General features: G+C 45.7%; 7 protein-coding genes across 16 annotated transcripts; 3 read left to right on the top strand and 4 right to left on the bottom strand.

The window, feature by feature from the left end:
• Positions 1 to 9,443: 9,443 nt before the first annotated feature.
• rasgef1ba (RasGEF domain family, member 1Ba) lies at positions 9,444 to 80,034 on the top strand. Of its 4 annotated transcripts, XM_035639672.1 has the most exons (15): positions 9,444 to 9,580; positions 16,601 to 16,657; positions 65,200 to 65,382; positions 65,677 to 65,799; positions 65,939 to 66,076; positions 71,532 to 71,747; positions 72,101 to 72,175; positions 73,024 to 73,119; positions 73,467 to 73,569; positions 74,928 to 75,007; positions 75,546 to 75,641; positions 77,296 to 77,391; positions 78,644 to 78,767; positions 78,906 to 78,978; positions 79,993 to 80,034. In XM_035639672.1, exons 3-15 carry the CDS (start codon positions 65,206 to 65,208, stop codon positions 80,015 to 80,017), a joined length of 1,422 nt encoding a protein of 473 aa, XP_035495565.1. In that variant the 5' UTR covers positions 9,444 to 9,580; positions 16,601 to 16,657; positions 65,200 to 65,205; the 3' UTR covers positions 80,018 to 80,034. The 4 variants fall into 4 exon arrangements, with proteins under 4 accessions (XP_035495565.1, XP_047185083.1, XP_035495564.1 ...); XM_047329127.1 differs by lacking the exons at positions 9,444 to 9,580; positions 16,601 to 16,657 and adding an exon at positions 53,971 to 54,105; XM_035639671.2 differs by lacking the exons at positions 9,444 to 9,580; positions 16,601 to 16,657 and adding an exon at positions 58,832 to 59,212.
• Positions 50,777 to 54,855, top strand: LOC124849715. Of its 2 annotated transcripts, none has more exons than XM_047329128.1 (3): positions 50,777 to 50,904; positions 52,481 to 53,116; positions 53,485 to 54,855. In XM_047329128.1, the coding sequence occupies exons 1-3, from the start codon at positions 50,856 to 50,858 to the stop codon at positions 53,985 to 53,987; spliced, it is 1,188 nt and encodes a 395-aa protein (XP_047185084.1). In that variant the 5' UTR covers positions 50,777 to 50,855; the 3' UTR covers positions 53,988 to 54,855. The 2 variants fall into 2 exon arrangements, with proteins under 2 accessions (XP_047185084.1, XP_047185085.1); XM_047329129.1 differs by lacking the exon at positions 50,777 to 50,904 and adding an exon at positions 50,962 to 51,339.
• Positions 80,035 to 84,113: 4,079 nt separating the features above from the next.
• On the top strand, positions 84,114 to 104,530 carry prkg2 (protein kinase cGMP-dependent 2). Its single transcript, XM_035639959.2, has 19 exons — positions 84,114 to 84,292; positions 85,114 to 85,643; positions 88,391 to 88,557; positions 90,617 to 90,730; positions 92,206 to 92,311; positions 93,208 to 93,271; positions 96,293 to 96,370; positions 97,709 to 97,803; positions 97,909 to 97,977; positions 98,105 to 98,203; positions 98,514 to 98,664; positions 99,455 to 99,591; positions 100,303 to 100,392; positions 100,540 to 100,681; positions 100,886 to 101,049; positions 101,154 to 101,276; positions 101,657 to 101,719; positions 102,169 to 102,235; positions 102,609 to 104,530. The coding sequence occupies exons 2-19, from the start codon at positions 85,123 to 85,125 to the stop codon at positions 102,702 to 102,704; spliced, it is 2,346 nt and encodes a 781-aa protein (XP_035495852.1). The 5' UTR covers positions 84,114 to 84,292; positions 85,114 to 85,122; the 3' UTR covers positions 102,705 to 104,530.
• Positions 104,531 to 104,965: 435 nt separating this feature from the next.
• On the bottom strand, positions 104,966 to 115,639 carry bmp3 (bone morphogenetic protein 3). Its single transcript, XM_035639961.2, has 3 exons — positions 112,470 to 115,639; positions 110,473 to 111,368; positions 104,966 to 107,663 (listed from the first exon to the last, which is right to left on the bottom strand). The coding sequence occupies exons 1-3, from the start codon at positions 112,735 to 112,737 to the stop codon at positions 107,472 to 107,474; spliced, it is 1,356 nt and encodes a 451-aa protein (XP_035495854.2). The 5' UTR covers positions 112,738 to 115,639; the 3' UTR covers positions 104,966 to 107,471.
• Positions 115,640 to 115,773: 134 nt separating this feature from the next.
• Positions 115,774 to 187,041, bottom strand: cfap299 (cilia and flagella associated protein 299). 3 transcript variants are annotated; one of them, XM_047329169.1, is made up of 7 exons: positions 186,881 to 187,035; positions 182,994 to 183,136; positions 182,363 to 182,401; positions 170,533 to 170,623; positions 130,448 to 130,590; positions 119,124 to 119,253; positions 115,774 to 116,792 (listed from the first exon to the last, which is right to left on the bottom strand). In XM_047329169.1, exons 1-7 carry the CDS (start codon positions 186,992 to 186,994, stop codon positions 116,700 to 116,702), a joined length of 753 nt encoding a protein of 250 aa, XP_047185125.1. In that variant the 5' UTR covers positions 186,995 to 187,035; the 3' UTR covers positions 115,774 to 116,699. The 3 variants fall into 3 exon arrangements, with proteins under 3 accessions (XP_047185125.1, XP_035495856.2, XP_047185126.1); XM_035639963.2 differs by lacking the exon at positions 182,363 to 182,401 and having other exon boundaries at positions 186,881 to 187,033; XM_047329170.1 differs by lacking the exons at positions 115,774 to 116,792; positions 119,124 to 119,253; positions 130,448 to 130,590 and adding an exon at positions 135,826 to 136,422 and having other exon boundaries at positions 186,881 to 187,041.
• Positions 187,042 to 191,095: 4,054 nt separating this feature from the next.
• fgf5 (fibroblast growth factor 5) lies at positions 191,096 to 200,271 on the bottom strand. Its single transcript, XM_035640090.2, has 3 exons — positions 199,569 to 200,271; positions 196,921 to 197,024; positions 191,096 to 192,594 (listed from the first exon to the last, which is right to left on the bottom strand). Exons 1-3 carry the CDS (start codon positions 199,786 to 199,788, stop codon positions 192,238 to 192,240), a joined length of 681 nt encoding a protein of 226 aa, XP_035495983.2. The 5' UTR covers positions 199,789 to 200,271; the 3' UTR covers positions 191,096 to 192,237.
• Positions 200,272 to 212,018: 11,747 nt separating this feature from the next.
• On the bottom strand, positions 212,019 to 218,570 carry prdm8b (PR domain containing 8b). 4 transcript variants are annotated; one of them, XM_035640978.2, is made up of 5 exons: positions 218,134 to 218,570; positions 215,226 to 215,453; positions 214,846 to 214,905; positions 214,092 to 214,323; positions 212,019 to 213,969 (listed from the first exon to the last, which is right to left on the bottom strand). In XM_035640978.2, exons 2-5 carry the CDS (start codon positions 215,442 to 215,444, stop codon positions 212,717 to 212,719), a joined length of 1,764 nt encoding a protein of 587 aa, XP_035496871.1. In that variant the 5' UTR covers positions 215,445 to 215,453; positions 218,134 to 218,570; the 3' UTR covers positions 212,019 to 212,716. The 4 variants fall into 4 exon arrangements, with proteins under 4 accessions (XP_035496871.1, XP_035496873.1, XP_035496874.1 ...); XM_035640980.2 differs by lacking the exon at positions 214,846 to 214,905 and having other exon boundaries at positions 218,134 to 218,569; XM_035640981.2 differs by lacking the exons at positions 214,846 to 214,905; positions 215,226 to 215,453 and having other exon boundaries at positions 218,134 to 218,567.
• Between the last annotated feature and the right edge of the window lie 3,930 nt (positions 218,571 to 222,500).

Here is a 222,500-nt window from a genome sequence, read left to right as displayed (position 1 = left end):
CCTGGAACCATAAGAACTAGGATCCAGAGGAACCTGGAACCAGAAGAACCTGGAACCAGAAGAACCTGGATCCAGAAGAACCTGGAACCATAAGAACTAGGATCCAGAGGAACCTGGAACCAGAAGAACCTGGAACCATAAGAACTAGGATCCAGAGGAACCTTGAACCATAAGAACTAGGATCCAGAGAAATCTGGAGCCAGAAGAACCTGGATCCATAAGAACCTGGAACCAGAGGAACCTGGAACCAGAGAAAACTGGATCCAGAAGAACCTGGATCCATAAGAACCTGGATCCAGAAGAACTAGGAACCAGAAGAACCTGGATCCAGAAGAACCTGGAATCCAGAAGAATTAGGATCCAGAAGAACCTGGATCCAGAAGAACCTGGAATCCAGAAGAACCTGGATCCAGAAGAACCTGGATCCAGAAGAGCCTGGAATCCAGAAGAACTAGGATCCAGAAGAACCTGGAATCCAGAAGAACTAGGATCCAGAAGAACCTGGAATCCAGAAGAACCTGGATCCAGAAGAACCTGGAATCCAGAAGAATTAGGATCCAGAAGAACCTGGAATCCAGAAGAACCTGGATCCAGAAGAGCCTGGAATCCAGAAGAATTAGGATCCAGAAGAACCTGGAATCCAGAAGAACTAGGATCCAGAATAACCTGGAATCCAGAAGAACCTGGATCCAGAAGAACCTGGATCCAGAAGAACCTGGAATCCAGAAGAACCTGGATCCAGAAGAACCTGAAATCCAGAAGAACCTGGAATCCAGAAGAACCTGGATCCAGAAGAGCCTGGAATCCAGAAGAATTAGGATCCAGAAGAACCTGGTATCCAGAAGAACTAGGATCCAGAAGAACCTGGATCCAGAAGAACCTGGATCCAGAAGAACCTGGAATCCAGAAGAATTAGGATCCAGAAGAACCTGGAATCCAGAAGAACTAGGATCCAGAAGAACCTGGAATCCAGAAGAACTAGGATCCAGAAGTACCTGGAATCCAGAAGAACCTGGATCCAGAAGAACCTGGATCCAGAAGAACCTGGAATTCAGAAGAATTAGGATCCAGAAGAACCTGGAATCCAGAAGAACTAGGATCCAGAAGAACCTGGAATCCAGAAGAATTAGGATCCAGAAGAACCTGGAATCCAGAAGAATTAGGATCCAGAAGAACCTGGAATCCAGAAGAACTAGGATCCAGAAGAACCTGGATCCAGAAGAACCTGGATCCAGAAGAGCCTGGAATCCAGAAGAATTAGGATCCAGAAGAACCTGGAATCCAGAAGAACTAGGATCCAGAAGAACCTGGAATCCAGAAGAACCTGGAACCAGAGAAAATTGGATCCAGAAGAACCTGGATCCAGAAGAACTAGGATCTAGAGGAACCTGGAACCAGAAGAACCTGGAACCAGAAGAACTAGGATCTGGAGGAACCTCAAACCAGAGAAACCTGGATCCAGAAGAACCTGGAACCAGAGAAAACTGGATCCAGAAGAACCTGGATCCAGAAGAACCTGGATCCAGAAGAACTAGGATCCAGAGGAACCTGGATCCAGAGGAACCTGGAACCAGAAGAACCTGGAACCATAAGAACTAGGATCCAGATGAACCTGGAACCAGAAGAACTTGGAACCATAAGAACTAGGAGCCGGAGGAACCTCGAACCAGAGGAACCTGGAACCAGAGAACCTGGAACCAGAGAACCTGGAACCAGAGGAACCTGGAACCAGAGAAACCTGGATCCAGAAGAACCTGGAACCAGAGGAACCTGGAACCAGAAAAACTGGATCCAGAAGAACCTGGATCCAGAAGAACCAGGAACCAGAGGAACCTGGATCCAGAGAAAACTGGATCCAGAAGAACCTGGATCCAGAAGAACCTGGATCCAGAAGAACTAGGATTCAGAGGAACCTGGATCCAGAAGAACCTGGAACCAGAAGAACCTGGAACCAGAGGAACTGAGACGTCAGACACCTGTGCCGCCTCATGTCTCCACGAATGATGAAGGACTGTATTTCTAAATGTGTGCGACACATTTCTGTGCAGGAAAAGTTGTTTGTGTTTCCAAACGGGGACCAGAGCGTCAGAGCTGCAGATCAGCAGTTCAGAGGAAGCTCCCTTCAGATCGAGGTGTCAGTCGAAAGCTCTGAGCGCTCATCACCGCTGGTCCTCCTCTTCTTCACTTTCTCTCAGTGATGCAGCTCGACTTGGCCCCATGTATTCACCACGTGGTGTAACCACAAGGGGGCAGCGTGCAACACAATAGCATAAACATGATTTGGCATCTTTGGTTGATTTGAGTCCTCATGTGAAAAGAAAGAGAGGGAGGGAAACGGCGATGAAACGTTAAATTATAATATTCTAATATTGTTGATTCTGTTGAAGAAAACGACCGAAGAGAAACCGCTTATGTGAGCGACGACAGGAAGTGAGGTGATGGTTAAAGATGCAGCATCATCATCATCATCATCATCAGACACAAGGTGATGACTGAAAACACTGAACATGCTCATTGTGCATTTTCATACACGAACATTAGGCCTCTACATTACTTGGATGAAGGAAATAAAGATTTTTAACCAGATTTTCATAAACTCCTTAATGAACTATTAAATAATGTTCGTGAAAAGATTTGACTCCAACTCAGAGACGCAGACGTTCAGAGTCATCAAATCGACTTCAGTTTTAGCTTTGGATGTTTTAAAATAAATTCCGTAGCACTGGTTTGAAATCCAAAACGTGCAATTGGCGGCATGAAGAACAGAGCAACGACGGTTGGGAGACATCCCTCCGTCTCCTCTCGTCTTTCTACAGTTGCGCCGTAAACGTCGGGCGACCCGACGGGGGCGTGAGCAGATTTCATTTCGGGGGGAAAACTCCGGTAGATTTCTGTTCCAGCAGCAGCGTGAATTTTAACTCTGTGCAAATATGCTTTCGACTGCTGTTTGATTCCAGGAGAGACGCATTCGCATGAATAGCAATGAGATACTCTGGATGCACTCTGCATTCGGGAAGAGGATAGAGGATATACCCCCCCCCCCCCCCCCCAGCCATTCACATGCACATAACGCTGTCTCACTGGCAGAATCCCTCAGAGCCAACCACTGCATTCATATGCACACATACACTTGTCAATATGTGCATGTTCAGTAGCGGCTCGCGTCTCAAAATGATCGCACGCACTCGACGTTGTTCAGAGTAAGATTCAAGAATCACCTCTTGTGGCAGGGAGGTCATGTGATTGGTTTCCGTCTGTTGGTTTGTTAGTTTGTCTGAAGGATTACTCCAAAAGTTATGGACGGGATTTGCATGAAATTTTTTTTCACTACTTTTTTAGTCAAATCCTCGTTATATCAGCGGCAGCCATCTTGGTCGTTTAAAAAGGCCGCTTCTCTCCGTGTCGCGGTATAAACCCCGCCCATTATCAGGTCATCCGTCGTGATTGGACCGGAGGGAAATCACTTCCCAAAGGAGGCGATCCAGACCGTGAGTCTGGCAGAGCAAATGAAATGAGCTCCCAGAATTCATCTGGGTCCCAGTCTAACATGTTCTACTTTTAACATCTCACATCTCGATTGTTGCGACGGCCTTTATTTGTTTTCTTCACTGAAAAAACCTTAAACGAACTCAACCTGCTCAGAACCCAGCTGCTCGACTGCTCCCTGGAACGAAGAGGCTCAATCTGTTCAAACTGCAACTTTGTGTTTTGTGCTAATTAGCAAATGTTAGCATGCTAACATAGTAAACCAGTGCAGTAAATGTGATAAACACACGATACCAGCCAAAAGTACACATAGTATACATATACTGCCTTTGTTAGCTTGTTAGCATTCAGCTTCATTCACCAACAAACGGAGGCACTTTCTAATTGTGTCAGTGAAGATACCAGACAACCGTAACCATGGCGGCGGTGTCTTTGACAGCGTGTTAGCATGCTGTTGTGAGCCTTTAGTCTTGTTCACCAACGAACAGAGGGACTTTCTGAATGTGTCAGTGAGGCCATGTGAGCACGTCAGCGCCGACGCTAAGGCTGTTGGTAAACGACACCGTTAAAGCGTCCCAGAGTTGACCTTGACCCGTGAGAGCGACCCCCCCCCGACACCACATACATCATTACCACAGGACGACTGACGCGCCGAAGTCCCATGTGACCTTTATATACACACACTCTCACACACACATATCCGCCTCTGACCTTCCAAACCGGGGCGAGCACGTTTCATCGGCAGGGCCGAGGGGGGCTCAGCGGTGACGGGTCACCGGGGGTCACCGGGGGTCACCGGGGTCACTGGGGCCGACGCCCGCCGGGACAAATTTAGCAGATTATATTGGTCGTTTCAAGATGACGGACAGTAACTCCATCGTTTACTGCAGGTCCCCAGAAAATACCAAAACTGATGATGTGAAGGAAAAATTATTGTTTTCTGTTGGTAAATGAAGTGGAACAAGACAGAAAATATGAATTACCAGAACTATGTAGAGTATATATTTAACTCTACGGAGCCCAAGAGGTGACATCATGTGACGATCCTTTATTTTCTTCTTTCTTTTACAAATGTATAACTATAACATTCAAAAACATAAACAGTGGATAAACAGATCCTACAGTATCATACAAACCAAACAAGGCTCAAAGTTAAAGATGAAATAATTATTTCCTCTGTACGTCAACACTCATATCTCAGTGAGGCCTTAAACTAGTTTTATCAAACATGAACTGATGAAATATTGGACAAAGGTCACGGTCTTATGGACTTGATATATCGGGAACAACCACAGGGAATTTTACTACGTCTGACCAGAAGAAGAAAAAAGAAGATCAATACCTTTTTACAATAAATCATTTTAAAGTCTTCACTACACTAAGTCCTGTACGATTCTGGACAAACATGAGTTTAAACTGCAACTTGTCAGCAATTATAGTGATTTCCTTTTCAAAAGCCACAATAGTTGGACGAGATGTCTGAAACCAAAACGTCAGAAACCAAAAAATGTCCCGCTGAGCTTGTGATCTGATGTGGAAAGACGATTCTCTCCGCTCCATCCCCCAGTTTTCATTTTCCTCACCTCGTCCCTCTCTCTCTCTCTCTCTCTCTCTCTCTCTCTCTCTCTCCTCCCATTAAGGATCTGTTCAATCAAAGCCACCGTGACTCTCCCCTTCCCGCTGTATCATATTCCTCTAAAGGTCACAGCGACCGTCTGCTGGAGTAAAAACAAAAAGCCAAAAGAGAATCAAACTCTTCTTTCCTTCTGTGTCGACCACAGAACAATCTGATCCATCCGACTCGGGGAGAAGAAAAAAAACAACACCATTTGATTGTTGACACAAAAGCGTCGTCCGCGAAATCCGAGGCGTGGAGTCGAGTCGAGACCCCCGGGGGCGTCAGGCAGCGTCATAAGTTATGGATGAAATGTTTGCTCTTTGGTTTGCGGGGGGAATTAACAAGATAATGGAAAAAGTGGAAGTTAGTCTGCGAAGGGGAAAAGTCTGACATTTAAACGCTCCGGAGAGGAACGGAGGTCGAAGTGAAAACGTGTCTTTTTATATTTCCAGAGTCACAGAATGAGTTTGTTACATAAAGGTGTGTGTGTGTCTGTCTGTCTGTCTGTGTGTGTGTGTGTGTGTGTGTGTGTGTGTGTGTGTGTGTGTGTGTGTGTGTGTGTGTGTGTGTGTGTGTGTGTGTGTGTGTGTGTGTGTGTGTGTGTGTGTGTTGTTTTTTTAAACACTTTTTCCATTTTGAGGCAAAGTAAAAACTCTCATCGTTTCACATGGCTCAATAATCAATGTGCCTCTGGGTAATGATATGCTAATTTCACATTTATCAAACCATTATTTAGTTTAACGCGCCGCAGCAGGAGGTCTGTTTCCTGGGGGTGTGGGTGGGAGGGGGCGGAGTTAAGGTACAGTACGCGGTGCATCATGTTCCCTCCTCATTATACTGTACACGTATCCACCACACAACGCTTCACCTGTTGGACGGGCGTCTGATTTCCTCGTGGAAGTTTTTCCTGTGGAAATGTGGCTGTGCACATTTCTTCATAACGTAGAGACGCATCACTTCAACGTTGTTATTGAACAAATGTGCGGGTTATACCACAAAAAAAACCAACAACTCATGGGTGATATTCATTGAATCCTTAATTGGAAGAACGATGAGCACAAAACACTGAAAAGCCTCTTCACGTAGCCCCCAACGACGACACCGCCACGTTATTCATGAACTCGTTAATTATTGGACTTTTAAATCGGCGTGAAAGCGTTGGCGAGCCTCGCGGGAGCTGAGGTTGTTGGATACCGATTCAATAATTAATGTCTTCCTTTTCTACCCATCACAGTTGATCGTATATGTACAGATGTCAGAGCTTCTCCACTATGAACGTTGAGTTTCAGCAGCCCGGATGAGGAACCTCGGCCTCCATCCGTCGCCTGCGGTAAATAAACCACCGTCGACCCGTCGGGCGGAAACCGGCAGCATTTTAGTGTGGCAGCAGGAATGTGGACAACATGTGACCCACGGATCAACTGTCGCCTTTGGTGCTGTCTCACACCTAACACCCCCCCCCCCTCTCCCCCTCCTCCTCGTACACCCCCCAAAAAATGCTGCAGCTCGTAAAATAAAATCCCTGCTTCCTCCAGAAGGTTTCTGCTGCTTCCGCCCTGGATCTGACCAGTAGAGGTGTGTGTGTGTGTGTGTGTGTGTGTGTGTGTGTGTGTGTGAAAGTCTGCAGGGAATCTGTACATCAAACAATATCTTTGCTCCACTGGACGAGGTGCAGGGTCTTTTTATGAACATGTGCACGTATGTGGTTGTTTTGAACGTGCGTGTATGTGCAGCTGTGTTTGTACGTGTGCGTGTGCGTGTGTGTGTGTGTGTGTGTGTGTGTGTGAGTGTGTGTGTGTGTGCTGCATGTAAAAAATCTTAGGATTTTAGATCAAACAATTTCTTTGTCAGTTTTCAAAGTCTGATTCTTTGTTTCCGTGTGTGTGTGTGTGTGTGTGTGTGTGTGTGTGTGTGTGTGTGTCTCACATCCCCGGGTGGGGATCCATTACCACTCGTCCTCTCTCGTCTTTCTCTCTCTGGGAGTTTTCACGTGGGGCCTTGTAAAGACTCATTAGAGGATGCGTCGTCCTGTCGTCGTCTCTGTGGACGAGCGCTCGGCGTGTTCGTCCTAATGGCTCCGGTTCAGACGGAGACGTCTCCCCCTTTCTGCATTCGCGGCGTGTAGATGGTGCCGACGTTGATGCAACGGGGGGAAATGTAAAGTCAAGTGACGGCGACGCAGGAGGGAAGCTCCATTATTTCTTAAGTTAAAAGAAAGATTACTTGTGCTCTTCTGATGACCTCCCCTCCCTCTCCCTGCAGTGTCGGAGCCAACCTCCTCTGGGACGGAGGCCTCCCTCCAAACAGAGGGTGAGTTGACATGTGAGACCTTGGATGACTTGTGTTTCCACCCGGTCTGTTGGTCTGTTGGTGTGTTGGTGTGTTGGTGTGTTGGTCTGTTGGTGTGTTGGTGTGTTGGTGTGTTGGTCTGTTGGTGTGTTGGTCTGTTGGTGTGTTGGTCTGTTGGTCTGTTGGTGTGTTGGTCTGTTGGTGTGTTGGTCTGTTGGTCTGTTGGTGTGTTGGTCTGTTGGTGTGTTGGTGTGTTGGTGTGTTGGTCTGTTGGTCTGTTGGTCTGTTGGTCTGTTGGTGTGTTGGTGTGTTGTTCTGTTGGTGTGTTGGTCTGTTGGTCTGTTGGTGTGTTGGTGTGTTGGTCTGTTGGTCTGTTGGTCTGTTAGTGTGTTGGTGTGTTGGTGTGTTGGTCTGTTAGTGTGTTGGTGTGTTGGTCTGTTGGTCTGTTGGTCTGTTGGTGTGTTGGTGTGTTGGTGTGTTGGTCTGTTGGTCTGTTGGTGTGTTGGTGTGTTGGTGTGTTGGTGTGTTGGTCTGTTGGTGTGTTGGTCTGTTGGTCTGTTGGTCTGTTGGTGTGTTGGTCTGTTGGTGTGTTGTTCTGTTGGTGTGTTGGTCTGTTGGTCTGTTGGTGTGTTGGTCTGTTGGTCTGTTGGTGTGTTGGTGTGTTGGTGTGTTGGTCTGTTGGTGTGTTGGTGTGTTGGTCTGTTGGTCTGTTGGTGTGTTGGTCTGTTGGTGTGTTGGTCTGTTGGTCTGTTGGTCTGTTGGTCTGTAAGTGTGTTGGTCTGTTGGTGTGTTGGTCTGTTGGTGTGTTGGTCTGTTGGTGTGTTGGTGTGTTGGTCTGTTGGTGTGTTGGTCTGTTGGTCTGTTGGTGTGTTGGTCTGTTGGTCTGTAAGTGTGTTGGTCTGTTGGTGTGTTGGTGTGTTGGTCTGTTGGTGTGTTGGTCTGTTGGTGTGTTGGTGTGTTGGTCTGTTGGTGTGTTGGTCTGTTGGTCTGTTGGTGTGTTGGTCTGTTGGTCTGTTGGTCTGTTGGTCTGTTGGTCTGTAAGTGTGTTGGTCTGTTGGTTGGTCTGTTGGTGTGTTGGTCTGTTGATCTGTTGGTGTGTTGGTCTGTTGGTCTGTTGGTGTGTTGGTCTGTTGGTGTGTTGGTCTGTAAGTGTGTTGGTGTGTTGGTCTGTTGGTCTGTTGGTCTGTTGGTCTGTTGGTCTGTTGGTGTGTTGGTCTGTAAGTGTGTTGGTCTGTAAGTGTGTTGGTGTGTTGGTGTGTTGGTCTGTTGGTGTGTTGGTCTGTTGGTCTGTTGGTCTGTAAGTGTGTTGGTCTGTTGGTTGGTCTGTTGGTGTGTTGGTCTGTTGATCTGTTGGTGTGTTGGTCTGTTGGTCTGTTGGTGTGTTGGTCTGTTGGTGTGTTGGTCTGTAAGTGTGTTGGTGTGTTGGTCTGTTGGTCTGTTGGTCTGTTGGTCTGTTGGTCTGTTGGTGTGTTGGTCTGTAAGTGTGTTGGTCTGTAAGTGTGTTGGTGTGTTGGTGTGTTGGTCTGTTGGTCTGTTGGTCTGTTGGTCTGTTGGTGTGTTGGTCTGTTGGTCTGTTGGTCTGTTGGTCTGTTGGTGTGTTGGTCTGTAAGTGTGTTGGTCTGTAAGTGTGTTGGTGTGTTGGTGTGTTGGTCTGTTGGTGTGTTGGTCTGTAAGTGTGTTGGTGTGTTGGTGTGTTGGTGTGTTGAACATGAAATCTGACAGATTGACAGGTCTATGAGTTTTTGCAGTTTTATTTTATTTTTCTATTCTATTTTTCTTCTCATAAGAGCTGCACAGACGCGTGGGATTGTTTGGCCTCGCCGCAGAAATGTGCTCTGAGTGACGCTCAGCTGTTTGTGTCCATGTCCTCCCACACACACACACACACACACACACACACACACACACTGTACTGTACTGTACAAAATGTACCATTTGGCTCTGTGTGTACACAAAACACTGTGTGCTGATAACTCGGCTCAAAACATCACATGGTGACCGGACAGACTGAAACCACACGGGATCCAGGTCGTCCCAGGTCAACCTGCGAATGGTGTCCCACGGTGACCTTTAAGATTTTACGGCATATTTCGTAGGCTAACTCTCTTTCTTGATGCGGCTGGTGTCAAGACTGAACCAGGTATCTGGGAGGAAACATGTCCAGATCACAAAATATGAACAAATGAGGTAGGCTGATTTGCTAAAAGACTCATTAGACTCATTTATGGATTTATTAATTTCTATTGTTTGGTTTGACCGTGGTTGTCGCGCCTCAGGGATAATAAAGACGCCGTGATCTTGAACGCAATACCTCATTCTACGTGTTGACACTTCTGCTGTGTCGTGTTTTCGCCCCGCTTTTACAATTTCCACTCAAAAATAAAGTGTATATATGCTGACGCAGCTGTTTTTACCAGTTTCTGCTCCACCGGGGACGATAAATGATTGATGTGTTGATGTCCATAGAAGTTGTTGAATGGCATAAGCTGCTTTTATTTAGTCTGCAGAATTTCACATATTCATGTGTGTGTGTGTGTGTGTGTGTGTGTGTGTGTGTGTGTGTGTGAGAGACATGATGGGTTCATGGGCGACTGCTGAATGTCTTTGAAGATGGTATAACACACACAGACACACACACACACACACTCTCACACACACACACACACACACACACACACGCACACACACACACACACACACACACAGGACTGAACGCTGGAGGCCACAGCTTTGATCTCCTCCTCTGTTTGATGGCCACTCTCCCCCTCCTCCCTCCCCCATCCCCCCCTCCTCCCCCCTCCCCCCTCCCCCTCCTCCCTCCCTCCCCCATCCCCCCCTCCTCCCCCCTCCTCCCCCCTCTCCTCTCTCTCTCTCCTCTGGCCCTCTATGTCCAACGTCATCCTCTGCTCATCCATCGTATCATATATCTAAATTGAGCAAACCTTTTGTTTGCACATATAAAATAACGATACTTCTGATACTCCTGATACTTCAGAGTTCATCCCGCCCCCTCGAAGAAACACCTGAACTGACTCCACTCCCCGTGTCTCTGGGCTCGTCGCGGCCCCCCCCCCCCCCCCCTCAAAGGTGTTCGCTCGTCGGCGGTTACCTCATCGGGATCAAAGCAGGGGAGAGAAGTCGATCGTTTGAGAAGCCTGAGCTCGGCACCGGCCTTTTTGTTCCGCGATGCCACGGCGTCTGAAAGGTGCCGCCGACACCGGGAGGCGGGAGACGAGTCTCCGCTGCTGGTTCTTCTTCTGCCAAGTGGAACATGTAGGACAGATGGTGACAGAGCAGCTCGGCCCCCGAACCTGCTTCTCTGCTGCTGTCGACGGAACCCAAGAAATGAGTTAAAACAACGAGCTGATCCGACCAGGAAATATTATCTATCAATCTGTCTCCGGCTCATAATGTTCGCTCTACCGTTTGTTCTAACGCCGGTTCTATTATTCCATCCATCTTAAAAGAAAAGCACAATGACCAGCTCAGCTGTCACTTGGACACCGATGTGTGTGTGTGTGTGTGTGTGTGTGTGTGTGATAGTTTGTGTTGGAGGAGGAACCGAGCTGTTATGTAACGTTCAGGGCGGCTGAACCTTTCCATGACTCAGTGGAGCAGTGGATACAGAAGCGCTACTGTTTTTGTGGATGTTAAGAAATTCTCCTGCGGAGGAGGAGGAAGAGGAGGAGGAGGAGGAAGAGGAGGAAGAGGAGGAGGAGGACAAACCCACAGCGCTCGAGTCGGCAAACACTTCATGGGAAAAAGAGGATTCCTCCCACCTATGTCCTGGGTCGATATCAAGAGACGCGTCCTCCTGTGGGAGCGGGCACGCGGACGAAACCACTGTTGTGAATGTGCAGTGTCACTGCTCAGTAAACCCAGCCGTATTGTAATCTTCTCCAGATCGTAAGAAGTTAATAATCCCGAGCACAGTGCACCGTCTCAGCCCCGGAGTGGTGTATCCACGAGCGTGAACGCCTACACAAGCGGACCAGCACGAGCTGGACCTCGCGCCTCAACACGAGTCTATCCTCAACCCTTCACATCTCCTCTCTCAGCTGTTCTCCCTCCATAGACAACCTGGGGTCACAAATCTGCTTCCTACCAGCTTTTTTTTCTTCTGCGGAGGCCTCTTTGATTTCCCCCTCGCCGACCACTACCACGCTGGAGCGTCGGGCCATCTCCGCAAACAAAGCCCCCGGGATCATTTTCCAATTTAAACATTGTGTAGTCAGCTTTGTTTTCATTTTATGGTACAAGGTGAACACTTTGTGTCTGAGAGCGCTGATCCTCCGTCTGCACCGAGTGATACTGGTCCGAGGAACCTTCTATCTATCCTTCTATCATTCTATCTATCTATCCATCTATCTATCATTCTATCATTCTATCATTCTATCTATCATTCTATCATTCTATCTATCCTTCTATCTATCATTCTATCATTCTATCAGTCTATCATTCTATCCTTCTTTCTATCTATCCTTCTATCTATCTATCCTTCTATCTATCTATCCTTCTATCTATCATTCTATCATTCTATCATTCTACCATTCTATCCTTCTATCTATCTATCCTTCTATCTTTCCTTCTATCTATCATTCTATCTATCTATCATTCTATCTATCCTTCTATCTATCTATCCTTCTTTCTATCTATCCTTCTATCTATCTATCCTTCTATCTATCTATCCTTCTATCTATCATTCTATCATTCTATCATTCTACCATTCTATCCTTCTATCTATCTATCCTTCTATCTTTCCTTCTATCTATCATTCTATCTATCTATCATTCTATCTATCCTTCTATCTATCTATCCTTCTATCGTTCTATCTATCCTTCTATCTATCTATCATTCTAACATTCTCTCTATCCTTCTATCATTCTATCCTTCTATCTATCCTTCTATCTATCATTCTATCTATCTATCATTCTATCTATCCTTCTATCTATCTATCCTACTATCGTTCTATCTATCCTTCTATCTATCTATCATTCTAACATTCTCTCTATCCTTCTATTTATCTATCTATCAATCGTTCTATCATTCTATCTTTCTATTTATCGATCGTTCTATCATTCTATATTTCTATCCTTCTTTCTATCTTAGTATCTATCTATCTATCTATCATTCTATATTTCTATCCTTCTATCTATCTTAGTATCTATCTTTCTGTCTAATTCCATGTTGTGAGTAAACTGACTGAATTCAAATATTTCCTTGGAACATTTTCATAAATGTTTGTTGAATGTCTTCATTCAAATTCCTCGTCAGTGTTCCACTCATATTTCCATCCTAAGCCCTTCACAGTAATCAGAGTTCAGGGAGCTCAGCGTGCGGGAACACGGGAGCCAAATGAAACACGCAGTCAATCTCTGACAAACATCATAAATACCACGAGCGGCTGCTGTAAATACACAAGCGCTCACCGCGGCAGCGCCGTGGCCTGATTCGCTCGTGACCTGCTTCGTGGTGAAAGACGGACGGACCCGGTCACATGCTGCAGAAAGTCTTTCACAAAAGTAGGGCGGGGGGGGGCGACTGTCCAAAAAAAGAAAATTACAGACTCTGATCAAGTTTTCGTAACAGCATCACATGACGAACCTCTCGAGTCTCATGGTCCAAAAGAAAAGAGAAGAGAAGAGAAGAGACTTACTGGACGTCTCAGGATTTAACACCCTGCGAAAAAAAAAAAGGAATCGGTCCTAAAAGAGTCAGTTGACTGGAAACTGCTGCTTGGATGAAATAAAGACTGAGATCTATTCAAATCTTTCTTATTTACTACTAACATCTATTATAGCCCGTCGTTGCAGCTTTTTGACGACTGCACTTCAATCTGTGTTGAGTTCTGTGCGGTTTCTTGGACACAATTCTGAGCGAAAGCGGCGGAAAAGTGAAACTCTTTACACGCACAAATCATAAATCATTATTAAATGCGTTGGTTACTAATCAGACAAAGTGTGTGCGTGCAACAGACGCAGCTTGACTTGGCGGGACTCGTCGTTGAGGTTGAGGCGGAGAGGTCACTGGGGTCGGTGGGGTCAGAGGTCGCCGCGTCTCCGTTCGCTTGTTAAAAAATAAATGAATTGGAGATTCAACTTTTACCGAGGTCGACTGTAGTTCATCCTCCGTCACCAAGATAATAATCCCTCTGTTGTCTTCCTGGTGGTCGTTCCTCCATCAGCAGCTTTAGCAGTGGTTAAATGTCCCGGGTCAAAGGTCGGAGGGAGAGGCGCCACTTTGAGGGTCACGTCCTCAAAGAGATAATCTCGTGACTGGAAGGGAAAATGCCGAGAGGAACATTTAGATGTAACGTTCGTGTTTGTTTAAACGTCCGTGTGCTTGTTTATTGCTTCCTCCTTCTTTTGTGAGCCGCCATTTGACTTTTTCTCTCTCGATCTCTGGGTGGATTCGCATCGTCCTTCCTATCGTCTATTTCCTGTCTACCATTACTTGACCTCAATGGAAACTGTCCTGAGGGGAAGGAAAGGTGGAAAGGACGATACATAGCACACGGTGAAGAATATCGAACCATTACCAACGGTTGGAATTTTAAATTTAAAACAATTATCAAGGCTACGAAAGTGAAAGTCGCATTGAGAATGTTTGCTCTCGCTCCTGTCCACTCATATCGATCCACATGTCACCGTGTGGCATCAGATGTGAATGCTTCATAGGCAACGGTAACTCATAAGATGGCGTGCGTCACTTCTGGGTCATATTCATACTCATACATATTCACACATACTTGAATCCTTAACGTCCGTGCGCGGCGCGTCACGTTAAACATCGCTGCCGCAATGAATTGTGGGGCGCGTATTTCTCCTCAGGAGGGTCCAGTGCACCCTATGTTAAAGGAGATAGGGAGGGAAGCGTTGAAGCACCTTTCCTAAACATTTGAATGAAATACTTCCGGATCATTTCAGGATTTTGTAACTCTCGTCTCGCAAATTTGACAATTCGACCGCAAAGAAGAAAAGTGGCAGTCGCGTCTCAAGTGTGTGACGGAACCGACGCAGCGACTCGCCAGATGCCCCCCCCCGCTACGACTGTTACGATCTGTTCTTTCTTTGCAGTTAAGTCTCTGCACCAGCCCCAGTAAGCGATTCACATAACTCGGCCTGAGTCCTATTACAGCAACAACTAATAAGGCTAAGTGACGCGAGGGGGAACGGCCCGTTCGCTGGCACAGCGGCGGGGGGTCGGAGAGGTCGCAGATTACACCGCGCACGCCGAGACTGAACGTCCACCACTCCCGGAGCGGGAGGTCGATATCATCCCGACAGCTTGTGCAAATCACATTGGTCATTTATTATTTTTGTCTTTTGGTTTTTGGGAATTATTCATGTTCCACCACGGCCCCTTTTCACAACGGCTCCGCGCAGTGCGACGAGGTTGGATTCTGAAATTCGTGAAATATGAGTTGATCTCTCCGAACGCACGCGACTCTCGAGCCCTCCCGTGATTTTAATCAGTCAAATCTCCTATTCGCTAATATGGTTTAAGAGGATTTCCTCCACTACGTCGTTATGGCATCACCATATCCTCACAAGAGATAATTGAATCTCGTGAAACACACGTACGGACCGAGTCCTCTGAATTTCTCAGACGCCTTACGTAAAAGTGTTCACACACACACACACACACACACACACACACACACACACACGGAATCAACCAAAAGGAGAATAAATACAACATCGAGTGTGGCGGCGTCAAAGTGGCCTTTTCCCATCGATTTCCTGTTTCTGTGTCCCAGAGAAAGCGGTTGAGCTAATAGGCCGAGTTATGCCACAGCATGCGGCTGTGGGCTTTTCCTCATAAATCCCCCTGCCAGTGGCTCAACTGGAGGAGATTAGAGGTGAGCGAACGGCCGCCCGCCCGCCCGCCCGCCCGCCCGCCCTGACGGGTCGCTCGCTTCCCTTTCACTCTGCTGGCAAAAAAAAAGGAAAAGGACAATTATGAAACAGTGTTTTTTAAGGTGGACATATAATATAAATAACTTCTCTGGCAGCAGTTTCTCTCTGTGATTATTTTGTAAAAGAGGGTTTGCATTCTAATCACTCGCTGATTCAGCAGCCTGTGAAAATCGTTTTTGCACTCCCGTCGTTTTCCTCGGCACAAACACAAAAGCAGATATTTGTCCTCCGTCCCGACTCCTCGCCCGCCGAATCTCTGGGACAAAAGAACTGTGATCAAATGAGTGACGCGCTTGGTTGGGAGAGCTCGCCCTCTTTTCTTTTCAAAAGCACAATCCGCTCATTTCCTCGGCGAGGACCTGGACCTGGTGTCTTCTTCTGCTCGGGTCGTCCTCCTCTGTTGGCTCTTTTTCTGTGCTTCGATTTTAATTAGCCCGCGTGTGTGTGCGTGTGTGTGTGTGTGTGTGTGCGTGTGCGTGTGTGTGCGTGTGTGTGTGTGCGTGTGTGTGTGCGTGTGTGTGTGCGTGTGTGTGTGTGTGTGTGCCGCCGCACATTAAACGCAGACGACTACGATTACTCCCGGGCGAAGGCACCTGTCCCGCCCTAATAAATTAGCAGTTTTTTATTGGCGTCATTACTTCCCCCCACCGACACCGACACCGACGCTGCCCCTCGGCTCATCGGGCTCCTGCTTTGTGCCGGGAGATTTATTTGTCCTTCCCTTCGCCGGGACCCGTTTTGACCGATGCACTCGGCTGAGCTGCGCGTTGAGGCCGCAGCCTGTGTTGCTCTTGTGTGTAGCCGTTTAAACTCTTTGCAGATTTAAAAAGAAAAAACAACCACAAAACCAAACCCCACGTCCACAGAAAGAAAGATGCCGCCGCCACAGAGGTCGTGTCCTCTGCGCCAGCTGTTTGAATGCAGCACACTATGTTATTTTCCGAGGGATAACCACATGGTTACTCCCGTTGTCCTCGACAACAGAGAGCACGCCGTCGTCACGACTTTCCACGTTGGGATGCAGTGATGGGACGTGACGGTTCATCCTGACGTGAATCCTCATCGAGGCCCTTTAGAGACCTAGATCATCAATAATGTGTGGTATTGACCTGATATTCTGTATATCAATAATGTGTGGTATTGACCTGATATTCTGTATATCAATAATGTGTGGTATTGACCTGATATTCTGTATATCAATAATGTGTGGTATTTACCTGATATTCTGTATATCAATAATGTGTGGTATTAGTAACAGAATCTTTATCGCCTCTCTTCTTCTCCTCAGCCGACTATCTTCGGGACGCTGAGCCACGAGAGGGCCCGGTGTGACAACAGACTGTTGGTGAGTCACCGCCATTTTTTTTTTTGAACTTCCTCTAACTCACAAAGTCAGGACGTTTGGGTTTCGAGGGCGTCGGCGGTTGTTTTTAATTGGAAAAACAGCAAGCAGTTAATTAACACAAAAACATTCCTTGAGGATAAGTTTTCCCAAAAGCATCAACACACGTCCGTGTGTTTAGTGTGTGTGTGTGTGTGTGTGTGTGTGTGTGTGTGTGTGTGTGTGTGTGTGTGTGTGTGTGTGTGTGCGTTGAATTTGCCTTTTTTATATTGACACATTAAGAAAAATAATGTCGTCTTCAAGCCTTTCCGCTGCCTGACAGATGGAATAAAGAATCTTGTCTCTTTGTTGATGATGGAACACTAAAGATTATCTCCATCTCTTTGTTACTCTGAAATACAAATGGTCCATGGCAGACGCCACGGAAAAGCCAATTAACCCGGCAACAAAGGGCGTCATGGAGCCGGGCCGGTCGGTGTCGCCCCCGCCAGAGCTGTGGGAGCAGGGCGAGTTACTCTGGCGAGCTCGTGCCAACTGGCACCGCCACTTATTCAATCACTTAGCCCGGCGGCACCGAACGAAGCCGGGCAGATTTATGCCTTCGTCCGTTTCCCCCTGTTTGTCAGGAAAACAATAAAAGTGTCCCCCCCCCCCCCCCCCCTCCCCAAAGCTCCCATGGGCCCCGTGACCATTCAGCATTATCTCTCAGCTCGGAGCGTATCGGGCCCCGGGCCTTTCTCCAGCTCTAAGTAATGGACTGCAGCAGGTGGGCGGGCGGACGGGCGGGCGGGTGGGCCGGGGGACGGGCGGGCGGGTGGGCCGGGGGACGGGCGGGCCGGTGTTGATACGTATTTGGTGCTGATCATGACGGACAGTTTAAAATCACTGAGAATGTGAGGAACCAAAAGAAATTTGGTCCAAACGGCCATTGATGTGTGTTGGCTAGGGGTCGACCGATATGGCTTTTTCTGGGCCGATACCGATGATTACTAATCTAAGAGGCCGATGAGTGATATTTTAAACCGATATAACCAAAATTTAGAATAATACACAAACTCTTAACACGAAACTTTGTGAAAAATGCCTGAAAGCATGTGTTTGATTCACAGAACCTTTCAACATGACCTCAACACACAGAGTGCAGGGAGCTGTCAGCAGCATCTTTATTTTTTTTGCTGCGACGCGTCAAAGTAGTTTTAGGATGTTGACAGAAGATCAAACCAGAAAAACAGATTTTATTGCTCTACTAATACAATTTTTTTTTTTTTTACGGAAGTGGTGAAAACAATATGGATTCAAATCCATGAATTGATGGGGCTTAACAAAAAAAAATCCCCATCACTCATCACCCTGCTCCGCATGTGTGCCGCCACCAGGGGGTCAGAGATCAGACGTCTCAGGGTTAATGTGCTAAAGCCATTGAGAAGCACGCAGCACATCCCATAATGCCAGGGCTTTCCCTCTATAGCTGCTTTGAGTCTTTCAAATGATCCACCCAGGAAGCATTTCCCTCTCTTTTTTTTCTGAAGATCTTTGGCTTGAGGTTTTTTCCTCCTCCCTGACTTTAAAACATCTCTCCTGGACTCCGCCCCCCGGGGGCTCGCGAGGCCCAGGTGGAGCGGCGGGATTATGCTAAGGTTGTGGCTGCGGAACAAAAGCTACTCTCAGTGGGAGGAGAGGCAGCGGGAGAAGACGGCCGCCGTGATGTCACCGCAGACGGATTAACTCTCATGCATGCAGGGTCTTTGTGGGATTAATCTCATAATGAAGCCAGAAATTCTGGTTAAATCCTAATTGATTTCTTTTATTCAGCGAACTCTCATTGAAGAGTGGATAAATCGGACACGCAGCTGCGTATGAGGACTAGTAGTTTGCACTTTTTGTAAAATTGGAACAGGAAGAGAAAGCCTTAATATGATCTCGCTGTCAAGACATCCTCAATGCCGAGTTCACACTAGACGATTTTAAAGCCCCTAGTGTGTAATGTTTTGTAATTTTCTGGCGGCATGTGGTGGTAAAGTTGCAAACCGCCGACCAACCGAGCGACCGACAGGGGACACTTCATGGCGGCGCACCGCTAATTTCCATTTCCTGTGTCCGGCAGCGTCTGAAAATTCAACGCGAACGCGACGTATTCTGGACACGTTTAGTTCAACAACCGTGTTCAACACGACTTAGAAACATGGAGACTCACGCGGAGGTCGGGTCCACCTCATGGAACTATATTCAACTCATTCAGAGTTGACGAAAAAACATCTTGATTATACATATATGAACACACAGTTCTGGACAATATATTCAACTTCTGTGAATAAGTTCTTCCAAATATTACGCACTGGAGCTTTAATTCCAAAAAATCGAATTCAGAAAAATCTGGAAAAAATTGGGTTTCCTGTCTGAAGACGGCTTCTGTCAAATGCCCGTTGATTGACACCAGACTATGTCCCTTCGAAGGAATTGAACTTCCCGTCAGGGAGGCTACGTTAACATGCCTGCGCTCATGAGCTCATAGCTCATTTTAACATTTGCTCTTCTATCGCACCGACCCAGAAGAACGTAACCCTGACATAAGCCTGATATAAGAGCAACTGGTTATGTAAAACATGTTGGTCAAGTGTGTTCCTTCAGAGGCCTGATTTATTTTTCTCCAGCATCAGCAGCTCACTGCTGGGAACGTGGCCCGGGGCCAAAACCAAAGTGCTGCGTTTATTCCCTCCTTGTCCATTTGTGTGTGTGTGTGTGTGTGTGTGTGTGTGTGTGTGTGTGTGTGTGAGTGACACATTTGGCTGCAGCAATAAGCCAAAGGTTTAGAAACGTACAGCGACTGTTGGCTGAAGTCACGCACCCCGTGGTGCTGGACCTCGTCCTGCGGCGGCCGGGACGTCCTGGTTACAGCACAAACACACTCTTGTGTTTACGTGCGGCCCAATAAAGCGCTAACGGGATCAGTTTTATGGCAAATGTCATAAGTCACAACCTCAAATGAACACCCAATCAGTCATGGTAGATATAGTATTTATGTATTTATACTCTGACGATTCACGGCTAATATTTTCTTTTTCCTTTTCCAATCTGTCCAACCTGTTGACGGCAGTTTAAGCTGCGTGTAGCATTCTGGATTAATCAATGCATGAAATATGCTCCACAAACATAGTTGTTCTTGTTAGTAATCATGTTGCTGCTGTCTTTAACATGTGTTATGTTTGTGTAGAGGGCAATCTGCCGTGTGTGTGTGTGTGTGTGTGTGTGTGTGTGTGTGTGTGTGTGTGTGTGTGTGTGTGTGTGTGTGTGTGTGTGTGCGTGCCTGTGTGTGTGTGTGTGTGTGTGTGTGTGTGTGCGGTGACCTTCTGTTGGCATCAGACTGGACACTGCCTCACACTCGCATGCCTTCAGATGTTATGTAACCCTGCCGTCGCAGGCTGCCATGGACACACACACACACACACACACACACACAGATAAACACTGGGCCTCGGGGATGAGATTAGTCAACTGGGCAGCGGAGGGAGAATCGGGCGGATCTGTTCGGATGAGTTTATTTTGAAGCGAGCAGCTGCGTGCGATCACGTCGCAGGGCCCGCTGCCCTCGTGATTATTAGTCAGGCGTGTGTGTTTGCTCCTGCTGCGTTCATGCAAAACCTGGTGTCGTATCATCCTTCACACACACACACACACACACTGACGATTATTTCCATTATCGATTCATCTGTCGGTTGTTCGGTCCACTAAATGGCGAGAAATGTCGATCTTGTTTCCCCCAACCACAAGATGATGTTTTGTTACGTCCACACACCAACGATATTCATTTAACTGTCACAGAGGAGCAAAGAAACCAGAAAAATATTCACATGACCGGCTGCTAATGTTAAAATAGCATCGACTCTTCCTGGAAATGTCACTTTGTCCAGCAAAGTGTGACGATGACTCATTCGGACGAGGGTTTAAACTCGACCGGGGGTTTTAATTCAGAGCAGCGGTGAAGTGGATGAGATGTCCAGAGTATTGAAAATGTATTCTCTCAGCTCGAGCCACAGATCAGTCCACATTTCTTTCTGACCTCGCTGCAGGTTTGAGGCAACAGAATAACACAAAAACATAATTTTCCAGGGGGAAATAAAGGTGCACACTCAGGTATATGAGGGAACAGTCTTTAAATGAACCTGCTGACAGGTGAAGACGAGTGAAGTTGTGTCTTCCTCTGTAATTATTTGACCCGACTCAGGAGGAGGTTCGGCCGCTTTGATGACAAAGCTGAAGGTGGATGTTTCGACCTTGACACCTCTGAACCGGGTTCACTCCACTTAACCTCCTGGCCTGACAACAAAGGCCACAGTTGCACTCTGACCCGTGACCCCAAGAGTCTTATCTGTGATGTACAGATGGAGAAAAGATCCTGTGTGATGGGACCCGGCGACCTGTCCGGGGGTGTACGCCGCCTCTCGCCCAACGTCAGATGGGATTAGCTCCAGCCGCCACACGACCCTGTAGGTTGAGCGATATGGATAATGGATGGACGGATGGAAATCTATGACGCTATGAATTCAGACTTTTTAGAACTGGAATTGGATGATCGGCAGTAGTTGGATGTCTGAACATCTTGTGTTTTTACTGTTTGTTCTGTCGTGTGTTCGGTTCAAGTAGTTTTTATGGTATTAGAGTCAAAATTCTCTGATTTCAGCTTCTTAAATGTGAATCATATAATATAGTATATAATATAGTAAACTATATATCTTTGTTGTGTGGACAAAACAAAACATCATCTCGGGGCTTGGGAATTTTGAGAAACAACTAAAACAAACTCCCCCTCTCCTCCTCCTCCCTCTTCACATTCAGTAATCCACGAGGAAATGAAATTGGCTTAGCGACTTTACCGACCCGTCTTGGGAGGGGAACGCCACAAAGGACCGCAGTGAACAGTTTAAGCTGATTAACCCCAAAGAGTAGGGTTATCTCATTAAAGCTCGACTTCAGGGGCCACGCCGTGTTGGCCGTATGAATATAAGTGAACGCGGGGAGTTTAATTAATGGTTTGGCAGCGAAAAGCTTATGTAACTTGTGTTTTCAGCTCACGCCAATGACCATAAATATCCGACTCCGACTCTGCCTGTTGAATTTTTATGGTTATATCGTTGTCAGTGACCTACTTTTAGCGATTGCTTGCGTTTGATAGTTCAACATAGATCAAATACAGATATTGGTACTGATTAACTGTGTGAAGATGAACGACATGAAAGCTCCTCAGAAGTGAAGCCAAAACACTTTGATCGCCCCCTGGTGGCTTGCTGAAGTATAGTTAATAAACTCCGCCTCTTCCATATTAACAGACTGTCATGGACCAAACAAAAAAAAGTCAAATTATATGTTAAATAATGTTTTTCCAAAGATGGTTCCTATTATTTTAGTGAGTCATTATCACACTGATGTTTATTCCAGTGTTCATTTTCTGATCAAATTGGTTTTAATTAGTTATTTGATGCTATAAAAAACCTAGCTAGCTAACCCTCTTCCTTTGTTGGCTAACCCTCCCCATGTGCTAGCTAACTCTCTTGGTGTGCTAGCCAGCCCCGCTTCATTTGCTAGCTAACCCGCTTCACGTGCTAGCTAACCCTCTTCCTGTGCTAGCTAACCCATTTCTCATGTGCTAGCTAACCCTCTTCAAGTGCTAGCTAACCCTCTTCATTTTCTAGCTAACCCCGTTTTCATTTGACATTCTAATTGTGTACATGGCGTATAAGGTTATCATAATACACAGAGTTCATGTGAGACATACATATATCCATATATATTAAACATATGTGTAATAATAATGGCATGCTATATAATGGTATATATAGAAAAAGAGAAATGTGAGGTTGAGGCAACGTTTGTACCTGGACACTGCACAACTCAGTCCGATCATCAATGACTCCGATGCCACCGACCGACCAACAGACACGTCTCATGATGAGCGGTCACGGTAGTGAGGTAGAAACAGTGCGGATAATGAGTTTGGGCAGTGATCCGTTAGCCCGGGTATCAGTCAGCTGACGCTGCGGGAGGGAAGCGAAGCAATCAAAGCAAAGGGCCTTTAAATATGTTTGGCTTTTTTTCTTTTGGTAAGAATCTCTAGTGCGTATGTGATTTCATGCAAAGGGAGGGACGGGGTTTCAACGTACGGCCTAGGTGTTTTTTGTTTGATGCATTTCTGAATAGAAAAAGAAATGAATAAAAGGAACAGAAACAAATAGATTTATGATTCTTTTTTGCACAAAAATTGACCAAGATAAAGAATTAAAGAGTCAGATTACATAATGAACAAGACAATTAATCGGTATGGAGAAAGGCGTGTACAGTATAGCAGCAATGAAATATAAAAAAATACTAAATATACTATGTTTTGCAAGTTGTCAGTAGCTTTTAATCGGTGCCTTGAACCTTAAAAAAAGATTTAGAATATTATGAGTACTGCTGAATTGGTGTCGAATAGAATTCAGTATAGTAAAAATATAATAGGGCAGTTTGAGACATACAGATACGTCAGTGTACATGTATATACAATATAAAAACAAGGTTTTCTCTGTAGTTCTTATGCTCTTTCAGTCCAGCAGATCAAACATCTTAATTTTCTCTCTTCACAAATTATCCTAGAGTATCAAACGCAGTAAGAATCCAGCCTGGCGGCGGCGGCGGCGGCGGCGGCAGGGTCGGGGGAGCTAACAGGAGAACAGCAGCTCCTCTTATCGGGTCCAGGCACAAAGCCTCGAAAAAACAGTGCATTTTAAATTTATGCATTGACGATGCTCTCGGCTGCACCGTGCACACATCGGCTATTAAACAAAAATGGGATTTCGGATCAAATAATAAACTGTTTGTCTTTTGTAAGGAGACAAATCACGATGTTTGCCTCAGAGCAGGAGATTTCTTTCTTTTCTTCTCCCCTCTTAATTTTAAGGCTTGGCTCATGTTTTATTCATGATAAATCGTGGCCCCGGGGCCTGAAAAGCGGCTTTTTTTAAATATTCATTTAAGTGAGATTACATTTGTTAAGTCAGTAGTTGAATTGTACAACAGGATGAGGCCGTGTAAATGAACACGCTCCGTCTGGCAACCACCGGCGTACGTCGTCGGCTCGTGCGTCACAGAGTTCAGGAAACACGGGGACTGCAAATATCAGACCGACTATGACTGACATTTGTTTTGTCCAACAAATGTGAGAAAATAATAAAAGCTGCCTGTTACGATTTATCAGCAATGTGACATGTTCAGACTGTTGACAGACAGTTGCTCTATTTGAGATATAAGGTTGCTATCACAAAGAAAAGCAAGAAACTGTCACAAGCTGAAATCAAAGTACGTTTGGAGATTTTACTTTAAGTAATCAAATACGCTGCCAGTCCCGTTTGTCGTCTGAACCAATGACTGTGAATAAAGATGGACGATGCTTCTCCACTTCCTCCCCCTGTACCAAAGTGAAGCCAAAATTTCATCGGATGCGGGTGCCGCCATCTTGCGCCGGTGACGTCATCGTGTCTCAGCCCGTTTTGATTGCATCAAATAACTAATTAAAACCAAACTGATCAGAAACATGAACACTTGAATGTAAGTCAACTAACTAAAGTGTAATGTGTAGTGGCCCATCTGCTAACATGGAGGAGGCGGGGTTTAGGACCTATACTGCAGTCAGCCACCAGGGGGCGATCAAGATATTTTGGCCTCACTCTTGTGGAGCTGTCATGTGATAAACCTTCAGGAAAACAAATGACGTACGATTTTTATGAATAATTTAAAGATACATTTAGGATCAACATGTTGCAACTTGGCTGTTTCTTCAATTACATTTTTTTTTTAATGAATTTGTGTATTTGCTGCTGCAAATTTGTTGCGTATATAAAGGTCTTTTGTTTTCTTCATGAACAACGAGCATGAGGATAAAGAAGGCGGGACTACACCACATGACCATATGAAATTATGATTAATAAAGCCATAGATTTCAAAAATCTCAAATGTAAATGTCCGTGTGTTTACACCGAGGTGATGCAGTCGATGTGTCTCTGTGACATTTTGCCGTCAGGCTGTGTAATTTTTGATGAGGGCAGGTGATGGACTGTAACGACTGGATCCACATTGGACATCTAACGTTCTCCCGGTTAATATCATTTAATCCTGTTTGCTTTATCAACAAACCATATAATGACCTCACAGCTGCCAAATTGCTTTGCTCAGAGCTCCCAGGAGATGAGAGCGGGTTTTCTTCCCCTCGGTTTCTTTTTTTTTTCTCATTTATTTGGCAGATCTGCAAAATGCCAGCCAGGCTGCTTTCATCGATTCGGAAAGGTCAAGTGTGCAGTTGTTTGCTGAGGTGTAATAAGAGCGATTGTTTTCAGTTCCCTCGCCACAGAGCGCCTTGATTTTGTAAAGCTGCCAGATAATTAAAGACTGATTAATTAGCAGCTTCATTGTTTGTGCTCGACCATCATGTCACACGCAGCTCGACTGCTCCTGTTCCTCTGATTGACGGGGCATTTCACAGGGAGCTGCTTGGATTCCGTGTATGTAAGTGTGTGTGTGTGTGTGTGTGTGTGTGTGTGTGTGTGTGTGTGTGTGTGTGTGTGTGTGTGTGTGTGTGTGTGGCCATATTTGCAAACCAAATCTGTGACTCTTAATTAGAAGGTTTGCCGCTGCAGAGCTGCTTGTTCTACCTCGGTGATGATGTCATGTTACATTCGCACGAGTACGTCCTTTTGGGAACAGAAACAGAGCGCTTTGGCCTCGTATCCGACTCGACTTTTCACTAAACTCACGTCGTCACGCGACGGCCGATGTCATTGATGCGTCGGTCATAGGAGAATTCCGTGCTGTATTGAAGAAGACTTGAAGCTAGAGATTGAACCATGAACGCCTCAGGAAAATGTTTACTGACGCAACCGACAGAGTCGCCCTCTGCTGAGAGTGCGCGCACTTTAACGTTGGCTCGCTGCTTTAGCTCTTTTGCGGTCACCGGGGCGCGTTCGTGGCGATGCTGTTTTTTGGGGGAATTCGCCTTTAAATCGTCTCTTGTAATATTCACATGACCTCCGGCTGAACTCCTCTCTGACGGACAGCTCTCGGTCAAACGGCCGTGTGACTTAGATTCTTCGCAGCAACGAAGCAAATTATGAAAAAAAACTTCAACATTCAACATGAGGATTCAGCTCATATTATCCACCTGTTTGGTTTTATTAGTCTTTGAAAGATTTCCGGTACGGAGAGACGTTCTGACCCGATGTTGCAAAACCCCTCGGTGAGAAACTGCGGTTGTCAACGAGAGAATCGGTCGCTCCGAGATGAGTTATGGATGTTTGATGCTCGTGGCCTTTTCGGGGGGAAACTAAGAGTCCAGGTTCAAACGTTGACGACTGTTAATTGATAATGAATCATCTCTAAGTTAATCCTCAGTGACTTTACAGAGGAAACAAGAAGCTGCTTGTGTGTTTTCGTGAGTGGCGCCGACAGAAAAGTCGAGCATCTTTAAAAATGCCACAAATACTTTCAGCGAAGACCTTCTGACTTTTTTTTTTTTTTCATCCGTGGAGGAGAGAATATCTGTCCTTGCAGCTATCAGCTAAAAAATACCAGCCAGTGCTTTGAGCTTCATCTCATTCTTGTTCTCATTGAGGATGAATTCCTGCCGCTCCACTGGCAGTGTCCTCAGTAAATTCATTACTGAGGAACATTCCGAACATTTTCTTCCATCCAGCGAGTGTCATGGCCTTCTTCCCAACAGGCTCAGGCTGGTTTCACGCTGATTTGACTTTATCTCGATGATTTATATCTGTATTTGTTTTATAATATCGAGACGCGCGCGGAAGAAAAAGCAGTTTCCAGGTTTTACTCCCAATTTTTTCGCTTCTATAAATACCAGGACGTTTTTGTGATGATGTCTTGCCACTCGTGTCGACTCCTCCTTAACGCTGATGGATTTGATGGTGCTGGTGAACTGCACATGTACATGAGTGTGTGTGTGTGTGAGAGGCAGAGGGTTGAGAACACACACACACACACACACACACACACAGAGAGCGAGGGAGCAGGAAGGGATTTAGTAATTTCTCTAATAACTCCCTTAGGTGGGCTGTGGTGAGAAAGGCGCACCGTCTGCCTCCACAGCAGAATGAATAATGGAGGGGTTTGCATGTGTGTGTGTGTGTGTGTGTGTGTGTGTGTGTGTGTGTGTGTGTGTCTGCAGCCCACCACACAATAATGATAATTGACCAATTCGATGGCGGAGAGGAGCGTAAACACCCGGGGCTCAACCAGAAAGGTGAAGCGTTACAGAGCGACCAGACAGAAACGAGACGAGGATCCAGTCCACGTTTTGCATTTTCCTTGTTGTCGGGTCGTCAGTAATGTCACAATGTCACGCAGTTTAAATGTGAACTGAAAAGTTCTAAAAATATCAGGTTTCCTTCTATTGCACATGTAAGGAAATGCCTTTGATTTGTCTTGTACTGAACTTGATGAGACGTGTTAACATTCAATTTATTGGCATTGGAAATGTGAGAGTGCCTGAAGGTTGTATTCTCTGGAATGACCAGCAGAGGGCGACTGTTGTTTCTAGAGAAGTCTATGAGAAGAAGAGTTTATCGTTCAATCTCTAGTTTCAAGTCTTCTTCAATACAACATGATGTTCATTTTGTACATTATGGTTCATTTAGAGTCAAATAGACAATAAAGCACTGTACCAAGTACCGTCCAATGGGTGCAGGTTGCAGGTGTAACTCTCAGTCAGGCCACACCCCCTGCTCCTCTCACTTCTGGTTTCAAAAAACCAAGATGGCGCTGGTTTTCCTGAACTCGAGGCTTCAACACAGCAGCTCACAAACCAATGGATGACATCACGGTGGTTTGCACGCAAATTTTTTTTTGACGCAGTGCAGATACAATACATTATACAGTATACAGGATGTCATCACGAAGAATATCAACATGATTTTTTTTTTTTTAATTTTGATTCATCAAAGGAGGCCAGAGAGTGTTAAATCTGCGATGCTGTTTAAACAAAGTCCTGAAAGAGAACTTTCCCTTAATAATTTATCGGAAGTATATTTTATTCAACTAAGCATTGAGCTTGATCAAAGAAAAAAGTAAATACACCCGGAAAATCTGACCAAATATTTGGCGCCAGCTTTCAGTATTTCGACAGTGCTCTCTGAACGCACTCTTTGATCAGCACTAATGGAAAAAGTATTGAGGTTTTTTTTAATGCAGAACTAGGATAGGATATGTGCAGTATGAACAGTGTTGACAAGTATTGGCAGTATGAATACACCAAGGAAGTTAAACAACGTATGGTATGAAGAGTATAGTAAATATGCGATGGACAGATATGTACAGTATAGACGGTGGTCGTGATATGAATATGTTATAGGTGGGGTATGTAGTAGTAATATAAGAGAGTACAGTCATATACCAGCTAAATTTAACGTGGTCGAGTTATATTTCAAAAATGACGTTGCCGATAATGAGCGCTTCATTTCTCAGGAAAGCTGAGACGAGCCTTGTTTATCCGTGAGGAGTTAGGATTTTCTGTCTCAAAGCGAAGGGGTTTATGGTTAATATATTCTTGATTTCGACATGAACGGATACGATAACGCGATGGATTTGTCCGAAGAGACCGATCGTTTCAGCTGCACTGACGTTTCTTTAAAAGTCACCGCTTTTCTGCCGAGCAGTTCCACCGGAGACGCCATAGTTGGTGAAGTGCCTTGCTCATCACCACTGTAGTTGGTGACAGTTTCACAGTGCGATTCTCTTTCCCTCCCTGGTTTCAGCCAGTCAGGCTTTTATTCGTCCCTGGGTGTGACAGCCTCTAAGCCCCCGGTGCTGACGCCGCTATTGTCAGAGTCTGCGCTTTGATCCCACCGGACCAGGAACACATCCGTGAATAAAGAAAAGCCTTTTCCCCAATAGCAAAATGTCCGTGGCTCTCCTGCTCTCCTGAGTGTTTTTTTTTATTAATAGACAGGAAGCAGGTACAGTACATATTCTCCAGGACGCTCCGCCGTATGATGGTGCAGGGGTTTTTTCCCCTTATTCCTCCTACTTTCTCCTTCATACCCCCGCAAAGAAATACATGCAGCTTCAAAATGTTTCACGTTACTTCTTGTTCCATCACGTCGGGTATTCTTCAGTCGTCGCCTCTTGTCGGCAAGAGTTCTGCCGACGAGATTTTGAGGGGAACATAGGGCCTGATTTGGGGGGACATAGGGATGACCCCCTTACGAGAATTACTGATGTTTGGTATATACAATGTTTCTCATGTTCCCAGTCTCAGATTTGCGTGTTGGAATTCTGAGGAATTGATGTGAACGTCTATGTTTTTGCAGGCATCAGGTCAAAAGATGAGCTGTGTAGGGATCACAGAAGTTATTACACTTCATGGCGACATCCCACAGTTTGTCGAGATGTCTGTCGCCAGATTCGACCAGGAACCGACACAAATTCAGCAGACGTATGAAAAAAACTTTTTTAAGAGCAGACTCTGTATTTAGGTCAGTACGACTCTGCCCTGTTGAACTGACAGTAACCAGTATAAACGGGTCACGCTGTGCAGATCACAACACTGGTCGACTCGGAGCCCGAGGCAGTTCCTCCTGCGACTCCTCACATCTACAGATAGTGTTCAGGATGTGATGTCAGAGGATCCTGTACTGATAAGGAGCAACGGGAAGAAGTTACAGAGCGGGAGGTTGAACAAAGGTCACGAATGATTACAAGCAACTCATGAAGCGATTGTGACTTTTAAAAAATTGTACGAGCTGTTTCTCCCGCGTCCTCCCTCCTTGTCAAATGTTCCTCCCGGCTGGAAACTGCTGAGCACAATTACTAAAGCCGCAGTCGGCAAATTGAGAATTGTGGTACCTTGCTCAAGGGCGACAGCGGTCGGAGCAGCGCTGAGGAAGAAAAGAGCTCTTCATGATTTTTTGGGGGTTTGTTTTCAGTTCTGGGACTCGGAGAGTAGCGACCCTCCGGTCACCGCTGTGCCTCTCTGACCCTTCTGCAACCCCCCGCCCTGTGCTCATGCATATCGGTAGTCGAGTACTTATTTTCCCCCCTTCATGACAAACTCACAGCTCCATATTCATGCCTTTGTTCGCGAGCTCTAAATGCCACGGTTCACCTTGCCTTGATCTGCGAAAGGCCACGTTTGAACCCCCTGCTGTCGGCTTTGACCGCGGCTGCTCCCCTGCCAGAGGACCACCCCGCGCTGTACTGTACTGTCTGGGAGGTTGGGTATGATTTAGATTCTGTCTGGATCATCAGGGACGAGGATGGAAATGTTGATCAGGCAAAGGTTCTTGTAGACGGTGGCTTTCAGTGAATTAACAAACTTCTAAAAGAAACTGACCGGAGAATAATTGGAAAAATCTGTGGGGGAGCGTATCTATGTTTGCTCAACCCTGTGTGCCATCAACCATATATTCCCTCAACCCTGTGTTCCCTCAACCCTGAGTTCCCTAAACGCTATGTTCCATCAACGCAATGTTCCATCAACGCAATGTTCCATCAACGCAATGTTCCATTAACGCAATGTTCCATCAACCCTATATTACCTCAACCCTATGTTCCCTCAACCCTATGTTACCTCAACCCTATGTTACCTCAACCCTATGTTCCCTCAACCCTATGTTACCTCAACCCTATGTTCCCTCAACCCTATGTTCCCTCAACTCTATGTTCCCTCAACCCTATGTTACCTCAACCCTATGTTCCATCAACCCTATATTACCTCAACCCTATGTTACCTCAACCCTATGTTCCCACAACCCTATGTTCCCTCAACTCTATGTTCCCTCAACCCTATGTTACCTCAACCCTATGTTCCCTATGTTCCCTCAACCCTATGTTCTCTCAACCCTATGTTCCCTCAACCCTATGTTCCCTCAACCCTATGTTACCTCAACCCTATGTTCCCTCAGCCTTGTGTTCCCCTCAAATGTCCCCTTTGCCAAAGTGAATTGAGCAACGCACGCGATCTTCCCGACCAGTATTCCAAACTGCCACCCTCGTCTCCTCTAACTTCCCGGCTACCTTCGCAGTCTGATAATTTCATTCGGTTTTTGTTCTTTGAGGATGACATTGAGGAGGTCGGAAGAACTGGGGCGGGCGCCAGCGTGTGACTCCCTCACAGAACAAAAAGCCGTGGCTCTTTGTTATGCAGCCGAAGCCCGGACGAGCGTTCTCGCTGCCAGAGGTATATACAAGGGAGCTCATTTGCACACATCGCCACAGGCATACGAGAGAGAGAGAGAGCGAGAGAGGTGAGGAACGAGACGTCGTACGGAGGAAGATGAGGCTAATTATTCTCCCCGCGGAGACTCGGAAGCTTCCCCCCTGGCTTCTCACAGGGGGGAAGGTTGTCAGGATTCGATTCCCCGGTGAGCGGAGAAAAGAGGACCGAGAAGACGAGGAGAGAGCAGGAATATGACATACGGCAGGAAACTACAATACGGATTCTTAATTAGCGGCGTGTCACGGCATCTTTGGAGACTTGTATCCAGTGTGAATGGCGTATGCCACCGCGTTGGGAAACTGTGTTTTCACCTTTTCTGAACGCAAAATTTGTTACGTTCACTTTGCTTCCCTCGAAATGACCCGATTTCCTGCCGGCGTGAAGTTGGTCATTCATGGAGTTCATCGTCCATCCGGTTGTTTCCCCTTCGTCGGGGACCAACGGCTGCAGTCTGAGCTGTTGTTCGAGGCGAGTGAAGTCGACTCGGTGAGAAGAGAAGCTTATTTACGCTTCCTTCCATGAGAAGTTAGCTCTCTAACTTCAGACACACTTTCCCTCACGAGGACAAGTATCGACTCCCGGGTCTTGGATGTGATAATCCCGTCTGGAAGTTTGACGTGATGGGATTGTTTCTCCCTCTTTGTGATTTGGGTTCATTCCTTTACATTCAGACTGGTCTTACACCCGGAGACAGATTGTGGGTCTTTGAGCGCAGAGTAATCCACAAGGATCATCCTCCCTCCCGTCTTTCTTCAAAGTGCTCCAGCTGACGGTTATATAAGTCACGAGGGATTAACCTACTGCAGAGGACATCTCCTCGTCTACGTTCCGTCTTACTTCACCAGTCATACTTGACGTGTTCAGTTGTTCACGAGGAAAAGTGTCCTTAACCCCAAAAACCTTTTCGATCCAAGAAAACCAGACAAGACATTTTCATTCGTCTTAAAATCTAAAAGCGTTCTCTAGCTCTTGTTTAGTTTTATTATTCCTATTTAGGATTTTTATAAATATAGATTTCCTTGGTTGTTTTCCAATCACAGCTTTTTTATTTGGCCCAGTCCAAGGATCGAAATTTTTCCATGAACCTCTTCTGCTGACAAAGCATTGATGTCATGTTGCCGTTCACTGTTAAAAGCCAATAATAATAATAATAGTAATATATTCTCATAAAGGATAATGGACGTGCACGCCGATGCATATTTTTTTGCTGAAATGTCATTCCATTATTTTACAGTTTTGGAACAATCGCTTTTATTTTCTTTCTTATCTCGAGTTACATGAAACGAGAGTGATGTATGAATATGAATATGAAGCTACAGCCAACAGTCAGTTAGCGTAGCTTAGCACAAAGGCTGGAAACAGGGGGGAGCAGCTAGCCTGGCTCTGCCCAAAGGAAACTCTGAAGTTCCCAGTTTGACATTCTATGTCCCGATTTGTTTAAAACCAAACAAAAATACCCCTGAAAAGTATAAGCCTGACCAATTGGATGTTACACATATATATCGGCAGATATATCGGTACAGGAATGTTTTTACTCCCCCCCAAGAAATCCCTACTGGTCGGGCTCTAGTGTGTAAATTACAAGTTGTGGTTTTCATGGGGACTATTTCTTGGGATCTCAGATGATCTTTCCTGGCAAAACCCAACAGCAACAACAAGACTCCGGGAAATTTAGTTTCCAAGATGAGAAAGAATTGACGAATACGCTTATTTTCCAAAAATAATCAAACAATTCCGTCAATCCCGTATGGGTGCGAGAACTGACATTTTGCAAACGGCCGTTCCAGCCCTGATCACGTTTGTCCTCCGGGTGTTAATGATCTCGGCAGCGATCTCGGTGTTCATGTTCAATCATCGTCATGTTTCACGCCGCTGCGTCGAGCGGTGAATCGTGTCTGTTCTACGTCGAGCTGCACATCTGCTCCTGCATGGAGCTGCGGATCGAATTTGGTGTTCTCACTCCAACTGATGAATTCACCCGGTTCCTGACAATCCGCCTACTTCATCTTATCACTTCCGGAAGTCTTTCTCAGCGGGAAGCGCAGCAGAATGTGACGAGAGAAAACACAGGGTCATGATGAAAAGTGCTTTTTAAATGTCGAAAAATTAAAGCTGCCAGGGACAATGATTATTCTTCAATTTCGTCATCACGCTGAGGCAGCGGTTGATAATACCAAGTCAGGATTTTACATCTATATCTTTAGGCATCACTGAAATGAATGACAGAGCTGCATTGTTCATGGAAGTGGCCAATGTTGATCACAGAAATACTTACATATTTGGAAAATGGTCACGGCTGAACTGAAAATACAAAGTGTCACCTTGTTGCAACTCATTTTACACACGTTGAATCACAGTTTAGCATTAAAAAAATCCACATATATGACAAAAACGTATAGTTTGAGCGTGTGAATGTGAGTGTGGCGCCTGATTATTATTGTCAGGGTGCGACTCAATGCATTAGCCCAGGCTTCCCTTTCACTCCACAAGGCAAAACACAACGTGATACCCGCATGGACTGGGTACACCAGTTCACACACACACACACACACACACACACACACACACGGGATGCAGAGGAAGAGGAGGCAGCGGCATGTTACAGTGCAGTCGGGCACATTATGCCACAGTACAGTTTGTTCTGTTGAGACGGACGAACTACACGACGTTCCCTCTTCTTATAAAAAAAATAAAAAACAACTCCCAGAAGCCCCGAGTCTGTGTGTTGGAATGTGCCCTAGTTATGCCTCATCTGCGAAGAATACAGTTCTCCCGCGGCTCAATAATTCATCCGGTCCACACTGTCCTCCGAAACATGTTCGTGCTGTTCCGCGATCCTGCACCGGAGACGACGTGGGGGCGATGCCTTCGAGGTCTGCGGATCTGGAGCAGCTGCACGGGGGGGAAACAATCGGCATTTTAACTGAACGTTTCATCAAACATGAATCCGAAAGTTGAGCCTAAACCTCCATCAGACTTGTTCGCTCGCTGACAGGGCAACTCCAGGCAACAGCTCATGTTCCACTCTTAAGCAAAAAGAGCAACACAAAGTCGTCATAGAGCCGTTAATTATACACCAAACCAAGATTTACTAAACAAAGATAAACCCAACAAAGATAAACCGAGATAAACCAAACCAAGATGAACCAAACAAGATAAACCAAACCAAGATGAACCAAACAAGATAAACCGAGATAAATCAAACCAAGATGAACCAAACAAGATAAACCAAACCAAGCTAAACTGAGATAAACCAAACAGATAAACAGTTACAAAAATTGCTGCTTTGAGGCTTTTATGAACGACATTTATGTCTTATAATCAGCGAGGACACTTTTAAAATATCAAGAATTCCAAATGGAGTCTGGCGTGTTTCATATAGAGACATCACCTCCTGATCCAGAAGCAATAAGGATCATGAAGAATATAGATGTTTCAGAAAAAGAAAAAAAATGGTTTTGACTGCTCGGCAGAATTAATTATCACTTGCGGCTGCGGCGGCAGCGGTTGCTCGGCAACCTTGACGTATATTGTTGCTTCAAGGCCCTTATCACGGACGCTGCGATGGCGTTTATCAACCTGTTCACCACAAACCAATTTCCCGAACAGTTGACGACAATTATATAGCGAAGTCATCACCACACAACCAACTGTCAATCATCTTCAACAGACAGCCCCTTTGACCTCAGGGAGCGAAAGTGATTTACGTCTTATGAAGGTCCAAATGTGACTTCAGGTAACTGAATATCAAGTACAAGGTAAACCGATGAGCATTATTCTTTATTTTTCGGATTTATTTTTCCCTCCCATGTCGGAGCTTATGAGTCTCCCACCCATCGATCAATTAATTTGTTATAATACTGCAGAGATCTCCGATGGAGAGTCTGCACTGATGGACACTAATTGTGAAGGAAAAAGCTTTATCTAAAAATAGAACGAGCTGCTGCGTAATGTGTGAGCGGTCGTGAGGGAGCAGCGGGTTTCCCTCCTCCTCCTCCTCCGGTTAAATGGGAACAAAGTCGCCTTTGGACCACGGAGCTATTCTTACAAGGGCTGTGCAACACTGGACAGACGTCGCTCACAGAGTCTCAGAGATGTTCATCCGATTTCTCTCGTCGGAAAAATTTTGGAATTCCTCCGGAGCAATATCCTGCAGGAGGAAATAATGAGTTAGCGTGTCGGGTGTGAACGCAGCCTCCGTCCCCCCGCTGGCTGCTGCCTCGAAGGGTGATCTGTGGAACAACACTCAATCACTCACGCCTACAGACAATTATATTACGCGATAAGCATGAGGAGGATTTTTTTCTTTCGTTTTCTCAGAGGAGCGCTTTGTCGTTCCCATCCCTCGCACGTACTCGTACAAGCTGCTGCCGTCTCAGATTTTGAACTGCAAGCGGCCACCAGTCTGTCTGACTAGGCTCACTTCTACTTAGTAACCTAGTTTCAGATGGATCGGACAAAAAACCCTAGGAGGAGTTCGAAGAAGTAGGTTGTAAACATGCCGCGCTTGTACGAAAAAAGTTATTCGCGGAAATGGGCGTGGCCTACGTCATGTGATTCAGTTTGATTCAAGGAACGCGTGGATGTAAGTTTTTTAAATGTGCCATATGCAATGTGGGCGGTATAGTCCAAAACGCATCTACCTTGATAATAGCGCCATCCAGTGGTCCACATGTGTAATTTTTGGTATGTGAGGTTCATGGCGCATTGTAAATGGACACTGGACATTTGAAGTCGTTGAAGTTAGTGTAAGAGGTGAATCCTAAAACAGAAATTTTGGGGTGCAATAGGCCACGCCCATTTTGACTAATCATCCCCACATGACGTCACGTTGCGACCCAACGTGACGTCACCTGTTGATTTGTGAATTCTCTGTTTTCAAAAGCCTAGAGTTTAGCGTTTTGGCCAACGACGGCCATGTTGGTTTTTTGTGTAACCTATAATGTAGGAGCAGGGGGTGCGGTCTGACTGAGAGCCTGTCCACCGATTGGACGGGAGGAGCTGTCAATCACGTGATTCAGCCCTGAAGCTGAGAGGACGTTGGCCATGGAAAAGATGCAGCTGGCGAATGTCTTTAAGACTAAAGCGCAACAAAAAGTGGGCAGAAGTTAGCTTGATCCCTGTTTTGTTGCCCTTTCACACTCCCATGTCGCGACCAGATCCTTTTTCATGAATTTATTTCGACTTTCCTCACATTGCAGGCAAGCGACAGTGTTTCTCCGCCCTCCTGCTTCACCGTTTTCTTCTTTTATTTCTTGACTCCAATGTCTTTCTCGCTGTTTACCCACCATCTATTCAGAGGCAAAAAATAAAACCGGGTCCATCTGGGCCTGTTGTGGCATGCCACTCGGTGTCCTGAACGGCCGCCAGCCCCGGGCCGCCATCTGTGCCATTCTTTGTCACCGAGGAACCGCGCTGGGGCGTCGCCAGTGGCACACAAACCGTCCACCCGTCCAGTCATGCAGTCGGAGGGAGAGCGCGGAGCCCCTAAAAAGGACTGTTCCGTCAGACTGACATCGCCTTTGCTGTTACATAAAGCCTCACAACTTATGTAATGATGGACATCGTGTCCAGTCTGCTCCAGTCTTTTCTTTTTTGTGTGTGGGTGGGTGGTTCCATCTCTCCGGGCGGGAATTGCGGAATCATGAAAGGAGCTGCTGAGATGGTGTGTATCCGTCCAGCGCGGATGGCACAGCAGATTAGTGGGCGCCTGTGTTTTTTCCGGGGCTGGAGTGTTCCTCTGCAGCTGCGAGCTCACAATGAGCGGCCTGGAGTCGCAGTGTGGCACTCGGCTGAAGAGCCTCGACCCCGGGGCTCCCTCCTCCAGATCAACGGACGAGTGCCAGTGGGCGATGATGTGGTGAAGTCGTACTGCGTGTGTTTGTGCGTGTGTGAGAGAATTTATGCATGTGTTTGTTGGAGGGTGTGTTGGAATTGCAACCCGCTGGGTGCAGAGACTCATTATTTGCGACGCCCGATACTCGCCCGCTAGGCTGAACACACACACACACACACACACACACACTTGCATACACACTCACACACACACTTGCGTACACACACTGGAGACGTGACCAAGCAGGCAAATCCCGAGTTCCGACTGTTTATCCATTTTCTCCCTCTGTGCGTCACCAGATTAGTGATTCAAAGCCATGGGAGGCTCCACCAGGGAGGCCTCAAATATTTCCCCACGTGTTTTGCAGTTTGCATCATAATATGTATCAGTCGGGAAGGATACGGAACAATACACTGGATGTAGAACAGAGAAGAGGATTTATCCTTCACTGTTCCCTTAAAGTGTGTCACTGTATGTGTGACCTCTTGAACCACATCTGGGCAGCAATAAATATTCACTAAATGAGGTGTAGCACGTCCACCTCAGCATGCAGTGTTCTGGGTGGCGGCCGTGCCAAGAAATATAAACTGATATACATCCGGAGAGCCTGGGAGTGGTGGTTCTGTACATCTACAACTATAGATGGGTACAGTGATGTGCTTCTTTACAGCTGGTGGACGGGCTAGGAAAAGTTTTCAATGTCATAGATGCCGAAATATATATTGGGGTTTTTTTCAGTTAAAGGACAGTTTAACATTTCCTGTCTCTTTTTGAATATTAAAAAAAATTAAATTCCATGTATCATAATATGGTAACACAAAATATTGTTTTAGGTTCAGTATCAACATTTTGCGACTTTTAAGTGACAATATTCCGTCATCATGTTGATATGAAAATAATCCAGGCATTGGTTTCCATAATTAACATGACACGTAGACAGAAGGAGCAGAAAACAATTAAGGAAATGTGCTGCTTTTTTCACGAGCATTAAAGGTGTCACTTTTTCTCGCTTAATGCTACATAGCGGACGTTAGCATTATCGGCTGTTTGTTTAGCAATCTAGCAGAAGCTACAGCAACAACAAACAAAAAAAAAGGTTCTCCACCAGTGGAAAAGTGACGCCAACGTTAACTCGTGTTTTGCTTTATTTTTCTACCACCTCTTTTCTACTAATGGAGTTAGCATGGTAACAAGCTAGCCCCGTCAGCGAGTCGCTGTAGCGTCCTGCCTGCCCCGAACTCGTACGTAGCTCTGTCCGCGTCGTGGTATAAACCCCGCCCACTATCAGATAATCGGTTGTGATTGGACCAGCGAGTTTTCTGCCGGAGGGAAATCACTTCCCAACGGAGGGGATCCAGACCATATTCTGGCAGAGCAAATTCAAATGAGCTCCCAGAATTCGTCTGGGTCCCAGGCTAGCAATAACCACCACCTGCTCAAACTTATGCAAAAGCACTTTTTAATAGTGGTTTATCCTGATGGATTCACCAGTGAAAAGTGATGACGTGCTTCACATGTTGCCGATGTGTCTTGTCCTCGGGTCCATGGCAGCTCGAGTTGCATATTTCATCCTCCATTCGACCTTCTGCATCTTTTAAATTCCTCGATCCCAGTTTGTAACTCATGTAATTTCAAGCCCAGACTGAGCCTAATGACATGGTCGTGGAAATCTCCACAGCCGACATCATGCAACTGTTTTGTTGAACTCCATGTGTAAAATCGGTGCCGCACCGGGATTAAATGTTTGCCAGATCTGTGTAAATCCTTCATACTCGCTGGTACATGCTGTCTGCAGTTCTGTGATATTTCATTCTTTCCAAAACATTCCGCTCGCCTTTATTGAGCCGCCGTAGAAAAAGATTCTCTTTTCACTCAGAGATCAGCGCGCAGGGTCAGACTCATGATGGAGTCCTCGGTGCCGCTCGTTCCGTCTCAGAGAAAAAATGGTCTTTCTCATAAACTGGAAGATGAAAATCGGAAGAAAAAAAAATCCATTCTTTCTAATACCTGGACAGACCTTCAGTCAACTCCGACTGATGGTTGGGGTAATGGGTACCAGAAGCACTCCCGTCATCTGTCATTTTCCAAAAAACACATTTTTCAAGAAGTAACGCACCTTCACCGACTTCCAGCTGGATTCTCTTATACTCTTAAAGTGGACGATTTTCGTCGTGTCGTGGTTGAGCTGGCGACTCCTGAACTCGCTGGTGGAAACAGAAAATTGGGTTTAACACTACAGGTCACAGAATGCTGCGAAGATATTGTCGTTTGAATGAAGAGGTCAGACAATAATTGGCCCTTTTTTCCATCATTCTGTGAGCAACCGAGATCTGATTTTATTCGGCGTTAGTCTTCAGACGACAGGACCCAGTGAAAGGAGTTGGTCACCTGGCTGGGATGTTGTAGAAGTGCAACATCGGCTCTTCCTCGCACAGCTCACATTTGCTGCCTCTTCCTCGTCCACTACTCGAGAAATTCTGTTGTCTTGTTTTTTTTTAAAGACCCATTTTTGATGGATGTTAGCGGTGAGCGACTAAATTGACATTTCCCGTGACTAACAGGAAGCGGCAGCAGCAGGAAATTCTGTGATGTGATCTTGACTTAACAGTCATTTATCAAAAATGTGGCTTGAACCAACATCCTCCGTAACGGTGCCAGGTTACCTCACATTGATGCCAGACCCTGGGCTCAAAGCTGGCTCGAGTGTGGCTAACAAATTAACTAATTACTAGCTTGTATCGGGCTGCACGCTGGTGCAGTGGTTAGCCTTCTTGCTGTGAGACTGTCGCCTCACAGCAAGAAGGTTCTGGGTTCGAGTCCCGGTTCAAACCAACCAGGGCCTTTCTGTGTGGAGTTTGCTTGTTCTCCCCGTGTTCTCCGGCTTCCTCCCACAGTCCAGAGACATGCAGAATGGGGTTCATTGGAGACTCTGAATTGACCGTAGGTGTGAATGTGAGAGTGAATGGTTGTTCGTCTCTGTATGTGGCCCTGTGATAGGCTGGCGATGCCCAATGTCAGCTGGGATTGGCTCCAACCCCACCGCGACCCTTAAATGGATAAAGCAGTAGACGATGGATAGATGTATCAGCCTTCGTACACCTCCTTAAAATCTATCCAAATATGGCAGCCATTAATAACCAGCCAGAGCCGCTTCACATTTGTCCCCAACAGGCCCAGTGGTCTATTGAGCTGCAACTGGCCCAAAGAGAGATTAATGTTATAACATTTTTGTATGAATATCCCAAAATCATTCAAATCTGCACCGTAGCACTGGTCCATCTTCTGGGTGCCGATGCTAACAAATGCTCACCTTTGATTTAGGGCAACTCTTTTTTCATGTCGATCATTTTCTTGATTAATTGATGAGTTGTTTGGTCCATAAAATGGTGAAAAATTGTGAATAATGTCGATCGTGTTTCCCAAAAACCCAGAGATGATGTTTTGTTTTGTCTACACACCAAAGAAATTCAGTTTACTGTCGCAGAGGAGCAAAGAAACCGGAAAATATTAATATTTAAGTAGTTGAAATAAGAGAATTTTTACCTTTTTTTCATAAAAACTACTTGAATCGATGAATCGATTATCAAAATAATTGGCGATTAATTTAGTAGTCGATTTCTCTTCGATTAATCGATTAACTGCTGCAGCTCTACTTTGATTTTCAGATTTTAAAAACCTGCCTGACACAGCTTTTTAAATTTTTTTTGTCAGACCTTCTCCAAACTATCTCACCTACGAAATCTGATTCTTATCAGCTGCTTGTTGACGTGTCGTTCATGAATCTCCCAAATTCTTTTGTGCAGGACATCACCGCCCGCCATCTCGTATTGATCCAGGGCGGGGGCTTCCTCTCGCCCCGCTGTCCTCGAGAAGGGAGGGGGGGGGGGGGATGAAGGAGAGGAAAGGGGGGAGGAGGAGGAGGCGTAGAGTTGGGTGGGGCGGTTTGTTTTGGTGGCGTCTCATTGTTTCCCCTGGTTTCCTCAAGCCACTTCCCCCCACTACGCAAACATGTGGAATAAATAGAGATGTGCAGGGAATATATCCGACCCCACCCTCCGCTGTTTGATTCTGTTGTCACGGTAACACATGACATCACTGGCAAGCTGCTCGTTTGCAGAGGATGTAAAACCTCTCTAAAGCTCTCAGAATTTGAGAGTGATCATCTCATTTTCTAATTTTCAATTAGAAAATGTTAAAAAACAAATAGTATAACATAATAACCTTCAGCTCTATGCAGCACTGAAATAACAACTACAAAATAATTATGGAATGTGTGAATCAGGTTTGGGATGGTTTGGTTTTTTAAATAATCAAATTTTCACATTTGAATCAGCATCAAAAGCAAAGATATATTTTCAAGAAACAGAAAATAAATTATTTTATTTTATTTCTAGTGAATAATTCATTTTTTCACCCTCTGCTCTGACAATGCATTGGATCATTGTGTCAAACCAATGAAACCCTCGGTGAATTGAATTGGGATCTCTCTCACACACACACACACACACACACACACACACACACACACACACACACTCACACACACACACACACACACACCTCAGTCGACCAGCTGCTCAGGCTCCTTACGAGCGTCCTCGGACCAGTGACCCCGGCTCCGGCTCCTCCTCCTCCGTGTGTTTTCACGGAGTTAATGATATTAGTGTTTGACGACGGGGCCGAGTCTTAATGCCCCTGCACCTGCTTTCTCCCCCCGCCGCTGATGGCAGGTGGAGAAAAAAGCAAATGAGTCTGGCAGTGATTTATTGTTGGCAGAGCCATGAGGAGCTGGGGCGTCGATTCCTTCTTCTTTTTTCATTTTTTTTTATTCCTGTCCAGATGAGGAGAAGCAGGTGTTTCACTGCAGGAGACTACAGATGTTTCCTCCCTTAACAAATGAACCATGTTGGAAAAAATTTTGAAATGTCCGAACAGCAACGCGCCGACATCTGGATCGACCCCAATGAATCCTCATGTGCGACTGTGACGATGACATTTTGCTGCTGTGTCAAGTGCCACTTAAAAACTGAGACATTTGGAAAAACGCTGCCGGCTGCGTTTTAGTTTGAAAACACCGGAGTTGCGTTTGTAGTTTTGGAGACGGGAAGAGACTCCAATATTTGGGAACGGTGATCAGCTGTAACCCTCCTGCGCTTCCTGATGATTGCATCGGTCACGACGACCAGATTAATAGAATTCACATGCCAAATTACCATCATATTAAAAAAAACTATAAAAATACATTTTGTAGATGAATTGTGAGTTGTGATCCAAGCAGCGTGTTTCCTTTCTACATTTCTTGAGATAAATGCAATAATGGGAAGAAAATTAAAAGCACCGGCTCTTTGTGGACAGAGGTGTCGCTCGGTTTAGACCAAATCAACTAAACTAATTTCATTGCTTTCAATCTGGATCAAACTCCCGAGCGGAGAATTCACACGGAGCCGGTGGTTGGAGCAGAACTAAACATGTGGACTCTTTAGGGCTGCAACTAACCATCATTTTTCATCATCGGTTAATTGATAATCTGTTTCCAAAATGCCAGGATGAGGCTTTGTTTCATCCACGAACCAAACATATTCGATTTACTGTCATAGAGGAGCAAAGAAACCAGAAAATATTCACCTTTTCTTCTTTCTCAAACTGATGAATCAATCATCAAAATAGCTGGCGATTCATTTAGCAGTGGATTACTAGTCGGTTAATCGCTCTCGTACTCTTCAGTCAAACCTCTGTTTGTTCAGTCGGGTGAGAACAAAGCCGTTTGAATTCCTGAGTGAGTTGGACGTCTGGGTGGGATGGATGTCGTCTGTGACGGTGTAAAGGGACAGTCCGTGCACTTTCGCGACAGCTGTAGAAACAGATTAGACTCAAACACTCCGACTCTTTGGTGTTCTCTCTTTAAACGTAGTGAAGCGCCGCCGCCGCCGTGAAGCGCTTCGCTCCCGTCGGGCCAATTAACTGTGAAACTCTGAGAACCGTCGCACGAGGAGATGAAACACAATATACGTTCGAGGATGTTTCCAACGTAGACACAAGAGAGCGGCTCTCGTTTTGAGGATTCAAGAAGTTCTCGTTGCTCTTCTTCTTCTTCTTCTTTTTCTTCTTTGGGCCCAACGTTGAATATTTAACGGCACCTACAGAACACAGTCGCTCATCGTGGTTGGAAAGTGATCGTCCGCTCCAACGGGGACGCGCAATCTCGGCGGTTTGTTCTCGGAGGGACTTTTTGTTCCTTCGCTTAGGAATCGTGGGAGGCCAAAGATGAAAAGTTTAAAAAAAACGAAAGGATGAGATTGTGAGATGGTCGCGTCAGTACGTGGGCGTCGGCAGCCCTGTCGCCTTCTATCTTCTAACACGCTCTGCAGGGGAAGCAGAGGCGAGTTATATTATAAAACATGTAGAACTAAAATTGCGGATGTTCCCAGAAGTGAAACTGCCTCCGAGCGGAAGATAAATGTCACTGAGTACTTTTCGTCGATGGTTCGCGATTTTCAAAGGGAGAGTTCAGAGGTTTCTCTGGCTTCACTCCGTGCGTGGTGTTATTCCTTGGCCTTCAGCTACCTCCTGCCCTCGTCTCCGGGTCTTTGATCCGCACCGCACTTCTTCTGCTCTCAGAGCCATGGAGGAATCCCACTCCCCACAGACGCCGTGGCCCAGTTTCTCTCTCTCTCTGTTCGTGCCGTTATACGAGCACATTCTTGATTCAATTGGAACCAGCAGCTCCTCCACGTGGTTTCGATCAGCTGTGCTCCGAGCATTGGGTGTTGATTGACGGTAGTCTGGTGGGGGGACGGGGGGGACGGGGGGGCTCCTCTTGTGTGGTCGGGATCATTTTACCAGAGGGAGCGTGGACACTTGTCTGCGCTGTGAAAACAGTCTGAGCAGTGAAACGCCGGGCATTCCTCGTGGGGGGGGGGGGTGTCGCCCTGGTGACCTGGGAGGACGCATTCCTTGAGGACGCGCCCCTGGAATCCAATCCAGAGGAGGAGGGGGGAGGCGGACGAGGAGGGGGTCCCCGACGCTGGAATCTAGACCTTTTGTTCTTGCTCAGGAACATTTTGCACAACTGGACAAAAGCTGTCGTTCGAGCCACAAACGCTAACAGACAGAAAAACGTACTGACTGTATTTTCACGTATGGTTTAAAAAGTCATGGCAGTCATAATGCAGAATGGTCCTTTATATCATTCTACTGCATGTTATCTGTATGTTCTCTAGGCCACGCCGGTGGTTACCAAGTGTTCGTTTTTATTCTAATGGTTTTATTTATCATTTCCAATGAAACTGTGAAATGACTTGTCACATAGATGTAGCCGAGATATCGTCACCTTGTTCAAAATATCTGTGAATATGCAAATGTTTGCATTATTACCGGACACAAGATGATCTTTTGAACGTCTGTCCTCTGTGTATTATGCACTGGAGTCTTCCCACTCGATCCGACCCGCAACAAATCAGACGTACGCTGCTTTCGGACATGCACAGGGAGTCCGGACACGTTCCTGATATTTGATATTCATGTCTGAAAACAGCCGTATGAACGCAGATCTCAAACGGGGTTACACCTGTACGTAGAGCCGTCCACCCGTGGTTGGATGTTAGTCCAGATCTGAACCCAGGTCGGAGGTCATGCCCCGTGCACTTCGTTGTGCGTGTTACACTTCAGATACGTGGCGATGTTCATCCCCTTCGGCACAGACTTGTTTTTCTCGCCCGTCAGCTGATCGCTGTGAAAACAGTCTCCTCGTGTCAGCCTCTGCACAAACTTCGGGGGAAAGAGTTGAGCGAACGCACTCGCTGTTCTTCTCATGCTTTTAACCTAATTTACACGTCGGCACCGACGCGGACTCTATCTCGCGGAATCTGACTGAGCGTCCGCTACAAAATATGCAGCTCGCAGTGTTCTCGATTCAGGACACTTCAAACATCATTAACCGCAGCGGTTGTGCCCCGTCAGCCGCAGACCTCGACAAGGGAGTCTTTCATCCGGCCGTTTTCTGGTCCCGTCCCGTCAGACGGCCTCATCCGCGCGACATCGTGTCCTCCTGATCCGACCCTGTGACGTCACCGACTTCCGTAGTTAGTAGTCCCAATCTCGTCTGGCAATAAAAACACAACCAGCGGGGGAATGCGACCATCTCTGTCGACGAGCCCTTTTGAACCCTTTGTTCCCCTTTTAGCTCCTCGCTTCCTGTTTGACGTCGCGGCCCCGGTGGGAGGCGAAGGAGCGAGGAACTCAAGGTGGAAGTGCCTGTGGCGTCACGCGCGCGACTCGATCGAGGCGTTAGAGGAAGTGCGAGGCCGTTTTTAGCTTCGGAGAGACGCTCTCGGACGTCTGCGACCTCTGTGGTAGTAGTGGGGCTGGATATTCAAAAATTCACATGCTGCCTCCCTCGCCGCACACTTCCCCTCGCACTTCATCTCGAATCTGATCCGGTGCTGCTGAAGACATGACGGCGGACGCGGTGTTTTGTTCTTTTCCAGGCATCTGGTGCCGGCGGGGGGAAAATGATTTTGCAAAGGCGCAGATGCTCTGCCATGAGTTCACGGTCGGTCAAAGTGGCCTCTGCAAATTTGTGCTTGCTATTAAAAAAAAGAAAAATTAGAGGGAGCGTCCGGGGGAACGGGCCCGGGCCCAGGAGTTCTGTGATTCATGTGAGAGGCGGGGGGGGGGGGGCGAGGCTTTTGAAAAACCACGCTCACACACATCACAACAGCTCGCTTTTGGAGCTGACAAACGAAAAAAACTGCCGCGGTTCCTCCATGTGCTCTGGAATCGCGCGGGTCCCGTGTCCCGTGTCCTGTGTCCCGTGTCCCGTGTCCCGTGTCCCGTGTCCCATGTCCCGTGTCCCGCCCCAGCTGCCGAGTCGCACTGTGCCGTGCGGCCGCAGCGACAGGCGGAACAACAGTTTGTGCACGGCGATCAATTCAATAACGCCAAACACAGACATGTGCCTCCGTCGCCATGGACTGACCCGAGTACAGGTTCTCCTGGGGGGGGGGTTAGGGTTAGGGTTAGGGTTAGTGTTAGGGCGAGGTCGCGGGGGGTTAGGGTTAGTGTTAGGGCGAGGTCGCAGGGGATGCGCCGCTTGTCAGTTAATTAATAGGATCAGAGAGCCCGGGGAAGTTCTGGAAGGACACAGGCACTGGACTTCACTGGCTGTATATGATATATGAGAACGCCAATGTTGCTGCAGACAATTTTCCCTCAACTTTTCCCACCAGTAACATTTCTGGAAAATGTCCAGAGTGAGTCCACCTGAGAGATTCATAGAGAGCGGGAGTGTGGCGCTCGCACCAAGGCCCAACTTGGCGGACATCTTTTTTTTTCGGCTTCTGACTTTTGCTTGACATCTGATGCGATATCGTGCTTTCCAGCTAAATACTGTCGTCTACGCGTATGACCTCATTCACATCACTTGAGACACAGAAGACAGTTGAGGACCTGGCTTTATTTTTACATGGCGCTAGTCAAGGGGATTGAGTCGAAGACATGAACTCTGCGTTTGCCTCTTCATGTTTGACGAACGCAGCAGGAGATTGAAAAATGTAACAGTCGCTGCCGGTCAGGCAAAGTTCCAGACAATGCATGTCCGAAAATCAGCTGACGTGATTACGTCTTAGTGTGTTTTTATCCAGGAACGTTTCCATAATTTTAACATCTGAGAAAAAGAATGAGTTGGTCGTCACTCTGCAGGAGAACTTGCAGCTCGGGCCTCCGGTTGACACCGCTTTGATTCTTCGGGAGCAAAACAACACAAGAACCCCGACACAGATTCCAGGGATGGTTGCGCAGCAGCAGCAGAGAAGGAGCAGCGACTCCGCCGCCTCCGGCCTCGGCTGACGCCAAGCGCTCGTCCGCCGACCCGGTTCCCTGCGCCGCAAATCACACGGGGAACAGATCCACCCCCCGTGTCTCGGCCCTTCTGAGGACTGGAATGAAGACGATCCAGAGGCGGAGACTCTGCACTTAGTCATTCCCTGTGGTCGTGAGATCGTCGAGCCTGGCTCTTTGTTTTCGGGGACTCTCTTTTTTCAAGCAAATTGTCCCTCCTCCCGAGCCAAGAGACAACAGACTACTAATTAGAGCTTGTCCCAGTAGAAACATCTCAGGTTCTCAACCTTCGCAGCACCACCGGGGTTCTTTTTTTTTTCTCCCTGTACAAATCGATGTGTCTCTCAGGAATCCTCCCTTCATCCTGCTCCTGCTCACACTTTGTAGGTTTCTAAGGGGTCGGCTTAGGGTCCTAAGTTGTAAAAATTATGCAAGAAATTGAATTCCCGGTGCAGCGTGATCGCTGCCTCTGAATGAGCATTCATGAATAATAACAGCCTTTGGTGATGTAATTAGAAAATCTGTGTGTGTGTGTGTGTGTGTGTGTGTGTGTGTGTGTGTGTGTGTGTGTGTGTGTGTGTGTGTGTGTGTGTGTGTGTGTGTGTGACGTTCCTCTGCAGGCCAGCGGGGAACGGCCCGGAGCGACGTGTGTGTGAGTGAGTGAAGAGATGAATGTCCAGTCGACTGTCTTGGCTCCTCTCTTCTTCCTCTGTAATTACCTATTCTGTGGCGGGGCTCGTTGTAGTGTGTGTTTGTGTGTGTGTGTGTGTGTGTGTGTGTGTGTGGAGGTCAGTTCTGTGCCAGCCCCTGCGGCTCCAGGGCCTGTAGCTTGTCCCAGGATTGAACCTACAGAATCAAACGTTTGCCTCAAAGTGTCCTGGTCGGGTTCGTCGCAGCTTGTTGTCCGGAGATTTTTCAGTTTCAATATCACAATTGCCAGGCGGATATTTCTCCAACTTATTGGACATCGCTGTTCCAAAAGCAGTCCCCTGATCTACGTGGAGCACCGGGGACTAAAGATGAGCATCACAGAGTCCTGGACCGATACAGAAGTGAAACAAACGCTGCATTTCTTTCATCTTCTTCTATTTGGCTCTTTTTGTACAGAAGTTGTGAAATTCCATGTGTGACGACGCTTTTGATATCAAGACCCGTTCGAAAGCGACTCCCCTCCCAGGTCTCCTGATATCGACACCAGTGTTAATTCCACCCTGATACTCTCCGGGCCACACTGGAAAGTCCCGCCCCGGCGAGCACGGACTTTCTTGGAAGGCATAAAAAAACAAAAGTAAAAGCACCTGGACCTCATGTGGCTGAAAGTTTCTGGTTTGTGGGGAAGTTTGGGTTATTGAAATTATTGTGCCTTCCATTAGAACAAGTGGACTTTCACGAGTCCAATAATCCTGTTTCCCCATCGCCTTCGTCCTTTCAACTCTTATTTCCATTTCCTCATTTCATGACACTGGGGAGATTTTTCGCTTGGTTTGATCTTTGGCTTCATTTTAGCTTTTCAAATCACATACGTGCTGCTACGGCTGCGCCTGGCCTTCACACGATGCGCTGGAGTTGTTCGAGCGGCTTAAGTGGAGAAGTTCCGCAAACGCTGCGGGTCCCGGTTTCGTCTCAGCCAGGCGAATACGCACTGGACTGTTGGTCCGGCCGCGCCAGGCTCGCTTGCATTTCAGTCTGGACGGGCGGAAAAACAGAGACTTTAGCAATCTTTGTCGCCCCTCGTCTTCGTGCTCATCTAACGCCGAGCCAAACACTGTAGATGTCAGTGTGTTGAAACGCACGGAGGGGAAGCTCGGCTCTTCTCGTCTAATTCTTGGTGAGACGGCAAATGAGAGAGAATGGCACAAAGCCAATTTTTCTAGCATATGGAAATGTATATCCATTTCATATGATGCTCTGCGACACAATGGGAGAAAATGGGCTCTGACGAGAGGCGATAGAGACGTTCACTGTTAAAGTCAGAGCAGAGGCTCGGGAGATCAAAATGCAAATGTGACCGCACGAGAGCAGACTGAATCATTAACAGCACTTTACCCCCGCCCGCCCCTAATTGCTGCGTGTGCGTGGATGAAAGACTGAGGAGGCGGAGCCGGTGAAATGGAAGACGGGACCCCGGAGGTCTTTAATGTTCCTCAGCAGACGCTCGGAGACGAGTCGACCCATTAGCACCCAACCGGCCTCTTCGAAGGAAGCCGCTTCCTCCTCGTCCCGTCCCTCTTGTTATCCAAAGTTCAGATGTGTTCGCGGTCTCCCGGGGCCGTAAAAACGCATCTTTGGGCTACGTCCACACTAATATGTTCAAGAAGATGAAGACGATCTCCGCGTTTCAGCTCCGTATCAGGAGTTATCTGTCCGTACTAAACCCACCTGAATACACATATCACACGACCCCTGCACGTCCGCCGGTCCTTGTCTGTCTGCAGTCGGTTGCCTGGGTTGCAGACTAACTGCCGCGGACAAGGAACAGCAATGGTGGAAAAGTAAGACGGCGGATTTCGTGGCTCGACGACGAGGTGGAACGGCCACTGAGCGTGAGAGGAGTCGTCACTGAGGAGACCCAGTCGGGAAGCCAAGGCGAAACGTGTCCGTTTCCGTCCGTCCACACTGAAGAAAAGAGCTCGGCAGCGTTTCCAACGTGTCTCTCTGACGTAGCACCAGTGATTCCAGTGGTTTTTAAAATGAAAAGGTGTTGGTGTGGATGTAGCCTGAGTTTATCTGATCACCCGTGGACACGTCAGTACAGCTGTAATGCCCCTGTATGCACTTAATCCACATGTGAAGGTCTTGTGATCACATGGCTAAAAGACTTACTTTGTTCCTTCTACTCTACTTATTCCCCCCGTGACCGTTTGGAAGAAAGACACCTTTTTCAAAGTGTCTGTCGCAACTTGATACATATTAGTGCGAAAGTTCCCCTCGCTACACTTCAGCCCGGTTCATACCTGGACGTCACCTTGCGTCCTTGATCCAGTCACAAGTGGACAAGTCTAATCTCAGGTGTGAATGCGTGCTGAGGACGTGGCGGAGGCGGTGAGATCTAGATCACTCAGAGCACATTCAGTGTGGCATCGTACAAAGAGGATGTTAATGCAATGCATGTAAATGGCCAAGGTATACGCCAAATACTAATGAGATGTGATCACAAGCACTTGTGAAGACAAAAGCACGGCATGAAAAAAATGCAGCCGCCTCATTCATTTGAATGAAACAGCAGTTGTCACAGTGGGATGTGACACTTGAGCCCTCGGGCCAAAGGAAAGGAAACAAAACCAAAACAGGCTCAAGAACCTTTTCCACGGCACGATCCCACGTCGTCCAGCAGACAGAGCAGATTCCTGCACTTGAGGAATGTGAAGCTTTTCATTCTGTGGTTCACCTTGTTTATCATCCAGAGTTATAGAGGTAATAAAACATGCCCTTTGTACAGTATTTTGACTGATACGTCTTCAATCTTCTGTTGTTATTACTCAAACCAGTCCTCAGCTCACTCGTACAGAATGATAATGAATAAATTAGTAGTAAATAATAAGCCCCGATCTGAGAATGTCGTTGTACAATATCAATCATAAAGTCAGACTTTTGATGATTTTTTTGGACACTCAATTTTTTTACACTGAAATTTTTTAACACTCAATTTTTTTACACTGAAATTTTTTAACACTCAATTTTTTAACACTCAATTTTTTTAAACAAATTTTTTTATATTCAATTTTTAACACTCAATCTTTCAAAAATGAAAAATCAGTAATGGAAATTTTGAAGTGTTGATTTCAGATGCAAAAGATCCAGCTACATCATTTCAATAAAAAAAAAATTCAGCAGTACCAAAGTCCGGTGAGACAGATTCGCTTCCATAAAACAGACTCTTTTGTTGGAGGCAACGGCTGATTATTTGTTTCTTGAAATATTTTGACCACTTTCTCATTACATCACAACTTTATTCTTGATATGTATCAAAATGTCAGATTCCACCCCCAAATATGGCCCAACTACTTCCTCATCCCTTTGTATTAGATCAACTCACAAAAAACTCTCTCAATATACTTCTAATATCACTTATTTTTATTTTTAAGAACGAATATGTGTCTTTGAAAAAAAAATCAATGGCTGCAGAAAGTATTTTCCACATGTCTGTCAAACTGGGGAGCCTGAGCGGAAACACGTCACGCGCTGCGAGCGGCTGCGTCACCCGACCCGGAAGAGAAGAAGCGTGCGTGTGCGCGGCCCTGGGATTTGTTTACATCCGCTGCAGCTCGAGGCTCGAAATGAATCCTGCGATGATCAACTCGACCAACTCCGTGTCGACGACTAAAAGTAAGAGGCGACCGCGAGCAGCAGCTGCTGTTCACCCGGAAGCGGAGAGTCGGAGCGACACACTCGTGTTAGCTAGGCTCAGCTAGCTGTTAGCCGCTAACGTTAGCGGGAAGTGTTGTTAGCGGAAGTAGCCTCTCAGCTTCGCGTTCACTCTGGTTTAAAACCGGCGAACAACCCGTTGCTCGTTATTGTAACTGGCCCAAATCACCCGGGGCCAATCGGAGTGTTGTCACGTCAGCTGCACACACTGTCGGTGTCAGAGTTAGCATGTAAGCTAACCCTCAACTTCTCTCCGTTAGTTAGCGCGATGCAGGGTTCACGCGAGGACACGACCCCTCGTATACACAGCGTTGTTCTGACGTTACTGTAAGTGTTGGATCTTCAACGCTGCGAGACGTGCAACGCCCTGTTATTACTGGAGATTATAAAGCCTATGTATGTATCTCACTGTGCAGTCAGCTGTCACGTTTAGAGATCCCATTGCATCGTGAGGTCTGCAGGTGTACGGCACCTGTCAGTCTGTCGGTCTTCACCTGCAGCTGCATTTGCAGATAACTTTCCCTTTAGTTCGTAGATTCTCAGGCTGCCGGGCGTCGCTGCTGGGGTCAGATCCTCAGCTCAGACAGTATCATACATTTCCTCATCAAATCTAACCTCGTAGAAGAATCCTGCAGTGACTCACTGAGCTGTTTACTTGTATTCCCCCCCCCCCCCCAACCTCAGTTATATTCTTTAGACTAGAGCTGCAACAGTGATTGATTAATCGATATGTAATCGATTAATCGGTTCTAGTAGTTTTAATGAAAAAACAAGTCAAAATGATCTGATTTCAGCTTTTTACATGTGAATATGTCCTGATACAGTGAACTGAATATCTTTGGTGTGTGGACAAAACAAAACATCATGTCGGGGTTTTGGGAAACACGATCAACATTTTTAACCATTTTATGAACTAAACAACTAATCGATTCATCGAGAAAATATCCGACAGATTAATCGATTATGAAAAAATCGTTGGTTGCAGCCTTACTTCAGACTATGTAGTTTACATCTAGGGCTGCAACTAACGATTATTTTCATGATCGATTAATTGATTAGTTGTTCGGTCCATAAAATGTCATAAACTGGTGAAGAATGTTGATCAAGTTTCCCAAAACCAAAGATATTCAGTTTACTGTCATGGAGGAGCAAAGAAACCAGGACATATTCACATTTAAGGAGCTGAAATCAGAGAATTCTCACTTTTTTTTCACTTGAACCGATTAATCAATGATCAAAATAGTTGGCGATTAATTTAGTAGTCGATCACTAATCGATTAACTGTTGCAGGATCTACCTGGCACCATTCTGCAATTATGCCGCATTCATGTCATATGGCATGACGGGACAGATTGAAGAGATTCTCGTACGTGAGCTCAGAACAGTTGTGCGACAGTAGCAGAGTCAATCATGAGCGAGAAAAGCAAAAAATCTCCAGAACCTTGAGTTTTAGCTTATCAAGAAAACATATCGGAACTATTTCCTGTTTCCAGCAGAGTCGACTCCGACGTTGTTCAGCGTGTTTCTGTTTGTGCAGGGAAGCGAGAGGCCGAGCGCTCCGTCAACTGGACGGTGGAGGAGACCCAGGTGCTGCTGTGTGCCTGGAGCGACGAGCGCGTCCAGAAGAGCCTGGCGGAGAACCTCCGCAACCGCCACGTCTTCAAGCACCTCTCGACGCGCATGAGCGAGATGGGCTTCTGCCGCAGTCCGCACCAGTGCCGGCTGCGCGTCAAAACTCTGAAGGCGAACTACGTGCGGGCCCAACTGCACCGCAGTGTGAACGGCGCGCAGCCGTGCACTTTCAAATACTTTGCCGAGATGGACGCCGTGTTGGGTCGGAGGTCGACGGGCGGAGTGGGCGGCGGCTCGTTTTTTGCACCTTTGGAACAGACGGCGGAGCTTGGCCTCGACGGGACGGGGAGCATCCCGGAAGATTTAAATTCTAACACCGACGAGATCAGTGGTCACCATTTTGGTTCCTCGGGGAGAACGGGAAGGCAACGACCTTTGAGCGCGTCGGAGGGGAGAGGAGGCCGGTCGCCGTGGCAACTCGACTCCGACGTCAAGCTGGAGGAGAGAGAGGATTCAACGGACGAGTTTGAGTTCGTGGACGCGGGATTCCCGGCGTGTCCCAGAGTTTATCTGGAATCAGGCTTCCATCGAGAAATGAGTGGTGCGTACTGTGATTATTATTACTTAAATAATAACACACACTATGTTCTTATAATTTTTGCTTTGTCGCTTATGACAAAGCAAAAGCAAAATATTTAACATAATAGCTTTTTAAAATATTCCTCTTAACGACATAGAAACATATTTGAAATAATAATAAGAATTTTGTCCAGTAGATATTTTCCTAGTGATACTATATTGATCATTTTACTTACACACGTTTTTTACAGGGTAGAGTCTAAATGAGGAACACAAGCATTTGTTCTGTGAATATTGATGGGAACTTCGGTTGTACTTAAAAACAAAAATAAGGAATATTCATAATATTTATTTCCCTCCATTAATAGTCTCATTTACTGTTTGTCACAGGTACACCAGTGGACAACAGCCTCAGCTCTCCCTCCCCTCACGTTGTCCCACCTCCACCATCTCCTCCTCTTCCCCAGTCCGCCGCCTCACCTCTCCCCGCACCCCCAGACCCGAGCCCCGACAACGCCCTGCCCACCTCTGGCCTCCTCCACCACCTCGAGTCCCCCCGCCCGGAGCCCGTCCTCAAGCACCTGCTGGGGAGCTTCCAGCGGCTGGTGTCGGACACCCGCGGCCTACTGGCGCAGCTGGAGAGCCAGCGGCAGGAGCAGGCCCGCTGGCACCAGGAGCTGCTGTCCCAGTGGCTGCAGAGGGAGGAGCGTCGGCAGAGGGAGGCGGCCGACCGGGAGGAGAGGAGGGAGAAGGCTCGCATGGAGCACGAGATCCGGGTCCTGGAGCTCCTCACCGGCCTCGCCAGGGAACACGGCTGTAAAGGCGGAGGCGGGCAGACTTTACTGGAGGGACCGACCGGTCCGAGTCACAACACGGACAAGGAGAGAAAATAGGTGGCACTCAAAAAGCTAAAGATTTAATTTTTTATAAAGTTTTAACCCAAAGAGGTGGAACGGTGCAGATCTGGTGGAACCAAATGACGGCACTGATGATCCAAACCACCACGTTCAGGTCAGCTTGGTTTCGGGCATCGACCATCAAACTTGAAGAGTGTGTGAGTGTAATGGTGCGTTCACACTGGACGCGAAGCAAATTTTGAGCATGTAAATGCAAAGATGCGGCTGGACACCGACGCAGGCAACGGGAATGGTGCGAGTAGTGCAGCGCCCACACGCTAATTTACGCCGCCCGCTTCAGTATATTCGCGTGACGCTTTGATGCGATGGACAACGAGCGCTGAGATCCTCGGTCGTCAGCAGCCTGTCAATGAATCAGGAATGGAGAATCGCGACCGGGTCGCTATTTGTATTATGACCGAGTGAAGAAGGCTAGTTAGCACAACCGCTTTGTGTGGCTTTTGCCATCGTCATTCCTGTCTGACTTTTTTTCCTTCAACAGTTCATGTTTACAAGTGAATGCGCGTCTTTGTCCAGATTCGGTTTGTCGCAGACAGTGGAAGGAATTGAACGGGCAAATGTTCACACGAATGACGCAAATAAGCACAAATGTGTGCTTGCAACCAAAGTCGCTCGAGCCGCACGTAAAATTCGCATTGTGTCCGGTGTGAAAGCACCGTCACTGACAACGGGATGTTAGTTGATGCTCACAAAAAACTTTCAACACAAATACTGCACTTATGGCGTAAAAGGAAAATATTTTATTGCAGATTCATTCGGTGTCGGTTGATGTAACCAAATGATGGTGACATTGTTTCATGCACTTTTAAAGAAAATTAAAAAGAAGCGATTCTTTTGTAAAGCTTGTTCTCTTCCAGAGTCTGTTTATCATTGATCCGGATGTTTGTCCGTGAGCCGGAGGAATCTTAATGTAAATTCTCGATGCTCGTCTTCATTGTTCGGTGCTTGATGCTGCTGTTTTAACACAAACATAAACTTCCAATGTTTTGTTTATTCTCCTGCAGGAATTTTTTTCAAATCCCAACACACCAGCCTGGATGTTTCCTGGTTGCATAAGAGACCTTTAACACAGTCCACACACTCCGGTCCATAAGCATAATCAGCTGATGCCTGAAGTCGCGCAGCATGTCAATGAATCCATGTTTCTCTGTGATCGGACTATTTCCTCCCACTCTCACCTTTGGAATCCAGTTTCAGATTAAGGCTCCAGGCCGCGGCTGCTTCCGCGCTGATCGTTAACCTGAATAGACGAACTGGAAATGTTTCACTCGGCCGCCCTGAGGTGGCGAGTGTGAACGAGCTGGAATGGAGCAGCAGCAGCAGCAGCAGCAGCGGCGGCGGCAGCAGCCCCCCACTTCCCTTTTTTAACGTTTTGAAATGCTAAAACCGAGATTGTAATCAACACACTGGTCAGGCTGGTATTGTGTTATAGCCTGGAGACCAGACCAGTCGGCAAACTCATGTTTATTCAACACCACCAACCCCCTCCCTCCCTCATCCCCTTCAGACAGATTGGTCCAATCACAGCAACTTATCTACATTTCTTAAACGATTTCTAAAGATATGTGCTTGAGTCAGCTGTAATAAAAGTAAGTGTTTGCTTTCGACAGCTGACTATGCAAGTCTAGTGCAAAGATTAAATTTAAATGTAATCACCAGAGGTTTACAGTTTCTTAACAGAAAGAATTCTAAGAACGTAACAAAATGGCGGTTATTATTTATATAATAATTCATCGCAGTACATATCGCTCAATATGCATTGGACAGTGGATTTTGGGGCCAATTATGAAAATCGTTCTAAATTGGGACGTTGCAGACTTCTTCGCTGCCGCTGCTGCTGATGATGAAACAAACTGGACAATACATTTACTCTAAGAGGAAAAACCCCACATACATTTTGTTGCTTTGGTTGCTTGTGTCTGTCCAGTAGTTGTGTCCAGAGGCCGTTGAATCTAAGTATCGTATGTTTCCAAAGCCTCAAACACATATTTTTTCTTTGTTGCCATTAGAGCTCCATTGTAGACCAGAATCAATGTGGGTGTTTTTCGTGCCGGTAACGTGCTCTTCAGTCAAATTCTGCGTCGTTTAATGTCGTCAATTGTTTGGGAACTTAATTTACTTAAAAAAAGACCCAACTGAAGATTGATAAGAATATGTGGTTGAATAACCTGTTGATGCTTTTCCAACATACAAATTATACTGTTCCTGATTAGCTCTAATAGTTTAGGATTTATTTTAAATGTCCGCTTTAAATGAGAACTTTTCCGGGAACCGGTCATCCTTTCGTAGTGTCTGCAGACATTTGTTGTGTTTCAGTGCCGCGACCTCCAACGTAATAGTCCTGGTCTTTGTGGTCGAACTCATGTGCAGTCATATAACCGAGAGAGAAAGAGATAAGCAGGATTACTGCACATATATATATATATATATATATATATATATGCCGCAAATCGCCGATAATCCCATATTACGTCATTCCTCTGGACGCTGACGAGATTTTGGGTGATTTGCCATTATTTCACTGTGGCTCATTATCTCTCCGCTCCAGAAAGTGTGGAGGAAGTCGGGGCAGAGCACAAGTGGATCTCCGGCCAAACAAGACGATATCAAGCATGTATATTCTTTACATAAATTATATTCCTTTATCGTGTGAATCGTGTTTTAAAGGAGCGGAGAAAAACAATCTTGCCTGTTTTCCTGTTTTTATAAGCGACAGGAAAAGCCAGGTGACATCTGAACAAATTAAATTAGTTATATGTGTTGAGATTTGACAATTTCAGTTGATATAAAACATAATTTACAGCATTTTGCAAACAAATTTCTCCTCTTTCCCAGGTTGTCGCTGCATTTGTTATTCACTGTCCTGTCTGATTGAATAAAAGTAAAATACATGAAGACGACTAAATTAGTAATCACATAACAACCCTCTACAACGCAGCCTAGATTAAGGTTTGCCAGAGAAGGATTTAATACCGTTGTCATTTCTATACGATTGTGGTTTGCATGATTATTATATTTAATCCGTATACGCATTTTTGTTTTCTTACAGAAATCCAACGATTCTGTACAATTCTGGACTTTCGCATTGTTACCATGAATTATTTAGACAAACAATGAACGTCGCTGTCGGTTTTTGAAGAACATGAACGGGGATGTGTTTATTGTTGTAGCGTTTCCACTGACATGTTTATAATCCCTTTCTATGGGTGTTCGCGGCGGCTTTCGATAAATTGAAATCACAATGAGGACATGTAGACGTACAAGGAAGAAAAAGGGTGGGGGGAGGAGAATGAAAATTGGATTTGCTACAAGAGGAGGAGAGAGAGAGAGAGACATCGAGAGAATAATTTAAAGGGCGAGTTTGAAATTGTAACCCCAGACTTTATTTGTTCCTTCCGTATTTCTTTGTTATAAAACACGCAACACTAAATGTATAGGACACAACACGTGACGTCATGTTAATAAGCGTTTTATTGCAGTGTTGTCGTAACTAGATGAGAGGTTTTAGTGATGCTCGCAGCATCGCTCTAGTCCGTCGTCCACTTTGGTCGAAACTAAATCAACTACGAGAAGAAACGCCTTGAAAGTTTCTAGCCTACAGACGTGTAGTCATCTTCCACCACCAGGGGGCGTGTTTTTTACGTTAAATGTCGAACTATCAGATGGATCGCCATACAAACGAATTATCGCAGTGTCGCCATCAGATCAAAGTGTTAGTTACTTTGTGTTTACTTCTAATTAGCGAGTGTTAGCCCGCTAACATGCTAAACTAAGATGGCAAACGTTTACCCGCTGAACATCAGGATGTTAGCATTGTCATTTCGAGCAAGCTAGCGTGTTCACAAAGCTGCTAGCATGGCTGTACTCTTACGCTAATAAAAAAATCACAAAATATAATTTTTTCTTTTAATTCACTATTCACATTAAATCTAATGTATTTTAAAAATGTTGTCACCTTGAGTGATGATTGGCTAAACACGATAACGCTGCCGTTATATTGGCGTTAACTTCATAGCTAGCATTGGCTAGCTAAGGAATTGTCAAAATAAAGAATAATTTAAAGCATAATTCTCTTGTTGGCCTTTAGTCTTCTCGTTGTCTTTACAAATTCCGTCATGTTTTTCATATAATACAGAAACTTTGTGATCGGATGATTCCACCGTGTTGAATATTCTCGCGTTGGTCAGATGTGATTCTTTCGCCGGCAAATTGACCTCGCGGCGCTTTTTTCACAGAGAGAAATCAGAGAAAAGTCATTGGTGTGAAAAGGGTTTATTGACGATATACTTGTTTGGTAAATGTTATTGATTATTGGGGGGGGGGGGGGGGTGTGACAAAAAACTCTCCTTCTAAACATGACTGATCTGGGGGGGTTTTCCCCACAGTTGCCGAGTGTATATTATGGGAAAGACAGTAAAGCAGATTCTGTTATCATATCCATATTCATAAGATTTCTAAACGCGTTATTGAGTTACACTTTCAACCCGTCAACTTGACAACCAGACGTCACAATCATCACATCATTAATCGCATTCCTCTTTTGTGAAGTTGGCATTTCATCTGAAACCGCTGTGGAAATAAAATGAAAGCGAGAAGGAGAAGTGATATCGATGTGAGGGGAAAAGAAAAGAAAACACTAAAAGAGGGACTTCCCCCGCGTCAATGTGGGAGAAGGAGTGAGTGGACCGAGAAAGAGAAAGAGAAATGAAATGGAGAACGAGAGAAGGGGATGAGGCGGGAGGCGGGAGGCGGAGGAGAGGCGGGGAGGGCGGTGCTCTCCTCTGATTGGCTGCCTCCTCTCCTCCCGAGTCTTGAGTCTCGACTCCAGCTCCTCACTCGGCTGACAGGCGGCGACGCGGCCGGAGCTCTCGACCCTCTCGCGCAGGTCCTCCTCTCCATCTCTCCATCTCTCCATCTCTCCTTCTTCTCCTCCTCCTCCTCCTTCTTCTTCTTCTTCTGCTGCTGCTGGAAGAACCGGGAGTACGCGTTTTTTTTTTATTTCCAATTTCCACTTGGTCCCCTCCGGCGGAGGAGGAGCCGGTGGGAGAGACGCGCCGCTGCCTCTGGTCCTCGAGCGAGGAAGGAGAAAGTCTGGTCTTTTCACATTTATTATTATTTGGAGGAAGAAAAAAAGAATAAGAGAAGCGCTCTAGGGGGATTTTTGTATTCATTTTTTTGCACCTGGATTGCTGCTCGTGCAGGTGAGATGTGCGGATTCATATATAAATTATATATATATATATATATATATATATATATATACATATGTGATTTTATTCTTTCAGTGAATGACAGGTTGTTTGGTGCAGGAGCTGCTGATGGGGGAGAAGAGCGCACTTTTCTTTTATAGCCCGCGTGCGTCTGAATGTGACAAATATTAATATTGTGTTGATTGCGCCTTTTATTGACTTTATCCATCAACGTTCAGAGCAAATAATCTTTGCCCCTCGTTGTCTCTGCCTCACTGGGTGTTTGTGTTCTGACCCCCCCCCCCCCCCAACAATGTTCCCCAATTAATGGGATTTTTTTCTTTTTTTTAAACCAGTGCCAGTGGCATTGGACTATTTTTACCTCGACTCCCTCTGGATAAGAGGATTCCCCCTCTCCTTCACCCTCCTCCTCCTCCTCCTCTTCCCTACAAGACAGTGAGGGATCAGTGAAGTTAATCCCACATCCCTCCTGAATGACTCTGACTCTGTATTACAGGACGTGCTCCGGGGTTTCTTCTTCCTTTATGTGCTGACAAGGTAAATCCGTTTATTGGTGATTTGGTGGAGGCTGCCTCTTCCTCCTCCTCCTCCTCCTCCTCCTCTGGTGATACTTGCCTGAGTTATTGTTACTGTACTCTGGTGCAGTGAGGCGGTTGGTGTTGTCTGAACAAATGTAGACACGTCCAGGCTTTGGGGGGGTGAAAGTATGAAGTGTAGGGGGGTCTTGGTGTGGTGACACCAGTCTGATACTTGGTGCAGCAGACGCTGAATTAAAGACGGTGTGCAGACTGCAGAGCTGTGGTCCAGGCTGCAGCTTTGAATCTACCACTGATGTATTGATTTGCAGGTCACAAGGCGACCGAGCGTCCGATAGATTAGAGACATCGACTCCTCAGACTGCAACTATGTCACATCTCACCAGTCTTCTGGGTTGTGTTGGAATTAAATATGGCCACAGTTTCTTTTTTCAGGACATTTATTTTGGGCCTAAAGTGTGGCAACACCACAACCGTTTCGTCATCACGTCCAACTGTCTCCTTTCCAACCAGTGTCAACATCACACATATAAATGACTGCAAAGTGGGTCGTTGAATTTGTGCAGCCTACAGGACTGATGACACCAGCTGATCTGGTGCCGTCATGGAAGCTGTGATTTTTGCCGCCCGGTGCAGCAGCTGGGTCACGATCGTGTCGGCGCTGATGTTGTTGTTGGATGTTTTTTTACCGCGTCGCTCCCTGTGGTGCTGAGATGAGTCGATTTGGAGAGGGTCCATGTTTGGGTTTTTTTCCAGTCGTCAGAGGCTTTGGAGAGAAGTGTAACAATAGCTCTTATCATTTGTGCTTCAACCCATAGCTGTTCTTGAAATAGCGAGAAAGAGGAGGGTTTGAAATAAGTCATTTGCTTCCTTTAAAACTCACATTGTGTAATAATACGCTTCGGAAATTTCCTGTATCAAGAAACTCAGCCCGGACCTCGTGTTGTTCCATCACTTTCATCTTTACCCCAAAACATCCTTACCTGCCCTTTGACAACCTCCACTTGGAGTTGGGATGACGTACAGGCGGGGCGGCGGGGTTGGAAAGGTTCAAGGGGGACAGTGATGTATCTGTGGTGTGAGCCTCCTCCTCTCTTCTGGCTCTGCTGTAAAGTTGTGATGTATGATTTCGCTGGTTAACAGGTGGCAAGAGGTTGTGTTTTTTAAAGGGGGGTTACGCCCCTTTTTGGGACAAGGCGCACTTCCACTCAGCCTCTACTCTCGGCGTACGTTCACTTCTCCCGACCACGCACCAGCTTCACACGGCACACCGGCATGCAGCCCCCCCCCCCCTCCCCCACTCCTGCGCAGCCACTCGGCCCATCTCTCACCCTCATTTCCTGGGGCCACGGATGAGTGAGATTCCTCATGCCTCTCGGTGTTTACGCAGCGGAGGAGGAGGAGGAGGAGGGTGGAGGAGGGTGGAGGTGGTGGTATTGATTTACTACAGCTCCTTTAAAGCGCCTCCGTGCCAGAATCACATTCTCTGGTCCTAATAAAACACAAGACACATTTTCAACTTTCTCTCTCTCCGTCTGTAATGCGGTTCCTCCTCCCTGTGGCTCCTCAACCGCATCGCTGTTATTCATTTATTACGTCACGAAAATCCTTGTGCTTTCGACTCTCTCGTGTGTGTGTGTGTGTGTGTGTGTGTGTGTGTGTGTGTGTGTGTGTGTGTGTGTGTGTGTGTGTGTGTGTGTGTGTGTGTGTGTGTGTGTGTGTGTGTGTGTGTGTGTGTGTGTGTCAGTGGCTGGGACGAGATTTTGGATCTTTCTCAGGAAAAACTAAAAAAGGAAAGTACCTAAATGTTGAAGTTGCTGATTGGACCGTGGGAATGGTTCCCCCCCCCCCCCCCCCCCCGCCCCGTGTGTTCAGGCTGTTCGGGCGGGAACAGCCTCACCAGGTTGTTTGGTAGCTTGTGTTTTGGTCACCCGTCATTCTCTCTCTCTCTCTCTCTTTGAGGAAGCGTCTCCGCCCAAACGAGACAAAAATGACCCCGAGAACGCGCGTCATCGACCGCTCCGGGAGCCTGAAGGTCACTTCAAGGCTCTTCATGTGCTGGTCACCCCTGGGGAGGGCTGGTTCCTCTTCAAATTACCCCCTCCGCAACTTCCACATGTCGCAGCCCACGTCGTCGTTAGTGTGAACCTCTGCTTCCCCCCTCAGGCTTGGACAAAAGTCCCAGACCCCTTCGAGATGAGCACGAGATCGGCCGGGAAAAATAGATCAGAGTTTGAAGGAAAAAAATGAACCGGTGACCTTTTAACAGAGGCGCGTTGCTTCTCGAATCCAGAAGTCTGGAGCGGACTTCTTTTTGCACATGGAGGCAGATGGCTCCTCGTGCACGACCATTCAGGCTGTAATAGAAACCACCCCTCAAATACCCCCCAGCCCCCGCTTTCCACACACGAGCTGTGGCATTTGGTTTGTTTACCCTCAGCTGCCACCCAGCCAGCGGCCACGCTGAACCAACAGCTCCGTGGTGCTTATAGGGGTTTTTTTTTTTTTGCTTTTGCGGGGACCCGACATGTGGTCGTCCCCCTCCTCCCTCCTCCTCCAACCCACCACTGCTGCTGCCCACGACACCTGGAAGCCAAATGTAAATACGTGTGCCTCAGTTGCCGCAGCCCGTGAGCATGCGGCGCTCCTCGCTCTGCGAGGATCACGTGTTGGGGCAGAGCCGGACAGACACCGTCGGCCTTGAGAGCCCAGACGGTGATGGCGGTGGTGGTCGGATAAATTGGAAAAACTGCCGTCGGGTTATTCTTTTCTCCACAGCAACAGATTCCAGAGAAGAACCACCTGATATGTCTTCACAAACCCCCGGCGCGCCGCTCTTACGCAAAGAGATCGAGGACGGGGACTGAGCGCGGCGTCGGGTCTCATGGTACATCAGAAGCAGGAGAAGTGACGTCGCCACGTTGACGCGTCTCTACAACGGGTCTACATCAGCCGACACGAGTCCCAGTGCAGCGGAACTGGCCGATACACCGGATGAAATGGTTCACAAGGCCTCCGCCAGACCTTTTCATTTCCCCAAGACAGACTCTGATCCCCCGACTCCGGCCGTCAGCTGCTCGTGATTCTTTGAATCTGCAAACCCGCCCTTCCATGTTAACCTAAAAGATTGTACGTGGTTCTAGAAATAAGAAGACAAGAAGACGTTTCCTCCGCAACAGTTAAGCAGAGAAGCTTAAAACCTCCTGCACGTGTTTACTCGAGGTAATAAGGGAATATATATTACCATACTCTATCCCCCCCCCCCCCCCCCCGCACCCGATTAATAAGCAGGCGTGGGATCGGGGAGGTGCGGTGACTCGGATCCCGAAAAGTGAAGCCGTCGCGTTCTCAGCCTCCCGATCACCTGCTGCCGTTGATGGTCTCCCTCATCTGAGCCTCGGCCGTGTGCACAGCAGACATCTGTGCTCGTATGTGTGGTCGCTACTGCGCCCGTGAGCGGGGGACTTGTGCACGAAACTCGTTTGAGGTATAATAAAGCAAATAAAGGAGCGTTTAAATTTAGCCAGAAACCTCCCGCGGTGCTGAGGAGTAAACACCGATCTGCTCGTCTGGTTTCAGGGTACCCCCCCCCCCCCCCCCATCTCTCCCATCTCTCTCCCCCCGTCAGACCCGTGGTGTGCCTGCCTCTCCCTGCTCTGCGGGGAAGCCACATGGCGCAGCAGATGCTCAGGCTGCTGTGCTCCGACTCCTCACGCTCGCCTTTCTCATGGAAATGTCCTGCTGAATAATAGCGATGGAGGGCGTGTGTGTGTGTGTGTGTGTGTGTGTGTGTGTGTGTGTGCACACGTGTGAGAGTGGAAGGCTTGGGCGGGTGGAGGATTTCTGTGAACTTATGAATACACAGGGGGTTTATTTCAGTATCTTTGTATCTCACGATCAGAGCCTTGTGATATTTTTTTTCTTAAAGGTGACGGCCAATCATTTTTTTCCAAGTTTTTTCCGAGTTTCCGTGTCCTGGTTTGATCAGTTGATGTTTATCCCCTGTGGCAAGCGGTCTTCGTTAACCTTCTCAGCGAAAGAACCACCGTCACCATCATCGCGGGGCAACGGAGCCCTGGATTTATTTGAACTATTCGGTGCCAGAGTGTGTGGGCAGGTGCAGTTTATACGTCCTGGCATCTCCCGTGTCCGCCCCTGGCAGCGCTGCATTGCATCAGGCTTCCTGACTCGGCAGCCAGCCACAGGGCAGCGTGTTGTCAAGGAGGTGATGGTGGATGGGGGGTGGGGTTGCTGCACCCTGCACCGAGCGCCTCCCCCCCCACTCCAACCCCCCCGCTGTGAAAAGGCCCTTTGTGTTTCCTGAGCCATAAGTCTGCCGGGGCAGAGGACACAACCAAAATGCCAGGTTCAGAGGTCAGGAGGCCGGTGCACCAGCAGAGGAACGCGCGTCTGAAGGTTGTTGTTCCAGTTTTACACCGGGGAAAAGACTATGTACGTTTAGAAAGTAGAAATAGGATAGACTTTATTGTCCCAGTGGGAAATTTCTCTTGGGCGTCAGAGTGTCAGCATGATAAAAACAGTAAAAACAACACGATACATACATCCAAACAGAGTAAAATAGCAATGAAGAAAAGCTTTGAAATGCACCTTTGCCAAATATGGAGTACAGTCACACCTGGCTTGATCGGTAGCTTTTGGGAACAAACAAAAGTGACCAGCGAAGGTTGCACTTGATGGACAGTAGGATACCAGAGTTTCACTACTTGTTCATTTACCAAAAGAAACAAAAGTTCTGCAGGTTTAATACGCAGCCTGACCAAACACGTTTCTATGGCAATGTTTTTGCACGCCGCCTGTAAGATAGCAAAAGACTGTACACGTGCTCCTCCACATGTTGTGTCCAACTCGACAGCGCGATTTGTTCTGCTTCTTTGACACACACACACACACACACAAGCTTTGTCATTACTTTGAATCGATGCATTGTCCCGCTGAAGATTTATAGTGTCTAGCGCAAAAAGCTTAAGTCCTCATTTGTCTTGTTTGCAGACCAACTCTTGAAGGCTGTGGCCTGTAGGCTCCACGTGTTGGCTCTCCTGGGCAAAGCACCGATACTCGCAGGGTTAAGAGTTCAGTTTTCTCTTCAGGAAAGTGTCTCTTCCCTGCAGACGACTCACAAGACTCCGTCCTTTAACGTTTTCTGTGCCTCAACCACAGCTCCCATTTTTGGGTTGACCATATTTACATCCGAATAACCGAGACCCCAACAACCTCTGAAATCTTTTAACCCTGGACAGCGGGTCCAGACGGGGAAGGGTGTCGACTGCACTGCGCTCAAACCATTTCCCAAAACAAACCTCTGCCGTCTGCACTTGTGTCTCAGAGCTATTTTGGATTTGTCTGACCGTCCTGCATCAGCGATCGTATCTATCGTAGAAGAAGTGGAGCATTCTGACTGACTGTTTTCTTTCTCTCTTATAGGACAACATGCCTCAGACACCACCGTTCACCGGGCAGCTGAACACAGGCGGCTACAACAAGAACCTGTACCAGACCAAGGAGGAAAACTACCCCGGCCTCTATTATCATGACAACAACCTGGTGTCCGGGTCCCTGGAGGCCCTCATTCACCACTTGGTCCCAACTGTAGATTATTATCCAGATGTGAGTATTGTATTTGTTTGTCTCTATCATAGTTTTATCCCTGGTGGATTCTTTTCCTTTGCAGTCTCATCAAAGATTTTTCCTCTTTTTATTCTGTCCGAGAAGCTCTGGTGCTTTGAGCTGCGCTTAAGTACTAAAGCTGCTTTTGCTGTTTCCTGCCTCTCCCTTTCTCTCCGTACCTCTGAGATCAGAAGTTTTTGATTTTCCATACTTGCTCTTTTAAATATTGTGTGGTTTAGGGTTCATTTGATTGATGACAGCTGACGATTTTGTATTTATCTTTTCTCTCCGCAGAGGACGTACATCTTCACCTTCCTGCTCAGCTCTCGCCTCTTCATCCACCCATATGAACTCATGTCCAGGGTGTGTCACCTGTGTATGGAGCAACAGCGACTCAGCGATCCCCAAGCTGACAAGGTACGTACGATAAAACGATCCGTTCTTGGCCTTATCAAATTTCTAGCTCCCTATATTTTTAAATGAGTTTTCAGGAATTGGTGGCATTTGCACACCCTAGATTTGTTTCTCCCTACTTATGTTTATCCTGTGTTTTCAGATGAGAGTCAGGAAGAACGCTCCCAAGATCCTTCAGCTCCTGACAGAGTGGACGGAAACCTTCCCGTATGACTTCAGGGACGAGAGGATGATGCGCAGCCTGAAGGAGCTGACCCACCGGCTGGCCAGTGGAGACGAGGTCAGTCGGCTTTAATTTCCTCATGCTGCTCCCCACAGACGTGCAACACAAAAAGGCGTTCGTACTAAACGAGTTGATTAACAAAAGACTATTTTAGTTGAGGTCCGTGGAGTTTTTGCTTTGTGGACTGCACAACCTGCAAAGCTACAGCCTCAGGCAGATTTTTGCCGATTGCGGCGGAGGGAGGTGGAAGGGGTACCTCTGGCAACTAAGCCATTTTTTTTTAGGCTGGCTGAGCTGAGAGAAAAGCCCCATTGTTGACGGGCTAGGTGGCTTTGTTGTCGTCTGTCCGGTGCTCCGTCCGAGGCAGCATTTGGATTGTTCCACTGCTGCAGAGCTGAATGTCACTGGCTTAGCGCGTCATTAGCCTCAGAGGTACTGTTTGGATGAAAAAACTTTTTTTTTTAGCATGGTAGAATTTTTTGGTCCTTAACCCTCCGATGTCTTTGGTGCACGTACAAACCACTCCACTACATTTAGATATGTAAGAGTTCTGACAAGTAGTTACTCCCAATGCCATTAAAAGAAATGCTGAGATAATGGTGACTTTAAAATTCGAAGTATGCGCAGCTCAAAGGAAGACCTCTTTGACCTATCACGGTGCCTAACGCACAAAATGTGCTAACTCTCGAGAATGTGAATACAGGTATTTTTCAAAGTGTCTTACAGTTTTTTTTTTTGTTACAGTTTTCTCTTTTTAGCATAGCATGTGGCATCTGGTATGTTTTTATCTTCATGGCCTGGTATTCGCCGGTTGAAAAACATTAAAACAGAAGGTTCGAGGGGAAAAAAGTAAACACTGAAAACGTACCCCTCGGACGGACCATTCGAGGGGTCCGTTTTCAGTGTCAGGGTTTCCTTTTCTGTTTCTCAGGCAGCTTTCACGCCCAGTCTTCATGTTTTCTTGCTCCAATTGGGTTGGCATGGCCTTTTTATAGAATTATTTTTCTCAGTGGTTGCACTCCCCCTCACTTTTCTCCGTTCTAGGCTAATGATTTGGTTAGTCATCATGAATCGGGGCCTTTTCAGGGCATGTCCTGATGTTTTCACGTGTTTGGGTGTTCTCTGCTCGCAATGAATCGCATGTCCTTTTTAAGTGTGTGTGTGTGTGTGTTTTGGTGGGGTTGGTGTTAACGATAAGGCCGTCAGGGCTTGTTGGGACCAGGCAGCGTTGGGGGGATACAAACCTCCATCTGTGTTGATAGAAGACATCCCTCCTTCACTCCTCCAGAAAAACACAACCCCCCACTGTTGTGTAGGTTTCGCATGACTCGTCAAAGGTACAAGCCACACGAGTATTGATCCTGGTTTAATCTAGAAATCAATAGGTTTCTATTGTCATGTCCCTGGGACACATTTACAGCTCGCAGTATCTATCTAACTCCCGCCCATATCTTAACTTGAACACAAGTAATACACACTTGCTCATAGACATGGTTGCTCTGTTATGATGCTCACAAAAAAACAAACATCTCATGATTTCTAACATAGCTGCAGTTGGCATCAACACCATCCCTCCAAGATTCATGGCTGAAATTAAGGAAACAGAAAGCCACTTAGCACCGGATTCGCTGGTACTTTCCCATGAGGTGATATCATATTCTGATTCAACAAAAGAAGATTCTGTGCCTCAATTTTGAAGTGTGTCCAAATTTTTTCCCAGGTTATCAAACCTTTGTATCTGGAGGCAAAATTTGTAGTAATTTAGCCTAGAAGTCGCATGAAATCCTTAATTACACGGAAAATCTGTTAACTTCACACATCCTTCTCAATTAATGAATAAATAATGAACATTATGCCCTGTGTTGACAAAGAGACCTTTTACATTACCCGGATACCCTGCAGATTGTGCTGTCATACCATGCAAGCCACGGGCATGCGTGCTCATGATTAGCACAGCGTGACCAAGAAATGACTTTTCAAATGATACATTCTCAGGGATGCTCCGGTGCCTCGGGCTCACAGTTTACCACAAGCGAAGGTTCGAGGGGGTGAGGTTGTGATATTGTTCATTCATCCATGTGCAGTGGGGTCAAAAGTCATAGAAAATGACTGTGCAAGTGCTGCAGGACTTTTCTCGGAAGAAATTCAGCTGCTGAAGTCCACTGACATCAGCAGGCGTGTGATCAGAACGTGTTTTTCGCAGATTCTCCAAATCATGTTTTGAAAACAAAACGCACACTACGCCGAGCCATGAGCAAATCTGTGGAGTTTTAAAGAAGTTGGATCCTGACGTCTTTCAGAAGGGTTCACCGCAGCGCTCTGTGGGAAAGGGTTCGAGTCCAAAATAGATGTCCTGAACATCTGGCCAGAGTCGTGTCCAGACCACACTCAAAACATCCCAGGGCCTTGATCTCTGTTGAAAGACTGTCATTATGGATGTGGTTGGATATATAGGGAAGCAGCGAGCAGCAGAGAGGAAAACAAGCACTGGTCTTGATCTGACCTCATTTTGGTGGTACAAAGTCCTTGCCATTCTTCCAAGTGTGCAGTTTTTATTTTGCACATATGTTTTTTAGATATAAATTATGGAGACTTTTGGACACTTGCTGTTTTGAACCCAAATGGTGCATATTACCTTTATATGACAGGTGCTACTGCACTGTTTGTTTTAAGATGCTCTTGGGAGGTTCCATATCTGCACATCCGTTGATCCCAATGGAGCCTAACATTTGAAAAATATGACCTTTAACAGTCGACACTTTAAAGACTCGACTATAGATAGTTGGCTTTCAGAAACCTTGTATTGACTCTGTAGAATCTGTTGTGATATGGCGCTATACAAATAAAATTGAATTGAATTGAATCGAATAGTTCGATGGTATAGGAAGGAATTTCTGTCGCATCGTGACTTGGCAGTATGGATAAACTAATTCCACCATATGCACCTTCTACTATCTGTTCATTAGTGCTGCTTGGCTTGTGCCGCTAAAAATGGCCACTGCGTGGGTCAGGTGGAGCGCCACAGGAAGTGACGCCGCTCTGCCAAGAAAAACGGAAACCTCTCGTGATTCAATGGCGTGAAGGAAACTACACGCTCGGCCACGGTTGACTTGTACTGAGCAGCCGTCTGCCGCCTCGGGATCGCTGCCAGGGTCTACAGCGCAGGGACCAGCGCGGCCCCCCCCCCCCTCCTCATTCGTAACACCGATAGTCGTGACGAGCAAATGTGAGTCCCTCTGCGTAGAAGATCTGAGACTATATTTATCCTGCCCTCTGTTTTGTAGTGTGGACAGAAGCCACAGCAGATGGTTGACTCTGAAGTGGCAACTGAAGCGATTTGTCACTGTTGTCCAACTGTGCAGGAGTGTGGTCAAGCATTTGCTTGAGTGTAATACGGTGTTAACCACCGATATGACGATGTTCTATCGTTGAAAAGAAATGTCCGTCACTCGATCTGAGAGATGGACACAAAGCTTTCAAAACGCCTGTTTTATGCGACCAACTGTCCCCAAACCCTAAGATGTTTAATTTACAATATATCAGGAGAAACATGGCAAATGCCTATGTAGGAGAAGCCAACAAAAACTGTCAATATTTGGAAAGTTTACTTGGTAATTTATTAAATGATTACTCAATAAATGTTTGACCTAATTTCATGCAACCTTTCGTGATGCTGAATTTACTTCCTGTGCTGAAATGACAAATGAATCTACAATTCTGAATTGGTCAATTAATTATTGAAGTAAATTTATTAAGCAAGAAATATCAAACGTTTCTTGTTTTCCAGCTTCACAAATGTGTTAAATTGGAATTTCTTTCTGTTTTTTTTTATTGAATATCTTTGTCTTCAGGACTTGTGGTTGAACGAAACTTAATTTTTCACTTATTTTTGACATTTCATCCATGAAAACATGAATTCATTGACTGGAGAAAATGATCAATTTAATTAAAAATGTGATTGGCTACAGCCTTCAGCAGGATCATCAACTGGCTGAGGAGCATTGATCATTTGGATATTGTATTTTTCTTTCCGGTTATTGGTCCGTCACCACTTGAGGGAAGAAAAAAAGTGAAACCATCTCTCTCTCTTCTTCATTCTCCTTCCCTCTGTCCTGGGCTCTTGCAATCATCCCTTTTCCAAAACGGCAATATCCACAGAAGAACCGGAATTGATTGTCTGAGTAGTGTGTGTGTGTGTGTGTGTGTGTGTCTGTGTGTGTGTGTGTCTGTGTGTGTGTGTGTGTGTGTCTGTGTGTGTGTGTGTGTGTGTGTGTCTGTGTGTGTGTGTGTGTGTGTCTGTGTGTGTGTGTGTGTGTGTGTGTGTGTGTGTGTGTGTGTGTCTGTGTGTGTGTGTGTGTCTGTGTGTGTGTGTGTGTGTGTGTGTCTGTGTGTGTGTGTGTGTGTGTGTCTGTGTGTGTGTCTGTGTGTGTGTGTGTGTGTGTGTGTGTGTGTGTGTGTGTGTGTGTGTGTGTCTGTGTGTGTGTGTGTGTGTGTCTGTGTGTGTGTGTGTGTGTGTGTGTGTGTGCCAGCCATCACACTTATCACAGCCACATCAGCGACAGACAGGAGCATTAGTCACACCCTGGGAAGTGAATTCCAGAAAAGTCGCCGCCCCGGCCGTTTCCAGCCGGAGTGATGAGAGTCTGCCTGTTTTTTCTCAAAGTTCAGAGATCTCACATTTTAAGCGCCCGGGGGCCTCGGGTGCTCTCCACATCCATCCGTGTTTCTTTTTCACCCCGTTGAACTGGATCCTTGTTTGTAAAAACCCAGATTCTGGAGGCCGAATTGGCACAAAGTCCAGAGAGACGGGATGTGGTCGCAGGAAAAGAGGAGGCCTCAGCTCCCGGGATTCTTTTTTATTTTATTTTTTTGGACGGCTCATACCGGCGGTGTGGCAGGAGTCCACGTACACACACACAAGGATCATCCACAATAACACACAGGCCTTCTGCACGTACACAGAATCAAACACACACGTGTCCCTTACTCCCTTTCGTCCACCCTCTTATGCAACTGCCGCGCTAAGCTGTGTCAGCGAGGGAACAATTATCTAATCGCGGCCTGTTTCGAGTCAGCGAGAGTGTTCCCAACAGGGCGACCTCTTGACCCCCGAGAGCCGGGGAGTCGCGAGGTCACGATGAGCGACGCCCGCGTACGCTGGAGGGTGGCGTCGCCTTTTGAGGGTCGTTCCGTGGGTTTTCGGGGGCGCGAGCTGGCATCAGTCCACATGGGTGTTGTTGTTTTTCCTTCTCTGCCACAGAAGTGTGGTCGGGAATGGACCCAAGAAATTGCCTGCAGATGATTTGAGGTGGCAACATGGCATCGCTACTGGAGATTTGGTCAAATTGACGTCACACTCGGATTCTCTGGCTCTTGTTTTTCTGTGATGGCATCTGGGGTTCTTCAGCGATGTGGAAGCAAACCTACCAAATCTTTTCTCAAGCTGCTCTTGGAGGAACTACGTCGGGGGCTTCGTCGCGGTTCTAGCTAATTCTCTTCATCCGTCCCTCAGGTTTACCGGAAGGCGGTCGGCCAGATGAGCCAGGGCCTGATCCGGAGGCTGACGGTGCTCAGCCAGTACGAGGAGGCGCTGGTCAAGATCAACGCCACGGCGGCCGAGCGGCTCAGCGCCCTGAAGGCGAAGCCCCAGGCCGCCGCCCAGAGAGACCTGCTGTCCATCTGCAACGACCCCTTCACCGTCGCCCAGCAGCTCACGCACATAGAGCTGGTGAGAAAACCATTTCATCCATCCGTTATCCTCACGCCTCCCCAGGACGGTGCCGCATCCATCGCTTGTTGTGACGCGTCAAAACCAAATTGAGATGTAAATGTTCCGAAGAACAATCAGAAATCCTGCCAATGGCTCTGGAGAACAAGGGTAAAATGGACCCAGAGGGGAGAACGTGCGGAGGAGTATGATTGATTCGTAGTCGTGGCGAACGCGTCTGACACAACACACGGCATTGATTTTAAACGGCGGCGCTTGACCACAGCTTTATATCCATCACACGTTCGTTTGTCACAGACACAACAAATCAATATTTGGAGATGGATTCATGGTATTCATTTGTTCCTTTTCAGGAGAGACTGAGTTACATTGGACCGGAAGAATTCGTCCAGGCGTTCGTCCAGAAAGACCCGCTGGACAACGATAAGGTAAACGCCTGTCACTAAGAATACACAATCAGATAAGGGAGCACACATACAGTGGTTATGCAACTTGGCCGGAATCCCGAGCGCAGATTCGTCCGCTCCTGATGTGGGTTAGAGAAGTGAGACGACCTAGTTTTCTGCTCCAGACGGATGTTGAGTTTATGAAACACTGACTGTGGCCGCTCGCCGCACAGGTCAAACGGAGGGCAGGTAATTTCCAGACTGTAATTGTCGACCAGATATCCGCTACACACACACACACAAACACACTCAGAAAGATCGACTCACCACGCTGGCAATTTCCTCAAATCATCCCAATGTCTGGATTAGATGGGCATGCATGCACCGTATCTCCTAGCAACCGCCACTGCCGAGGGTTTGTTTGGGTGTGTGTGTGTGTGTGTGTGTGTCTGGCGGGCGGTGGGTGGGTCTTTTTGTCTGGCGTTTCGGCTGCTAGGCAACTGCCCCTTATTTTTTTGGAAGCCAGGTGATGGGGGGTCAACACTGCCTTTGTGCCTCGGGCGAGCCGGCCCCTCTTACCCCCAACGAGCCACTTGGAACGGACGGGAATAACTGTGTGTGTGTGTGTGTGTGTGTGTGTGTCCACTCGCGGGGGGGGGGGGGGGGGGGGGGGGTGGCGTAAGGCCAAAGGAATGTGTGGAATTAGATCAAGAAGAGTCCGCACAAAGGACCAGCATGCATAATGTGACCGCCACTGGCCACCGTGGAGCTTCTGGAGGCGGAGGGAAGTCGAGCGTGACGATGCCATGGAGTTTTATTTTTTCTGATCGTCAATCATCGCTCCATTGTCCTGCACGCTAATTAAAAATTGTGTTGTTGGGTTTTTGCAGAGTTGCTTCAGCGATCACAAGAAGGCCAGCAACCTGGAGGCGTACGTCGAGTGGTTCAACAGACTCAGTTATCTGGTGGCCACGGAGATCTGCATGGTGAGTAGCATGAGGAGCCTGAATCATTCTTAAGTGATTGTTTAGTTTGGGAGATGTCAGGAAAATGGTCATTACGAGTTCACGTTTTGGTTCAAATGTCAAAGATAATGAGTTGACAGGGATTCAAAACAGAAAAGATATTTGGCCTATAGTTGGATTCTGTGCTCAAATTGTTATTTAAATAGTTGTTTTAGCAATAAAGTTCAATGAAAAAGCCACGAGAATTGTGGCATCAGTCGTATAACGGTAAATAAAAAACACGAGCAGACTGCTTTACTTTCTACACCTGATGATGGAAACACCACACACGTCGGTTTTGTCTTAATGTCCTCCATTTTGTCCAACAGCCCGTGAAGAAGAAGCAGCGAGCTCGAGTCATGGAGTTCTTCATCGACGTGGCGCGCGAGTGCTTCAACATTGGCAACTTCAACTCCCTCATGGCCATCATCTGTGAGTTCCTCTTCCTCTCTCTGATCACACAACACATCCTGTTACTATATCGTCAGACGGGTGGAAAAAAAACAACCTGCTGGTAACCTGGACCCACAGATCCCTGAGCAGATTACACAAGATAACATTCGTGTCGCGTTTTTCTGAACGCGGTGGTTGTCGCTGCGTGGACCCTGCTGCGCTCGTTCCCCTCCGGCCGGCGAGCGACCACGCTTCCTCCTCCGGTCATTAGTGAATCCGACCGGCGTTGCAAATGCAATTTGTTGTTCAGTGGGGGATGTCGTGCGGTGACGTAATCCCCCCCCCACCTCCCAGTAGCACGAAAACCTCTCACGACTTTGTCTCGGTTCATTTCCGACTTACGTGATTTACTTCATGACGTCAGCGAGGGGGAACAACAACACACGATTGTCTCTGTAGGACTCTGTAAACTACTATGAGATACAGATTAGAAATAATCCAGACGTCCAGAGAGCGGGGAGGGAGGGAGGAGGGAGGGGGGGGGGGGGCAGCTGGAAGAGGACGCAGAACAACCCCGTCCAGGCAGATGGTCATCGCTGACCAGAGACACGAGGGAGGAGGATGAGGGTCGGAGGCAGATGGGGGAGGCAGGGATGGTGATGATGAGAGTAGAGGACGAGGGAGAGTCCAGCTGTCCTCTGTCTTTCTCCCCCGAGGGAGAGAGAGAGAGAGAGTAAACATGGCCACAGGCGAATCTCTCTCCGCCCCGCCTCGTCTCCTGGGAGCGACCGGGGGCAGTGATGTGGTCAAAGGGTCGGTTCACCCAAACGATGGAGAGAACATTTTACGTTGTCTTACGTTGTTTCAAACCCGACAGGAACCTGAGTCTTTGTGAGTTGACGTATCCTCCTCCTCCTCCTCCTCCTCCTCCTCCGACACACACACACACACCGTCACACACACCGTCACACACACACACACACACACACGGGGCCGCGGTTCATTTCGGCCCCGCGGCCTAAAAGCCAAACGTGTTTTGTGTCGTTCTGCTCTGACGGCGACCTCTCGACACACACACACACACACACACACACACAGACAGAGGATTACCATATGGGAAGCAGAGGGCTGGCAGGGGAAACGAGGCGTGCGTTAACGCCATTGTTCCTGCAGCCTTTTGCGTATCAGAAGAAACAACAGTGGAAGGAAAGAAAAGGGGGGAGGGGGGCCGACATGTCACGGGAGGAGGGAGGAGGGAGGAGGGACGTTGCGTCTGTCCGGCTGAATGGGAAAGTGCCATGTGTCACTGCGATCGTGAGTGTTTGCTCGGATGTGCGATGTCTCTGTCTCATTGTCCTCGTATTGAATTGTTCTCGTTGTGTGTCCCCGTCTCGCAGCTGGGATGAACATGAGTCCGGTGTCTCGGCTGAAAAAGACCTGGAGCAAAGTCAAGACGGCCAAGTTCGACATCTTGGAGGTGAGTTTGCACCTGTGACACGTGAGACACGGAGGCAGCGTTGTGAGACACGAATTATGATTTCATTGGCTTTTTAATGTTTTGACTCAGACGCAGAACTCCTGCAGGGGATGGTTTGGTTTTTCATCAAACCTTCTATGAAAAGGCAGGGGAGTCAGTGCTGTGAACAGGATATTTTAGATATTACACTTCATCAATAATATCTTTAATTATCATTTCAAAGCCAATAACTTAAACAACTTCATTTGTTGTAGGAAAAGTTTATTTATCTATTCATAGGAGATGATTTTGAGCTTTTTAGAATAAAAACAATAAGTAGATAAAGTTGACGTCCTCACGTTAGAGACGCAGATGCTTTGCTTGGTTGTCTGTCAGTCGGCTCATCTATTGGCTAAACTACGGAGGCCCTGAGGTGCAAATCAGTTTTTAGATTTTGCCGTTGTGTTCTCCCTGTGTGTCCGGATCAATCCGACCGAATGTCCAGCGTGTCGTCGACAGCTCAAACTCCAGCCGCCTCTCTCTCTTCCTCTCTCCTCAGCACCAGATGGATCCTTCCAGCAACTTCTACAACTACCGGACGTCCCTGAGAGGAGCGACGCAGAGGTCGATCACGGCCAACAGCAGCCGAGAGAAGGTGAGGCCGCCCAGATTAGGTTTCAATTATTCAAAACTCCTTCTTTTTTTCTTTCTTTTCTTTCGCGCTCCAGCCGGTTTCACTTTGTGGTTCAGCTTCGTGTCTGAGCGCGTGCGGTTGCCGGGCGGAGCTGAGGGGAGTGGCGACGGAGAGGGAGGCAGCCTGGTGAATAAAGGTCATTCTTGCCAGGAAGTTAAAGACAACATTTATGTAAACGTCTGATCGTCTCTGGTTTACATTCCTCTCATCCAGAGACGCTCACAGGGAATCTGAGGTGTTGCCCAAGACAGCTTGAGTCCGGCTGTTTCAGTTTCGGACCGATCCGACCTCTGGAACGACCCCGGGCGAAGTGTCGGTGACGCCTTTAAGCTGATTATAGTGTTACGTGAACAAAAAAAAGTGGAGACGTTTATCTGTAGTTCGACAGCAAACACGAAGGAAGTAATAGTTGATGTGGAGTCAAAGCAGAAAAAACAACGGCCGCAGCGTCCGGCGCCGTTATCGTCCAGACGTGGCGTTCCCGTCGTGGCGTCGTTCTGTGGACTGGACTTGGCCGCGGGACAGAGCAGGTTGCATAACGGGGTACAGCTCAGACGGGACAGTTAGAAGTGGGTGAAGATCTGATGGGGAGGGTCTCGGTTTCCCCCCCGCCCCCGCCCCTGCCCCCGCCCGGCCCGAGTCTGAGGCAGGGCCGTTAGCACTTAGCTTCTCCTCGCGTCGTCGCACGTTGCATAAGAGTGGGGTATTTTTACTCTGGCACGGAGACGGACTGTTCCCGTCAATAACATGTTTCTGGCTCCCGGAGGCTCGTGTTGTTGTGGAGCTCCGAAATGTAAACAGGCCCCGGCACCAGAGGTCAGGGGTCAGGAAACGGAAAGTTCCCAAGAAGTCTGGTATGTTCTTGACCCGGTGACCTCTTCTCTCCGGAGGGGGGGGGGGGGCCTGTTTGTGTTCTGATGAGGAGAGGATATTGATGAGGAGACATCATGCCTAGTTTTTAATTAAAGATTCATATGATCTGGAAGTTGCAGCTCTGATTTAAGGCATTTTTTTAAAAATATTCCAGTTGTGACACAATCTGCTCCCGATAACTTGTTTCAATCCTCAAACTTCATTTCATCTTGGAGGGTAAATGAGAGATTTCAGAAGGAAGAGGGTTTTTTTTATTCATCAGAACTTGTGATTACAAAGATTATGATTAGAATAAAACAGGAATAATAGAATATGAAGACTAAAAATATGAAAGCAGCTGATAGACGACAGTTCAAGCACTTGAAGGACAGTGAAAAACACACACACACACACACACACGCACACACACACTTCAGTGTGAGCAGCGCATCATTTCGAAGGGGAGAAACGTCTCACTTCTCCTTTTGTCTTGGAAACTTCTCGTAGTGTTTGAGTCGACTCCGCCCTGTAAGAAACGAGAAGCTGCCTGTTTTGGTTTCATCATCACAAAGTCGTGATCGAAACAGAAGCGTTGTCTGTTTTCGTAAGAAATCCTCTCTGTAGAAATTGTAACCTCTTCCGTTTTGAACCAAGGTTTATGAATATATGTGGGAATCCCCCCCCCCCTCCTGCTCCTCCTCCTCCTCATCATCATCATCATCATCATCAAATTAAACCCCTCTCCCTCTGTTGTCTCTTGCAGATCGTCATCCCGTTCTTCAGCCTGCTCATAAAAGACATCTACTTCCTGAACGAGGGGTGTGTCAACCGGCGGCAGAACGGACACATCAACTTCGAGGTGAGACGGATATTTTTTGTTAAATTCCCCAGAGGGAGTCCCCCCCCCCCCCAAAAACCCCCGAAAGAGACGATTTCACTCCAGGTTTTCGGCCGACGTGACCTCGTATTAACCGCAAGTTAACGGATTCTGGTGCTATTTATTCTCACTTCCCCAAAGAGCGCTGAGAACGGAGAAGTGAGTGAGTGTGTGTGTGTGTGTGTGTAACGTTCAGCTGCGTTTCCATGGAGCAGTGAAAAACCACACGGACCATTGACTCAAGCGTTTCCACTGGTCTTTGTTCACCGGCGTCACTGAATCAGACGCTATTTAAAGCCTCGATTCTAAACTGGGAAACTCAGGCTGCAGCTTTTTCTGTCCCGTTCTCTCATGACACACGAACACATTTACACTTCAGAGCAGCTGACTGTGACCTCTGTGACCTCTGTGTGGCGCTGGGCAGCGTCAAGGTTATAAACGCGGGACGTCCTAAAAGGTTTTGACGTCACTTAATGTTGCTGAAGCAGCGATCGATAATCACCACATTTCTCTCAGGTATCTCTCGTCATAAACACGCACATTATGGACGTTACCTTACACTAAGCGGCCTGCCCGCTGGCGTAGTGGTTAGCGACACAGCAAGAAGGTTCTGGGTTCGAGTCCCGGTTCAAACCGACCAGGGCCTTTCTGTGTGGAGTTTGCATGTTCTCCCCGTGTGTGCGTGGGTTCTCTCCGGGTTCTCCGGCTTCCTCCCACAGTCCAGAGACATGAGAATGGGGTCAGGTTCATTGGAGACTGTAGGTGTGAATGTGAGAATGAATGGTTGTCCGTCTCTGTATGTGGCCCTGTGATAGGCTGGCGACCTGTCCAGGGTGAACCCCGCCTCTCGCCCAATGTCAGCTGGGATTGGCTCCAGCCCCCCGCGACCCTTACATGGATAAAGCATTAGAAGATGGATGGATGGATGGATGGATGGATGAATGGAGCTTACACTAAGTGTTTTCCCAATAGAAGCCCATTATAAGGAAAATGCTTAATGCGCTTAATGTAAGATACCGTCCATAATTATTGGATTTCGGGTTCGATTTTTTTCACAGGTGTACGTGTTCATGACGAAGCATACCTGAGAGAAATGTGGTGATTATCGGTCGCTGCTTTGGCAACATTGAGTGACGTGAAGACTTTTGAACGTGCCTCGGAGTAACTGGAGAGTAACAGTCAACGGTAACGGTGTCGACGCCTGGTTTATTGACCTCTGTCCATTTCGTTTCAGAAATTCTGGGAACTTGCCAAACAAGTGAGCGAATTCATGACCTGGAAGAAGGTGGAGTGTCCGTTCGAGAAGGACCGCAAGATCCTGCAGTACCTGCTGACGGCTCCCGTTTTCAGCGAGGACGGTGAGTTTGTCCACGATAGAAACCTGGGGCCTTCGCGTTCTGGTCTGAACGCACCGTTGGAGGAACATTGAGTGACAGGGGATGTTTTTCGACGTAAAGAAATACTTATTCTGTTTGTTTCTTCCCTTCTCGCGGCAGCGTTGTATCTGGCGTCGTACGAGAGCGAAGGTCCTGAGAACCACATGGAGAAGGACAGATGGAAGTCTCTGAGGTGTGTATGATCCCGTCCCGTCACACACACACACACACACACACACACACACACACACACACACACACACACACACACACACACACACACACTCACCCTGGGGGGTTTTGATTCTTTCCTCCCCACTGACCAGGCTCACCCAGGGGGATGTAGGTCACTCTGATGACGACCTGATGACGACGCTATTCAATAAATGCATTAAACACACACACCATCGCTTGCGTAGGCGCAAATGCAAAGGACATCAGTCATTTTCACACAATTACACACACACACACACACACACACACACACACACACACACACACAGTGCTCTCTCTCCGTGTGTGTGTGTGTGTGTGAGGACGGATGATTGAAAATCGTCCTTTGTTCACTCGGCTCTAACTGGCGGATGAAAGCCCAGGAGAGCTGACGGAGGGATGTTTTCTCTCTCTCCCTCTCGCTTCAGCATCGCATCACACGCCGAAGTGTAAAACAAACTGAGTCGGGGGCATTCAGTTTCCCCTGAGACGTCCGGCGCTCGAGATCATCATCACGCACTCGCGCGGCCACTAAGAGATTTAAGGATTTCTTTAAACTCAAACGCATCACTGTGACGTAAGACATGTTTCACAAAGACCTAAAAAAAATTCTAGAAGCAAAAAGAAATGATCCCAAAACATGTTAAAAAGACAATACAGCCAGTATTTATGGACAGTGATCAAAAAGTGACAGGGGTCAGAGGTCAGAGCAGGTTTCGGATCCAGAACCCTGGTGTGTGTGTGTGTGTGTGTGTGTGTGTGTGTGTGTGTGTGTGTGTGTGTGTGTCTGCCAGCTCAGCTCTTCGTCCCCCCCAAGCTTCAACTCACATTCTGCTTCTTTCTTTTTTTAAGTTTGTGATATCGGATTACGACCGACCTCGTCTTAGACCCAGCGAACACACCAGGATCAGTGACTTGAGCTTGTTGATCGCACGTCTGTGGCTCTGATTTATTTGGCTAACCCCCGTTTCTCCTTCGTCTTCCCTCTCCACAGATCCAATCTGCTGAGCAGAGTCTGAACTTCTGACGTGAAGACGAAAACCTCATGACAATGGAAGCCGCCGCCCGCTCGGCGCCGCTGTTGTCGTCCAAAAAACAAACGTATTCCCGTATCGGAAAGGGGGGAAAAGGACAATCTCCACTTGGGCCGGCGAGGACGGACCGGACGTCCCGTGTTCCCTCCGGCCTCGGACTTCTACGAAGCTCTTTGCGTTTCCTCTTGCTCTCCGTGCTGTGTATTTCAGGACAGCTGCCCCCCCCCCCCCCCCCCGTCTCTTTGTACGACTTTGTAGAGTCTTGTTTTGTTTTTGGTCAAAGAGAAGAACAGTCACAGTAAAAAGCACGGGGACCCTGACGGGGTTCTTTAACACTCGTACCACGGAAACTACGACGTCAGCTGCTGGTTCGGCTGACGCCACCCAATCGCTCCTCGCTCCGGTTCCACGAGCCGGCAGAACCGTGGACCCGGCAGTAGTCCTACGTTTCGTTCCGTCTCTTCCTCCTTTTTCGTATTTGACGCCCCGCGAGTATCCATCGCTTCGTGTTCCTGCAGGTTTCTTGGTCTAAATGTGACGTGTACGAGGGTTTTTTGAAAGATGTAACTTCATTTTGGTTTTGTTTGTGTTGTATAAAGTCGTGATGAACGAAGACGCCGGGAACCTTCGGCCTTCAGCGTTTTCTCGTCAAGCGTTGGAACAGAATCCGGCAGCACTTTGGCCCTCTGCGTCTTTTTCACAAAACAGGAATTGTGGGGAGTTAAGCTGCCGTCACAGTCTCCGTATCTTAAATGGAAGGTGTGTGTGTGTGTGTGTGTGTGTGTGTGTGTGTGTGTGTGTGTGTGTGTGTGTGTGTGTGTGTGTGTGTGTGTGTGTGTGTGTGTGTGTGTGTGTGTGTGTGTGTGTGTGTGTGTGTGTGTGTGTGTGTGTGTGTGTGTGTGTGTGTGTGTGTGTGTGTGTGTGTGTGTGAAGAGAAGAAGCCGGTCACTCCACCTGCTTCGTGGTTGTGCTGCCCCCTGGTGTTTGTTTAAACCCTTTTATTTTTTTTCCATGTTATCAAAAGTATAGTTTCCTCTCTTGTTTTTATTTTTTTATTTATAACTCTGTGTAGTCCACATTGCGTCCTCGTGCCAATATTCACTGTTATTTTATTTAATTTTGTACCAGGTACATAACTCATGCTCGTGTAGTCTTCAGATATTGGCTTCATTAGTATAATCTTTTATTTGTCGAGGCACCAGCTCAGAGTATGAAGTTAAATATATTTGACTGACGTGGGCTGTTGCCTCGACGGCTCCTCTCTCACAACAGATTTGCTGCCGTTGTTGTGATTTATTGTGTACATACTGTGTTTTCCTCTTTATTTCCCTTCACCGTGTTCATCCCTTCGTATCTGGACTGTTTGAATTGAACAGAGGAACCAATTTATACAATGAGTTAGTTGTGTTTCAAAAGAGAAAGTTAATAAAATAATGTTTAAAATCATCCGATGACTGTTTTTCTATTATTTTTCTTGGCATTTAATTTTGAAATCATGCGTAACTAATACAATTCAAGCTCAAATGTTCACTAATGTATGCATGTATGTATATGTATATATATATATATACATATACATATTTACATATATTAATATAGAAAAATATACCTGTATATAGAAACAATACAGTACATAAACAACAAAGAGAGAATGAACGTTTTTCATATAGTTTCCAAGTGGAAAAATAAAACACTGTCTTTATGTTAAATCAGAAATATATTGATGAGGTATGTTTTAGTAAAAAAGGTTTATTATATATATTATAATATTTGTTGGAGACAGTGGTCATGTGGTTATTCTTTGTGTTTCTCTTTCTGATGCAGGTGAACGTTATTTCATGGAGGCAGGAAATAAAAGTACACGTTTGGCTCCATCAAGTGGCCAAAGACCGTCAAGACAAGTGAGGTAATAGAACAGTGAGACAGCACAAACTGCAGAGTTCAAAGTGTGATGCACTGGTGTACGTACCTCTATACCTCCCTGTATGTACCTATATACCTCCCTGTACGTACCTTTATACCTCCCTACACGCGTGTATGTTCATACCTACGTACTTAAATACAACCATATCCTACTCATCTACATTCATACATACATACATACTGTACATACCTACCTAAATAAATACATAACAACATCCATGCAGTCACATGGACACATGTCTACCTACATACTTGCCTGCCTATATTCATGCATACATATATACCCTATCTACATACTTACAATCATACCTACATTCATGTATGCACACATATGTACATACATACATAAATATATACTTATATACAGTACCTCCCTATATTCATGCATAAATATCTGCATGCATGCATACTTACCTTTATTCATACCTACATACATACAAAGACACACGCCAACCTATATTCATGCATACATACCAGCTGTGGCGCAGGAGGTAGAGGCGGTTGTCTGCTAACCAGAAGGCCGGCGGTTCGATCCTTGCTCCCCCCAAAATCCAGCCACGGATCAATGTGTTCTGACCACACGTCTGCGCCACAGTCAACTCCGACTGGTGGGTTGAAAACCTGACGAACTCTGCAGCCAACACGGGTCAATTCTTCCAATCTGAACAGTGTTTACTGCCAGAAGGCCCTTGAGCACGTGGCTGCGTCCCTAAATCAGCCGACGGGAGGAGGCCCGTCGCTCAGGTTCCCTCTTCCCTCGTTCAGAACGTGTCCTCACGTCGTCCATCTGCCTCCGTCTCTGCAGGTTCAGGTTGGGAGTCGGTGGAAGCTGCGTGGAGTTATTGTTATTTCTATGCTGCAGATGAATCCGCTCTGGCCACGAGCCACGACATTGTTCTGATGTGACCGTGGATGGAATCTGCTGCGGGCCAGGCCGCTCAGACACACGCGCGGTGGGAAACCCAATAAATCATCTGTGGATGTGAAGGACTTGTCTGGCTTGTCCCCGTGGAAACAAGAAAAGTGAATGCATCATGTGACGCAGGATGAAGTCAGAGAGAGGACTGGTGACATGGTTCATCAGCTGGACAGAAAAATCAAGCAAACTATCTTGAAGCAAAGGATCAAGGTAGTTTGAAAAGAAACGACCAGTATGACTTTCACAGACATATAGATCTTTATATTCGCTGTATATTTTTTCATTTATTCATCTCTTTATTTACATTTCTATTGAGATTCTTCTTTTGACAAACTAATAGTTAAACTATAGATTTCTGAAGTTACTGTTTTGGATTGGTCACAGTTGTTTTAGGCTTCAGTCGCTTAAAAAGTTGCTCTTTTCATTACATCTTTAAAATTAACGTATTTGAACAGAATTTTTTAAAATAATTTGTATTTCTCTTAATTTTGTAAAATATTTTTATTTAAGGACGAGCTTGAAAAACATCTTAATCTTAATTAGCCTCCATAAAAAGGGTTAATATCATAATGTTTTTGATGTTTGGATCAGAAACCTAATAAAAAAATATTTTCCATTTTATTAAAAATAATTTTAAAAAAGGTATTTGATTTGACATCACAGCCTCAGACCTCAGCTGTCAATCATAACCCGGACCGGGTCGCCGCGCAACGCGAGAGCGCGCACAGCGCAGACCGAGGAGGAGGAGGAGGAGGAGGAAGAGGAGGAGGAGTAAGAGGAGGAGGAGGAGGAGGAGGAGGAAGAGGAGGAGGAGGAGGAGGAAGAGGAGAGGAGGAGGGGGAGGAGGAAGAAGAGGAGGAAGAAGAGGAGAGGAGGAGGAGGAGGGAGAGGAGAGGAGGAGGGGGAGGAGGAAGAAGAGGAGGAGGAGGAGGAGGAGGAGGAGGAGGAAGAACAGGAGGAGGAGGAGGAGGAAGAGGAGGAGGAGGGGAAGAAGATGCGACCGGTGCGAAGGAGGAGAGGGAAGTGGAGGAGAGCGAGGGGGAGGTAGAGGAAGAAGAGGAGGAGGAAGAGGAGGAGGAGGAGAGGGAAGTGGAGGAGAGCGAGGGGGAGGAAGAGGAGGAGGAAGAGGAGGAGGAGGAAGAGGAGGAGGAGGAGAGGGAAGTGGAGGAGAGCGAGGGGGAGGAAGAGGAAGAGGAGGGGGAGCACGACAGGGGGAGGGGGAGAGGATGCGACCGGTGCGGAGGAGGAGGAGGAGGAAGAAGGACCGTGTCTGTCACTGATGCTCGGATGCGAGCGGATCGTCTCTGGCTGCACGTCGTCTCTCGTCTCTCGCGTGAAGAGCGCGACACCGGCAGGTCCTTTCTCCGAGCCCGGACTCGAACAGACGGACGAGGAGGAGGCGTCGCGTCCAGCTGCAGGTGCGACATCGTCCTGAGAGAGGTCGACTAGTGAACTGTCAAGTTTTTATATATATATAAGTAAAAAATATAATTTCAATAATAGTCTTGTGATGAAATATACATCCTCAGCTATTTGCAAAAAAAAATCTGTTACTGGAGGAGATGTTTTTTGTTGAAAAAGAAGAGTTGAAATCAAAAGGGTTAATGAAGCAGTGATTTGGATTTTCAGAATAAAGTGTTGGAGGAAGAGTCGATCTGGCCTCGGATCAACTCACTGTATCCCGGCAGGAATGTGATGAATGAAGTCCACAGTGTGTGTGTGTGTGTGTGTGTGTGTGTGTGTGTTTGTGAGTGGGCGACTGGCCGCACACAACAAAAACAGGATTGTTCCCTGACATTTGTTCCCCACGTACACACTGTACACACTGTACACACTGTACACACTGTACACACTGTACACACTGTACGCAGAGAGAGAGATTCGTGCTGAGAGGAATCAAAATTGTTTCTCACTTCTTTGATTAATGAACTATAATTATTATGAGCTTCCCTCCCGATTTCAGCGTTTCCGCCGGCGAGAGCAGATATCAGGGAGTGTCTGTCGAGGTAATGTAATACTTCCTGCCTTCTGAATAATTAATGGAGAGAGACACTCTCTCTGACCATTATGTACCGATCCGCTCTCTCCGGTTCTCATCTCCTCACAGCGTCAGCTCTTTTCATCTGAAACCTCACTCCCCGGCTTCCTCAAACAGAACCTGTCTTTCTTCCGTGCTCCCTCCTCCTGCGATAATAAGCAAATACTGACATTTCCAATCCAATCCCTCGTCTCCCCGCAGGTGATTGCCATGGGGAACGGTTCGATGAAGTCAAAGCGGTACAAACAGGCAGACGGCTCCGCCGCGCCCGCCGCCCCCAACGGCCGGGCCCACGGCGGCTTCAGCATCTCGTCCCTGGATTCCCTGAGGGCCCGGGTGGACGAGCTGGAGCGGGACGGCAAGAGGAAGGACGAGGAGCTCAGCGCCAGAGAGCAGCAGGTCAGAGGTCTCCAGGAGCAGCTGGCCAAGCAGACGCGAGCGCTGGCCGAGCTGAGCGAGGAGCTGCAGAGCAAGTGCGTCCAGCTCGGCAAGCTGCAGGACGCCATGAAAGGTCAGAGCGGAGCCGGAGCCGCCCTGGCGTCGCGGGCTCCCTCCATCAGAGCCGGCGGCGGGAAGGGCAGCCCCAACCTCGGCGTCCGCATCAAGGAGACCCTCAACAGGAGGAAAGGGGCCAAGGCCGGGGTGTCGGCCGAGCCCACGTCCAGGACCTACGACTCCAGCGGCCTGCCCAAGTTCTCCTTCGAGAACGCCCGGGTACCGAAGGACGCCAGGTGAGATTTGTGTCTTTTAGGAAGGTTTTGGAACCGAGACGGCAGGTGAAGGCTCATAATCCCTGCAGGCTCAGTCCATCTCAACCTCAGGTTTCTAAATGCAAGCAGGGGCCGGAGTGGGTGGCAGGTGGGAAGTAGGCAAGAGGCAAAGACTTTGGTGCAAAAAGGAAAAAACAGGAAGGTTAGGGAGGTTCCTAAGTGAGTGAAATGACCCTGGGGTCTCAGTGTGATAAGAGCTGGTGGAATTCTCTGAACGCTCAGGAAAACGGTGCTTCAGTGACGTCCTATCTTATCCCCTTCGATACACTGGCTGATCCTTCAGGAAAGGAAACGAGGAGGCAATGCAGTGAGGAACCTTCCTTAGAAAAGCATGACTCAACCGCAGCCCCTGGTTTGACCTTTTGCCTTTAAAGACCCCCGTAAACAGACTTCAGTACAGCTGGGTGTCATCTGCATAACAATAGAAATGTGTGTGTGTGTTTTTTCTTTTAATATCACCTAAAGGAAGCAAATATAAAGTGGAGAGTATCGGTCCCAGCACAGAACCTTGTGGAACTCCATGACAAACTTTTGTACTAATGGAAGATTTGTTGTTGTCAACGTTGACAAACTGAAGACTAGACTAAAACCGTTCTAGTGTTACGTTACCGCAGTACGTCACCAGTCCAAAATCACGTGAACGCCACCGCTAGATTGACAGCTGGTACCGTCCAATGGGTGCAGGTTGCAGGAGTAGGTGGACGTGCAGTGGACGAGCTCTCCGTCCGACCACACCCCCTCGCTCCTCCAAATATGGTCACTCCTGGTTTCAAAAAACCAAGATGGCGCTGGCCAGAATTCTCAAGGCTTCAAAACGACCGTTGACAAACCAATGGGTGACGTCACGGAGAGTTGCCGCCAGGTAACTAGCTGGTCAACATTGAAAGTCATGATGTCGATACGCTCTCCGCTGTCGAGAACTTCTCACCATCAACTTCGCCCACGCCTGCGGATTAAACCGACAAATCGGAGCGAGGAGGGTCCCTGTGCACCGGTTGGGGAGGGAGGCAAAAATTCAAGGAAACAATTTTTTGATAGGAAGCACAAATAGGTAAACTCCCCCCTGAGTGCAGGATGAGTCACCATACCGTTGAAAGTGTTTTACAGGAGGAGAAAAGACAGATTCAGATGTTAAACAGCCTTCAACACCCTGCCCACGTCTCGTCTTCATCTCCCTCGTCTGACTCGTGTGTCCACTCGTCTGCATTCGGCCATTTTTGTTCTTAAATGCCGGCGAACACAACGGGTGGATTGGGACGCGTCCTTCCTATCGTCTTTTCCTAACCACTATTCCTTGATCTCAATGGAGTTCATACTCTTCTTCTACTTCTTCTGCTTCTACTTCGGATTTAATTATCTACGTTCAGACTATTTAATATTGCGGAGTGTCTATTTCCCCTTTCCTTTGGCATAGGAAGCTCCAGTGTACCTTATGCTAAGGGAGATAGGAAAGGAAGCATTGAGGCACCTTTCCTAAGCACTTGGAGAATCCGAACGACTCTTATCACTGCCGCTGATCAAATACATCCGGGTGACTTTGACCGCACCCAAGTCAAGTTATCACCAGAGTCGTGTTTTACAGTTGTGATCTGACTCAGAGGGGGTAGAGAAAGATTCATTATGATTTAATCCATCTTCATCTTTAATGCATGACCCCTCCCCCCTCCCCCAGTCATGTAACACATGACGAGCTCGGTCTGACGGACGGACGGAGGGTTATGAAATGAGAGTCTTGTTGTATTTTCTTACATGAAAGCCAAATTGCCTTTTGTGTCATTGAGTGTTCTCCAGCCTGTACAACATGAGCCCCCTGCCCCCCTCCCCCCCTCCTCTCAGTCTAATCCTCATGTTTAAAACACATGTCGCTAATAAGCCCAGAACGGATTACAAAACCAAAACTCATGTAAATGAAGCAGTGTGGAGCTCTCGTGCCGACCGGCGCCTTTGAAGAACAACTGGACTCTGGCAGAGTAACGACGCGACGGGGCGGGAGGAGAGAGAGAGAGAGAGAGAGAGATGAAAAATAAAGAGCGGGATTGTCATCTGTTCTCGTTTCATGAAGCCCAGAGTGATAATTCAGATAAACAGAACTCCCAGCGCTCCACCTCCCCGAGATCTCGTGATCTATAGTTTTTTGCGTTCAACCGGGGCTCCTGACCTTCCGTCGGTTTACTGCTCCCCCAAGGTCGCGAGGTCTTCTTCTTGCGGCCCCCTTCGCCACGCAGCTGTTCAAATGCACAACGGTGAACTTTTGACAGCTCCTGATGGTTTTTTGTTCTTGCGGGCGTCCACATATCTGCAACCAGCAGTGGGAGAAGTTTAACAGTAAATTATAGGTAATGTATCAAAACCACAGTGGCTATAATACTACGACTACAAGCTAAGGTCCAGTACTACAGTGGCACATGGTACCGAGACAGTCTCCTTAAATACAATGTGCACAAACTCAAATATTTGCTTCTCCAAATACCTTTTGGAGGAAATGTCATTTTTAAGATTTAACATTTTTCTTCTTATCGAATAAAAAGTTGCCAGTTGGTTTCTACCAAATGAATCTGCACAACATTTCACACACTCTTAGATCAGCCCACTGCGTACTACTCTCCAATGACTCGTCGGAAAGTCTTAAAACAAGCGCTACATTATAATCCTTTTAAAAAAAAAGTCAGAAGTAAAATGTCCAACTCTCCCTCGTCCTTTGCCGACAGCGTGAAGAAGCTGCTGACCGACGCCCTGAACAAGAACCAGTACCTGAGGAGGCTGGAGCTGCAGCAGGTCAAGGACATGGTGGAGTGCATGTACGAGCGCACCTACCAGCAGGGGGAGTACGTGGTCACGCAGGGGGAAGCGGGCAACCACCTGTTCGTCCTGGCAGGTACGTTGTTCAACCCCTTGTTGATGATCATCACCAGCTGCAGGTGAAAACCCGCCTTTAGATTCAAACATCACATGATGCACAAATGTCCAATAGGAAGCAGAAGCATCACGTGACAGGGTGGCCAATGGTGAGCCACGAGCAGGTTGTTTCACTCCTGGACGGAGTGCCAATCAGTGGGCGGAGTCTGGAGGATGGAGAGTGTTGGTTCTCCACCAACTGCAAACGCGTTCAATTAACTTGTGATGAAATCTGGTTCCTTGTGGTCGTTGTTCTATTATTTTTCTGAGCTTAGGCGGCGGCCATGTTGTTGGGCCACAACACGATAAGAGAACGCCACGTGATTGGTTGTACAGTAGATTTCCGTTTCCTTCTTCTTCCTCTTTGGCTTCAGCGGTGGTTGGCAAAACCATCGTAATAGAAGCGTCATCGGCACCTCGAGCTTGAGTTTTTTTAAAATGTGGCTTCTGAAACCAATATGTTCTTCATTTTGATATTCACTTGAGTCTGCAACGACTACGGACCCTGACCTGATTAGTTCAAGTTAAAATGATTTCAACGCAGCGTTGAAATTCTCTCAAAGTGTCAAATCAAAGAACGTACATGAGATGTCACATCGTTCTCCGCCATCGTTAGAATTCCAGGAGATGTTGACGATACGCCAGCGGTGAATGGTAGACGACTGTACAGTATGAAGAGTCTTTGAGAGTTTGAATGTATTGTCAACTCTGGGCCTCTGGGTCGTATCAGTTCCATCAGGAAAGGGAGAAAAACTGAAACTGAAGACTGGAGTATTTTTAGTCTGCGTTTGCGTGTTTGCCGACTGCGAGGTCGGAGCGTCGGAAATCAACAGTTGAAAACCTGAAATTAGCAGAAGAATCCGAGACACTCTCCCAAACCGGCCTGTGGTATTTCAGAAGGACTATTTCTGGACGCTCAGTCTCTCAGTCCATTGTGCAGCCCTGTCGCGACCAGCGGCCAATCAAATCATCTCTGCATCGAGCCGCCTTTGGATTTGGTTCCGTTCCACACAGATTATTGAATCCAAGCTTTTTTCAAGTTAACTTGTTTTTGGCCTGGTCAGCGTCTTGTTGGCAGGTGAGACACCGTGTGAATTGCTCTGCTTCACCAGGACGGACGTGGCAGGAGAGTGAAGAAGTTCATTCTGGACCCAGACGCAGAGGGAAGTTCACCAGAACCCTCGTATTCAACTCTCTAGCCTTTGACTTCTGTATCTACTTTTTCATTTACGTGAATAACTAGGCAACTAATTTGTTTTTCAGACGACCACATGGTTCGTCTTGTGCCCGTGTGGCTGGTGGTAAAAATGTTTTATATAAATTATATTTCTATAAAGCAGCTGCCAGAATATTACAAACTGTAATTGTGATTTAACAAAATCTGAAAAAGCAACTGGGAATATTTGACAATTTATCACAAAAAATAATCTTTTGTCAGCTGAACTCTTACTGAGGTATTTAAAGGCACGATTAATGATAATAATAATAATAATAATAATAATAATAATAATGATAATAATAATAATAATAATAATAATAATATTGTGAACTTGTTTAATGAAGTCTTTAATTTTGAGTAAAAATGTATGCTGCAAATCATTCAATTCCAGGGTCGCACACGAAGCAGGACAACAACAAAAATAATATAAAATATAATATATATGTATAAATAATAATAGATACAAAAATACGTGTTCTGTTAATGTTGTTGGAGGATGCAGGTGGTCGGGAGGAGGAGATGTTTCTGTTGTTGTTGTTTACTTGTCTTATATAAAAGAGATAGTTTTTAATTCTTTTAATAATATATATTATAGTGGAGTGTTTTTTTTGTAAAAGGTAAAAGAATAATCTGGTAGATACTAATTACAAGAAATGTTGGAAGTAAAACCAGCAACTGGCCCGGAACTGAATGAAATCAGTGTCATTGGATTCTGTCTGTAGCATCACGTGACTGTCGCGGGTGTATTTCTTTCTGTGTCCTTTCTGTGTCCTAAAAAACAACAACTATTATTGATTGTCCCTGTTGTTGTTTTTCACAGAGGGGAAGCTGGACGTGTTTCAGCACAACAAGCTGCTCACGTCGATAACTGTGTGGACCACTTTTGGGGAATTAGCGATTCTGTACAACTGCACGCGGACGGCGTCGGTGAGAGGTAAAGACTTCCACTTGTGTTTCCTCGAGTCGCTTTCACACACACACACACACACACACACTCACACACACACACACACACACACAAACACACACACACACACACACACACACTCACACACACACACACACACACACACACACACACTCACACACACACACACACACACACACACACACACACACACACACACACACACACACACACACACACACTCACACACTCAAACACACACACACACACACACACACACACACACACACACACACACACACACACACACACACACACACACACACGTTACTCCAACCCTGAACTTTTCTAGACATAACCAGGAGAAATGACCCCAATGAGGAGGAGAGGGTGGTCCGGGTTATCCATCATGTCCGGGCCATGAAAAACTCTTTGTCCATTTTCATGTCGATCATAAGAACAACTGTCGACTCAGTCCTTCAAATTTCTATTTGGCACATTTCCATCTGAAGGGAGAGGAGTTGTGTGATGGGGATGCACAATAACTAAGAATTAAAAAGGGAGAATGGCGAAGGATTGACGTCGGGAAGCCACTGACGGATTCTGGTCCTTGTTCTACCGGTGACAAACACACAAAGTTAATGATGTCATTTAAGTAATAGAAGGAGCAATATCGTTTGTTAAACTTCACATAATAAAGGTGAATCTGTCCCTTACCCTTTATTTTCACCACACTCTCGAACCTCCCCGACCGCCACGCGAGTCGCCGCGACGACTCCTCAAAGCCGAGGATTCATCCGGTAGCGAGAGCGGGAGACTCGGACGCAGGTCGTTGGAGCGAAGTAGACGAGGGAGTGTTTACAAAGGCCCTGCGTCACATCCAGCGCTCGCCGTGCACTCCCATTGGTTCTCACCTCCTTGGCATTTGGAGAGCGCATACCACGTACCCTGTGAGCGCTCTTTGTCCCGGGGTTTGTATATTTAACCAAGTAACTGACTGGCGGACCCTCGGGGGGGGGGGGGGGGTCACCGAGGTTGACCTCGGTATTAAGGGCGAACTGGAAACGCCGTGACAGTTTGACAAGTCCCTTTGAGAGAGTTTTTACATGATAACAGATGAAGTGGATGAAGGGCAGCTCTGTCTCTGCTACCGGTTCGTGTCCGGGCTCTCGCGGCCGCTTCCTCCTCCTCCTCCTCCTCCTCCTCCTCCTCCTCCGCCGCCGCCGCGCCCCCGGAGCCAGAGGCCCCCGCGTGACTCAGCGCCCACACACGGATCGCCCTGTTGTTTTTCTCACCTGCTTCTCGTCCATTTCACAAAACAAAGCAACACATTCCTTCCCTGGTGGCGACGGAGGGATTCAATGAGACCAGAACGTGGAGAGAGAAGAAAAGGTTCATCGTTCCCTTCATGGTCATGAAGTCTGTGGGCTCTGTGCCCCCCCCCTGTAGTATCTGCTGAACGTTAAATCGTTCTTCTGACCAACGTGATGTTGCCGTTGCAGCGGTGAACAAAGTGCGGACGTGGGCTCTGGATCGGGAGGTGTTCCAGAACGTCATGAGGAGGACGGCCGAGACGCGACACGAGCAGTACCGCAACTTCCTGCGAAGGTCAGCGCCCAGATACGCCCCTGCTACAGCATCACCGCACAGTTATGACTCTTGTTAACTGATAACGTACAACAGATTTCACTACACAATCGGCCGAGGATGACGATTTGATGAACAATACATTGTTTTTATAGACCAGCCAATTGCGTTAGGGGTTAGGGTTAGGATATGGTAGAAAATATAGCAATTAAACATTAAATCAATAATATCTGATTGTTTGAAAATACAGCAATTAAACATTGAATCAATAATATCTGAGTGTTTGACCCCGACACATTTGGATTTTCGGGGGTCGACATTAGGGAGTAAAAAAAAATTGCGATACCAATATATTGGTCAATATAATTATTGAAAGAAATAAATTGGCAATAATCTCTAAGAGGTTGTTTTCGAACCCTTTTGACAAAGACATTTTATTGAGGCTTAATATTTTAACCAAAAACAATATTATACATAACAAAAAAAACCCAAATACAACCAAAAATATATATACCTTGAAAATATATCTATATATTTTTTAAAGTAATCTGTCAACATGCATCTTTTCCGCAGTGTTTATTCAGTGTATATAGTAAAATGAAAGTTTTTGGTGACCGACAGTTTTGGAACCAGGTTCAGTTTGGTCAGATTCCTCATTTCAGAGCTCCGATGAATTCATGTAAATATTCTCTCTCTCTTTGAATCATTTCCGCCAACTACTCGGAAAAATCAATCAATCGTAAACTGCAAACGTGAATAAGAGCATTGTTAAATATGTGTGCTATCATAAAAGGAAAAAAATGTAACTGGGTCAAAGTCAAGATCATATAATTTTGACTTTTGAATGAACAGTGCGTAGAAAAATGTCTCTGTGCAGAAACGGATGTTCATCACCTGTGTTCCGTCTCCTCCGTCAGCGTTTCGCTCTTGGCCAATCTCCCGGAGGACAAGCTCAGCAAAATCGTGGACTGCCTGGAGGTGGTAAGTTATTCTGTCGAAATCTCTAATTCCACTGGCGGCACACTTTGACTTTCTCGTCGTGGTGCCCAGCGGCTCTCGGGAGCAGATAGCCGCTGTCAAAATATCATTACCATTTGGCCGTGTACCATTACGGCGTGTCAGCGTCTTCTGGCCGCCTCCGCCCACAAGCGACCTCGCTGATGAAGGGCGCCGCTGTTACTCCTGTCGTCGCCGGGCGCTGTATATTGTTACCGTAATTATTTGCGCAAGGCCCCAGAAAGTGTTTATCTTTTTCTAAAAGACGTGCGAGCGACAGGCGTTTGGTGCGAGAACGTGCAAAGCGTGTAAGAAAAGGAGGGCGTGCGTTGAAGGACCAGGACGTCTCCAAGTGATCGCTGCTCGTCCTGCTTTGGTCCGCGACGGGGAAGTTCCTTGTTCAGTTGTTTCCAACGGAGCCGAGGGGGTTCGGAGGGGGCGGGGGGGGGGGGGGGGGGCGGAGGGGGCGGAGGGTCCAGAGGGGGCGGGGGGGCGGGAGGTCCGGAGGGGGCGGAGGGGGCGGGAGGTCCAGAGGGGGCGGAGGGGGCGGGGAGGTCCGGAGGGGGGGGGGGGGGGGGGGGGGGGGGGGGGTCCGGAGGGAGGGCTGTAACCTAATAGTGGTGCAGATGTTCGCCGAGAACTCGCCAGATAATATTGAAGCTTCTTGTCAAACAGCGGGGTCGTGGAATTTGGTGTGTGTGTGTGTGTGTGTGTGTGTGTGTGTGTTGGGGGTGGATGGGGGTGGATGGGGGGGTCTAATGCACCTTCTCCTTCAGGTCCTCAGGCTGATCTGCAGATTGGAATTTGAACTGGAAAGATTCAATAGCCAACAACAACGAGAGCGCTGTTCAAAGTGAAAACATTAAGGGGGGGGGGGGGCGAAAAAATAAAAGATATGATAAAAATAACTCTTAATCTTTTCATTCACACTCGTGATCCTGGCACGCGCCGTCTCGTAATGTCGAGCCCCCGGAGACGCGGAGCGGGGGAATAACTCGAAGTTAATGATATTTTCATTACATTAGCTCGGAGAAAAGGAACACACACACACACACACACACACACACACACACACACACACACACACACACACAGCAGCCTCCCGTAGATACACACAACCAACCAACTGTCTCAGGAAAATGTTTTACTGACGTTATGAAGTGAGAAGTCGAGTCATTTTTCTCGCGGACTTCTATGGAAGCAGTCGCCCTCTGCTGGTCATTCCAGAGAATGCAGGCTTCCGGGCACTTCTGGTCTGTCAGACATCATGCAGCCAGATGTGGCTCGTGGCTCAGGATAGAGGAATTGGTACGACACCATCAACGTGCTCACTCTTTTTGTTCACTGGCGGTGAAGAGTTGTATGATTCAGGACGCTCGGCGTCGTCCTCTCTCTCTTCTCGCTGCCGGACTGAAAGTACCTCATTTTTGACACACACACACACACACACACACACACACACACACACACACACACACTCACACACTCACACACTCACACTCACACACACACACACACACACACTAGTGGCTCTGTCTAACAGATGATGACGATGAAGAGGACGTGTGTGATTGTTGGGGGGTCGAGGTACTTGACATATTTTTACGCTCTCAGGCTTTTCTGTTTTACGGAAAAAACTCGTGTCTTCCCTGAAACACTTGACCCAAGTGTCCGGACCCGACACTCGGCAGCCTGGTATAACAAACACAGGGACGCGATTCGAGCGCCGTCGCTCCCCCTGCTCAGTCCCCTGCGTCGTCCAGACGGTCTTTCCAAACAAAGGCCTCGGCGCCTCGTCGTCTCCGCTCTCAGGGGCCGGGGGCGTTAACACTCGTCCCCCCTGAAGCGGGAAATAAAGACGGGACGCGAACGAGCTCGGGAGGCTCGAGGAAAAGTCCCCGCCGGGGGGATGTCCACGCGTCCGTCCCACAGAACGTCTTCGTCCTGGTCACCTTCGACCTTTGCACTTCACCTTCTTCTTCATTTAAAAGATGCATGAAGCAGTCGGGGTGTGTCGCGTCGTACAAGCTGTCGCAGGCCTGTCAGACCGAGAACACGGGACACAGACTCTCCTCCTCCTCGGCTTCGCTGCGAGCCGGAGGAGAGTCTGCTGATCGGATGCTGTGATGCGCTAATGTGGTTTCTTCACCTTCCACTTTGCTCATCGCGTCCGGGCTCATCGGGAAGTCGCACACTGTATCTGGATGCCTCATTTATCGCCATGGTGACGGAGATTTCTCCATTTGTATCGGCCGACGTGCATTTCTCGTAATGGACAGAATGGCCGGACACGTCTGACGCAGGCGTCTGACTCCTGATCTGAATTTATGTGCGTTATTACTTAATTAGCTCATATTGAGATTATTAAAATTGTAAAACTCGTACGTGAAAAAAATTGACTTGACTAGTACTGAATTGCTTAGTTGGTTGAACGCCTGAAAAAGAATCCAGAATTATTAAACTCGTGTATCTTTTTTAATACTTTGTGATTTTTAGAACCAGTTGGACGACATCTCTGTGAAAATGTCTGATGCTGCTCTATAGATGAAACGATTTACAAATGATGATATGATGAAGACATTCATCATCTCACTGCATTTTTGAATACGCACTTTTCATAAATGCTCACCCGGGGCCAGTGTCAAACACGCACATTGACCGCCATCAAATTTCAGGCGGTGAATCCTTGAGCGTGATCATGAAAGGCCCCACGACGGACGTTTAAAACATCATTATCAACATGTTCTATTGACCGGTATCTGATGTGTCATTAACCCCACGAGCCCCCCCCCCCCCCCCCCCCCCCCCCCCCCGACCAGCAGGCTGAGACTCTCCGAGTGACGGAACATCGATGGTGGCCTGACTCCAGCTCTCCTCCCGCAGGGGGGCCGGCTACCAGGAATCAGCCCGACCGGGTCGATGGTTAAATCAATGTAACGCTTCAGTTCTGACCGACGTCTAATGCCACCCCCCCCCCCCCCTCCCCCCTCCCCTCTGTCCTAACAGGAGTACTATGACAAGGGCGACTTCGTCATCCGGGAGGGGGAGGAGGGCAGCACCTTCTACATCCTCGCACAGGGGAAGGTAACGCGTCCTTTCTCCAACGTCACCCTTCGTGGTTCACGAGAGCACGGTGGATGATATTTCTTGCTGACAGTTCGTGTGTGTGTGTTAATAAATATTTGATTATCTCACGGGACGTTTCTAAAGTCGTCCGTGAAACCTCGAACAATTGAATTAGCCCCTCTTCAACGGGGCATGACCTTCATCATCTACTTAGCAGATGTGTTGCTGCCTTCATGTGAATGAGAATTGAATCAATATGAACACAGAGGGAACTCTATTCCACGGACAACGCGGTGCCGTCTGCTGCACTGCAGAGATTTCAGAGGCTTTCTTTCCGTCTCGACAACAACGACGACAACGCTCATTTGGGCCGGAGACGCGAGACAGGATCTAAATCCCCCGGCGCCTCGGCCGGAGACGCCGCCGCCTGACGTCTTTGTTGTCCTGAAGCCGCCTCGTGTCTTCGCAGTGAAGGCTTTTCTCCTCAGTCAGCACCAGTGTTGAATGGCAGCGGAGATAAGAAAAACAACAACTAGACTCCCAAAGAACCGTCCGTATCCTCCTGCGAGTGAATCTGCAAACTCAACGGAGATCTGGAACTCTGCTTTGGATATTTCGTTTTTGGGCAAATTGCAAATGTTTTCCTTCAACAACAAACCAGTTTCTTTTTGGGCCGACGCTCCAACAAAACAATACGTTAGGTTCAAGCTGCATGTGCGTCCGGGAGGTGTGGGACTCACAAACCCCACCCGCCCCGTCTGATAAGTCAGCAACCTGACACCGGGGGGTCGGGGGGGGGGGCAGGGCCGCGTCCACCGGGGACTCTCTAAATGCCATTAGGAGCCAACGCCAGACAGCGGCTCCTCAGCACTAAGCCAACCACACCAGAGAGAGACACATGTTGTTTTGGGAGGAAGGGGGCTAATACAGGAAATGGCTCCGCTACCCAAACCCCCCCCCCTCTTGTACCCCCTGACCGGAGGGGGAATAAACTCTGAGAGCGGCCTGCCACCAGAAAAAACAAGGAAAGCGAAGGGTCACGCGGGGTCAAACGGGACACTTAGTTAAAACACACCCGGGCCATCGTGGCCACATGACGTCGTCGAGGCCTTTCTCCAGGCTGGAGGACGCCACGCCAGGGATGTGTGACCTCCACCGGGTCGAACCGCCTCACGCATTACAGACGAGTTTGAACAAACATCAAGGCCGCTGCCGTCTTTTCCCTGAAAAGTGCTGCTCGCTCGCCCATCATGTTCCAATCACTAGAATTGAATGTGTTGATTGTTTTTAAATTCTACATGTGCGAAAAAAAATGATGTTGACGTGAAAAGGGTTTTTTAAAATGCCGTCGCGCAGGTGAAGGTGACGCAGACCACCGAGGCCCACAAGGCGCCGCAGATCATCAACACGCTGCACAAGGGGGAATACTTTGGGGAGAAGGCTCTCATAAGGTAAAGACCGACTAAGTGTCTCGCCCTCCTGATCCTGGAACCATTATCAGAACAGTTGCAGGAGCGAGAGCCGTGTGTATTCATCCGTGCGAGTGTCTCTTCCAGCGATGATGTCAGGTCAGCCAATATCGTCGCCGACGAGAACGGGGTGGAGTGCCTGGTCATCGACAGAGAGTGAGTGCAGTTTGGACAACGAATGCCAAGTCTGTCTTTGTTCCCTAGATCATCGCGTGAAATCTATGGTCCGTTCCAGTGGTTCTTCTACTGTTGACGTGCAGCATTTCCTCTTCTTCTTTTACAGGACATTCGATCAGACAGTGGGAACCTTCAACGAGCTGCAGACGTACCTGCAGGGCTACGTGGCAACGCTCGACCGCGACGACAAGAAGAGACACGCCAGGTAGACGCAGTCCACATCCTGCAGATGAAACTTAGTTCAAGAGGACAAGCTGCCACTGTAAGCGGAGCTGGCAGAATATAGTGGGGAAAAAATGATAATCTCGTACGATGTAATCGGGTTATTGAGGTTCGTAGGAAGGAGGAGATACGTTTGGGGACAGGAGGGAGAAAGGGACTTGATGGTTGAAGAGTTCTTTGCACGATGAGAAAGTAAAAACCAGAAACAAAACACATCTGGTTGCGTCCTAATTTGGAATTCCACGGATCACACGTGGTCGACGTCCCTCTTTCCGTCTCTTGTCTCCGACCAGGAAGTCGGTGTCACGCCACCAGAGTCAGTCGCTGCCGCCTGACGTGGTCCAGCTGAAGGACATGGTGTCGGTGTTCCCTCCCTCCAGGCCCTTCGACCACCTGGAGGCCATCGCTACGCTCGGCGTCGGCGGCTTCGGACGAGTAGAACTGGTATAAGACCCTAAACTATCTATCTATCTCTTTATCTATCCATCTACCTATCGTTCTATCTATCTATCTATCTACCTATCCATCCATCCATCTATCTATCTATCTATCTATCGTTTCTATCTATCTATCTATATATCGTTCTATCTATCTATCTATCTATCTATCCATCCATCTATCTATCTATCTGTCTATCCATCTATCTATCTATCTATATATATACCTATCTATCCATCCATCGTTTTATCGTTCTATCTATCTATCTATCTATCTATCTATCTATCTATCTATCTATCTATCTGTCTATCCATCTATCTATCTATCTATCTATCTATCTATCTATCTGTCTATCCATCTATCTATCTATCTATCTATCTATCTATCTATCTATCTGTCTATCCATCTATCTATCTATCTATCTATCTATCTATCTATCTATCTATCTGTCTATCCATCTATCTATCTATCTATCTATCTATCTATCTATCTATCTATCTATCTATCTATCTGTCTATCCATCCATCTATCTATCTATCTATCTATCTATCTATCTATCTATCCATCCATCTATCTATCTATCTATCCATCTATCTATCTATCTGCTACATGAAAATTGTCACTTTCATTATTAACACGCAATATTCAATATAGCAATTCTGATTTATCTCAGTTAGCAGGTTAGCCTAGCTGATAAAATGATAATATCGTTCAGCTGTGCTTTGAATTCCCCTCTTAGAAAAAGGTAAAAAAAACTTGAGAAGGTTTCACCTGGTGATGATATTTCCGTCTGCAGGTGCAGGTGAAGGGCAAAGACGTCACCTTCGCACTGAAGGTCATCAAGAAGAAGCACGTGGTGGACAACAGGCAGGAGGAGCACATCCACTCGGAGAGGAAGATCCTCGCCGAGGCTCGCTCGCCTTTCGTCGTCAAGTCAGTCTTGCTGCTCGGCCTCGAAACACGTTGCCATTTTTTTTTTATCCTACATGATTAAGCTCTGCTCCATCAGTCTGGGGAAGCTTATTAGCTTTTGACGAGATCATGGTCGAGGCCTTCCAGCAGATTACATCTTCTGAATCGGGGTCGATGGCAGCGACTATTGAGACGTCTGCTGTGAAAATGAAGTTATTTTGTTTTGAAATATTGCAGCGGTAGCTTTTCTTTGCCTTTTGAGAGAGTAATGATCCGGTTGCACTGTACGCGGTGGCGCAGACTCAGATATTAAAGCCATTCTTCACTTTGTCAAACACTCTGACCTCCTCTTCATACCCTCTGTATTTACAGTATGTTTACATTTTTCATATGTGTTAACTACTCTCTCTTCATATTCCTAATCTATTTTCGAGACTCATGTTAGGTGATCTATGTGATTTAAGACTATGTTGGGTGAAAGTTAAGGTCCCTTCCATTGCCTTACGTGTCAAAGATATTGAAAACAATTTACTACGTTAATACAAATTTTCCACAGTAATGTCTTTAAATATAATATAGTCAATTGCAGGACATTGTAATAATCATCTAGGGAACAAATTTAGGTTTTAACTACAGCCTGAAAATTGAAAACACTGTTTAAAAATAAATAATAGAGGATCATGGATAATGTTCTGTTTACATGAAGGTCAAAACTTGCTTGTCTTTCTCCAGACTGTATCGTACGTTCAGGGATGATAAGTATGTGTACATGCTGCTGGAGGCCTGTCTGGGTGGAGAGATTTGGAGTCTGCTCAGAGACAGGTAGGAGAGACCAACCACTCACTGAGGCCACTGGTGCCATCATAACGTAAAGTAATGGTATCATTGTTCGGTTACCGTCTAATGAATGAAGGCTCTGCCTGTCAGTGGGTTCAGGCGGATCTATATAATGACTTGAATCATCTGCAGGGGAAGCTTTGACGACGCCACCGCCAGATTCTGCGTCGGTTGCGTCACGGAAGCTTTCGATTACCTCCATCGCAAAGGAGTCCTCTACAGAGACCTGAAGCCTGAGAACCTCATGCTGGACACCGAAGGATACATCAAACTGGTGAGCGTGTTGCCGCGGTGATTTGACCATATTCTGTCTGTAAAACATGTAACTACAAACCACAATTTCCAGGCTGTGTTTCTGAAAAATTGGTCTTAGAATCTCGTCGTAAAGAGTCCGATCACCTGCGAGTTGTGAGGATCTCAAGAACGCCGATGGGCATCTGAAGTCCTACAGGTCAATTGATCAACTCTGCCTTCCCAGGTTGACTTTGGATTCGCCAAGAAGATCAGATGTGGCCAAAAGACCTGGACCTTCTGTGGGACCCCGGAATACGTGGCCCCCGAGATCATCCTCAACAAGGGCCACAACTTCAGTGTGGACTTCTGGTCTCTGGGCATCCTGGTGTTTGAGCTCCTTACGGGCAGGTCAGTAGTGCACCTGTGCTCCCAGTCTGCACATGAACAGATATGATGCTGTTGAAAACTTCCACCAGGGCTTAAAGAAATCTCTTTTTCCCACCATCCCACAGCCCTCCGTTCTCAGGGAGTGACCAGATGATGACGTACACATTCATCTTGAAAGGCATCGAGAAGATGGACTTCCCCAAGAAGATAACCAAGAGGCCCGAGGACCTCATACGCAAGCTGTGCAGGTACAACGTCACACGGGCAGAGCGTCGTTCAACCAGTAATCTGAAATCCACCACTTCTCACTTCTCCACTGACTACTCGTACGCTGCCTCTGAATTTCTCAGAACACATCACAATGATGGGCGATGCCCCGACGAATTGTAGAACAGACAAAAATTTGACATGAGATGGGGCTTGACTGTGTGGTCCAAGTCAATTATGCAACTAAATAAAGAGGAGGCAGTGACTTCGAGTGTCTAAGCACTTGGAATTTACCTGAACAACTAAATGGAAATCAGACATATTGATGTCTAGGCAGCAATATTACAAAAATTTTAACTCCCAAGGGCCTTCGGGCCAAAAACAGTAATTTACTAATTTCTCACTCTGGTGAATTTTACAGGCGAAATCCCTCGGAGCGACTGGGCAACCTCAAAAATGGAATAACTGATATCAAGAAGCACAGGTGAGCGGGGACCGACTCATTTTCCTGCTGATCTCAATGGGGAGATTAGCTGCGCAAATTAGCGCTAACTGAACATTATGAATGTCGGGCCAGTGGTTTACGACCTCAGCAATCAGATAATCACTGTACGTACTGTACAAAAGCAGTGGGCTGCAAAACGTATTGAAAAGACTTAGACTAAGGTCTTATCAGGAAAGTTTCCCCTCATGAAGACAATATAAGGTCTACAGGGATAAAGAATATGTTATTTTTTAAATGTGTTTATGACCTTAGGCAATTCATCTCATAGGGGTTTTTCCTTCTCAAAATACCCCCTGGAAAAGAGGCTTGAAGCTCAAGGAAAATCTTTACAAAGGTTCCTAGTCTCAGAATGTCTGTCCAGGAAGAAAGAGGTAAAAGATTTTACTCACAGACATGTTTATATGCTCTCTGTGTAATTTGTCTGAAAGGTGGTTCAATGGTTTCAACTGGGAAGGACTGAAGGCGAGGACTTTAGTGTCTCCACTGAAAAGAAATGTAAGTAGAGATTTCTATCCAAACTTGTAAAAGTAGGAGTCTTTGCGAGTCCTAACACAAAGCAAATCAAATGACAGAAAAGCACAGACAGAGCTTTAATGATTGTATTGAGCTTTAACATGTAGTGTTGCTGTACCTTGGAGGAGGCAGCTACAGTTGAGCTCTTCTGCATGTTTTCCTGTTCACGCACTTTTGGTTTTACAATCAGAATCTCAAGGTTCTTTCAGAAGATATCAGCTGAACGAAGGAATTGGACCTTGAAAATCTGTCAAATTTGGATTTTGGGTGTCCAACATTGGTTTACCACTACTCCTGGGTTCTAAACTAAACTCTGAAACTCAGTAATTCCTCCCCTGTCTTCTTCTTGTCACAGGTCACAGGGCCGACAGATCACGGCTACTTCGACAGCTACCCCCCAGATGAGGACAATCCTCCTGATGAGCTGTCTGGGTGGGACATGGACTTCTAGGAGCCTCCACTCCGGTTTTTAAACCAATTTCCTTTTCAATCCAGTCCTCACAACTTGACACCAAGAGTTTCATTTGAAAAGTGGGGTTTTAAAGGCGACGTTACATCAGAGAAATGGATAAACACTCACCTACAACCGAACAGCTGCTAGTGTTTGTGGTTGGGAAGCTGGTGAGGGATCAAATCGTTGTTGCTGCATTTATGACCCTGGACGGTTTTGGGGCACCTGTGTGTGAAATGAAGCAGACGCAGTGAAAAACATCTGCATGTGTCACTGTAGAGTTCAGTAACGAGAAGCAGCTCCGCGTCGTAACTGGTTCCAATCTTGTGTCGACCTTGAATTCATTAAAAAACAAAAGAAACTTTGCTTTTCAATGGCAAAGCTTGGACTTAATATGTTCAAGTCTTCTTCAATACAGCAGGATGTTCCCTTAGTAAATCATGGACTCATTTAGAGTCATATAGACGACAAAGCACCGTACACTACAGTATTTGGGGGCGTGGATACAGTGTGAGTGACAGAAGGTACCGTCTAATCGGTTTGTGGTTGCAGGTCTAGGTGGGCGCGCAGTGGACGAGCTCTCAGTCAGGCCACACCCCCAGCTCCCACCTCTGGTTCCAAAATAAACAACATGGTGCTGGTCAAAATGCGAAACTCGAGGCTCACAAGACCAACGGGTGACACTTCAGGTTTTGGTTAGAACTTGCCCCTCAGAACATGCACGTCTAATTCTTTTATAAAATTTCAATCACTGGGTTTTGACGTACACGTTTTTGGTGTTTGTGGCGCCCCCTACAGGCCATTGATTACAATACATCCACCCGCTACAGCGTGTTGCAGCTGCAGCAAGTCCAAAGCTCCGATGTTTGTCCAGTTCAATCAAGGAAGAGAGAGACGGTGGCAAGTTAACAACATTCTTGTAAAGACACGGTGCCAACAACAGAGTGAAGCGTCTCCAAGAAACGCTCTGTTATCTTGGCTGCAGTTTCAAAGTGGGTGAAGTTGCAGGTTACAGCTTAATTAGTGTGTGTGTGTGTGTGTGTGTGTGTGTGTGTGTGTGTCCTTCTCACGCTTCGTCCCGTCAGTACTTTGGAAGGAGCGAGTCTCGAAACGGATCACATCTTATTTCACAGTATTAGGTTTTATACATTCCTTAATCAATCTGCACCCATTTAATAACCTTTGAACAGAAACCTCCAAATGTTTATTGTTCTCCGGAGCCGTCACGACGGCCGCAGATGTGGCTGGTCGGGGGGGAAATTTGCCATCGCAGCTGCAAAGTCTTTTATTTCTCCCAGCTGAGCAGCTGAGGGAGTTTCTGTGATTAGAAAGTTTGCAGGTTGTTTATGGCGGCGGAGGAATTGAAGTGTGTGTGTGGGCAGAAGATAAGAGTACGTGTGGAGAGCGAACGCAGGCGGAGGACATTCCCCTTTAAACTGCGTAGACGGCGTCGAACCACAACACACGAGTCTCCCAGACTCCATTTTTAATTTGAGCAAAGAAGCACCAGGAACTCCTTGGTGTGAGCTTCCCTCCGCTGGGGGCTCGACTTCTGAGGCGAAGCAGAAAACCTTCAGGATTTACTCGGAGGAGATCCTCAAAAGTCTAGACGTATTTTTTTCCCCTTTTTAAACAATGAAGGTTTCCAGGGAATCGACTTGTGGACCATGTTCCTTTGTATATACTGTAAAGCACCATCATCCAAAATACACAATTTGTACAATCTGTGCTACGTGTTCCTGTGTGAAGCTTAAAAACTGGGCGAGGGAAGTTTGTAGATATCACACATATATTGTGTGTATATATATATATATATATATATATATATATATATATATATATATATATTCTGTGTGTACGTAGACAGTGTTTAGAAGCACCTGAAATCTTTGGACGAGACGTGGCCTTAAGATAGTGACGTATTTCTGGATACAACTGTGTTTTTTTTAAATTGGGTTTGCTGGTTTACAGGACACCCGAAATAAAACATCCATCGAAAAGGTCATTACACTTTCATTTTACGGCAACGAATTCCCGAGGTGTAATGGAACGCAGCATGAGTGACAGTTGAAGACCAAACGTTCTGTACATGGAGGTATGTGTCTAGGTTTCGCTATTGAATTTCAGAAAGGTTGATTTTGTATTAAATGGAGAATGGTACCAAGGAAGAAAATGAGCATTTGGCTTTGTTTGTGTGACCTTTGTGAACAACTATCCTCACAAACCTGCAGGTTTATAGAAACAAAAACTCGTGATAGATCTGAGTCTTGCATACTTTTATTCGTTTCTTTGAAGGAGGGTCAGAGCTCATAGGAGGGGGAGGAGGGAGGGGGCGGGGCTTTAAACAGTTCACCACAACTTCACATCAGTAGTGACAAATGTCCATCACAGATATAAAGACCATCGACGTGTCGGGCTCCGGTCTCCCCTGTTCCCAGACCAACACCCTCAACAAGATATGCAACATACAGAAAAATAAATAGATGCATGTTAAAGGTCATTTTTCCATATACAAATATATTTTTATGAAGCTTATTGTACAAAGCATTTCTTTTTTTTTAATATAACCTACAGCATAACATTTACAAGTGAGGGTTTTGAACAGTGGAGTAGAATAATAACCTCTTATAAAACTGCTGGTGTACTTGTTACCGTGTACGTACACGTCTTTGATTCCTGCGAAAGACGATATGAGACGTTTTGACCTGGGTTGAATCTCAAATGCATGAAAAAGCAAACGTCATGTCTCCCGTGTTGTACCAGAGGCATGAGCGTTGCTATAAAAATCTGTATTGGCACAAGGTGAGGAAGCACAACCTGCAGAAAAATAACAAAGTGTCAGTACAAAATATATAAAGTTTAAACAATCTGCCCCTTATAGCTATTGACACAAAATAAATGTCTCTGCAATATCAAAATAAGTGAATTATTTTAACAAATACATTTATAGAATAAATTCCATTGACGATCGTCCTTATCAAAAGAAGATGCTCTTATATTCGCTGTCTGTAGACTGTTGTTGTGTTTTGTACCATAACAAAAAAAATCTGAGTGACCGAGCTCCTCTGACCAGACGATGGATCATATCAAACTTTTGAAAAAAGCAGAAATCCACCCACACAAAAAGGCACTTACAATAGAGTGTCATCGACATATAGTGAGCTATATACAAAAACAATGTACAAGTCTATAGGAAGAAGAAAAAAAAAAGGTTGCAGCTATATTTTAGTCTATTCGCTCTGAATAAATATTTGGTTTGATGAACTCTGACTATAAAGCAGAACCCGAGGAGACGTTACTGTACGACATGTTGACCGCTCCCTCGGGTCTGACTGTCGGTCTGAATTGACGATGATGTAAATGTGATCACATGACACGCCCCCCGCTTATGATTCATGAAAAAATCTACTTAATACAGTAATATTGAAAGACCGATGTAACCATGCTCTCCCTGATCCTTCAATATATCATATGTGTTGTTTATTGTTTTTGTTTTAACTAAGAAAATACTATTTTTTGAGAAAAGTAGTATTTTCTGAGGCGTCCTCACCATCAGACGACATTTACCATAAACTGTGGTAAACGGTTATTACCTGGAGCTTTAAGTTGTTTCAGAAAATAAAATGAACCAACCATAACCTTTACAAACACCTAGAATCGTTTCAATGCAAAACTGATTCCAGACCAGAACTGAATATTGACTTGATATTGAGATTTTAGAAACATTCTGGGAGTTGACAATGGTTATTTCTTCATAAATGCTGTTCTATGCAGTAAAAAATAATAAAAATGTAAATATATTTTTTTACACATGTATAAACACCTGGCGACAGCCCTTGTTCACGTAGTAGTTTCTCCTCTTGATATGTTTTTATCCCTTTTTCTTTTGCGAAATTCTCATGAGGCTTGAATATTGTCTTGGCAAAGCAATGGTGTTATGGTTCTCCTAGAAAAAACAACCCACAAATGAGAAGTAGCTTACTCTTTTGAACATAATAAACTCTTGAAGATGTGGTTTCTGTACAACGAGGGGAGCAGGGATCGGAACACAAACTGCCGTCTACGTCACAACTCTGGCTTTGGAATCTTAATATATCTCTCTATAGCAGCCAAGCCAAATATCATTACACAGATAACGTCTCGTATAGTGAATAACACAGTGATAGTACAGACATAAATACAAACACATAGGAACAAGAAAACCATGCAAGTGCGAGCGGAGGTGACGTTATGGTAGTGACCAAAGACGACATCAAGCTGTGAAGAAGAGAAAGACGAGTACGCCCCCCCCCCCCCCCCCCCCCCCCCCCCCTCGGGAGCATCAGTTCATTTTCCCTTGAAAGTGATTTTTTACTTTCAGTCTTTGTCTCTCTTTACGCCTCAATCTGTATTTTCATATCTTGATGGTGAGTTTTTGGAGACGACGATAAAGACGACAGGGATGAAACAGGCCGGTGCCGCTGGTGAAATCGGGAGCGTGGAGATTTCGACTTGTCCCTTCCAGTTTTCTTCCACGAGGACAAACTCGCGCGGTCCATTCCTTCCCGTGAACAGACGAGTCTCCTCTTCACCTGGAACAACAGGCGCGAACTCTCTTCCAGTGCAAACGGGAAGTTGTGTTTTCAACGGGTGTTTTTTGTGAAGTGAACGAGCGAACGACTAAAGATACAGGAGGAGAGATTGTCGGTTTTTTCTTGTTTTTTTTCTTCTTATTTTTGCTTTTTCGGTGTAACATGAGTTTTGACGTGAACGGGCACAAAGGGGAAACTATCTGCAGGCGCAGGAGTCTACAGTCATGTTGGGGTACACCTTCAGCACCACGTTCTTGTCCTCGTCGAAGAAGAGGATGCTGAGGGAGGACATCTTCTCCGGGACGCAGCACGGCTCGGGGATGCCCGGCACGACGCCCACCGCCCGCACTATGCTCTGGATGGTGGCGTGGTTCGACGGCTTCAGGGCCTGAAGCAGAAGGGAACAGCAGCCGTTATTATTCAACTGTAGCGAGGATTTCATCGTACAAATGTACAATAATAACGTACAAGAACAAATTACTTCCTTTCCTTTGCTTCTGATCTACAATGTGTTTTAATTCCTCATCATTTTGTAGAAGGATGAAACGAAGGTTTTGTGACAACTTGGGTCATATTGGAGGTTATGTTTTCACCCCCGTCCGTTTGTTTGTAGGTTTGTTTGTTTGTCAGCAGGATTACCCACAAACTACGGAACAGATTTCCATGAAACCTGGTGGAGCGATGGAACTTGGGCCACAAAAGAACCCCTTCAATTTTGGGTGTGAATCCGGACAAAATGAATTTCTTTAGGACCCTTTTTAACATTGTATTTTTTGGGTCATTTTCTCCAATTTCCCAGGAACTAATTCATGGATCTTGGTATCTATTGGTGTCTGCAATTTCTGTGCAGATCCAAATGAATGTCCGAATCCAGCGGATTTAAACGTGGCCTCAGAAGGGGACTGTTGGGCCTGGGCGGAGGTATGAGCTCCATTGTTCCTCTCGCCACCACTCAAGTTGATCGCCAAGATCTCGGAGAGCAGCATTATTCGTAATAATTATCAGCTGAATTATTCCTTTGTTGACATCTGTCACAGTTTACAGCCAGAGTTTCTAGTTTTCTAGAAACTCTAGCAGAGTTTCTTTGAGTATTTCGGTGTAAATGTCTGATCATTTCCTGTCTCGTGTGACTTTGGCGTACTGATGCCGTTATCTGGGCGATAACTGCTGAGAGTACAGCACAGTGTCGTCATCACCAAGGAGACGGACGCTCGGAGAGAAAGCTAATTCCTGGAACCGCCCGTTTATCCGGAACCGCTCTGAAACTGAAGGGGTCCTTCCTTGGGGTTAGGCCCCACCCCCTCCCCACAATGTCCAGGAAACAGGTTTGGCTAGTTTTTGTGTGATCCTGCTGACCAATAAAACAAACGCTGATGAAACCGTAGCCCTCCTGGGCGGAGATACTAGCAAGAATCTGCTATTGTCTTTTTACGCAGAGCGTTGTGTTTTTACCAGATCTATCTAACGGATCCCACAGCAAACAGTTCAACAGAACATTGAGCACATGCCACTCCCAGCTGCAGGCAGATCAAAGTCGTAGCTCGCAGTTCCCGCACACGCGTCGCCTGATGGGTCGCGTCGTAGCAGGATCCACTAAGTGACAATAACCTTCCTAATAGCAGCTGTTTAGCAGCATCTGAAGCTTTGACCTGACAAAGGAGAAGCAACATCACAGGATCACAGGGCCCGTCTGGCCTCAGGCCCCCGGGGGCCCTCTACTTCTGGGACTAATTACGTCCCACTACAAAGACCGGTGACTCCGAGGTAATGAATTAAGTGGATGGGAAACCCTGTGCATTCCGGCCATGTTTAAAATACCTGTGATGTTATCTCGTCTCCAGGGGGCCGCGAGTCGCGCCGCGAGGGGAAGCTGGCGTTCCAACATCAGTTTCTTTGTTTCTCTCTTTTCTTTACGGGTTCTGTCAAATGTGTTGAGGAGCGCGTCGCGTTTGTGACGTCGCCTGCGTCTGAGGAGAAACTTTCTGTGGCGGCAATGGATCGCACACAGTTTTTTTCCCCTTCAGGGTCATCAGCTCGTTTCCCCTCGAGCGCGGTTGTAAAGTTATATTGATTACTGATTTTTGATGTTGAGGTCAGCCACCTGTTGTATATCTGAACACGACACAGAGACACTGAGATTACAAACGGACTGTATTTAGAAATATATATATATATTTCCTGAATGATATAAATTTAGCTCTGATTATCTTCAAAGATCTTAATTCCTAAGATTTGCTGTCGAAGATAAAAGAAATGAAGAAGAACTTCTTGCCGTTCAAACCACTGGGTCTAGTTTATCTTGGCAGCGGGAGATAAAAAACAGATGGCAGAACGTTTCTGTCAGCTCCTTTGGTATATTATCATCTATAATACGAGACAGGCCCGCGGGGACTTCTGATGCAAAATGTTTTCCAAATTAACATAATACGGAACAGTAACGGTTACAGTAAACAAGGGGCTGATAGATGCGCTGATGGCTCAACATTGACCCTCTTCTGTTTCGCATCACGTAGTCGGCCGTACCGTACCGCACGATAAAACTGTACAACTGAATAAAATCAGGGCTTTTTCGGTCGACGGCTCCTGGTCGACAACTTGTGATCTATTGGCAGCGAAGACAGGAAACTAGGTGCAGAGGTTTTTGCCGATGTGAACTGTTACAAGTTGCACATGTCTGTGAGTAAAGACCGGATCCACCAAAACGTTTTTTTCGTTTTTTGGTTGACAAAGTAAAATAATCAAGATATTCCCCAAAAAACTATACTGATGGAACATCTGGAGAAATAAACATAATTTAGCGTTGAATTAAAGCTACAGTGTATAATATTTAGATTAACTTGAATATATTGTCCATAACTATGTGTTCATATATTTATAATCACAATGATTTTTCATCAACTGTTAATGAGTTAAATATAGTTCCATGAGCTCTGAGTCTCCATGTTTCTACGTCGTGTTGAATACGGTTGTTGAACTAAACGGTCCAGAATACGTCGCGTTCACGTTGAATTTTTCAGACGCTGCCGGAAATGGAATCAGCGGTGCGCCACCATAAAGTGTCCCCTGTCAGATGCTCAGTTGGTTGAGGCCAGATGCCAACAGAAAATTTCAAAAATTACACACTGTAGCTTTAAAGCTTTGACTGCTTTCTCAATATCTTTCAACCCCCAAAGACGTGTCTTCTCGACGACACTCACCTTTGGCATGGGGAACTGGCAGGACCCTGAGCAGTAGAAGGCGTCGAACGACTTGGGCGATATAATCCATTCGCTCCATCCGATGTCGGCGAAGTCCACCTTCAGGTACCTCCGAGCGCAGTTCCTGGGCTCGTTCCACTGCTTCTTCCGCGCCTTTTTGATCGTCTGCTCGTCGAACTGCAGCAGGGGCACCTTGTGCCGCTGGTTCTTGCGCGTCTTTTTGCGCGGCCGACGCGCCTGCTTGTTTTCGAAAGGTTCGTACGGACTCGCCTCGTCCCAGCCGGTCGTCTCGTACGGGTACTCGGGCCCGGGGAGTTCGTTGTTCTGCAACGGGAGCAAAACGTTCACCGAGCGCCTGTGTCTGGGCTGGGGGGGCTGCTCCTGTTCGGTGTGGTTCCGCTCGCGCAGCAGCCCCAGTTTTTGGGGGCCCTCCCCTCCCACCGAGTGGTGTCTCTGGAGGGTGGCCACCACACTCTCGGGTTCTGAGATGGCAGAGTCGTTGGCGTAGACCAGGATGTAGGGCGAGCGGTCGGACAGGAGCTGCTTCCACGGCCGGGGCCCCTGCGAGGCCACGTCGATCCCGATGAGCAGCTCGTCGTGATGCTTGGCCTGGTTGACCACGCGCGTAATGTCCTTCCACTGCCAAGATATGAAGTCCCTGTAGAGGGTGGACACGTTGATCCGAAACTGTCCCAGCGTCCTCATCTTGTTATCCACCGAGGCGAAGCTCCAGATGACCATGTGGACGTGGCTGTGCCTCCGCGGGCCGTGGCGGTGGCCCCGGGTGCCGTTGTGAAGGTCTCCAATGTAATAGTGGAGCGTGGCTGACAGGACGTCCTCGGACTTGGTGAGGGAGGTGAGGTTGAAAATCTGCAGCCGCTTCGCGTTTAACGTACCTGCGCATGAATGATGAATATTGTTATTTACACAGTGCAGAAGAGTTGTACAGGAATGAAAATTAAAAAAACCTTAACCTCATATATTTTAAAACATTTCCAGACTTATCCGAAACAATCCAAGTAAATGGGTGAGGTCACACAAAATAATAATACAAAAAAAAATCTGTATTTCCCAAACAACATCCCTATAACTCAGAACAATAAAACTGAGGACCATAGTTTCATTTATTTCACTAAAGGAAATGTCTTGATTCTATTCATATTTCAGTGCTGTAAAAATGAAGTTCCTCTAATTTCATGTTGGCTAAAGTTCCTCTCGTCATGTTTGTAATTTGGGTGAACTGTCCCTTTATGTTGTGAAATACATCTACCGGGCGATAGGGGGCAGTGTGCTCCAATAATCTCTGACCCCTCAGTGGAAGCTGCTCGTTAAATAAGTGTCCCGTGTCCAAGTGATAATAACACCGCGCAGCCACGAAGTCATTCAGAAATATTCATAATAGTTTCTGGAGAGAAAAAAAAAAATGAAATGCAGAATCTCAGCTGCAACACTTCGCAACCGAGCAGCTGCCAGATTCTGGCTCGGGGGAAAACTCTGTCTAGACTTCATCTGAGAGTAAAAGAAATCTTGAGGCGTGAAAACAGTCGTGTAACAAACTATTTGGGATTGTTTTTGCGTTACCTGCAGATATCTGATGCAGGAAGCTCCTGTTTTGTGGCGCATCAGAGGTGGAGTGCGACAGGTTGATCGCGTCTCCATGACTGGATCAACAGGTGTATTTCACTGTCGGCTCCTTTAAACCAGCACGTGAAAGGCACCAAAGTCCTCATACTTTATATGTTTATAACTTAATCATAATCATAAACATTTACCCACTGAAAGGCGTCGATAGTTTTTGAATATGGCTAAATTGCGCGCACGCTCCACGAAAAAAAACTATGCGTAAAATTCCAACTAAGCAAAAGCAGATTGAGACTTGAGCAGATCCAGTTTAAACTCCCAGTGTTCACACACTGACACATGTATTCATTCCCTCTCCAAACCAGGAGAATCTCGTGTTGCAAACATGCGTAAAACCAAACTTTTTGGACACGTACCCCAGTGCGCTTTGAAGCTGCGGACGGTGTTGCCGTCCTTGAAGGGGAACCCGGCGCGGTTGTACTTCGCGTAAAGCATCTGCATGTGTTCCGTCATTGTATCCTGTAAGAGCAGGTCCCGGTCGTCGTGCTTCTTGTTCGCCGAGTGCGTAAAATCCACCGGTCGCCCCTCGGGCGCAGTGTCCGTCTTCAGCATCGCGCAGTATCCAACGCACAGATGAGTCCAGCCGTAGAGCAGCACGACCACGAAGCGAGAGCAGGGCGCCATGAGGAGGTATCAAACGGGACGACAACAAAAAAAAATAAAACTTGTAGGGAAAACCCTCAGCACGTTTCCAGAAGTGGAGCCTGACTCGATATAGGCACCATCACCTGAGGACCGGTCCCCTGAAAGAGGGTGAGACCATCACCTCTGACAGGGAGGGAGGGAGGGAGGCAGCAGGGGACAGGAGCGGTATCCAAACGTGTCCCTCTGCTTTGGGAAAGTCAGTGAAAGACGATGCAAGTCGTCCCACAGCAGAAGGTCGCAGAAGACGCAGATGGAGGAGAAGCCTGAGGTGGAGCTCTGAGCGCGGAGTTCGGGACCAGCAGTGAACCGTGGCCCCCGTCTCAGCTTTCATTGAAGGTGAAGCATGTTGCGCTTGGTATTATAGGGCTTGTAGGACCAGCTGGGTATTCCTCTCTCTCTCTCTCTCTCTCTCTCTCTCTCTGAGTGTGTGTGTGTGTGGGAGGGAGGGAGGGAGGGAGAGATTCCTGTGCATGACACTTTTACGCACATTCATCCTCATGGGGACAAATCTCGAGTCATCAAGAGGCTGCGTGGATGAGGTTGTTTTGGTCGTCAGCTAATTTGAGACTGATGATTTTTTAAAATTCATTAAAGGGCATTCCAACGATTTACTGAAGTGATTTCAGCACCTATAAACTGCCGCTGCGGATCGGAACAGCCCCCTCCCCAGATTCTGAGCTGTGCGTCCGGGCCGCGCTGCTGAATGAGGCGGCTTATTGTCGGCATTAAAGGCTCTCTCCCCTATTTAGTCTCGTTCAATGGAGCTAAGCACACGCATCCTGTACCATCACGGTCCGATCCGGATGCTGTACTGCCCCCCCCCCCCCCCCCCCAAAAACAGCCCATACAGGCGGGGTTTAAACCCCCCCACTCCGCCACTGGGCTTCTCTTTCAGGGGCGCTCAGGAGGAAATGATTAGGAGACGTACGTCCCCGCCCTTGGACATCTGATGGCAATAATATTAGCATGCCCTGTCCATCATAGGAGTCAACATGCTGCACGGATTTAACCCCTTCAGTGACATCAGCTGGAGGCAGCTCATGAATACTCAATCAGCCAATCGGTGAAGTTTTCCTCTTCACACCTGCTGTCCATAGTAGTAGTTCATCTCTTTATGTAGTCTATAGTTTCATGCAGCGGTGGATTTTCCATCTAAATGTTGCTGCGCCATGAAATGTCAAATGACTTAAAAGACGCCACAGTGTGAATAAAGAGTTTAGTCTGAATCCGCCTCGTCGCCTCATGTTGTGTATATTAGCGGCGGGTCAGGCCTCAAACTTATAAAACCCGGCTCCAGTTAAAGAACCGACAGCTTAAGAGCGCAGTAAAATAAATGAGCGTTTAAATGAGACTTTATGGTGAAATCATCGCTGTTTACAGACACATGATCCGTCTGGGTGAGGTTTGGTCGTGCACAGAGGTACGGCACATTAAAGTGGCCTATGCGTTTCACGAGTGGTGCAAAAAGTTTATCATGTGCACACATCATGTGTCTCTTTGGGTTTGGGAGGTGTTTGGAACGGCTGATGCCACTTTGCCGTTTCATCACTGTCACCGGGGCCACATGAAGGAGCTGCGGCCTGTAAACCCTGAACAGCTGTGGAGGAGAAGGAGAAGTCCGACTGCCGCCCGGACCAGTTTGGAGTCCTCGCTCCCAACAAACCGAAAAAAAACAAAGCAGGGGAGATGGTGAGATAGTCAGTCGGGCGGACGGTTCAGCGACCGTGTCCGTCCTCGCCTTGAGGTCAAGGAAGAAACGACATTCCCCGACACGATCCCTTCTTTCAAATTTGGATGTGCCTCGAAATCCTTGTTGGTCCAGTTTTGTTTTGTTGGAACAATGGCAAAGACAAACCAGTTTTTCAGAACTCTTTTATCACAAAGAGCTTAAAAAAATAGACCTTTTAGAAGTAAAATATTTGAAGACATACAACAGCAAGAAATAAGAATAAAAATCAACCTACTTTTACTCCTTGAGAGTTTCGCAACAGTTGTCCGTCATCATCACCTCAAACAGAACATGCATCTTCTTTAAAGAGCAAAAAAAACTGAGAAAAAAGAAAGAAAAACAGCAAAAAGAAACCCACTAAGTAAGAAAAACCAAAAACCAGACCCCCATTCCTCCAAAACCCTGCTTTTACAGGCCCAGAACCCAGAACCCCGTGTCACCGCACATATTGTTTCAATGAGGCACACGGGTCCGACTCAGTCACAACAGACAAACAGATGCCGCCATGGTGAAGGCTGCTCCGCCATCTGGGCGGCTCGGAGACGTTCGAGGGTTGTGTTAAAAATCACTTGTAAACCTTCTATCTCTCACAAATAAATGTCAGCAGAACGGACGCAGGGGAAACGAGCACGAGGTTGTGCTAAGTATGAAATGTGTCGACATGTATGTTAACAGTTTGTGAAATACGCTCAATTACTTTCTTGTCAAAAATCAAACTCCCTCTGACATTAGAGTGTCAAAGATCGAGATACAGCAGGAGACAGTTAGCGTAATGGAAGTGGGGGTAACCAGCTAGCTTAGCTTTATCAGAAGATTAGAAAAAAAATGAATTGGCCACGTAGAAAAAACACAACACCCTGAAAAAGAGTATGAATTAAACAAGCAGGATATAAAATGCCTATTAGTGAGCTTTAGGTGGATTTTGTTAACTTTGGAGAGGCTAGCAGTTTCCCCTTGTTAACAGTATTCATGCTAAGCTAAGCAAATCTAATTAGCTGCTCACTCTCGGAAAGCAAATAAGCACATTCCCTGAAATAATACATTTTTAGAAATATGTCATTTTATGGATTATATTTGTCAGTAAAAGGTGTTTTTGTTTTTCTGTTATCCTTGTGATATCTTTTTTTTTTTTTAAAACAACAACACATTTTTGTAACTCAACAATGACACAGGACTGAAACCTGCATTTTACATTTACATTTTTTTTTAAATAACTTCCTGTTTCCCAAAAAGTGTATCATGCACTTCATGTTTAGAACCGTGCAAAAATGCCTCCACACTTCAGATACATTTGCAAGATGTTTTATTTCTGTTTTTTTAACTAAATGGAAAAAGTGAGTTTTTCCTTTCGTCTGGCAATCCTACAAAAAAGGAATTCACCAACAGAAAAACTTAAGGTCCTGTAATTCATTAGCTTATAGACAAAGATAATGTTACTTGTGTTGGAACAGATTGTGTTTCAATAACTAAAGAAAAAAAAAAGTTAGTCAGCTGCGAGAACTCCTCTGAACCTAAATCATCTCTGGAGAAGCAGAGCAGTAGAGGTTGTGTTCCACTGGAAATTGTCACAGTGAATGACTAATATGTAAATGATAGAGCACTTTGATGTCCCGTAAAGTGTGCCCTGCATCTGGGAACATGCAGAATGCTTTAAGCCCATTACCCATTCTTCCAGTCCCAATTGGAGCTAGCACAGCCTGGGGGAGGACATAAAAGCCAAACCCCCCATCATCTTTCAAAGCTCTTACGCCTTTAATTTGTTTAGACAAACAGCCCAAAAACATGCCAGGCCGAAAACCGTGGAAGGAGCCCGGGGGTCGAGGAGCAGGTTCCTGCCCCCCGACTACGTCTCCCGCTCAGGGAACGCCAAAGGAACTGAGCCAAACTGAGCATCGGTCTTCACGAATCACAAGGAATGAAAAAAATGGATTAAATCTCATTGTTTTCTTACAAAATCTGCAGTTACATTAAAAAACAGCAACATTCAAGTTGTCCCACAGCTCCGCCCACGTCTTCCTCTGGGAATCCTCATTTTAAAGCCACTTTTTTTTTTTTTTACTGCAGCACCTCCACCCAGATGGTACGCATGATATGAGAAGGAACCGTTTGTAAATGATGGTGCGACTACTTGCGACTCAGCTCAAATTAGAGGCTTCCAGCGCGCTCCAATACGTGCCATGTGTACGGACGTGTCGGCAGCGGCCTCTGAAGCTCAGACCGTTCTGATGTTGTGGTCGTAGATGACGACATGGACGTAGAGGTCCGACTGCAGGAATGTCCTGTTGGAGTCCTCACCGGGTCCAGACTGGAACCGGGAACAGAGGCAGAGCAGAGCGTTAAAAACAAGTTTATTATTCACCAGGGTTACTGTGTGACACTTTTATGTAACGACAATCAGATCAAGAGGTAAAGTCATTTGCTAACATTTTTCAGGCCATTTGGGTGCATCGATTCTACTTGTGCCTCATCATTGACTTTACTTTTACTTTTGCACTTCCTGTAAAAGTCTGAACACAATGTGACGTGACGTGTGTTAAAGCAGCATTCAGCGAATTTCGAAGATGATGGGGTGAACAAATACCTAAAGTTGTGTATCATTTCTGTTGTCGCTCTTCTGCGTATGGAACCTTCCTTTCCTACAGCCGTCCGGTTAGCTTCCCAGATGCCCAAAGTTGAGGCGGCGGCCATTGTGGAGATGCCTCCCTATGATTGTGGTTGGAGTTGTGGGATACGTCAACACTCCCTTTGTTCCTTCAAGACCATCTTCGCCGAGCACTTCAGTGATGAGTGCAAGCGTCGGTTCGACAAGTCCAAGAAGGAGACTTTCACCAAATTCTGGTACAATCCTTCCACCGTCAGCTGCTAGCAGCTAGCTTTATAAGCAAGCTAGTTGCTAACTATCGGCCATTTGCAGGCTGGACAGGACAACTTACAAGAGTGTTTTTGGAACTATGTCACCTCTTCCCACCAATGGTGGTGCAGTGGTTAGCGCTGTCACCTCACAGGAAGAAATTTCTTGGTTTGAATCCCAACCTACCCACCACCAGGGCCTCTCTGTGAGGAGTTTGCATGTTTTTGCCGTGTCTGCAGGTTGGGGTTGGAGACTCTAAATTGACCCAAGAGTATAAATGTGAGTGTGAATGATTGTTGGTGATGTGATGGGCTGGCAACTTGTCCAGGGTGAACCCCGCCTCTCCCCAGCGGTGTAGATGATGGATGGATGGATATTAAAGGGGAGGCCAGATGCGGCATGAGTTGACAGCGACTACAATTGATCACTTCCCAAGATGTTCTGTGTTACTTTGAATGTCCAATTCTGTCACGGCCCCTCCACTGAGATGAGAAGCCGCCACCAGCTGGGAGTATTTATTTAAGGCTAAGTGTGTCAAAAAAGCTCGGAGTGGGCGTGGATCCATAGCCAGCCATTACACTCAATTTACACTTTTACCTCAAACGCACTTGTGGGTGTCCTAATAAGTAGAGGCGGTCTTTCCTCTGCGAGTTCAAACGAGCGTCAATAAATTCATGACATCATGGACACAATTAGAGGAAATGGGAATCGCCGAGTAAACCCAACGATAAGCATCTTATTTTTAACAGAAACCAAAATGTGTTAGCAACACTCGCGCTCTTCTTCAAACAAAGTTTTTCTGCTTGTGCTTAGATTGAATCGAGCCATTGTCGTAAATGAAATGTGACAACCCCTCCCCCCCTCCACCCCCTCCCCAACCCAACCCACGTTTTGGCTCGGACAGAAGAAGCGGTCACGGTATGACAACGGCAGAAATAACAAACAAACCACCCAAAATGAGTGGATGGGAGCCTTGATTTTTGGAAGCTTCCCCCTGCGGATCTGCGGCCACATGAGCAGCTTGTGAGTTTGAGCTCACGGTGGGTTAAAAAAGCCGGACGGGTTCCGTGCTGCTCCGTGCCGAAGCCGATGTGGGCTGAGCCGAGCCGAGCTGGGCTCTGGGCACAGGGGCGGTTTGCTGTGTCTGGCTTCCTATGCCTTCCTCTTGTGTTTTTTAATAGACAGCCTGGTCGGGGCGGTGCTCGACCGCAGCCCGAACACTGTGCTGCCATTTTGGCGATTGGCCTCAAAAACGCAGTCCCCACAGCCCTGTCGGCAATTTCAAAATAGTTCAGCCCCACCAGCTATACTTCCCTACCCCCCCAGCGAAGAGGGAAACTGGAGAGAGAGAGAGAGAAAAAAATCCAGTCTCTCAGTCGTCATTCTTCCAGGGCCCCTGTCAGACTGCGAGTGTGGAGGAAGCACCTGTCTCGACCCCTTGATCCTCCATTCTTTGTGCAGGTGGAAAGCAAATATCTTTCCCCCCCACTGATTTCTTTCTCTCTCTCTCTCTGCTTCTCCCTGCAACTGCTTCTCTCACACTGAAGGCTCCCTCGGAAAATTACCGTCTGATTTACGTCGTCATTTAAGACTCTTGAAAAAACTACAAAACTACGGTAATTAGTAAAGTTAAAGTTTTTTCTTTTTGCCCTGTGGTCCTTTTTCCTTTCCTGGGACCCTATTTACTGCTGTTCGACAGGTGAACTGACCTACAGCGATGACCATTTGTCTCCCTGGGGCTTAGAAAACAAAGCGGGACAACAACAAGAACAACAACAAACCTACCGAGGGGTCCACATTCAGGATCTTTTTGTCCCTCTTGTTCTTGAAGAGCAGGCCGTTGGGGTCGTCATAAATCACCTCAAAGTTGGGGCTGGAGTTGGACGTGGACACCTGTGTCTTCCAGTTGTAGTAGCTGTAGAAAAGATAACGGTAATTCTTAGGTGAATGAGGTGAGGCTCAAACACGTCTCGAGAGCTCCTTTAGTGATGAAGTGTTCCGGAACAAAGTTGTTCAGGAAGAATTATTGAGAAATATCACATTTAGCTGTTTTGTCAAAACTACTGGAAGTGATATTTTCATGTTGCTGTGTCACCTAGACATTTGGTTTAGTTTGGCTTTTTTTTTGGGGGGGGGGGGCACACGGACAGACATTGCTTAAGAGAGACACATTTGAAAACCCAAATGTTTTTCAATGAAAGGATGCAACCCATATAATTCAGGCATGGTGGGGGAGTGCTGCGGTGCGGTTATGCTTTTGTTGTCAAATAAAAAAACTGTTGAAAATAGGTCGGCTTCAGATGAGATTCTATGTGAAAGGAAAAACACATGGTGACTTACTGCCTTTTCCTCTTGCCCTGTGTGGCAATTCACTTCACATCTAAAGAGCTCCTTAGGTTTCACTGTCTAAAACTAGGCCTTGAATAATGCAGCATGGATGTAGGGTGAACGGGGAAAAAAATGGACATTGAAAACCCCCAATATCCGACATCTGTGGCTGACAAGCTCCAAACACACAGCAAGTCAAAACGCTCAGCGAGATGTGTGGTTCTATTTTCCAGTCGTAAACAAATACAGTAGGTCTCAATGACACTTGTTCTGTACAAAGAATAATAAGCTTCAAATGTATGAATGTTAAGTCTCTTCTTGAGATTAAAAGGATAGAAAATATTAAAACTTAGAAAGTCAGATAAGTGCATACCACCGCAAATGCCCAACAGTTCACTTAAATTCAATCAAGCTGCACCAAATCTCTCACACTCATAGATATCCTTCCCCTAAATATGCCAGATTTTTCATCAAGATCCGTGAATTATTCCCTGAGAAATTGGTGAAAGTGTCAAAAAATTCCTATCTCACATTGTTAAAGAAAGAAAATAAATATTCCTGGATCCGCGTCAAAATTGAATTGGTTCTTTCTTGGCCCACGTCTCATCCTTCCACCAAGTTTCGTGGAATTCCATTCTGTAGTTTTTGCGTTATCCTTCTGATGAACCAACCAACCATCCGACCAACCAATGGACAGGGGTGAAAACATGACATAAAAACAAGGAAACGACTGATGCTCAGTTTAAGAAGTGTGTGTGCTATCTGTTTTATTTCTTTGGAACAACCTCACACAACAGGAGGTTTAAATCCACACCGGACCACCACATTGAGGTCATGACATGACTAAGCGTGTTTCACGGAGGAGAGAAAACTTCACGGATTGCAGCGCATTACTCCGCCATCGTTCTCACATCAGTATTCAACAGCAGGTTACACGAGACCGTTGCTTTGCAGAAGAGAAAGGGAAAAAGCAACCTTAACGGAGTAACGTTGTCGTTTGCCAGGAACGGAGAAGGTACGAGTCTGTTTCCAATTTGATCTTTGAGGTTGGCTGCGTTGGAGTTCACCAAGCCGGGGCATTAAAGTAAAGCTGTGGCTAATAAGCAACTGAAACCAAAAGAGAGGCTTGAATTCCAAAATAAATGGCCGATTAATTTACAGCATCCGATTGGATTTCTGCTTTCTCCTTTTAGGCTTTCTGTTATTTTTGATACAGCACAGTGACGGCGTCCAAGTTTTCAACAGAGTGAAAAATGTATAGACACATCAAAACTACATTAATACTGAAAGTGCATCAATTTGATGAATGAATTATTCCTCAAGACGTTAGAGAAGGAAAAACAAAAGATCCATATCATATTGACATTCCAGAGGCCTAAAACTGGCAGATCTTCCCGTTGTGTTGATGTGAAATACAATGAGGCCGGTTGGGGATTGAACATATCTCATGGTGGTAGTGTTGAATGGTGCGTTGTTCCTAGGTTGTAGGTTAGATTCGGCAAAGTATTTCGGCTGAGACGAACAAGGCCTGGAAATTAAAAGCCAAAGATAACATCTTCACGTATTGTATGAATTGTTGTTGTTAATTGTCAAATGATCAATAACATAACCGCGGTCACATGAATGTTGCTAGAGCAAGTTATGAGAAGTTACCGACCCTTGTGTCTTACAGACATTTACTGCCGAGGCAACACTGTCCATTTTCACTGGTAACACAACTCCACATGTCGCACACCGAGGCACCGGAGGTTGCATTCCCCGGCTTTTCCCCGGCAGCAGCTTGTGGTCCAAGAACAAAGTTGGGGCCTCAGGGAGAAAAGCTCGGTGTCAATTTTGGAAGAGGAACGACGAGTCGGGGGCTTGAAGGGGCCTGGAGCTGCGGCAGCAAGTTGTAAAATATGGGAGCGTATCACAACGGAGCGGTTCCAACATTCTGCAGATTACTTGCCACCTGCTGCGATGCTCTAACCGGAGCCAACGCATGACGAACAGCAGATATAGAGTTAATGACCCGACACTGTGAAATACATCTCAAATGTCACGTTTTAGATTTGTGAGACCTCTGCCGTCTTTGAGATGTTTTGCCCTGTTTTCCAGGTGTCAAGGTGTTTTCTCTTTCCGAGGTGCAGTAAATCTCCAGCGGCTCATAAACCCGGTTTTGCAAATACCCATTTGCATTTTGGTCATGAAAGTATTTTCTAACAGCAACTTATTAAGTATGCTTCCTACAAATACACCAGCAGATGTAGCATTATAAAAACTTTTACCCATGTGGCTTTTCCAAAACCCACAGAACCCTGCTATGAAAATTTAGGAAATGCCCATACATCTTTTTTTTTAATTTTGCAGAATGGCCTGATTTTGAATAGCTATGAAAAGGGCCAGGTATTCCAGCCAATATCAAGAGCTACTGACTTAACTGCTGGCTTCATGGTTTTCCTGGATTGGTCGCTTGTCATACTCTCAAAGACACTTATTCAGAATAATGAGGAAGGATCTTTAAATCCATGTCAGCCTCCGCGGACCTGCACCAAGACGGAATAACTTGACACAGAACCAACTTCCAACCAACCTCCTGGGAGAGAAAAAAAACAATTTAGTCTATTGGTCTGGGCCATATTTCAAGATGACAAATGCTGACTCCAGTGCTGAGCAGAGATATTGAAAATACAGTTACATAATGAAAAGGAGGTTTCTAAACATATAAAAGGAAATTAAACCGAAAAATATATTCATTAAGTCATGGTGGGAACTATGTAAAACGTATTAAATGACATGGAAAGTCATCAATTGACCTGAATTGACAGAATATGGACAAATGACTTGAGACTTGACTTGTCTGGACTGACTTCAACTCCAACTTGTCTTGAATGACTTGACACTTGTCTCAACGGACTTTAACTTAACGCAGACTTGTCTGGAGTGAGTTCGATTCTGACTTGTTTTGAATGACTTGAGACTTGACTTGCCGGTTTCTTTCCTTTGCACCAGAGTTTATTTGACAACTTTGGCAAAGCCTAGGAGAACCAAAGACTAACGGCAGCCGCACCGTTGCATCGAGCAGGTTACTGTAGGTACAGAACGATCTCTTCTTTAGTAAAATTTATTACATCCCAATATTTACTGATAAAGTCACACAGAAAACCGTGTTGGAAGTTTTATCCATATTATCCTTTCATAGTGAGCTCTAGTATTTCTGCACTAGTATAAAATACAATTCATTTTGGAACATGTGACGCTGGTCAACCGACTCCTGCCAATTTTCAGAGCAATCTTCTTCTCCGGGAAACACATGCACCAGATTCCTCCGAACAGTAGCAGTGTGGAGAAATACACTGATGCATAAAATTATAAGGTATGATAGGACGAGAGGTCTGGCATTTTTTTCCCCCCGCGACTTGCCAACAGAGCTGAGAGAAGCAGGTTGAGAATAGACTGCTGCAATGCCCCAATTATGAAATACAAATTGAGGTTTTTCTCCCTTAAACCTGGAGGGGGGATTATATTGTCTGCGATTGGCTTTCAGACGTACGCATACTTCCTCTCTTTGTAAATTAGATCCGACAGTGTTTCAGTGACTATTTATACCGAAGCGCCACACAACAATTAACATTTTTTTGGTGGACCACTTTTATTCCATGGTGAACCGCTTACTTTTGCTGGAGGAACGGGACAGATGTGAGATATAATTTGACGCCGAACATGAAAAAGACTTGACGGAAGAGTGTAGAAAAGAAGCAATGCCGAGAATTTTCGTTCGTACGTTTACTCGCATGTGTTTACTGGATCCACCTCCCTCGCCGTCCCATATGAACTGTCGCCAGGGCGACTGACTGCACGCTCGGCGAACATTTGGTCACAGAGAAGAAAGCTCGTGCAGCTGGATGGCACCACACCCAGACACATGGACCAGTAAAAGTGTGAGAAACCTGGATTTGGTGGAAACAATGACGGCGGATCCCAGCACCGGTTCCACGGTTCCCCCTATGCATTTACCACCGGCCGTTCGACACGTGCACCGCGTCCTCTCGCTTTCCACAGTTCACCGTGCTCGGCTCTATTGTTATCTGCAGGCGGTCATTTTCCAGGGTAATGTCAACAGTCTCATTATAGGGCTCAGAGGAGCAGGACTCCCCGTGCTTGATGATATATATCATAAAAGAGCAAATACCTCGCATGTGTATTCGCTCAGCTGAAGAATACACGCCCAGTAACTCTTTCTGAAGTTAATGTTTCCATGTAAATCGCAAAGGGCCTCTTCAGTGTTGAGAGGCTGAGTAATACAGTAATGGGTTGAACTTACTGTTAAGCCTCGTAGGGGGTCGATGACAAATGACAGAAGAGTCCCGTTGACAAACTCCATTAGCAAACCACACTACACACATCTCTAGTTTAATTTCCTTATTATTTTTGGTTCCATCTGGGATTTCCTTGATATTAAAACACAAGTGAAGTGTATTTCCCTTTTTCGGTTGTGAAAAGTTCACATGTCTGTGCACTTGACTTCATCTTGTGCTTATGTCTCTGTACCAAGGAGGTCGGTCACGTTTGTCTGTCAGCAGGATTACTCCAGAACTACTGAACTAATTTCCATGACATTTTGTGGAGGGGTGGGGCACGACACGAGGAAGCAGATCTGGATATAACCCTGGGTGCATCCAGGATTTTTTTTTTCACACTTCCTTAAACGTGGCGAGATAAGAGCGTCAGCTTTGGTGGAGGTATGCGCTCTCTGAGCTCCGGTCTAGTTGCTCCTATTGATAATAAAATATAGGTTAAATCAGATTAAAGAAATAAAAAATAAAATAAAAATCTAAATAAAAAATAAACTATTGTAAACATTCTTTTAATTTAATGAGGTCTGGTGCATAATCATGATCTTTAATGTTTTCTAACACCACCTGGACAAACTTTTGGGGTTTTAGGTTTTCTGACTTTTCAAAGACTCCTGAAAAAACCCAACAGATCAAAATATGTAATTAATATAATAGTTAACTGCAGCCACAACACACAAGATAAACTAGCTCAGTTTATTATTTTGAAGTTATAACTTGAAGTTGAGTTGAAGATATACGACTTTAAAAACTATGAAATAAATGGATTCAAATTGAACACAAGGACCATTGTACAGCTCAAACTTAATCAAAATGGATAGTTAAGATTAATATTACTCATTGTTACACACAAAAGGTCAATGTGGGGGGTTTGCCGTGGAAACTGAGAGAGATTATGGGTCAACCTGAGGAACACAGCCCGATACCTTTAGCTCATGTTAAAAGAATCCCCACTAACGACAAGCCATCAGTCCGGTATGGTAACAAGTCGAAGATGAAGATTTACAATCACAAGTGATTGCGTCATTTTACAGTCTTACTTTACATGTGGCCTGCTTCAGAGGTTACATCTTAATTCACGTGGACAGAAGAGCCCGTCCAACCTACGAGACGGTGAATCCATCAAACACAGTCCAAACAGTACCAGCACCAAAGAACAAACAAGTCCAACTGGATTTAAACTGGGCTAATAAAGTCCACGTGAAGCTCGGCACACATGGTGCGGAACGCTCCGGCCGACCGGCAAATATTTATCAAGCTGGCAAACTCCAATCTCCCACCGACCCCCTGTTAAAGCTCGGACACAATGCGGCAGGCAGAGCCGTGGAATCGCCGTTCGGAGCTGGAACAGTTTCTCTTTTGTATTGAAAGTTAATAAAATCAGACAGCGGCGCAAAATATTTTCACAGCGCAGAATGAAGCCAGACGCACAGGTGCGTCGCAGAGGCCGAGCGTGGAGGCAACATGGCTTTTTTGGCTGTGGAGGAGGAGGAGGCGTGTGTCAAGATGCAATGTTTCACGTCTGCCGCCGAATGCGGGGGGAATCTTTATAAGATGCAGCTTTACTACAAAAAAGATGTACGAGTTAGACAGATTCATTGAGTAACAAAGGCATGGTTCCCCTTACGCCAGATATAAATCAGTGTATTTGAACTGCGCAGTTAAAGGGGAAGCAGAAAAAAAAGAATCTACCACAACTAAAAAAAAAATCTGCTCGTTAAACTTGTTTTTTCTTTCTTCCAGTTGTGATACAGTGACACGGCTGTGCGGCTATTTTTACGCGAAAAAGACACACCGAAACAATTTAAAAGAGGAAGAGAATCAATTAGGACGAGCATGTTTGCGAGATGTTGGCCAGGCCTCTCAAAGATCTTTACTGAACGCAGCGACTGAGGGGAGGCAGAGATACGGGGAGGGAGGGAGGGAGGGAGGAGGGGGAACCGCCAGAGTGCATAAACAGATGGTCACTTTGCTGGGGAACATTAAATAGACATCAGAGATGCTGTAGGCACATCTGGAGTGGCAGGAAGCACGGAGGTACGCGGAGATGCAGATCTGTGGGATAATTAGATGGGGGCCGGGACTTAAGTGTGTGAGTGTGTGTGTGTGTGTGTTCACGTCGGAAGCTCCACGGGAAAAAGTAATGGAGATAAAAGTGCAATAATTTAGGGCCTTTAAAAACACAAGATTTTCGTATACTCTTAAAGATTATTTTTTCTCTTCTTCATCTGAAGTGTCAGTGTCAGAGTTTGGTTAAATATCCTGACATGCTTCACCCAGAGCTACTGAAACAATTTGTCCCTCAGAGGCAGTTACACAATATTTTCTTTATCAATTATTATGACTTCATATCAGTTTGTATAAGTATATGTTAAGAAAAGTGCATTTTTTAATTAATATTAGCAATTTTGCTTTTATTTTTGTGTTTTTTTGGGGATATTAACTTATTGTTAGAATTTAACTTTCTACAGAAGCAAAACAAGCAAAGTTCTGCACTTAATTTTTGATGGTACTAATGCATTTTTTACAAAAAACTTTCCATGCAGGTCAGAGGCTTACAACATGCTTTTTACAAATGATGTTTATACGACCCACCCACCCAGTGTGCCTGCTAAAATAAATCACGCCCGGCAGTCGACTGATTCTCGCTCTTTAGCCTGTAGATCCTGGAGGTGATGGAGAATGTACAACGGGGGGAACGCCCCCCCCCCAAAAAAACAACAAAATGTACCATAAATGACCATAAACACATTAAAATCTAAGTGAGCCATTTTCTTTTTAATGGAGCAGAAAACCAAACACAAAGAGCCATTAGTGACAAAAGTCCAAATGGAGTGTTTTGTTTTTTGCAACATGGTCTTGCTTCCAAAATTTAACACATTTTAAGTTGGAACTTAAGGTCTAGGTAGAAAATAATTGGGAAAAAAACCTTTTTACAAGTTGGAATGAAATGAGACGCGACCTTAAAGGAGGAACGTCTTGATGCGTTTAGTCGTCAGCATCCAGTCCCCTCATTATTTTTGCAAAGTGCTATCACACCCACTTTCACACTGTAACATGCTTTACACGTTACGTCATTTCTCTCCCAACACCTCCAACCAATTCATTTTGCTTCTTCTTGTCTTTTAAATTCTCATACTTTGCTCCAGGGAGATATTCTGCTACTGCTCCTTTTCCTGGAGACATTGCAGACTGTGTGTATGTGAACCTATCCACCCTTCGTTGCTGGAGGTGGGAGGTAGAGACCAGAGCTGGCGCTGGTGTCGCTGCTCTGTGTTCTTTGTGGCTGGGGAGGAGGAGGAGGGACAGGATTCAGAGTCCTGCGGTGGGAGGTTTAGTGCACTGAGTGGGCAGCAGCTCCAGCATCTGCTCCCTCTTAGCGGCAACCACACTGGGTGTTATTGTTCCCGACAGAGATGAAAAAATGGGGGAGGGAGGGAGGGGTGGGGTGGAGGATGACATGGGGAGGGGAGAGGTAGCAAAGCCGGGATAAGAAGGTTAGAGAAGTTGAAAACCAGAGAGAGAGACGTGTGAATCTGATGAAGTTCAGTTTTCTGGAGGGTTGAAAAAAGAGTTGGGAGTGTGACGTCAGATGTCAGATGTCAAATGGAGGGAGGGCAGGGAGACCTGTCGAGGGGGGGTCATAAAAGCATCATTAGGGAGTGGGCTGTACCTCCAGGCATGCTCGCCCAATGACTCACACCTACAGCTTGTTGGGGCTTCCACTCGCTCGAGAGGAGGTGGGGTTCAAGGCCACGAGTGGGGTTGTGTGTCAGAGCCCATGGTGGAAAACCACTTCTTGTCGTCTCACTCACTGTGTGCTTGTAAAACTAAGACCTGAAATGATGTCGGAGTGAAACAGCGAACGGATGAGAACAGTCAAGAATTTGCCTGAGGCTGCAGGAAGGTGAATACGCAGTCAAGAGTTGAAAATGTTCAAACGTCAGCAAAAACTTTGACTCTAATGAATGAATGTGTGTATAAATGAGTGAGAAAATCCGGGGGCTGCATCCTTCAGTCGACTCGGTATCTACACGTATAGACTGCGAAGGCCGAATCAAAAATGAGACCCTCTCGTCTTTTCCAATACGAGTCACCATCTTGTCCTGCCCACACTGCCCACATAGCTAGCTAGATAGCTTTGTCACCGGCATGCAATGAATCATGGGATGGGTTTGCACCGAGAAGGAACCAGTCGTTGCCGGAGCAGGTGGGCCCCAACATGGCGCTGGTCAAAATGCGAAACTAGAGGCTTCCGAACGGCAGCTCACAAACCAACGGGTGACGTCACGGTGGGTTGATACTTGGTTAAAACCTTCTTTCTGGAAAATCTCACGGAAAATGTTTGTGTTTCACAATCTCAGTCTTACTTTTCTGGTCTTGGCCATTTTCCAACAACATTGAGTCTGAACATAAATTGCCAGTTAAACCACGTCACTGTATTTAAACCATTTAATTCAAACTATAATCTCTAATACTACAAATATTAGAGATTATTGGGCAATCTCTCCATTGAAATATCCATTTGGCTCTTTCAGAGCTTCTAAGAAACTACTGTACTTGGTTCAGCTTTGAACTGGGGATTTGTTCACAACTTCTGTGGCCTTCTGATGCAGGTTTTTAATTATTTTGAAGAAATAATTATTCCTAGATCATGAACTTGTCACATTAGGACACTACAGTACAGACCATGTTCTGCCCCAGTGTCACTGAGGTTATACCGGCCACATGCCATTTGGCTGAACTCTGAATAAAACCATGTAACAAACGCACTCCTTCTCACCCCTGTCCTGCTTGTTTGTCCTCATGGGATTTCTCGCAAGTATCTGAAATGTTTGGTAATATGTTACTATGCACGAATATGTGGAATGTGGTGATGGTTTTGGCTCCGGTAATTTCGCTGACGGCTCTTTAATGTTTACACAGCTATCTGCTGATAGACAACAAATTACAGACGATGTAACCTGCCCCACTGAGGGATACAGCGGATTTTTTAGCTTACACCTGCAAGGTCAGCAGTTCATCTGTGGCTTGGGTTTTGGACGAGTGCAACTGGCACCGGTGAGTGTGGTTGTCCAACATTCAGCACATGATGTATCTGGACTAAATATATCAGATTTATATCAGATGTAAAAGGAGGAATGACTTTTTTCTCATGGGTTTATGGCATATTTTAAGTTATTATGGTGGTTTATATTAAGTGTGTGGGGGGGGGGGGTTATATTTCTAAAGGGAAAATTTTCTAACTCTACACATTGTGGTTTCAAGTATTTCTCTATCATGTTAAAAATTCGGTGGCTTTACATCTCCATATTTCATGATTGTTAGGTTTGCAACCGTCTAAACATTCTGAAATTCCACTTTGGTGATATTTGATCTAGGCATGCACCGAATGTTCGGCCACAGTAAAAAAGAATTTTATTTTATGTTGTTGTAACTGTGATTTTTAAGTATAATGTCTGCTGGAATGTCAAATTTTTTTTTTCTGTTTTTTATAAATTTATAAATTGTACTTTTATAACAGATTTTTTCCTTGAAAAATCAAGACAAAAAAGTTAAAGGCACATTTATGCTATTTCATTTACGCATTGGGAAAAGTTGGCCAAGTGTTAAATTATTTTCGGTTTCTACCAACAATTCAAATTTCGGTGCATCACTAATTAGTTCTTTTATATACATATATACACACACACACGTACATATACACAGAAACATACATATATATGTAACACTGTCGTCTTATGGTCCTGGGTTGATACCCTGGTTTGGCCGTTTGGCCTCTCTGTGTTTACATGGTCTCCATGAAGGTTAGATTGATTGGCGACTCCAAATTGCATGTAGTCTCTATATTTGCCTCTATACAGTGTGTCAGCCCTGTGATAGACTGGCAGCCAGTTCAGAGTTCCCCGTCTGTCGCCCGGTGATAGCTGGGATTCTTACACCTCTAACTTTAGCATCTCCTGGTTTGTTAACGGTAAAAGTTTTTTTCAAACAAATTCATTTTCACGGCCAGTACAAAAGTAAATCAGTCAATTACACAATTGACTTATCTATCAATGTACTTCAATCTATTTTTATTCATCTGTGATGACAAATCTTTCCTGCACATTAAAAGAAGATCATGGGTTACGTTTGCTTTAATCTCGACTCGAATCACATCTGTCTTGTCCAGACAGGTTTAGCATTTTGGCAGCTTCACTCAGCTTTACTTCAGCAGTGTATATTTATTCCACATCTGCGCTGAAGCCACAGCGGCTGGTGCTGTACATACCAACTTATACTGGCCCTTTGCACAGCTCCTTCCAGGCCCATATTGGTCTCTCACGTCAACCTGAATCTCTCATCCCGGATAATAAGATTTCCTGACCCTTCAAAATCTTGTCAAATCCCCCAGCAGTAAAGGCCTCCCCAACCAACATGGACACGTTACAATAGAAGGAGACTTACCATAAATCCGAACGCCCTGGCATGAGCTGCTTCTTTCCGCTGAAATATGGTTCAAAATCTTGGGTCTTGAGTCTGTGGGCGTAGTCTATATAGCCAGATACTTCCTGTCCAAGAGTATTATGATCCCTTATGAAAATGACGGACTGTAAAAGAGAGAGAGAGAGAAAGAAAGAAAAACCCTCTGTGTAAATAATCATGGCCATCAAACCTCTTCTGGGCGAAAGCCAGGAAGGACAATGTCACTTGTTAAACGTGGACCGATAGACAGGATCTGTTACAAATCCTCCAACTTTGAAATACAAAGGCTCGTGTTATACTTTGGCTCGGGTTTTCATTGGAGACGATGATCCAACTTGCGCCGTCCCGCGATGGCCCAAGCTCACCGAGGTGGGCCGTCTACAGAGCATCCTGCTCGGATCAGTGCGTGGGACTCAAATCGGAATCCTTAGGACTTACAGTAACAAGAGTCCCTGTCCCGGTCCAACACACCTACGTCAGGGGCGAGAAAGTAGCTTGAAATAACATGAAAACGAAGAGTCCTGACTTAACACTTAATTCTGTAAGTCGTGTGAACATTTAGATGTTACTTTCTAGTAACATTAATAAATGAATAGGGGGGGTTTCCTATAGATGCATCTGATTTTAGGGCATCGCATTGACAGTTTGTGCCAAAATGAAGCTAGAACTTCATCCATCCATCCATCTGTTTATCCTTTGAGGGTCGCAGGGGTTTGGACCAAATCCCAGCTGACATTGGGTGGGAGGCAGGGTTCACCCTGGACAGGTCGCCAGTCCATTACAGGGCTGACAACCACTCTCAGCACGGAATGACCCCAGCCAATCGTCATGGTCCAAGGCCAGATCCTTCTTGCTATGAGGCGACAGTGCTAACCACTGGACTCACGTGCCACCAAAAACCAGAACTTCTGGATTCAAATTCCCTTAAAACTGGCATTACAACTTAACTATGCTGAACGTAACTACCATTACAAGGCTTAGGCAAATCACCTACGCATTTTTGCACAGTGCCTGAGCCAAATGGAAACCGTATAGTATGATACATATTTTTCCTAAAAAGTACTTTCAAAAAATCTTACATTTCAAGAATAAATAATAACCTGTTCATGCATTAGTTTAAATTAAGTTTTCACAAGTCAACATCATGGGTTGTTTGTAGCCTTTATCATGTTGCTAGCTAAGTGAATGTTTGGGTCCTTCAGAGTTAATTAGCCTTAAAAATTGTTTGGTTAGTCCAGTCGAACCCACACGAGCTGGTGTTACATGTTTTGCGGCCACAGAGGAAATAAATTAATGACAACTGTAAAAACTTCTTAACTGTCTCACACGCAATGTGCTTTCATGCACACCCTGATGACAGGCACAAAGAGATGGCTGGGACAGAGACTGAACTTTATGGATGTTCTTTTTAATGGTACACTGGCGGCGAGGGCCCCACCGCAAACTTGGCCCCACCGCAAACTTGGCGGCCATGAACCAGGTAGAAAGTCTGCCGCGCGGCCAAGAATTACATCTGTCACAGACGATGAGCCGGAGAAGAGCGAAGTCAGAAAATGTTAAACGGCCGAAGAAAAGAGTATGTGAGAGGAATCGACTCGTGACAGTGACTCGGGTCAACTGATTTGAGGCCTCTGGGACAGTTTGCCGTGTCTACAGAAACTCGGCCGAATAAAAATTTGATGAACAGCCAAACGCTGTGACATCGTCAGATGACCACATTGCATTTTTCTCATTCTCCCGAGGATGAGATGAGGACTTCAGGATAGCTCCCACTTCATCTGTGACCATATACGTTTAGCTGCGTGCCAAATATAACAACCTGTGTTTTTTTACAGTACAACTCAGTTCTCTCCTGCTGCGATTATTAAACTAACCGTGTAAACAGCTGATACCCTCGATCCACTCACGTATGAGAATTATAGAAAATCACACCTAAGCTCCACTGCAATAGAAACGGGACCCTACCTTGACTTGTTGAACCTTCCCGACCTTCTAGGAAGCGAGTGGACCTGTGAAATCCTCTCGGCTCAATGCCAACAAAGAGTGGAGCGCTGAACATTGACTGTAAAAGGTTTTCTTTAGGTGTATTGGAGGGGCAGTCGCTCAAAAAACCTAAAGGGGCGAAATGCAAGAGTGGATGAAATTGGCCCCAGAAAATGCAAAAGCCCCAAATCATGGGTCCAGATGTTTTCAGAAACTGTGGAAACACAACCCTGGATATGAGGGCACCACTGTTCATAGTTCAAACACTGATTTGTGATTAGATCACAATGAGTAAGAACAAAAAGGAAAAAAAGGTTTGGATTCTCCAATGGAAACCAAACAAACCAGGTCTTTGAAGCTAAGCTCAGACCTGACACAACCTGCGGAGGGATGACAAATGGTTTTGTCACCTGACTCAGACAAAGCAAATGAAAGGTAAGTTGTCCAATTCCCCCCCCGGGTGACAGCGCAACATGAAATGATCTTTTCATGTGGATTTGATGGTTTAGATAACGCCCGATGACAATGGGTGTGAAGAACTCCAAACAGAGAACACACTCAGGTGTGAAGAGGTTGTTTTGTCTGCCTTCCCCAAAATAGAAAAACAGCTTTTCTTTCATTTCTTTTTTCGGTCTTTCCCTTTTTTTTGCTGTTCGCCTCGTCTTGTTTACTCTGAGCAGGAGTGAGTCCCTCCCGTCGGGGGCTACAGTAACGCAGACAGGAGGATCCGAGCGGAATACCTCGGCTCGTGATATCACATTTGTAAAGCTGTCAGGACACGGGCCATCTGCGGATCCCTTTACTCAAAAACGCATGAGATAACCAGCGCTCCAGAGCTCAGACGAAAAGAGGGCTCCTTTCTCTCGGTGTCTCTCAAACGTTTAAAACAGATGCTATCAGGTTCACAGCTGGCTGGAGGCCGGGGCCAGATATCCTATCTACTGGCTTCTGTCCTCCTGCAGCCGGGCCTTGAAAAGACATTATCAGGTGGAAGTCGGCGAAAGAGGGCCGGCAACATTTGACAAGCGGCGATAAGAAATATCAGTTAAAGTTGGCCGTTGGCGGATAAATCAATAAGGTCCGTTTGCCAAATGAGCCATTACCTGTTTTAACACTGTAAAAGATAAAGAAGTTATTTTATTCAGTCTTCTGTACTTGACCATTTTCTGATTTCACATATGTAATTGTTTGTTTTTTTCCAAATGTGTGCCAGTTGAAGAATTTCAACATAAATTGGTGGCCACAATGACTTCATATAAAACAGACACATTCACTTGCAGAAAAAATGTAGCAGCAGTGAATCAAAAATACATCAGTGGAAATGAAGACGCATGTAAGTTACAAATTCCGTATTAAAAATATTAGAATTTTTTTGTTTTAAATGCAAAACATCAGACAATAAAAATAATCTGCATTGTTACACATTAAAGATTAGACACAAATATTTCAACAAGAGCGAGTGAAGGTAATGATGCCAAAATAAACGTTATTTGCGTTGCGTTGCCGGTGCAAGTAGATGCACATTTGCTTTGCCTTCGTGTGTATTCCTCGAAAACTGTGAGTACAGAAGGTTGAAGCAAACTATCAAATATACAAAATATCAATTGACGCATAGATTAGATAGATTGATTCACAGTATTGCAAACAATTATCTGCTACACCTAATTAGATCTACAATAATGGTCTGTTCCCTGCTTTATAGCTCATATTTCCCAGAGCAAAGTTAAGATAAAGGTCAGATCTACGTTATTTTTGTCTGTTTTTAAACTCATGTGGTCCATGACTTTTTTTCCCAGTGGAAAACACATGTTTGAAATACAGAAAAAGGCACAGTGCTGAAAAGTGCTGGAAAAAAAACCAACGTATAACTTTTTTTACTAACTCGACTCCGACAGGTAAGCCAAAGTTCACTCCGCTCTCAGGGCCGCCGCCGCCGCCGCCGCCGCCGAGGAGCAGGAAAGGTCGAGTCGCGTTGTTTAGCTGCAATCTAGCAACATGAGTTTCCAGCCCCGGTGTGTCGGAGGGAGCCGGGGGGTGGGAGGGTGGGGTGGGGGTGAAACCCTCCACCTCGCACCGTGGAAAACAAAGTGGAAGCCTTACGTCACCTGTCAGCAATTACCCAGAACAGGTGCTGTGACCTCACAGGGCAGCGAGCGAGAGAGGCCCCCCAGCTTTATGGCAAACATCAGGCCGGTTAGTGCCTGAGAAGCTGAGCGCCGCACGGGTCCCAGGTAGAGATTCTGCCCCTTCGTGATACTCAATATTCAGGCCCCCCCCCAGCCCTCCTTTCTGAATCTCTCTTTTTTTTTTTTATGTGTACGCAGTTGAAATTTCAGCTGGCTGCAAGCAAAACACCGGTGACCTTAGGATGAAGGTTACATAAACCCAGAGAGAACAGTAGAGCAGGGGAGGAGGGGGGTTTCTTCTGAATCCACGATCCATGGCGTTTAATAAACACAACAAAGCATCTCAAATCCTCTCGGGTACCCCACCCTTTGAAAAAAAAAAAAATCCGCTGGTAACATGTTGATGTGCTCGGAAAAAACAAACGGTGAAACTTGAACAGTGTTGACAATCGTAATTGCCGAGGTCTGCGATCCCCGGCCCTCCAGACAATAAGTCAAAACCCACACAGATGTGAATTACCTCACGAACCTTCTCTGGCTGATCTTTCAAAGGGCTCACGGGGCTGAAAGAGAGGGATTTTTACAAATTCAAGTCAAACAGAAGCAGACAGCGAGGCTGACACGTACTGTGCTCCTCCTTTGTGCCTCAACAATGTCCTACAGGTGAGGACACAATGGACGGGACCACCTGACGTCCGGTGGCAGGAGTGTGTGTGTGTGTGTGTGTGTGTGTGACTGTAGGAGTGTTTGTTTGTGTGGCTCACAGGACGAGTGCTACAGACGCCAACTGAAGCTATGGCAACCAGGACGGAGTTTTCAACCTCATGAGTTCTCTGGTTCCAAGTGAAACAAGTCCCTGCTCCAACACATTATGTATAAAAATATATATATATATATATATATATATATATATATATATATATATATATATATATATATATATATATATATATATACCTAAGAACATTTTCCAAATCTGAGAAACTTTAAATGTTTTGTTGCCAAAAAGGTTTTTTAATAAAGAGTATTTTCAAAGTAAGATACCGGAAAAAAAAAATTTGGTGTGTGTGTGTGTGGGCGCTATAATCACGGTCCTAGGATTCAAACAATGAAAAAATAATTTTGTCAAAGATCTGCTCGGACACATTATGTAATCGCCTTTACTTACTCTTATACTCACTATAAATTTAATATTACATATATATTCGAAGAATATTCAAAATCTTAGAAACTTAGCATTTTGGTTTCAAAAGGGTTCTTTAATGAAATGTTTTTTCCACGTAAGATACTGAAAAGAGATTTTTGTGTGTGTGCTATAATCAGTTCTACAATTGAAACAATTCCAAAAATAATTTTATCCGACCAAAAGTCAAAAGCGAATCAATATATAATATCACCGAGCAACATGAGGGGAAAGGATAAAAACTAACAATCAAAAATCTATTAAATCCTATTTAAAAACATGTTTTAAGCACTGATTTGAAAACAGGGCAAAGCGTTGGCGAGTCTCATCTCTTCCAGCGGGGAATCCCGGAGCCTCGGGGTCCTGACGGCAAAAGCCCCGTCGCCTTAAGTTACCAACCTCGACTTAGGAAGTCGGTTGGATGATCTGAGTTCACGGCTCGGAGCACAGGGAGTGAAGAGCACTGTGATGGCACTGGGAGCGAGACCACACTGAGCTAATGAAAAGAATCTTAAAGTCAATCCTGAATTCTGGCAGGGAGGCGGATATGGAGGAGGAGACATGGGCAGCGGCGTTCTGCTGGAGCTGAAGACGAGGCGCTGGCGATGGGCTGAGCGTCGCAGTCGTCGCCCAGGCGACGAGACACGAGCGCAAAGGAGCTTTTTCTGGGTCGGGAAAGGAAAGAGCTGATCGGATTTTGGCATTCAAGCTGCAAATATTTACACTTCAGCATTTTTGATATATGACTCTTTAACTCCGACTGGCCCCCATGGCCCCTCCTCTCTTCCTCCTCCCCCGCCTCCAGCCAAACAGCCCTCCACCCTCCACCCTTCCCCCCACGGGGAACAATCCTGCAGTGTCAGGGAGCCCGTGCAGGTGTCTTGCGGTGTCAGCTGCCGTATACTGTTTGTTATTGGTGGGCTGCGCTCGGGGAGGAATCCCGGGCCATCACCAACAACTGTGTCAATTTGTCGGAGAGCAAAAGGAAAACACGGCCTTGTACGACAGGAATGTTTTCAGGTGGGAGGCAGGATTTACCCCCATGTCCCCTTCCTGGTTATTCCTTGAGGTGCGTGTGTGTGTGTGTGTGTGTGTGTGTGTGTGTGTGTATGGGGAGGGGTCCGTGAGTAAGACGAGGAGGAGGGGGTCGCTGCGTATTTGACTTGAAAGTGACTTCACACAGGCGTCCTGTGTAACGGATGCGTCGGTAGAAACCACATGTGCTGAGGTGTGTGTGCGTGTGTTGTGTCCCTGTTCGTCGGCCTGAGTCACACACATCCTGCGGGACATGTGATCCAGAGCCGGGAGCTCTGACCTCTGACCTCTGAGCTCCCTGACGAGCCTGCAGCTTCAGCAGAGATATAGACAATGTATAATATAGATTATTACGAGTTTTGAATAATGCTTTTGCTTGTAAAGACTTTCCTCCGCAGCTTGGCTAGGCTCAGCCTGAGAGGGAGGTGAGGGAGGTCTGATAGTCGGGGGCATCATCTGACCAGGAAGTCGCCTCTCACTGGAGGTTTTTACGGGCACTTCCAGGAGAGGTTATACATCCGGTCTGGGAACGACTTGAGGTCCCCGAGCACGAGCTGGTAAAATGTAGCCGGGGAGGAGAGGGATGTCTGGACTACAACAACAAAAATTGACAGCGTATTAGGGTCATTATAGGAAGCGGGGGAGGGGCTTAATGTTCAGAGAAAAACTCTGAATTTCTGACATTAAAGACGTAAATTTACTGGAAACATTTCACCCCTGGAAATTTGTGATTTTTTTTCTCCTGCCTTTATCACTTTAATCTCGTATAAATTTACGACTTAAATCTTGGAAATTCCGAGTTCTTTCTCTAAATATTAACCCCCCTGCTCCAACGGCTCCGTAATTTATTTATTTTTCTCTAATGCGCCTAATACGCCGTCGTAGTTATGACAAACTGGCCAATATATATATATTTCTTTAGCAAAGGAAACTGCAACTTAAACCACTGATCTCTGCACAAATAATCCCACACAACAATGAAACACTTTGTATGGAAACGGCGGCAGAGTTCAGTTCATATCAGAGCATGTTGAGAGAGAGACGTGAAGTATAACGAGCCACCACACACACAAACCTGCCCATTGTACCGTAACGGGCTCTCACACTCTTTGTGGAGCGTGTTGGAGTGTGTGCCGTCCAGATACCGGCGCAGGGCTGCGAGCTGTTTGTTCAGCGCCGTGAGTCACCGTGATCTAACCTACACCCTCTCATCACAACCCTGCACACGGTGCACGATGCTGCTGGACTGCCGACACTCGCTGCTGGCAAAAACGCTGCAGCTTCTCCATCCACACATCCATAGAAAAGAAAAGAAAGAGAGACAGAAATCAAGAGCAAGGTTGATTTTAAATATCTAAGGAAATACATAAAGACGAGGGCTTTGATTGTTTCTTTACAATGCAAACACAAGTCACTTCTGTCACCGTCGAAATTTCCACTACGAGTCGAACGAAACTCTCTTCACTTCCTACAGCTTCCTGCTTTAATTGTGGTAACAGGCCTGATTGTGTGTGCACGCAATACGGATGGAAATAATCAAAAGAAACATTGCTTTTCCTTTTCGTTCATAATTGCAGGGTGTGTCACGAGGCAGATGTCTTGGCACGGGCTGCAAAAATGCGCAAGCTAACTGTTTCAAAAAGGGACTCTTCTAGCTCTGCACTGTGGTTTAACGTTATATCTGTGTTCTCCTCAAAGCCCTGCACAAAGGCTGACAGGCCACACAACAAGGTACAAAGCAAGATTCTTTTTTTTATTATTCAATGCAATGCATCGGATGACAGGAAAAAAAAATGTGTTAATATTTTTTTTCCTTTGTAGCTACCTCTGTTCATTCCTTCTCAAATATTTGATCTCTTTCTATTTAAGTTTGTTTAGTGTCTACTATGACAATAAATCACTAAAGGAACCCCTCCAGACACGTAATAAAGTATATCAAAATATATTATTTTGTTTAACATTGTTAACCCCCAAAGAAGTTTTTAAAAAAACACTGAAATGTGTCTGGAAACCATCATGTCTCTCTCCCTCATTGAGGAATTCGGAGACTATGAATATTCATGATATGCAAATAACATGCATGGCATGGCTAGAGGCAATATCGGCAAGATTCAGCCATAAAACATTCACAAACTGCTATTGCTAATGCTAACTGACTGCCGACACACCTGCCGCCCTCTGGCGGATGCTAACTGCTAATGCTAACGCTAACTGTCTGCCGAAACACGTGCCGTCCTCTCGTGGATGCTAATGCTAACGCTAACTGTCTGCCGACACACCTGCCTTCCTCTCGTGGATGCTAATGCTAACGCTAACGGTCTGCCGACACACCTGCCTTCCTCTCGTGGATGCTAATGCTAACGCTAACTGTCTGCTGACACACCTGTCGTCCTCTCACGATTCGTTGCCCCTGCTGCACTGGAAGTTTTCCGGTTTCTTTGCCTCACATTTGCATATTCGAAGGCGATTGGTTTTCTGTATTTGTGACGTACCAAATCTAGTTCGAGCAGGATTCATTTTGAATTTCAAATTGCAGAGACGTGAAACAGAAATCTCCTCCTCCAGGAGAGGAATGTGAAAACACCTCTATAGTGACATGTGCTCAGATACAAGTCGCTATAGTCAATGTCAGACATGTTAGAGGACAGAAACAGAAGAAAAACACTTTTTTGAGCGGAGGGGGACTTTAAGTGTCAAATATCCATCTGCGTTATTTTCTCTTTGTCACTGGAGCTCCTGGTTGTTAAGAGTGTGTATGAGTTTATGTGCGGTTTTGCACATATTTGACCCTCAGGCCCAGATGAGTGAAACCACAGTGTTATAATTCAACATGTACAGTATGTCTCCAAGTGATTCATGGCAAACACGGATGCTGAGAGTACCGGGGGGGGGGGGTGTTTTGGTTGTTTTGGTTAGACGTCGGTTGAGCGAAAAGGGCAGATTTGTGCATTTGTTTACCTCGTGTTCTCTCCATCTGCATCCATAAACAGACTCGCGCAATAGAGACGAAATAAATAAATCCAGTCCAGAAGCAGGTGTCCTCCTATCGGGCTTTCTAAACCCCCCGATGGTGCACAGCTACGCCCCAGTGAGGTTAGAACAACCGTAGGCCAAACTCCAAAGGGGGGGAAGCGGCTCGGTCGATCAGTCAGGGAAGGCAAAGGCAAAGGCAGCTAGCTCAACCCCTACTGGGTGCACCGGCCTCCGTCTTTTTTGGAGAATCCGCCAGTAAAAGCCATCGCCGCAAAATAAGTGGCTTGAACCCACACTCTTTCAAATTACAGGGCACCCGGAATCAGAAAATGCTATCCTGCTTTTTCGCAATTGGTGTTTTAGAAATTCTATTAAAACCTCCTCAGTTTGGCTCACGGCACAGCGCTTCTTGTTTTTTTCCTCCTCCTCCTCCTCCGACTGACTGCATCCGTTCACATCGTGCTTTGTTTGGAAAAATCGACATTGTCCTCACAAAAAAAATTGGGTTTCACCAAATTGTGCTGCACAGTTTTCGGACCTGGAGGGTTATTTTCTTCTCTGGAGATTCAACCCCATACTCTTACTGCAGTATCGCACCAAAGCAACTTCCTGCTGCAGAATAGGAGTAGTACTAGTATTGGAAACTAAGGTAGAGTATTAAAACTCAAACCTAGGAGCCAAAAAAAAGTCTGACCCGTGTCGACAGAACCAGATTTGCATCGGACCAACTGCTGCGTTGCTGCTACCGCCACAGCAAGCGTCTTAGTGTCTCCGCATCGTTTCACTGCGCGATTAACAGATGAAGAGACAAACTGGTCCAAATCACGAATGGAAACTCGAGCACGCAGCCGGTTAATGAGAGAGTTAAATAGGCTGCAGATCCGTGGCAGGTGGCAGACATTTCCCCCCGGGTCTCTGCGAAAAAGCTCAGCTGATAAAGACCTTCCACACATATGGAGAATAAGCTGTCAAGTGTGACAGGTGGCATCATTTACAGCCGCTCGGTGCAGAGCGGAGCGCTGTAACAGAACCGGGGTACAGTTTCTGCGAGAGGAGAGAGAGGAGAGAGAAAGAAGAAAAAAATCCTGCCCCTACAGTAAATTAGTCGCATGCCTGAATCCGGGGAGGAATTACGGGTTGAGAATAGCAGGTGGGTCTGGCACATGTGGTCGAAAACACAAATCAGTCAAACGCCATCTCAGCTACGGATTTCAGACACCAGAGTGACCAAGTGAGCGAGGCATATCTTTTCCCTCCCCGCCGCCACCACCACTACTCCTACAATCATTTCCCACATTCCGATGGCTTTTTTAAATTGCCAGTGGGAAGAAGAAGAATACACGTTGAGCCTAAAATATATGGGAGAGCACTTGCGACGCAGTTTGCTCGTCCGCCAGTGAGTTGGGTTTTTTTTTTTTTGCTAAAGCTTTTTTCCCAAGAAATCAAAAAGCGGGATTATGGCGTCATTGACTTTGCGGGTGCACTTTAATCCTTTCTGTTGCATTTCCTGTCCTGCTTATAGGGACAGAGTTTTTTTTATTTGAGTGTCAAAAGGCTGAGCTGCAGGTTTACATTATAGCACAGCAGCTGTCCACATGTACGGGCTCTTTGGAAGTATAACAAATTTCTTTTTGTTATACCCTTTTTCTACATCTATGTTGCATTCACGCTCTGCTTCAGAAAATGTACACCAGACCTCGGTTAGCTTTCTCCAAACCAACAGTCGCCGCTGCCTCGGTGTAATTCTGGACGTCTGAAAAAACTGAGCAGCATCTCTTGTTTACTTAAACCATTACAGCGGCAGCGGCGCAAGAATGCAGCACAAAAGGAGGGCTGCGATCCGCTTTTTTGCAAATGGCTCTACGGCGAACTGGATCTGAGGTCCTTACAGGTCAGACGGAGCCAAACACACAATAAAGACGTGAAGGATAACATTAGTGCAGGGCCGATTTTTCTTTTTTCTTATGGTTTACTGGAGGTGAAATAGTCCATTTGTCTGACCAGGCGGAGTTGTTGACGGTCAATAGTGCGTGAAGAGAAGTTCCCCTCAGGTTGAGATGTCGGTCGGCCACGGCTGTTTGTGGTCATATCTAACTGTAGCGTGCGATTATTGAAGCTACTTGAAAGTAATCGTTATTAAAGAAATGAACACCGAACAGAAATCTTTAAATTCCACAAATCATTCTGGAAGCATAACCTTCTCGGGAGCCTGTTGCCGTTTCAAAATGTGAAATGTATTTTCTTTAATTAGGTTATAATAATGACAACTTGGGAATCATTGCCAAATATATTGGTATCAAAAATGTTCAATCAAATGGACACAACATATAAAGAACAAAGTACAAAAAAAATTTCTGGATCATATCCAGATTAAGGTGGACTCAACTAAAAAATCAATGGCAACAGAGTCCTACTCCAACATCGAAACATCGGCTGTAATACTGCGTTCACACCAGAAGAAACTAAGCAAATTTCGGCGTCCTGTTATTGGCGCAAGTAGGTAAAAGATCATTTGTCTTTTCACAAATCCCAAGAATTTCCGCTCATTCTCTGTCAGACTAGGACGTCAGTGACATTGGGAGGATCTCAACGCTAATTGGCTTTTGCATATTTCAGCTCGAGCGAGTAAACCTCTTTTTTTTCGTGTTATTTGCGTCGCGTAATATGCGTTGACTTTGTATGTAATCTCATGAACGCACCATAACTCCTTCACTATAATCACTGGTAAACTCTTAAAGACCCAGATCGAGAAAAAACAAGCATCCAATGATTAAAGATGAACATCCAAAGAACCTTATTTTGCAATATATCACAAATTCTTAAGTTAACTTGCAATCAATGCGGTCTGCATCTAATTATTTAGTCTAAATCGTCTTGTTTCTTCTCTTGACTAAGAGTGTAAAGGAGATACAAGTTGTGAGCTGTGTGGTGAAACTAACACTGTTCACCTTCCAAAGGGTAAACATACCTAAACACTAAAATGCTTACACCCATGATATCTGCTTGTGCAGGTGCGTGAAACCCGTAACAGCTCGTGAGATTTGTAAAGCAAGAATTCGTCCACGTCTTGAATCTCTGGAAGTTTTGTTCGTGAGTGTTTTGACAAAAAAAAATAAAAATCTTGAGGTTTTCTTGTCTTTGCTTTTCAGTGGGGAGCTGCTCAGAATATAAGCTGCTGTGTTTTCTCTCGGAGGGAACAAAGGCCAGAGCTTCAGGTAACCGTAGCCGTGTTGGGGATTTTATTTCTCGTACGTCTGTGGGAAAAGGGGGGGGCACGCAAACAATGTTGCCGTCTGAGGTGGACGCCATATCATCTGTGACAACTGATTCAACACTGTGGAAGAGCCGGGCTGTTTTTACTGAAACCGATATGCGACGAAGTTAACACAATACAGTTAAGACTGTCAATCATCGCTCTACTGGGATGTCGGGAATAATAACGCTCAACAAAGTTCCCGGTCTTTCTCGCAACGTGAAAATCAAAAGCTTTAGAATTTAATACATGGTTAATCTGAGGATTACTACACTCATTTACTTAATTCTTTTGCATTGTAGTAGCTTTTTAAAGATTCTACCAAAACCCAGGATCTTTCTTTAAACCGTTATCAATAACACTCAGAATGGAGTATGGAGTCTGTACAACAGACTTACTGTAACACGCAGACATGACATGCAGCAGCTGAACGGCACATCACAAACATTCTGCAAAGTCACTCGGCTGGAAAAAGAAACAAATTGTTCCCGGTGGGTCCGAATTCTTGTCATTGTCACCTTGGAGACAAATCATCATAACGTGGCTCAAATTGTCGTACAGATTTACCCAAAAGTGCAGCTATGCAAAAATTACACAGTGCGCCGGAGTTCTGAAGTGGGCACGAACAAGGCCGCCACAAACAACTTTATTTTTGAGTTCCCTCCCTTCCTGTTATGCGAGACGGATGTTTTAACAGAATTTTTTTTTGAGTGGAGGCAAGTACACGTTACGCTGGTCAGCTAAGCATCTGCAGCTCAGCCGATACAGCGGCGGCCCCCCTGAGCTCGCAAAGTTCCTACTTTGGGGCCAGATGTTGGCTACGGTGACCACATGATGACGATGATCCAGCAGCAGTAAACACATACCGACCGTTCACGCCGACACTTGCTAGAATTTTAAAGAGTAACCGGCACCTTCCAGAGGGATGACTGGCATCTGAGGATTTGGAGAAAGTCTACTTTGCGTCAGACATCATGAGCCCAGAATACAAGCTCACACGATTTATACTTAACTGGAAAACTTGACTTGTTAGTAGTTATGCTGGTTCTATAGACTATAATTACATTACCTCAAAATGCACTCACATAAATCAGTGGTCCTCTCATTTATCACGGTGTGACAAAACGATCAACAGGACACAGCATTGCCCTTTACTGCATTATTACATGGTGCTAGATTTCATATGCTGCTGCCGACTATTTATTGTTCATTTGCACACAAAGGACAACTGAAAAATTACTTAAATTTTGACCCTGTTATACATTTATCCATTACATACATTTATGTGACCCTTTTGTCCAAAGAGACTAACCATTACTTCATTCAAACATGAAGAAAACATGAAGATATTACCGAAAAAGTGCACGAATCATACAAGGACATAAAAATGTATCAAATAGCCAAAGCGGCTATACCTTGACATTTATACTTTCACATTTGTATATATTTTTGTTTGCAGGATTATGCAACAGCTACAAAATATATTTTGTGATGGGGCTTGGGTCAGGGAAGAACCAAATTAATTTTAGTCCAAATGCAGATTAAGGATTTTTTTTTGTTTCGCCTTCTTTAACTATGTTTAATGACAAATCAATTATTTAGGTAATCAGATCACTTACTCACTATTTCCTTTTTTAAATTTCTAAGATAATAAGTAGACAATCATGTGTAGGATGGTTTTGGCTTGCGGGAGATATGCGTGGTAATTATATTTTCCTGTTTTCTAAATGAAAAAGAACCTTTGATCTTGAATTATACGAAAGAACATTCCGTCAATGAATGTTTGGAGCAAAATTCTTTTCAACCCCCCCCCCCCCAAAAAAGAGCTGAATTTCAGATTAATTTAGTAAGTTGCTGAAATAACATGTTCTGAGAGTAATTATAAAAAGTGAAAAACTCACTTGGCTCAATCAAACAGCACATGCAGTGTACAACGGGTTAAGGATTTAATGGCATTTTGTGCCATTAGCCAAGTTTGACACCTGTTTAAAATCCTTTTCCCGGTCCTGTACCTCTGTGACTCAAGTCCGGAGCAGCTTCAAAGATTAACAAGCAAAGAACCTCACTAATGTAAAGCCAACGCGCACGTCGTCTTTGATCTGTTGCACTGAAATTACGCCGATGCCTTGCCAGGTTTTCGTCAGTTTGTCTGATCCTGTCGGTACAGGAGGTAATGTCCACTTACAAGTCTGAAGCCTTGAACGTCAGCGTGATGGGGTACAAAAAATATTCCGCATCTGTACTTACATATGAAACCCGAGAGACTCTGATGTGCGCTGAAGCAAAACACAGGTGTAAATCTTCACTTGAGCTCAGGTGTGGAAACCAGAAGGCGGCGGAGAAAAAAAAAACCCCAACAAGGATGTTGAGAGCAACCTTGTCCTCTGAATTACCTCTGTGAAAACACACTGGCCAGAAAGCCCCTGAGACGTAATTATTTTTCTTTCCTTCTTTGTGTTGGACAACGTTGGGTTGTGCTTTTGTCAGATGAAGTGAGACTCAGGGGTTTTAGTGTCTTTATTTCCCACGTTTTTTACTGACTACATGTCTGCGTCCGGATCTGACTGCGGTGTAGATGTTCACTTGTTAAAAAGGACGGGTGTCTCTGTGCTGAGGCAACGTACACGGGTCGTAGAAGTTTGTGGAAACACCATGAAACTAACACAACAATGATCTGGCTTTAAACTGTTTGTCTACCAGGCGGATCCTGGTACTGTGAAATTGAAAAAAATATGCTTTGGCTATATTTTGCAAGTAAATCACAAGGTTTATGAGTTCAAAGGAAAGTAATAAAATAATCTCTACAAACAAAAAAAATAAATGATTGCGGGTATGGCTTCATAACAGACAAAATGCAGTGTGTTCATCTCGGCTATGGACGTTGCGCCCTTTTGTCCGAATGCCGCTGATTCAGGATGTCAAGAGGCCACATTACTCAAAACCATGACAACCACATAAAGCTGTGAAAATCCCTGAATCACAAAGTCATTTCCTCAACATCTTGCATCCTATGATACAGGAAGCCAAATGGTAAATTCTGAGAGAGGTGGTTCGTCCTGATACTTTTTAAAGACCACAATGCAAACAACTGACCCTACTCTAGTCGACACCTTTCAGGCAGCGAAACCAACTCTGAAAACGTTTCTCGTTGTTACTGGCCTTGGTGTGGCCTCCGGTGAGAAATGATTGACCTTGGTTCTCCGTGTGTTCCACCAAGTGCAACACTCTTCTTCCAGGAGAGACTCTCTGAAAATGTGATCCACTGTTACCCCATTTTCAAAAGATTCCCTTTTTGTATTGAAGTAATTAACAGTGCATTATTTCCGCCGAAGGTCCAACAGCCCCTTTAAATTCAATCAAGCTGCATTAAATCAACCAACTCATAGATATCAGTCCTTTCATCAAGATCCATGACTTATTCCCTGGGAAATTAGTGAAAATGTCAAAAAACAAAACAACTCCTTATCTCAAAATGTTAAACAAAGTGATCAAAAAGTTCCAGGATCCGTGCCAAAATGTAATGAGTTCTTTCTTGGCCCATGTCCAGCCCCTCCACCAAGTTTCAGGGAAATCTGTTCAACAGTTTTTGGGGTGAAAACATAACCTCGTTGGCGGAGGTAGAAAAAAAAAATAGTTCTCTGAATCTCTACATTTAATGCCTGACATCTCTTCATCAAAGTTAAATCTCCTCAGTGTTAACTAAAAGCCTGAAATGCACAAATGCAAAATCGTTTTAAAATCACTAAAGACACAAAAAGAAGAATTTCTTCAAAGTTTACAAAATAAAACCTGACTTTAGTGTTTAGATTTAGTTATGTATTTGAGTTTTTCTGTAAAATGGGTCATTACAATTGTGAACTAAGGAAACAAGCTTCACAATTTCAATTCATGCACTGTATTCCTTGCTCAATAACACATTAACATGCCAAAATGATATTGCATAGTCAAAAAGGAAAAAAATGTGTATAACATTCCAGCCGAGCAATACTAAATTACAAGCAATCAGTAGCTGCGAGTGCAAAGGTTACAGACACTGATAACATGGATCTGCTATGAATATTCAGGTCAGATGAAGGAGACGACTCTGCTCCAGTGAACTCCGCCCACTCGTTGTTCCCACTCTTCATGCGTCAGCCCGAACTGTCAATCCTTTGACAAAAAACAGACTTCAAAGTCGCTGGGTGGGGCGCGATTTCCTCCCTCAAAATGTTTGGTCTGATCTTAGCAAGCCTACCAAGACGTAATTGTGCCGACACGAAACCATCGCCTTCCTGTTTGAGGCCAGGCATGCCATGCGTTATTACAAATCGTCTTTCGAGATATTTCTATTTCTGCTCTCTGGTGTCTTCCCCCCCAATGTTAACATTTGTGGTGTGTGTCGTCTGTGACAGCGGGCTTCTCTCTCTGAGGGTTTCAAGTGAACAAGCACTTTTTCTAATTGTCAGCTCTTGCTCGCAGTGCACATTAATCTGTCCGGTGCAGCCGGGGATTAGCTCCAAACAGAGGGGAAGTCCCTGCCCGTTGATCTCACATGAACCACACACACACGACTGGATGTGCCTATGCATGTGCGTGCAAGCCAACAGGAACGTATACAGTATAATGCGTGTGCGAGTACGAAACCCACAGACGCTCACGGACACACACTTATAATATTGATTCCAGTCCACGAGCTAATGAGAAGCAGCTTTTTCTAACCGCTCACTGCCTGTGACGCGATGGAGCGGGCGCTGCATTAAGTCTGTTAACGTTTAGTAATAGAACCGAGTCGAGCCCGGGAATCAGCTGCAGGAGTGCTGCAGGCGGCAGGGTGGCCTCGCCTCGCGGTTACAGGCAACCACCTCGTAACAAAAAAAAAAAGGGGTCACAGGCGTGATCCCTGCAATGGCCCGTGTGTGTCCATGAAATTTAAATTGAAGCCAAACCCTTTTCATTCACTGTAGCAGACTCTGAATGTCAGCTGAACGCCAAATGTGCAAATAATACACTTTTCAGGCCTGCGCCATGGAAAATTCGTTGGTCAGCACTTCTGGTCTTCACTTCAGTCTATATAAAAATGGTTGTGAGTAAAGCTAGCTTGCAGCAATGCGTCACAGCGTTCTGCATGGTCTGGTCGGGATTTATTAATATTACGATTAAAGATTTTTTTTAAATGATTAAACTCTTTTTTTTGGCCCATAACGTTACTTGATTCAATCAACATAGCTTGCTACATAAGACTGTATATAAAGACCACAATGACAGCTCCCCATAGTGATGCCAAATCCTTTGGATCGCCCCCTGGTGGCTGGCTGCAGTACAGGTCATAACCCAACCAAAGTTAGCAGATGCGACTTAAAAAGTAAAAAGACAAAATACATGTGTCAAAATATTTTTCACAAAGATGGTTTCTGTCATTTTATGTAGTTCTTATCACACTGATGTATGTCAAGTGTTAATTGTTATAATACGTTTGACGTTTATGTAGTTATTTGATGCTAAAACAACAGAGTGAAATGTCATGATTGAATTAAGACAGCCTTCGAAATACTTACTAAAGGTCGGCATCAGGTGAACCCTTACTTTAATAATTATGATGCTAGAAAACTGGCAAAAAAATTAATCTAGCAACCTGCATAATCTGTCATCATTGAATAAAAATAAATGGATACTTAAGGGACATGTTCTGTATCCTGCTTCCTCTGGACAGCGCACTCCCTGATTTCTTCATAAAATTTAATAACTTTTTGCAAATGTCCAACAAGTGATGTGAGTTGAAAAGGAAACGGGCTGAATGTGCATCTCGGTCGGTGGGAACCGGACTGTCGGAGCCCCGAGCCGTGATTTAGGGTGATTACACAGGTGCATTTTAACATAAAACTGCACTAAAGGAGGGTTGATTGAGCCCAAAGACTTTATGAACATTGCTCCCTGCCCCTCTTTCTAAAAGTTTCCTATAATTTTTGTCTGTTTTGAAAGGCACAAGCAGCTCTTTTCACTGCGACACTCATCAATATAAAAACTCGACTTAGTCCAACTTCAAATAGAAAAGTATGTTTTCTGAGCTTTCGCAGCTGTATAAAGAATCGTGTGCCTATGAACCGAGGCTAACGCACATAATCGTCCCCCTAATAGCTCCGCTCATGGCGTGTTGGATGAGTTGTTCCCGTGATTATTGTTTACCCTGCTTAACATAACTCGTGAAACAGGTGCAGCGTTATCAGAGCCCCTATGTTTGTGGACACATTCCCGGGGCCGGACAAAAGGCACAGGTGTAAGGCTCTGAAAGGGAAAGTGTACACAGCACAATCAGTTTCTAAAAAACAGACAAACGAGTGCCGAGGCTCGGTCTGGGCAGAGCTGGAGGGAAATGTTTGCACTTAAATTCAATCACTTTTGTCCCGTGGAGTCGGTATTGAACGTGTTTGTTAAAGGCAGATCTGCAGAGCATTAATAAGTCCACTATAACGAGGTATGAAACGGACAAGGTGGTTCCCCGTGAAGCTTGGGGAACTGCGTCACACATTTGAGAACTTCAAATAGATTTTTTATAACATCCCTTGTAATTATTAGATCGTATTTCTTTTTCAAAACATTATTTTTTGAAGAATCAAATGAGGTGACAGTGTGGGTAAACCTGCTGCAGATATTAATATGCTACTATATTTGTACTTTCTTGCCAGAGGGACTGTGTGCAGAAAGTTCAGTCTCACAATTATATCTCCATCCATGTTCCCCCCCTTTTGAGAAAAAAAAAATGTGGCAAGATTTCATTGGCGGCTAAATGCGGATAATAATTTAGGTGGTCAAACACTAACAAATGAAAGACCTGCACAAGATTGATTTTCAGTTGGGTAATTAAAGGTTGAAACGGACAGAAATAAACACAGAAAAAGGAAAGGTTATGATTAGGCCTTTGAAGATGCAGATACAGGCCTCCGTTTAGAAATCTGCATGTGGTAATATAAGAGATATGCCTATGGAGCGGTGGAATAAGGCACTTCAAAGTTAAGACCACCGTACAATGTGAGTGCATACACGTGCAGTAATTGTTAAAGGATGTTGGGATTATACATCTGAATGGTATGGCAGATGCAGCGCATTCAAAATGGTTCAACTGCAGCGAGAAAATCTTCCAAACTAAGTGGTAAAATCTGTTTCGTTTGACTTCCTTCCAAACTTTACCCACATTAGCCTTTTCGTGACCGAAAATTGGCCATTTCAAATATTATTTATGTGACCGTCGGTTTCCTGATGTGTCATCTCTATGGTCAGGATATGGTCAGGTTTAGGCTAAAAAGTGCTTGGTCGAGGTCGAGGGAAAGATAATGATTTGAGTTTCCAAAAGTTCTTGGGTTGCGGGTCAGGGAGAAATCTTGGTCATGGTTAAAAGGAGAATGTCTTGGTTAAGGATTGGATGGGGGGGGGGGGGGGTTTGGTTAAAGGAAACCAACATTGGTAGAATGCGAATGCAAATAGCGCTGTTTTGTTGACTTGTCTGTGCAACCAAAGCTCCTCCCTGAGAGTTTTTGTGGTTGGATAGCGAAGCCGCGCTACTTCCGTCTTTGCTTCTGATGGACATAACTCACATGGATGCCGGAGGTCCTGGAGTCACACCCGTTGATTTGGGCGTTTGAACAAGCGAAAAATGCTGTCATTGAGTATTTCTCATAAAGTCCTCACCAGAGAAACAATAGCATTTGTGGTAACCATTAAATTTTTAAGTAGAATGTCGCTCATTGAGCTCATAGGCCCAACAGTCCCAAATTGTACACACATAGATATCGTCCCCTAATTATGCTAGGAAATTGGTGAAAATGTCCAAGAATGCTGTATCCACCCCTTTGTTTGGATCCATGCCAGAATTTAATGGATTCTTCCTTGGCTCATGTTCCACCAAGTTAAATTTTGCATAATCCTGCTGACAAACCAACCAAAAGGAACCAAAAAAAAACATAACCTCTTTTGTAAATGTAATGATTGTTTTGCTTCAGTAGCTGATGCGGAAATAGTGTGACGTCATTCTGGCAGACATCTTGTCCGATGATTGCATTTGGCGTTAACAAAGGCTTCTACTGAAACAAAACGATGTGTTGCGTTTGAAAGCCAAGTGAAACTCTAAACACGTCCGATTTGTCTGCACGCCGGCTTGGGAAGAAAGTTGGCGTGGATGGCTGTGTGTGACTTCAACACTAGAGACCACATTCTGTGTCCCGTCCCCGACCAGCTGTCAACGCTTGTTTCTTTCAACCATGGCCACAGTGTTTTTCTAACCTTAACAAAGTGGTTTTAGTCACCTAAACTTAATCAAACCTGAACCATAGAGGTGGCAGATCAGAAAACACCCATGACTCATTTTTTGGAATAGTCGTGTGGTCACTGATAAACAAAACATTTTGTTTGGGTGTGAGGATCTAAAATGTTCTGAAACATGTCATTTTTTTCTGGGTTTTTTTTGCTTTTAAGATCAAATTGTTAACTCGGATATTTCTTAACTATCCCACAGGCGGCTTTGTCCCTTTAAAAGTAGTGATGTTAAGCCACTGAGTAAAATCAATAAGCCAACAAGGCAAACATGTGTCCTGTTAGTGGAGCCACAATACCCCAAAGCCTTGGTTTCGGCTAATCTGAAGGTATGCTGAGTGTCCTTATGTGGGGAACAATAAGGGTGTGTGGTGGGAAGAGGAGGAAATCTTACACATACCAAAGCGGGCCCGCGCAAAATTCACCGAGGTGTGCTTTTAAGAGTGGGAGGGATCCAAAATAAATCTTGAAAGACCTGACTATCATGCTCCCTTGTCTGACTCTTATCCGAGTTTAGCCACACACACAACCGGAGGTTAATTCTTTTGACCTGAGACAAACTCTTTTCACGTTATTAGGCATTTCTGCCGCTGACAGAAGCTTTCAAAGCCTGTTCGTTACAGGCCAAACATGTCAGAGAAAGTACCCAAGAATGCCAACCATCTCAACGAGGCGGCCGCCTCCCGTTTGGTGGTCGAGATGAGTGAACTGTTCACAGGGCTGCGATTGACAATTATGAAAGCAATTACTCCTGTTTCTTTTAGCGATAGTGTTACAATTAACCCACCACAGGGCCTGTGTAGAATCCCAAAAGAAAAACATATATGTTTAGATTTGTTTTTCTATCTAGTTTGACATTACTATCTATTGTTGGATGTTGGACATTGGACGGACAACCAAATCAGCCCCAAACATTTTTTATGGTGTTCTTGTCCATTCGCTTAAATTGTTTAAATCTTCTAATGTCGGGGCAGCAGGGGTTAAGCACCTTGCTCAAGGCCACCCCGGTACTAATTAAAAAGCGCCCTTGAGCAGCGGCCTTTCACTTCCCCCCACCCAGATCTTTTTCAGGGTTTCAATCTTCAATCACAAGCCCACAGCTGACCTTAAGGCTACTACTGCTGTAGTTATTCCTCAGCACTTTCTTAATGCAAGGGTCTATGTTTATTTAGAGAAGTTCTTATTAGTCGTGTTTACCCTGGACGAAGGTTAAAGCGTTACATGCCTGGATGAACTCCCTCTTAACACGGGCTTAAGTTCCAGCTAAAACATTTCCGCAGCGTCGCCGGGCTCTCAGAGCTTAAGCCAATCGGTGTTTAGAAACCTCAGATGACTTGTTTATCTTATGGACAGCAAACAGCGAGGTGAAAGCTGTGAATCTAAACATGCGATGCACGTGATACCTAGCAGCTGAAGTTCCAAGACAGCGTCAAAAAGGATCCGAAATATGTCTGAGTTTAACACAAAACCATAATCTTCACATATTTTCCGATTGTCAGGTTTTCATAAAACTATTGGTAGTTTTACCTAATTGATTTTTATAGTTCTACACACTGTCTGGAGATTAAACTTTATAAAGTTATACGTATGCATGTATTTCAGCATGTGTTAGGCTGTGGGTAAATTTTTAGCCACTGTGGCATAAGTGTAAGTAAGTAATTTATAGTAATGCAAGAGGCTGCATTGCAGAGACCTATACAGCCACCAGGGGGCGATCAGGATGATTTGACTTCAGTTTTGAGGAGCTGTCATGTCGTCCATCTTTGTATACAGCCGATGAAATAAGTGTGTAATAGTTGTAATGGTGCGTTCACACCGGGCGCAACACAAATTAGCATGTTGCTTTCCTCGCACGAGTTTGGCCGCTGGAACATTTGTGCTTCTTATATTGTGTGAATTTTAGATTGTTTTAAAGTCATAAACCATTAAATAAACCTTCTATCAATAGCATATGTAACAAAAAACATCACAAAGACATTAAGAGATGATTACATGTGAAACTCACCCAGATCCCCGTGACAAATTGCCATAAACAGCGGTCATAAATAAATAAAGTGCGGTGGAGCGTGTTGAGCCGCCATGGCCCGTGATAATGGGGTCAAGTGCCACAGAGCTCTCAGGCAAACAGCCCACACCTGTGGACCCACAGCACGGCAGTACAGCAGTGACCACAGCCACGGTGACACAAAACAGAGCACCTCCACTCCTTGTAATTTAAAAGTTATTTTACAGACCATTATCGTAAATTTCTCTTTGCGAGCTCTTTCTTTAGTATCAGTTTATGATCCGTCAAGTTGGCCCCGAGGGGGGACGGGAAAGGGAGGTGGGCTGAACTTGTGGACTAAGTGGCAGCCCAACGTGTCATGGGAAAGAAAACATGCCCCCCGTTGGCTGGCTTGTTTAAAGGTATCCTTTCAAAGGTTACCGTCTTTTCTTTAATGCCAAACATCACAGGCCGGTCTGGCCCCCCGAGCTAGTCACAAACAGGAAGTCTCTGCTAATCCTGGTCTTCCCTAATGACGCAGAGGAATTCTCAATATTCCCCATTGTCTTCCTGGCTGCACTTCCTCTAAGTGGTCCACTGCACTGTTTGGTCCTAAATCTCTTCAAGAACCATGACCTGGGACAATTAGGACCTCTTGAATCCATGTTGTTGAAATGATGGCGCCATATATGAAGCTGACAATGTGATGAAATCATCCAAGTTTGAGTTCCTTTGTGTCGATCTTTGACTAAACCTGGTTACAGCCCTCTGCCAAAGTTTACCTTACAGTCTAAAAGTATGGCGAGCACTGTGTTGCATTTTCCCAGTAATAAAATCTTTAAAAAAGGCTTAAAGTACGGGAACAGATTTAACGAACTCTTATGGACATTAACTAGCTGAAATAAAACGCTGGAATACTCGTACCTGTAACTCCAATGCAGGGACCTTTTAGGGCGTTACATTGGTTCCCTGGCTCTTGATTTACACCCTGTTACCTGCAGTGGAAACACAAGGAGTTCCTGCAAAGGTTCCTAGTTCCGGCGGAACGTTCCTGTGATGAAATAGCAGCTTCATGGTGTGTTCACCCCAAACGTTGCCTTACTTGCGCAATTTTGGCAGCAGGATTCGTTAATTGTGTTCACTCAAGCGAGTAAACACCCGCACGTTCTCTTCTGGATGTCAGTGACTTCGGGAGAATCTCAAAGCTGATTGGCTTTGCGCCATTCGGATCGGCTAAAGTGAATTTCACGTTTTTGCATTGACTTTGCATTTAATCTCATCACACCAATGATTTGCTTCGCACTTCAATGTGAACACACCATTAGAACTGTGTTAGTCTTAGCTAGGTGTTCCTAATAAACTGACGTGAACTGAAATGAGAGTATGAGGCTCTTGTTTCAGCTGTTCAGCCACTTTGGCTTTCGCTGCTCAAAGTCATCAGTTCTTCTGGTCAAACATTACTTCCAAGCACGAGAGGATATTTAGTATTTTTTCACCTGACACTGGATGCTCACAGCGGAACTGTGAAGCTTCAGAGCAGCTGGTATCGGCTGTTTTCAATCAATCTGTCAGATTATTGATGGAAATTTAACTGCACGGTAACTCGAGTCCTGTTTTCTGTACGCTGATGCACAGATTAAACCTGAGCCTGTCGTGGGTACAGTCCAGTCTAGCTCAGCTCCTATCAGCATTATTCCAAAGCGCTCAGGCATGACATCTGCCAAGAGGCCTGCCGCGGGGTCTTGGCCTCATCACCAGGAACACGTCCAAGTCAAATATTGTTGCCCTCGCACATTGTGGGGCAGCAACCTGTCACAGCTCCTCTTTAACCAGGAAATGATGTTTATGACAGTGCTCGGAAAATGAATGGCACCGTTTCCATACGGGGGAAAAGGAGAAAAAGAAGAAAACCGTGGGAGGTACTACATACCACACACACTCATGCACTTTGGATGCGAGGGGGGGAAGCAGGGGTCAGGGTTCTTGGGTTTTCCTTTTTCTACATCACAACTTGACCAGCGTGTTATCGGCAGCGGAGACATGTCCGACACCGCGCTCCCAAAAAGTCGGATCAAAGTGGATGACATAAGCCAGCGACAGCCCTTCAGAGGAACAAGATAAATGTACAGAGCGGAGTCTTTATCAAAGGCTCGCCTGTTTCAAGATCCTGATTAAAGCTTGCAGAACCCCCCCTCCCCTCCGCCCCCTGATCCCAGTGGAAATAGGTGTTCAAACATGATTCTGTTTTAGTTGGCCTGCTGAGAAGCCCCCCCCCCCCCCCCGGGCTTGCCATGAGACTCCTGCAATCGCCCGGCTGTCACACCGCAGCACAAGGAATTCACAGTGTTTTTTAACTGTGTTTTTCAAACCCCTGAAATGTACTTCAGTTCCGCCCCCGCGCACGAAGGAAAAGAATAATAGAGATCACGATTTCGTTTGATCCTCTGCTTTCTGTGGATCTGAAATAACCCCCCCCCCCAAAAAAGGGGGTTGCTTGCGGTTTACACTAACATTGTCCAAAGCAATAAAGGCAACGCTGCACCTCTGTTAGTGCAAACATGTTTGTCTTTTTATTCTTCCTGCTCTCTGCTGGCTGATAGACTAGTTCCTGCCAAGGCAAGATGAGCAGATTCAGGTTTTTTTTGATTTTACTTTGTCACAGCGGATAAGATAAACGAGGGGGATATCCATATTACGACCAGGTCGCCACTGTCATATCAGCTGGGGCCAGATGGCGGGCTGGAAACACACAGCTGATAAATGAAGTCGAGCTGGAAGTATACTGTCAGGGCGAAGAAACGGCGAAGAGAGACAGGGTGGAAAGTAAACACCAGGCCTCAGCGAGACGCTGGAGTATATTCTGGCTGCGGTTTGGAGGTTTATCTACTGTACCGGCCACTTTGGTAGGTAACGAAAGTAAACAGTTAAAGCAGCAGGTGAATTCTGGCCAGCCACTGTGGTGACTGTGGCCAAATGTTACTTTGCATACGTGAGTGAGTTTGTGTGATTTGGAGTGGGGACAGAAAATATGCTGTCGTAAGCTCCCGTCATAGAAATGCATCATTTATATCTATGTTTGTCAAAGCAGTGGTTTCTGTGCGGAGCCTTTGTTCTTTTCTGATGATGAATTTGTGTCTTTAGGCAGAAGTTTACTTTTCATTTGTTCTTCCTCTATATATTGCGACCAAACCAAAGTTACTGCGGCCCGGGGAAAAAATGTTTCAGCGCTTCATGTTGGAGGAGAACTTTCTGACAGACTGTTTCGAACAACAGGTAAATGAATCTGGGCCACGTGTCACTGCAGAAGTGTCCAAAGTAGTTTCTTATGAGGATTTCCAGAAATTTAATACAATCTGAGAAACAATTAGAAATAGAATTACATTTTCTTTGTCCCCACATGACCTCTGAAGGTGATTAGGACAGGTCATCACTTGCAGCAGGTCAGTTTACAACACCACAGTCAACATTGTGTCATTTTTTCAAGAAATAGCTCAAATCAATATCCACCTGTACACCTCAAACAACTCCAGGAATAATGAGGGTCACCGGTCTCACACCGGAACCCCTGCGTTATTGGCACATCTTACCCAAAGAAACAGTTTAGAAATTAGGTTTTTTTTCCCTGAGTGTGACAAAAGAAATCATCAATAATTTCTAAAATGACGTTCTCAAAACCCTTATGCCGAAGAAATGTAATTGAGGCCTGATATTTTACGGTTTAACCATAAACTTTTTCATAAATAACTGTAAATAAAAAGAAAATACCAATGTAACCAACTATATATAACATAATTTTGCATACAATTTTACGTAAAATGTAATATAAAGGCACATCTTATTTTCATTATTTATTCTGTGAAATAAAATGTCTGTGAAAGGCTCATATCGACAGCTATCATCACCAAGCCGATAAATTGCTCTAGAAATTGCTTATTAAATGTAATTAGAAATTAACCAAACTAGTAGTTTACTGCTTTAAATAAAAGGCGGAAATAAAAACAAAAACAACCAAATGGACTACAGATTTTATTTTTAAACATAATACCAAAAGGAAAAGAACGTGTTGTACAATGTTGTAACATGTTTTAACTCAAAACAGAAAATCACACAAAAACAAGATCCTGAAACTCTTAAAATCTTATAAGAAGGACTGAACAGAAGCTGTGCGTCGACATGAGACGACTCGACTGTGAAGTGATACTGAAGCACGGCGAATACATCACGAACGAGTCTGCGGAGCACACTATCTCACCGAGGATTAATAGGTTACGTATTGCTTTTCTGACAAATATGGGCGTGCACGTTTCCCTCGTGTGGGCCTTGCAACGAAGATCATTAAAGCCAGATACCTTTATCAGTTTCAACACTATATGTGACAGGTGGCAGCCTTAGGCGTCAGATAAATTGTGAGCGTGATTGATAGGGTGTGATTCATTTTACATCAGCTGCACTAATTATTACTGTGTATTCGTTCTTGTTTGACCACTTCTCTCTAGGCCCTGTGCAAATAATGTGCGTGGCCTCACCAGACGTCGTTGGGACCTTGTTTTTTGGGGCCGAATCTGGGCGGTCCGCCATCGCCTTGTAGGTCCAGTAAGCAATTTTTGGAGAAAGATTGTTTGCTGTTGATTTGTTGACCGCACTGCTCAGGGCTCGGACACGCAGCCTTGGGTGTGGGAGAAGGAGGGGCTAACCACTTTTCAATTTACAGATCCGTACAGTGATTTTTTTCTGAGGAATATTCGCTGAATTTTACCATAAGAGTTTTGGATTAAAATCGCAACGAGAAAATTAAGGCTTTTCAATTTTACCTTTTCAAAACCTAGACGTGGTTTAGACGTAGGCAAACACGTTTTTCACCAAATCTCTGCTGGGTGGTTTAGCTGTTTATGTATATTTTGTTAAGAACACATATCAACAGTTTTCTGGCTCTAACCATCTAATAAAACTCTTTTCATACCATAAGGTAGAAAGCTTAGATGACATGCATGAATAAGTGAATTTATTTTAAACAAAACCTTTGTTTAACAGCAGGTAGCTCCAATGTTAAATATTTAAAAAACCCTTGTATTTGTTAAGAGACTCGAACCATCTGCATGTCTCTCTGGCAAGAGCCTCATGCATGTGTTAATATGCATTACAATGACATGAAAATATGCAGGGAATTTGGCCCTGCTCGCATTTTAGAAGCTTGAAAGTTTAAACCATGAGCTCAATTCTTTGGCATTTCACTGGGACCGCGTGTAGGAAACAGAAAGGACACTCTGACATTGACCTGATGAGAAAACTGTCCATCAATAGCAGCTGGTCTCTCAGGATACGAATCAAAAACACAAACTCCTGGACTCTGGCTCTGGGATAGCAAGGGAGGGGACGTGACTGTTATTGGACCAAGACGAAGGGGGAGAAGGTCCAACGGGGCTGAAGCCTGCGCCGGACGCCTCTGGAAGACATGTGCGCGGCTCCGAGGAGAGAGAGATGCCGCCCAGTATTTACTCAGGTGGAATAATACACAGCCAAAGCAGTCCAGTGTGTCGTGATAAAACAAAGACGATGCTGAAGAATGTGCTCCATATGTTGCGGAGTGCGGATAAGCATTGGCCTGAATTCCCAGATCGAGTGTCAGTGTTTTGACCATAAAAGGATTCGCTCATCGTCACTCCGGGGGCTAACCTCATTGGCCCAAATGATTTCCTAGTGAACCTTGGTATGGTGCTTAAAGAATAATTATCTTTATATATCATACCTTCCATGTAGCTCAAGGAGTTTTCACACCAAGGCTGGATGTGAGGTAAAAGGGAAACTGCAGGAAGGGATTTCACAGACGAACTAGCGGCATTGCAGAGTCACTTCAAGACGTATTTTAGGATGTTGAGATGACAGTTTCATACATTTTTTTAAAAGCTTGAAGATTTATATCTGAGTATTGTTGTGAAAGACAACGGTTATTCGTCACTGGAGTGTAATATCGGGTCCAAAAATGGACTTTGTCTTTAAAGGCCTTCTGGATGATTGTACATCCATGAGATGGCCCGCCTACATGTCCTGGAAGAGGTTGACAAATCACAACATGGTGGAGCCGGCTGACCAATCAGAGCATACTGGGCGTCATTGGAGAGGGAGGGGCCTTAAAGAGACAGGAGCTTAAACCAAGTGTTTCAGACAGATGTTGTGAAAGAGGAGCTGCAGGAAACTGATGTGTTTACTGAACATTAGAGCATGTAAATTTTGAGTAATAAACCCAATTCAAAATTATGAACCTGAATATAATGAGCATGAGGGAACTTCGTTCTACGGACCATAGAATGACACAAAGGGTGATATTTTTGCTGGCTTGCAGTTGGACTGAGATTGCTTTGATTTGAAGAAAGTGAGCAGATGAATACACGGAAGTGCATTCACATATACTAAGTGGAAAAAACACCAAAGTTCTTTTGGGTCAATGTAAGTTTTTATGGTAAAAACAGAATGTTCTGCATTGCTTGAATTGCTTGGAAATCATGATTTGTGCTCCTCTTCTCCTCTAGATCGCATGTAATGGATACAGCAGCTTAAGTAGTTGTTTAAAAAGATAAATGTCACTCACACACACACACACACACACACACACACACACACACACACACACACACACACACACACACACACACACTGCACCTGCAGCCTCACAAGTGCAGTTCGGTAACACTTGGCTCACTTCCCCGACGGGAGGCCAGGAAGAAGAAGATGGGTCCAGACACAAACCGGAGCAATCTAATCACTGTTTTGGAGGAAAAATCCAGAGGGATGATGTAAGAGAGATGGGACGCAGGAGAAATGTAAACAGAGGCGGAAATGTATGGCTGAGGTGGAACCATCAATAAAACCTCCAGAGGGCTTTCATCTGTGTATTTTTGCACTTTATTTATCCATTATTTGTAATTTAAAAGGTATTTCAGTGACCATATTTCAGAGTGGGGCAGGTTCACGGCAGGACCTGTTACATAAAGTGTTGCTTTTGAGTCCGAGGAGTCTAAAAAACACCACCTGCACATGGCAGGTGCACATTCCTCCAGGGACGAGCCTGAAACCTTTAGGTAGTATTTAACACAGATGTTCGGTCCTCCCCAACATATCACCTGTCTCTTCCTAATACACGGATGGGAGTTTGAGTAAAAACATGCCAAGGGTTCACGGGACTATGAAAAAGTGCAAATGAAAGGAATGTAAAAGATAATATGGCCGTAAATAATGATTGATTGCAGCAATGGATGGTTTCAGCCTCACAGCAGATTGTATTTGAACGTCTGGGGGGAGAAAACCTGAGACCTCGATATGGCGAAGGAAAATATTCAGGCCCATAATACCAACCAAACTCAAGACAATATCTCAGACCTTATGCTACAGTCAACCGGAACTGACTGGATTTAATATCAAGCTTCATTTGTCAATTTTCCCAATTAAATTCTGGTCAGTTCACGTATGTACACAAAGCGATGAATCAAATTTTTGGCAAGAGCAAACTACAAACTCTCCCTTAAACATAATCATAAATACATTTTGACCTTTCTTTTCAAACTTTTGTTGACGCTGGTCAAAATGCTAAACTCTAGGCTTCAAAACGGCAGCTTGCAAAACCCATGGTTGACGCCATGGTGGGTTGGTTTCCCCTGATCTCTGCCTGCTTTGAGGTTGAATCCCTGGAGCTAATATCCCTGATATTCAGTCATCAGTCAATCAGTCATTCTTCAAGTAGTTTAGGAAATTGACGGCAATGCCGCCATTCTTGATTGCGCAAGCAAATGGATTGTCCCATCACAACATGGACGACTACAGCAATAGAAACCCTAATTTTACTACTGCATCTGTATAAACTAGGACAACCAACACTTTAAAAAGCGGTGTTGGACAAATAAAGATGTCCAGGTCATTATTGCTATCAAGAGAAAGGAGGGTGTTGAGGTATATTTTAGTCAGGGGCTACAGACAAAACTAAAAAACTCGTACTTAATAAGGCGCTTGAACCCTGGTTTCATCACTGGAATAAAAACTTTTATCTCATGTTCACATAAAAGTGCAAGAAAATCAATAACCAACATCTCTTGAGTTGTTCTCAGACCCAGCACTGCCTAACTTCAATTGCCTATGAAAGAGCATATGGAAAAGACACAAATAATCCGTTCCTATTCGGCTTCAGTTATGATATATTTCTAGAAAGTCACTGAAATGTCAAGGTTCTCTCGACACATAAGTTAAGGGAATCCCCAGGTTACAGGTTGTTCAGCTGCAGATCTACGGTCCTTCGTTGCCTGCGATTTAAAGGGGATATCAATACAAGACAAAATACGAGACTTCCCTAATACCAAAAGCAAGTAAAGTAATCCCCTGCGGTAATCTGCTCCCTAATAAATCTTCAACTGTGTCCAACATAAGAGCTCTTAAGGACTGGTGACACGAGCGAACGCAGTCGATCCAGACTCCCAGATGGCCTCTGCTTAATGCAAGACTTCCTTTGATTTCCGAGTAGACAGTTTAATGAGATTGCCCGTCTTCCCAGTGGCAAATCAAGCTGACGGATGTTTTGACGGTCCGAAGCTCAAATGTGTTCCCAATGTATTTAGGAAAAGAAATCCTGAGAGATTAGATTAAGTGTATCCGTTTTCATTTGCTCTGAAAATGGTCCAGGAGCCACATTTTTGGGGCGATGTCTCTGGACAATAGCAGCTGTTCACAGGAAGGGGGAGGGGCCCCAGAAAGAAAATCATTACAGCGCGGCTCATCTAGGGCTTTCAGTGGCAAAACCGCGAGGTGAGTCGTGCCACTTGCATTCCGGGATCGGCCTGACGCATTGTGTGATGCGTGATTTCGTGGGTAAACAAACCATCCGCCCTGAAATGGTTTCCAAATGGCCCGCGGCGTGTTCCCACTGGATCTGGCTTTTTGTAACTCATCCAACTAATTATACTTTCATTCAAGAAATGAAAGCTACGTTATTCATAGGAGCTGCATCTTTCTAGATAATTCAAACATGTACGATTAAATTGTGGTCTATTATTATCTCTCAATCGCCATTTATTAGGAAGCTATAAAAGATGATTGTGTACAACATGAGGAGCGGTTAAATCTTTCTCTTCCTCATTCCTTTTCCAAATCCCTCAGTGGCAGATATGGTGCATTGAGAGAAGGGGCACAGCTGCCATGTTGGCTGCGTGGACTAACATAACACATAATGCTCAGGCTATCCACTTTCTTTTTATAGACTAAGACACTACCACACCGTGAAATCGTTTGCGCTCTAATCAGCCAAGAGTAATATTTCACAGTTTCAGTGTTATGGTTCTCTTCTTTGAGACCTGTAAACTGTGAGAAAGTACAGCCCCCAAGTGTTACAGGTCAAAGACAAGAAGAATTGACAGTATAATAGTGAAGAGGTCGTTACAAGTTGCTCAGTTGATCCATTAGGGCGATTCAGGATTTAAGGGTTTATGATTATGTAGACTTAGAGCTAAAATTAAATAACGCTCATTAGCCGATTCTCAAATGTCACAATGGTTGCCCACCCCAGACAAAAGGTCCTTTTTTCTTCCACTTGATAGATGGTCGCAAACTGTTGGGGCCGTATCCCCACCTCCCCGCAACTCTGTGACACCATTCAAGTCAAGGTCATACGATAGCTCTGCAGGACTCTTTCCTTTCTAAAGACTGTCCACCTTGGTCCTGCTGCTTTGAAATCAAACTGGCCATTGTTGTTTTTACTGCCCATGACAAGGACAAAGGACCTGGGCAGCGGACGGACAAACACACACACACACACACACACATGCACACACACGAACACACGGCCTGTAATGCAATAGGGCTGGGAATTCCTCTTTAATTTCAATGCTATACTTGATCTCTGGGCTGCATGACTGACCACCTTATTATCTATAGCGACAGGAGCTTATCAATACAGAACTCACTGGGTCCACAGACCAAAGACAAACACTTCCTTTATGCGGGACGTCCCCTCTGGGCATGAGACACACGGCGCAGGCCCGGCCGGCGAAATTCCACAAGTGAAAAGGGTGGGAGAGCGAAAATCATTTGAACTGAACAGTCAAATTTGGTCCAGAGAAATTGTGAATTCCTCCGAGAGTAAGTGGGAAATATTTCAGGGGATCTGGGGAAACGAGATAAAATGCAATGCTCTAAAATAACTTACATTTATTAATTTAGTTGTCAAACGTCTTTCTCTCCTCAGATTAAAAGTTTTTGTATCCATAGTTTTTTTTTTTAAAAACCCACAGATCTCCATATTACAAAAAGTCAAAGATAGATCATAAAGAGCTGCTAATGTGTTATGTATTTTCATGTTTGCATGAACAAAGAACTCCAAGCTTTTCCATCTCCTGCAGCATATCTGAAATAAAACCTTCATAGTCCCACAGCAAGTAGCTGAACTCTTTTAACACTTTAACCACTGCAACATTAGTATGTGGAACTTGAATATATAACGGAACATGGATGTTAAAGCCAGATACAATATTAGTAAAGGAATATTCCAAAATTTGGTGTGAATTAACATGTTTCACGCGGTTGCGGTAAAACGTATCACCTTGCTCACACCGCTGCTCAACTTGACCACCAGAGACATTTGACTCTTTCTGAGACCATACTGAAAATGTGCAGGACCTCGTGTTATGTAACAGAGACGGAGATTACTGGCCTCAACCCTCTGGCAGACTGAAGAATTTTTAGTTTTGTTTTTCTTAACATACATCCACATACATTTTTTCAAATTGTTTTATGGCTTTATGTATGACACATTAATGAGAACAACAGAACATTAAAATATTTCTTTGAAAAATGTCTGGAGCTGCAACAGTTGATCGATTTGTAATCACCAACTATTTTGATAATCCATTAATCTGTTGAAGTCGTTTTTATGGGGGGAAAAGTTAAAATTCTCGGATTTCAGCTTCTTAAATGTAAATATTTTTTGCTTTCTTTGCACTTCTATGACAGTAAAATGAATATCTTTGGTGTGTGGACAAAACAAAAACATCTTTTTGGGATTTTTGGGAAACAAGATCGATGTTTTTCACCATAAAAACTACATTAATCGACAGATTAATCGATAATGAAAAGAATCGTTAGTTCGACCTTAAAAATTCGATGATTTTTTAAAAATGATTGTTTTGACAGGCTAAACGCGACTCCCTGTGGTTTTGCTCTTTACTGCTGACACAACAAACCGACCTCTGTGATTGGCCTGCTGCTTCAGCACTTTGCCAGGTGCATTGTTTTAATGAAGTTGCCTCTTGTTACCAAGTGACTGACGGCGTAAGTCACTGAATAGGAAACACATTTACTTGCTCCTTGAGGGGGGAGTGAAATTTACTGTCAGAGCACAATGTGATCTTTAGTCGAACAAAATAAAAGTCATTTGATGAAGGTGGAATATATTCTCATCATCAATCATCATGTCATGTGACTTTCTTTTAAAGGGCACCATGAAGAAACCTTGTGTTGATGAAATAATACCGTCACATGTTATGAGTCTAACTTAAGTTATTACATTTGTTAAGTCAATGTGGTTCGGTTGACAGAATATATTCAATATGACACATGATATTTTAATTCACCTTTTGGACAGATTAGCATTAAGTCAAATAATTTCGATTTAAATGGTCTGAAGCTTTACCTGAAGTTTGATGGAAGGTTAGGCCATGGACTAATAAACAATTATTATAAAGATAGTACCGAAACAATAATAATAATTAGAGATATTTTTGAAAATGATGGGGCATTTTCTATGAATTTTAGAACTTTAATAGAAAATAAAACACAGCAGGTTCCGGAAAAATAATCTGTCATGGTCTGTATTGTGATGCAGATGAAATTATCATTTTATTTAAGTCCTTATTAATCTTTTTCATAAACCCAATCTCTGCGTGTATATCAGTTTTATTGGCCTCAGCGCTTCACGTCTGACTGCTTCTGATTCGTGCCCCGTCCCATTGGATCCACATGAGTTTGAAATCAAGCAACTTCACACCGACACCATCAGAGCCTCTCGACAAACAGCTGAAAACAAACAGGGAGCTGGGTGGGTGGTGGTGGCGGCCGCAGCAGCGGCAGCAGCAGCAGCACACCTTCAGTCTCACACGTGAGCCTCCCAAACAATCGACACCCTCAGGCATCCTGAGCAGGTGTGACCTGGATTTGATAAAAAAAAAAACCTTAACTTCTAACCCAGTGCAAATAAAGCCAAAGCTGCCCAGGTGCAGCTTTTGTTTGTGTGTGACTTTTGGCAGCGAGGCAGCTTTCGCAACGTGGGCCAAGGGAGTAAAAAAAAAAGCACAATGAAGGCAAAGGCGCTGAATGCCCTTTACGAGTTCAGCCGAGATAGCGGAGAAGGGCTCCGTCTACAACACGGAGGAGGGCTCACGAGAAAACCCGGAGGAAGAAAATGTATCAACGTCAATATTTTGAATGCAAAATAGACTTCGCTTCCTAATATTTCTATCCTAAAGGGCAGGACACCGGAGGGCATGGGGGGGACAGGGACCGCACACAATGGGAAGACGAGCTCTGTTCATCAAGAGTCATGTCCGCTATCAATCTTTTGTAAACGGGGCATTCGGGGGCAGGACAGAAGAAGACAGACAGGTGTATCAACTGACAGGTGTAATTTCAACCTGACTTGAAAGGCTGAGGAAGACATGAAAGGAGGACAAAAGAGTGCCCACCCCCCCCCCCCCCCCCCCCCGAAACCCCCCTCCCCCGGTGAATGAGGCGGAAGATGACAATGAATATGTCATCCATTTAAAAGGAATGCCAATTACTCAGCTCTGAGTATTTTCTTTTGCTCGACCATTGTGCGGCTAAAATGGATGATTTTCCGCGTCTTTACGATCCTTCACAACAGTAATGAAACCCCTTTATGATGAATTAAGTGGGGTGATACTTGAGACCGTGTCAGCGACAGAGACAGTAAAAAAGTTTAAGATCAAATAAAACTAATTTGCTTCAGCATACCTGAAATAAAACCTTCACAGACACGCTAACGTCGTAGTCCCAGAGCAAGTAGCCTGAACTCATTTTACACTTTAACCACTGCAATGTTAGTTTGTGGAACTTTGAAGGAACCTGGATGTTAAAGCCGGATACAATATTAGTGAAGGAATTGCAAAATTTGGTATGAATTACCATGTTTCACGTGGTTGCGGTAAAAGGTATATAAAAATATTTAGTTTAACATTGTTTAGCCCAAAAAACTCGGAAACCATCCACTCTCTCTCTCATTGGGAATTCTGAGACTATGAATATTCATGATATGCAAATAACACAGGCCCCGCCCACCACAGCTGCTCGCGCTCGGTTGACCGGTGGAAAAATGTGCGCCACTGTCGGCTAGTGGCAACATCGGAGAGATTCAGCCACAAAACTTTCACGAATTGCTAACGCTTACTGTCTGCTGACACACCTGTCGTCCTCTCGTGGATGCTAACTGCTAATGCTAATGCTAACGGTCTGCTGACACACCTGTCGTCCTCTCGTGGATGATAACTGCTAATGCTAACGCTAACTGTCTGCTGACACAGCTGTCGTCCTCATGATTCGCTGCCTCTGCTGCACTGGAAGTTTCCAGTTTCTTTCCCTCACATTTTCATATTCGACAACGACTGGTTTTCTGTATTTGTGATGTACCAAATCTAGCTTGAACAAGATTCGTTTGGAATGAAACAAAAATCTCCTCCTCCAGGAGAAGAATATGAAAACACCTCTTTAGTGAAAACATGTGGTCAGATACAAGTCCCCAAAGTCAATGTCAGAGGAAAGAAACAGAAGAAAAACACTTTTTTGAGTGGAGGGGGACTTTAAAAGGAACTTGCTGGTTAAAGCATGCGAGATAAAATGACTTAAATGCCTAAAATAACAACAACGTGTAAAACATAAAATGTATTGGGGGGGGTAAGAAATGGAAAACACTTGTAGGAACGACGGCTGCTTTGCATTAGAGCAGATATGAGGAGCTGGAATGTGTTAGCGCGACTGATCCTCGGGTTCGAGGAGGGTGGCAGATAGGAGCTGGAGTCATGTGTGACAAAGGTTTAACAGCGTCAGAGATACCTTCATGACGCTGGGTGGTCTTATTATTGGACCTTATGGAGGATTAGTGGCAGTAATATGACACGTTCACGAAGAGGATTCAGATAACGGGGGGGGGAATCCAAACTGCACACAACGTCCTCATACTGCTATGGAAGAGTATTAGGGCCAGGCATAAGAAATTTATTTTACATTTCGAGAATAAAGACGAAATGTTCAGATTAAAGTTGAAATAGCCCTAAACGGCCGTGTTGTGGTACCAGTTCAGCTGTCACACATCCACATTAACTAATATTAGCAAAACTACGCTAGCTTCACTAACAGCACGGCTCCCAAAATTCATTAACGGTTGTTTGCAATCGAACGTTATATCGTGTCAGGACACAAGTTGATGTTCATGTGCAAACACCCGTTGTCACCGCATCGTCTCTTCCAGATTCAGCCTGTCAATAATAATATTGCAACTTTCCAACTTGGTTAGCAGCTAGCGTAAGCTTAGCAAACTGGCTAACAAAACATCAACATCCGGTTGTGTGGTTGCTGCTAAAAAGTGCTTCCAGGTCACAATTTATCTTCTCAATCAACCGCAATCGACCCAGCCACTATCTACTAGCTAGTAGCTACTGTTGGATGCTATCTAAGATCGTGCTATTTGTTTATATCTCGTTGTAACTCGTCAGTTATTAAACTTATAGATCATGTTAAGCTTATGTGATGCTTTTATATCACTTTAAAGAGAACACCGGTACCATGGACCTGGCAAAAATGTCAATCACATGTTTCGACTTTATTCTTGAAATAGTATTTCAACTTTATTGCCGCTATTTCGATTTTTTTCTCGAAATAGTTTTCAACTTTTTTCTCAAAAAAGTATTTCAACTTCATTCTTGAATTGCAAGATGAACAAAAATCTTCCTCCTCTCATTTTTTTCCTTATGCCTGGTCCTAATACAAATTTGATATACTGCATATGTATGTATGCCAATACTAAGTGTAGCAAATGTATAAATACCACATGCATCAATGCATACCTGCAAATTTGAGTTAAAATGTTTTTTTGTTTTTTTTAAGATGCACAAATGGATGGTTGAGTGCGGATGAAACGAGGTGTGAGCGAACATGTGTTTTACATGTGCAAATGTTGTCTGGAATACATCTGCGTAATGTAAATATACCAACGAGGTCAAGCCTCGTCAAACCGTATTAAGTTTAGCGGTTACTTAAACAGTTTCAAAGGCAGGAGGTATTAAGTGCACAAATGTGGGTTCAATTTTAAAACAGAGCGCGCGGCTCGGACGAAAATAAACATCATCCCGATCCAATTTTTGTTCAGCAAAGGAAGCTCTTAAGAGATGGAAAAAAATAAGAGGTGAGCTGGGAAAAATATTGTGTCAGCAAAACGATGTTGTTGAGACACAATTTTGATATATTGGTATATTAAAGATGCAGTCATATCTCTTGAAAAGACCGACTGGCGAAGAGACAGTGGGGCTTTTTGCATCGGTACTGTTTACACAGTGAACATCCAGTGGGGGGGGGGGGGCTTCTGGTGTTACTACCTCTGCTCCCCCTCCCAGCACTTCATGTGATCTCATAATTGCAAATCCCAGGGGTGCAGGTAAATGGAGGTCAAACAAAACTCCCTTTTTTTTGGAAGTGAATCATTTCAGGCGTGTCAACACCAACACTCCCTGCAGACCGGTGACTACGTTTTCCTCGAACCGGACACATTCCATTCATTTATATAGCGAAAGTAGACGCGGAGGATGGTGTTAAATATGATAGTTTGTAGTAAAAATATTCAGCTTCATGGTCAGAGGTTAAAATCTCTCCCAAGTGCCTCCCAAGTTTAATTAGGCATGCAGGTTTAAAACCCTCCATGGGCTCAGGGATCCCAATTTCTCTACTTTCTTTAACTTCATCAATACATTCAGTGTATGTTCCTACGAGTAGGTTCAGGTGGCAGCAAGCTGTGAGAGTTTTCCCAAAGGCCACGTGTGTCCCAGACCTCCTCCGACTCTGGAGTGATCGTATCTCAAATCTGTCCTTGGATGCTTTCGCAATTTGAACTCAAGAGCTGTCGAACTTGTGATCGGATCACCCGGGACAGATGTGAATGGGGGGGGTTAAAAATTCCTTCCAGGACACTTTTTTAATCGAGCTCTTCCTGGGAAATTCCTAGGCATTTTCAGGCCTTGGGGTCGGCTCCAAGGTGGATGTGTCACCGAACCCCCTCAGCTGAAGAAGTTCTATTCCAAAGGGCCGACAATAGATTTGGTGGAAGAATATTGATTTCTGCCGCTTATATTTGATTCTCCTTGTTTCTTTCATTTTTGGAGCATACGCAAAGTTCCACCTGCGATGCCCTCGTCATTGCACACGTTGCAACGATACGCTTTCCGATCTTACCCTCGCTCTGGAACAAGACCTAATAGACAATTTAATTGGGGTCGTGACTCGAACCCGAACTCAATTTGGCAGCGCCAGTGTTTGCTGGAGGTCATGATCTGATGAGACTCTTTACTTATCAGCTGCACCTGGACCGTCTGTCCACGCAACCACAAACAAGAGTCTGTGACGAAGCGTTTGCAGGGTGGAGAAACACCTACATTGTCATAAGACTTCTCCAAGCCCACTAAGCAAACGTGGAGTCAATGGGAAACCCCCACCTCCAGGCAACATTAAAGGAGCTGTTGCGTGCCTCCCACGTTACCACTGCAAAGCTTTTAGCTCCCCCTCAGCTGCCTCTGCCGGAGACATGGGCGAAGGAATCCCACTCTCCCCAGATTCAGCCGAGTATTTTCAAGAAGGCTGAGTTGGTGCAAGGTTAGACAAAGTAGATCTAGTAGGAGTGAGTCATAAATGCTCCTCAGATTGGTAAAACCCCTGCAGGCTTGTGCCCGGCACCTCGGGTGAGCCCTCTGTATGGAAATTATTTAGGTGGTTCAATCAGAAAAAACACACATAGAACGAGGTATAGATGTAAACAGTGTTTTGTGGATGGGAGAAGGGCGGGCAGCTGGCTCTCATGGTCTTTTGGAGTAGGGAATGGGGGGGCATTTCCACTCCACTTGACACAGTATGGATTTTGTTCCCAAACTAATGGAATTGCAGAAATATGAGGGGAATCCCATTACGTAGCAATTGGGAGTGCTGTAATAATGTACTCACAGTCATTTTCCCACTGCGGTTGGCCTCCTCGCGCTCTGCCAGCGCTCTCAGGAAGTTATCTTTGAGTTCCTTTCCTGCACTTGCCAGTGTCCTGGAAAAGACAACATGCAAACGATTTGAAATGTTTCTCTTAACCTGATGGGGGAAAAAAAAGAAGTCACATGAAGAGTTAAAGGTCCCCTGATATACTGCAGCTTCAGCTCACTCTGTCCCATCTCTAAACAATATTCCTAATTCAAACGGACTGGGTAACATTTTTTTAAAAATCTGCTTGAACATACAGAAGAAAGTCGTTTTCCTTTCCATGTCTCTGGGGCTTTCCTGGCTATTTGCCAGGGATTCATTAAAATGTATGATTAATTAAGTATTTAAATACGTTTACGTGCGAGACGTAAAAGACAGTGAGCATGACATGCAGTCAAGAGACTCAGCGCCAGCTTCTAATGTGTCAGTGCACAGCACTTCCCCGAACCTGCCAAGCTCCCAGGACACTCCCGAATACTCCAAATACCATTTCTCGACAGAAATGATCACGAATGTGGTTGAGAAAGTCAAAGTTTTAACTCTGAAAACTACCACACAAAAAAAAATCACGATGAGTGTCTAAATGTCACAGCTGTGTTTGCTCATTTCACAATGCAGTGTAATATGGATCATATCAGAGTTTAATGACTTTATATGAAACTTTTTACTCTCTAGGCTGGCCTGTTTCCATGGAAACAGGGTTCTGGCACACACACGAGTGTATCCACACCTGTAAAAACATTGGCACTAATATTTGAACAGTTAACACTGCAGTACGAGCAACAGAACTCTGGCGCACATCCAGGATTGACTGTGCAAAACTTTCAGATACACACACACACACACACATACACAGGTCAACGTCCAAAAAGGCCGTAAACAGGTCATTGGTGACCTCTCAGTTGTGGTTAGGAAGTCAGGGGAAGGAAAAGCAGTAAAGAGAAATTGCAGGAAGGCCGGTTCGCTGAAGTTACAGTTACAGTTACAGTGGAAATAAACATTGTTTTGATGACTTCTGAAAAGATCATCTGTACTGAAAATGCCTTCCCCCCATGTGCATCAATCAGTTACACTGGAATCATGAACTGGGATGAAATATGTGTATCTTTAGTGTGACCTAATTTAAAGGGGGAGCAGGTAAGATTGTTTTTTGTAGATTTTTTGACCACACTGGTCGGGGCTCGAACCCGACGCGCTGACTACAAGGCCAAAATCCCTGAGTCGTAGCGTCTGTCCCTAGCAGGTCTCTTAAAGAGGCAGTAAGCGATTTAGGAGAAAGCTTGTTTCTCTCCTTGTTGTTGTTGTACCGCTCTGGCCGGGTCGCAAACCCCAAACCTTGGGTAGGGGAGTCCAACGCACCTGTTGCTAGCACATCTCTTAAGGTGTCGGGGAGAGATATTTACAAACTGCACACACAGTGTTGTGAGGTGCGGTCCGCACACACAGAACGGACAGCTAACGGACCGTGAGGAAATATTTGCAGATTTTTACCAAAAGTTTATTGGATTAAAATTGCTTTCTGCCCCTTTAATTGTCTTGCTCAAGAAGTAATACTAGCCACCTCTCGTATTTCTTCTACATTAGAGCGGATACAATATTTCAGTCTGTGTACCAAAACACCAAAGCTAAATGTTTTTCCATACCACGGAAATATTCACATGCTGTTCTACAAAGATGGAAGCTGGGCAGTAACATTGCCCAAATAAAACTGGAAGAGTATTCCTCCACCAAGGCCCAACGGTCCCCTTAAATCCAATCAAGCCGCAACCAAATTGCACAAGTCATAGATGTCAGTCCACGAAATACGCCTGATTTTGTTCATCAAGTTCCATTAATTATTCCCTGGGCAATCCCCTATCTCACAATGTTAAAGAAAGTAATTGTCCGGATCCCTGTCAAAATTTATTGGGTTCTTTCTTGGCCCGTGTCCCATCCCCTTCTTGGAAAACCTGCCGACAAAACAAACAACCAAACTAATCAGGGATAATCTGATCAGAGAGTAGATAGTTGTTGCTACAGACACATTTTCTTCTGTACCTAAAAAGGTATAAAGGTTCAGCACACGGACACAGGAGCTGTGAATAAGAGAGTAAAAAGAAATAATCCTCAAAACACCTGCAAGTTTGAACCAGCAGTCCTCTGGTTATAAATCTGTTCCATTCATTTTAACATTACTGCTGAATATTCACTATTACTGCATCCAGCTCTGTCTGCAGCTGCGGCCAACAAGAAGACAAGTTCGGTTATATTTTACACTAATGGCTCTTCGGATCCACTTTCCATTCCAAAAGCACCTCCAGAAGCCCCCGACAGCCACAACAGCCTCGGACAAACAGCCAATTCCTGCTCTTAGTGTATAGCAGCTCACCGTTGCGGTGAAAAGAGGACTCAGAATCTGCATGTATGTATTTACTAGAATTTGGAAAAAGGATGGTAATTTATACGAGTCGTTTGGACCGTGCCCACGCAGAGAAAGTCTTGGTGGAATCTCACAGCGGTAAAAGTGCCGGGACAGCACATATTTGGAGGTTGGAACCTCACTCCGTCTCCTGAGTGAGTGAAGGATTGCTGCTGGGTCAAGGGGGCCGAGGCCCCAAAGTAAACACAGGTGTTGAGGAGGCAAGTGACTGGGGTTACCCCCATCCAGTAGCTAAAGCAACACACACAGTCACGGAGAGTGAATAATACTTGGGCAAAACACACGGGCCGCTGCGAGTCTGAGTTTCCTGTCAATTAACAAATTTCTTATCAAGCCTCATTTAGGAGGCATAACAAGAGTTGCACTATTAAATGATGGTTATTAGTGGCTAATGACTGGGTATTAAGCAGAACTGTGATCAAGACCAGCGTCTTGTTTTTGGATTGTGGTCAAGGCAGGTGGGCCCCGGGCCTGGAAGGGATCTGAACAGTCTTCGTCTGGCTAGTTGAAACATCCGACTAAGTTCCCCTGAAATTATTTTACATTAAAATAAATATACGTGCTGTTAAAAATGTGGCTCTGGATTCTTTAGCTCTCCGAGCTCTGGATTTCAACATCTGTCTCCTCACCAAAGAAAGACAACACAATTGGTCGGTTTTTAGAAATGCTTCCGACAAGTTTTTTCTCACAAGCGACATTTTGCCAAGATTTAAACAGCAAAACTTAATCTGTTTTTTTAAAAATTAAAAACAAAGAGGCAGTGGCTCTAGCACAGATACAAAACTTAGACTGTGAAATAAAGCCGCGGTATCGAGGTCCGATCACAAGTCAGTCTCGTTTCGCCCATTTTTTACAGCATCAATAAGTTATTAAAACAATTTCTACCATTTGCTAACCCTATCTGCTAATATGGAGGAGGCTGCATTTTGAATGATCTATCCTGCAGCTGGCCACTAGGGGACGATCGCTAAGCCTTCATGTCGTCCATCTTTATTTATATATACAGTCTATGGTCGAGGGTCGAGCTCTTGGGGACAATGAAACATAATCCATGCAGGAAGTCGAGCTGGAGTAAAATGGACAACGTAGCTGTTGAGTTTTAAAATACCAAGAAAAATGTATTTTAGAATATATATCATAATTTAGCTGTAGAGAGACGCACTGAGTAAATACTGTAACTTGTTTCACTTACTACAAATAGCACAACCGGAAAAAATCAATCAACGTGTCCCTTGATTGTCAAGAAACTCCCCGTTCACCGTAATAAAGTAATTTATTATTTTAATAAAGTAATAAAGACTAGAGTTGATGTGACGCTTTGTCCGCCTCTGTTGGGGGTGAACAGCTGTTGCTGCGCAGCGAAATTTCCTTCCGAGTGTGTTTACACGTGTGTAAACACGGTGTTACAGTGAAACTAGCTCAGCCATACCACAACCAGGGGCCTTCTTCCTGGACCCGTAAGCCTCCGAAACTGATGTTGTAAACTCAGTAATCACCGACCCTCTCTGACGGCTCGCGTACAGTCTAATGAACAATCCTCCGCCGCTTCACTTGACATTGTAAAGTGACACCTCACAGATTCATGGCCTGTAAATCAAACGAGTTTACTACTTCATTTGGACGTTTCTTGTATTTACTATAGTTTATTATCGAGGTTAAGAAGCAGCTTCTCAACAGCTGCTCAGTTCTTAGGAGCATTTCCACTTCAAAATCTGTTTCGCATTCTCAATTCATGCATTGTTAAATTATGTTTTTTTTGTGGGGAAAAGGTGTAATATTTAAATATCCTATTGTTTGCTTCTACAACATAAAAAAATCTAAATATGAGTGTTTGAGGGCTATTTTTAACAGGGTGGACACGACCGCGTAAAACTTGGTTCCGCTTGCACTTTCACCTTTTTCTCTAAGTGCCTGCTGTTCATGTGTTTACCACTAAATATAGTCACATCCGTCACCTTCCAAAGTGTGTTAAGCCCCGAGTGTCACTGACCCGCAGCCCTAAACAATGATTCGTCTCTCTGCTGCACTCGAGGACAGATTCATTATCTGTTTGCACAGCTGAAAGGGGGGCAACGGCGACAGACGAGTTGAATAATGTTGATTGTCGTGTAAAGACGCTGCGTGTCGAGATCTGGGTTGTATCACACATGAAGTGAACGGTCAGCTCATCTAGTCAACACGTACGGGTCGAATCGTTGTGTTTGGCGCATCTCCGAAACGAAAAGGCTCGTCAGCATCGGTTGGTACCGACCAGCAGTGGTCTGAGGAGGAATAGTGGTCCAAGAACACTGACGTATGAGAGTAAAGAAGGCCGTTTTGTCCAGTCGGAACCAACAGCGGGGAATACTTTGGCACAAGTCGCAGAAGGTGTTTATGATTGTTACCAGGGGAATGTGCCATGTGGCGCTCCGTAGCTGCCATAGGCAGAATATAAAGATCGACGTTCCTCCTGTTGTACAAGAATGACGCCAGAGTCTGTGATGTAGATACCGTGGAGCAGAGCCGCAGTATCGAGGTTCGGCCGATACACATGATCGACCAATCGCGAGCCAGTCTCAGCCACATCTCCGCCCGCTTTTAAAGCATCAAATAACTAATTCAAATCAAACTTCCCGGAAACATGAACACTTTACATGAACATACGTCAGTGTGGTAAGAACTACCAAAGATTGATTTAATGTCCACGCTGATTTTTTTAAGTTTGGTCCATGTCCCATCTACTAACATGGAGGAGGCGGGTTTTATGAACTGTGCTGCAGCCAGCCACCAGGGGGCGATCATAATGATTTGGCTTCACTTTTGGGAGCTGCCATGTCGTCCATCTTTAAAAACACTGGGAGACCAGTGAGAGTGCGAATGCTGCTTATGAGGTTTAAATCATCGGTGTAAACTTATGGCAGGGAAAAGTTAAGAAATTCAACATACCGCAACAATGTGCAATATGATAAATTTCATCACCAGTGCCAATCGAATGTGATCTGTACGAAGCTGCGTCCTCTTTCACACATGCCAACATTTGCAACGGCGTAATTCCCAGCATGCACGCCATTAACATTTCTCTAAGGACCGGGGGCCTTGCATTCCTTCTTAATTCGGAGAGCGTTCGTTTTGCAAATAAATATTCAGCAACTGCGCAGAAGGTGGTTTTTTTCGGAGAGATTTTCATTTCACGGCGGGTGAAGGATGTCGAGCTTTGAAATAATTTCTCTCTTTTATTCCCGAAGCAGACTGACTGATTGAAGCTTTCATTAGCCCGCAGCTCTCGACGGTACGACAGATGGGAACATTCAATGATACAGTGATTTCTCGAGAAACAACACGTACTGTACCAGAATATTTTTTTCCCCCCCGAGTGCCTGGGAAAATTAATCTTATGGAAAATATTATTTTGGGCCTGTGGACTTCGGGGGAAATTCCACACAGCATGACAATTTACTTTATTTTGGGTCTTTTTCTGAAATCCTCTGTCACCTCTGATTACAATGAGCCGAATGTATCAGTTACACATGTGCTACGCATGATATTCTACCTGAGTTTTCTTTGTGTATTGTGGCCACATTGGCTTTCGGAGGGAGGGGGGGGTGCGAGCGTGGATCAAAGGAATCATTGTCATCTTTTTCACACTGGCTCCTTTTTTTTTTAGGCTACTTTCCATTTTGGGGGAAGACGCAGCGCAAAGGATTGATAATGTCGTCCAAACAGATGATTCACGCTCATGTTTTTAAGTGGAATCTGGTGAGTGGATTGATTCGGAATGAGCCGCGGGGGAACAGTCAACGTTTTCGAGAGGATGATCTTGAAAGTCCTGAAAGGAGAGAACGAGCGGAATCGTTGTCCGTCTCACACGTGTGTGCGGTTTCCCTCTCGTCAGTTAAGGCAACACACACGAAAATCATTCCAAAGCACTTATTTCAAGTGCTGATTAGCAAAGAATGGAGTCGCGCTCGCTCTCCAGAATTAGTTTTTCTTAAAACAAGGTGGCAATCATTCCGCCGGACAAATTAGAGACCCTTGGCCTCAGGGGGAAACCTCGCCTCGGGGCCACTCGATCCGTGACACTCATCCTCCTTCGGCAGCACTTAGAAAAGTACAAAGGGGAAGATGACTGTGTGGTCTGGTGGCCCGATGGGAGACGCTATACGATGTGGAAACCACTTCCTCCCCCTTTATCGGGGGCACTTAGCCGTAATGTATTGGCTGTGGGTGAAATCAAGGCGAGTTCCCAAACATCAGAATCAACATCGTACAAACGTGTCTGTTTCCCTAAATGACCTGGGACATATACTATTGGTGCTTGCGTGTATTATTTCAGCTTCAATGAGCTAAAGGAAGTGAGATACGAACAGGGCTGTAATAAACACAGGTTCAGCTTTATTACCACTGGGACACGTTCTAATGCACATGCAGGAGTCCCGAAACGCCCCCAAGGATCATTAGTGGGGTCAATCCAGGAATGTTTCAATCGTAATGTGGCCGATCGAAGTCTGTTTGTCCAGTGAGAGCTTTCGTTTTACGACTGGACATTGATTAAAAGTATTAGACTTCCAGTTTGACTTAAATCTGGTATTAACCAGCAATATGTTTGTGGATTATCTTATCAATATCAGCGTTTTATCTTCTGAGAACTTGTCTTGACGTCACCCCGAGGAGCCGTTTGCTCGAATGCACATTAAACGGTCTTTGCGCTGCCAGTTCCCCGGAATGAAGTCTGCGTAGTGTCCGATTGATCTGATGCAAGAATAGAGCCGGTAAATGGCCAAAGACTTCACAGAGACCAAGGCAGCGAGAGCGTTGAATACATTTCTAAACGGACTCCCGTAAGCTCGCTCGTTTACCCGTCACCTAAACCGAACAGATGGTTTCAAGTAGGCGAGAACACATCTCGAAAAACGCCGGACAATATCCAGAGGATCAGGTCCAGACGTCGTCTGGTGCATGAAGGACAAAAGCTGTAAACTCGGGCACAACACACACTGAAAGTCCCAAAGCTATTGATCCTACCAGACCACATCTTGACAACATCCCCAGGAACAGCACGAAGACCTTGAGCGGTGGATTGTTTCGTCAAAATAAATCATAATATTTCTCGGTGGCTTCCATTAATCGTTAATGTGAAATATTAAATAAGAAATGACTTCTAAGCGGCGGAAACGTCCAGGCCAAAACATCAGCTTGTTCTTTATTATGTGCTGCGCCAGCTGGGTTGGTGTACGAACTGCGTGTGTGTGCCGGGCAGCGGGACGTGGCGGTGGCGAGTTCTCAAGCCTGGCGGGGACGTGAGGCGCTGGACGAAAAAGCCTCGCGGGGGAGAGCTCCGGATCGACGCACCCATCCAAAATCACAAAGTGCAAAGACGGCAATTGGCTTGACAGCCAGTGTAATGGAGACTGCGAAAACCCCCGTCGCCCGAGGGCCCGCGCCAGAGGCGCAGAGTGGCAGGGGTTTGGCTCGCCGGGATCCGCGTTGCGAGCCGCTCGTGTCAGTCACATGCACAATCTTATTTTCACACAGCATCTGGAGGTCCCAGTCCAGGGTGAAATCCATGCGCTGTGCGTGTGTCGCGGCACCGGTTTTACTTGGCACGGCGAGTGATGGCTCACTTTTAATAAAGAGCCCCGAGAGTCGGGAGCGCGGAGAATTCTTGAGGCGGACTGTGAAAACGTTGCAGCACAATGGACAATGAGCGCGGCTGTGGTTTTGGACTGTGGGGAGATCGCGGGGAGCCTGATGGAAACCTTTCGCAGCGCCGCCGTGAGCACGCGAGGTCAGGACATGTGCTGACACCGACTTCTGGGCCCGAGCCAGGAGCCGGAGCAGACAGGAAGCAGAGGCCTCTCATCTCCCCTTCTCCTCGTGTTTGTCTCCCAGTCTCTGGATCAAATGTTTCTTTTTTTCTTACTCGAGATAAAGTGCAGGACTTTCGGTTTTGAATTAAACGGAAGACGGTTTCCAACATCTGGCAGTTTGAGAAGTGTAAGATACGTCTAACGTCCTGTGGAAATCCAAGCCCACCTCCGTAATCTGCTCTATCTCGCTTCTTGAATGATATAGAATTAAAACAGCCCTTCTCAGATCAACCCTCATGTTACCGTCAAATTGACTAACATCGTTCATCCTCGGGGTCAATTTGACCGCAGCCATTTAAACCTCTAGAGAACTTATTATAGTCAAAACTTTAACCCAAGTTGAGGTAGTTAATGCTTCTTTGTTGACCAGAATGCCCTTTAATGTGACTATGGAAATAGTGAGTTAAATATTTATACTTCTTGTATGTTTTACAAATTGGCACGGATGCGTACAATATGTGTACAGGACATTGAAAACATACGATCATGTTAATTATATTTTAACCACCAAATTAGGAAAAGTCATTAAATATGGAGCAAAAAATATTCATGCCAACTATTTATTCAGAGGCGTTAAACATTGAACGGGGTCAAAGATTCCGCTTCCAACATTTTAGCACATGACTACATATGTCCAGGTTAGATAACAACTACACGGGAATGTTGTACTCTCAAAAAAACAGGAAAGCTTCCCGGCTCAAGACTCGTCTTAACAAATCGGTGTATTTTCACCAGCTTGAAATTTTATCCACGACTTCAAAAAACCAGAACCCGCCACTTGTTGATTCCGACCCTTCCATCTGGTTTCTCTACAACCACACAACCACACAGCTGACTCATTCAAGTTCCCTTTTCCTTCTCTCCCCAATCACGTATTGGATTTCACTTACGTCTGATGAGAGCAACAGGTCTTTTGTTTGGTCTTTATGTGATGTGCCGGCAGAAGGCAAGCCGACCCCCTCCCCTCTTTTCCTCTTTCGCAGCCGAGCTGTCAGGAGGAGCGCGTTGTCCCTCAGAGCGAGACAGGCCAACAACAGGGCAACATCTGATTAGCATTCACTGCGCTATCTCCCCTCCCTCGGTATTTTATTACCACAGGTGCGGGGGCATTCATTGATCAGATGCACGCTACAGGCGAAGGTTTTGCCCCTAATTGAAAACAGCTCTATTTATACACCTGCAGGCACTAAAGGTCTCCAAGAGCGCGGGGAGGTTGAAGAAGAAGAGAAAGGGAAGGGAAGGAAGGGGGGGTGGAGAGGAAAAACACAAAGCAGTGACGGAACGGTGAAAAAAGACAGAAGAGAGAAGGCATTTCTAAAACCGCATGGCCGCCGAGCAAAGGTGTGAAAGTCTTTAGGTGAAGTAAATGCCTAGTTATTCCTACAACGTGACTTTGTTAATTTGGATGGATCCATTTTTTTGACGACGTACGATTTGGCTTGTTTACCGTACAGCTGTCGGCCTTTCTTTCCTTTCTTTTCTTTTCTGGTCCGAACACTGTACTGATTGTGCTCAGCTTCACTTCGCAGGTGGTATATTGCATCCCGGGGCCCAGTGTTTTCACAGTGTGACCATAACAGGAGGTCAGGGGGGGTCACAGTTTGGTGGAAGGCCAATCAGAAAAACCACAGAGGAAAAAGAGCGATCTGCATTTAGACAGAGAGAATTGGGGGGTGGGGGGGGGGGGGCTCACAGCTCAAACTAACCTCCTGTGATGGAAAAAATCTGCAAATGTTGTGGGGGGGGGGGGTTCTTCTCCTGTCTTGTCAACCTCTTTTGCAGGATTTCACATTTTCAAGGGCGGAAAACAAATAAGAGGGATTAATCAGTTCCAAAACATTTTTGCTCACCCGTAGGTTGTGAAGTCTTGAAGCAATAATCCAAACAGCAGGTGAAATATAATAAATGTCTTTACTTCCCTCTCTCTGGTCACATAGTGAGTGACACAAGTGTGAACCAAACCTACGAATTGAGATTCAATTTTAACCTGACTAAAATGTCTGCTCTGCTAGCGAGGCGGGATCGGGCACTCCCGTCGTTCTGTCGGATGAGTTTCCGACATGTTCGTAATTTTGGTCGGCCATCTTGATTCTTTCTCACATCTGTTCCTGTAAAGACTGTATAGACTGTAAACAATGAATGGGCGTAGTTAAAAAATGAAGCCAATGCCGAAGTGCCTGAGGCCTGTATTCTCTGGAATCACCAGCAGAGGGCGACTCCGCAGGTTGCGAAAAGAAGTCCGTCACATGAACAGGAAACACATTCCTCCTTCGACGTAGCAGAGAAAAATATCGCTGGTTCTTTTTTTCTCTTGTTAGCATCGTGAAAGTGAACAAATTTTGATTTTGATAATAAAAAAATATCTTAAACTACTTCTGAAACAATGAATTTTTTTATTCACTATATTTATTTTGATAGTAGTGTGGATGCAGCACCTTTTGTTTGAGCCTAAAGGCGGTCAACATTATATTGTTATAAATGCAATTATGTTTGAAATGTTATTTTGGTCTACTGTGGTGAATCCACTATAAACTACAGCTGTGGTTGCAAACCACTCGGAGTGTTCCTTTAAAAGAATCAGTCGGACATGGATGTTGTCAACGTGGTGCATGTCACCCCCCCCCCCGTATCCCAAACAAAGTCGTGATACACACAAACACGCCGGAGGGGTCGCGGCCTTTTGAAACGATGTCCGCGTGGATGTAGATGCTGGAAACAGGCTTCCGACTTCTGTGTGTGTGTGTGTGTGTATAACATCCCAGTTGTTCCCGTACAACATTTCCCTGGATCCTGCTGGGACCAGATGAAAGGCTCCCTGGCCTAATATCATCGGAGCTACAGGTGTGGAGGCTCCCGTTTCACCAGTGTCACTGATGTTCACAGGAGGGGGGGGGGGCACACGTTTGGATGAGCATCTGAGGGTTCGATCAAATGCAACACCTAGCAGGTAAATGTCTGGGTGCTCCGCAGTCAGAGTGTGTGTGTGTGTGTGTGTGTGTGTGTGTGTGTGTGTGTGTGTGTGTGTGTGAGAACGGGTCTTTTTTTGGAGTCTGTCCCGGCTCGTCATCAAAGGAGACGCCACGACCACATGGCTTTATCGAGGATCTGTGTGATGACTTTCCTCCGGTGGGGGCAGTTTACAGAAGAACTGGGGTTTGTAGTTCTGTCATTCGGCTTGTTTACGTTCAAACCGGTTTTGATGTGAATTGAGAGGGAACGGGCCCTCGAGTCGTTCAAAGACTTTGTTCGTACAGGACGCCGACTCGGATGAGTTGCTCCCGTTTATCCCATCTTTTGTGGAAAAGGCAATATGCCGGTTTCTTTGTAGCGTACGACGTGTGATCTTGGGGTTTTGGTCTCTTTGTGCAGCCACAACACCCAGGTGGCAACACACCGTCACGCCACGTCACCCGCTGCCGTTTCCAAGCCTCGAGTCTTTTTCGCATTTTGACCAGCGCCATGTTGGGGTTTTTTATAATAGGGGGTGTGGTCTGACTGAAGTCCAAGTCACAAGGAGGAGTCTGTGTCAAGTCCCCATTACCTGAGTCTGAGTCTCACAAGGTTGAATTTGATGTGAAATCTGTAAAAACAAAGCCCGCGGTTCAGAGCGTCTCTTTAGCGCTGAGTGTTACTGACATTATTTACATGAATCTTGCACAAAATTGCTATTACACAAAAAAATAAAAAAATGTAATCTCCTAGCCGGTGTTTTACTCAACAACAGTCTGATTGTTGATCAAAGTTCACCAGAACTATTTTTTAATGCGCCCAACAGAAGCAGAATTTAAGAAAAGGATCATTTGTGTCAAGGCCACATTTTTTTTGCCATATCTTTTGACAACGGGAGATAAAGAGGAGATCGAGACAGTGAAAAAATCTGCTGGCTTCCGCCACCGCTCATCTAAAATATCATTTTTTCACAATGAATGAGAAGTCAATACAAAGAACCACAGAGGTCGAGGCCAGAACTCCTATTCTCTTCGCCACAGACACGATTGATTCCAAAAATCTGACCACATTTAAACAACACGGCCAAACTTTTTAGACATTTTCAGAAGACAACACACTGATATTTTACTAAATGGTGCCTGGTGCCTCTGGTGGTTCTTGCACGTCGTGCAGACCACACCTCACAGTGAGCGTGGTGGTGGTGGTGGGCTGGTGAGACTCACACTGGCCGGCTCCTGTTGTACAAGGCGTTGCTCCTCGCGGCCTCCGCAGCCTGCGCCGCCGCCTTCTTCTCCTCGAATTCCTCCCTGCTGAGCACCGTGCCCTTGTGGCCGTGCTCGACCAGCTTACGGGCCAAGTCCCTGCTCTGCCAGAGACAAGAGAGGGAGACAGGTCAGTCAGGGTGAGGGAGACGGGTCAGTCGTGGAGAGGGAGACGGGTCAGTCCGGGGAGAGGGAGACGGGTCAGTCCGGGGAGAGGGAGACGAGGGAGACGAGGAGAGCAGTCAGTCGGGGAGAGGGAGACGGGTCAGTCGTGGAGAGGGAGACGGGTCAGTCCGGGGAGAGGGAGACGGGTCAGTCCGGGGAGAGGGAGACGAGGGAGACGAGGAGAGCAGTCAGTCGGGGAGAGGGAGACGGGTCAGTCGTGGAGAGGGAGACGGGTCAGTCCGGGGAGAGGGAGACGGGTCAGTCCGGGGAGAGGGAGACGAGGGAGACGAGGAGAGGAGTCAGTCGGGGAGAGGGAGACGGGTCAGTCCGGGGAGAGGGAGACGGGTCAGTCCGGGGAGAGGGAGACGAGGGAGACGAGGAGAGGAGTCAGTCGGGGAGAGGGAGACGGGTCAGTCGGGGAGAGGGAGACAGGTCAGTCCGGGGAGAGGGAGATGGGTCAGTAGGGGGGAGAGAGACTGGTCAGTCGGGGAGAGGGAGATGGGTCAGTCCGGGGAGAGGGAGACGGGTCAGTCCGGGGAGAGGGAGACGGGCCAGGAGGGGGGAGAGAGACTGGTCAGTCGGGGAGAGGGAGACAGGTCAGTCGGGGAGAGGAGTCAGTCGGGGAGAGGGAGACGGGTCAGTCGGGGAGAGGGAGACAGGTCAGTCCGGGGAGAGGGAGACGGGTCAGTAGGGGGGAGAGAGACTGGTCAGTCTGGGAGAGGGAGACGGGTCAGTCGGGGAGAAGGAGACGGGTCAGTCCAGGGATAGGGAGACGGGTCAGTCCGGGGGGAGGGATACGAGTCAGTCGGGGAGGAGTCAGCCGGGGGGGGACGGGGGGACGGGTCAGTCCGGGGAGAGCGAGACAGGTCAGTCCAGGGAGAGGGAGATGGGTCAGTAGGGGGGAGAGAGACTGGTCAGTCGGGGAGAGGAGTCAGTCGGGGAGAAGGAGACGGGTCAGTCCAGGGATAGGGAGACGGGTCAGTCCGGGGGGAGGAGTCAGTCTGGGGGGAGGGATACGAGTCAGTCGGGGAGGAGTCAGCCGGGGGGGTGCGGGGGGACGGGTCAGTCCGGGGAGAGCGAGACGAGTCAGTCAGGGAGCCGGGTCAGTTGGGAGGGGAGTGTTGTGATTTGCACACGGGCCACCGTACTTATTATCTTACATTTATTTGTGCGTGCGAGCGAGTGCGTGTACGTTATTGCCTCTGCAGGGTTCGTTAGCGGCCATCATGTCAATCACCATTTGCAGACCTGCTGTCACTGAACGCCATACAGCCATAAAGTCATCAACTATGATAAAAAATCTCACTGTAAAATCCTGTGGCCTGTTGGATCAAAGCGTCCTGCCACATGTCCTCCTACCCCCAGAATCCTAGCGGCCAAAAGCCCCAGCGTCCGCACCCGAGAGGAAAAGTTATATTTTCCTCCGACTTTGATGTGGCACGCCAGAAAATGAGTCCTCAGACATTCGCCCGGTTCCTGAAATTGGCCCCGAGGTTCATTGTCTTCGTTTTCCTCGTTGAATATGAGTGTGTGTTTGAATGCAACATGCCTCTGGACACGGGGGGCTAATGACTCGGTGCCCTTCGTAGCAAACAACCCGTTAACTCCTTCAGTTTATAGTCGCAGTTTGTGACAAAAAGGGCTTCATAATCAGCTGATCTATCAGAACTCGGGGCGTCTTCGGCCATGACCGCACGCGTGAGTCGACCCGTGCTGGTGCTGGTGATGATGATGATGATGATGATGATGATGAGTGACTGCAGCTGATTATCGGGGCAGATGGGACTTCTTCTCTGTGTGCGGACACAGGTGTTCAAACAAAGCTGCGCGAATCATTAGCAAGTGTGCCATCTGCTGGCAGAGAGCGGGACAGTCCTGGAGAGATCATCACCTTCTACATCAAAGAAAAACTAAATATGATTTATGGTTTCCTCTGTTGACACGAGGGAGATGTTTAACGAATAATCTGACACTTCTGCCAAAGAATAATGACTGACATAAATATCAAAGATGGTTTCGATCAATGCGGTGAATTTTTTTATATTTTTGATAAATCACTTTTTTGTATTGTCATGTGTTGTGTTTTTTACAACTTGTCCTAGATGCCATTACATTTTATTTAAAGAATTTGGAATCGCCTTGTTGTTGTTTAAATTCGCAAAACAAATAAACTTGCCATGTCAAGATAATTCAATTTCATAAAAAATATTTTTTGAATACATTTTAACTCATTTTAGAACTTTTTCCTCAATGTTTCACCATAAATGTGGGATTTTCAGTCTTAATGGTCACACTAATGTTATAGTAGATCAATAGTTGTAGTAGTGGTCAAAACATGTTTGATATATTTGTTAAAAACTGAAGAAAAAAAACAGATTCACTGAAATAAACTATGGACCAATGAACCCACAGAATCTTGGTGTTTTGGGGCTTTTAAATTGTCATTTTCACAAAACACGTAAGACCAAAAATCAATAAATCACTGTTGTCTAAATTCGTATGACTGATTAAGGCTGATATACGTTGAAATGTATGATCTTTCACTCATAGAACAAACTTTAAACGACTACGTTGGTCAAACCGTAGTTTAAATCGAAGGCCTTCTACACGTTCGACTCGGCTGCTCCTGATCACATCAACAATCACTCCCAGTGATTAATATCATTTTTCACACCTGAACTTCTCATACTGACACATATGTCAAAATGTCTATCTGGGAAAATATGATTTTATACCAAACCTGTGTGTGGGCGCCACCTAGTGTGTGACCTCAGACACTACAGCAACAAAACTCACCAGCATGGCAAAGACATTTAAACTATGGTTTATTATTTTCATTCGATAAATCTGTCGATTATTATCTCGAGTAATCGATGAGTTGTTTGGTCCCAAAAAGACCCAAGATGATGTTTTTTGTTTTGTCCACACACCAAAGATATTTACACAGATCATATTCACATTTAAGAAGCTGAAATCAGAGAATTTTGACTTTTTATGTTTTTTCATAAAAAAAACTATTTGAACCATTAATCGATTATCAAAATAGTCGGCGATTAATTTAGTAATCGATTACTAATCTGTTGCATCTTTAATTTGAATTTTCTTCCAACGTTAACGTCCATGAATGAGGTCATGAAAACAATATCAACAATAGTAACTTATTATAACTTAACAGTAACTTATTATAACTTTGCGTGCAAAAGCACAGCACGCCAGACTCCATCCAAACTTTTGCCAAGTTTGGTGTCTTGCTCGTCCACGTGAGTCACGTGATGTAAACCCATTAAATCCGTTTAACAATCCCGGGAACACGTAGTTTATCAAACGGCAAATTATTTAATTAAAAATCAACTTGAAAAATCCTCCAAAACCTTCCTGCATCATAGCAACGCTAGCTTAGCTGCTATCGCTGTTTTGAACGCACCGGATATGAACAAGTGGTGTTTTATTGTTCAAACGAGCGCATTTGGGTTTTTTGGTACATGCCGAATGAAAGAATGGGTCTTTTAGATTGTTGATATGTTGACAGTTTTGTTTTAATAGCGAGTGTTGATACGAAACTAGCAGAGACAAACTTAAAGTGGCAGTTTAGTGAACGCGGTTCTGGCGCGGCTGCGCAAAACAGACCGGAAGCGCGTTGAAGGGGCGCGCTAAAGTCGACAGTTGGCGCCGGTGCGACTCACTTTGAGGTAAAACAGATCCACGGGCGTCACTTTGGAGTCCAGGTAATCTTCATACACTTTGAACTGCGACACGGAGCCGAGGAACCGAGCGGCGGCGGCGGCGCTGCGCTCCATCTTCCCCGGGGCTGCTCCGCTGCTGTTGTGGGGGGACGCTGCTATGGCAACCGGCCCACCTGACCTCCATTTTGGCGGCATCACGTCACAGGAAGCCCGGAAGTCAAGAGGAGCATCGATAGAAAAATAAAACCCATTTTAAATACATCTATGATAATATAATCATATAATATAATAATTTGATTTATGAAGCACCTTTCAGAAGCAGCTTCACATAGTGCTTTCAAAAAAACATACAAATCACAGACAATTAAAATCAGCATTCCAACGATAATACGATTTTCAGGTCACATATGTGTATAAAAAAATATAATAACACACATGTTAAATACATCTATAATAATACAATAATATAATACAATAACTTTATTTATATAGCACCTTTCAGAAGCAGCTCAAAATGGCGCTGGCTAAAATAACAAACTACCAAACATCAAAATGGAACCAAACCAGATCTTTTCCCTTCAAAGTGACGTACGTAGTTAAGAACGTTATTCCACTGGTCCATGAGGAGCTCGGGGCTCTGAACGCCTACAAACTGAAGACATCTGCACCTACAGTTTGAAACAATATTTTGCAGCGTGTAACAGTTTTGTGTGCTTTTCTTTAACTCTTTAATCTCTTTTTACTCTTTTGTGTGTGACATTAGGTTCATCCTATTAACCCGTTTGAAAGAAATGACATGTGGTTACTGTGGCTCTGTACTGCTGAACAGGGTGAAGTCACTGAATTCAGCTCATTTGAATCTTTGTATCACAGGCGGAGTAGTGGGCAACTGTAAATCTAACCTGTATGTATGTGAAGGCTGGAAAACTTTATTTTGGGCCTAAACCGTGGAATAATGTATAAAATGACATGTCATCCTGTCCCATGATGTCATTCCCTGTAAATCCTGGCAAATCGACCGTATTTGGCCCCTTTACTGTCTGAAACATACAGAATAAAACCTTCTTGTTTCCATATACAGAAACACTGTGACTCTTGGCTGCGGCCGTTAATCTTTTATTGTACGTATTGTTTCATTTTCTCACTGGGCGTGACCTTTTAACGGCTCCGCGGTGACCTCGGCGGAAATTGAGGTAGTGATTTTACTAAAAATATCGTTGCCCGTATGCGTTGTGCTGTCACGAGGCCGCCGTGTACAGTAACGTATATGTCCAGAGTGAGCAGACGAGACGAGACGAGAGGACGTGGGAGGCAGATGGCAGAGAGGCGATGTAGGTTGGTTGGCGAGGGAACTCTGCTCCTTCGTGAGGAACTTTAAATAAACTGTCACGCAATCTCATTTGTGTCGTTGCCGGTTTTTTTTCTTACCTAGAAATAAAGACTCCACTTTATTATTTAGCAGCGATATGAATAATAAACAGAAAACTTCACCTCGTTCTCTTTCCTCTCTTCTCATTCAAGTTGCAAGGTCCATTTTTCCAAACAACTCTTCATCGAACTATCTTCGTAAAAAAAATGTACAGTAGCTACAAGCAGTTTATTTCTGTTGTTAAGGGGATTTAAGGCACAATTATCACTTTAACACTGTAGTTCTCCATCATCTGCTTTTCATAGTTCAACTTTTTTGTGTCAATCCGCGAGAAAAAAGGAAAAAGTAGATTCATAGTTTTAAATAAATGTGAATGCACACTTAATACTTTCTTATTTGTTATGAAGACGTTTAGAATTTTTTAATAAAATATCTGAGTGACTTCATTTTCACGGTCATGTTATAATTTTAAGCATTTATATGATGCAAAAAGATTGTTTAGTCTAAATAAGCTGCAAATTGTGTCACAAATGTCATTCATATGATCATAAAATATGTTTTTATCTGTTTAAGCTCACACTCTCTCTCTCTCACACACACACACACACTTATAACCTGCAATCTTTTCAAATCTTCCTTATCAGTATATTCTCAACTCTAAAACATATGAATATCTGGCACTACAACTGTGAAGCCACTTGCTGTTATATTTATTTGTGATTTTCATAAGACAAAAAAACTCATTCTTCATACACAAGTTTTTTTATTTAAAAAAATCTGGTAAAAAATATTTTTTTACACTTTGGGATGCGTATGAAGACACAACATGACGACGACACAGAAGATCATTTTTAAAAAAAGTAAACTGACGGCATCAAGTTCTCCACAGTTCATAAGAGTCTCTGTCGTCAGCCTGCAAAAATAAATAGAGTCTGAAAGATGTTTTATTATTATGCTACATGCTCCTGCTGTGTTAACTGTGTTTTAAACTTGAGGCATTTCACTTTTATTTTAGATAGTTCGTCTTCCAATGTATTTATTGCAAGATACTTATTTATTAACAGTTTCCTTTTTGATGCAGATTAATTTCCAACCTTGATTTTACTCAATAAACAATGCAGAAAAAATTTGCATTTATGTTCCCATTTTTACGTCAAAATTTCTGTATTTTTATTAAAAGTTATTTATAATAAAGTTTGTGGTTAAACTGCCAAATATTAAGACTTAATTTCATTTCTTTGACTAAGGTTTTGATTACAACATCTTAGGAATCATTGTAAAATGTTTTTTTAAACATATATAGCGGCCGATATATTGGTATCTGAAATCTTTCACTCGCTAATATTGGTATCGGATGATGGATGTATATGTATGTGCAAAGAGTAGAGTTCTGCACAGCCTTAACGCTGAAACATGTTGTTTAAAATCTAATCTCAAAAACAAAAACCAGATAACCTGAAGCTTTTGTAATCTTTACATTCTTCTTTTTTTTTTTTTGCACATTTTTATTTAGCGACCGACAGCTCGACCGAGCTGATGCCGCCCCGTCTCTGCCTCATCTCTCCCGTCATTCTGTTTCCAGCCCATTGCACACGTGAAAGCAGATTATAAAATGCTGAGAGAATGTCCCCCATCCATAACCTCAAAAAACTCACGGTTCTTAAGATTGTAATGTGAAAACAAAGCCGGATGAAGTGTTTTCCACAGGTAAACACACAGGTCATGACATGAAGGAAAGGTGTGACACAAATCAGTCATTTGAATTTCATTGAACCCAAAGCTCAAGTGTACGTCAAACAATAAACTTAAAGACAGCATGAATTTATGGTTTATGGCTCAGGCTCCTCCTCCCCTGAGATCTCCGTATGTCCGGCTGTTTGCCATCTGATACACCTCCAGCCTGAACCCTTCCCCACAACACGGGTCCGCTCTTCCTCGGCATCTTTATCCCCGCGGTGACGCTGGTGAGCCCCCCGAGGTCGTGACTCCAGATTTTTTTTCAGGGGGACAGCCGGTTGCTGAAATGATAAGTTTTGTACGGACAGTTTTTCCTCCTTGATCCCTCGCAGCTGTCCGGGATGAGGATGATGAGGAGGAGGAGGAGGAGGAAGAAGAGGAGGAGGACGACGACGACGACGAGGAGGAGGAGGAGGAGGAGGAAGAAGAAGAAGAGGAGGAGGAGGAAGAGGAAGAAGAGGAGGAGGACGACGACGAGGAGGAGGAGGAAGAGGAGGAGGAGGAAGACAAGGAGGAGGAAGACGAAGAAGAAGAAGAGGAGGAGGACGACGACGACGAGGAGGAGGAAGAGGAGGAAGAAGAAGAGGAGGAGGAGGAGGACGACGACAAGGAGGAGGAGGAAGAGGAGGAAGAAGAAGAGGAGGAGGAGGACGACAAGGAGGAGGAAGAAGAGGAGGAGGAGGAAGAGGAAGAAGAAGAAGATGAGGAGGACGACAACGAGGAGGAGGAGGAAGAGGAGGAAGAAGAAGAGGAGGAGGAGGACGACAAGGAGGAGGAAGAAGAGGAGGAGCAGGAGGAGGAGGAGGAGGAAGAGGAGGAGGAGGAAGACAAGGAGGAGGAAGACGAAGAAGAAGAAGAGGAGGAGGACGACGACGACGAGGAGGAGGAGGAAGAGGAGGAAGAAGAAGAGGAGGAGGACGACGACGACGACGAGGAGGAGGAGGAAGAGGAGGAAGAAGAAGAGGAGGAGGAGGACGACAAGGAGGAGGAAGAAGAGGAGGAGGAGGAAGAGGAAGAAGAAGAAGAGGAGGAGGACGACAACGAGGAGGAGGAGGAAGAGGAGGAAGAAGAAGAGGAGGAGGACGACGACAAGGAGGAGGAAGAAGAGGAGGAGCAGGAGGAGGAGGAGGAAGAAGAAGAGGAGGAGGACGACGACGACGACGAGGAGAGGAGGAAGAAGAGGAGGAGGAGGAGGAAGAAGAAGAAGAGGAGGAGGGCCTCTAGAGAATTAGAGTCTTCAATTTCATGTTGATTGTCACAAACCTGCTGTTATGGGACGGAACAGTTGGTCTGTGTTTGAGGTTCTTTTCAAGCCATGTGTTATCACATAATGTATCTTCCAACCAACAGATAGAACACGACTGATGATTTCATTCTTTTTTAAGGGTTGAACGTGTTGTTAGATGTTGTACTATCCAGTCTCGTTGATCTGCATATCAACTTACTTTGCTGGCTGACGGGGCCAATAAAATTGTGGCATTTTATGTATTATGATTTTAGGCTTTCCCTCTAACGTTTGATGTATTTTCGAGTCTGACGGAACTTTACAAACTTTAGAAAAAAATCTGCGTCGTCCCGTTTTGACTTTGCTGCATAATTTCATCCCAGTAGAAAAATAGCTTCACCTTTTTAAAAACTCTACGGCTTCCCCAGCAATTTACTACTCATTTACTGTAGTCGTTATAATACAATAAAATAAAAGTTCCCCTGTAACGTCTCCACTGACCTCTACTGTAATATGAAGATGAGGGTCACTCTTTGATGGAACTAATGTTAACTCGCTAATAAATATAAAAAGCCAAAGTGGCACATTGGATGATTATGATGACATCTGATACAAAGACATGTCTGTTGTTAACGTCGCCATTTGTTCGGATTTGTTCTGTCTATATCAAATGGAATTGTGGAAATAAAAAAACACTGAAAGACTCTAACCTGCTCTCCCATAAAGTTCAGAAAAAAATACACCCCCCCCCCCCCCCAAAAAATGGACTCATGGCCTCGTTTCACCATGACAACACCAAACAGGACAGAGCGTCGTCAACGCAAGTGGAAAAACAACACAACTCCACTATGATCATAGCTCCATCGAACAAAAAGCTCCATAGTTTTACCCGGAAGACCCTTTTCTTTTCTTTTTTTTTTTAAACGGGAATGTTTTGAATGTGATGAACGGCCGTTGTCCGTTTTTCCGGCTACGTCCGTCACTGACGTCCATGAACCTCGGATACGGAGACTAACCCTGCCACACTTATCCAAACCGGTACTTGGGCCAGTACTTGACCTGCGCACGCCTCGGTGCAGGTGCCGCCCGGACGTTGGCCTTCGCCGCGGGAGCTTTGGGCGGCGGCGGCGGGGATTTCCTCCTGTCCGTGATGGTGAAGCCCCGCTCGCTCTTGTCCTGCAGCCGGACCCTCGGCAGGAAGTGGGTGGAGACGTGCTGCGACTTGACCCGTGGGCTGGAGCCCATCTTGGCCTTCCCGCGCTTGTTGAGGGCCACGAACCACTCGCGGCCGGTCCTGTGGTTCCTGTGGACGACCGAGGCGTACGTGTTGTAGCTGTTCTCCTGGAAACGCTCCCGGAACTTACAGTCGTCCGTGAACCATTCCTACGAAAGAGGGGCAGCGAGTTAACACGCGTCTGATTAACAACCTCTCCGCTGGAAGAGACAAAGGCGAACACATACTTATACACATATACTGTTACTGTGAGAATCCTTTTGTGATTGTCCAAGTCAGTGGTTCCCAATCTTTTCAGCCCTTGGCCCCCAAATAACACTGGGTGTTGGGGTCGTCCTGTATGTGTAATATCCTACAACTGCGAGCGCCACGGCCCACAGTTGCTCCCCGACGAGCCCACGACCGCGAGGCAACACGACACCGTCAGATTGCGATCTGAATAGCTGAGGCGGGTTTTCAAAGTCTTCCCTTATCACAGAGACGCTCTGACTGACAGCAGCAGAGCCTCCTTTGTACCCGTCCAAACTCATTACGCTCTGCGTATTAACTTCATCTACAGAGGACACATACACACACACACACACGCGCACACACACGCACACACATGCACACACACGCGCTGTCAATCACTCTGTTCGTCTCGACACTGACGTGTGTTCGTCGAGTCCAACGTCTGTTCAGTAGATCATAGAAAACTATTTGATGTAGAAATACGTCAACGTGATTGTTTCACAAAAACGATTGTCAGAAACAAAATAAACGTATAAGCTTGTGCTCTACGACATGTTCCAAAACTTTCAGTTTCATAACCAGAATCAGAATCGAATTCGTTGCCGAGTTGGTTTTCACATGAGTTTTCAAATTTTGTTCTTTTGTTTTGGTGCGTATGAGCACAGTAAGTAGAAAGTGAGGGGGAAACATGAAGCACATTAAAGAGCAATAACTGAGAGTATGAGGAGAAAGATGAAGATGAAGAACTTTCTATTCAATAAAAATTTAACATATCAATATAAAAAATATGAAACTATGTGCAATATGTCACTGACAGGTTGCAGTAAAGTGCAACTTTATTTGGACCGCATTACTTAAGTGAATATTATATTATGGCCTATTTTCCAGTTTCTTCTGAAGGCACATGTCACCGTGGTCCGAGTCGAAGCTGCAGTCGACGGCGTCGCTTTTCCAGCCGTACCAGGATATAAAAGGGGCGGAGCCGAGCGCCTCGCTGTCACACAGAGAGAGAGAGAGACGCTCGTACTTCCCTACGTGCGAGGTCCGTTTCGGAAAAGAAGGAAAATGTGTCTGTTGCCAAAAATGTCCAACAAATCGAATCCAACACGTAAGAGCTGAGTGTAATTATTTTATATTTGGTACTGACAGTAAAGACAATAGTGTTATCGTCTTACTGACAGTAAAGACAATAGTGGTATTGTGCGGTACAACCATGTACCTCCATGTATGAAATGCAGATAATTCACAGAATGTTCCCGTTTTTGCACCTAAAAATACCCGGAGTGGGAACTCTGACATGTACCCAGGGACGCCTGGTTCCTTTCGCCGCCGCTTGACATCCTCGTGTAACCTCCCGCCCTTTTTTTTTTTTACTGAAACAAAACAAACCGTTCTGCTTCGCTGCCGAGTGCAGCGCAGCAGAAAATGATGCCATTACGGCGTTTTGGTAAACATGCCAGTCACAGGAGAGACGGAGAGAAGTACGAAACGTCCAAGCTATCCAAAGTTTGTTCCCTCTCGGCTGTTGTTTCTAAAATAAAAAAAGATGATTGGTAAGAAAATTGTCTGAGTCGTCGCTATGGGTGGATTGACGTGATTTAACAGAACGCTGCGTTTCATGCAACATACCAGCTCTGGAACCGGTTACACATTTAGAAACAAATCCATCGGAGGATATACCAACATGTGCCCACTACACACACACACACACCCGGAAGAAGATCTGGCCCCCGCTGCGTTTCATCGGGTTCCGCACATCTTATTGTTAAAGTCATAATGCTCGTACAGCTGTTTAACCTGGGCTGGATTGGTCACACTCCTTTAAAGAGGGACCTTTCCCATGATCCCCCGGGGGTCAGAGCTGCACGGAGGGCAGAGGTGGGAAGTTACTCATGACTCACATGAGATTTCTTCGCCGTTTTGTTCTTACAGAGGAATATCTTAAATCGGATGCCACAAAAAAGAAAGAGACTACAAACTGTAGAAATAACATACTGTGAAAGTCTTGTGTCATACCACGGGGACGTGGTATGACACAAGACTTTCACAGTATGTTATTTCTTTTTTTAAAGGTCATTTGCTCAGGAAATAGTCTCTGAATGAAAAATGGATGTTTTTTGGGACATCAAGAGAACTTAACCTGCCACTGGTGTCGGATAAAAGGTCGGGGGGTCGTCAAAGTAGGGTTCATCCTCTGGGGAACATGAACATCTGTATTGAATTTCATGGCAATCCATCAAGTGTTTGTTGAGATATTCTGCTCAAAGCCAGAAGAAGAAAAAACAGTAGAACAGATAATTAACTCAGGTCTGCTGAGATGCTCGTATCATTTTTTTTTACCAAATTAGGGAACTGAGGTTTAAAATGAACTAATTAAAAAAGAAAATCTTAACGACCCTCACAAGGAAAAGTGTCCTGGGCTTCACTGCATCATGGCTGCAAAAGGAAGAAATCTCTCACAATATGACAGAAATACAGAGCACGAGTGCAATCGGGAGATTTCACCAATCAAATCCTTCGTGCATCAGAATTCTCTCTCTTGTCACTCACTCGGCGCCGGTGACGCTTCCACCTCTCCAAAGGTCGCGTTTGTGGCGACTGGCCCAGAAGGTCGCGCAGAGCAAACGATCCTCGGCATTGTTCAGCCGCTGAACTTCCACTTTGCAAAACATCTAAATACGACGGGGGACGATGCAACGAGACGAGGTTCAGGAAGGTGTCACCTGACAAGAGGCCTCACTGTGCGTCTACATTCACCCCCAGATCAATGTGGAGAGCTCGGTCTTTTCCTTCCGGACACTGCGGCACAGGACGCGTGTGCAGATGAGTGCGCAAGACCGCAAGAGGGAAAAGTCCCACCGACAAGCCTCCGGCGGAACAAAGAAGATCGGGGTCTTTGGTTTGTCGCGGCTCATTTGCAAAGCTCGCCTGGGATTCGCTTTGACCCGCAGAAAGTTTGTAGCTGCTCCACTGTGCTCTCACGAGCTGCCGGGACATCTGCTGCTGGACACAAGAGCATGTTCCTAGCGGAGGATTGACTTTGATGAAAGACGCCTCATCGCTTCCCCCCGCGGACGCGGTTTCATGTCACAATACCGCCGAGCCGAGGGACGAATGAGTCGCCGTGTCGCTCAGACTATTGGCCCCCGGCCGGCTGTTTCCTCGACGTATTGATTTCCACTTGGTGACTCCCTCCTCTGTATATTATCAGCCGTCTCCCAGATAGGACTTAATCTGCTCGTCCCATTAGCACACGCTAATAGGAAGCCGCTTCCATCTGCGCGCCTGCCAAGGCTGCCGCAGATGACTCGTCCGTGGCCGGCCTGCTGCGGGGAGATTTGGTTTTTACTGTGTGTGTGTGTGTGGGGGGAGGATTTAAAAGTCGTCCCAACTAAATGTTACAGCCGCGACGCGCCGATTTAAGGGAGTGTTGTTTTCATGCAGCACAGGACGCCGAGCTGCAGAATCGCATGAATGAAACGGATATAGCAGCAAGGGCCCGACCGATTTTGGGGTAGTAGAAGATTTCCAATATTTGAGAGTAGTCAATGATTCCTCATGGTGCGTTCACACCAAACGTGAAGCGAATTTCTGCGGTCGCGCCGCCCGAGCCGAGTTCGGCCACAGGATTGTTTGTGTCGCGTGAACAATGTTCCCCCGTTCCCTTGAAGAAGCGGGCTGCTGAATTCAAATGTGGCAGAGACCCCCCGTGGTCACTGGTCACTGCCCAGATCAGACTTCTGCAAAGAAGAAGATCTGTGAACGCTCCACAGCCGCTGGACCGAGTGTGTTGACGTACGGAGGGACAACGTTCGGCCATGAACCGCCCGGATGTTTTTCAAACTGTCAGAAAGCGACGCGCGAGTCCCACATTTCTCTCGAGCTCCATTTTTTTTTTTCACTTTTCACACGTGGAGCCAAGTGCAACATCGTGAACGCCCCTACGGAGAAACTGTTCAACATCGTCTCCTGAAGGTTCCTTCCTCCAAATAATTAGAAAAAGATGAGCATCCTCAAATAAACAGGAAAAACACCAGACATGAAAAATATCACCCAACCCAGCAATAACTCTATGATATATATATATATATATATATATATATATATGATATCACATACACGGTCTCCAATTAACGCTCATCCTCTAGGAATGATCCTCAGTCCTGCACGGTGAGCGGTATGAACGGAACGTGTTGAGAGGGGTGACGAACGGAAGCAGTCTGTGAGGCGAGTGCGATACTTACGGTGGCGTGGAGCCGTCCCCTTTTATTCATGGCCAGGAATCTGTTACTGTAGACGCCCTTGATGCCGATGACGCCCTGAGAAACCGCGAAGAGCTCCAGGACACCTGCGGGAAGGACAGACAACACGCTGCGGTGACTGGCGGCTTCCGGGGGGCGTTTTTATGGACGCGACCTCACCCGACGTCGGGGTCATCTCCTGTTATCTTTATCGTACAGCATGTTCCCTCAGATCAACAGTGTGTGTGGGTGTCAACTAATGGAGTCACTGAAGAATTCATGTCTTTAGAAACTGGCAAATTGTCTGTCTTGTTGAAGCAACAAGTAACTTCCACCACCACCACCGCTCTGTGCAGGCCTGTGAAGCCCTCGCGCTTCAGAAGGTCTGTTCAGTTGCCCCCCAAACAAGGGAACCGGACGACTGGATACAGTCATTTCTACAAGTTTAATTCTTGTTGCCGTAGCAAGAGGTCAAGTCACGTCCGCTTGCTGCGGGGATGAGTAGCGTGTGGTTGTGGAGATGAAGCTCTGTCAAGGGTTCAGGTCTCAAAAACCCAAAATGGGATACTTGCACAACCGGGTCCGGGGTTCTACTTAGAACTCCTCAAGCCGTTTCGTTAGCTGATCGCTAGCGAAGTGTCTGCTGCGGAACCTTGAGCTGACGGAGAAATGATCTTCTCAGGTCGGAAACCCATCGTCACGAGTGTTAAATGTCCAAAACGGGAAACACCCAATTTCCCGTTTTGGACATTTAACACTCGTGACGAACCTCTGAAGGAAGTGGTGAGTAAGTACAGTAACGGGTGAACAGACGAGCAGCATTATTTTGAAACGGAAGTACGTCACAAAGCCTAGTGCATGTAGCGTATTGGAATATTGCATATTCTTAGAGCAGATATTGTAGGACAGTAACACCAGCTGTCTTCTTGATGAACCCAGTATTAAAACTGTTTTTCCCCAAAAACATATATCTTTAGGTTCCTAGCTCACCCTGACCCCGACCCTCAGGTTGGAGCTAACTGACTCTAACCTGGACCTGGTGATGGTGATGGTGAATAAGAGAACGTGTCAAAGTGTTCTTCATATGAAAACAACGACAGAAAACCTGTCCCCCGAGACCCAGACTCATCTTCTTACTACTTCAACGTGCTCCTAAACTAGAAACTAAACACGGACAGTCATTGTTGCTCGGCCTTCAACATACGAAGCCGAAACCCCCCCCAGAAGATAACTGTTGTGTGTACGGTCAGTGAACTGTGTTCACAACTATCTGAGACTTGCATCTGATGCAGGACGATGGTAAAACTATCTTTGTGTTATAAATCTGAGGCGTCTCGTCTCCCGCTCGTCCCCCTGCGCCGGACTCAAACCCTCCACGTGTCTGTTTGCGGCGAGCCGCGTGTAACCCGACAGCTCTTCTGAGGGGCGACCGTGAAATGGAGGCACAAGTGCACTTTCACGGGGACGAGGGATCTGACGGTGCAGTAAAAAAAAAAAAAAAAAAAGCCCTGAAATTTTGATTTATGACTTTAGTCTCTGTGGCCCCCGACGACACGGGACAGGATCCACACACACACACGGGACGGTTGTTGACTTTGGCAGTTTGATACAGGATACGTGCTCTATTAAACATTGTTTTGAGAATATGTATCGTGGTGCTAATATAATGAACCTAAGAACTGAATAATCCTACTTTTGCATACCTTCCATAGTTTGAGTTGCAGTTTAGTCCCGTGTTACTTAATCTAAGAGAAGGATTTCAACGCGAGAGAAATATATTTTTCAGTTTAATATAATCTGTCAAGTCTTGGTCAGTCATCTGCCGTACGCAGAGTTTCACTTGATTAAGTTATGCTCACATTTCTTCACTCTTTACTCGAGGAAGACACAGACATCTTGACTTTATGTACATACATTAATATTTGTGGATAGGTTTTTCTTGTTTTGATATTGGTAAAAGCTCTGACAACTCACTATCCATTAGGTTTAGTTCTACTTCTCAAGTGGCTCCATGCAGAAGAAACTGCACTGTAAAGAAACTCAGTGTTGTTTTGAATTCCCCAAATCACATTTAACTTTAATCACATAAAAAGTTATTGCCGTGTATTATTATTCAGAATCTTTTTTTGTTGTTGTTACTAATTCATTTCTGAGAAAGAGGTAAAATCATTGAAAGTGTCTCACACAAAAACTAAAACCGACATTATGACAAAATGTCTGCGGATCAATATTAATGATAACATCGGTGCCTAATTTTAGATTTTTTCTTCTTTTTTTTTGCAGTGAATGATGGAGCAGCGTCGTTGTGATGACAACCGGGCTGATTCGGGAATCCAACACATCCCGGTGTGTGTGTGTGTGTGTGTGTGTGTGTGTCACCGCTGCTCTGCTGCACCTGTTACTTCCACAAATAGTCGAATACCTGCCGACGTCCCCGGAGAGACACAAACAACAAGGCTGGTCGAGGCAGATGGCTGCAGCCTAACTTTAGGTCCTGTGTACATCAGCATTGTTATAACTTCCCCAGGGGGAGACCAGATTTTAAAAAAAAACACGACGGGGATCAATTGGAGCAAAATGCGCGTAAGTCGAATCCAAAGTGCGCCTCCGCAGCGGGACGCACGGATCCATCCGGAGCGAGAGGGACTTACTCAGCTGGTCGGGCTCATGGCTGCCGTTGACTCTGCCGTCGGGATGAATCTGGAGGTGGAAGCCGATGCCGACGCGACAGTAGAGCCTGCAGGTCCTGCGTCCCGAGCGGATCCCCTCGTCCAGGGGTTGGCGCTCCACAGAGACGCGCGGCTCTTCCCCTGCGGCGGCGGCGGCGCAAATCAAGTGAGCGAAGGTCAAAAGGCAAAGAGGAACGTTCATTCTTCCAGAGGAGGAGACGCTCGCTCGCTCGCTCGCTATGAGGCCACTTGGCGCATGTTGGCGTCGCTCCTCCCGAGGTGGCCCGCGCACCGGCGGCCGTGCGCACACACGCGTGCAGCGGCGGCGGCGGCAGCAGCAGTGCCCGTGCAGGGCATTCTACCGCGGCTGCGGCGGCTGCAGGAGTGCAGTTCTCCTGCTGGCACGGGGGGGGATATTTATAACGCCAATGATCTCATGCCTCGAGCTCTACAGGACGCGCTTTCGTCCGGATTCCGTCGCCGAGACGCCACTCCTGCCGCACGGCAGCGCGCCCCCAGCAGCGGGGCTGACGCCGCGCATTCTCCAGGGGAACCGACCGCCGCCGGGACGCACGGCCGAGCGCCGCATCTCCTTTACGCGCAGGCCGGAGACATGGGTGACCCAAAGGGACTCGAGTGGTCCATTCAGAGAGTTGACCCGTGACGCGCGGGGAGGGAGGACGGAGGAGTGTGTGGAGAGACCGAGCTCAGGTCCTCAGGTCCTCAGGTGTTGTGGCTTCATCCAGGGAGTCGAGCAGCTCAGTACTTACAGGCTTCAGTCCAACACCACAGATATGTACAGTAGCCTTGTGGACACATTGATTCGTCAGATCCGGTGTGGATCATCATATCCTCTCACAACCATCAGGGTTATTCTAAGATGGAAGGTTTGTTACAGTTGATGTTCCAGCAACAGTTTGTGTGAACTGTGAAAGTTTTTCCTAATTGAGTAAAAACAACAAAAAAAGCCCCAGATGAGAATTTCAACCAGTAAACTAAACCAACTAAACCAATTTCAACCAGTAACTGTGTCTTCAGAAGGTTATTAAACTGATTGGTCCGGTCAACTACTCCTCACCAAATCATTTCTATTAAAAGTGAATTTCCTTATTTCAAATAAGTCAAAAAAAAAAGTAAAGAGATCATCAGCTGTGAATCTCTCATCAAGGCGATAGAAGGACGCAGGTTCGATTCCCTTCTACATGCCTGTGAGCAAAATGGGAAAAGAACAGACTAACGCGCTGTTTTTCTCTCTGAATTGGGCCAAACATAGATGAATAAAACAATAAAACATATGAATCATATCCAGTGTCAGCTGTTGGCATTCTGACAATTTCCACTTTATCAAAAATCATAACCTGCAAACAAATTTAAAAACAACACAAATGGAGCCATAATTATTATTATTTTTTAAAGAGCTGCCATACACACAACAAACCAATAGTGAGTCAGTGTCAGCTGTCAATCATGACGTCTCACTAATACATAACTGATGAAAACCAAACTGATCAGACACATGAACACTTGAACAAACACCAGTGTGATGAGAACTCACCAAAATGACGGAAACTCTTTTTTGGAAAACTTTGGCTCATGTGCCATCCGCTAACACGGAGGAGGCCGTATTTGTATTTGAACTGGAGCGGTCATTTTTGCGTGACGCGTCGACGTGATGTGTGTGCGTCCGTGTGCAGAGGATGTTTGTCGGAGAAAGTGGGAGAAAGTACGGGCAAAATTTGGGTTATGACGTGAATAAGCACAAACTCTCCTGCAACCGAACTCAGTCACTACTTGTTGACACGTCTTCACTCGTCCTATTGCAACTTTCATCAACATTCCTAGTCCAGGTTTATCAAATCAAAAACAGAATTATTTGTTTGAAAACTTCTTCTGTGTGATTCTGCATTGCTGCAGTTTAGGGCTCATCCCTCTCCGACCTTTGCCCCACTTTTCCAACATCCGAATTCAGGCGCCCTGCATCCGCAAATTCAGTTTTTTTGGTTCTTCAACTTTCCAAACCACCGAGAGCGATCGCAGTCATTAAAATCTATATTTCTTGACCCAACCAACACATGATGTCCCTTCGACGCTGTGCTCTCTGGATGTCGGTCACCGCAGCACATGTTCAGCGTGGAGCTCATCAAGTTTTCTGTCTTCACACGCGTTCACTGTAATCCCGGCCCTCATTGTTTTCCGGGGCCCCCGGCTCTGTTTGAATTTGATTAGCTCGCCGCCCCGGCGGTGGATTACGGGCCGGCCGAGTGCCGAGGGGCCTGATTGTCTCTGGCCGAGCCCACGTTACACCTCCGACGTGTAAACAGCGGGGCAGTGTTTAGTCCCGCTGTTCTAATGGCCAGTCATTCCTGTGAGGCCATTCCAGTCACGGTGAGGTAATAATCCCCCGGCGCTCGTGTGTAAACACGGATGATCCTGATTGATTCCCCCGCCCCATTGATCCCGGCTTTTAGCGGCTTCCTCAGTCTAAGCACAGGGCAGACGGCGCGGTCCCGCCTGCGGCCCCCGAGACGGTGATCAATCTGAGGGTCGAGGGCACCGGCCGCTCGGGGGCGTCCGACCCGGGGGGCCGAGGCCTCAATCATCGGGCACGATGACAGACACTCCTCCGGTGTCCAAGTGAGGCTGGAATGGTCCGCATTGTCCTCAGCGCACAGGAATCTGTCCTGTACGTGTGATACGAGGACAAGAAAAGGTCGCGGAAGTGCATTTAGTTGTGAGTGGGGATGCGACTAAGGATTATTCTCATAATCGATTCGTTGTTTGGTTCACAAAATGGTGAAAAATGTTGATCGCGTTTCCAAAAACCCCAAGATGATGTTTTGTTTCGTCCACACGCCAAAGATGTTCAGTTCACTGTCACAGAGGAGCAAAGAAACCAGAAGATATTCACATGGAAGAAGATGAAATCAGAGACTTTAGACTTTTTTCTCATAAAAAACTACTTTAACCGATTAATCCTTTATGAAAATAGTTGGCGATTAATTTAGAAATCAATTACTAATCGATTAATCGATTAACTGTTGCAGCTCTAGTTGTGAGTGCAGGTCTTTTTTTTTTCGCTTTGGAGAAAACTTTGGAAATCTGGATCAAGACTTACAATTATGAAAACGTTTTGGGGAAAAAGAAGAAGGAAGGAAGGAGAAAATCGATCGTCTTTCTGCATTTTGTGGTTTGACCGAGAACCAGGGAAAGATTGTGGAGGAAGATGAGAAGCAGATCGGACCAGACATGAACTCTGAATCACACACGCTCAGAGTCGGTCCAGTGTGGATGTGGATTCTTTTCCTCCGACACTCGGCCGACGTGTTATTCTCATATCTCGGGTGTGACGTGGAGGACTCGGAAGAATTTACAGGCGGAGCTTCGATCCTCGAACAACACAACTCTGATGGAAATAAATGAATATACATATATCTATATAGATATATATATCTATATATGTATGTATGTTCCCTCGGAGAAGCCCAACTCTCGCTGCGTCTCCAGACTCGTCTTTGACGCTGTGCAGGTTCCTTCACTTTCCTCCTCCTGCTCCTCGTCCGGCCTGTACGGGTCACAATTAATGAGCTGTGTCTCAGATTGTTGTACATTATTTTTTTGGGGGGGTTTCGTGGGAGTGGAATTATAACTGGAGCGCGCTCAGCTATGTGTGTACACGTTCTTCGGCCACTTCATATTTTAAGATCTCTGCGGCCGGCTCGTCCCCGGGGGTTCTGCTATAGGGACTGGAAGGGGGGGGGGGGGGGGGGGGGGGGTCAGCCAAGTTCCTTTCATCATCATCATCATCTTCATCAGCCATGTTTGTATGTGATTCACGGTGTTTATACTGGTGCTTTGTACAGGAATGAGGACGTGGCCCCGGCAGTGTGAAGACGCCACACACACACACACACACACACACACACACACACACACACACACACACACACACACACACACACACACACACACACACACACACACACACACACACACACACACACACACACACACACAGCCAGCTGATTGTGTTGACTTTCGGGAGCGTCCCGTCCAAAGTGACAACCGAATCCACAAACACGTCGCGGCGCCGGCGGCCATGTTGTTTGAGCACTCGGACACTGAGCCGCAACAGATCCCAGTTTCCCCCCCCCCTGTGTCGAAGCTCAAGGCCCCCGAGTGTGACAGGGCGGCGTCGGAGAACTGAGAAGCCGCAGGAGGGGGAACAGAGGAGCGGCGTCCGACCTGCACGCCGACGCCTCTGAAGCCGAGCGCTTCAACCCAACTTCAGAGGCGGATAATGAAAAGACAGAGCTCGGGGCGGTAATGAGCAGGACGGGGACTCTGCTGCTTGTTTGTTGGGGGGGGGGCAGTTGTCTCTTGGCGGAGCCACAAAGCAACACCTGTTCACTTGTCACAGACAGACCACCTGTTAGCATGAGGAGAGTGTGTGTGTGTGTGTGTGTGTGTGTGTGTGTTTTAATAAGCATCGCCGCAAACCCTGAAAAATGACATCCCTGAACTATAGGGACCAAAATTCATAGTTGTTCCTTTTGCCAAGTCACTGACAGTCGAGTTTAAAAGAAGCACAAGAGGCCGTCGCTTAAAACGAAGCAACCACATAAAGGTGAGAAATGAATAAATGAAAGACAGAGACGTGTTGAGATCCACGACGGCCGCCTGCATTTCATACATAATCATAATGATGGGTTTTTTAAATGACCTCAGCAAACAATGAAAGATGTAGGACGGGTTTTTCTCACTTTTCAAGCAGCGTCTCCTCCTTGAACGTCCTGATTAAGGTGAACTCACCAAACCAAACATAAGAATCAGTTTCCTCTGAACGGAGACAGCGCCCGGTTCTCAGCGAGACGCCACAGTCTCCGACTCTCGGACTCTGGGACTCGGCTTCTTCTCTGGAAGCACCAACCAGCGTGATGCCGAAGCTCGATCTGCCGTTCGTCTCTTTATTAATTTGTCTGGATTATTTTTAAAACGAGCTCCGTGTAACACAGCGGTCTGATCCGAGGGCCGCGTGACGGGTCCGTCTTCTCTTATTGAAACCAGACTTTCACTGCGGACCAAGAACAGAGGCTCCGTCGTCTCCGAAGGCAAGAGTCGAGGTGCACGAGTCGGACTGGTGCTGGAACCAGGTCCGGTCTCCTGCGGGCCTCGGGCCCAGTCCCTGGGGGAGGGCAAGGGAATCTGAAAATCAGGTCTTCAGTGTTTGGACAAGTTTCCATCTCTGGATGTTTTTGATTTGATCGGTTTCAACCACGCCAGTCTGCTACGAGTGAGCGCACGAGGCCAATTTAAAAATCTCACTGAGCAGATTTCATTAAGATGCATAATCGGGAATTGGAAAAAAACGAAGGCACGACGTTCTTCAGCCATTGGACGAGACAAACAACCAATCGCACCCGTGGGGAAAGTGGCCCAGACGTGAGCAGAACAGGAAAACGTGGACGAGCGCTCTCAAAAACATAATTATGAATATCATATTCAGGTTTTGCCGATAGAGTTCTCTAAATCTGACATACTGTACCTTCAACTTAGGTGTTTTCCTTAAAGCTGACTTCCCATGACATCACCTAGTCGATGTACAGTTTGATCTTTCTCCCCACTTCCTCTGGAAACTTTTGTCAAGAGGTCGCACCTCTTCTCTTCATCTCACGATGGAACATCCATCCATTTGTTTTTCTCTTCCCCTCGACAGAAAATCCCCTCCGAGGATATTTACACATCAGACCTCACATGTCCTTCCTTGAAGTGGCCCCTGGGAGGCCCCTGGGTCGGGGGACGGGGGATAAATCAGCCGGACTGATCTTCTCCAATCCATTATCCACCTCTTGCATCTGGCCGCCGCTCGGGGGGCCGCCGCCCGGGGGGCCGCCGCCGTACGTCTTCATCTGGACCTGAACCCCAGTAACACACACAAGTCAAGATCGACAGGAGCGTGGTTGAATCAGAATTGAAGCGTCACCCGGCGTCAGAAAGATCCGTTCCTACTAGGTTTACCAGTGTGTGTGTGTGTGTGTGTGTGTGTGTGTGTGTGTGTGTGTGTGTGTGTGTGTGTGTGTGTGTGTGTGTGTGTGTGTGTGTGTGTGTGTGTGTGTGTGTGTGTGTGTGCAGGGGACGGCTGTTGGGTGTAAATAAGAAAGAGTATCTTCTGCTGTTTTAGCGGCGCGATACATGGCGGGGGCCAACTCTCCCCCCGAGCCCCCTGCCTGGCCGAGAGACGACCGGGAGGTCCGACTCTCCACGACACGAGGCCTCGGAGGAAAACTGTACGCCGAGGCGGTTATGGAGATGTACTTCAAAAGCGGGGGGGGGGGCCGCGGAATGTGTAACAAAGTAACACGAGCGCATTGAGAGTCGCCGGCCCCCGCTGCGTGGAACAGTCACTACATCACGGATGTCAAACAGCAGCCGACCTGCTGTAAATACAGACGGAACGGAAGAAGGATGTTTCATCTACAAACACGTTCTAAGTACAAGATTGTGGTTGAAGTACAAAAAATGTATGGAACCATGGAAGGGACATGGGGGGGGGGTCAACCAGGACCACCAGGTCAGTCCCCTTGTTGAGTCTTCAAACGTCTCCCACTTATGTTAAAACCAAGAACTGATTTAACGTCTTTATATCTGAGGCCCAATCGCAAAATAAAACTCTGTGTGTGTGTGTGTGTGTGTGTGTGTGTGTGTGTGTGTGTGTGTGTGTGTGTGTGTGTGTGTGTGTGTGTGTGTGTGTGTGTGTGTGTGTGTGTGTGTGTGTGTGTGTGTGTGTGTGTGTGTGTGTGCGCGTGTGCGCGTGTGCGCGTGTGCGTGTTCCATTGTTGTGCTTTCGGTTTTCGTGCCGTACCGACCCGGAAGCACATTGAAAGTTATGCGAGAATCTCGCAAATGTTCATCTTCTTTTTTTAAAAATGAGAATGTTGTCTGTCAGAATTTTGACGCCGACCTAAATCCGTTTTTCCAGTTTTAGTACCGGGCAAACAATTACTGTATTTACATGCAACCCCAAAAAATACATTTAAAAAATGTGCATGTGCATCGATACTTATTCTTTCTTCTCGCAACGTTTCCTAAAATTGCGCTTAGTTACATCATTTATTTAAATGATCATTTATTTAAATGATGTAACTAAACTAAGTTACATCATTTATTTAAATGATTACATTTAGTTATATCATTTATTTAAATGATGTAATATATTTAAAACAACAAAACAGTTTTTTGTTTAATGACTCAAGCTTCAGAGTTACACATTATGGTCCTGGATGCTCATGTTTGACCAAACAACAATATATAAAAGTTATTTTTATTTAATTTTGTTGTCACAATTTTTCACAATTTTTGTTTTGAATCAGAGTCTTTTGTTAAATTTTTTTTAGATTTTTTTTAGCCATTTTGTAACCTGTAACTTTGCACATTAAGCAATAATCTTTATTAATAATGTGCTATAAATGCATTCAGAAAGTACTTATATGACATTACAGTCATAAAATGGAATAATGCCATATAGTGATACGAACTATAAATTAATAATTGTTTATTTTATTAAAGCTTCAATACTATAAACATGCACAAAATACAAAAAAGGGAGAATAATGACATAAAAGTCTTGTCATTTTGTGTTGTATGTGATTCATGCTCAATTTTAACTTAACAAACTGGAAAAACTGAAGAAACTGAAGCGCCTGAGGCGGAGCGACAGGTGTAACCTAGATATCTAACCTCCGGAGTCGTCGCCTTCGGCGCGATGCGAGGAATCCCAGACGCCCGTCGGGCCCCGAACACAGGTAGAGGGTCCCAGAGAGAGACGCTCGGTTACAGGCACGTTGGGGGGGGGGGGGGGGGGGGGGGGGTCGTGTCCCGGGGGGACGTGATGTGTAAATTCGTCCCTGTCAGCGGAGCCTGCAGATCGAGTGCATTGTCGGTCGCAAATAGTGCAAATGCTCCGGAGGAACTGGGCCGTTTGTATATTTAGACCTTTAGAAAAGTAATGATGTGACAGCGATGTCCTCATCAAGACGGCGGTGTGTGTGTGTGTGTGTGTGTGTGTGTGTGTGTGTGTGTGTGTGTGTGTGTGTGTGTGTGTGTGTGTGTGTGTGTGTGTGTGTGTGTGTGAGTGACCTGGGCCGGGGGCCAGGATTCTGTCGCCTGGTGACATCGATACTTTTGATCTGAACTTTTTTTCCCTGTCACAGTCTCGTTAGCTCGCTGCGCTGAACAGACGCTGCGCTTGTGGAGCCCGGTTACTTTGAGACTTTTCACAAAAGCAGCTTTTTAAATGTGGCCCGGGACCCGGCGCGAAGCCACGACGTGGACGGAAGCGGCTCTCGTAAACAGCCAAGATGGCCGCCGCTGACGGACGAGCATTCGACTCAAAGGACCTGATGTTTTCACAGAGACGTCGACGCCGGTTCACAGACGTTGAGCATGCGTCTAATGCGTCTGTGAGCATTGGTCAGCACAAAAAAAAAAACCCTCCAAAGGAATGAAAAAGATTGAGACCTGGAGAGGAAACTGAGATCCACCAAACAAAACACGACATCAAGTCAAAGAACTCACCTGACTGACTCTTCTTGTTTCACTGTCGATCCACAACCACGTGGAGCTCACTTGCTTTGACCTTTAACCTTGAGATCGCTCCGTGTGTTCGAATCCTTCGAGTGACGTCCAGGAGCCGAGCTGGAGACTTATACACTGGCTGATCAGACCATTTTGAAACAACAGGGGGGGGGATAACACAATAGAACTAGACCTCTACACAAAGACACCCCGTCCCCCCCTCGTGCTATCGCAGCTCTTGGTCCGGTCCAATTACTGGGCCTCTGTATTTAAGGGGCCTCCGCCCTCAGTCTCGTCCTTTGTCCGAACCAGGAGGACGGACGCAGCAGCAGCAGCAGCAGCAGCAGACGACACGGTGAGTTCAGGGAACAACTAACATTTAACACGGGATCCAGAGGTCGCTCCAGATGTTAGTCTGCTCAAAGGCAGGTTGAGATGGGGACAGGGGATCCCTTTGTTCGGGCCCCGAATTGTTTGGAGGGCCGACGAGGGCTGGCGGGCCTGCAGGGCCGGCTCCCACAGTTCCAGGGGTGTGGGGGTCGCCTCAATCTTCCCTAACCGACGAAACGGTGCGAACCAGAATGTTCGTGTAGAAAAACAGTTCAACTACAAACTAGGTGCTAACGGAACACTGACTGGTTGTGTCTGGAAACTATCGAATCCTGTGATGTTGATGAGAGCGTGGGGAAACTTGGCTTGAATCTGAACTTCCTGTGGTGGGACTGAGTGAATTAGAATTTTTTTTTAATTTGATTGTATTTTAACTGTGTGGCTTTCGATGCACTGTGTGAAAACATCCTTCACTTTCCTGAGTATCCGTTCCTGCTGTGCCATGAGGTTTCATTTAAACTTAAAGCTACAGGGTGAAGAACTTAGTCACAGAAGTTGAACATATTGTCCATAACTATGTGTTCATATCTGTATAATAATCAACTCTGAATGAGTTAAATATAGTTCCATGAGGTGTTGAACACGGTTGTTGAACTAAACGGTTCCAGAATACGTCGCGTTGACTGTTTTAGACGTTGACGGAAATGGAATTCTCTTTGCTGGTTGTGGCCCAAGAGCACGGCCTCCTCGTGTCCTCCATCTTTATGAACCGTCGACAGTTACAGACCTCCCCGGTCTTGTTTCCCTGCCGGAGACAAAGACGCTGAATCTTATTCTTTACCTGTTTTTGTTCACTTCGCCATTCGCTGCCGCTTTCGCCGTCAGCTAAACGCCCGAAATGGTAAAGATGTAGCGTGACCGCGGCGCGAGGGCCAAATGGAAGTGCCAGCTTAGCAGAGATATAAACTGTCCCGCGCCGCGACGCGCTGAGTGATGCAGTGACAAATGTGCTGGTGGGGGGGGGTGGAGGAGGAGGAGGACGGGGGGGTCGTGGCACAAAAGGGACGATGACACAAGCGGCAAAGCATGAGCGCACGAGTGTGTGTGTGTGTGTGTGTGTGTGTGTGTGTGTGTGTGTGTGTGTGTGTGTGTGTGTGTGTGTGTGTGTGTGTGTGTGTGTGTGTGTGTGTGTGTGTGTGTGTGTGTGTGTGTGTGTGTGTGTGTGTGTGTGTGTGTGTGTGTGTGTGTGTGTGTGTGTGTGTGTCCACTCGACCTCTTTGTGTTTGTTTTTATCTTCTCATGCGAACGTGTGTGACTCTATTGTCACTGTGATCCCACTTCCTGTCGTGTGCCACCAACCACATTAACGAGATGTGATCACCTGAAGTCACCACACGTTTTATGTGTTTCCACCTGGTGGTGTGGACAGGAGGAGGATGTGCTGGTTCTATAGATGCTGCTTTCTTCCACTGTAAAAGGTTTCCTTTATTAATACGCTCAGTTTCCTCGGTCGGACGGTTTATGTTGCTGCCGTCCGTCTTAATTATCCCAACTCTTGTTTCTGAGAAATCCCATTTCTTTCCGTTAGGTTTGTATGAAGGTTGGTTTAAAATACTACAATACCCATGAGCCCCAGCTGCCGTCGCGTAGGAGAGGATCACATTACATGATCACATTACAGAAATTTTGCTGACGCTTTTGCCCAAAGCAAATTACAACCATTGATTTCAAACTTGGATTTTATTACTACTGTAATGAAGCAGTGTGGAGTTTACTCAGTTATAATGAAAAAGATCTGCTGACTCTCGAGTTTAAGAGCAACTGTGCGGTTATTAATGAATCACACCCACCGATGAAAACCATGTGATGTAGCAGAAAGCACTGGGGAAAAACGTTGTAGGTCAGATTTAAGTCTTATTGTTTAATCAGACTAATATCAAGACGTGTACATTTAGCAGACAGTTTTAAAATGAACCTTTCGAGGCCTACAGTGACCTTTGACCTTACTCTTGTTTGCGTTCGATGTTGACGAGCCACAAACTGAACTTCATCTTTCATCACCACCTTCATGACTTCCGTGACCCCCCAGCACCAGAGACACAATTCCTGCTGATTTATGAATATTTCAACAACAAAAAAATCCAATATTTTATTTTTTTTCCGTGTCTGTGGAGTTTGAAGATGAGTTTAAATAGTTTGTTGTCATAATTAATAGATATAGCTTCATGATTCTAATGACTAATAAGCTCGAATAAAAATATAATTTTGATTTTTAATATATTTTTTTGTACACTAAAGTATTTTTACAGTAACACAGTTTTGTTTCCAGGCCAACCAGTGAGCTGTCATGTAGTTTGTATGTTGACCACTTGATGGCGATGTTGAACCACTTTGCACATTCCCTGTTTGCTTCCTGTCCGGACACTTTCTCCTCCGGTTCCACTGATTCTTCTTTTCTTTTATTTAAATCATTTAAATCATTATCACTAAATAGTGATTATTGATCCACATAATCGGATATATCTTTTATAATCATTGTTTTTCACAAAAAAATCTCTCTTTAGTTTTAAAGTTCTTATATATTGAGGCGACAGATGTTGAGAATTGATATTTATATTAATAATCAGTGTCTGTACAGCTCAGACAGGTCGTTGTCTTCACCACCGTCTCTGAGGCATTTATGGTTAATGTCTCTGTGTGTTTTTAGAATCATATCTCAAACCATTTGTCTGCAGGTTTATTCTATCACTGCTGTGATTATTATAATTTTATTTTCTAATGAACAACGACCAAATAAGTTAGAAGCGAAGAAATTAATCCCAAATGTTTTATCCCCTTAGCTTAACCAACCGTCATATCTGTATTTACTACTGTACCACAAACACTGAAAATTTGAGCCAAATACAAATCAATGTCTTGTATTTTAAAACCATTATTTAAAAAAAAAATTACAGGCTTGTATGATGTATTTTAAAGATTAAACTGTATTAAATAATCTAATTGTAGTATATATATATATATATATATATATATATATATGGTATTTTCTTCACCTAATACTCCAATTGAATTAACATGTCAAAGGAAGCCTTCATCGGTGCAGGCGTTTAATAATCTGTATGTGTAAAAATAGATAAATATGGTATCAAATAAAATACAATAGGCCTGATAGAAAAATTTTGCCCTGAATTTGTGCATGCAGATTTGTTAGGAAAAAATAATATCCAATACATGATACTATATTATTAATCATATTTCTTGTTTTGCAGTATGCTTTAAGTGTTTTTATTGAGTCTGACTGTCGGCCCTGTTTCATTTATACCTTTAACATGAAATAATAAAAAACAAAATTCGGTGAAAACAAATCCTCTCAGTTTTGGATTCATACACATTTAAAATAAGCATAATAAAACCTAATGCTTGTCTTATTTTATAAAGGCAAAATAAAGACCAATGGCATCGACAATCAGTGAATTCTATATATTTCAATTCCAGTTGTATAAAAAAAAGAAAAATGCAGGAAGGCCAGAGTTGAAAATAAAGCTATTTTATTGTCAATGCATTCAACATGATTAGATAAACTATCAAGTAGTAAATTTTCCGCAAAAGGAAGAAACACCGAAACTATTCCCCACCGACACAAAATATGACACTTTGTATTTCAAATCAAACCAATTATTTACAGTGCAGTGTTTAGACTGCATCTTAACATCAGTATCGTTTCATATCACATGCACTCTGAAATATGGTCTTGACGTAATAATGTTCCGCCCGACTCGCGTCCGTGTCTGTCGTGGACATGAGAGACTGTGTGTAAACCGTGACGTGTGACTACGTTGTTGCGTTTCCTTCTCTATGTTTTTGCATTTATACGATATAAAATACAACTTACTGTACATTTACACATATTTAAATCTTCCCTTATTCTTCAAACTTTTTCCTAAGTGCTTCTTAAATAGATCCATTTTATGAAGTCAAAGAACGCAATTGCATACACCCAAAACATGACATTTTGTACGGGGGGGGGGGGGGGGGGGGTCAACGGAGCGAGAAAAGGAATCAGAAGATTTCAAAGTCCAAAGTGAAAACAAGTGCAAGGGGGTGATTTCTGTATTTTCATGTGGCCTCTCTCCCGTCGCAGTTCTTTAAATCCAGGCGGGGGGGGGGTCACGCTCCCTCTCTGTGGAATCTGAAAAGTTCCTTCCCTCGCGTCTCCTCTTTGGAAACAGTCAGTTGTGGGAGGTCATGTGGCGCGACAGGTGATGCCGCTCCCGGAAGGACTCGTTGCAAATGGGGCACTTGAGTTTCTCCTCGCGCCGCCGCTTCACCAGCGGCTCCATGGCGAACTCCTTCTTGTGGTGGGAGCGCATGTGGTACACCAAGTCCGAGGTCATGCGGAAGGAGGCGTTGCACTTGGCGCACCAGTTCTGCGCCGGCAGGCAGAGCGAGGTGAAGGAGGGCGGCAGCAGGGTGAGCGCCGAGGGCATCTGGAGCTGGATGGGGCCCGAGCTCTTGGGCCAGAAGGCGGTGGCGTAGACGAAGGGGTTCTGCTTGGCCATGCCGCCCGGCACGGGGCAGTTGGCGCCCAGCTCGGCGCTTTGCAGCTTGGCGGCGAGGTGGTCGGCCTGGTAGAGTCTGGAGGAGGAGATGGTGTCGCCCACCGCCGGGTGGCAGTCCAGCAGCTTGGGCGGCATCACCAGCGGTGAGATCTGGGAGAAGGAGGAGCGCGACGGCTGGCTGAAGGCGCTCTTCCTCTCCCCGCCCACGCCGCCGCCCTGCTGGCCGACGGAGGTGAACGCGCTGCCCATGGGCGGGGTCTGTGCCGGCTGGCTCTCCGACAGCACCTGCCTGATGCTGAGGTGCTTCTCCGACGGACTGCAGCCGGCGGGGCGACCCCCGTCTTTGTTCTCCGAGTTGGAGGTCTGCAGGTTTTTGCTGCCGCCGTGGTGTTTGAGGTTCTGCGGCAACTTCTTGACCTCGGTGAAGGCGCTGCGCTTGCCCGCCCCCGGTTCCGTTGTGGAGCCCGGCGGCGAAAAGGACCTGTGGTTATCCTCCAGGCCGTACACGCCTCGGTAATTCTGTGCCGACGTCGCCAGCTCGTCTTTGGATTTGGTCTGTGCAAGGCTGGTCGGCCCTCGGCGCTCCTCCACCTCCGAGAACTTCCTCTTCCCCGAACTCTCGCTGCAGATCTCCGCCTCCTTGTCGCTCGGGGGGCTCGTCCGGTTGTTCTCCAGGTCGCGGGCCAGGTTGTGAAAGTCCGTGGAGGGTTTGCCGCTGTCCTGCGAGCCGCCCAGCTTCGGGCTGGTCCTGGTCGGGGTGGTGTTCGTGTTCGGCCGCTCGGCGCCGCTCTCTTTGCCGGGCTCCTCGTCGGCCCCCGTGATGCTCTGCAGTCTCTTGGTGCAGCGGAACCGGAGGTGGGCCAAGAAGGGAAACTCGAACTGGAACCGCTGGCTGCAGTCGGGACACGAGTGGTGGGACGAGCCTGGGGAAGAAGAGAGACGGAGATGAGACCTCAGACCTTCCTTACGCGTCCCATAATAACGCAGCAGGTTAACGGAGCAGCTTTGCCGTCCAGCGATGGCGCCATTTCCCGACCCGACTCACCTTTGCTCTTGGCGGGCGCCCGGCTGGGGCTGAGCAGCAGCAGGTCCACCAGGTCCTTGCCGTACCAGACCAGCAGCTCCTCGTCCTTCTCGATGCGGCGCAGCGAGCGGTAGAAGAGCTGGCCGTTCTTCACGTAGGCCTCCAGGTTCTGCTCCTCCTTGTCGCGGGCCGACTGGACCAGCCGCAGCCACATCAGGCCCTCCGAGGTGCTGTTGGCCGCCGAGGTGTCCACCTGCACGACCAGAGTCGTAATTTAGCCGTCGGCAAAACTCAAATTACTTATTTTCTGCAGCCCAAATTTTAATTTCTTCGATCGCAATGAATGAAAATGCAGCAACAACAAAAACAACGGGATCTACAATCTTCAAACCAAAATATTATCGGCTATTAAATTTGTAGCTTTTTTTTTTGGAAAAGAATTAATTCACCGGCAATAAAAATTATGCCGAGAGATGAGTCCCTGTAGAAATGCAAACGTTTTTGTTTTTTATTATAACATGGCTCCAAATAAATGAGACATTGTAGTGTAATCTGGAGATTAATATTGTGGAGATATTGTCGCAATCTACACAACATGACACTGTAGTGACGATGCCGCTCATGCACATGGGAATATTTCATAACACTTTCACATTTCTGCAGTTTGTCAAAATCAATATATAGGATTCTTAATTTGGGGCAAATCCATATTAGCTGCAGAATGAAGCCCTTGTTTGATTTTTTGACCGGCCTGTTGAAGATGCTCTATGTTTACAATGAAATCTAAAACTGTCTGGAGGGGTGAAGATGAAGACGATGAAGACGATGATGAAGACTATGAGGACGATGAAGAAGATGAGGACGATGAAGACGATGAGGACGATGAAGACGATAAAGATGATGAAGACGATGAAGATGATGAAGACGATGAAGATGATGAGGATGATGAAGACGATGAGGACGATGAAGATGACGATGAGGATGATGATGAGGATGATGAGGATGATGATGAAGACGATGAAGACGATGAAGATGATGATGAAGATGATGAAGATGATGATGAAGACGATGAGGATTATGAAGAGGATGAACACGATGAGGACGATGAAGATGATGAAGACGATGAGGATGATGAAGATGATGATGAAGACTCACCCTGAAGATGTAGGGCGCCGTGCGCTTGTCGGTGGACTTGAGCGCGACGAACGCGATGCTGTCGTACAGCGACGTGTGGCTCAGGACGCACGGGCCGAAGATGGCGCACTCCGGCACGTCGCACGTGGTGAACACGCTGGTGAAGATGTCGGTGAGACACTGCTGCACCGCCTTGGCGTCGCCGTCCCACACCAACTTCTGCGAGCCGGACTCCTCCATGGTGTCGCGCTGCGGGGGGGAGGAGGGGGAGGAGGGGGGCGCGAAACGATCAGACACCAGCAAGAAGAACAAACAACTATTAATGTTAGAAAATCACCGGGGTTTTTTTGATTTATCCCAAACGCTTTATTCTCATTATTGTTATTTTAATAATTGTTTTTTTTTTTCTCTCCGCGTGTGTTTCTGCTGATGGGAAAATGAATCTCTGCCTTCAGACAGATTGAGAGAAGCAGCTGTCAGGGCGTCGTTAGGGAAACCGGTTCTGATTTTTTTCTCTTTTTTTTCTTTTTGGCCCAGACTTCCCTAATTAATTCAAACCCCGTAATAAGTTCATGGCGGCATCACCTTCAGCATATTGATGATGATGATACGCCCCCCCCCCCCCCCCCCCCCCCGTGCTGTCAATATATGCAGTAAATATGAAATTAATAAGATCACAACCCAACAGAAATTAAATAATAATCCATAATATTATTATTTATTATTATTATGTATTTGGAAAGAAACTGGAACTTAAACCTTATTTGTGATAAATTGTTGATTAGGACAGAATTTGCCTGTTTTCAACATTATTATTATTATTATGAGTACTAACTTTTATTCTATTATTATTATTATTAGTGCTAACTTTTGTTCTATTATTATTGTTATTATTATTATTATTATGAGTAGTAACTTTTATTCTATTATTTTATTGTTATTATTATTGGTATTATTATTATTATTATTATTATGAGTAGTAACTTTTATTCTATTATTCTATTGTTATTATTATTATTTTTATGATTATTATGCCCCTACAGGTTCTTATGTCTGTTCAGCTATAGTTGTCGTGATTGTCGTGAATTCCAATTAATATTTTTACTTAAAAAAAAAAAGGTGATGTCATATTAACATTTAATATTATATAATACATTCCATAGATTTAAAATATGCATCTACTATTAGGACTTTATCGGTTTGATGTGGTCCTGGTGGTGAACGGGTCCCGGTCGTCTGGTCCCGGGCCCGTGTGCGCGCGCGCGTCCGACGGGCTTCGCGCGGACCGAGCGGTCGGTCAGAGTCTCGTCTGGCGCCTCATTTGCATAATCCGCCACTTTCCCCCGTGAGACCGCGATTAAAGCAGCACGAGCGGGTAATTATTCCCTTTCTCCCGTTCCCTCGTTCCCTGACCCCTGAATGGGCCCGTTCGTCTCCGGCTGCGGCTCCTCCACCTCCTCTCCTCCACCTCCTCTCCTCCACCTCCTCTCCACCACCTCCATCTCCCCCCTCCATCTCCCCCTCACTGTCAGAACCACCTGACAACACACGCACTCGTGGAAAAACATTCAAAACATTCAAAACATTCAAAACATTACCCAAATAAAAACTATAATAAACCACAGAGTTCGAGGCCGCGTCACAGAGCTGTTCTCTCTGTCCGCGTAAAACCAAGGATTTCCTACAGAAGTAATATTCCTAAATTTGTTTGAAAAAAAACTTATTTATATAATTTTTTTCTGAAATGTTTTTTTTTTAAATATTGCAAAAACAAAAAATATTGACTCTTTATTGTTGCGGGTTTTTTTTATATTGGGGCCTGTTTACAGCAGCACGAGGGAGTTCATATCTCATTTTGTGCCACATTGCATATTTCATATTTCATTTTCCTCTTAAGACTTTGAATACACAGTAATTAATCACCAGAGACCAGTATAATAACTTCTACTGTGACACAGCTGCAGCAAAAAAAAATAAAGTTTACTATTATTTAAAAAAAAAATGAAATCCACAGTTTGACAAAAAAGTTTCCTCTGCGCAAAATTTGGAAAGCAACCTGGCGTTTGCGCACCTGTCGATCTAACTGCTGATATTAATAACTGCACTTTAAATTAATAATGATGACTATCATCTTGTCCATCACTGTGACTGTGTGAGCGAAAGAAAGCGACACACTCTCCTCTTTTAGATTCCACTGCTGATTTTCCTTTTCTGGTTTGTTTAATGTAAATTGAAAAAGGGATATTCCAATTGAAAAATGACGAATTTATGTTTCATATCTTCCTACGAGGTGCAGCAGCGGTAGAGAGGTGTTTTTCCCTTTATGGCACATTTTGCGCACAGTGCATCGGAGAACCTTCGCTCCAAAGCGCTGCGCTGTGCGAGCGCAAACAATTACGTTTCCGGTGCCACACACAGACGCAGCAGCTCTGTGTGATCTGAGGGTTCAGGAAGAAAAACCCTCCGATGATGTGTCACTGTCAAGATATGATGAGGACAGAAAGAGCGGAATATTCGCACATCCATAAACTGCAGGACAGCAGCAGCAGCCACCCTCCAATTCAGACCCCACTGCGGGTGGGTGGGGAGGGGAGGGGGGGTGAGCAGAGATGTGAGGGAGAAGGGTGGTGGGGGGGGGGGGTGTTTAACCCATCTGCTGAAACCAGTGCCAGGCTGAGAACTGTCCTAAATCTGCGGCTGCACGGGGACAGAATTGCGGGTTGCGTTGCTCGGAACGTCTGCGTTTGCGGTGTTTTTCTGTTTCTGCGGCTGCAGGACGCGACGCGAGGCGACATGTGCCGCGCGCAAAACCAAAACCCGGGGAAACCGTCCACTTCTCCCGTCTCCTCCTCCTCCTCCACCACCACTACTACAACTACTTCACATCCCAACCCCGCACTGCAGCCGGCGTGCGCCTCACAGGACCTACCTTTGCGTCGGAGGGCGGGAGGAACAATAATCCACAAATGAATTTTGAGAGCGACGCTGCTGCGAAAACCCAAAAGCCCCGTTTGCACCTCGTCCTCCTCCTGGAAAAAGGGAGGGGGGGGGGAAAAAAAAAAAGCCCCGAGAAAAAAGAAAGAAGCAGCAGGAGCCGTAGGAGGGATGATGATGATGATGATGATGATGATGGAGAGATGGTGGTTGTGGTCCAGTCCCGGTGTCAGAGCATGTCCCTCTCCTCTCCCCTCGGTGCGGCGCGCAGTGACAGAGCTGCTGCTGCTGCGGAGAGCGACTCGCAGAACACTGGCGGCGGTGACCGAGCTGTGGTCGAGAGAGCCCCGCGGATAAAGGGAGAGAGAGAGAGAGAGAGAGAGAGAGAGAGGGAGGGAGGGAGGGAGGCGTGTGCAGATGGGGCCCGGCGCTCTGGCTGACTGGCGACACCGACACACACTTTTTGTTTGCGGCACATAATCTACCCAATGAGGCGTGTCACTCTCCGTCTCCTCCCTTTAACTCCTCACTGGCCGACTGTCATTTGGATGCGATTTATGGACGTGCACACGGGCTAAAGACCCCCCCCCCCCCTCAATCACACACACACACACACACACACAGACCCCTCTCCCCCTCCTCACATTATTATTGTAATTCCAATCACAATAGTTGGTGGTCGTGTTACAATAAAGTGGCATTTAAGCGCTCGGATGCTGGAAAAGACGCGAGGAAGTGAAAGTGTAACTTGACACTGACTGATTCAAATATGACAAAACATTCTCCACCTCCTAGTGTCATTATTATGAGTAGACTAATATTATTGTTATCATTACTTTATTATTATCAGTAGTAGTATTTGTAGTAGTGTTCAATAAGTGAACCATGGCACTTTACGCACAGTGACGCTCATGGTGTTTATTTAAATGTATGCTAATTAAACGGACCCTCCTTCGTGGTTTTAACCCACATCTGAAGTGATTTGTATTTTGGAATGGACCCCCCCCCCCCCCACCCTCCACCCCTCCCTGAGCGGGCAGCACCGGGGGCACCGAGGGGGCTCCTCGCACCACCTCCCCAGCCGTGCCAGGCGGCTCTGCGCGCGGCCAGAGCAGCGGCTGGCTGCGCGTCGCGGGCCCCTGCTCCTGCTCCTGCTCCTGCTCCTGTCTGTACTGTGTTCAGGCTCATTTAGGGGGCGCCAGTGTATAATTTGCATCGAGTGACTGAATGGAGGAGGATGTTCTGATGGAGAGAGAGAGAGGACAGGGACAGGAGAGCAGCAGGTCAGGTGCAGCACATCACAGCCTTTTAAATAACTTCTGTCTTTATGTGAAGACATTCAGATACTTAAATATATGTGTGTGTATATATATACATATATATATATATATATATATATATATATGTATATATATGTGTAAGCTTTTATTTTTTCCCCTTAACCCAAATTAGATAGAGATAAAGAGTGTAAAGAAAGAAAATGTAAACATTGATGATGTTAAAGCTCAATAATGGATGAGACAATTTACATTAAGACTTTTAAAATAGAAAGATTCATACGCGTGTGTGCGTTAATAATTACAATCTTTCAAAAAATTAATATAAACATCAGTGCTACCATCCTTGTGTGACTGCCACAGCGGCCAAAACACTGAATAAAATGCTGTCGACATGACGACCATTTATCAATTGTTGTATTCAGCCGAACGCCACGAATCACGGCGACGAGCTCGTCTGTCGGAATGAATTCATTGTCTGAAGTGTCGGCAATTAAAAATAAAACAATCAGAGTTTTTTTAGAGGCACAAAAGACATTCGCTGGAGTGAAACCAGTTTTTTTGGACTGGAAGTCATTATAATGCAGGTACAGGAAGGTCAAAGGTCAGCTACAGAACAAGAATCGTAAGACAGGGAACTGTATCCAGGCCCCTTGGATCGGAGGGAATGAGTTGTGGACATCACTGCTGATGTCTTTTTTTGCATTAATCTGTTTCCATCATCCGTAAAATCTGAGTTGAAGCGTTATGATTTCCACTGGATGTTCAGAGGACAAAAGTAATTATTTCACACTCACTGAACAAACACACGAAGGATGAAAACCAGTTTCCAAACCTGCTTTCTTGTCTCGCACTTTGCGTTTGGTCAAGATTGTGCACTCTTCTTCTCCTTCGTCTTCTTATTTAGGGTTAATGTGAAGTTTGCTGAAATATTAATTCCTGATCAAAGAAAACATGTTTGTGTGCACAATCAATGAAAGTGTTATGAAGCCATACACAGTCTGCAATATTACAAAATAAAAGTAAGACATTGCTCCTGAGAAAATTGATAAAATGAAGGAATAAATTAAGTATTTTTTATCTTTATTCCACATTGAGACAATTTGAGACAATCAATTATGAAAAACGTCGCCAAAAAAATGCATTTCTGATAAAAGGGGAATTTTTTATCCAAATTATTTTTTTTTAAATTTATTACAGTAAGATCAGTTTTTAGTTATTATACATTTCAACCACTGGCCTGTTGTGTGACCGGTTTGTTTTTCATTCTAACGAAACTAGTGATTTGCGTTTCTCTGCTGCTTTTAAGGTTTTGTGTTTGAGGACGATAGTTTCCACACTGTGTGTGTGTGTGTGTGTGTGTGTGTGTGTGTGTGTGTGTGTGTGTGTGTGTGTGTGTGTGTGTGTGTGTGTGTGTGTGTGTGTGTGTGTGTGTGTGTGTGTGTGTGTGTGTGTGTGTGTGTGTGTGTGTGTGTGTGTGTGTGTGCGCGCTGTTGCTAGGTGGTATGTGTAAGAGTTCATTGTATTTCAAAGGTCTGTGTATCATCTGGATAATTTGACAAGGATATTGTTCCCTGAACACACCGCTCCCTTCGGTCCACGTTCGTGTTTTTTTGTCCGTTTCCAAGGAAAGATGGAGTCATCACTGTCATATTTCATTACAGCAGAGCTGAACCTTTCCAGATAAAGATACTTATGTCATTCTATTTGAGTGATGTAGATTTTTATATCTGAAATTAAATCTATTTTCTATCTATTTATCTCTATCTATATATCTATCTATCAAGAGATGATATTTGTAACCTCTAAACATTCAAGGACTGAGATGTTGAGAATAGATGGTACACTATCAGTTACCTGCTTGCTAATGTTATTAACATTTTCAATGAGGTTATAATAACCTCATTAGCTTAGTGCTAACGTAGCAGGCTAGCGTTAGCTTGTTTAATGTAGTTTAGGCCCCTTTGTGAGTGGAGACTATATTTATTGTGTTGTATTTCACGCGACAGCGCGTTAACACTTAGCAAAACACATATCAACTCTCCCAAATAAGCTTTGATATTAGTGTGACCTTGGTGGATACTAAAATTTGATTAGCTAACATTAGCATTAGCCTGTGAAGAGCTTTTGCATGTTTCAATGTTAGCATGTTAATGTGGGGCTTATGTGTGGATGCTGTCTTTGCATTATTTGATGATTCAGCGGGCTAACATCTAACTAGCTAACATCCCCATGTGAACCTACATTTATGAACCTATCAATTACCATGACAACTAGATACATGAAGACTCAGCAACTGATGCAGTTGCCTCCATGTCAACTGTGACAATGGCAATGAGAGAAGCAGGACGATGAGCGGAAAACCTTAAAGAAATGAAGCGCGACACTACAAGCACTTGTTCAGTGCGTCAACTGTCCAGGTCAAATCACCTGTTGAATAACTAGCGTACGAGAAAATCAGGTTGATGCCGACGCCGTGATTAATTCACAGTCATGCGGAAACAGTCTTGTGCTCATAGAGGCTCCAGCATCAATTATAGAAGAAGGATTAGAAGACAGGATCATATTTTTATCATGGATCAACAGGCATTCTTGAATACTCCCTCACACCTGAGCAACTTCTGCATCGAACTTTATCTCTAAACTTCGTCCTTGTAATGATAAGTTAATGCGCCTCCCTTCTCTTTGTCATTCGGCGAATCGCGGGAGAGCGACGACAGAAGCTCTTTGCAAAATGGACAGACAGTCTCTGGCGTCCCGGACGTATTGTCTTCCTGTCACCGCTTCTCATCAAATATTAGGCATGTTTTGTTCTTCGGAGGGTTGGTGTGGGGAAGAAGAAGAAAAGGCAGCTCGGAAGACTAATGCATTGAACTTCAATGGGCAAACACATCACACGGAACGAAATACAGTTATCCACGCGGACTCAGAGGCCTCGGCTGCGGACGCGTTGACAGTTATTGTTTCCAACAAAGCGGTTTCATAAATCTCCATCCACTTTGAGACATGGAGATGAATATGGTTGTTTTTTAAATGGCTGCGCGCACACACAGACACACACACACACACACACACAGACACAGAC

This window comes from Scophthalmus maximus, chromosome 19 (assembly GCF_022379125.1).
Source record: "Scophthalmus maximus strain ysfricsl-2021 chromosome 19, ASM2237912v1, whole genome shotgun sequence".
NCBI classification, from domain to species: domain Eukaryota; kingdom Metazoa; phylum Chordata; class Actinopteri; order Pleuronectiformes; family Scophthalmidae; genus Scophthalmus; species Scophthalmus maximus.
The sequence above is the reverse complement of the archived record's forward strand: the minus strand, read 5'-3'. Positions and strand labels throughout refer to the sequence as shown.

Bases quoted from the DNA above. Each gene is read 5' to 3' on its own strand.
- rasgef1ba (XM_035639672.1), top strand. From the start codon at position 65,206: ATGCCTCAGACACCACCGTTCACCGGGCAGCTGAACACAGGCGGCTAC. The intron at 75,008-75,545 runs GTGAGTTTGCAC...CTCTCTCCTCAG, and splicing joins CCAAGTTCGACATCTTGGAG to CACCAGATGGATCCTTCCAG. The intron at 78,768-78,905 runs GTGAGTTTGTCC...TTCTCGCGGCAG, and splicing joins TCCCGTTTTCAGCGAGGACG to CGTTGTATCTGGCGTCGTAC.
- prkg2 (XM_035639959.2), top strand. From the start codon at position 85,123: ATGGGGAACGGTTCGATGAAGTCAAAGCGGTACAAACAGGCAGACGGC. The intron at 98,204-98,513 runs GTAGACGCAGTC...GTCTCCGACCAG, and splicing joins GACAAGAAGAGACACGCCAG to GAAGTCGGTGTCACGCCACC. The intron at 101,720-102,168 runs GTGAGCGGGGAC...TTTGTCTGAAAG, and splicing joins ACTGATATCAAGAAGCACAG to GTGGTTCAATGGTTTCAACT.
- fgf5 (XM_035640090.2), bottom strand. From the start codon at position 199,788: ATGAACGTTCCTCTTTGCCTTTTGACCTTCGCTCACTTGATTTGCGCC. The intron at 197,025-199,568 runs GTAAGTCCCTCT...TCCTTCCCGCAG, and splicing joins CCATGAGCCCGACCAGCTGA to GTGTCCTGGAGCTCTTCGCG. The intron at 192,595-196,920 runs GTAAGTATCGCA...CCTCTTTCGTAG, and splicing joins GGGGACGGCTCCACGCCACC to GAATGGTTCACGGACGACTG.
- LOC124849715 (XM_047329128.1), top strand. From the start codon at position 50,856: ATGAATCCTGCGATGATCAACTCGACCAACTCCGTGTCGACGACTAAA. The intron at 50,905-52,480 runs GTAAGAGGCGAC...CTGTTTGTGCAG, and splicing joins CTCCGTGTCGACGACTAAAA to GGAAGCGAGAGGCCGAGCGC. The intron at 53,117-53,484 runs GTGCGTACTGTG...TGTTTGTCACAG, and splicing joins CTTCCATCGAGAAATGAGTG to GTACACCAGTGGACAACAGC.
- bmp3 (XM_035639961.2), bottom strand. From the start codon at position 112,737: ATGGCGCCCTGCTCTCGCTTCGTGGTCGTGCTGCTCTACGGCTGGACT. The intron at 111,369-112,469 runs GTACGTGTCCAA...ATTCATGCGCAG, and splicing joins CAGCTTCAAAGCGCACTGGG to GTACGTTAAACGCGAAGCGG. The intron at 107,664-110,472 runs GTGAGTGTCGTC...CTTCTGCTTCAG, and splicing joins GCCAGTTCCCCATGCCAAAG to GCCCTGAAGCCGTCGAACCA.
- prdm8b (XM_035640978.2), bottom strand. From the start codon at position 215,444: ATGGAGGAGTCCGGCTCGCAGAAGTTGGTGTGGGACGGCGACGCCAAG. The intron at 214,324-214,845 runs GTAAACATAGAG...CTGGTCGTGCAG, and splicing joins AGACAGTTTTAGATTTCATT to GTGGACACCTCGGCGGCCAA. The intron at 213,970-214,091 runs GTGAGTCGGGTC...CTTCTTCCCCAG, and splicing joins GGCGCCCGCCAAGAGCAAAG to GCTCGTCCCACCACTCGTGT.
- cfap299 (XM_047329169.1), bottom strand. From the start codon at position 186,994: ATGGAGCGCAGCGCCGCCGCCGCCGCTCGGTTCCTCGGCTCCGTGTCG. The intron at 182,402-182,993 runs GTGAGTCTCACC...TTGTTTTTACAG, and splicing joins TACAACAGGAGCCGGCCAGT to ATTTCACATCAAATTCAACC. The intron at 116,793-119,123 runs GTAGGTTTGTTG...TCCCGGTTCCAG, and splicing joins TCCTGAATGTGGACCCCTCG to TCTGGACCCGGTGAGGACTC.